The sequence below is a fragment of the Lepus europaeus genome, chromosome 2, assembly GCF_033115175.1.
Source record: "Lepus europaeus isolate LE1 chromosome 2, mLepTim1.pri, whole genome shotgun sequence".
NCBI classification, from domain to species: domain Eukaryota; kingdom Metazoa; phylum Chordata; class Mammalia; order Lagomorpha; family Leporidae; genus Lepus; species Lepus europaeus.
Genome location: NC_084828.1, coordinates 141,976,247 through 142,262,212, shown reverse-complemented (window position 1 = coordinate 142,262,212; position 285,966 = coordinate 141,976,247). Strand labels below are relative to the sequence as shown.

Here is a 285,966-nt window from a genome sequence, read left to right as displayed (position 1 = left end):
AGTGGGTAAAGTTGCCGCTTGCAACAACCGCAACACTGGCGCCCCATACCAGATGGCTGGTTTGAATCCCTGGGAGACCTGGATGGAGTCCTTGGCTCCTGACTTCAGCCTGGCCAAACTCTGGCTGTTGAGGCCATTTGGGGATTGAACCAGTAGATAGAAGATCTTTCTTTTTCTGCCTCTCCCTTTCTCTCTGTGGCTCTGCCTTTCAAATAAATAAGTAAATATTTAAAAAAAAATAATAATGCAAGCAGGGGCCGACACTGTGGTGTATCGGGTAGAGGTGCCGCCTGCAGTGCCAGCATTCCATATGGGCGCCGGTTTGAGTCCCAGCAGCTCCACTTCCCATCCAGCTCTCTGCTGAGCCTGGGAAAGCAGTAGAAGGTGGCCCAAGTGCTTGGGTTCTTGTACTCATGTGGGAGACCAGGAAGAAGCTCCTGGCTCCTGGCTTCGGATCAGCCCAACTCCGGCTGTTGTGGCCATCTGGGGAGTGAACCATTGGCTGGAAGACCTCTCATTCTCTCTCTGCCTCTGCCTCTCTCTAACTCTGCCTTTCAAATAAATAAGTAAATCTTTAAAAAAATTGCTTTTAAAAAATAAAAAATAATATAAGCAGTTTCTCTCTGGGAATGTTTTTCCTAAACATTTTTCCCACTAATGAAATAAGCTGACATCACTGCTACACAATATTTAAGACTATGAAAATGTGAATTTATGTTCCACTAAATCAAATCATTATTCTGGCAAACTGTTATCTCAACAGTAATTGTATGTTGTCATATGTCAGCCTGAAGATAATTTCCAGGTTTCTGAGTAACCAAAACCCTTGATCTATACCACATTAAGTACTGACTATGTCATCGACACATAGCTGGGCGCTTTCTAAGCATTGCCACAGTGAATACGAAGCACACTTCTCGTATTTATACGCCGAAAGAGAAGCTACAGCAACGGGTCACGCTAACGGGCGCGTCCACTTGTGCCACACAGGGCCACGTGTGGCTCTGAACACGCGCAGTGTGAGCTTCGTTCATCGGCTCCAGTGTCTCACGATGACAGCAAGTCCTTAATTACCCACTCCTGTTTTCTCTGTGCAAGAGAAGTTAATTGCCTCAATTAAAAGTTATCATTGAGATGAGTGGCTTCAGCTGGGGAAGAGCTGCGACGGCCGAGCACCGGCTCCGGCTCTGCTGTAAGCAGCGCTCCTGGGGTTTCCGTTCCGAGCACGGAGGGCCCCGCGGGGGCGTCAGCCTGTGTGGCTGCCGTGATTTATGTTTGCCATATTAAAAACCCAAGCTGAGAAATGTCTGGAATGTTTATTTGGAGATGGCAGTGATGAATGGGCAGCGGGCTCTCCCAAGTAATATCTTTCTATTATCATGAAATTAGTTTTGAACTCGTGGCGCCCCCTGAGATCTGTATCAGAATTGCAGTGTCACCAGAGACTTGACTTGGAAAGAACAGAATAAAAGGCAAAACGTGGAAAAGTGGATTTGGCTTGCTCTGGTTTATCATGGGAAGTTTGCAAAGCTGCATATTACAAGCTGCTAACAGCGTCAAAATGTTTGCAAATTGACTCAGTCTTGCTGGGTTTCCTTGGCTGATGGAATAACATTTTCACCTACAATGCAAATGGTTTTCGTTTCAGGGTGGATTTGTCTGAGTTCCCGGAAAGTCACAAAGATTTGCTCCTTTCCTGTATAAAATGAGATGCTGGCAATAATTAGGCTTGGTGGGCTGCTCCGGAAGAGTTGTCAAATCAGAAGAGATATTCAGTCTTTCCTAGGCTAAATTTTTAGAAAATGTTATTAACTATTTCAGAAATGTTCAATGTCTTGCTTTTTATGTTTTAATTTTAAGGAAAATACTGGTTAAAAGTCTGATAAATAGTTCTGTTAGACTTCCCCATTGTTAGCTAAGTCTTCGTAGTGTTTTGTGTGATGATATTAAACTAAAATATATTTCATGCTAATTGGCCATTTTCCACAAAACTTTTAGAGCAAATAATGTTTAGATCAGTGGATCTCAAATGGATATAAACTAAGGATTCATAAAACAACTAAGAGGGTTTTTTATTTTTAAAAAATATGTACCTATTTATTTGGAAGGCAGAGTTACAAAGATAGGTTGGGGGAGAGAAAACAATTGTTTTTTTAAGATTTACTTGTTTGAAAGGCAGAGTTACAGAGGAGGAAGTGGGGAGAGATGGAGAGGGAGGTCTTCCATCTGCTTGTTCACTCTCCAAATGGCTGCAACATCCTGGACTGTGCCCAGCTCAAGTCAGGATCCCAGAGCTTCTTCTGGGCCTCCCATGTGGATGTAGGAGCCTGAGGACCTGGGCCATCCTCCACTGTTTTACCAGGCACATTAGCAGGGAGCTGGATTGGAAGTGGAGCAATTGACTTTACCTGCTATACCAAAATGTTGATCCCAGCTAAGAGATGTTTTCTTTTAAGATTTATTTTTATTTATTTGAAAGAGCTACAGGGAGAGGTAGAGACAGAGAGAGAGAGAGTTCTTCCATCCACTGGTTCACTCCCCAAATGGCTGCAACAGCAGAGGTGAGCCAATCTGAAGCCAGGAGCTAGGAGCTTCTTCTGGGTCTCCTACGTAGGTGCAGGGGCCCAAATACTTGGGCCATCCTCTACTGCTTTTCCAGGCCACAGCAGAGAGTTGGATTGGAAGAGGAGCAGCCAGGACTAGAATTGGTACCCATATGGGATGCCGACATTTCAGGTCGGGGGGCTTTAACCCTCTGAGCCACAGCACTGGTCCCAAGAGGTTTTATAGAAATAGAAATGTCTAAGTCCTACTCTATACAAACTGAATCTCTTCGCTTGGTAGTCTTGGTGTATTATGTATGTATGATATCCAAGGATTATTATCCATCCATCTATCTATATCAAGAATTTTTCTTCTATAAAGATGTATTCATCCATGGAACCAGAGCTGTGGTATAGCAGGTAAAGCCACTGCCTGAGATGCCAGCATCCCATATGGGTGCCAGTTTGAGTCCCAGCTGCTCCACTCCTGATTCAGCTCCCTGCTAATGGCCTGGGAAAGCAGTAGAAGATGACCTAGGTGCCTGGGACCCTGTACCCATGTGCTAGACCTGGAAGAAGCTCCTGGCTCCTGGCCCAGCTCTGGCTGTTGCAGCCATCTGGGGAGTGAACCAGCAGATGGAAGATCTCTCTCTCTCTATCTATCTATCTCTCCCCACTCCCTCCTCCATAACTCTGCCTTTCAAACAAATAAATGAATCTTAAAAAAAACAATTATTTTCTGGCAAATGGGTTAGTTACTTTTGCATTGCATGCCATCATTCAACCAATCAACCCACCAACCAACCCCCCAGCTTTCCTTCTCAGTTGCATTATCCTTGTTATGAACTCTCATCAGTCTTTTTATATTGGAAAATCATCAGTCATAAAGTAATCAAAGCTCTGTCACTTATAGTTTCTATCTTACTCTAAGGCTTGCTAAAACATCTCCTATAAGCTAAAGCCCAGAGTCTGTGTCTTCAACAAAGGACAGTCTCAGAGACTTGCTGAAAAAAGTGCTTCAAATGTCGACCTTTCAAAGAACTGCCTTTTGGGTGGAGGAACCGGAGCTGGAATCACTTAGACAACTTTCAGATCCTATCGGTGGACTGAGTCAGGATTTCCAGAACTTTCTTTAATTGAGTAGCAGATGGTTTCATTTTGAGACAACTAACCATGTTTATAACCATATCATCTACAAATAAGGATAGTTTTGCCTCCTTATTTCTAATTTCATACTTTTAATAGCTATTGATTGTCCAACTGCCATGGGTGATCTTGTAGAAAAGTATTAAGTAATAGCAATCAAAGTGGATAACTGTTTTTTTTGTTCTTGATTTGAGTAGGACTGCTTTTAATGTTTTGCCAATTAGACTGATGTTCGTTTTTAGTCTAACATATCTTGCTAAGAAGCAAGCTATCTGTATGTGTTTTATTTAGCTTTTATTAAGTTAGTATCATTAATAAGTGTTCAGCATCATAAGATTTTCTCCTTTAACAAATTAACATGATGAATCACATTAAAACTCCTTTATGTTCTAGCAACGAACACCATCGCACATGGTGAGTTGCTTTTTCAATATGTTTTCTGGTCATGTTTGATTATATTAGTTTGCAATACTTACATGGTTATAAATGAGGTTAGTGTATATTTTTCTTTTTTAGACTATCTTGCATAGTTTGGATATAAATACTGCACTGGTTTGATGAATTAATTTGGAAGTTTTCTTCTTTTTCTCTCTGGTCTAGATTGTTTGATCTAAGAGATGTCAGGCTTGGGAGTGGAGACTTATAACTGTCATTATTTGGGGTTATATAATCATTTACCCAGGAAAAATCAGAATCAGCACTCAATCTGTTAGAACTGATAAGAGAGTGGGGAAAGTTTGCCAAATGTAAGAACAACCTCCAAAAATCAATAGCCTTGCCCTACGCTAGCCATAACTTACTGGGAAATGTAAAGTGAAAAAGAAGGAATTGTTCACAAGGGAAGAAATCTACAAAGAGTCCAGGAATGAATGGAATTGAGGCATACAAGGTCTCCAGGAGCAGCCCCAAGCCCTCTGCTTAAGGACACAGAAGAAACCGAGTCAAGGGGAGACGTTCCAGACTCTTGGATCTGGTGTGCTGTGCAGTTTCTGTTCCTCACCAGTTCATCTATGAGTTCAATGTGCTTCTCAATGAAATGTTAGGTAGACTATTTTTTGGAAGATGATAAAATCACTCTAAAGGTCACATGGGTGTAAAGGCTCATGAATAGCTAAGTCTGCATAAAGAACAGTGGAGATGAGGATTTGTCTTACCAGATAGAAGACTCACGACAAAGCCAAAGTAATAAATACACTGTGCTCTTAACACAAGTTCAGACAAATAGATCAACGAGGCAGAATAGAGAGCTCAGACACAGACCCCTGTGATGCTGGGAAGTTCATGTGCATTCCAAGTGGTACCACAAATCAGTGGGAAACAGGGTGAGCTACTGGTTCACTTCCCAGAGAAAACAGAAACCAGTTAGCTCCCCACATAAAGGTGAATTGTCACTGAATTAAAGATTTGAATGTGCATGATAAAACTAAGACATTTTTGGAAGAAAATGTCAGGGACTGTTTTTGGACTAAAAGAAAAGACTCCTTAATCCAAAACAAAACTTCAGAAGCCCCAACCATAAGGCAAAGAAATTAAGTTATATATAAATTAAAGATTCCTGCTCGGGGTCGGCGCTGTGGCGCAGCAGGTTAATGCCCTGGCCTGAAGTGCTGGCGTCCCACATGGGCGTCAGTTCTAGTCCCGGCTGCTCCTCTTCCAATGCAGCTCTCTGCTCTGGCTAGGGAAAGCAGTAGAAGATGGCCCAACTCCTTGGGCCCCTGCACCCACGTGGGAGACCCGGAAGAAGCTCCTGGCTCCTGGCTCCTGGCTTCTGATCGGCACAGCTCCGACCATTGTGGCCATCTTGGGGAGTGAATCAGTGGATGGAAGACCTCTCCCCTCCCCCCCACCCCCCTGCCTCTCCTTCTCTCTGTGTAACTCTGACTTTCAAGTAAAATAAATAAATAAATATTTTTTAAAAAAAGATTCCTGCTCAATAAAGTAGACCACTGACAAGATTAATTTATAACAGAATGGGAGAAGACAATATCTAAAACCAACAATTGGATAATACCTAGAATATACAAAGGATGCCAGAAAATTCATGAGAAAAAAAAAACAATCCTAATTTTATTGAAAGCATAGGCTACATACTAATATTAGTATTAGCACAGGGAACTTGAAATTCCAACAAGTATATGCAAGCTCATTAGGAACCAGAGAAATGCGAATTAGACAATAATGAGATATCCCTTTACAGCCATTAAAGCAGCCAGGGTTAGACAGCTGGATAATTTCAGCTGTAATAGTGATATATGAAGGGTCTTCAAAAAGTTAATGGAAAATGTGTGTGAGGAAAAAACTATGCATGGATTTCAATAATTTTTTTTTTGCACTAAAATAAACTTTTCTTTTAATTCCACTGCCTGTGAGGTTTGAAAAGTTGCCTCATAGGGGCTCCAGGGCTATTGTAGTTTGAGGAAGTGTAGATGGGGGGCAGGTGGCCTTGGGCAGGCTGGCCCTGTTCCTTCTAGCACAGGCCACCTGCAGGGAGCCTTTTTGTTTCTGACTATCCTGAGGCAATTCTCTTGCAGATCCACCAGGAGATCCTAGGCCTCCTGTGTGTCCACCACTGGGAAGAAGGAGATGCACAGTGGGACACTGGATGAAGCAGTAGGAAGCAATTCATTACTGCTCCGAATGGAGCAGGAAAAAAAGTATCAATGAGATTATAACATTTACTTAATTAAAAATAGAGACTAAATATAGAATAGCACAAAGCAACATATAACTGTAAAATATATATTAATACAGAACCTGTTAAAATGATTCCTTATAGAATGTGGAGGAGGAAGTGAGAGGACAAAGAGAAAAAAAAGTATTCCAGATTCTCCACCAAAAATAGAAGAAACTATTTAAAAAAAAAGATGCAGTGGCATTATTTTTTCCTGGGAGGATTAACATAAGGTTTAATACATGTTTGTCTGGAATACCATCTGGGTCTGCTGCTTTGGTTCATTCTTGGACAACTTTCTCATTTGATCTCTTGATTTTCTGTCTGCTCTGGGGTCAGTTTAATTTTCTATATTTAAAAATTTTCCCTTTATTGAAGAAATAACTGTAAGTATCTTTATTGTCTCTCTCAGTGGCCATTTCTGCATCTAATTTTGAGTATTTATGACTTTTCACCTTTGCTTGATTTGGTTAGGGAGTAGTCTAGTTTGCTTTTAAAGATCCAACTTGTGGATGTGTTCTATTTTTCTAACTTTAAATGTTAATTTCTGCTTTCTGTTTTATCAATTTCTTCCTTCTATTATCCTTATGCTTATTTTGCTATCTTTTCTAATTTCATTATATTTTAAAGATTTATTTGACAGAGTGACAGAGAAGGGTGGGAGGAGAGGGAGAGAGAGATTAATTTTCTAGTTTTCCATCCTCTGGTTCACTCTCCAAATGGCCACAATGGCTGGAGCCAAACTTGCAACCTGGAACTCCATCTGGGTCTCCCACATGGATGGCAGGGGTCCAAATACTTGACTATCATCTGCTACTTTCTCAGGTGCATTAGCAGGGAGCTGGATCAGAAGCAGAGCAGCTGGGTCTTGAAATGTGCCCTGAAATGGGATGCTGGCAGTGACTTAACCCACTACACCACAAGGCCAGCCCCTCCTTTTCTAACTTTTAAATTATTTATTCAGCTATGTCCATGCTTCCTTTGCTCAGTACTATTAAGTATCTAAGGGTATGAACAGTTCCTCTGCGCTCTGTTTTAATCTCATCCTTTGGGATTTTATATCTAGTGTTATCTTTTAAACTTTTTATTTTGAAATAATTGCAGACTCACCATAAGCTGTAAACACAGTGCAGAGAAGTCCCTTGTACCTGTGGCCTGGTGTCCTCCAATGGTGACGTGTTACATGATTACAGAGCGTTGTCAAAACCAGGAAATGACCAGCACAATTAGCCCAAGTAACTTGGCTGCAGTTCTTACATTGATTTCTCCAGGATTTTGCGATTCTCATTCTTTGTTTGTCTTTGTGTAGTTTTATGATATTTCACCCCATGTGTAGGTTCATATCACCACCACCATAACCATGATGCTGACCTCGCTGTCCCCACAAAGGAGCGCTCACCTGCTGCCCCTTGCACCCCTGCATAGGCATCAGCTCCCTGGAGTCCCTGACCCCTGCAGGCACTGTGTGTCACCCTCTCTAACATTCTGTCATTCAGATGAAGTCGTATCCCTAGGATCACATAGTCTGTAACATTTGAGACTGGCTTTTCTCATGTTGCACACTACCCTAAGATCTGTCCAAATTGTTTTAGGTATCAATAGTCTAGTTCTTCTTTAGTGCTGGGTAACAAATACCCCATTGTCTGGATATACCATAGCTTATTTAACCTTTCGCATGTTAAAAGACATTCTGATTGTGTGTAGTTTTTGGCTGTTACCAAGAAAGTTTTTGTGGATAATGCAAATTACCCAGGGGCATGAGTGCTCAGTTGTGTGGTACATGCATTTTTCATTAAAAAAAAAATGCTGGGGCCAGCACCATGGCATAGCGGGTAGAGCCGCTGCCTGCAGTGTCAGCATCCCCTATGGCCGCTGGTTTGAGTCCTGGCTGCTCCACTTCTGATCCAGCTCTCTACTACGGCCCACGTCCTTGGGCTCCTGCACCTTCGTGAGAGACCCAGAAGAAGCTCCTGGCTCCTGGCTTCAAATAGGTACAGCTCCAGCCATTGTGGCTATGTAGGGAGTGAACCAGCAGATGGGAGACACCTCCCTCCCTCTCGCTCTCTCTCTCCTTTCCCTCCCATCCTCCGTGTAAATCTGCCTTTCAAATAAGGAAATAAATCTTTAAAAAGTGCCAGTTTCTATTTGCTAAGTATTCATGTAATATTGCTATTGTCAGCAAGCGATCTAGGACTTGCTCCCTCATTTCTCTATTCTAAGCCCAACTTGTTCTTTCATTTCTCTATTCTCCTCAAGGTAGGAAACTAATTCTATTATAAAGGAATCTGTAGGATGCACAATTTAATCTTTAGACCTTATAAAAGAGATGGCTAACATTTTTCTGTAATAGCATAGCCAAAATAAGAGCTTAAATAATAATCTCATAGCTAGATTTACTTCGCCATCAGCGAAGTAAACAGTAAGTAGAAAAATCCTCCCTTTCAGACCAAAGGGAAAGAAAGTTTTAAAGTGAGAATATAATTTTCCTCATGGGCATTGTCTACCTTAGAAAAACTACTACAGAACATGCCTGTGACTATAGACTTGTAGTTCAGGCCACCGAAGATTAGAGATGGGACTTGGGCACTCTCTTGACTTGCATCCTCTGGTCTGCTTGAACACAAACCAGGAGGAAAAGAAAGCTAGGCATCAGAAGCAATGGGTGGCAGGCCTATTAATGGCTGATCTGTACAGTGATCTGCCCTCAAGGAGACCCAACAGGCCAGTCTACTGCAGTGGCTTTCAATGTGGTAAGCCTGGGCTTCAGCAGAAGTCAACTTGTGAAGAGCCCTGGCAGCTCTGCCAAGAGTTGGATCACTGGAAATGGACCTGCCCTGGAGTCGAAGGATGCCCAGGTCAGAGCCACAGATCTTATTGGCTCTAAGCTGAAAAGCCCTTCACTCAGCCCAACTTCCAAAGTGACCACTGCAGCTGAGGGGACGGCCAAATAGGGTCAGCAACATTGCAGGCAGAACTGTAAATTTCTTATTAGAGATGCCACCTGCCTTTACCTGGCCAGCTCTCCTCCCAGGCCAGCCAAGTAATGAAAGTCAACAGAGGCCGGCGCTGCGGCTCACTAGGCTAATCCTCCGCCTTGCGGCGCCGGCACACCGGGTTCTAGTCCCGGTCGGGGCACCGATCCTGTCCCGGTTGCCCCTCTTCCAGGCCAGCTCTCTGCTGTGGCTAGGGAGTGCAGTGGAGGATGGCCCAAGTCCTTGGGTCCTGCACCCCATGGGAGACCAGGAGAAGCACCTGGCTCCTGCCATCGGAACAGCGCGGTGCGCCGGCCGCAGCGCGCTACCGCGGCGGCCATTGGAGGGTGAACCAACGGCAAGAGGAAGACCTTTCTCTCTGTCTCTCTCTCTCTCACTGTCCACTCTGCCTGTCAAAAAAAAAAAAAAAAAAAAAAAAAGAAAGTCAACAGAGTGCCTTCCCCTCGGAGGTTCACACCTCCCTTAGGATGTACCCCATGTGAAGAGATAGATAGGAGAATCAGAAAACTTAATTGTAGCTTAGATAGCACCTTTCTTAGCTCCTCTAATAATGACTCTGTCCTTTGTTCTAGACCCTGTCTAGCGCACTTGGGCTTCATTCCTTCGTAATCATAACCTCTACTCTACCACCAATGGCTCTATTCCCAACCTGTGTGTACTGATGGTCCTCTTCTTAATGGTCTTCTTAATGCTGTATAATTGTTCAGACCTGGTTAATGCCACTCTTAGGATCATTGGTTACTATCCTCACCCTGTCTTTTATGACCTTGTCTAAATATGATCAGAGTCGGCGAACTTGGAAGGCTTCCATAGCCTTGGCAACTCATGACGACAGCCTAGGGTGGTTACTGGTGCCATAAACTAGAGTGTCAATTTGTTGGGTCAACAACAGGAGTCACTGTGCACTTGCTCCTCATGTGGGATCTCTGTCCTTAATGTGCTGTACATTGTGATTTAATGCTATAACTAGTATTCCAACAGTATGTTTCACTTTGTGTTTCTATGTGGGTGCAAACTGTTGAAATCTTTACTTAATATATACTAAATTGATCTTCTGTATATAAAGAGAATTGAAAATGAATCTTGATGTGAATGGAAAGAGAGAGGGAGTGGGAGAGGGGAAGGTTGTGGGTGGGAGGGAAGTTATGGGAGGGGGAAGCCATTGTAATCCATAAGCTGTACATTGGAAATTTATATTCATTAAATAAAAGTTAAAAAAATAAAAAATAAAAAAATAAAAAGTGCCAGTTTCAATTCCAAAGTGGCCCTACCATTTTATAATCCCACCAGCAACGTACTAGCGATCCAATATCTTTGCATCCTTGCCAACAATTAGTAGTATTATCTATTAAATTGTAGCCATTGTAACAAGTATTTGGTGGTACATTATTGTGGTTTTAATGTGCATTTTCCTAATGTCTAATGATGCTGAAATGTGCTTATGTGCTAACCTCATATTCTTTGCTTAAGTGTCTGTTCAAGCCTTTTGCCCATTTGCTAATTGGATTGTTTGCTTACTGTTGGATTTAGAATGTTCTTTGTTTATTGTGGATATGAGTCCTGTGCGAGGTATGTGATTTGCGTGTATTGTCCGTCCTGTTGGTTTTTACCATTATCGCTTTCTAACCATTTGCCATGTATTGATTTATCCAAACGTTTTTAAGAGTTAGTGGACCCCAAAGAACAGGAGTTAGCAAGCGACAGTTGGAAGCGGCAGAAGGACCTTGCTCCAGTAGAGCTTTGAGCTGGGTGTTGAGGGTCAGAGAGGGGATTACAGGAAGCTCGAGGGTTATCCACGGAGGGCTGTAAAATGCTGAGCCACCAGAGTGCATGAGAGCAGAGAATTTCTCAAGACACCCGGCGCATTATCTCAAAAGCCCTAATTAGGCGAGGCGAGGCCCACCTCCCCTGAGGAACAGTGCCCTGGCACAGGTGGCCTCGTCTGTGGGCCAAAGGTCCCCCGCCTCTGGCTGCGTGGCAGGGAGCTTCCTGGCCTCTGGCTGCCAGGCTGCACAGGAGGGCCATAAATGAAAGGCACCAAGGCTGGGCTGAGAACCGCGGGCTGTTCATTAACCTACCACACGGTCCAGAACCCAGCAGCCCAGAGACCACATGGTGAAGCTGCAGGGGCCGGAGGATGGCGTGCGACCAGGCGCCCCTTGGCTAGAGGAAGGCTCACGGAGCCACGAGCCACGTGGGATCCAGTGGGTCAGCCCAACTTGGCCATTCTCTTGCAAGGTCACAGAAGTGCCAAACCAACCAAGCTGAACGGATTTAGTTAGGGAAGAGCCAGTCAGGGAAGGCTTCAGGGAGGAGACACTTTTTAAGCAAGTGCATGACAAGTTGCTGTAAAGGGAAGGGTGGGACATTTTTCATGGGAAGGGGGCTTTAAGGGGGCCCTACCTACCGCCAACATGAGGAGGGCGGATGATGCAGGGCTGGAATTGCGGTGCCCCTGTGCGCCCATGGAGGACCTCTGCCCTCCCATTCATTGCCGTATCTGAGGTCAGGGAGAGTCTAGGATCACAGCTTTGGATTAAGGCATTGCCCCCTCCAGGTTCTTCTTCTTCTTCTTCTTTTTAATTTTTTTTTTTATTTTTTGACAGGCAGAGTGGACAGTGAGAGAGAGAGACAGAGAGAAAGGTCTTCCTTTACCATTGGTTCACCCTCCAATGGCCGCTGTGGCTGGCGTACCGTGCTGATCCGAAGCCAGGAGCCAGGTACTTCTCCTGGTCTCCCATGCAGGTGCAGGGCCCAAGCACTTGGGCCATCCTCCACTGCCTTCCCGGGCCACAGCAGAGAGCTGGCCTGGAAGAGGGGCAACCGGGACAGAATCCAGCGCCCCGACTGGGACTAGAACCCAGTGTGCCGGCGCCACAGGCAGAGGATTAGCCTGTTGAGCCACGGCGCCGGCCTTTCCAGGTTCTTCTGTAAGATGGATTTCTTCCCTCTGGTATCCGCAGCCCCCCCCCCCCCAACATACACACATGCCGGCGTGTGTGCCCATGCACACACACACACACGCACACCACATGGTGGACCAGCCCTAACTGCTTCCCTGGGGCTGTTTATCTGTGCTTGCTCCAAGTTGCCCCTTGCCTTTCCAAGTATCTTCTAGCTCCCTGCAGCTGCTGTCTCTGCCAGTGAGCTCGTTGCCCTGGGTGCCTGGGGCCCAGTGGGTGCCCTGATAGAACCTGCCCTGTGTGAACAGCCCAGCCCCGGCTGGGTGGACATCGCGCGGGTGAAAGACACACATTTATAGGGAAATGAGAGACACCAGGGAACGTTACCACCCTAGGCCATTTTGAAGTTGTATAGGATATTGCTCCCATCTGCTCATTTCATTTCATTGGGGATTTTTTTTTTTTTTTAAATTTTGCATGGAAACAACGGAACTTACTCTTTCAGTTTGGGAGACCCGAGGGCTGGGGGAGAATCTGTCCGGTGCCCCTCTCCTCCCTTCTAGAGGCTGCCAGCGATCCTTGGCATGAGTTGCCTTGTAAACACAGGTCCTCACATTTCTCCATATCAAATGCTTGTCCCTTTCTCCCTCCCGCAAGCACAGTGCCGTTGGATTTAGGAGTCACCCTTGTCCGGCCGGACCTCATCTCAGTCCCCACCTAACTCACACCTCCACTGACAGGGCAACCGCATTCTTATTCTATCCTCTCAATCTTGGCCTCCCTAAGGTTCAGAAGGAGGCCGCAATGTGTGCCAGCTCTCTCTTCTGCCCTGGCTACGGGGTCCTCCTTCTAGCCCCTTGGCACCAGGCTGAATGGCAGCCGTGCGGGAAGGGCATGATCTCTGGTGTTATAAAGACCCCATTTCAATGCCAGCGCTGCCCCGCGGTGCTGCCTGCAAAGCTGCAGAGGAAGTCTTGCTGCTGGCTGCTATGCCGTACAGCCCTGCATGGTTTCCATGGAGACACTGTGTGTCCACAAGGAAGCCCTGCCAGCCGAGTATCTGAGAGTTGCTATATTACTACTGCTGTGTAACAAATCACCCCAGAACTTAGTAGCATCAGACGGCACAAGCATGTATTATCTCACGGTCGTGTGGATCAGGGAATTTGAGAGTAGCTTAGCTGGCTGGAGCATCTCCCGCAATGGTGGCTCAGGTGCTCCCCATGTAGGCCTCTGACAGGGCTGCCCGAGAGTCCTCCTGCGTGCTGGCTGGCTTTTTGCAGGTTACAGGGTCTGTGGGAGGAGCAAGGAGAAAGCCGTATCCATTCAGGACCTAGCTTCAGAAGCCACATACATGACTTCTGCCACCAGGCCATGTTCAAGGGCAGGGGAGTTCAAGGGCAGGGGAGCTGGGCTTCCCATGCTAAAGTAAGTTATGTCAAAGAGTTTGCCAAAATATCTGAAAATTGCCACAGCTCTCTTCTCCACCAGGTCTCTCTCTTCTCCACTATCTTCGTCTACTGGGTCCATTACTACCTTGCTCCCCAGTCCATTACCCCCCAGGATCTGTGGCAGCATGGTGGACATGTGTGTGCCAATGGGCATGAGGGACCCCATATTAGATTCAAGAAGCCTCAGACAGCAGTAAAAATTCAGTATCTGCAAGCAAACTCTGTCTCTGGTCAATGTTGAGAATGCACCTTGCATAACCTCAGTGCTCACAGAATGGTCTCTCCTTACTCTATGTCCAAGGAGCCCCTTCCAATAAGAGGTGAGTGAGGAAAGAAGGAATGAATTAGGGGGAAGAACATTCTATTCTGACCCACCTAAGTGCACAGTTCTCAGCAATTTAACTAGTTTCTCCAAGATCAAATTTCTTTGTCAAGTGATTGGAGATCATATTTAATCTCAGAAGTTGGTTTTCATTGCACCATTTTCATTGCGATGAACAGAACCTGTACACCTATGAGTTAAAGCAAAGCAAAGGGTCCAACTGGCTGGGCAGTAAAAAGAGTAGGGCTGGCTTCAGGCAGGGCTGGATCCTGATGCTCGAACAATGAAGCACTTCTTCACCTCTAGAGCCTGCTCTCCTCCACGTAGGCTTCCCGTCAGTAAGGCACTCTCCATGTGAGGGCGCACGGTAGCTCTACGCTGTCCTCTCTCTACCTCTTCAGGATCCCCAAGTGGCAGAGAGCATCTTTCCCCCAGCAATTTAAGTTAAAAACTCAAGGTTCTGTACTTTCCCTCAGTGCAGAGACGTTGGCTTTGGCCGGGCCTGGATTGCACGCCGAGCCCCGAGAGTGGCTGGGAATAAGCGACACTGGTGCTGCCTGAACCACAGAGGCTGAGTGTCACCAGCAGAAGGGCAAGAGAGGTGCAGCAAGCAGACTGGCAGCGCTCCACTCCGCTGATGGGGCCACACGGAGGAGATCAGCCGTCTGGCACTCAGTGGGGGTTTTGTTTTCCTGGATTCCTCTCTTTGCCCCTCTCTCCATGCTTGATCATTTTATAAGTCCTTTGGCTTTTCCCTAGGTGGTATTGCTTACAATGGCCCCCCCCTCCACATCCCACAGCCTCGCCAGGACCTCTCCCAGCTGTTGCTCAGTTGCAGCACCATCTCGCTGCCCCGCTCCATCTCCCACAGCACCTGAACTTGAATCAGGCTCTGGACAACCCATCACCTTCATATACTTTGCAATGACCCCTTGGCTATAGAGGTCCCCGTGCAGGGTTTATGGGAGAGCTGGTGGCTGAGGGGAGGTGGAGGTGCATGGTAGCCAGGGTACTTGGGTGCTATGGTTCCCAGAGCAGCCCAGATGGAGCCCAGAGCCTCTGAGAGCTGAGGGAGACAAGACAGCTGGGTGCACTGCCGCTTCTCAGCACCCCATCTCCCGGGCAGGAGGAGCAGCAGTTTTCTGTGCCTTGATCTACAGTGGAAAACACCTGGCTGATCCTGGCCAACCGTGAAGCCAGGTTTTCTGAGTTCAATATTGTGCAGGCTTCCTTCTTTATTTTTTAACAACATTTTCTTTAACTAGTTTGTTTTTTAAAAGAGTTTTATCCTGGAATATCACAAGCATCTGCACAGTAGGAAGAACAGTCCAGTGATTTCCATATAGCCAGGACCCAGCCTCACAAATCCCAGACACGGCCCTTTCGTCCATAAACAGAGATGCACTCTAGATTCCTCAAATACCTCACCGTCACATCCTCATCCTACCTAAAAACACAGCAGCGTTTCCAGCAACAGCAAACATCCACCTCACATAGCACCTCATAAACATGGATACTTTTCATATGGCTGCTCACATTTTTTAAAAAACTGAACCAAATATCCATCAGTTTACAAACTTCCCTATTTATCTATTTTTTTTGTTTGCTGTAGTTGGTTTTGCTTTTACTTGTCATTGGTTTGAATGGCGATTCAGTCAGTGCTGTGCAGTTAGTGGGTGTGTCTCCTGAGTCCCCTTGAGACTCTGATTTCCTGCTCCCTATCTTTTGAAAGATCCTTGAAACATTCTTCTATTATTTGAAACTTTTTGTGATTAACCGGCCATACTTGTACACCACGTGGGGCGCAAAGCAACATTTCAACACACACACAGACCCAGTGCAGACTGAGCAGACCACACCCCGAATCTTTCCAATTCCTTATCTTTTTGTGGGTTTGGTGCCCACCAGCTCCTCCCCTCCAGTTTTTTTTTTATAAAGAATACAATACAGTACTGGGGAGGCCTTGAAGCTTCCTGGAGAATCCAAGTTGGTTTTCCCCTAGGGTTTCTCCCCTGTGTCAGTGATTGCATGCCTGTTGCAATCTTTAGCAAGTCCCTGCATGTTCTATAAATGTGTTGCCTAATCCAAATTGATCAGGTTCTGAGTTCACTTCTTGCCAGAACCATTTCGTAGGTGTTGTGTAGAGGCGCAAACGCCATCTGGTGGCCTCTCTACTTTGTGATGTTAACAACCACTGATGGGGCCAGTTTTGTGCCATGTGGGTTAAGCAGCCACATGCAATGCCAGCACCCCATAGGAGCACCTGTTCAAGTCCCCGCTGCTCTACTTCCAGTCCAGCTCCCTGCTAATGTGCCTGAGAAAGCAGCAGAGGTTGGACCCTTGTCACCCACAGGGAGTTCTGGATGGAGTTCTAGGTTCCTGGCTTCAACCTGGCCCAGCCCTGGTTGTTGCAGCGGTTTGGGAAGTGAACCAGCAGATGGAAGATATCTTCTTCTTCTTCTTCTTTTTTTTTTTAAAGATTTTATTTATTTGTTTAAGAGGTAGAGTTATAGACAGAGAGAGGGAGAGACAGAAATTTCTTCCATCCACTAGTTCACTCCCCAAATGGCCTCAATGGCTGGGCTGATCTGAAGCCAGGAACCAGGAGCTTCTTCCAGGTGTTCCACATGGTGCAGGGGCCCAAGGACTTGGGCCATCTTCCACTGCTTTCCCAGGCCATAGCAGAGAGCTGGATTGGAAGTGGAGCAGCCGGGACTTGAACTGACATCCATATGGGATGCTGGCACAGCAGGCAGAGGCTTAGCCCACTACACCACAGCACCAGCCCCCTGAAGATCTTTCTGTCTCTCCCTCTCTCTCTACTGCTCTACCTTTCAAATAAATACAAAATCTTTAAAAAAAAAAAAAAAAGATGATCATTGCCTTCATCCATTGATTTCCTAGGAGTTAATGAAGTCATCCTAATGATAAAAATAATATACATTATCATTTTGGAGTAGCTTAAATCATATCATGTGCTGTAAGGTGAAAAGAAAAAGTGTCCTGGTTCTCTGAGTCTTCTTTAGAGGTATTCACAATCAGAAGCTATCTTGTGTTTGCACTAATTAAAACACATTGGTGGGGCTGGTGCTGTGGCATAGCAGGTAAAGCCACCACCTGGAGTGTCGTCATCCCCTATGGGTGCTGGTTCAAGTCCCGGCTGCTCCACTTCTGATCCAGCTCTCTGCTATGGCCTGGGAAAGCAGTAGAAGATGGCCCAAGTGCTTGGGCCCCTGCACCCATGTGGGAGACCCAGAAGAAACTCCGGGCTTCTGATAGGCACAGCTCCAGCCGTTGTAGCTAATTGGGGAGTGAACCAGCGGATGGAAGATCTCTCTCTCTCTCTCTCTCTGCCTCTTCTTCTCTAACTCTTTCAAAGAAATAAAGAAATCTTAAAAAAAAAAAAGACTTGTTTAAAGTAACAAAACCTCATATTTTAAGCCTGAAAGAGAAACGTAAGATGAGGCTACAGGAGCAACCCTTGGAGTCTTCAGGTGGGAGTGACCAGGGGCCGTCATTTCCGGACCCGGAGAGCCACGGGCACAGGGCGCTGCCTTCCCAGGCTCCTGCCTGCACCCGTACTCCATGTTCCTCTCCGCAGCCGCCTCCTCTCACCTCTCCCTGCCCTGCCCAGGCTCTGGGCTCTCAGCTCCAGCAACCCACAGGCCGAGCAGCATGGCTGGATTCCAGGTCCAGGTTCCCAGGGGAAGGCGTCTGATTGGTCCTCGTGAATCACGTGCCCTTCTACCCCTGGGCCAATCAGCTCCGTCTCCTTCCTTGCCACGTGTGCAAGCGGCTGTTTCTGGCGAGGTTTCTGAGCTGGGCAGTCCCTTCCCAGAATGTGTGGTGTCGGTGTTTACAATTGCAAATAGAGCCCACTGGAGCTTCGGTGGAAAAGGAATGCATTATAGAGTTTTAGGAGCCCCACAGATCTCTAGAGTCCAGCTTGAAGGCTACGCAGAGGGGAGTAATACAGGGTTGACATCGCAGGGCTGCTCGTGTCCACTGCCAGTGTGGACAGTGTCCATGACGCTGGATGCCAGGAACCAGAAACTGCCACTGGTGCCAACCCAAAGCCAATTTGGCAGCTGCCGCCACCGTTTCCAAAGCCTCAAAACCGCAATCCACCTCATCACCGGGGTTCTCTTTCCAAAGCCTCCCCTGGGGCGCGTGTAACTGAGGGGCCCTCGGCCTCATGCTGCAGCGTGGCCACTACGTGTGCTGGAAGTTAAGTTCTTCCTCTATCGCTGCCTTGGGATCCCAGTGAAGGAAACCTCCCAAACAGGAGAGAGCCGGAGAGCCGTTCACAAGGAAGTGGGCCCGCTAGGGGTTCCCACAACAGCAGAAAGGCTGAGGGGTCAATGTCAGAAATTCCACCAGGATCCCCAGCGGGGGCGCCCAGTGTTGGGGGGTGGGGAGCCGTTTGGTCCAGACATGCCATTCGAGTGGGGCTTTTCTACATTTGCGAGATAGCAATAACAGATGAAATTCTTTCTCCATCTTTTTTTTTTTTTTTTTTTACTTGAGAGGTAGAGTTACATAGAGAGAGAGAGAGAGGTCTTCCATCTTCCATCTTCCATCTGCGAGTTCACTCCCCAGATGGCTGCAAACAGGCCTGAGCTGGGCCAACCCAAAGCCAGGAGCCAGGAGCTTCTTCTGGGTCTCCCGCTCAGGTGCAGGGGCCCAAGCACTTGGGCCATCTTCTGCTATCCCAGGCCATAGCAGAGAGCTGGATCAGAAGTGGAGCACTGGGACTTGAACTGGCACCCATATGGGATGCCAGCGCTGCAGGCAGAGGCTTAGCCTACCATGCACGGTGCCGACCCCTCTCTCCATCTTCCAACACGAGCACCATGACTGAGCAAGACAGCCTCAGCTGCATTATGGGCCACACATGTTCACAAGGCCTTGGACCTGGCACCACCTGTTTATGTTACACTGTATTTTTTGTGAACTAAACTCTTTGTTATGTGTAATCACAACTCTGGTAATTCTGATCTAGTCTCTTTTAATTGGGGTCATTGCAAAGAAGGGAAATAGCCAGGATCACCCTGGAGAGGTTTGGGGCTCAAAGAAGGGGGCTGCTCTCTGGGCCAGCAGTGGGCTAAGCCTCCACCTCCAGCGCCAGATCCCATATGGGCTCCAGTTCAAGTCTCGGCTGCTCCACTTCTGATCCAGCTCCCTGCTAATGCACCTGGGAAAGCAGTAGAAGATGGCCCAAGTCCTTTGGGCCCCTGCACACATCTGGGAGATCCTGAAGAAGCTCCTGGCTCCTGGCTTCAGATCAGCCCAGCTCTAGCCATTGCTCACTCTTTCTCTCTTTCTGTAACTCCGCCTCTCAAATAAAAGGGGGGCCTCTCATGGATAGTGGTGGGTAGGGGGAGAGAGAAGATCTCTACACTTGACTTTGAAGGATAGATGGAATCCATTTGATTATTGGAGGGGGAATAGGAATGCCATCCTTGATAGGTGTCCCTCTCATGGTGAATCAAGTCCCCTTACCAGAGCGACAGCCGTCCCTATCCTTGTCCTTGGGAAGGAAGCCCACCGCCCCTGCCTCCGTGCACTCAGCCCTGCAGGTCCCCAGCTCAGGGGGCACAGAGGAGATGGAGGGGTGTGGGGAATTGTCCCCCATGGGGTTGGCAGTGATGAGACGTTCAGGAGGGCTACACAGAGTTTAACTGCCCTGTGGTCTTTGCACCTGCAAGGAGCCCTTAGCGGTATCCTCGTTAATGGGGACAGAGGTTACAAATTAAGGCTTGAAGAGGGTTCTGTGGAGTTCCCCTTGTCAGGCTTACTGGCACGAAGGTTTTAGAGGCTGCTGGCAGGAAGACATTTTATGAGAGTTGGGGCTGACGGTGGGGTCTCAAACAGCTGTGTGTGGTGGTGGGGGGGAGTGAAAAATCTGCACTCATGTGTATACTCTGGCCCTGTCCTTGTCCTCCTCTCTGCCTCAGAGGCCAAGGAGGGTGAGGGAGGAGGGGTCCCTGCCCCAGATGGGTCACCCCGCCTGACGTCTCTTAGCTGCCTCCCTGGCTCCCCCCGGCATCGGCCAATCCTGCCTTTTCAGCCATGTGGAGCTTGTGGGCAAGAAGTCGAGTTGACTCCACCTGAGTCCTCCTTGTAAAAACCCACCTGTCGTGGGCTTGTTCCGTGCCAGGCACTGATCAACTCTCTCTGCAAATAAACTCGATTTCTGCTCCAAGTTGCTGACATGTGCTTGACTCATTTAATTATAAAAAATTTAAAAAAGCCTAGGAGAAGCTGCTGAGTCCCGACTTCCTGATGGCACAGAGAGGAGGCCTGACTGGCCTTGACCTTACGGAACTAGGCAGGAGCAGAGCTGGGGTTTGAACCCAGGCTGTGGGGTTCCAGAGCTCGGACCCTCGGCCACTTCATCCTGGGCCTGTCCTGTCCTGCCCGAGTGGTCACACACTGCTGTCTCGCTGTTTGCAAGCTTTAAGTCAGGTGCTCAGAGAACACTGCCAACAACTGAACCCCCTCCCCTTTCAGCTGAGAAAGCATTCAAAATTTCATCTTCCCAAGCCAGTAGGCCCAGGGAGTTGTGAGATGGGATTCCATTTTCCCAGCCCAGGGGCCCCGTCTCTGCCACTCCTTATGGACATCACCACATTGACGTATGCTTTGGAAATTTGGTGCAGGGCTCCATTACTGGTGCCCAGCTACATCACTGGGAGCTGCTCAGGTGGAAAATCCTTCTCACATTGTAGCCATGGCATCCAAGTGCTGGTTAAGCAGTGCAACTTAGCAGTGGCTCTGCAACGGAGCTAACCTCCATAGCCTTGGCCGGGAGGCGAGAGGCCGGCAGCCACCATGAGGCCCACTGCTGTGAGTTTAGGAGCAAGCCCTAAAGAGACAAGGCCAACAGGAAACCTGCCTCCTACTCTGCCTGCATTTCTTTGGGAAGACTGAATGAATGGAAGGTGAGTGTTTGTGCTGCCTTCTGCCTGCGCGTCATCACTCTCTTCCTACTACCAAGAGACCAGTGGCTGGATTAATCACGCTGAGGGTGCTCATGGGCTCTCCTGCTCAAAAGCTTCCTGTGGCACCCCACTCCGCTAAAATTGGTCCTGGTGTTCATGCTGGTCAACCAGCAAGGGGCCGAGAGGGGGCACCGTGGTGGCATAGCCACTGCCTGCGATGCGGGTGGCCCATATGGGCGCCCGTTCAAATCCTGGCTGCTCCACTTCCAATTCAGCTTCCTGCTAATGCACCTGGGAAGGCAGCAGAAGGTGGCCCAAGTCCTTGGGCCCTTGCACCCATGTGGGAGACCCAGATAGAACGCCTGACTTTAGCCTGGCTCAGCTGATACAGCCATTTGGGAAGTGAACCAGTGGATGGAAGATCTCTTTTTCCCCCCAACCCCATTACTCTGCCTTTCAAATAAATAAATAAACATTAAAAAAAAAAATGGAACTGAGTTTCACCACAGCCCAGAGGCTCCCGCGGATGGAGCCACAACTCCTATATGACCCAGGCGTTTGTGATAACAGCCACGGAGTGGAGGTCCGGTAGGGGGTCTGAATCCCCGGGATGGGGTGGGGGGGGACTCACGTTGATCCGAGTGTTCCTGGCTGGCCGACAGGATGGCCACTCAGAGAGGGCCTTTATGAAATGTGTGCGTGCTCCACGCACCGCCTTTGCTGTCAACGTCTCCAGCGACAGGGACCGAGACCAAGGCTGCGGAGGGGAAGAGTTCTCCAGGGCCTCAGGCAATGCTGGGCTCTCACTGGCGGGGTGCAGGCTGGGGAAACAATCTTCAACATTTGTCGGTGCCCCGGTTTCTCATCTTCCTCATCACTGGCGTGTTGCCTGGGTGACGTCTGGTTGTAGGGGCTGCCCGTGCACCCCTGACCTCTCACTGATGCCAGTAGCATCCTCCTCCCCCGCCAGCACACCCAAGTCAAGGAACCAGGTATCTCTAGACATGGCCGAAAGCCCCTGGAGAGGAGTGGGGCAGAGTTAGCCTCAGCTGGGAACCGCAGGACTGGGGCAGCGGCTCTCATCCACCGCTGCGCTGCAGAATCAGCTGGAAGCCTTTCAAGGCGCACGGTGGCTGGCAGCTTGAGACTTCCAGCTGTAACCGATTCTGGGGCTCAGCCTGGGTGGAGGGAACATTGAGACGCTCCAGCTGCACTGAGCCTGGTATGAACACTGGTTCAGGGCAATCTTTTCCACGTTTCACTGAGCTACAAACTCAGCAGCCCAGCTGTGCAGGTGAGGCCGGTTCTTGTCCTGGTTTCCTGACCAGGGAAGTGAGATGTGGTGTCGCCTTGTGAGGGCAGGCTTGGGATTAGAACTCAGCTCAGGTGAATCCTAACCCAGTGCTCTTCCCAAGGGGTCCAGGCACAGCCGGGGCAGATGGTCAGGTTGACCACAGGGTCTGTGATGCAGGGCTGACCTTTTCCAGTTAGCGTCCCCACCCTTGATCTCTTACCTCCTTACCCTTCCTTCCGTTTCCCTGTGTCTTTAGACAAAGGCACAGCCAGCCTTTGTCTACACTTCCGTATGAACATGAGGCTCCTCTAGGGGGACCTGCACGTTATGCCGCAACTAGTCCAGAGCAAACAAAGTCTTCCTATCAGCCAGCGGGTGGGGCGGGGACGGTCTTGGGGTGGTGAAGTGTGTGTCCAGGACACCTCTGAAATCTAATCAGACAGCTAACTGCCTCTGATTAAGGTTCACCTCATTGCAGCCTTGGGCTTCAAATTCTGACCAGTCGCATTTCACTCACAGATAATCCTGGGGTGCCTCCTTTGTACATAATGCAGTTACAAAACCATTCTCTGCTGGGCGGGCCCCCTTGGCTGGGCTCCAGGTCCCCAGGGTGGAGGGCAGCTTCTCCTTTGGTGGCACTCATGACACCGTCCCTGGCTGGACATGCAGTATGGTAGGAACTCCTATACACAACTCCCCAGTGCCAAGCCTGTGCCCCAGGGAAAGACACGCCCAGGTGCATCCTCACCTGCAGCCACCTGGCTCAAGGTCTCCCTTGGGCACACACAGGGGCCCCAGAGGGGAGACATGAACGCAGTGGGGTGTGAAGCTTCTCTCAAAACAGACATCTTGGACCGGGATCACTTTTATTGAGACAGCTTCATTTTAAGGAACGAGACAAAGACAAGAGCCAGACTCTGCTGACGGATGCTGGAGGGGAGGCTGGACAATCTGCCCCGAGCTGTGCAGAGGGGCGGGGGAGGGCGTGTGTGCTCCTGGCTCCCACATCCGAGCCACTCGATGCTTGACACCAGGGTCTTCCGCCGGAGCTTCACTGCACCTTCTTGAACACTTGCTTGCACACCACGCCCTGCACCCTCATCTCCTGAAACAAAGGCAAATGCTGGTCACACTTGGGGCTCCGCGCATTGTGGGGCACAGACCTGGAAACTGGAGACTGGCTGCTATTTCCCCCGGAGAGCTGGTTTGCACTAACGAACTGTCTGGTCAGAAGAGACCAGGCTGTGCTCCACCCTGCAGACAGAGCTGGCTGGGGGAAGAGACAGGGCTCAGACCTGGCCAGCCTGGCCCCTTGGTGCCTCCTCTCCCCCTCCAGTGTCCTCCAAAAAGCCTTAAGCATCTCAGGGCAGAGGCTGGTCCTGGGCTCAGACACATGGCTTCCAGAGGTTGCCCTGGCCCAGGGTTGCACACTAACATTAGGGTTCCAGGCTTCAGCTGCACCCTGGGAAGTGTGCAAATGCCCGGCTCCCACACCAGACCGGTTCTATCAGTGGCTCAGTGGGTGGAGCAATAATTAGAAGTTCTAAAAGGCAGCCAGCATAACGCCTCGCCCTGCCCACAGGGCCGGGGCCTGCTCAGCTCCTGCCAGCTGTGGCCAGGAGGTGATGGCAGCAGAATCCAAGGGACTTTTTTGAAGGGGGCTGGAAATTGGATGCTTTAAGCGACATTTCTTAATTTTTAAGTTGGTGGTGGAACATGCTAGAAGCCCCTAGAGGACAAGATGAAACAGGTCTGCGGCCCTCAGATGGCTGCCTCTGGCACAGAGCCACAGAGCTCCAGAGCTATGAGCTGGTGGGGATCACGTCTTCCACCCTCTTGGCTCTGCATTGAGGAAACAGACTCCTAGGGAGGAGGTGGTCCCCAGGCCAGGGCTCGTGGCCCAGGCTCTCTGTGTTAGGTTCTCCATGACCATGCACTGGGTGCCCAGTGGCAGCATCTCCCAAAAGCAATGCCCTCCTGCCTCTTCCTGGCACTCACACTTCTCAAGGCTCCTGCAGACCACAGGAGATCTTTGTGGATTCCTCTGTGGTACAGTGGCAGTTTGCAAATGAGGCCGACAGAGGGAAGGGACCTACCCATGGGCCTCCAGAAAGTTGCCAGGGATTAGAAGCTGGGTTGCCTGCACCAAGCTCCTTCTGCAAAAAGATCGTACCTGGGGAGTTCCAAGGGGGGCAAAAGGAGCAAGAAGCAGGAGTCCCCGTCATGGGACATGAGCTACATCAGCCTTTTCGGAGTTAGGGCTTTGCTGTGGATCTATGCACACTTTTCCCAGATGGTGGACTCAGCGGAAGTGCCTTTGACCCGAGGCCCCAGGATGGAGGACAGGTGAGTGGGGGTCCACCCAGAGCTGAGCAAGCATCCCCTCCCCTTGACCTAGACCACGTCCCAGTCTTTGAGCCTGTGACTGCTCCTTGGCTCTGGCCTGGCCACAGTTCAGCACGGTGCACATTTATATAAAAGCGGAATGCAGCAGACACAGCTCCTGCTGATGCTTTGTAGATGTGGCCCCTCCCCTCCGCCCTCAGAATGGACAGTTGGGTCTGCCCAGAGCCCACGTCACTCAAGCATCCTCTCCAGGTTCCTGAAGACAAGTTCCAGAGCAGAACCAAGACCCAGCCGTGGTGCCCTCTTCCAAGCTCCACTGGGACCTCCCTCCGAGTGACAAGGACCTCTGGGGCCACAGCCCAGGCGGACCCGGGGAACCTACCAGGTGCAGCTCGTCTCCCTCGATCCACTGGGTCCAGCCGCGGCCCTCCTTCTCGCCCTTCTGCACACACTCGAGCTTGTCCCCATCCCAGCTCACCGTGGTCTGCCAAGCAAGAAGCACCACTGTCAGGCCTGAGCAAGCAGCCCCTGGGGACGGGGACGGGGACGGGGGAGGGGGCAGCCCCAACCTGGATGATCCAGGATGTGCTCCGGTGCTCCTGCCAATTACATCATGGAAAATGTGCAGCCTCACATTCCCTGCCCCACCCCCCAGAAACTTTGATTAAATGCTACCGATCTGTTGTAAAATTCATGAAAATCTGCATCTATATACAAGGGTTCTTAGGGGGCAAAGTCATTGGGGATGGGGCTGCCATTGAGGGGCTGAGAATGGGGGCAGGGCTTCCTAGGGTTGAGCACAGGCCAGCTGCAGGCTGGTGAGGGCTCCTTCTCCACATCATGATGGTGCCGGGCAGGCTTCTGAGTCTCCTGCCCACCCTTGGACCCTACATCTCTGTTCATTCATTGTTCCCACTTTTCTGGGTCCTGGGACACCCCCCAAAGACCCTATCCCTGCCTTCAAAGAGTTCTCCATTCATCAGGGCAAATGAGCTTGGTAGAATTATTCCCTGGTACGCACACCTGGCTCCTAGCAGGTGCCTGCTTGCACTTCCAGGCCCGTGCTGTGCCACCTCTTTTCACAGATCAGGTGAGGGCACTTGCCACACTCACCATGGTGGGCAGTGCAGGAGCCAGATAGGAACACAGCTCCATGGGCACTGAAGCCCCCCACCCCACTACAGCTTCTTGAAGTGCTCTCACATCACCAGACCTACTGGCACAGGCTGCGGGAGCCCAGGTGAGAGTCCAGGGAAGGGGCTTCCTGGGGGACCACCACGGGATGAGGGAAGGTGCAGAGATGGGCCTGCACAAGGTTGCTCTGGAGTGGATCCAGTCACCCAGGGGACTGTGGGTGCTAAAGGCACCATGCTGCCCGTGCTCAGCAGAGCACAGATGAGCTCCAGCTGTCTCCCTCTGAATGACCTTCCCATATGGGCAGTTCCAGGTGACGAGCCCCACCTCCTCACTGTAGTGGGCAGAACTCTGCCCCTTGCTCACTGGGCTGCTCCGAGTCCATCCCGTCTCTGGGTCCCTGTGCTCCCATCAGTCATCTAAGGCCATTCTCTCTCAGAGGTACGGCTTTAAAGTTAATGTTCCAGGATACCTGTTGGCAGCAGGCTGATAAGGATCTGGGAGAGGAGAAATCTGGGAAATGGATGTGGAGAGAGCACCACTTCCTGGTGGAGGATAACGCTCCTGTCTCCTCGATCAATGATCACTATCGCCCTCTGCTGTCGGGGGGAAGCCTGCAGTGAGACGCAGGTAGGCACAGGGAGGTAGAGGGAGCCAGGCGCCTTCCCCCAGCTCTGCACAGGAGTGGGTCTGACTTCTCTGCTCCTACAGTCTGTTCACAGAGCAAGATGGGGCACGGGATGTCTTGGGGCGGCTCCTCTTCCTAGTCCAGAGACTCACTCGGGGTACAGGTGTAGCCCCAGGCCAGAGAGAAGGGGCCCCTCCAAGTCGGGACACAGTGTAGTTCCTGTCTGATGGGGCTGTCCTGGGTAAAACCACCATTGATGTGGCCACCAATCAGACGAGGCGCCCATTCACCGGTGCCTCTTCCGTGCCAGGCCTGGGTGGGGAACCAGGAGGCCAGAGATCAGTCCTTGACTTCCAGGACACCTGCTTCCTCATCAACCCCATAAGTCTTTCTCTGCTCATGCGGAAGTCCACCTGACCTACAGAGGGCGGAAGTCCACCTGACCTACAGAGGGCGGAAGTCCACCTGACCTACGGAGGGCGGAAGTCCACCTGACCTACGGAGGGCGGCAGTCCACCTGACGTATGGAGGGCTCCTGTCTCACTCGGGAAAGTGGCAATTAGACAAGTTCATGTGGTCTTGCTTCCTCAGAGACAGGGGCTCTCACATTTTGCTGTATTCTGACCAGGCTTTTTTTTTTTTTTTTCTATCAGCACACACACACACACACTCTTCTGTTAGAACAAAATTAAGATTGCATCACTTATGATTTTGCATCCTCATTTCTTTACTTATTAGAAGCAATTTCCCACTTCAGCGAATAGTCTCCATAAGCATCATTTTAATTGTTATGTAATATCCAAGAAATTGCTACATAATTTGCAGGGCCCTGCACAAAATGAAAATGAGAGGCCTCGTTCAAAAATGATTAAGTTTTTTTTCCTCTCTAATTTTCATTTATTTGAGAGGCAGAGATACAGGTCCATAGACAGACAGACAGAGACAGACATAAGACAGAGATCTCCCATCCACTGGTTCACTTCCAAAATGCCTGCAATAGCCAGGGTTGGGCCAGGCTGAAGCTAAGAGCCTGGAACTCAATCCTGGTCTCCCACATGGATGGTTGGGACCCAAGTACTTGATGCCTCCCAGGGTGAACATTAGCAGGAAGCTGGAATCGGAGCTGAACCCAGGCACTGACATATAGGGTGCAAGCGCCCCAACTGGCAGTTAAACTATTAGGCCAAATGCCCCAAAATGATTACGATGTTAAAGATGATAACAGTAGAGCATTGACTCGAGGGAGGGGTCCTTCTGACAGCATGCCTTTGAGGGACTGTGGTGGTCACAGGCCCATGAAGCCAGCCCTGGGAGTAGCTCATCACATAGGCATGCCATGATTCTGCCGATTTCCTATTCTTGGGCAGTTCGGTTATTTGCAATTCTGTGCTACTACAAACAAGACCTTCTCATAAACACAGAGTTGAACACCTATTTCTTTAGAATGTATTTCCAGAGAGATGATTGCATCAAAGAGTGTGCATATTTCTCAAGCTTTTGATAAGCATTGCTGGCATGATCTCCAGCAAGCCCGCACCTGTTAACCTTCCAACACCTGTGTCACAGCGACCGTGAGAAGAGATGCTCACTGGTGGCTCCTGCTCCACGGCTACCAAGTCACCCTTTCCGGATCACTTGGCATCTTTTAACAGAGGCCAGCTGGACAGAAACAATAATGATACCTTAGGAATAATGGCAGAATTTCTGGCACCATGATAGGCCAAGGGTGCAGGGACCAGAAGCCATTTTGGGCACAGAGAAGTCTTTGGGCCCTACCAATCCAACGTCTTAAAGGGAGGAAGCCCTATCACCTGACTACCGTGGTGCTTTCCAAGGCATGGCTTTCTCAGCCCCAATCTGCTATTCACTCGGATCCTGGCTCAGCTGGACACAGGAGAGAACACTCGGAATATTCTTGTCTGTGATGGATGTAAAGTGGTTACATGGGTTTCCCAGGGTCACTCAGCTAATGAGAGGCAGAATGTGGGCCGGAACATAGCCGCTGCAGGGCTCCAGGCCCCCTTGTTTCTCAGCCCACAGCAGGGCACCTGGCAAATACCTGCAAGATGCCTGCTGAAGTCTTTGGGAGCTGCAGAAAAAACCATGGGTGCTGCGTGATGCCTGAGCAGCCCCCTGGGGGGACACCACACAGCTCAGTCCAACCACTGCTGGGCGGGGGGCGGGGAGTCAAAGGACCACCACAGGTCGTCACAGCCCAGGGCAGGGGGTGCTGTGCCCCGAGGAGGGTTCCTGATGCACACAGCGGGTTAGCAGTGGGAGGGACGCAGACCGGATGAAGACCCAGTGGGGACTTGAGGGGTGAGCTGGTGCCGTGGAAGTCCATCCTGCATTCAAGGCTACTGGGTGTGCGGCAGCAGGTGGGGCGTAATGTCCAACCGCACAACTCAGACTCTGGCCTGAACTCTGTTTTCATGCTCTCGCACAGCCCCACGGGTCTCATCTGCTGTGTGGAGCCATCGGCGGGGTGGGGGGGGCACCTGCTGGGAAGTCCGGGGAGTCTGCCAGGCCAGAGCCTGGGTGGGCGAGGCCTGGACCTCAGATCCTCTCCCTGGCTCCTCCTGTGGAGCTCCCTCCAGCTGGATCAGGTTGGTCCAGAGATGGAAGTGAAGAGCAGGGCCACGGCCTCATGTGTAGGAGGGTCCTCTGTTCCTGGTGTTGTGACATGAACCTGGTGCCCTCAATTGCAAAAGGGGGCTAAATGCCACCTGCTGCTGGAGACTGCTCTGGCGCTGACCCCCAGCGAGTCCCATGGTATTCAGGCCCTTGTGAATGGTCCCCTGTACCAACCGGGCTTGGCCACACCACCTGCTCTGGCCCGCAGGATATGATGTAAGCAATGAAGGCACGTGCAGGCTGAGGGCGCCCCCTCTTGGAACCCAGCTGCCACATGTTAGGGCAGTCAGGGATATCCCACTAGGGCGAAAGGCCAGCTGGCGAAGCCCTGGAGGGTGAGAGCGGCCGGTTAGAGGAGAGCAAAGGCATCTAACTGAGCTCTCCGCTCAGCACAGCCTCCTGGAGCTGGAGACGTGCCCAGTTAACCACAGACCCGTGGGATTTACGGGTCTTGTCATACGCTATGACACTTTGGGATGGCTTGCTCCATGGCATTACCTAAACAGACACCTCCTCTACCAGGCTGTCCTGAGGCTTGGGCAACCAAGGTAACGCGTTTCCTGTGACACACACGGCAGCTCCCCTAGCGACCCTCCTGGGACCCAAGAACTCTCTGCCCCGCCTCTCTCCGAAGGCAGCATCACCAGAAAGGGGGCACTCAGCAGCTGCGACAAGCACCCAGCCTCACCCAGAAGCCAGGCTGAATGGCTCTTTAAGAGACCCACAACTCAGTTTCCTGGATTAATCCAGTGAACCAGGGTCTAGTGGGGACATTTCTGGCCGAGGATGACCCTGATGCTTTTCAAGCCACAGACTTGAAAGGCAGATGCCTGTGGGGGTGGGGTGGACATGGGTGCAAACCAGGGGAGAGGCACTGCTGCTGCCTGCACCCCCACCGTGGGCTCTGGGACCCCACCTTCAGAACGGAGCTCTCAGACAAGCCCAAGGACTGGGGGATGGATGGCCACCTCCATCGCAGCCCCTCACCAGGAATCGTCACCCCCTGGGCTCCCCATGTACACCTGGGCTGGAGCCCATGGCAGCTGGCTGGAAAGCCGAGCTGCTCAAAGTCTTCTGCTAAAAACTAGTAATAGCCCCCATCCCCTTGGCTCTGTCAGTTTTCCCTAGAGAGACATGTGCCAACATAGAGGAAACAGCATCCTACTACTGTGACAAGGCACTGTCACTTCAAAAGCCATCATCCAGCTCCCCTGACCACTCAGAAGCCCCAGGTGGCCCTGCTGCATGGGACTGGTGACACAGAAAGCACAGCTCCTACTGGCAGCCCAAGAGAGTGAGCGCCACGGAGATGGTGAGGCCACTTGCCCCAGCCAGGTGACGGCACTAGGAGCGCCAGACAAGTCCTCCTAATGGAACCACATCTTCGCAGTGACCCGGCACAGCCTACAAATGCTGGCTCTCAAGAAACCTGTGACATCTGTGAAGGTGCCCCACACACCTACTCCAGGGAACAGGGGGCTGCCCTCACATGTCCCCACCCTTGCCCAGTCAGCAGGCCCTTCGTGCATGGGCATACCCTGATAGGGAGGGACTAAGCCTCACCTCTGGGATGAAAGGTGGGGGGGACCTGCCTAAGGCGACTCTACCTGCAAAGGCAGAGCCATGGTCGACCTGGGGCTGCTTCCCAAGTCCCTGCTTTTAGCTCTGGGGGTGAAATGTAAAAACCAGGCAGCAAGTAGACGCTTCCTGCATGCAACTGGCTTCAGGTGCAAACTGGCCTTTCTCTCCAAGTCTCCTTTGGAAGGTATGCACGTTCCTGGGGCGATGGGGAGGTTTTCAGCCTTCGCCGCTGTGTTCAATAAGCGACCTGGTGGGAAAGCCCAGGGAACCTGCCAAGTGCCTGTGTGCCGGGAGCCTTGTGCAATGCTTCATTTAATCTTTGAGCTTTAGGGAGGATGAAAATTAGGCTTCTGTAATTTACCAGCTTGCTTCCTAGGTGCTAAGGCTTGGGCCCTAATTGAACCCCAGGAATCTGTGGCTGAGGAGTCCCAGTGCTTCCCCGGAAGCCAGCCTTGGTGGAGGGGGCAGGTAGTGAGCCCTCTTCTCCTGGGCCGTTCCTAGGGGGCTGGCAATGATATAAAACCAGCAATCAGGGGGAAATGCACATTCGGTCCATAAGCAGATTACAATAAATTAATAAGGCCTTGAAAAAATGTGAACGAGTAATGAGAGACACAAGAGCTGTTAAAGGCAACCTCTGTGAACCACCCATAGAGCCACAACGAGCGAGGCCTTTGTGGGCAGGCAAGGTCTCAAAGCTGACGGCAGGTGAGGGACAAGGCGAGAACGTGTTACAACTGAGAACCCTGGCACGCTACACACTGTTTCCCTTAAACACTCCCCGCAGTGCCCACACGGATTTAAACTGTCAGAGCCCTCCAGGTGCCAGGAAAGGCAAAGAGCAGGGTGAGGAGGCGGGAGGCGGGAGTGGGGCTGGGGAAAGTCCCAGGGCCCCATGGGACCGTGCTCAGCCAATCTGGGGACCCAGATTCAGGCAACTCGCCCTGGAGGGGGGCGGGGAGACACGGAACCTGGCAATGACGCCTCTGTGCTCCATGCTGGGGTGGGTGATGCGAGGTCAGAGAAGGCTTCCTGGAGGAGGCAACAGCATCACTGTCATTGTCACTGTCACCACCATCACCATAACGTCCAGTACTGAGTACTCATTATATGCTGGGCAGGGCATTAGGCGAGGTATGTGTCCTATAGCCATTGCCTCCTTAAGACCCCAGCTTAGCCGGCGCCGCGGCTCAATAGGCTAATCCTCTGCCTGCGGCGCAGGCACCCCGGGTTCTAGTCCCGGTTGGGGCGCTGGATTCTATCCCGGTTGCCCCTCTTGCAGTCCAGCTCTCTGCTGTGGTCCGGGAGTGCAGTGGAGGATGGCCCAGGTCCTTGGGCCCTGCACCTGCATGGGAGACCAGGAGAAGCACCTGGCTCCTGGCTTCAGATCAACGTGGTGCGCCAGCCGCAGCACGCCAGCCGCGGGGGCCATTTAGGGGTGAACCAACAGAAAAAGACCTTTCTCTGTCTCTCTCTCTCACTGTCCACTCTGCCTGTCAAAATAAATAAATAAATAAATAAATAAGAAAAAAAAAAAAAGGCCCCAGCTTACAAATGTGGATGCTGAGGCCAGACCCTCAGCCATGAAGCAGGAACACAGTTGACTCGGGAGCCTGGGTTCTCGGCTACTGTGCCCTGCAGTGACTTGGTCTAATCTGATCCTTTAAAAAAATGTTTATTTTAATCTACTTGAAATACAGGAGAGAGAGAGAGAGAGAGAGAGAGAGAGAGAGAGAGAGAGAGAGAGAATCTTCTCATTTGGTGGTTCACTTGCCAAGTGCTTGTAACAGCCAGGGCTGGGCCAGGCTGAAGCCAGGAGTCCAGAGCCCCATCTGGGTCCCCGTGTGGATTGCAGGGCCCTGCACTTGGGCCGTCCCCCACAGCCTCTCTTCCATGAGCATGAGGATCTTACAGCGTGAGCTCTGCAAGGAAATAGCTTTCAGCACTCATGGGTCCCACACCTCCTGCACACCAGACATGGTTAGAAAGGGAGGCAGGGCAGGGGCCCTGGGCTAGGGGCTCACGGGCGGCCAGGCAGGAGGACAAGCAGACAATTTCAGCAGCCGTCCAGGTCTGGGTGCCTGAGCCTCTGAAGTGGAGGCAGAGGCCCATCCGGGAAGGCTTCCTGGGGGAAGAAGGCTAGAAGTGATGCTAGAACTGACAGCAGAAAACACCTTGGGAGTTAGATTAGAAGTAGAAAGAGGAAAAAGAGGGGCCAGCATTGTGGTGTAGTAGGTAAAGCCACTGCTTGCAACGCGGCATCCCATCCGGGTGCTGGCTCCTGTTGGACTGCTCCACTTCCGATCCAGCTCTGTGCTAATGGCATGGGAGAAGCAGCAGATGGCCCAAGTGTGTGGGCCCCTGCTCCCATGTGGGAGACCTGGATGAAGCTGCTGGCTCTGACTTGGCCCAGCCCTGGCTGCTGTGGCTATCTGGACTTTTCCCAGACCTCCCTATGAAGCCTGACCCTGCACCTCCAATCCCGGAATTTGCTGGGGAGATGGCTCACAGCTTCTCTGTGAGCGCTAGCTGTGTCTGTGGCTCCAGCAGGCCGAACCTGGCACCATGGGAAATCCAGATGCTTGCTTCTCTGGCCTCGGCCACCTCCAGCCAGTCCAGGAGTCAGCTATTACCATTTCTATCAGCTATTATCACCTCTATCCTACCAGCCCCCCCTTTTCTTTTTGAAGCACTGAAATATCCCAAGCATTGCGGCTGCTTGTTCTGCCACAGACTGGCCTCCTAGAAATGGCTCAGCCATTGCCACGATTTCGTCCTAAGTCTCTGAGGCTTGGCATGCCAGGCACCACACCCAGGGCCCTCCAGCCAGGAAGAGTGGAAGTCCCGGTTTAAGCCCCTTCTGCCTGACGGCGAGCCCAAGGCCTGCACACTGTCCCCACATGAGTGTCCTGTGGCTACAGACAGGTACCATGACTGTTGAAAAGTGTGGTGGGCTGCAGGCCCGGGGCTGGCCTAGCCATGGGACAGTGGCTCACCTGCCCAGGTGGGCATTCAGGAAGGACTCGGTGACAGCCTTGGAACTCCAATCCAACCCCACCTCTTTCTAGCTGGATGACCCTAAGCAATGCATCCGACCTCTCTGGGCCTCCACTTCTCCATCTGCACAATGGGGCCAGTGAACTCTGCCACAGAGCAGAGCCATCAGGATGAAATGAAACTAGGGGCGTGCAGGACCTTCTTTGGGGCAGGATACACAAAATTCCAGGCAAGCAGTAGCTCCCCTCTGCTCTTGGCCTCCCCCAGCCTATTCCCTGGGGGTCTGCAGACCAGCCTCTGCTCTCCCTAACCCCACTAGCTCGTCTCAAGATGACAAGGGGTCGCTTTACATGAGTGCCCCCACACTCCAAACTAGTCTTTTGGAGGACACCCTTCACAGGGTGAAAGGATTATGAATAACAGTTCAGGGCTGGGCAGGCAGGGCAGCGGTTAAGCCACAGCTTAGGACACCCACATCCCTTACTGGAGTTCTGGTTCTGCTTCCGGTTCTACCATTCCCACTCCTGCACACCCTGGGAGGCAGCAGGTGATGGCTCAAGTACTTGGGTCCCTATTGCCCATGCGGGAGACCCAGATGGGTTTCTGGCTCCTGGCTTCAAACTGGCCCAGCTCTGGCTGTTGTGGGCAATTGATAGAGATGAGCCCTCTCCCCACCCCCACCACCCACCCCTTCTCTCTCTCTCTTTCTCCATCACTCCGCCTTTCAAATAAATAAAACCTTACAAAACAAACATGGCAATGCCGGAGCAGCTGCATCGCAGGTTTGCCTGCACACCGGCATCTGAACCTCCGCATGAAGTTGGCCTCCTCTACTTTATCCCTACCCCCATTTCACAGACAAGGCACAGAGAGGCGAAGTACCCTGCTAAGTTTATCCAGGGAAGCGATGAGGTCATAAAAGCAACCGTCTGGCCCCACACCTCGAAGGGATCTGGGCTACAGCTGAGCCAGAGCTTGAAGCTGGGGTTCCCAGCCTGCAGGGCTGGGATCCCACAATACCTCTCCTTCACTGGGGGATACTGCAGTTTAGGTTTCAAAAGCCTCACCAAGCGATTAATTCAGAGCGCTCACCCCTGGAGATACCCACTGGTACATCTCTCCCTGGTCACAGTCTCGAGTGAGGTGTCCAAGTTCAAATCCCAGGGCCCCCCAGCTGCCTGATGGAACAAAAGGTATCTCTGTTTTGCACGTCACCTTTTTCATATATAATATAAAAAGAATTCTGGCACCTTCATCATAGAATTATGAGGATCAAAAGAATTAATGCATGGGGAATGTTTAAAAGAATTCCTGGCACAGGGGAACTGCCCAGTGAACATGAGCTCCTGCTAAACGGTACGGGGCTCTTGCAGTAATAGGATCAAGAACAGCCATTTGTATTGTTTGAGGTTCTGCTATGTTCACTTAACCTGAATGGAACGCACACGCTGCAGCCCACCGCGCGAGGCATGGAGATGTGCCGGTGTGGGCCCCGCTGTCCAGAGTCTCAGATGCAGTCACAAGCAACACCAGTGCCCTAAGCGCAGCACCTGCAGCGAGGTACGGGGGGAGGGGGGATGGCAGTGGGATGGGAGCAACCGAGCAGTCAAGACTGAGCGGAGTCTCCCAGGAGAAAGCACAGGAGGGGTCGTCCCAGGGACGCGAGCAGAGGGTGGCAAGTGAGGACACCCATACGTTGGCGTGTGTGTGTGTGTGTGGGGGGGGTTTCTCCCGCACCAGGGGGGAGGGAGGGAATGGGGCTGGAAGATCCTGGCCAGCACTGGGTGTTGAGCTGTGAGCGACTCGCCCACCTGCCCTTCCTCGCTGGGGCAGGTCGGGCGGCAGTGTTGAGGATGGCAGAGGGAGATCAGTGCGATTGGACTGCAGTAATTGACAACAGAATCCAGGCACAGCGTGGAGCCTGGCGCATGGCACACACGGGGGCAATGCCGGTGACTGCCACCATTACTGCTCCCAGGTAAGACGTTCAGAGCAGTGGGGCTGGGAACGGGGAAGGGACGCAAGAGCAGAATCTGTGAACACGTTGACTCGTTGCCGGTAAACGCGTCCCTCTGACCTTCCCAGCGACCCTCACGTGGCTAGCGGGCGCTCTGTGGGATTCAGAAGCCGCCATCTTTCTAACCACGCATGGTCATTCACATTTAGGAACACCAGCTGCTGACGGCCTATTCAAAAACCACACCAAGCCAGGAGTCAGAGATATCTGAAGCCAAAGCCAGCAGCGTGGCCTTGGCCAGGACCTCCGATTCCCTCCAGGGCCGCTGGGGGGATTAAACAGAGATGCAGGAGAGCAGGGTGCTGCCCGCGGTGGGGTCGGCCCAGGGGCAGGGGCAGGTGGCTACGCGCATGCGGGTTAATGCCCCCGACTGTTACACAGAGGCCTTTGTACAAATAGACAGAGTAGGTCTTTTGTTTGTGTACTTTGAATGGTTTTTCCTGGAATATAATCCTGCAAGTGGGATTTCTGAGTCAGGGTAAGACAATTTCCTGACTCACTGCCATTGGCAGACAGGATTTCTTCCCCACTTTCCGAGGGCAGGGCCACTTCCCCTGCAGGGCTGGTGAAGATGGGCTTTGGAGCCTGGGTTCTCACCAGCCCCACCTTCCTGCTGGTCTCGTCCATTGTAGCTCAGCCCCGAGTGCGCCTGGCCGGTCCTCGGACCCTCGGGCCAGGAAAGAGAGAAGGTGATGAGAGGCAAGGGAGGAAGAGGGGATGGAAAGAGCGAAGGAACAAAGGAAGAAATCAAGAAAGGAAGGAGGCAGAGACACAAGGAAGGAAAGGCTCAGATCCAAGACGCCAGCGCTCTAAGGTCTTTGCACGTTATGGCTGACACGTGAGAAGTCTTTGATGTTTAACAAAAATGATTGTCATCATGGAGGCACTCCAGGGTTCCTCTTTCATGGACAAGGGATTGCATGGGTGTGTGTGTGTGTGTGCACCTGTACATGCACTCCAGCACAGCTCCATTTATACAACAGAGACACCTGTGAAAACCATTCGCAGAAAACGGGCTATAGTGAATCAGGCACCATCCTTGCTCCCAGGGGACTTCTTAATCAACTCCAAGTCAAAAGTGCCAGCAAGTCGCCCAGTGCAAGCAAAATGCCAGCAGCAGGCCCTGGGCTGCAGGCGCTGGCTCCCGGAGGGCCATGCGCCATGGGGGTGGGCCGCCCAGTTTATGTCTAGGCATAAACTCCCTCTACCCCCTTAACTCTTCCCACCAACAGGACCCTGGGGATCATCACGGACACACAGCCTCTGGATGCCAGGAGGGCTCCCTGCCCCCCCCCGCCCCCCCCCCCCCCCCCGGTGAGGAGCAGTGCAAAGGGGAGTGGGGGGGGGCGGGGGGCGAGGAGTGACTCCAGTACTGCTCGGCCCCGTGTGTCTGGGAGGAGGGAGGAGGGTGCAAGGATGACGGTGAAGTCCACGCCCCCCAGCAGGCTTTCCCACACGCCTCTCCCTTCCCTCCAGGGCACACGCCCTCGGCTTCTGTTGGGCCCAGGCTGTGAGTGCCCACAGTGTTAGTCAGAAGCCAAACAGCCCAATCCTGAGAGAGCTTCAAAGAGCAGCCAGTGAGTAAAGTTTCACTGGCACCCGCGGAGCGAGCAGCACGGGCCTGGCACCCACCCCTCTGTGACCCCTTGGAATGCAGACTGGCAGGCCTGTTGCTACGTATGTACTTCCGAGGTGAGGTAGCTCCCACCAGGCTGCCTGCTTCCCTCCCTCTTGGGACCCGCCGCCATGCTGGGAGGGGGCCCAAGCGGCCAGCAGGGGGCGTAGGAGGGGATTTCCCCCAGCTCCTGGCTGACAGGGCCCAGGCTGGGACCAGCCATCGCCTCTGGCCCTGCCCAAACTGCAGATCTGGGAACCAAATAAAGGCCCCCTGGTACCTGGAGGCACTAAGGGCTGGGTGGTTTGTCACACAGAGATAGGAGACCAGAGGACAGAGTTCACTGCCCCATTCATTTCTGTGACGGTCCCTGCAGCAGGGTGCTACCGCTGGCTCCTTTTTAAGAGTGAGGACACTGAACTCAGAGGGATATTGTACGTGTGCCAAGGAACACGGCTGGGAGGTGGAATCCAGGCCCGGGCCAGAGCCAACGCCCCTAGCTGCCCTGTGGTGCCCCAACCTGGCTGCTGCGAGTGAGACTGGCGTCCCCAGGGACAGGGCTGTGGCTCTCCCCTGCCCTTCATCCCCAAGTTATCCACTCAATTGTGATGGGGACATCTCAGTAGCCTGGGCCTGGGCCTGGGCCAGCTGCTTCCTCACTTTTCTCAGTAATTTGGTCTGGAAGCTTCTTAGAGACACAAGCTCTCAGGCCCCACCCCAAACCTCGGCAGTTAGGAACTCTGGGTGGGGGTAGGGCCTGCTCAAGTTTGAGAATGGCTGCTCCAAGGCTCCTGGGAGTGAGGCTGGAAGTCTTGGGATGTTTTCAGACGCAAAGAATGGAAACCAGCTCACACAGCTTAAGGGGGGAGAACAGGAATGGGTTGGCTTCCATACCAGGGACACTTAGGAGCGACTTGGTGTTAGGAACTTCAGGCACCCTCCAATGCTGCACCTGCTCTGTCTCCCTCCCTCCCTCCCTCTCTTCCGGGCCCCTCTTATGCTTTCCTGCTACTGAGTTTCTCCCTGCAGCCAGGGCAGGTGGGGTGAGCGGACTGGCGTCAGAGAGCGCCAAGTTTCCATCATACCAGCTCATCAGAAGAGGGAACAGAACTCCCCTCTCTCGCAGGGTCCCCGAACTAAATTCCAGGAAGGGGTGTGATTGGGCCAGCTGGAGGCAGGTGCACAGTCATGGGACAGGCCAAGGGACAGCTGGGGGCACCCTGCCTGGCAGAAGGTGCTTAGTTCCAGCCACCAGGAATCTACACAGCGAGCAGGGGTCAAAAAAAAAAAAAAAAAAAAAAGGCGGTGGGGGTAGGGGAGCCATGGTGGTCAGAAAAACAAATGGCTGTAGCCCACCCAATAAATCACCAACCAGCAACAATAGCTATGCCCTGACCCTCACTCTCTGGGACTGGAAGGGCCCCGGGGCCTGTTCTGCACATAGCATTGTCTCTTCAGAACAGTGCCTTCCTGCATTCCCATAGCCCTCAGATTCTGCCTTGTGAGACAGGCAGAGCAGGCATCATGGTACCCATTTTGCAGATGTGCAAATAGAGGCAGGGTGTCCGTTCAGTAACAGAGACAGATTCAAAAGCAGACGCTCCGACTGTAACACCAGCGCTCACACCAGGCCTTGTCCACACTGCGTGTGCTCACCTCCGGCTTGTAGTGTGGCTCACTCACCAGAAGGGCCTGGCTCTGGCCCTCGGTGGAACTCTGTGGGAGGCGGCTGTCCAGGCGGACAGGTTAGAACCGTCCCTCTGCCATGGGCCAGCCAGGAGGCCCTGGGCTTCACCTCTCTGAGCCTGGGATTCCCATCTGTCAGATGCGTACAATGATATCTACAGAGGAGCATTTGTTGTGGGCTTCAAAGGAGAAAAGGCACCCGAAGCACTTGGTACTTAGCAAAGATTTAGCAGGAGCCCTTGTCTTCGGTTCCTGCCCCATAAAGCCCCAAGCCTAACAAACCACTGTGGCTTGCGAAAGCTACTTTGTGAAATTTATTTGGGTTGCTTTAATTCTTCTTTTTGTAATCCTCCAAGGCTGCTGACACTGATTTCAAAGGTCGGAGAACTTTCTCTAAGACATGAAAGAGACCCTGTGTTTCCGTCCTGGCGTGGACCCAGCTGAAAACCAGGGGCCTGATCCGGGCCAGGGCACTACTCAGCCGGCTCCCCGGTCCAATGGCACACTCACCCCTGCAGCCCAGGGAGCTCCTTTCCCCACCGGCCCTGGGTTCTTCAAAACAAAACAAAACAAAACAAAAAAAAGAAGTCTCTCGAATGGGTGGAGGACAGGATGAGCGGCCGGCTGGTGTTTAAAGCGTGCTCAGCAGTTGGGTGGGTTTGTGTCTTATTACACAGACTTAGATGGACAGACAGATGTAAGGAAGTCCGATAACGAAGGGAAGAAGACAGAGAGGGTTAAACAGGAACACAGAGGGAAGCTGCTGACCGCCACACACGTCGGTCCCAGTCCCGGCCGCTCGGCTCCCCCTACCGCACCTGGGAAGGCAGCTGGGATAGCCCGAGGACTCGGGTCCCCTGCCATCCACATGGAAGACCTGGATGGAGCTCCGGGCTCCTGGCTGTGGCCTGGCCTATCTGAGGAGTGAACCAGCAGATGGAAGATCTCTTTGTCTCTCTGTGTCTCCCTTTCTGTCGCTCTGCCTTTCAAACAAAATCTTAAAAAATAGGATGCAGAAAATATATAAGCATTGATGTGCAAAGGTGCCTAAGAAATATCATTGAGTGATCAAATCCTGTGCAGAAAAGGGTCCCTCGCTCCCTGCCCCTTCCCCGCCCTCTGGCTGTAGATGGAGATACGGACCAATCAACAGCTAGGTGCATACTTGGGGGGGCGTTTCCTGACAGAGCCAGCCAAACAGGGGAGGGATGACCTGGGGCGTGGGGGAGGGGCCACACTCTCTCTTGCTATCTGAGTTTTTTCCTTTCATAATAAAAACAAAGAGGGCGGTGGGAAGCGGAAGGCAGGCCTGTGGCGGGGTCAAACCAAGTTCACAGCTGGATCTGAAGTGGAGGCCTCAGCGGGAGTGAGCGGGAGGCGCCAGGACCTTGGGCGAACAAAGCAGCCTCCTCCAAGGAAACCTGGCCCAGTGTCCACTGTGCGGTTCGATGACAAATGGCTGCCCACTCCCGCAGCGCAGCACCGGCTCGGGGCTGTGATTCCTGGTCTTCTGCCACAGCTGCTCCTGCTCTGCTGGGAACAGAGGCCCTCCCAGGGGCTCCCTCGCCCAGGAGTGGGGTGCCCCGCCCAGCCCTCCTGTGCTAGGTTCTGGTGGCTCCCTGGGGCCTCATCTTCCATCCTAACAGCCCAAAGGGCACGCAGCAGGCAGTGGAGCCGCCCAGCCCCCATGCAGGTCCCCCCAGATGGCAATCCCTGCGGCCCATGGGGCGTCTAAAACCAGGACAGAGCGGACTGGGACTGCGGGCAGGGTGACGCTGGACCACGCAGATCTGCAGCCACCCCAGCCTGGGAGACCACAGCGCCTTTCCAAGGTGGTCGGGGCAGGGGTCACAGCGCCCACAGGGGTCGCACCGTGGAGTGAACCAGTGAACCGTCAAGGGGCACGAGGCCTTGACGCCTGATGTTACGGTTTAGCCATTTTTCACTGCGATGCAGTGAGAGATGGTTCTTCATGGCAGAGCTGAGCTCTCTTTGCTTGCAAAACACCCACGGGGCTGCTGAAACAGACTGTGGGCCCACGCCTCCATTCCAGCTCTGCAGGTGTGGGGTGTAGGCGCAGAAGGTGGCTTCCCAAGAGGTTCCCTGCGATGCTGCTGTCACGGTCACCGCGTTGGGACCCACTGCTCTACAGAGACAATGACTAACGACCATCTGATCCCGGATCTGAGGTACAGGGCGGGGTGAGGACTGGAGTAGCCTGGAGAACGCCCCCTGTCACTGGAGCCGCTGTGACAGCATCTCCGGGATCCACACGGTGTACGGATCCACGGTGCCCAGTGTTTATTTTGGTCAGAGCCATAAGAAAAATGAATGCCTCTATGGAATCTTACGCTCTTTGGCAATCATTGGCAACCGACTCTGAAATATTTCTAGCAGCATGCAGGCCAAATGAAACACAGATGCAGGCCAGACCCACAGGCTGGTGGACAAGGCTCCCGTGGAAAGGGGCAGATCCCCAGCCTCTGGCCTTTTGGGGTGTGACTCGGCCTGGCCACGCCTCTTTCAGCAAGGGCTCCTCTCTGCTGCCACACTTTGCACACCCTCCTGCCACACCAGAGCATTTGCAGCCTGCCCCCGCTCACCTCCACGCCCCTCCCCAGCGAGGCTGTTTGTGGTCTCAGCACCTTTGCCCCCACTTAGCTGAGGGGACTTTCCTGACCACTGGGTCCCCTCCCCAGCTCTGTACCCCTCAACCTGCTGTGCTCCCAGCATGCACCGGGAGAATCCCGACACCAGCCAGGGCACCCAGGAGCACTGGCACCTCCATATCCCCAGGGCTGAGCTTAGGGCCTGGCACGGGACAGGTCTGAAATAACAGTGGCCAAATAAGAGAACACACCTTCCTGGGCTTCTGAGAACACACCTTTCTGGGCTGCTGCTCCTGGCTGGTGGGTGCCGAGTGGAGGGGGCAGAAGGGGTAGCCTAGGACCCCCAGGGGCCCTCGGAGACCTCAGCCAGGCCATGGCACCCAGCTCCCTTCCTTCATAAGCTGCAGGAACAACAGCTGCTCTGGTGTGGTTCCTCTGCTCCTGTCCCCAGCCGTGCTCTTCACAGTGGTCTGAGCTGCACACCGCAGCCCCAGAGAAGGGCATGTCTGCACTGCAGGGGGCCAAGGAACAGCCGGGAGCAGGGCAGGGGGCTATCCTGCCTCCCGGCAGCCAAGGACAGGGTGAGTGGGTGGCAGATGACTTGGCAGTGGGCTTTCCTGAGGCCTGGAGCCAAGAAGCCAATTCCATCCAGTTTGTCCGGCACTAGGCTCCCCTGCCTGCCTACCGTGGACTTGAGGCCAGCGTGAGAAGAGGTGGCCACTGCCCTTTCTTTGTCTCCAAACCCCTCCCTTCTACAGCAAAATGCAGTGATCACCTCCTCCAGAAGCCCTCTTGGGATGCCCTCTGCTGGGTGGCTGCCATCCTCGGACCCTGGGACTTCCCTTTGTCACCACGGAGCACACAGGGACGCACCACAAGGACTGTGTATTGGATGTCAGGGACTGTAACTTGCTTTGCTGTCCTGTGCCTGGGTCAGTGACCAGCCCGTGAGGCAAGTGGACGCACGCTACAGGGGTCCACTCCAGCCTTCCCACTGCCACCCGCTGAACCTCTCGACAGTCACACAGCAAAACGTGCTGCCTCGGTTTTCTGAACATTAAAATGAGACTGAAGAGGGTATCAGGAAGATCCAGTGGGTTCATATAGAGAAGTCTGACAGTCCTGTGAGCACCCCATGGGTGAACTGGGGACCAGGACGGTGCCTTGGGGGCAGAGCTCGGTGCAGTGGGCCAGGGCGGTCTGCAGGTCTCTCCTCAGGCCTTGAGACTTTCAAAGGCTCAGCCTGCCTTCTCCCAAGGCCAAGGCCGCTCCTGCTGCCGACTCCCCCCCCCCCCCCCCATCACTGCAACACAACCTCAGCGGCCGGCCCCTCTCCAAGCACAGGCCTAAGGGGCTCAGCTGGCTGTCCTCAAAGGCTGCCAGCAGAGGGGCCAGGCCCAGAGGGGGGGAGGGGGCTTCAGCATTGGAAGCCCCAGGGCTCCAGTTCCTCCTTTTCGCCAAGCGCCCCTCAGCCTGTTCCCCAGCATGACGTGGGGTTACTGATGGCTCCCTCCCAGGCCGTGGGGAAGATGACCAGCACCGTGCGGGGCACATGGGGCAGTGGGAAAGACGCTCGGTGAATGGTAGAAGGGCTGGGCAGGGCTGGCTCAATAAGCAAGATGGCTCCCCAGGCTGAGCATCAGCCAGTTCCGGACTCGACACTGTGGAAGGGACGACGGGAGGGCCTTGACCTCCCTGTGGCCCGGGAATGTGATGCGGCCTGGGGCTGACCAGAAGGTCAGCGCTAATTGGGGTCTCCTGGTCACCAGCTTCCCATCCTTGGGGGAGGGGGAGGGGAGGCTGGAGGACCTCTCCTCCCCCACTGCTGCTTCCTCTGGCTTGCGCTGCAGGGACAATGACCTCCTGGTAGGTGTTGGCTGGCAAGGATCAAAGCCCTCTCAGTGGGCAGCGGGTGGGGGCAGGGGAACTCCACAGCCAAATCCCAGCTTTGGGGCCAGGAGGGCTTCCTGTGGGGATCACGGTGCCCCTGCCTCCTGCAGTCACTTCAGGCTGGGTCACCCCCCAGGGCTTGCCTGTGTTTCTTCTCCCCTGCTCCCCCCCCTCCCCCACCTCCCCAGCCCTTCCCAGGGCCAGAAGAACAGAGGCCGCCCACTTGCATGGTATTCAGCCCCTCCCTCGCTGTGCAGCTCCGGACCTGTTCCCTCATCTCTCTGAGCCTTTCTTCCTCTCTAAAATGGGCAAGTTCATGTCTCCCTCTGCCTGAGGCTTGGGTGATGTCATGTGTGCCGAGCGCCTGCGCACAGCAGAGACTCCAGACGGTTTTCACAACTCTTAGCAATCGCTTTGCACGGAAGCGGTCCGGAGGCCTGATGTTTGTGTGCTGCCTCCCCTGGGGCTGGGAGTGGGAAGATCCGGGGTCCCTCCAAACGCAATAGCCCTGGCTCCCCTCCCTCGTGAACCAGCCCAGCCCATCGGGCAGCCCACGCGCGGGAATCCTCACCATGCACTTGCGGTCGTCTATGCCGGTCAGATCCTCTTCAAACTCCTTCCCGACGTGGAAGTCCATGATGTAGTTCCTGAAGGTGCTCAGCGTGCGGATGATCATGTGGTCCCCGTCCTGCACGATCTCTTTGTCTGGCTTCAGCAAGTTGGCGATTTTGCGCAGGGCCACATTGACATCTGTAGGGAGTGCGAGGGCAGAGAGGGGCAGGGAGACTCAGAACCAGTCCCGGGGAGGGGGACCACCCCCAGCGGAATACCAAGGGGGCGTTCCGGGTCGCTGGCGCGGTCTTTGCACGCAGCCGGTCTGCGTCTCTTTATTCTCGCAACAAAGTTTTCTGCCCTCAGGTTCATCCTTTACAAACAGAAACTAGCACACCAAGCCCGCTGCACTAATTAAATTACCCACGCGCGGAGCCAACCAGCAGATAGTTGCCACCAATTAGCCCTAACAAGCCGGGTTGCGGTTCGCAGCCCGCTGGCCGCCCCGGCTGGCTCCCGGAGCGGCCGGCGGGGCGCCCCGGCTTACCCAGGGCGCGCAGGTACTCCTCGAAATTCTCGTTGGCCAGCATCTTCCAGTACCCGGTGAAGTCGACCGGCATCTCGGGCAGGGACCGGGGCGGCTGGGCCACGGAGCAGGCGGGCGAGGCTGCCGACGCGATCCGGGTGGTGGGCGGCCCGGAAATGCGCGCCCTCGGGGGACAGGGGGCTCGGCGGGGCGGCGACAGCTGGGTTCCGAGCGCGCACAAAGCCCCGTGGGAGGATCCAACGTAGCCGTGGCTCCTCCCCTCGGCGGGGCCGGGGGCGGGGACGTCGAGGGCCCGGGGCTGCTCTGGCCCGCAGCCGCCTGGGCACACGCCCTCAGCTCGCTTGGCTGTAAAGAGACGGGCGGTGGCGGGAGGCGGGGACTGCTTCCGTGGCCCCAACTCCGCGGCTCCCGAGGGGCCCCTTCCCACTCCGCATTCAGCGGTCCCCCGAGGTCCCAGCCCCTCGGGGTTAGGAAGAGGTCGGCGCAGGGCTGAGTGTGAGCGGCCGGGGAGGCTAGCGCCGGGCGCCGTCCACGGTCTCCCGAGCACAGGCGAGGTTCCCGGGCCACGCGCTCTGCGGTCGGACACCAGGGCCGTACGCAGATGTCAGTGGTCACCCATCGACGGCCGGTGATCTTTCCTCCTCCTCCTCCCAGAGGCAGCTCTGTGCCCCACGCCGCTCTGCACCGGGCCTTGCTCTCACTGGGAGCGTTCTGGTTCCCGATCCCTGCGTCCTTTGGCGGCGCGTTCCGCTGTTTGTCCAGCGGGTCCCCTCTCGCCGCCACCTCTGTGCTTTGCGGTGCTGCGCTGTCGGAGGCATCGCCGCGGGGGCGATCTTTGCTGGCAGCCCATCTGCCACCTGCGTGTGTCACAGCGCTTTTAAACGGCAGTCTTTGCCACCAAAGCAGGTGACATAGTCGCACGAAGTGACTTTTTGACCCTCTATTAAAGACTAAATATCGCTTTTAAATTGCTTTTAGCGCAAATCACAGCCTAGAAGACAGCCGGTGCATTTTCCTCCCAACAGGACTTCGCCGCCCCTCTCCCAGCAGGGCTCCGTGCACTCTGCACAGTGCCTTTGGTTAGGAAGAAAGGCAGTTCCCTCCTCCCTCCCCGGGAGGGGCCTGGGAGTTAGCTCCTCCCAGCTCCTCTGCGCTGCTCCTGGGGTGGGGTGTTTCCTCAGCCTCAGCACTACTGATGTGTGGGGTCTCACTACTGATGTGTGGGTGTTGTGGGGACAGCATCCCTGGCCTCCGCCCCCTCCATCGCAGCAGCACCCCACAACACCACCTCTGAATATTGCCAAATGGTCCCCCAGAGGGAGGTGCAAGATCCCCCTGGCCGAGGGTCACTGCCCTAGGCAGCTGTGCCTCCCCGGCCACACACCCCCTACTCCATCCCCCAGGACCGGTTGCCAATCTCTCCTGTGTCCGGCTCTGGGGTGCTCAGGCCGTCAGCTGTTCACACGGGCCCTGGCTCTGTGTCCGTCCCTAGCTCTGGGCAGGCAGCCAGGGCAGCCTGTCCCAGCCCTACCCAACCTGAAGGTGCAGGCTGACTGTGTGGCTCAGTCAGGGGGCTGGGTGCTTCCTGGCCTGAATTCTCCAAGGCATTAACTGGGACCAGCCACAGGCCTGGGCTTCCTGCCCTCTTGAGTCACTGGAAGGGAGGCTCAGCCAAAGGCCTGACCAGTGCCCTGAGCATTCCTTGGTTGTCCCCAACTAGTTGGAGCCCTCTCCCTGCCCTCTGGGGCCATCCACCCCAGCCTCTGTTCAGGGAGGTGAGGAGGAGGGCAAGACGGTCCAGGAAGAGATAGGTGGGCAAAGGGATGCAGAGTGAAGTGGCTGACTCATTGATGATGGAGAGAGCGAGATGGGAACGCAGCAGGACGTCCTGATTGGGTCTGCTTCATTCCCCAGCCCTACAGAAGAGCACTGGGGGTCCACGACCAATTCCTGGAGACCCAAAGAACCACCAAGGCCACGAAGGACAGCCAGCCAGGCCAAGGGAGTGATCCTGGGCTGGAGGCATGGAGGGAAGTGAGGAGAGGGCCAAGGGTCCTGGGTGGAGGGAGTTCAGGGACGTCCAGGCCCTCCCGTGAAGACAGGGAGGGAATTGTGCCTTTCCACTCCTTAGTTGGCTGGCTGACTCCATGGGACTGTGGTGGAGCTCAGGAAACAGCCTGCAAGGGGCCACCCATGGGTTAAGCCCCTTGCCCAGGGTCTCAATTGTCAGGGGTTGGGGTGCACAGAGCTTACCGGGGGCTGTGGTGTTGGAGCAGAGAGCCCTGGGACAGACCTGGGTGTCCCAGCCTCAGCCTCTGTGCTAAGTCTCCCATACCGGCAAAGTCACTTGGCTCAGGGGACAGGTGGCACTTCTGCCTGTAGCTGACATGGACACCTGCCCTCGTCGGATTGCCTGGGCGCTGACACTGCGTCCCTGCGCTCCTCTCCAGGGCGCCTCTTAGCTTGGAGCCTTAGGGAATCGTCCCTTTTCCTGTGTTCAAATCTGTCTCTGTACAGCGACCAGTGCAAGCTCCAGGCTGTCGCTGTGCCAGCTGTGAGGGCAGCGTCTGGAAGGAGGCGTGTGTCCTGGCCATGCTGCTGCCCTGTGCCCGTGTGTCGGGCAGTGAGAGGGCCGACCCAGAGGCCACTGGGGCAGAGGGACACGAGGTTCCCAGGGGACCCTCTGCTAGGATGGGAGCCCGAGTACTGAAACATGCAAATGACACACCAAGCCCGAGCCCGAGCATCTTCAGCCCACCTGGGGTCCGGGCAGAGGGGACCTGGGCCTTTCTTTCTTTGTAGAAAATGGTTGTGCAGTGAGGGTCAGCTACCTTCCATCCCACAGCCACTGAACTGGCCCTGTGGATTAGGACGTGGACTTCAAAGGAAGGTTTCTTTTTCTCCCTTTTCTTCGCCTCTTTCTTCCTTCCTCCCTCCCTCCCTTCCCTCTCCCCTTCCTTCCTTCCTTCTTCCCTCTCCACCCCAATAGCTCTCTTAACTGTGTTATTGTGGACGATTTTACCCCTATAGACACAGAGAAAATCTTCATTGTACCACCACAGCTTCATTCCCCAAACCCAACCATTATGAACTCACGGCCAATCTGGCCTCACCCACATTCAGCCCCTCAATTTTCAGAATTAGCGTGAGGCAAGTACAGACGTGACATCATTTCATCTGGAAGCTGCTGAAAGATAAGGATTCATGATTTCTAAAGGCTAAAGCTATGGGAAGTCTTGCCTTCCACTGGTGGGGGTCAGAGATGGTGTCACGGGCTGAGGGCGGGGTGCTGGCCAGACTGCGCTCCCCCTGCCAGGCTGCCCCCACCCCCGGGCTCAGGGCCACACCACTCTGCCCGTGACTTCTTCCATGATTGCTGTCTACTGTGTAAGGACCCCTGTGTGATCGGCTTGGGCCCACCCGGATGAGCCAGGGGAATCTTCCCATCTAAATGGATCTCCCCTGAACCGCCCCTTTTAATAGATCTTTTAAAAGACTGATTTATTTGAAAGAAAGTGACAGAGAGGGACACACATACACACACACACACAGGGGGAAAGAGAGAGAGAGAGAGAAAGAGAGAGAGAGAGAGAGAGAATCTTCCAATTGCTGCTTCACTCCACAAGTGCCCCCCTACAGCCAGGAGTCAGAAACTCCATCTGTGTCTCCCACAGGGGAGGCAGGGACCCTAGTACTTGGGCCATCACTGCTGCCTCCCAGGGGGCACATCAGCAGGAAGCTGGAATCAGAAGTGGAGTCAGGACTTGAACCAACATGGGATGTGGGCATCCCAAGTAGTGGCTTAACCTGCCATAGCACAACAGCCACCCCTCGATCTCTAACCTAATCACATCTGCAGTCGCATGGGCGTTTGGGGAGGGCCGTTATTCTGCCTACCCCATTAAGGAACAAGAAAAATCTCATTCCACTAATAAAATTATGCCAATCAATACAAGCAATATGTTCTCAAGATCGATTAATAACTAATGTGTGGTGTAAATTCTTTCTCCCTCAACTACAACTTGGCTGGTAAAGAGCAGATCACCATTCTTCTTCGCTTTGCTTCTCTTGTGTTACCCAGAAAGCTGGGCTATTACTATTATTATTATTATTGTTACTATTATTCCTTTTGTACCAAACGGGACGGGGTAGTGATGTCGGCCTGGGAAGCTCTGACCTGACGTGGACTTTTCGCTCTCTGGCCTGCTGCCTGTTCAAGGGCTCTGCCATCTCATGGAGCCCTCGTGGGGGTCCCCAAGACAACCTTGCAGAGAACACGCACCTGTGTAACGGCACCGGTCCAGGCCTCTTCTCTGCATGACTGCCTTGAGAAGGACTCGCCTTGTGGAGACATCATTCTCTCAACTCAGAAACTGTCCTCTTCGTCCCTCATTGTCCTCCAAGTGCTCCGTTCTCTTATGTTCTCAGTCTGTTTGAGCTGGGATCAAAGAGGCGTAATGTATTACCATGGGCTGATGCTCTCATGACAAAGTATAAACAGAAAGCTAAACGAGCCTTCTTCGGTGAATGGCAGCGTAGCACGTGCTCTTTCAGACTTACTGGTGGGTCCCCGCGGCTGCACCACAGTAGCCCGCGGGAGGCTTCCTGCTTCCCTTCGCAGCGGCTCCCCTGTGTGGATGCAGCATCATCTACTGCACCTGAGCCCTCCTAACAGCCACCCGAGCCCTCCTGACGGCCACCCGCCTTGCTTCCAGTCCCTTGCATGGTGCTGCAGCAAAAGGGTTGCGTCTTTCCATGTTTTGGCCAGAGGTGTCCTTGGGATGGATTCTGTGAGCGGGATTGCTGTGTCACAGAGCAGATGCTTGGTGTGCTTTTTGTAGTGACTGCTGAACTCCCTTCCACACCACTGGCTCGCTTCGCTGTCCTAGCAGGCTGTGTGCAAGGGCCTGTTTCTTCACAGCCTTGCCAATGGATCAGCGTCAAACTCTTGGGTTTTCTTATGTGAAAAAGGGCATCCCCGGGTGGTTTGGGTTTGCACTTGGGGGAGGTTTTGATACCAAGAAGTGAACCCGTCTGGTCTTGGTTAGCCGGGATTGTATGTGTGGGACACAGCGGTTGAGCAAGCTTACGACATCTGGGTTTGTTTTCCTACATTGTGTTTATAAATTCTACTGGGAGTCCTTATTCCTGTGCATGTCTGCTCAGGGTGGCATGCCCCCAGGAGGGCCGTGCCCCCCGCTCCAGGTTCTGGGGCAAGCAGAGTCTTCCAGAATCTGGGAAGATGCACCCAAGGGCAGCCCCACCTGTTCGCCATCTTGGTAAGCTCCCCACCGAGTCGTGTCAGGGCCCCAATTTTAGGGAGAGGGTCATTTTTTTGTGTGCTTTGCTGTTACTCATTCACAAGATGGTGTGGCAGGCACCCCTGGTCGCCACCTGATGGCTGGGGCACTTTGGGAAGGGCACTACAGCAGGTGGGAGTTGGTAAGGACCCCATCCACAGTGAGTACACCGTGACCGAGTGGGCAGATCCGGGTCACACAAGGCAACTGCTTGTGGTGGTGGTGGCCACTTTGTGAGGGGCAGAGCACCTTCTACTGCCTCTACACCAGTCCACCTCCCCCGTCTACCATCCTCTGGCAATGTTCTCTGATCCCAGCTTCCTGATCCTGCAGCACCGCAGACAGCCATTTGCAAGGAAAATGCCTCCTGGAAAATGAAGTCTGGGTCCCTGCGGGCAGGCAGAGAAGTGAGGTAGGGTGAGGGGTTCCCACTGGCTGGAGGAAGCTCCCACATGTGTGTGCCAAGGCTGTGTTGGGGAGCACCTGGCTCATAACCACTGGGCACACCCTGGAGTGGAGACCTTACTGGGGAGAGGCCCACAGCCCAGACAACGGAACGAGGAGGATTTTGGTGGAGTTATGGATGCCTAGCGGGAGGGTTCCCCAGGGCCATCTGCTGCTGCTTTCCCCAGGCTATTAGCACAGAGCTGGGTTGGAAAGGGAGCAGCTGGGACACAAACTGGGCCCCGGGCCCCTGTGGATGCCAGTGTTGCACACCAGGACACAATGCTGGTCCCCTTGTTCTGAGTTTTTAAGAACCTCAGTATTTGCTTAACAGTAAGATACCAGAATTCTCTTATATGTGTCTGTATTCAACCTGTTACATGCTCTTGTATGTGTCTGTATTCAACCTGTTACATGCTCTTATATGTGTCTGTATTCAACCTGTTACATGCAAAGGCACTTCAAAAATTTGTGGGTAGGTGGACTTGAGAGATGCTTGTATTGGTGCAAACACTTTGACTCGTGTATTTGTTATAATATGTATTTTACATAAATTATTGAGGATCTCCTCCTTGTATGTGTGAATTTCAAATAACTTTGCACCATGATAAACATATTTTAATTCCATTTTCTAAAAAACTTTTTGAAGTACCCTTGTATGTGTGTGTTGGTTTGATTGAAGTATATGGACTAAATCCAACGTAATACAGACAATGCACAAAAAAGAACAAGCCATGATTGAAAGAATTTTAAAGTGAGATGTCAATGACAATTAGGCTAACCAAGAGTGACAGAAAGGTGAGAAAATCATCGCTATATCTATCTATTGCTATATATTTTAATATAATGCATAACACAATTATATATTATTTATTATATACAATATACATGATTTATAAATATATACTAATACATTATATTATAATATATATTACATACATAAAACAATTTATAATATTATAACATATAATATATAATACATAATATGTATGCTATATATTATATTGTATATATCAATATGTTTTATATAAATACAATATATATCATATGATATTACATATAGCATATAATATGCAGTGTACTATATAATATATGGTACATAATATAATGTAGCATACTATATAATATATAAGTATATAATATACTATACTATATATAATATATAAAACATATATTATAGACTATGTATAGTACATATTATATATGCATAATTACATTATATAATTATATATTATATAATCATATAATTATATATAATATATTCTATATGATATGTAAATATAATTATATAGTATATGATATATATTTATATAATGATATAAAATATAAAATATATACATATAAATTATACCATATTATAAGTTTATAAAAATATATAGTCATACACTATACATACCATACAATATATTATATAATATACCATATCATATTATATATTATATTATACTTAATATATATTATGTAATGTATAATAGCTATTTCATATAATATATTATAGTGTTATTATAACACAATATATAATAAATACATATAATATACATTACATATAGTATAATACACTATATAATAATGTATTTTATTATATAATACAATGTATATAATATATAAAATATATAATATGCGATGTATATGCAATATATAATATATAATGTATTATATATACTGTGTATAAAATGTATTATACAATATATAATATAATGTATTATACACTATATAATGATATACTATATAATAATAGATATAATATACAGTATATCATATAGCACATATATTATATGGTATATATGTCTTATATATGTACAATACTGTATATGTTATATATTATATATTGCATATATATCTATAACATAATAGATATATTAGATATATTTTGCAATATTATATATTTAATATATATTACAAAATATAATAGATCATAATATATTATGTAATGTGTTAGTATATAACATATTTTTTTTTTTGACAGGCAGAGTGGACAGTGAGAGAGAGACAGAGAGAAGGGTTTTCCTTTTGCCGTTGGTTCACCCTCCAATGGCCGCTGTGGTAGGCGCGCTGCGGCCGGCGCACCGCGCCGATCCGATGGCAGGAGCCAGGTACTTCTCCTGGTCTCCCATGGGGTGCAGGGACCAAGGACTTGGGCCATCCTCTACTGCACTCCCTGGCCACAGCAGAGAGCTGGCCTGGAAGAGGGGCAACCGGGACAGGATCGGTGCCCCAACCGGGACTAGAACCCAGTGTGCCAGCGCCGCAAGGCGGAGGATTAGCCTAGTGAGCCGCGGCGCCGGCCAGTATATAACATATTAATATATAATATAATATTAGATAATATGTGTTATATAATGCATATTATGTAATATGTATAATACATATATGTATAATACATATTATATAAAACATATAATATATGTATATACATGCATATATGTATGTAAACATATATGTGTATATGTATATGTACATACATATATACATACACATAATAAACATTACATTTTATATTATACATATATGTGTGTTGTATATCATTTATATCATAGTCTATTAATATATCATATAATTATATATCATATACATTATAGTGTATGTTGTATATAATATATAATGTACAATTTATATAATATATCATATATAATTACATATATTACATATAACATTCACTACACTAGTTCATATATTCTATCATATAATATACAATATGCTATATTACATATATATTGCATCTATCCTACTGTATATAAAATATAATAGATACTAACATTATATATAACATATAATGCATATATAATACTATTATCATATATTAAATAGGATGCTATATACTGAATAGTATATAACATGTATAATATACAATACATGCTGTATGTAGTATATAACATATAATATATAATATCTAACTTATATATAAATATATTATATATTATACATATATTCACATATATATGCATAAAATATATGCATCTACATATATAATATATGCATATTTATAGCTTATATTGTAATATAATTATATAGTATGTTATAGCATATATCATATATTATAAATAGCATTACATATAACAGTATCATATATTATAGCACATATTATATATTATTAATAGTATCATATATAAGCACATTAAAATATAGGATATGTAATATATGATACAGCATACATTATGTTATATACTATATATTACATATCATATATAACATCATGTTATACATAATATAATACATGTATATCATATAACATTATTATGATATATGATGTATAATATATAATTATATGCTTATATAATATATATTATATGAGTATATAATATACATCGTGATGTGATATAATATGATTATATATTACTGTATTATAATATGTAATACATTTATTATAATGGATTAATATAATATCATGCACTACATTACATATATATTTTGCCTGCTGGTGGCCAGCAGCTTCTCTTCCCTTGGCCAAGGCGGGAGGTGGGGCAGGCTAGTGGAGAAGCCGGCTTCTCTGGGCAGCCCGGGGCAGCCCCTGCTGAGTGGAGATAAAAGATGTGAACAGACAGACTCCTGCCCCACAAGGCTGCTTGCTTTGTTTTCCATAGGCCCATTCACTGGGCCGGTGGCTGGGCAGTGGGGCTGATGTTTTCTGGTCACTTAACTTGAGCAGTGTTTCTCAAGTACATGGTGTGCTGGGGCCTTGAGAGTCTGAGATTTATAAACCTCAGAAGGTTTACAAGTTATGTATTTTCACTTTGATGCTATTCCCAAATACACTTTGGCCAATAACACATTTGAAAGCCATTATACCTATTCACAGCTTTCCCCATCTCCTGCCTTTTGTAGGAGATCCCAGTTTTGTCAATTTTAACCGACATCCTTTTATTTTTTAGATTTTATTTATTTGAGATTTGTATATAGAGAGGAAGAGACTGAGAGAGCTCTTCCATCTGTTGGTTCATTGCAATGGCTGTGAACCAATGGTTGGTGACAGCAATGGCTGGGGCTGGGCCAGCCCAAAGCCAGGAGCATCACATGGGGCTCCCATGTGGGTACACGGGCCCAAGCACTTGGGCCATCTTCCACTGCTTTTTCCAGGTCATTAGCAGGGAGCTGGATGGGAAGTGGAACAGCTGGGACTCGAACCGGCAGCCATAGGGGATGCCATGTCACAGGCAAGCAGCTTTACCTGCTGCGCCACAACGCTGGCCCCACCCTGCATCTTCCCATGCAGCTAATCAGGGTAAGGATTGTGAGGCTGACCAGGGCGACAGAGAGCAGGCGGCTTCCCAGGGAAGAAGAGGGAGGCAGAAATGGGTGAAACACAGGAGGGCTGGGTGAGGCCACGAGTCCTTGCACAGAGTTAGGGCTTTGCAGAATTGTTGTGACCCTACAGGGGGAGTTTGTGCGGATGGCAGGATTCTAGGTAAGACAGAACTCCGTGGGGCCTTCTTTTTCGGGAAAGAATGGGATTTTGAGTGGTTTTATCACTTGCTTGAGATCCATGGGTGGAAGGCAGGACTGAATCCGCATCTGGTTCTCTCTGACCGCACAGCCCAAGGCCTTCACCACCTGTGGTCTCCTGGGAGATGAGGCAAAACTCTGTGGGCGTCTTGGCCTGGCGCATCTGATCAATCAGCCCACCAAAGGGGATCCCAGAGAGGAAAGAGATTCCCCAGGTCGTCATCAATATGCAAGTGGAGCTTGAATCCCCGTGTGCAAGGAAAGCACGAGGCATCCATTCTGAGCAGAAAAGTCCATGCGCTGTTAAAGATTAATGCACCTTAGTGAGGCTCCTACCAGACTTAAGAGCAAATCTTGCTGCAGCCATGTTTTCGCGTTTGGAGGGCAGGATCATACAATGAAGAGATGAAAGGGAAGCGGCTGGTCAAACACATTGATTTCCAGGAAGCACATGACCTGGTCCAAACCTCTCCTGTGTGTGAATACAGGTCAGAGCCATGCTGACCTTGGCCTTGGAGAGGCAGGCCAAGACCACCTGTCTGGGGCTAGGCTCAAGGCCTCCATCTATGTCCTGTCTCCTGAGAAGCAGAAGAGGCTGAACAGGCTTTTTAGACAGCTTGCGTAGGGTCTGCACATCCAACAAGATAGGCAATAGGCCAGGAGCTCCCTGAGCCGACAACAGAAGGCACAACCCAAATGGCAACACACTCTTTGTGAAGGTCTTTTGCACCTGTCACTGTCCTTGCCGCTCCACCCGGCCACAGCCTCGTAGGGCTGTGGGGCGCAGTGGGAAGTGCATAGCTGGAGTGTAGTCAGGCTGGTTCTGAACGCCAGGTCCGCCGTTCCCTGGCCAGGCGAGCTCGGCTAAGTCACTGAACGCCTCTGAGCAAGGTGGCTTCTGAGGAGTGGGGCACCCACACAACCGCCATGGACCCCAGCGTCCTGCTCGCCCTGGTCATCGGGCCCCAAGGTCCCGTCCCAGCACTCCGTCTGCACCCCTTCGCCCACCAACCTGCACTGGCTGATCTGCCTTCTGTGTCCTCACAGCCAAGTCTTCCTCCTACAGATCCCTCTGCCCGAGTACTCTCCCTCTTCTTCTCCTCCACCCATCAAAGTCCTCGTGTTCCATTTCTCCACAATCTCTGAACTCCCCAGCCAGGCTGGGCTGCCGCCTCGGGTGCACCTGTGCACGCTCCGCCACACCTCCACCGGCTTCCTCAGTAAGACTGTCGATGCTGTGTAGCCAGTGAGGGCAACCTAGACTCCTTTAGGGGCTGAGCTCAGGGGCCACTCACGGCAAGACGGTCAGGGAGGGGAGTGTGTCGAAGCTTGGAGCTTACGGATGCAATCGACAAACCCTGAGTGCCTCCAGGTGCCTGGAGCAGGGCTGGGCGTTGAGGACGCTGCTGAGAGTGAGACCCGACCCGAAGGATATCAAAGCTCAGGAAGAGGCAGCAGCCTAACAAGCAGAGAGAGGATTGTACAAGGTGCCTCAGGGTCAAGACAGTGGCTGGGCCTAGGAACAAAGTTTGGAAGGATGGGTGGCATTTGTCTGAGGATGGAGGCGTGCTCCCAGGAGGGAAGTGCACATGCAAGAGCTCAGAAGCTGGCATAGGGTCCAGCGTTGTGGTGCAGTGGGCTGAGCCTCTGCCTGGGCACCGGTTCGAGTCCCGGCTGCTCCACTTCCGACCCAGCTCCCTGCTAACGCATCTGGGAAAGCAGTGGAAGATAGATGGGTCAAGCACTTGGACCCCTGCACCCATATGGGGGACTCGGAGGAAGCTCCTGGCTCTGGGCTTTGGATCAGCCCAGCTCTGGCCACTGTGGCCATTTGGGGAGTGAGTCAGTGGATGGAAGATCTCTCTCTGTCTGTAACTCTGCCTCTCAGATAAATAAATAAATATTTTCAAAAAGATGGCTTTCCAGGCTCATGTGTCTACAACACCATTGTTCAAAAAATTAAAAAATAAATAAAGAAGAGGCTGGCATATTCAGGGCAAGTGGAATAATCACCTGATGTGACTCAGCCTGATCCATGGCATGGGACCGTGTGACACACTGGGAGACACTGTCGGAGAGACAGTGGGGCCAGCATGGAGAAGCCCTGGAGAGGGACACGAGCCACTTGGGCGTCAGCCTGCAGGACATGGGAAGCCACTAAAAAGTGATCCGTGCAGGAGTGCGGCTGCCACCGGGGAAGGAGAAAAGGAGAGAAACGCGTCCCGGGCCACGTGTGTGAGCTTCTGTGGCAAGTCAGCTGGCCTGGGAGGGAAAAGCCGGATGTGGCGTGCAGCACGGGGGACGCTGCAGGGCCTGCACGACGGCAGGTTCAGGGGTTTTGCTGCTGTGCCACCATGCTCCTGGCTATAGCGATGAGAGCAGGATGTGAAAGTCAAGTTCGCAGCCATCTATCACCCATGCAGACAACCTCCTTCGTCTCCCCATCTGACACACCCTCACTGGCTGGATCCACCCACCTGGGCATTCACCCCCTACCCACTCACTTATGGTTGGGGAGGGGAACCTGTTTCCTGCCGAGGGCCTTTTGGATATTTGTAATGTCATACATGGGCCACACAAGATAATCCACTTAAAAATTAGTCTGCTGTAGATTTATTGAAGTTCAAGTTCCCACCTGCAGATGCCTTGGTAGGGCCAGACCCAGTGATGTCATGGGCCTTACACGGCCTGCAGTCCAGACGTCCCCACCCTGCCACATTACCCATCAATCCAGCATCTCCTGACCAGCCTTCCAACTACTCATCCACATGCATCTTTAAAAAGGCGGAACCAGGAGTTATAAGGGATACAGAGAAGTGCTTGAGACCTGTGCTAGATCAACAAAAGCGGCTGTACAAAGCCTCCCAACACCTCTTGCACCCACCTCTTGCATGCAGGCTGGCCTCATGGCTTGTTCCAACCAACAGCAGAAGCACGGGATGGGTGTGCGGCTCAGGGATTAAGTTTCCATTTGGGATGCCTGCAATCCACATTGGAGCACCTGGATTGAGTCCTGGCTACTCTGCTTCCTAACCCACGTCCCGCTACTGTGCACCCTGGGATAGAGCAGGTGATGGTGCAAGTCCTTGGGTCCCTGCCATCCACTTGGGAGACCTGGATTGAGTTCCTGGCTCCTGGCTTCTTTCTGGCCCAGCACTGGCTATTGCTGGCATTTGGGGAGTGAACCAGTATATGAAAGACCTCTCTCTATCTCTTTCTCTCATCCTTTCAGAGAAAATGAAAATTAAAAAAAGAGCCGGTGCCGCGGCTCAATAGGTTCTAGTCCCGGTCGGGGTGCCAGATTCTGTCCCAGTTGCCCCTCTTCCAGGCCAGCTCTCTGCTGTGGCCCGGGAGTGCAGTGGAGGATGGCCCAAGTCCTTGGGCCCTGCACCCCATGGGAGACCAGGATAAGCACCTGGCTCCTGCCATCGGATCAGCGCGGTGCGCCGGCTGCAGCGCGCCAACCGCGGCGGCCATTGGAGGGTGAACCAATGGCAAAAGGAAGACCTTTCTCTCTGTCTCTCTCTCTCACTGTCCACTCTGCCTGTTAAAAAAAAAAAAGAAAAGAATTAAAAAAAGAATCTACAGCAGAAATGACGTACTAGTTCTAGGCGTGGAGCTCCAACAGCTTGGTGGTTTCTGCTCTCATGCTTTGGCAGTCCCACCATCTACTTCCAGGTGGCTGAGCCTGGCTGGCCTGATGTCTGATAAGGGGTACCTGGCCACCCTACTGTGCCTGCCAATGACCAGTCATGTGTGTGTGTCAGCAGACTGCGAGACTCATGAAAAATACACACCGTTCCTGTCTAAGCCATTAAGCTTTGGAGTGGTTTGTTACACAGAAAAGCTAAGCCACACAGGGACTCAGAGTAGCACCACCAAGATCCTGCTCGTCTCCACTTGAGAGAGTTCTCTCTGCACTTGTGCTCCTGCGACTGTCATTAAAGCGTCTGCCTTCATTTTCCTTGGCAGCCCGGTGAGTGGAGGTGGCCAGGCCCCAGGCAAGACGTGATGACACTGAATGAGATGTGATAAGCATGGAGGAACAGCTCTGCGACGTTCCTTCCACAAAGCCGGGTGAAGATGGCGATGAGGCCGATGCCAGCCATCGCTGGTGTGGTCACTGTGTACCACCACGCTGCACAACTGTCTAACTCGGGCGTGTGGCCTGTAGCCGGCTCTCCAGAGGATCCCATGCTCCCTGCTTTTGGGGGATCTGAGGCCGAGCGTCTCACCGCTCAGTCGTCCTCGCCTTCCCTGCACCCCGATCCTGGCAGTGGAGATTGGCAGGTGAACCTTGGATACGGGGCTCTCCCGAGAGCCTGGGGGCACGTTCAGGGTCTCGACCTTGGCCTTCCCTTTAGCAGGAGCTCAGCAAGGTCTCTGCTTCATCATTCTCACTACAGCGGACACCATGAACCTGACTTTGTGAGTGCTAACGGCGTTTCTGAAATCATTGCCATGGCTGTCCCAGTGGTGACACAGATGTGATGTCGGCGTTTGGTGATTCTGGGAAGAACTGCTCATCACAGCCACTCTGCCCGGCCGAAGGCAGGCTTTCCAGAGAGCCTTTCACTCCCCAGTCACTCCCTCACTCGTGGAGGCTTGAGTTCCGTTTCTTCCCTCTCTCCCTGCTCCGCCCCTCTCCCTTCCTGCCTCTCCCATTCCTTCTTGTTTGAATTATAAGCATCAGTAGACTTTGGGAAATATAAGAAATGAGAAAACTGGGGCTGGTCTTGTGGTATAGTAGGTTAAGCCACCACCTGCAGTGCTGGTCTCCCATATCGGTGCCAGTTCATGTCCTGGTTGTTCCTCTTCCGATCCAGCTCCCTGCTAACGCACTTGGGAAAGCAGTAGAAGATGGCCCAAGTGCTTGGACCCCTGCCACCCTCATGGGAGACCCGGATGGAGTTCTTGGCTCCTGGCTCTGGCCTGGCCCAACTCCTGCTGTTGTGGCCATTTGGGGAGTGAACCAGCAGATGGAAGTATTCTGTATCTGTCTCTCCCTCTCTATCTCTCCTTGAGACTGCTTGACAAATAAATAATAAATCTTAAAAAAAAAAGAGAGGGAGAGAGATGAAAAAATCTCCTAGAAAAATTAGCAAAGTCTCATAGAATTGGGGGGAGAGAAATGGGAGGAACAAATGTGCCTTGAACTGGGAACTGGCTAGGACGTGGCCACCAGGACAAAGCCACTGTCACCTCTGTTGTGTCCCTGACTGCAATTCTGGAAGGAGAACACGCCAAGTCCTTCAAGGACATTTGGGATGCTAGTGGGAGGGGTGTGGACGCTGGACCCTCTCCGGGACATCTGGAAGCCCACCCATGGGGCACCTGACCCAGGGAACCAGGGGAGATGAAGCAGATTCCGACTGGGCCTGCCCTCACGGGGTGCATACTCAGGCTGGGAGGCAGCCTTGGAAGTAGGCAGTGGGGGACAGGCTGTGAGGCAGGGTCTCTTCCAGCCCTGCAGGAGCCGGCAGGGCGGGGGTCAGGAGAGACAGGTCTCCCGACGCGGGCACCTCGCAAGCATCCACTTGTTCTGCTTGCCACCCTTCTGCCGAGAAGCCGGCTGAGCCTGGGGCACAGGAGGGCTCCAGCGAGGTTGTGTGGGACGAGACGAGGCTCCAGGGCTGCGGGGGAGGCGTGGGACCCCACTCCTGGCTCCGTGCTCCGCCCTGGCTGCTCTGCAGAATGTGCCCGCAGTCCCGCCGTCCCCTGCGGAAGCTGGGCTCCCCCGGCCCCACCTACACTTCTGGAGTCCTCGCACTGAGCAGAGGTGAGGGTGGAGGGTGAGGAAGGCGCAGGTGTGAAGGCTGCTGAGGGTGCAGGAACTCAGTCTGGGGAGGGGGAGGGGGAAGTAGGGAAGAGGGGAGAGGGAAGGAGGAGAGGCAAGTGGGGAGAGAGGGAGAGGGAGCTGGAGAGGGGGGAGGGGACTTGAGTTTCCTCTTTCTTTCTAGTTTCTCCAGAAACCTGCATATTTGCCCTCCCATTCCTGACATTCTTGATCCCTGACCCTCCACCTCCCTATTTTAAGCTAGTTTGAGGAGTTACCAAAGACCAAAACTCTTTGAGTTTTGTACCCCGCAAACACTGGGAACAATGCCTGCCTGGGAGCTGCTGCCTGTGCCCCAGGCCAAGGAGGCCCTGAAGTTCGTCTTCTGGGCTGTCACACTGAAATGAAGAAATGGATCTGCTTTGCCTTCTGTCAAAGACAACAGTGGCTTTGGAGAATCTGGCAGCTGCACAGGATTCTGCTGTTTTATTTCTCAAAATTCCACTTAGAAAAAAAAAGGTAGTGACTGCAGCCTGGTTGCTTGCCTTGGCACCGAAAGTACGCTTAGCAGTGGCCCCAGCACTGCCCCTCCCAGGACTCGATCCTGGGAAGCAGTGGCTGGCAGGGTTTCTGCGCCAGCGCGTTTACTGCAGCGTTGTTCTCGCAGCAAAACGCTAGGCAGAAAGAACCCGTTCGACCCTGCGTGTCGCGTCCCGCCTACCGTCAAGTGTCTGTGCGTACAAGGGGACTCTGGGTGCACGCACTGTTCACAGGCACTGCTTTACACAGAGCCTGACTCACGTGCTGGGATGGCTGTTGGCCTCCCGTATCCCAGGCTGAAGTGCCTGGTCCAAGTGCCACCTCTGCTTCCCACCCAGCTTCCTGCTAATTTAGCACCACCTGGGAGGCAGCAACTGATGGTACAAGTAGTTGGGTCCGTGCTGCGCATGCGTGCGCGCACACACACACACACACACACACACGGCCCAGCCCTGGCTGTTGCAGGCATTTGGGGAGTGAACCAGCAGAGGCGAGGGCTCTGTCTCCCTGCCTTTCAGGTGTGTGTGTCTTGGGCTTCTCTGAGCTATGCAGATGCTTATTTAGATATTAGCTGCTGAGGTGTTTGTAGGGCACCCGCAGTGGGCCAGGAGCTGTGCTGGAGGAAGAAGCAGTAGCTTCCCAACCTACTGGTTCCACACCTCTACTGTTCTGCCTTTTCTAGAAATTTCTTTTTTTTAAGTTTTTTTTTTTTTGACAGGCAGAGTGGACAGTGAGAGAGAGAGACAGAGAGAAAGGTCTTCCTTTGCTGTTGGTTCACCCTCCAATGGCCGCCGCGGCAGGTGCACTGTGGCCGGTGCACCGCGCTGATCCGAAGGCAGGAGCCAGGTGCTTCTCCTGGTCTCCCATGGGGTGCAGGGCCCAAGCAATCGGGCCATCCTCCACTGTACTCCTGGGCCACAGCAGAGAGCTGGCCTGGAAGAGGGGCAACCGGGACAGAATCTGGTGCCCCGACCGGGACTAGAACCTGGTGTGCCGGCGCTGCAAGGCGGAGGATTAGCCTATTGAGCCACGGTGCCGGCCATTGAAATTTCATACACACGGGGTCATAGAGAACATGGTCCTTGGCTCCTGGCTGCTCCCACTTGGTGCGCTTTTGAGGGTCAAACGCATTGCTGCATGTGTCAGTCCTTTTAAAAATGTCTGACTCCCAGAGCCAGTGCTGTGGTATAGCTGGTAAAGCCTCCGTCTGCAGTACCAGCATGCTATATGGGCGCTGGTTCGAGTCCCGGCTGCTCCACTTCCAGTCCAGCTCTCTGCCATACCCTGGGAAAGCAGTGGAAGATGGCCCAAGTGCTTGGGTCCCTGCACCCATGTGGAAGACCTGGAAGAAGCTCCCGGCTTTGGATCAGCTTGGCTCCGGCTGTTGCGGCCATCTGGGGAGTGAACCAGCAGATAGAAGACCTCTCTCTCTGCCTCTCTATCTGTAGCTCTACCTCTCAAACAAAAAAAAATACATCTTTTTTAAAAAATGGCTGACTCGTGTTCCACTGCACGATCCACACACCCCTGTGCCCGGCAGCCGAGGACAAGTGTTTCGTTTCCCGGGCTTGGCTGTAAGGAGCGGTGGCCACGTGCGTATCTGTATTCCAGTCTTCTCTTGTGGGGCAGATACCCCGGAGTGGCCGGCTGGATTGGTCTCGGCCGGTCCAGGTGGGTCTCCCCGGCAGTGCCCCCATGACGACTGGGGTGGAGCACCTTGCTGTCATTCATGCGTCTTCTCTGGGGAAGTGTCTCGTTTGGCGCCTCCACGTTTGGGGACATGGCGGAGGGCCTCACAGGCAGAAACGTCCCTGGCTCTGGTTATTACACAGCAGGAGGAAAGACTCGTTGGGTGGAACAGGGAGTCGCCACGCGGCTGTCCCCTCCTGGGGCGGGCGGTTGCCCACACGAGCTGCTTTCTCCAGCGAGCGTGTATCTGCCCTGGGAAGCCTGCCTGAGAGGCGAAGTTTAGGGTACCCCGTGGGCTGCTGATGCAGGTGCTCCCTGCCAGGTGACGGGCCACGATGACTGAAATCCCAGCTCCTACAAGGTAGGCTTGTGTCCACCATAACCTGCAGCGGCTGTGCAGTCTGGGCCATAGGTACAGCAGGAGTGAATGCCCCAGGAAGACAAACAGAAGCCTTGGTTGGAAACACTGGCAGCATCCTCAAAGTCAAGTTCTCAGATGCATGGGCCAGTGCCAAATCAGACCCCTCTGAAGAACTGAGAGGGGAGAAGAGACAGAGAGAGGAGAGAGAGATGGAGACACAGAGATAGAAAGCATTTACATCTGCTAATTTATTCCCCAAATGCCTGCAACAGCCAGGGGTGGGCCAGGCCAACATCAGGAACCGAGTTCAAATCCATGTCTCCCATGTGAGTGGCAGCAACCCAAATACTTGAGCCATCACCTGCTGCTTCCCAGGGAGCAACTTAGCAGGAAGTTGGATCAGAAGCAGAGCAGGGACTTGAATGAAGCCCTCTGATGTGGAATGTGGCACGCCAAGTGGCATGCTAACCACTGTGCCAACGGCATGCCCATGTTTTCATTATCTTAGTGGCAGCCCTGGAAGGAGTTTGGGCCAGGAAGCGACATGACCAGGTTTGCCTGGCTGCTAGGTGGAGATGCAGTGCAGCAGCCGGGGGTGGAGGGGGCTGGCATCTGTTGGGAGGCCAGGCAGGGGTGAGGGGAGAGTCGATGGCTGTTTGGGTTAGGAGGGGCCAGAAGGGTTGAAGAGAAGTGGCGTACGTGGGATGTGTAGAAGGCAGGCGTGACGGGGCAAGCAGACACAGGCTGGATTTCTAACAGCATAAGGCAAGGCCACGCGTCTCCCATTGTCCACAGCACGCGCCAGCGTTTTCGCAGTGAAACTTCCATTCATGGGTGGACCTCCGCGTCAGAGAATTTGGAAGCGCAGTGAATGAATGAACTTCGGGGTCCCTTCCAAGTCCTCGCAGCCTGCAGTGCCAGGGCCCACCCCGAGGTTATTTTAACAACACTAAACACTTCTGGGCCACAGGCTGGCTGCATTGTTATGGGCTGTTTATCAGTCACACACGTGGTCCAAGAAAATCACTTCCTAACTGAAACGCAACACAATCTGTGCACCGGAACTCCCGCGAGACGAAGGGCAGAGACAGGGTTGGTGCAGGAGGAGCCACGCAATCACCCAATTACCCAACGCACCTGGCACGGCTGAGCGCTAGCTGTTGAAAATGGGATTTCGCCTCACTCCGTCCCGAGCGGCAGAGACAGTATTAGAAATGAAAATTTCTTTCCTCGGGCCAGGATACAGAGCTCCCGCCGTTTGGAAAGCGTGTGCTATCACAGAAGAACTTTTATTTAAGGCTGGAAATTCTATTTACCCAGGAGCCCAAACCGCTGTTTCTCTGTTCTTGCAAAAATCAACAAAACGCTCTGGCAAACTAGAGGCAAAGGAGACCTGGGGGAAGGGAGTGGAATGCGAAACAGGTGTGGTGTGCAGGTCGAGGTTGACACAGCATGTGCGCACCACAGCCTCAGCGCCAAGACCTGTTTTCTCTTCTGATTCCGCATGCATCAATGAGACGGGGTGAGCACGGAAACGAAGACATACATATGTGTGGCCCTGGGTGTGGACAGACACGTGTGCACATCTCCTACAGAAGGTCTGATTGTGGTGCTGTTTTATCTCAGACAGAGATGACGTAAAGGCTCGGATATTGAGGTTTTGCCTGCTGTGAGATGCTTGTGACAGACATGGATCAGGGAAGAAATAGCACCTGCTCCAAGCCTGGGTACGTCTGGTGCCCTGAGCCCGTGGGGAAGCTGGACAGGGAGTGGGGTGAATGCAAGGATACCCCTGTGCACGATGTCATCAACCCCTTCTTAGGGAGGTGAGGACTACTCCAGCCCATCATGTTGCTCATTCTGCCCCCTTCCTGCCTCAGGGCCTTTGTACATGCTGTCCCTGCTTTCTGAAAACCAGCTGCCTCCATCCATCCCCAAGTCTTGTGACTCCATCTATCAGGTCTCAAATCTATCATCACTTCCCTGCCGTCTACATTGCCAACAGAACAAATCCAATTTATGGAGTCTAAACCTTCAAACATGAAGGACTTTTTTTTTTTGAGAAAAAATGAATAACACCGATAAACTGGAAGCTGCGCACCACATCACGAGGGCCCCTCCCGGTTATCAGGAAGGGCCTGGGTAAGACGGAGGCTGCAGCTTCCCGGCCTTGTGGTGAGCCCGCTGCCTCCAGCTGTCAGACCCCGCCGTGCACCTGCCCGGCAGCCCTCGCTGAAGCTGTGCCGGCAGGTGCAGCTGTGTGACTGCCGTCTGTCCACTCTCCAAGGGCTGTCAGCTTCTTGAGGGTGGGGGCCGTGCCTGCTCTGCTCTCCGATGCGCCTGGGGTGCTTGGAATGGGGAGTGCTAGGTAAATACCATGTGAATAAATGAATCCCAGCTTTGCGGCACTGTCTTGAGAGCAGCAGCTCGCTCTCACTTCCCCGTCTCCCTTTGTCAGCTCCGAGCGGCCAGGGTGTGTGGGGACCCGGAGCCTTTGGTCAGCAAGCTTAACGAATAAACGCAATGGAGTCACACCCTTCCTTAACAAGGAGGCGGAATGCCGAGTCCTGATCGTATGTGAGACCCCTGTTCTCATCCTGGAGCCTTCGCGGGGGCACAGCCTTGGATCCGGTGCGCATCAAATGGGAAAAGCACACACACGGGGCCCAAAAGCAGTTGCTCCCTCCGCTCCAAGTATGTGACGCACGGACTTTTAAATTCAGGCCGGTCTGATTAAAACAGTGGAAAATTTCATGGAGTAGCATAAAAAAAAAATAGAGCAACAGCTGGTACATCAGGGCATTAATAATATAACAAAGGAAGAAAAGAGAGAAACTTTTCATTAATACTTTTTGATGTCAATTTATTATTTATTGCTTTGCCAATATTCAAACAGCCAGGCGGTCATAAAACATTCAGACAGATCCTGTCCAACAGGCAGGCAGCTGTTTTGCTTCAATTCCTCTCCAGAAACCTGGAAATCACGAGCCTGGGCGTGCGCGGCCGAGCGGTGTTAAAAACCAGGTCGCCAGATCAAAAACAGGGCCCGAGGTTCACTGCTTACTAAGAGGTTAGTTTCAATTTTTTTTTTTTTTTTTTTTTTTTTTTTTTGGCAAGGCCAGTGCGCAAGGCAGGCTGGGTTGTAGGGGTAGACGGGTCAGGTCGCTGACGCTTCCGTTAGCCTCAGGTGCTCCAACCAGGGCGTCTCCGGCACCCAGCACACCCCCTCCCGCCAGATGACGGCCCCGGTCCACGATAGCGTCTTTCACACCCGTGGGCAAAGTCTGTTCCGGAATCGGAGGCTGGTTCTGCTCCTCCAAAGAATGCGTCTCTCGCGGGATCCGACATTTCCCGGAAAGCAGAGGCCCCGCGGGAAGACAACCAGGGGGAAACTGGAAAAGAGCCCCACGGAGCAGACCGCGCGCCCTAGCTCGTGCCGCCCGCGCCGTACAGCCCGTGCGCCTGGATGTAGGCGAGCACGGCGTCGGGCAGCAGGTACTTGACGCTGCGTCCCCGCGCCAGGGCCCGGCGCACGTAGGTGGCGCTGAGCGCGGTCAGCACCGACTCGCGGGCCAGGTGGATGTTGTGGCGGTGCCTGCGCAGGATGGGCGAGTCCGCCACGCAGGCCTCGGCGTCGTGCCCGGCGCGGCCCACGCACACCACGCCGAACGTGCCCACGATCTCCTGCACGTGCGCGTCCTCCCAGAGGCTGGGCACCCTGAAGCTCTTCAGGACGTCGGCGCCGCACAGGAGCTTCAGCTCGGGCGTGGCTGCGGAGACAGGGGCGGCGCCCGGCGGCGTTACGCAGGGGTCCCCGCGGGACGCGCGCACCGGGTGCTTTTCTTGGCTCCGGTTGCCTGGGAGAACGGCAGAGGCTTCCCACGGCTGTGTGCGCCGGGAGTCCCAGTTTCTGATCGGAGGGGAAGTTCTCCAAGCCCTATGAGCTCGGCCAGCTCACTGCGCGCCTGAAATGCGCTTAGAGCCCGGAACCTGGTACTTTTATATAAAATGTCATCCTAAAGACTTACTACAGGGGCCGGCGTCGAGGTGCAGCGGGTTAAGCCGCCTCCTGCCACCACCACAATCCCCTGTGAGCACCCATTCCGGCCCGGCTGCTCCACCTCCCACCCAGCTCCCTGCTCACAGCCTGGGAAGGCGGCAGATGGCCCGAGTGCTTGGGCCCCTGCACCCACATGGGAGACCTGGATGGAGTTCCTGGCTCAGCCTAGCCCAGTCCCAGCCATTGCAGCCACTGGGGGAGTGAGCCAGCAGTTGGAAGCTCGCCTGCTCTCTGTGACTCTGCCTTTCAAATACAGAGCTACATCTTCAAGAAAATTACTGTCAAGGCTCTTTGGGTAACCTTATCAGCTGTGACCTGTCCGTGGCAGTTTAAGACAAAGCTCTAGAACCAGTGATTAAGGTGGAAATTCCTTTGGAACTTGCTCTAAGAAAATGCTCGGGGTGCTTACTATCTGCACCGTCGACAAGTGCTTCCTACCACCTGTTGACTGTCAGGACAACTTTATCAGGTGGTGTCCGTGTGTCCGTTTTGTGGATGGGGAGATCCAGGGACAGGAGGCAGATGTGCCTGGACAGGGAAGCACCCAGGCGGCCCGGCAGCCTGAGGGCGGGGCACTTGTAACTGCTGGGCTCTGCCGCCGCCTGCTGGCAGGAATCCGTACTGCACCGGGACTCAGCCAACCCTGGCTGGAGGGCTGAGTTCCCCTGGGCACCCGCATGGGAGACCAGGAGAGGCACCTGGCTCCTGGCTTCGGATCAGCGCGGTGCGCCGGCCGCGGCGGCCATTGGGGGGGGGGGGTGAACCAACGGCAAAGAAAGACCTTTCTCTCTGTCTCTCTCTCTCACTATCCACTCTGCCTGTCAAAAATAAAATAAAATAAAATAAAAAATAAAAAAAAGAGAAAAATCCTAGTGCCTGCTATCAGCAAGCTTCAGGATCTCTGGCCCTTCTGGAAAGGGACTCCTGGAAGACGGCCAAGGCTGGGCTCCCAAGGGTGCTGGCTCAGGAAGCCTCGGGTGGGAGGAGTTTCAGGGCCACCCCAGGCTGGGGGACAACATGGTGTGCAGGCTTGGTTTGGGCCAGTGGAGGACGGAAGGCCAGAGAGTCGGACTGTGGCGGAGGAGCCTGGTGCCAGGTAAGGCCTGCTCTTCTCTGCGGCCCAGTCTCCCCAGCCGTGGACGACCGGCACCAGCAGCCTGTATACTTGCCAAACTCACTTTGCAAACGCTCGGGCGGCTCGGCACAGGTGCCCTGCGTGGCGCGGGTCATCCCTTCACTCACGCACGTGTGGGTTCTGAGTGGCAGCAACCCAGGACTCCCGAGCTGGACACCGCAGGCTCAAAGCGGGTCCTGCCATCCCGCAGCGTGTCCGCTGGTGGCTTGGAGACGAGACTACTGCTGGTGCTTACCGGACGGGGCTGCTTTGGAACTGAATGTGTGTACAAACATAAAGTACGGTGCTCGGCACGGAGTACTTCCTCGCCACCAACCATTCACCCACCAGTCTGCTCACCGAAGCATCCATTCAACATTTGGGAGTTCTCTTTTAGAATCAATACAACTGCATCTAAACATCATCCAGGGAGCTGGCGCTGTGGCACAGCAAGTAAAGCCCCAGCCTGCAGTGCCAGCATCCCATATGGGCGCCGGTTCGAGTCCCGGCTGCTCCACTTCCAATCCATCTCCCTGTTAATGCACCTGGGAAGGCAGTGGAGGATGGCCCAAGTGCTTGGGCACCACTACCCACATGGGACACCCGGATGAAGTGCCTGGCATCAGCCTGGCCCAGCCCTGGCCATTGCAGCCATTTGGGGAGTGAACCAGCAGGTGGAAGACCTCTTTTTTTTTTTTTTTTTGACAGGCAGAGTGGATAGTGAGAGAGAGAGACAGAGAGAAAGATGCTCCTTTTTGCCATTGGTTCACCCTCCAATGGCCGCTGCGGCCGGCGCATCATGCCGATCCGAAGCCAGGAGCCAGGTGCTTCTCCTGGTCTCCCATGCGGGTGCAGGGCCCAAGGACTTGGGCCATCCTCCACTGCCTTCCCGGGCCATAGCAGAGAGCCTGCCTGGAAGAGGGGCAACCGGGATAGAATCCGGCGCCCCAACCAGGACTAGAACCCGGTGTGCCGGCGCCGCAAGGCGGAGGATTAGCCTAGTGAGCCGTGGCGCCAGCTGGAAGACCTCTTATTCCATCTCTGTAACTCTGCCTCTCAAGTAAATAAATAAATAAAATTATTCAATAGCTTGCCCTTCCGGTCCCACTGCTCGCAGTATACGTGTGGATCTGAGCCACGCTCATCTGTGAGGTTTTACTCTAATTTCTGATTTACCCGGCCACTGCAGTCAAGTGAGAGGCCAGCGTTTGGCCTTGCAAACACGTGGCTTCCACGTGGCCTTCTTTGGGGCAGGCTAAATGATGTACATTTAATTCCAGGGTCTGCTAGGGGCTTGGGGCACACCCCTTTTTGTTCCCACAGGCCAGAGAATGGAGAAATCCCCTTCTTGTGGGGACGGTTTCCATACAGGAGGTTCTGGTGTGGGAATGCTGCTCACACCAGGCCTTGCCTAGTGGGGACAAGTGCCTGTGTGTGCTCTGCCCCTGACCCCCACTTTGGGGGCGGGGCCTGTGACTCCCCCACCCATAGTGGGTCCCTCCGGCCCCGCCTCTGGGCAGGCGTGACATCAGCCCACAGGAACACATTCCTAACCCTGCTGCAAGGTTTTCTGTGACACTGACTGCGCAGGTGCAGAGCGCCGTGTCAAGGCGCGGGCCGTGCGCGGTCTCTGACGGGACAGAACCTCACAGGGACTGTGAGCGAAGTGTCATCAGCGCCTTTTCACTACGGAGGGCTGGCAGCCTGAGCCGATGACATCAGAGAGAGCCAACCTCGAGGTGAACCAGCCCCGAGTCCCGAACTAGACGCTGGGGCCTCGGGACTTCCTGGCCTGTGTCCTCCGCTGCAGACAGCCGTGATCAAATCGACTGTGAAGGTTACTGCAATGGGGGGCTACAGGCAGAGCCACGTCCATTCCCAGCCCGCCCAGCTCATGAGCATGGCCGCCAATGCCGGGGCCAGCGGGCGCCCTGCAGACGCGCTCAGAGGTGGGTGGCTTCCCGGTGCAGCAGTCAGGGCTGGTCACCGCATGGGCAGCTCCCAAGTTCACCGTGCAAGGCCTCTGAGCACTAGTCAGGGGTAAGTGGAAGCGGGTCAGGTGCCTGCCCTGTGTGTGTGCAAAGGGAGTCCTCTGAATGCCCCTGAGCTGTCTCCCCCACCACCAGCCCAGAGCAGAAGCCGCCCTCCCGAGAGACAGAGTGGGGCTGGTGAGGGCCCGCCCAGGGCTGCAGACTCTGGGTGTGGCCAAGGTAGACTGCCGATCACAGAAGTGATGCAGGGCTCTGGCAGCCAGGGACGGTGCTCAGCGGGTGGTTCCCCAGCCCAGTGCACAACAGTCCACAGGAACACACATGCATGTGCATACACACACACATGTGCACACACACACCACACAAGAACACATGGAAAGATGTGAGTGCTGAAAGTGGAAAAGCCACACGGCAGCTAGGAGTCTGCTTGCTACAATACCCTGCAGTATTCCCGGACAGCTCCTGGGCTCTCCTGGTGACTTAGACACGGAAACAGATGTGAGAACAGGTTCCCACTTCCCGTGTACAGCTGGAGACCAGAGCGGCAGGGTCGTTGCCCAGTTTCTCCCACTGCCTCTCAAGTGCTTCTCCAGGCCCTCCGAACCTTTCCTGCGGCTCCTCATCCCTACGTGGATGCAGAAGTTACACACACGGCGCTTTGTGCTTCAACTGGAAGCTGCGTGATAAACAGTGTCTTGCGCCAGTCTTTGTCCCAGTAGCTGCTGATTTCCTTAGCCAGATGCCCAGGCAGGAACTTTACTGCAAGCACCCGCGGGAGGTGACATGTGAGGGCTGGGGCCCCCGCCGCTGTCTCCAGGCCACTCTGCTGCTGCCTGCCTCTCCTGGGAGGCCCTGCAATTCCCCGGTGGCCCAGTGGCCCACATGTGCCTCGAGACGCCTCCAGCCTCAGCAACCACGCTCATCCAACAGGTCCTGGTGGGGTCCCCTCCTCCAAGCAGGCTTCCTCATGTATGCCTGCCCGCCTCACCTCCACCCACAGCCTGGCTCCAGCTCAGGGCAGGGCTGGGCCCCGGGCTCACTCGGGGAAGTGCTCAGGGACGGTTGGCAGAGCTCTCTCGGAAGTGCCAGCTAAGCCAGAGATGATGTAGAGAGAAGAGAGAGGCTGACAGTGGACACTGGGCATGGTGCTCATGCCTGGACATAGAAGGGGTGGAGCCTGCCCCAGACATGGGGGGAGGGGCAGGGAGAGACCAGAGGAATGCGATATGTCAGCTGATTCGATATCACTTCTTCCTTTTCAGCCCCTCACTCCGGGGCCTAAAAAAACCCCCCCCAGCAGGCTTATTAAACATCCGGGTCTCTGGGCCCCACTCCCTGCCACTCAGGTCTGGGGCGGGGCCTGGGGAACCCGTATTTGTAACAAGCACTGCAGCTGCTTCTGCTGTGCCTGGTCCTCTGGCCAGCACTTGGGAACTGCTGCCTGGCTCCGCGAGGGCCCGGAGGCATTTTCAAGTCCTTTAGAAATGTATTTTCAAGGTCGGTGCCATGGCATAGTGGGTATAGCTGCTACCTGAAATGCTGGCATCCCATGTGGACACAGGTTCGAGTCCTGGAAGTTCCACTTCTGATCCAGCTCCCTGCTAATGTGCCCAGGACAGCAGCAGAAGATGGCCCAAATGCTTGGACCTCTGCCACCCATGTGGGAGTCCTGGATGGAGTTCTAAGCCGCTTGCTTTGGCCTGGCCCAGCCCTGGCTATTGTAGCCATTTTGGGGAGTGAACCTAAGATCTCTCTTTTCCCTTTTCTCTTTCAAATACATAAATAATTAAGAAGAGTCTTTCCCAGTCACATTCTACGAATAGTCCAGAGAAATACCAATAGGCATTAAAGAGTTCCACGACTAACAAGTGACAAGAGTGGCTGCGACTGTCCCCACTCTCATTATGTCACAGTGTGCACAGGGACAAGAAAGGCTCTGAGAAGTCCTGCAGTGCACAGAGCACTCTGGGTGTGCCCAGCCTGGCCGTGCGGAGCCTCCTTACCTGGGAGCAGTGTCCCCTGGGCCGCAGCTGGGGCCCCAGGCTGACTGTCCCCACTCATTATGTCACAGTGTGCAGGGACAAGAAAGGCTCTGAGAAGTCCTGCAGTGCACAGAGCACTCTGGGTGTGCCCAGCCTGGCCGTGCGGAGCCTCCTGACCTGGGAGCAGTGTCCCCTGGGCCGCAGCTGGGGCCCCAGGCTGACTGTCCCCACTCATTATGTCACAGTGTGCAGGGACAAGAAAGGCTCTGAGAAGTCCTGCAGTGCACAGAGCACTCTGGGTGTGCCCAGCCTGGCCGTGCGGAGCCTCCTGACCTGGGAGCAGTGTCCCCTGGGCCGCAGCTGGGGCCCCAGGCTGACTGTCCCCACTCATTATGTCACAGTGTGCAGGGACAAGAAAGGCTCTGAGAAGTCCTGCAGTGCACAGAGCACTCTGGGTGTGCCCAGCCTTGGCCGTGTGGAGCCTCCTGACCTGGGAGCAGTGTCCCCTGGGCTGCAGCTGGGGCCCCGGGCCGACTGTCCCCACTCATTATGTCACAGTGTGCAGGGACAAGAAAGGCTCTGAGAAGTCCTGCAGTGCACAGAGCACTCTGGGTGTGCCCAGCCTTGGCCGTGTGGAGCCTCCTGACCTGGGAGCAGTGTCCCCTGGGCTGCAGCTGGGGCCCCGGGCCGACTGTCCCCACTCATTATGTCACAGTGTGCAGGGACAAGAAAGGCTCTGAGAAGTCCTGCAGTGCACAGAGCACTCTGGGTGTGCCCAGCCTTGGCCGTGTGGAGCCTCCTGACCTGGGAGCAGTGTCCCCTGGGCTGCAGCTGGGGCCCCGGGCCGACTGTCCCCACTCTCATTATGTCACGGTGTGCACAGGGACAAGAAAGGCTCTGAGAAGTCCTGCAGTGCACAGAGCACTCTGGGTGTGCCCAGCCTGGCCGTGCGGAGCCTCCTGACCTGGGAGCAGTGTCCCCTGGGCCGACGGCCCTTCTGGAGCCCTGTCACCCCACACCCTGCCCAGTCCTGCCTTCTGCCCTGTGCTGCGCTGGCTGATTTGCATGAGACGACTGTGAACTTGGCCATGACTCCAGGGCTGCTCCTGCTCTGAAACTCCAACCAACACTGGCGAGGACAACAGGGTGGACATTGAGGGTTACAGATGAAGGGATAATCCCAGTCAACTCTGCATTCCCCTAAAAGTGCCTCTCCCTTTCTTAGTGGACCACCAGGTAACGCTGCTACAACGTGTACTTGCTTTGTTCAGTTTGTTTTTTCTTTTTAAGATTTGTTTAATTTATTGAAAGGCAGAGTCGAGAGAGAGAGAGAGAGAAAGAGACAGATCTTTTATCTGCTGGTTCACCCCTCAAATGGCCGCAAACAGCCAGGGCTGAGCTGATCCGAAGCCAGGAGCCAGGAGCTTCTTCCGGGTCTCCCACGTAGGAGCAGGGGCCCAAGGACTTGGCCCATCTTCTACTGCTTTCCCAGGCCATAGCAGAGAGCTGAATTGGAGCACTGGGACTTGAAGTGGTGCCCACATCGGATGGGGGTGTTGCTGGCAGTGGTTTAACCTGCTACACCACAGCACCAGCCCCTCTGTTCAGTTTTGTAGTATAAAAGGCTAATGGTACCAGTTTATCCCAGGGAGGCCCTGACTATAATCCATGTCACGAGCCCAAGTCATGGGCCAGCTCAACGCCTGTGGGACGGCAACTCCCAGATGGGCACCAGCGTACAGTGGACGGCCCACTGCTGAGTAATCCGACCGCCTGACCCTGGTGGTCACCCAGGCCGCTGGGCCTCCAGGAGGTCCCTGTCTGTGTCCAGAAGGCCGCACCCCACACCTCCCACGTGGATCCCTGACATGTCAGCCCCCCAACAGATGAGCTCAGCACCTACCTGCTGGGGCCGGGGCCAGGGCCTCGATGGAGTCCAGGCCTTCCGCCGGGGCCGGAGACGGGAGCAGCTGCCTGTGGTGGTGCCTGCGGTGTGAACAGATGGCTTCAGGGTGCGTCTGTCCTGCAGCTCCCAAAGCCACCCAGGGGGGCTCCGACTGGAAGCCTCGACCTGCTTCTGTACATTTTAAGCTTGCACATTCCACATTTGGTGGGGGTCCCTGTGTGCCAGGCATTGTGGCAGGTGCTGAGACCGCCAGCAGCCACTGCTGGGAGCCCTGCCTGTGCCGCCCGGTGGTGGTGGTGGGGAAGACAGCATGTGTCTACCCACTCAAACCTTTCTTCACTGTTTCTCACCCAAGAGACACAGGAGTCAGGCTTGAGCAGGGATTAAGGATCACACAGTCCTGAGTTCGAAATGCAAGCATTCATCTGGAAAGCCCGGGGAATGACACCTGGTTTTTATTATTATTATTATTATTTTAAATTTTGACAGGTAGAGTTATAGACAATGAGAAAGAGACAGGGAGAAAGGTCTTTCTTCTGTTGGTTCACTCCCCAAATGGTTGCCACAGCCAGTGCTGTGCCGAGCCGAAGCCAGAAGCCAGGTGCTCCTTCCGGGTCTCCCATGCGGGTGCAGGGCCCAAGCACTTGGGCCATCCTCCACTGCCCTCCCAGGCCACAGCAGAGAGCTGGACTGGAAGAGGAGCAACTGGGACTAGAACCTGGAGCCCATATGGGATGCCAGCTCCGCAGGCAGAGGATTAACCAAGTGAGCCACGGCGCCGGCCCCAACACCTGGTTTTTAAAGACCATGGTGAAGGGAAATGAGCTAGATACACTAAGCACGGGCACAAGTCAGCGCTCGGAAAAGATGCCTGCTCCCATCACAAGCCAGTGCTTTGGGATGGACCAGGTAGCTGAGAGCCAGGGCTAGGAGCCTGAGGGCCTGGCCGGCTGTGTGACCCCAGGTGCATGATTTCTGGTCCCTGTGTGCATGGCTCTCTGCACCTGCAGTGAGGAGCAAGGGTGGTGCCCCCTCTACCGGGCAGCGCTCAAGATGACAGGAATTCGCACCGAGTGTCTCAGGCGTCTCCAGACTGACCCCAGTTTGGCACGCCCAGCTTTCAAAGCCATCGCTTTCTGCAAATCGAGATCCCTGTGTCATCATCATCACCATGGGCATCGTTTAAAAACCCAACACAGGTGTGCCCTGAACGCCCTTTCCTGTTTAATCTGCTCCTGCACCTGCTCTCGCTGCGCGGTGGTGCAGTTACTACAGCTCTATCTGGGAGGGAACAGTGTGGCTGGGTTCAAGTTCAGCCTCCCCTGCTCGTGTCACCTTGGACGAGTCACTGGCGAGACCACAAATGAGACTAGGCTTCTACCTGGCCGCGTGCTGGGGAAGTGGCTGCTGCTGGGTGTTGCTGGGAGAGGTGGGGGTACAGACCAAGTCCAGGATTAGGCTGCCTGGGTTGGAATTCTGGTTCCCAGCAGTGGCTGCGCCACCTTGGAGCAATCACCTCCAGTTTCCTCATCTGCAGAATGGGTGGCTGAGGGCAGGGCCACCCTAGAGGGCTACTGTGAGGTTCACTTGGGACAGCCTTGGCCTGCACAGATAGGACGGTGCCTGGCACAGGTAACAGGTGATCATTGGAAGGTGGGGACCATCACCTTATTTGCCTTGAGGCTCCTTGATCCAGTTTGCCTTACTCTGAGTAGTAGCTGCCATCTCTGAACCTTGGGGTGCAAATGGTCACTTTCAGTACCAAGTGCGTTTCCCTCCCCGTGGACTTCCACTCTGTCTCTGCGGGGTGGTGGGCACTGCTTCCTCTCGCTGCCTGCCTGAGTGTGGCCAGCCCTTGGCCTGGGAGTCGCCCCTGGGAGCATGTTCTCTGTGTCCTCCGCAGTCCCCTGGACTCTGGGGAAGCCCCACCTCCTGCTCCCTTGCAGCGTGGCTGTCGGCGGCTTCGCCTCTCTGAGCCTGAGTCTTTGTATCTGTGGAATGAGGACAATGTTGAGCTCATGTTTGCCCTGGGGTCCAGCAGGGTGGTGACGGGCAGGAGGGGATGACTGACCATGCCGCATGGCCTTGTGACCACATAGGCCCTGCCCCTATCAACAGGGGGAAGAGTGAGTAGAATAAGTTACCAACTACCTACAGGTGTGAGAGTTGGCCTGGCTTTTTAAAACTTAGCTACCTGAGAAGGAGAAAAAGCATCCTCAGGAGGTCCCACAGCCACTTGTCACACTACGGATATAAACCGACTGTTGACCCAGTCAGGGTGCTGCTAAGTGGAGCCAATGATGGGGCGGATTTCTACCGTGCTTCTAGAATCACTCGACATTACAATTGCAGCCAGGTTCCCGATCCCTGGAAAGTCATCAGCTCTCTGTTAAAACTGTGTCGACTCCATGATTCGCACACAAAATATATCATTCAGGATTTAAAAACAACCAAGCTTAGAGCTCATGCAAGACAAATAAAAACCGCCGGGGCAGGGGGAGCATGTTCAAAAACCTTCCCCGGCAATCCCCGCAGCGGGGGCTTGAGAGCCTCTCTGGGTGGGTCTCAGCGTCGGTCACCTGCTTCCAGGGCCCTCACGAAGGCCATGCGGAAGAACCCGCAGGGAGCTCTTAATCCAGCTCCCTACCAGTGTGCTGGGGAAGGCAGCAGAGATGGCCCAAATACCTCGGTCCTTGCCATCCACGTGGGGGACCCAGATGGGGTTCTGGGCTCTTGGCTTTGGCCTGGCCCAGCCCTGGCTGTTGTGGCCATTTGGGGAGTGAACCAGCAAACGGAAGACTCCTCTCTCTCTCTCTTGCTATGTGTGTCTCTCTTTCTGCATCCTCTGCCTTTCAAATAAATAAATCTTAAAAAAAAAAAAAAGTCCCGAGGTCCCACCCAGGCCAATGACACCCAGTCTCTGAGTAACACTTAGGGAATTGGACTTTTTGTAAACGTTTCCTTGCTGATACCAATGCACAGCCAGCACTGAGATGCCTGGACTAAGGGAAGAGTAAGCAAAGAAAGTGCAAGCTCAGGCGGCCCTGGGCTCACAGCTGCACATCACAGCAGAAGCCTCACTCCTCTGAACGGCACTACGACCCACTCTGCTTGTCGGGGAGGCTGGGCTGGAGTTACGGATGCAGGGAAGGTGGGTACCGTTATCAAGATGCTATCGTAAACGAGGTCTTCAGCCCGCATCTATCACAGCGGCCCACTGTGTGACACCCAAGGAGTTGGGCTCCTGCCACCCACGGGAAAGACCTAAATTGGGATCCCCCAGATTTGGCCTCGTGGGCATTTGGGGAGTGAGCCAGCACACTCACTTCCCATTTGTTCTTTTGGTTTGGCAATGGCTCTGAAGCCACACTGTAACCACGAGTGCTTTTAGATGGTTCTTTCCCGTACAAAAGATAAGCAGTGAGAACCAGGACATGGCAACAAAGCGCTCACCTTCGCTGAACCAACAAAGGAAGCGTTTGCCTCCCAGGTGACTCTGAAGTAAGGAAACAGTGAAAACCAAAGCACACGATGAACCTGCCTGCCAATCATTCCACTCTGACGCTCGTGCCTCCATTCCCAGCCAATCCCGCCGCATCCACATGGAGAAAAGACACAGCCCACAGCCCGCAATCCTTCCCGGCCGAGCTGGCTGTCACAGGTGGTGAGGCAGGCCCACCCACAATCCCCTCCTGGAACCTCCTGCTTCTCTGGCAAACTCTCAGACACCAGTCGGGGACCCGTGGTCCTACCTGCGGGGCTGGCCCAGGGCTTCTCAACACCTGCACCGCTCATACTGAACACGAATAGCGATGACTCAGGAGAAAACCCCAGGCAGCCATTTCTAGACGTAGTCTTAATCTAGAGAATCCAGGATCTGTAGACAATCCCGAGAGTGGAGAAGAGGGCGTGGTGGCCTAGGCCCAGCGGCTTGGCCTCTGGATCGAGACTGGGTGGGTGCTGGCACCAAGCGTGCCCCCAGGGACAATGGTTTGTAGCAGTGCTGCTCGGGGACTGTCTCAAGAGGCGACTCTGCTGGTCCCTCGCATCCCAGGTGCTGGCTGCAAAGGTCCAGCCGCGCCCCGGGGAACACCACGGCCCTGTCACCCGGTGCGCTGTGCAAACGTCACACCGTCACACCCGCAGCAGTATGCCGTTACCTGAGCACCTTCACCGTCTCCATCCACTGCGCCTGCTCGCTCTCCCAGGGGTCCACTCGGATCCAGTCGGACGTCTGAAGGGCCAGCCGTGCCATGGCCACTCGGTGCCGGGCGGCCGCGAGGTCTTTCTTCCTGTAGCTGTCATTGACGGGAGAGATGATCCCCGCGACCACCTGGTATTTTCCTGAGCAAGGGAGAGCAGAGGTGTTGCAGGTGCCACCCAGCAGCTGGGATGCAGGCGGGTACTCAAAGCCTCCGGGCCTCGGCCCGAGTGGGAGCAGGCCTGGGCATCTCCCCAGGGGAGGGTCAGCTCCAGGGTGACCTCGGCCACCACGGGCCTGCCCTCCAGGCTCCTGCAACCCAGAGCAGCACCTCCGGCGAGAGCACACCCAGGCCGGGGTCCCACACAGCAGCATGGGCAGGAAGGGGAGGGGATGGGATTTAGCACAGCCAGGTCCAGTGGGTGATGGGCCAGCAGTGTTCTAAAGAGCGCGTGGCTAAGGGAACTGCCAGGCCTGCGCTGCTCTGAATCCTGGAGCTTCTGAGAGAGACGCGCTGCATGGCGCTAAGCCCCCGAAGCTGAGGGATCAGCTGCTGAGCCCAGCTGAGCCCATCCTGACAAACACGTCACTTCGGGAGACACTCCTGCTCTTCCTGATTTAAGGGATTCTCTCGCAGACGAATGTTGGCTTTTATCAAATGCTTCCGCTGCAACTCGAAATGATGATGTGGTTTTTCCCCTTGAGCCAGTTAATCGAGTGGATTGTATTGATTAATTTTCTGATCTTAAACCAGCATTGCATTCCTGAGGTAACACTAACTTGGTCTGGACAAATGATCTGGTTTTTTTGTTTTGTTTTTTTTTTTTAATGTATTGATGGGTTCATTTTTTTTTTTTTTTAAAGACAGATCTGTATTCTTCCTTTCTCTCTCTGTCCTAATCAGGTACTGGTATCAAGGTTATTCCAGCCTCATAAAAAACTCTTGGGGAGTCCCCTCTTTTCCTAAGCGCTAAGCGGGCTTGTGTATAAGGGCAGAACTAACACTTGTTGAATGTTTGCTAGAACTCGCCATTGTAATCTTAGGAGACAGCGTTTAATCAGTGCAGAATTGAATACTGATTTAATTCATTTAGTGGTTAGAAGATGATTCAGATGACCATTTCCTAATTACAATTTTTGGCAGCTCACATTTTTCTCGTTTTTTTGGTCCAAGACATCTACAGCTGACATTTGCTGGCGGCAGGAGCCCCGTGACAGACTCTGATCTGTTCACGCCTTCCTCACGGCTGCTGTGGGAGGCGTCTCCTCACCTTCCCCTCGCACAGTGTTGCTCAGGGTCTGGAACTTTGCTAGTCTTTTCAAGAAACCAACTTTTGGCATACTGCTTTTTTTTCCAACTAAATGTTTGTTTTCTATCTCACCAGCTCCTGCTCTCATTTTTATTAGCTCTGTCCTGCTCTCTTGATGGCATTCTGCTGTGCTTGTTAATGTCTGCTCAGCTAATTAACTTGCAGTTTGTCTTGTTCTTCTTTCCTGCTATACACAGTGCAGCCTGCAAAGTGTTCCCCTGGCGGGTGGGTGTTTGCTCAGCAGTTAGACGCCACAGGGCCACCTGCATCCCATAGTGCCGACTAGGTTTCATTTCCAGCTACAGCTTCCTGGGACACCTGGATATGGTGTCTGGCTTGTAGAAAGCCATTTGGGGAGGGAACCAGGGAATGGAAGATCTCTCCATGTCTCTCTCTCTCTCTCTGCCTTTCAAATGTATAAAAATTAATTCCTTATGGGGCCAGAGTGCATGGCGTAGTGGGTGAAGCCATTGACTGTGGTGCCAGCATCCCATACGGGTGCTGGTTGGAACCCTGGTTACTCCACTTCCAATCTTGATCCCTGCTAATGCACCTGGGACAGCAGCTGAAGACGGCCCAAGTCCTTGGCCCCCTGCACCCATGTGGGAGACCTGGAAGGAGCTCCTGGCTCCTGGCTTCAGATCAGCCCAGCTCCAGCTGTTGGAGCATTTGGAGAGTGAACCAGTGGATGGAAGACCTCTCTCTCCCTTTCAAATAAATAATATGTTGTGAATCACAATACACATAATAATGGAAATCAGAAAATCCTGTAAACAGAATAGACAGTACATACAGATGTGCTTAGAGGGAAATTTTTTAAAAGACTGATTTATTTGAAAGGCAGAGTTAGGTAAGGTGGAAGGGAGGGAGGGAGAGAGAGAGAGAGAGAATCTTTCAACTGCTGTTTTACTTCCCAACTGTCTGCAACAGCCCCCGGACAGGGCCAGGCTGAAACCAGCGGCCAGGGGCTGCATCTGGTCTCCCATGTAGGCGGCGGGGACTCGAGTACCACACCCAGCATTTACTGTGTCCCAGATGCATCAGCAGGAGGCTGGATGGGAAGCAGAGGTAGGGCTCGAGGGATCCCAGGCCCCCAGGCCCCCAGTATGGGAGGCAGGCACCCGGAGGCAGCCTAACCCACTGCAGCCACACGCCTGCCCTGATCTGTACGTTATTTGAAAGTGTTTTTCCTAATTACCAAATACACATGCAGTGATGTGGGGTGTCTTTCTGTTGTGGATCTCCAGCTTAGCTGAACTGTAGTTGGAGCTGCTCTTACACTGGAAGCAATCACTTGATGTGTGTTGATGCTTGCTTTGCATCCCAGTGTGTGTTCTGCTTGCTGGGTGCAACGCTCTCTCCATTTAGCTGGGATCATGAATTGCTTTGCTCAAAACTATAATCTCACTGAGTTTTTTGTCTGCTTTATTAGCAATAGCGATAGAGATGTTAAAATCCTCCACTATGGCTTTTCTTCCTTCCCTTTGGTTCTTTCAAGGATGTGCAATCAAGGGTATACACATTTATAACTTTTACCAGGCCTCTTTATCTCTAGTAATTTTTTTCCTTTTGCTTGCAGTCTGATAATAGAGCTTCAAAAGGTTCATTTTGGTTAGAATACACAAGACACATTGTTTCTCTCCTTTTATTTTTAACCTTTCTACACTTCTGAATTGGGCAAGACTTTTATACATAACCTAGAGCTGGGTTAAGAAACTTTTTTGCTCAAGTTTGACCTACTGATTTTATTTAATGTGAATGCTGGTATTTTGCTTTCTTTTTGTCAGATACATTCTGTTTCTTTGATTCTCTTTTCCTCTCTGGATAATTACTATTTAATTTTTTTCTCTCTCAGACTATAAATTATATATGCAGTCTTTTATCCAAAGTAAATCAAGGTGCTAGTGCTGTAGCGCAGTGGGTTAATGCCCTTGCCTGAAGCGCCAGTATCCCTTATGGATGACTTGGCTGCTCCACTTCCGATCCAGCTCTCTGCTGTGGTCTGGGAAAGCAGTAGAGGATGGCTCAAGTCCTTGGGCCCCTGCACCCGCATGGGAGGCCTGGAGGAAGCTCCTGGCTCCTGGCTTCAGATGGGCACAGCTCTGGCTGTTGTGGCCATCTTGGGGAGTGAACCAGTGGATGGACGACCTCTCTCTCTCTCTCTCTCTGCCTCTCCTTTCTCAGTGCAACTCTGACTTTCAAATAAATAAATAAATCTTAAAAAAAAAAAAACAGAGTCAATCAAGACTATTAATCTCCCCCCAGTAACATCCACTCACTCCCCCCCCACCCCGCCCCCGCTGGGTATTTGTTGTTGTGGACTTCAATGTTTACTTCCCCCCAGTCCTACTGGATCTTACTGCCCCGCTTCATTTGAGCTTGCCCGTGCATTTGCCTTTTCCCGTGGGCTTCCTGCTTCCTGCACATCGGGCCTCCCACCTGGCAGTCAGTCCCCAGCAGAACTCACCTCGTAGACTCCCCCTCACCTACTGACTTCACCCTGGGCTTGACCCGCATTCTTGAAAGCGATTCTCACCGGGAAGAAAACGATTGGTTGCAAGCAGCTTTCTTCAAGACCCTGAAGCTGCTTCCTCATCTTCCCTTGTTGGTGCTGCAGTGTCATTGTTTTAGTCCATTCTGGGTTGCTATGACAAAATACCTGAGGCCACGTGTATATATGTGTGTGTGTGTGTGTGTGTATACACACACATACATATATATATATATATATATATATATATATATATATATAGTCCAAACTTGGGTCTGCCCATTTATTCAGCCTCCAGGAAGGGCCTGCCTCCTATCCCACAACAGGGTGAGTGTGGGGACAGGTGTGAGTGTGGCTGGTGGACTAAACAGAAGAGGCCAAATGCCTGGGGCAGTCCTTACTGACAACTGGCTCTCCCAGTAACCAGTCTAGTCCTAGAGACCTCACCCACTCCAGTAAGATGGGAGTAACCCCTTCTGAGGGTGGTGTCAACAAAACCCACTGGGCCCCAGCTCTCAGCTATATCACAACCACTGTGTTAAACTGGGGACCAAGCTTCTAGCACCTTTGGGGACAAAACACATCCAAATCACGGCAGTCCTTCTGTAAGTCTAACTGCCACTCCTGTGGAGGTAATCTGTAATTTTCTTGTTGCTCCACAGCTTTGTCTACATAATGCGTTTCCTATCTACCCTGCTTTGGGATCACAAGGTCTCCTAAGTCTGTGGATTAGGGTCTTTTGTTGGAAATGGAAAATTCTTAGTTATTATCCCCAGAAACTGCCCTCTTTGCTTCCTTTTCTAACTCTCTAACTGGATATATGTTAATTCCATGTCTCTTACCCTTTCTCTTGGACTTTCTCTACGCTCCATGCTAGATAATAATTTCATTTAATCTATATTCCAAATAACTAAACCTATATCTTGCTCCAGCTGATCTGATTCAAAATCACTTGTTGAAATTTTGAGTCTTCCAAGCTATGATCATGGTCTGTATCTTCATTTGTTTTTGGTCTTCTGTAATTTTTATTTTCGGCATGACAAATTTGTTTCTGGCCCACTGAACAGTCCAAAGCAGGTGGTAGTCAGGCATGCAGGTTCCTCTCTTCCTCCTTTAATTTCTTTTATCAGCATCTTATAGTTTTTAGGATTTAAATTCTATACATGCTTCAGGACACAAATTCCACATGTTTTGTTAGATTTTTAAGTGTTTCATTTTCTTTAGAGCAATTGTAAATGGCATGGTGATTTTAATTTTGTGTTCTCACATTTGTTGTTAGTATATAAAAATGTGATGATAGGATTAAGAAGGTGGAGTAGGGAGCGAGCTTGCCGCTTGAGTCTAGGAGAAGACAGATTAAAAAAAGTGGAAAGATTACAGTCTCAGGGAAGAGTGAGGGAGAAAACAGCAGAGGAAACTACGTAAACTGGAGGCACAGCAGACCTACGTGGAGGGCGAGGACCCACACAACTTAGGGCCCCAGAGCTGAGAGCCTCTGCACCAGTGTTGAGAGGAAGGTGAGGCCAGACTGCAGCAGCCCAAGCCACTGGTGAAAAAAAGCTGCAGGAAGAGCCTAGAGGGAATCCGGCTTTGAGCCCCACGGGGGAAAACGTACCTGCCAAACTAGAAAAGGAAAAACAAAGGGGGCATGTTTTCTCTCCCACAATACCAGATTGCAGGACATACTACAAGGTAGTTATAATCAAAACACCCTGGTACTGGTACAGAAACAGATGGATAGACCAATGGGACAGAATAGAAACACCAGAAACCAATCCAAACATCTACAGCCAATTTATATTTGACCAAGGAGCTAAAACCAACCCCTGGAGCAAGCACAGTCTCTGCAACAAATGGTGCTGGGAAAACTGGATCTCCACATGCAGAAGTGTGAAGCAAGACCCCTACCTTACACAAAAATCCACTCAACATGGATTAAAGACCTAAATCCATGACCTGATACCATCAAATTACTAGAGAACATTGGGGAAACCCTGTAAGACATTGGCATAGGCAAAGAGTTCTTGGAAAAGACCCCAGAGGTACAGGCAATCAAAGCCAAAATTGACAAATAGGATTACATTAAATTGAGAAGCTTCTGTATAGCAAAAGAAACATTTAGAAAAGTGAAGAGGCAGCCAACAGAATGGGAGAAATTATTTGCAAACTATGTAACTGATAAAGGATTAATAACCAGAATAAATAAAGAGATTAAGAAACTCCACAACAAAACAAACAACTCATTTAAGAAATGGGCCAAGGACTTAAACAGATATTTTTCAAAAGAAGAAATCCAAATGGCCAACAGATACATGAAAAAAGGCTCAGGATCACTAGTCTCAGGGAAATGCAAATCAAAATCAAAAGGTGGTTTCACCTAACTCCAGTTAGAATGGCTTTCATAGGAAAACTAACAAAACAACTGCTGGTGAGGATGTGGGGAAAAAGGTACCCTAATCCACTGTTGGTGGGAATGTAAACTGGTAAAGCTACTATGGAAGGCAGCTTGGAGATCCCTCAGAAATCTGAATATAGACCTATCATATGACGCAGCCATCCCACTCCTGGGAATTTACTCAAGGGAAATGAAACCAGCAAATAAAAGAGTTATGTACACCCCCATGTTTATTGCAGCTCAATTTGCAATAGCTAAGACATGGAATCAACCTAAATGCCTGTTGACTGAAGACTGGGTAAAGAAATCATGGACTATGTACTCTATGGACTACTACACAGTAGTAAGAAAATGAAATCCAGACATTTGCAACAAAATGGATGAATCTGGAAAACATCATACTTAAGTGAAAAAAGCCAGTCCCAAATGGATAAATACCGTATGTTCTCCCTGATCTGTGATAACTAACAGAGCACCTAAAAGGCAAACTGTAGAAGTGAAACTGACACTTTGAGAAGCAATGACTTGACCAGCCCTTGTCTTGACTGTTGAGGAACAGTGGTGTTTTGTTTTGTTTTGTTTTTTTTTTTCTTAATGGAGATGGGAATGGGAGAGGGAGGAGGTGGTGGGGTGGGAGTCGGGGTGGGAGGGCAGGAATGATGGGAAGAATCACTGTATTCCTAAAGTTGCACTTAAGACATTTGTACTCATTAAATAAAAGGTTTCTTTGGGGAAAAAAAAAGGTGATTGGTCTTTGTGTGCAACTGAACTCTTTCTAGTTTTGTTTTGTTGTAGATTCTTTGGGATTTTCTATCAGACAACCGTGTTATATGCAAATAGGGAAAGTCTTATTGTTTCCTTCCCAATATTTATGCTGGATTTGAGACTTTTCCCTTTTCCTAAGGTAAGTACTTAGTGTTACAAATTTCCCTTTTTGCACTGCTTAAGCTGCATCCAAGATATTCTGACGTGCTGTATTTCTACTTTCGTTCAATTCTTTGTCCTTGGAACGTTCTTTTTGACCCATGAGTTATGTAAAAGTGTCTTGCTTAATTTTCAAGCACTTAAATATCTTCCGTTGTTCTTTTATTGATTTTCGTTTGATTCTGTCATGGTCGGAGACCCACATTCCATATGATTTCAGTTCTTTCAAACTTGTGGAGGTTTGCTTTATGGCTTAGAGTATGGCCTATCTTAATGAGTACTCCAAGGGTGCATAAAATCCCGCGTGTTCTCTGTTGCTGGGCAGAGTTCTACACACGTGGAGCAGCTCCTGCTGTTGACTATGTTGCTCAGCTCTCCTATACCCTTGCTGATACTCTTCATGGAGCAGTGGCTGCTAACAGTGCGGTGCTGAAATGCCCTTCTGTGAGTGTAACTGTGAATTTGTCTATGTTGCCTTTTAGCTCTATCAGTACTGGTTCCACATATTTTAAAACCCCGTGTTTTGATGTGCACATATTCAGGACTGTTACGGGTTCTTGATGACTCTTCTTTGAATTTTGATTTTGTTAATTTTGTCATCACTTCTGGAAAGTCTGGTTCTTCACCAAGTCTGGTAATGCACTTTTTTTTTTTTTGTTTTTTTTGACAGGCAGAGTTAGAGAGTTAGACAGTGAGAGAGAGAGAGAGAAAGGTATTAATTTTTCCGTTGGTTCACCTCCCACTTCACTGCACTCCTGGGCCACAGCAGACAGCTGGGCTGGAAGAACAACCGAGACAGAATCCGGTGCCCCAAACCGGACTAGAACCCAGGGTGCCGGCACTGCAGGCGGAGGATTAGCCTAGTGAGCCACGGTGCCGGCCTGGTAATGCACTTTCAACATCTTTTTTTATTTAAATATAAGCACACCTCTTAAATCTGTATCTGACAACGCCAACTGCAGAGTCTGTTCAGGTCATGTCCGCTGCCTTCGTTCTACTAGCTCTCAGTCACACTGTTTCCTGTCTGTGTTTCATTATTTTTGAATGCTTGCTGCTCAGTGCTCCTGCCTGGTTATCAGTGGGGCTTCTCCAGGCTTCATGGTTGCTTTTTGTGGCATCTGGATTATTAAACGCCATAGGTGACCTTACATCAAGTTCCTGATGGAGCTTCTTTGGCTAAAACAAGGGCTCATGTGTGGCCACTTCTCCCCTGGGATCACCGATTCTTTCTTTCTCCTTCTGCTTGCCTCAGCACCAAGGCACAAGGCCTCTCTGAAGTTGTCCAGGATTAGGGGAAGGAGATGGATTAAGATGCAGTTTAGCTTGGCCTGGAGGATGTGGTTCCTCAACTTTGTTAAATTCATTGAGTCCAGCTTAATGGGGGGGAAGTCACCTACAAGGCTTCCCAGGTTGGGAGGGCTCCACCCCTTGAATTATGGCCCTCATGGCTTCTGTGGCCACTGATTCAAAGCTTAGGTGAGGGGCTGGCACTGTGGCACAGCAGGTTAATCCTCTGCCTGCAGTGCCGGCATCCCATCGAGTCCCGGCTGCTCCTCTTCCAATCCAGCTTTATGCTGTGGCCTGGGAAGGCAGTAGAAGATGGCCCAAGTCCTTGGGCCCCTGTACCTGCGTGGGAGACATGGAAGAAGCTCCTGGCTCCTGGCTTCAGCCTGGTCTAGCTCTGTCTGTTGTGGCCAGTTGGGGAGTGAACTAGCAGATGGAAGACCTCTCTCTCTCTCTCTCTCTGTGCCTCTGCCTTTCAAATAAATAAATAAATAAATATTTTTAAAAAAGAGAGTGAAACTTGAAAAATATTCTACCTCCCATTTCTTATTTTAGTGGGAGAGTTGATTCAAAAAGTGGAGCCTGCCCCACTGGGAGCTGAACATTCTCTGGTGCCCTTGGCATCCCTGGGAACCCTGGCCACCCTGGGCTGTCCTGTCTGCCTCGGGCCCTCCTTCCTGGGGGCTGAGGCATCTGCCGCTTCAAGGGCATGGCAGGCCCAGCTGAGGACAAGGATGTGACGTGCAGCTTTGCACATCCAGAACTGGCTCCCCAAACTCACTTTAGGGGTGACACCCATGAAAGGTATAGCTTTCAACAACCAGGCTTTGAAGAGAGAGCAAAGATTTATTTAAGTTCCAAAGTAACCCTAAAAAAACATTAAGACCCAGAGCCCAGGAAATCAGCGCACACAAATTTCCTCAATTGCATGGAGTAGTAGGAAGAGATCTGAAGGAGAAAATGAAGGTACTTTGTGGGCTTAGGTAGGGTTGGGGCTGCGGTGGGGTGAGGCAGGGGTGAGGCAGCAGGCGAGAGCAGAGGCTGGCGTGGGGGCAGAGCTCTGTGAGTGTGGCCAAGACTCCTGGAGAGGAGCAGTGGAGGAGGGCCAGAGTGGACAGTCAGCATGGCTACAAAGGGAAGTAGAAGGTGCATGGAGGGCAGCCCAAAGCCAGCCTCCATGGCCTTGGCACGACCAGGGAGAGCCCAGGCACACGGCCAGGCAGCAGAGACATAGTGTGCAAGTTGATAGCAGCTGAGGAGGTTTCCAGAGTGGAGGCAGAGAAGACAGAGGTTACCTAAGGTCAAGGGCACACCCCTCAGCTAGGCAGCACTAGGTGGCCCAGGATGCCTACCTAACTCTCTCGTGGGGACGTGGGCAGGAGAAGACGAACTTGATTAATAACTGACCTGCAGGAGACTAAGCTGAAAACTAGAAGACTGCCACCTTGAAGTGACAAATGGACGTGGTGGCTCAAGAGCACAGTGTCATAGAAAGCAAAGTAAGTTACAGTCTGCACGTCCGAGCCCCTGTAACATGCAGAAGGCATGTGTCGCCTCTTTCTCTTTCCCCTTTAAAGGAGATGGGAGCTGGGAGGATGAATCTCTCCAGGGAGTTCATGCATTTAAGCTTCACGTTACCCCATTTTGCAGGGGGGACCAGGGTGGGAGAACAGGGGCCAGGCAGGCAGCTCTGCGGGGCATCCTGGAGACCCAGGTGTCACCTGTGCTGGTTTAGCACACCCTGACAGCACAGGTCGTGCACTGAGAAATCAATGCTTTCTTATAGAACGCAGGGGAGGAGAGTCAATAAGAACAACAATTTGAGCTAAAACTCCTTCCTGCCTTCCCAGTGGTCATGAGTGCAGCCTTTTCCCTCCTCCGCAGCTCTTGGTCACAATCCCAACGTTGCCCTTAGGTGATTCCCTCACCCCCCACCCTGCCCCAGCCTTCACCAGGCACTTCTCCCGTGGCCCTTGGCTGTCCAGACACACCTCCCTCACAGCACCTGTATGTTAATGATCTCTCTGCCCTTGTCTTTCCTATGGGTCTCAGAGCTCCTTATGGGCATGAACCTGTCTTTCAATTTGGGATGAGACACCTAGCATCTCAGCACCAAGCTGTACCATCCTCCCCATGGGGTTATGAAAGTAACTCAAGGCTGTGAGTTTCACATGGCACACAGAGTTCCTCGTTCTTACTCACCTTATAAAATGGCAAGAAAAGCAGTGTAAATCACAAGGACCCAGTGGAAGAGGAGCCAAGCATTGGGAAAAGTCCACACAATGGTGGAAGCTGGAGAGCTGGTGAGCATTGGGGAGTGACCAAGCAGAGCCCGCAGGCAGGAGAGGTGACTAAGAGGCAAGCTGTGTGCACAGCAGAAGCCCAGAGTGGCTCAAACTGGAGGACCAGAGGCCTCTCCATGTAGGGGTGCCAGAGGGCCTGAAAACAGGAGGACCAGTTGAGAGTTTGTCTAAGGAGCCTCAGGTCCACCCAGACCACCGGTCGCCTGCCTTCTTCTCCCAGGTATCCGCTTTCTGCCTAGGCTGGGCCAGGAGAGGACCCTGACCCCCAGAGGAAGGGACAGGGAAAGAACATCCTTAATCAGTAGGGTTAGGTTTGTCTCCCAGAATAGAGCACCAGATTAGTCAGAGACGCTTCTCCAACACAGGCTGACGTCTGGGGTTTTGGACCTAGGAGCTGAGCCTATGGCCACGAGGCCCATCAGCCTCACCCACACACCCGGAGCTTCCGGCCTGCATGCAGGACCCGGGCCTGGTCTGCAAACCCGAGTGGACAGCCTAGGAAGGGACACAGTTTAGAAGGCTGCCTACCGCGAGAGTGACCACTGCAGCTGTCAGAGCGAAGGAGCCAAAGGCAACACAGAGAGACGATTTCAAAACCCTTCACGGAGCAGTGTCAGAAATACTGCAGGGATATGCTGCTCACAAAACAGGAATGGCGTGCTTTAAAGAGACAGCCAGAAAACAGGAAGGGCTCGTAGAAGTCGAAAAATACTCACTCAACATTTGCCAGCTGCGTGTTGCTCGCCAGGGGTGGCGCTGGGTCTAGGGCAATGGTGATGATGCTGTGGACCAGCCCTTGCCCTCACGGATTTACACTGTGCTGGATGACAGCAGTGAGGGAGTCAGGCGGAGGAAGGACCAGAAGATAAATGTGAGGGAGCCACAGGCTGCAAGGAAGGTAAAACTGGAGGCTCGAGCCAGGAGTTCCAACATTTGTCTAATGTGAATTTCTGAAAGGACAGAAAAACAGGGAGGAAATAGCTAAACAGGATGAGTATCTCCCCAGACTAGGGGCGCACAGATTCAGAATCCACTGCTCTCTGAGAACTCAGCACGCTGAATACAAAAGACGGCGCGTGCCGTGGCAATCCATTATAACATTTCAGGTCCCCACGTTCCAGAGAGGACAGCAAAGGTCAAGCACACAGGCCCGGGAAGCAGGATGGCACTGGACTTCTCAGCAGCAGCTCTGCAATCCAGAGGTCAGAGGGAAAGGATTCCAACCTAAAACTCTGCCTTCGGCCAAACATCCAATCACTCAACAGAGGCGGGCCGATGTTTTCAATTCAGACACAGATAGTAAATAGTTTAGGCTTTTGGGGGCACATGCAATCTTTGCCACAGTCTATTTAAAAAATTCTTCTTCTTTTTTTTTTTTTTAGCCAAACAACTTTTAAAATGTAAAATGAATGAAAATAGGCTGTGCACTGGATTTGGCCTATGGGCTATACTTTACTGCCCCTTCCACGGGAATGTGGACTAAGGCTGCACTCATGTATGCAAGGTCTCAGAACCTTCACCTGTCCGCACACGCGTGCTCTCTCTACACACACACACACACACACACACACCCTTTCTCAGAAGGATGCTGCAGGATGTACTCCACCAAAACAAGAGAATCAACTGAAAAAGCAGAAAGCATGGGATCCAGGAAAGAAAGGCTTTGGATCAGACACTGGCGCAGGGAATCCCAGAGCAGCTGTGAACGGACATTCCAGGATGACGGTGTCACAGCGGAAATACGGAGCTGGCTGTCCAGAGAGGAGCCGGAGAGTCCAGGGACAACAGGAAACGGAAAGGGAAGCTCACCTGGTGAGCATGTATTAAGAATTTCAGAGCTCTTTCGAAAACTTTGGGACAGACTTAGTGAAAGCTATAAGGAGCCAAATCCATGAATCAATTAACTCTTAGAAAAACCAAAGTCTGTATGAGAAAATGGAATTACAGTGGACTGTGGTGCTAACGCTGTTTACACAGCCATAAATATAAACAAAACTATTAATTCAACCTGGAGTCATGCACTCATCAGCATGTGGTCAAGCATGAAGGTGAGGGTGCAAAGGAGCTAACTTTTCATTTTTTATAATTGGAAACCAACAGATAACACCTACATCTGAAAACAGAGGCACCACGGTCTGAACTTGCTATTTGGAAGCAGGGAGCTGAAAACCAGAGAACACAGATGAAATAGTCAAAATGACTGCTGGGATCCAGGAATCCAGGATAGAAAAGTCACACTCTAAACCTTAAGGTGACTTTCTGAGTGTCTGTGTATGCACAAGTACATGTGTGCAGAGATATGTATACACACAAATGTACATACACATGAGGGCACTTCAGGAGGCTGCTGGGAAAATAAAATTTTACATATATTTATTAATATAAAATGTAAGTTTAGAAATGAATTCACATTGTAGAAACACTGCAATAAACTAAAAGGTGTAAGTTAATAAAAAGGAAGACAAGTCTAAGCAGCCAATACTCTATATTTTGGTTCATTTTCGTGGTCTTTTTCTTATATATTTTTCTTTTTACAAGGTAAACCTACTTTTGTATCCTCTTTATTTAGGTTACATTATAAGCATTTTTCTTTGTCATTGGCACCCTTGAAAACATCATTTTTAAGGCTACATAAATAACAAAGATTATAAAAATTAAAATACAAATGTTTATGCTAGAGTCAATATATGGTGACCATCTCTGCAGATTCTGATTGCAAGGTTTACAAGATTTTTCCAGATAAATTACTAGAAAGGAAAATTACTGGTTTGAACATTTTGGGGGCTTTTGCTCCATGCTGCTAAACCGCGTTCCAGGAGAGAGCGCCACCAGCAGGTGTGAAAGATGCTATTACTTTATCTACCAACCATTGCTGGTAGTAGTCATTCAAACACCTTTTTGTCAGTCTGTAGGGAGCTTTTGTGGTTTACAATTTGCATTTAAAATTAATTATGTAACTTTATTACTTGGTTATGTTTCTCCTTTTGCGAATTGCTTGCTCACATCCATCACTCATTTATCTCCTTACTACGCACGGACTCTTTAACAAGCGTCGCCAGTGTTTGCCTGTTGCGTCTGTTGGCAGACCCAGGGAGAATCAGGGACGATCCCTGCCACCTCCTGCCTGGCTGCCCGGAGCTCAGTCTCCCCTGCTCCATGCAGAGTCAGGCCTCAGGTCCTCGCCTAGGGACGTGTCTTGGATTCTCACTGCACCTCCGCTCCTCTGTGCTGCACCAGAGCTCTGTGTCTCCTAATTGTCACCTCCTCTTCTTCGTCCTTGGTTCTGGAAGACACCCTTGGACGGGTGTGCTGATCCTCGGACTCAGCTGCAAGCAGCAGCCTCCTGCTCCGCTGGCTCCCCGAGCATTCGCCGGGCCGCGCTGTTCTTAATCCAAACACACGTCTCCGTCCTCGGGCGGCCCCTGTGCAGCACAGGCTGTCCGTCTGCTGTTGCATGCTCTCCAATTTGAAAAATCTCATCATCTTCTTACGTGGAGGGCCGCGTGCCCTCGCTCTGAGCCTGCCACCTTCCTTGGAATTACAGTCCCTTCTCATCTCACCTGTGCCTTCTGATGGGCCAGCTCCCCCAGAGAGCTCCCTCTCTCCACCAGGGGCTGCTGGGCGGCCCTGTCGGTGCTGGAGTAAGCTCTTATTTAATTATTTTGTTCACAGCAAAAAGATAAAGGCAGCATTTAGGTTTTCAATATTTTTTTCATTGCCCCTGAGAAATACACTTACTTCCTTGTGTAGTTTAGAGAGGGAGAGAGCAGGTCAAAAACAAGCCACTGACAGGGAATTCGCTATGCCAGGTTTTACCTTTCGTATTTTACCAGGTGAAATAAATGAGGTAGGAAATCAAACAGCTTTTTCCCCCCTCTAAATATGTTAAATGTGCCATTTCTTTTAATTAAATAATCTGTTGCCCAACTCCCATTGATTTTCTTTGTTTTTCCCTTATTGCATATTTTATCAACTTCATGTTCCGTGGTGCCATCTGGAGTCAGTATCACACTCCTGTAATCACTTTTTTTTAAAAAAAAAATTACATTTTAATGCCTTGGGAGAGCATTCGGAGCATCTGTTTAGTCTTCCAGGACAACTGTGGGCTGCTTCTCTCAGGTCTGAAAGATACAGCAAAGTTCCCATGCTCTGGCATTGTCACTGGAGAGCCGGTTCCTAGAGGACGCTTCCTGTGAGCAGCTGGAGGGACGGGAGCCTCTCAGCACAGGGCAGAGCTACCCCCGGAGGCCCTGGCGCGCCTGCTGCAGGTCGGCCCTGGGTGTCCTTGGCTGCTGCTCCTGTGGGTGGGATCTTCTCCTTTTCTCACTGTATTTTAGCGTGTGTGTGTGTGTGCACGCGCACGCGTGTGTGCAGCTTTTCCATTCCATTGCATTGCAATTGTTTTATCGGGAATCCTGTGCTTCGGTTGGTTTATTCTGAATTGGGGCTGCTTTACTGCTGTTATTAGTTCTAATCGGTTTTCCAATGCTTCTCCTGGATTTCCTAGGGACACAGTAACGCCCCTACAAGTAATGAGATCCTCGTTTCCTTCCTGTAGCTGCGTTTCTTATTTGTGGCTGATGCTGCTGGAAGCCAGTGGTGAGCAGGTACTGCCTTCCACTCCCTGCTCCTGGAGACACCCCTGCAGTGTTTAGGCCATTATGCCGCATGCGCGGGAAAGTATCCTTAGAGGTCTAATTTACTAAGAGTGTAAAAAAAAATCCCTGAGTAGGTGTTGGATTTTATTGAATGACTTTTAAGTGTGTATTGAGATGATGATTTAGGTTTCATAAAAGTCTATTGTCTTAGTAATGCGATATATTAATAGGTATCTTTATGGTATATTGTCCTTGAATACCTGGCATAAATGCTACCTGGTCTTGTTGAATTATTCTTTTATTAGCAATTTGATAACCTACCACTTTATATGGGTATTTTGCATCCAAGATTATATGTTGAACACTAGCTGTAATGCCACAATATCCTTATCCAATTTTCTTTGTGCTAGAAAATGGCTATGGTAGATTGAATTATTGGTCCTGATTCCTCTCTCTGCTGTAATGCTATTACACAAAGGCAGGCTGTACGTCCCTGTTCCTCGACTTTGAGCTTGGCCCTGAGACTTGCTTTGACCAATGGGATGTTAGCATTTGGGACAAGGCTAGAAACTGACACACTGCTTGCTTGCTTGCTTGCTGCTATGCTGTCCCATGAGAAGGATACACAAGGTAGCCGCTGCCCCCCTGTTCTCCCAGACCCCAGAACAGGAGAAGAGGAGCGAACCTGTCCCAGCCGACCCACGGACTTTTGATCAAGACAGAAACTGCTCGTTCTTGCATGCCACTGGTTTTTATGCAGTCGAAGCCAAAGTCTGATCTAAGAGAAACAAAAAGTGTGTACTGGCAAGACCCTAATACTTTCATTAGAACTGGGGAATGTGGACCGCTCCGGGGGCCTAACTGGTACTCCGCAGTTACTCCCTCCACTCCCCGGCCTTGGCGGGCTCTACAGAGGAGAGAACTGTGGCACGCTGTCCTTTCCAAACGTGTACCCTGCACGCTCCTGGAGAACCTGGCCACTCCTTCGTTGACAGGTGAAGTCTGCGTCTCTCCTCGTGGACCGAGACGGGCTCCAGACTAGACTCAGCGGCATCAATGATGCTGGCTGACTTCTGTTTTCAGGTCTTCAAAATGCATGCACTTCTGTCTTCCGGTCTTGGGACGCTCGGTCCTAGAGCACAGGTGCCTCTCTGGCAAAGCCCAAATCAGATTCCACACAGAGACCCCAAGAGCGGCTGTGTGTACATGTACTGGCCACCCCCCCCCCAACATCCAGCACCGACTGCCAGGTGCGTGAGTGAAGACGCTTCCGACGCTTCCGACGCTTCCTGCCTCCTGCCATCCGGTACCCCCAGACTGCAGAGACAAGCCACTCCCTGTGCTCTGGGTTCCTGACCCACTGAATCTATGATCCTAACCATGCCATTGGTCTATACCACCAGGTTTGGGGTGGTTTGTTATGCAACAACAACTGAGACAGGAACAGAGATTCAAAAACGTGATGTGATTTCCCCACAGTGACATTCCCGGGAAATGGCAGGGCTGGGATCTGAACCCGGGTCTGCCGAGCTGGACCGACGATGGAGGTCTATTGCAGCCAGGCCTAAGATGCCAACCACTAGCCAGCCCCACCTCTGTGAGTGTCTATGTGTGTCCCAAACCAGGCCAGGCTGGGCGGGTGACAGAGAAACCGACCTTCTACCACTGACCTGAGAAAATGAGGCCATCTCCCCCCAGCAAGATCGGGCTTCAATAAAATGTTATTGCTGTTTAAAATGCTAGCAGCCTCACAAAGCGTGAAGCAAAGACTTAATAGCATTCCAAACTGTAAAAAACTTCATTATTTCCACAGAGGCTGCCTTGGCACATTTATCAGCGTTTTATTAAGAATTACCATAGGTATTTAAAATAAAACTACACGTGTCAAAACAATTGTGGGAAGCAGTAGGTATTGCCCAGGTGTGGCAGCCCCATGGCACGGGCTCATTACTAATTCTCTTTCTGCCGCTGTGGCCTTCAATTCTGGGACGAGCTTGGTGGCCCTGGGTGGTGGTGGTGGGGGTGCCCCGTCCGGCCCCTGCCCAGTTTATGGATCTTTTTGTCCATTTCCTTTTTTCTTGCCCTGTGTTGGCCGAAAGGCTCCCTGGGAAATAAGGTCTTAGAAGGCAAAAACCTGAGAAATCTGATGAGCAACAGCTGCAGGTGCTGCTGGGGATCAAGCCAACAAGAAAAGGAAGCTGGGGTAATAGATTCGTTTAAGAAAAAAAGTGACCAGGATCTCGACTAAAGCCTAGGAGTACTCAGCCTGGCCTCCACACGAAGCCGGTGAACCTGCTCTGGCAGAGGTGGTGACGGGACGCTGAGACCCTGAGGCCACTCGGGCACCCTTTGCCTTTTTCCTCATCCGGTTTCAAGCTCACGGAACGAGTCTTACATTTTTCAGGATCTTTAGCCAGAGTGCTCTTGGCCTTGCCGGTGCAAATGAAGTTGAGACAGCTCATTTACTGCTGGTGTCCGCACCGGCTGGCCAGAAGTGCCCATGCGTTTCAAAGGCCAGTGAATGCCGGGATCGAGGAAGCCTGGAGGAGGGAGAACACAGCCAGGCTGGCCCTCTGGGACCCACAGGCGGCTGCTGGGACCATGGTGGCCGTTACTGACGCAGGGTCATTCGCCCTCCCTCCTCGGGTTGAGGCCCTTGATTTCCCTTCCTTTTTTCTGTGCAAAGAGTTTTTCTTTCTTATTTATTTATTTATTCGTTTGTTCGTTTGCAAGGCAGAGTTACAGGGGGGCAGAGGCAAAGGCAGGTCTTCCATCTGCCAGTTCACTCCCCAGACAGCCGCAATGGCCAGGGCTGAGCCGATCAGGAGCCAGGAGCCAGGAGCTTCTTCTGGGTCTCCCACATGGGTGCAGGAGTGCAAGCACTTGGGCCATCTTCTACTGCTTTCCCAGGCCATAGCAGCGAGCTGGATCAGAAGTGGAGCAGCGGGGACTTGAACTGGTGCCCATATGGGATGCCGGCACTGCAGGTGGTGGCTTTACCTGCTACGTCACATCACAGCGCTGGCTCCGCAGTCTGTCAATCAGCAGACTCCCCTGTGCACTCTCCAGCTCCCTCCGGTCTGCAGACCCTGTCCGCGCCTGACTCACAGTGGGAGGCCTCTCTTTGATGTCCGGTGCTCTGCCTTTTTTTGTGTGTGTGTGACTTCCTAAAAACCCGGCACAACACAGCAGCAGTAATTCACGGGGTTTACACTTCCCTGTCCGGTCCCAGATGGAAAGGTTTTCGTGGTTGCTCTCTCTCCTGCATGTTCTGCGATCACCTCCCTGAGCCCCAGGCATGCAGGGCTGGTTGGTGGCTGAGTCCCAGGGGGCCGGCTGCCTCCTCTGGGTGCTGCATGGTACAGAAGCTCTGTCTCGTGATTCCGTCTTCTCCACACTGAGCTCCCGCACGCGTCCTTGCCTGCTGGTGAAGGAGGGTCCTTTCAGAGCAGGTGGATTTTTAGAAAGAACTCACTGGAACTCCCCAATGCTGGGGTCTTGGGATTCCTCAGAAACTCATTCCTTTCTCTGTGGGATCTTCGGTCTGGCAGGAGTTTCAGCCAGGAAGAAGGGTAGGTGGGAAGGGGTGGTGGGGACAGGCTGCTGTCAGGGGGTTCTGGTGGGTGTATAACGCAGGTGACAATGACACGAGCTTCCGTGGGACAGCACACGGCTGGGGAGCACACCAGAACATGGGATCTGTATTCCCCCCAGCTCCCACCCTTGTTTCATCAACACCATTGTCTCCTCTTTCTTACGAAGGCAGGAGGAGGCCCCTTCGTTTCTGTGGGAGGCACTCCTGCGTGCATGTCAAGCCAGGGGGCGTGGCAGTTCAGTGGGCTCGGAAGCGGGGTTCGGCCCTGGGGGAGCTGGATGGTCACCACACGGTTGTCAGTGCTGGGCATGCAAGGGAAGCCTCAGGGACCCAAGGCCCTGCACGTGCTGCCGCAGCTTTTCTGGAAGGATCCTCTATACCAAGTCACCTGCAGCAGGCAGATGGTGATCTAAGGCGAAGCCCTGTTCATCCCATCAGTTCTTTCCACTTGAACTTTACCAGAAAGAGATTAAACAAAAAAACCTTCAGAACCACTGAGGCCAGAGGACTCCCTGACTCTGCGCTAATACCTTTGCCTATTTCTTGATACGTTTTCAATTTACCTTCATGGTCATTTACACTCAAGGGAGCTGTCCAGGATTGGCTAGGGGATGCAATAAAATAGGTCATGGAGTTAAATGCTGGGGTGAAACACAGGGCTTCATTTTATGCAGGAAATTTAAACGGCTTAGCTGCCCTTTTTTTTTTTGCATGATTCGTGTTAAGACTCAGATCGCTCAGTGATGGGGACAGGGTCACTGTAGGAGCCAGGAGCCATTTTCTGGACTCTAAGTACGCAGCTGGCTGGGTTAGGGACCCTGCCCTGGAGGGTAACAGACACCGCACACCACATTAGGGAGGCGGCCGTGGCAGCTCTCTGGTCAACCTTCCCGACCTGGCTGCAGGAAGAGGAAGCCCGAGACGGGGACTTGTCCTCAGACTGACGCTGGGGAGAATGAGCAGGGGGAGGACGATGCTTTAGCGCCTGCTCTTGTTTCTCCAAGTCGGGTCTGCTCTGCTGTCCGTGTTGAACACGCGCGCTCCAGGCTGCGGCCAGAGCTGCTCGCTGAGAGGCAAGCATCCCAGGCGGTGCTCGAGCGCCAGGGGTGGTCCACACCAGCACTGCCGGCGACAGACCTCTGCCTTTCAGGCATGCAAGGTTATTTTATTGACCCAGCAGAAACCAGGCTCCAGAGTAAACAGGGACTGCTGTTCTGCCAGTCCAAATCAGTAATTCCATGAGTGTGGAACAAAAAGGTGGGTTTCTTTGGGTTGTAAATGTTTTATGGAGCTAATTCAATTTTATTTTTGAGGTTTGTTTTTAATAGCGTCCTTAATTTCCATGTCTAATGTGTTCCTTGGTCAATTCTGATTATGGAAATTTAAGATGATCTTTTCTACTTGTAATATAAGATGTAATTTAAACTAACCTAAAGCTAACTATTCTTACCAAGCACTTAAAACCTAGTCCCTGTGGGAGAATATGTTTTGCAAGTTTTTCTTTTCTATTTCCAGTGCTGTTTAGATTTGTGTTTGTCTAATTGTTCTGCTTAACAGTTAATAGGTGCCTCCCTCCCCCAGTCAAGGAAACACGGCGGTAGACACAGAGAAACAGGCTTTTCCTGCGGATCACCCGAGAGCTCCCGAAGAGCAGGTGAGCGCAGGCCTCCAAGGTGGGCACAGAGGTCCCAGGATGCGCCGGGCTCATTTAGCTGCCAGCCATCATTCCTCTGCTGAGTGAGCGTTCAGACAATTACAGTAGCGAAACACTCAGTTACCTGCATCAGCAAACTACACTGAGGGATGGGGCTGCTCTGAGTTGGATGCACTGCCCATGGGAAAGCACTTTACTCCTGCAGGTGTGTGGACCCCGGGGCAGCTTCCTCAGACACAAACCTGATGCTCACGTGGAAGCACTGACCTCAGCTATGAGAATCTCAATCTGCTTGATCATCACCAGCACTGCCGCCGGTGTCAAACCAAGATCGGCATCACTGACACCTGGATGGCGTCACGCCACTATCTCCTGATCCACATACCCACTGTGGCCTATACCATCGCCACCACTACCACCACCAGTACTCCCCACACTGCTATGCCAACTAACACCAGCCACACCGTCACCACCTCTACCGATACGGCCATCCCCATCAGTACCACACCACGTCAAACCAGCACTGGCCGCCATCACCACTGGGATCTGTCCTACCACCACCATCACTATTCGAGCATCGCCAACACCACAGCCGCCACCACTGACCCCACCCACACCCAGGCGAGAAGACTGAAGACACAGAACACGGGGTCAGTGCTGTAGCTCGGACTCTGGTTGCCATGGCTTCCCAGCAACCATCAAGTGGAAGCAGACCGGGTGTCACAGAGAATCCCAGGAGCCACAGCCTAAAGGGGCCTCTGCTCTGGGGCAAGGGTCCATAGAGCCATAGAGGTTGCGCAGGACTGCAGGTCAGGTTTAGCCTCCGACTGCTTTCAGAAGTGAGGACACTGGACAACTAGTTGTTAGGGAGCAGTCCACTTTACAACCAGCACAGAATGGAGCCTGGTGCGGCTGTGAAGAGCGAGGTCTGGAGACCACAGCAGAGCACTGCTTAGCTCACTCAACTACCTGCTCTGCTGCACGTCATTAAACTATTCAGAGTTACATGTTATGTACGCACTACTGATTACATGGAAACGGCTGTCATTCCCATTCTCATGATGAGCAAAATGTGGCACAGAAAGATTAAATAATCAGCCCAAGGCTACAAGGCAAATTAATTGTAGGATGGAAATCTGAACCCAGGGGCTCTGGTTCCAGGGCCACGATCTTCACCAGAGCAGGGTGGTCAGCACACGTCTGCACGCTGTCTACAAGTGTATGCAGGATACAGACGTCAGCTGTGTGCATGTTATCCCGCACAGGGCGACATAAGGAACGTTTGTGGTTATTGCTGGTGATGTGCCATCTGCCTCACGGGTGATGCCTAAGCTTAGCGCTGGAGGAGATGCAAGTCCCTGGGAATCGAAGGGGAAAAAAAAAGACAGGCGAGACACCAGACGCAAAGCAACATGGTGTCAGACATGATGGCGGCGGGATGACTGGACTGTTGGCCAGGTTCTTGTGAGCTCTCACTGTGCACGTCGAGAAGCACGCAAGAAGGGGCTGTGGTGTGCTGGGCGCTGGGCGGGGCAATGCCAGCCCTCCTGCTCTGTAGCCTGTCAGGGGTGTGGAGTCCTCAGTGGTTCTCAAGAATGGGTATTTTGGGTTCCAACAGCTGTAAGTTTGCTAAGCACTTTCACGGTGGCAGGAGTCTGCAGAGAGATCAGGGCTGACTCTGAGGGCCATGCAGAGGGGGCAGCCAGAGATGGCCACGCTGCCTCTCACCTCCTATATGCCGTGGACATCTTGCTATTAGAAACACAACCTACTATTGTTCCCCACCAGCGGTGGCACCCTCATAACCCTCTCCTCTGTGGTGACCACCAGCAGTCTCCTGAGGTCTCTTATTTGACCTGGCTGGAGCTGTGGCACTGGGATCAGGACGTAGGTCCGACTATGTGACTCTGACCTTGTTACTGGTTTGTGTGTTCGGTGCGTGTTTTTACTGCCTCAGGCATCTCAGGTTAGCCCTTCTCTAAAATGAGAGAAATAATACCAACTTCATGGAACTGTTCTGGAGTTTGACAGCATTAAAAATATTTTGTGAAAATGTAAGGAGCCTTCACGTACGATATTACCATTGTTTTGGTTTCATGCGATAAAACCATGGCTTTTTAAAACCCATAACAAATTAACATGCTGATACTGATTTCCAAATAATTGTCTCCCTTTGTAATTCCACCAGTTTTGACTTTTTATTTGGGAAGAACTTTCAAGTTCTGGAAGCTGCAGAGTCCCCCAACAGCCGTGGCTTTTGCCAAAGCTAACATCATGTACGATGTTACAGTACACGGTACACACGACGTACAGACCACGGTACAGTGATCTGCCAGGAAGTCACCATGAACACAGTGCCACTCACTGATCCGGATACTCGGTTCATGTTTCCCCTGTGGTCCCACAGGGCCCCTTCCAGGTCTCAGGTCCAACCCAGGACCTTCACGCAGGGACGGCACCGCAGTGTTTCAGGATCTGAACCCTCCAGAATGGTCCTGGGGGCCGCTTTTTAGGAATCCCCCCAGTGTGGTTTGTTGGCGTCTCCTCATGGTTAGATGGAGCTAGTCCATCCTAGGCGAGAACCCCCTGGAAGTGAGGCTGTTCCTTCTTAGTGCCTGTGTTGGGGGTCTGGGATGCTGGTCTGCCTTGATTCTGGTGATAGACCTTTGACACTTGGTTAAGGCGGTGTCTGCTCGATTTCTCCACGGGGAAGTGCACACAAAACGGGCACCCGTGGGAAACGCTTTGGGACTATGCAAATATTCTTTCCCTGCTACACTTCTGCCTACTAACTTTAGCATTCTCTGATGATTTTGGTCTGCAACAATCATCACTGTACTGTTTGCAAAACTGTGATTTGCTATTTCCAACATTCCTTCCATGGTACTAATTAGAAGACTACTGTAAGAACGAACTCTGTACATCTGTATATATGAAATACATGAAACCCGTATACCTTAAATAAAAAGAAAAAAGTGAAAAAAAACTTTCTTTTCCCCCTTATTAATTATTCATTCAATTATTTATTTTATCAGGATGGACTCATAAGTATTTCTTGTATGAGAGTAATCCAGTATCATTATTTATTTAATTCCTGAAATTATCCCAGATTTGCCAATGGATGCTCCAGTGTCTTTCTGACATGCTCCGTCATCTATGAAGCACTTCTTTGCTTTCTGGAACCACAAAGTGTATAGACTTGTCTTATATTCTCCCTGCCTCAGCCCTGGGATTAACCGTTTCTCCGTGGAGCCCTGGTTGTTTTTTTCTTTTTCAGAAAGTCCTTTAGAATCAAAGGGGGCTGTTGTACTCATTGCTACTGGGGTTTTTGGGTTTCTCGGCCGCCTTGGCAGACAGACATAGGTGACTTCACATGCATAATTAGATTACCCACCTATCCTCTACTTATCCAGTGTAGTCTACGCTCACACAGATGTACCTCTGATTTCCTTCTTGATCTATCTACCATCTATCTATTCATACTGAAACCTTCAATTCTAATCCACCACCAGAGTTCATTCCAGCTGCTTGATCTGTAAACCTTTCTTCCACAGTGAAAAACCTGGCTGCAATTATCCACAGTGGCAACTCATTTGCTCTGTCCTAGTATTTACATAAAGCAGTTGCAGAATCGCTCACCTACAGAAGAGTATTTACGGATACTTTTGCTTTTTGTCCTTAGTCTTGCATATTGGCTCCCACAATCTGCTCTCCTCCCCTCCTGCCTTCAGGGTGGGTTATGCATTCATTTGTAATGGAGCTAAGCTCATCTGTTGCTGTTTGCATTTCATCTCAGGTTCCCCTTGCCTTCTGGCTGACTTTGATAATATATTCAGCTTTTCCCTGTGTGTGTGTATGTGCGCGCGCGTGCGCGTCTCCATGGCTCCTAGAGTCACAGCCATCAAAAGAGAAACACTCAGCGAAGAACCTTTTTGCTCTCATCCAAGCTTCTCCTATTTCCCCCACTCTCCCATTCTTTCCGCTCCGTTTCCATCCACCCCTTGTAAGTAACCAATCTCATTAGTTTATTAAATCTATCCTTAAAGGATTTTGTCTTCTTAAGATTTATTTTCCCCATAATTATCAGTAACTCCTAAATTTCCCCATGGTCTAACTCCGCCTTGACAGCCTCATCTTTAGGAATATTTACACAGGCACATCTATTCGATTCCTATTAATTAACGCCCTCTGTGCTGTTGGGAATTGTCCTGCACCGGCTGCTTTGTCTGATGTCAGCCTGAGCTTTCCAAGTGCACTGTGCACGGCTTCTCTTTACGGTCCGCTTAACAAAGGAGCCAACCGCTGCTCCTGGACTCCGAATGACCGTCGGGAAGATGGAGACGGTTACTGCACCCGACTCGTTAACCCCGGAGCTGTCTCCTCAGGGAGCTCAGACCTGACTGGTGGGGGAGACGGTGGCAGCGGTCATGGCCGTGTGCTCAGGGGAAGAGGCGCCCCACACTAGACAAGGGCACAAGCCCCAGATTCTGAGACTGGGGCTTCCCTAACGAAGCACAGCACCTCTCCAGCCCTCCCGCTTCCTCCCTGCTGTAAGATGAGATCACTCACGCTTCCCTCGCAGGGCCGTCTGGACGACGCAGTGGCTGCCTGAAAACCCCCGGCATGGAAGAGGGCCAGCGGAGGACGGTGCAGCCTCCATGCTTCATCCCTGCCTCTTTACACTAAGAGTATGTTGCCGCTGGTCGGCGTTGTGGCGTCGCGGGTTAAGCCACCACCTCTGATGCCGGCATCTTGTAACAGCACTGGTTCAAGTCCCGGCTGCTCCACTTCCGATCCAGCTCTCTGCTAAAGCACCTGGGAAAGCAGTGGAAGATGGCCCAAGTGCTTGGGTCCCTGCCACCCACATGGGAGCACCGGCTGGAGTCCCAGGTTCCTGCTCCTGGCTTCAGCCCAGCCGTTGCAGCCATTTGTGGGGGTGTGAACCAGTGGACGGAAGACCTGTCTCTCCCTCTCTTTGTAACTCTGCCTCTGAAATAAATCTTAAAAACAAGGCTGTTCTACACATGGAGTCACCCGTGTCAACTCTTAGGACGATGCCTTTCCCTGGAGATGCATCCACGTGTTGCAGTTTCTTCTCGCTGCTGAGGAGACTCCATGTGCGACTGTAACCCTTGAGGGACAGCTGGGTGGCTTCTAGTTTTTACCCACAAGGCACAAAGCTGTAATGAACATCTGTGTGCAGGTTTTATGTGAACACACGTTTTCTCTGGGCTAAATGCCCAAGTGGGATTACTGGTCATGTAGGAGTCGCATGTTTAGTTTTATTATTTTTAGTTATTGTGAAAGGGAGAGGGAGGGAGGGAGGGAGGGAGGGAGGATGGATCTTCTATCTGCTGATTCACTCCCCAAATGGCTTCGATGGCCAGGGCTGGGCCAGGCTGAAGCCAGGAGCCTCCTCTGGGTCTCCCGTGTGGATGCAGGGACCCAGGTACTTGGTCATCCTCTGCTGCTTTCCCAGGTGCATTAGCAGAGAGCCGGATCGGGAGAGGAGCAGTCGGGACTCCAACAGGCGCCCATATGGGATGCCAGTGCTGCAATGTCACAGTGCCGGCCCTGCATGTTTAGTTTTATAAGGCAACTGTCCAGCTGCCTTCCCGGGGCGGGGAGGGGTTGATCCATCTAACGTCCCCACCGTCATAGGAGCGGTCAGTTTCCCTGCGCTTTTCCAACATCTGGTGTTGTCACTTTCATTTCAGCCACTCTGGATGGTGTGCAGCTCTCTCACTGTGGTGTCTGAGTTATGTTTCCCTAGTGGTTGATGTGGAAAAGCTCTCCCTGGGCTCTCTGCGTGTCCCCTTCAGTGAAACGTCTCCGTATTTTTATTGTTGGGCTTTGAGAGTTCTTTACATATTCCGGAGACTAGTGCCTTGTTGCCTATGTGGTTGGTGACAACTCCTTTTGAGGAATAAGAGCAAAACGAAATGAACAAAATAGGAATACACGGATGTGCTATGGTTTTGTCTTTGGTTGCGGGGCAGGGAAGGTTGGAAGAGGATGGGTGGGGTGGGAGTCCCTTACAGTTGACGAGGACAGGAGTGCTGGGCTCCGTGGAGCAGCAGCACAGGGCCCTTTGGGCAGTGGCTGAAGGCCTCAGTACAAAGCACAGCCACCTGTGACCCACCAGTCACCCCTATGTGGTGTTGGAACAATGCCACAGAAACTGTGTTCTCAGAGGCCCTCCCAAGATGGTTCACGTAAGCCACGTCTCCAGATAGCCATCAGAGGAGACTGCGGATGATTAAAACAACTATAAAGAGTTTTCAACATTTTTTTTTTGCAGCAAAATAAATTTATCTTTCAATTCCAACCTCCCTCCCCCTCCGCCAACTTTCTGAAGTACCCTTGCATAAGGACAAAGAAAATCTGCGTTTGTTATTTAATCACTCAAGTCTCTCTCCTGGAAAGAACTTGGGGCTGTGGCACGTGTAACCTCCAATCCTTGGAGCCCCACATGAGAGGGAGAAAATTATCTTGGTTCAAAACAATTGCTGGAGTAATTCAACATTCTTAAATCTGTCTGCTCCAGAAAAATCTTTTAAATTACAAATGTGAAAATGAACAGTTTTTCAGCCCAGGCTGGAGAAGTGCCCATGAATATATATTAAAATTAGTCTATTTGATTAATAAATGTCCATGTGAGGCCGAGATTAAAGTAGCCTGCTGAGCTTAGAGAATATTTACTTGTGCTCTCTCAGTCTCCCCAGCCCAGAGGCCCCAGGCCTGGGGCTGTCACTGCCTTCAATGGAATTCTTACAGCTTAATTTCCCCCTTATCTCAGATGGTACTGCACCTCCTCCTTCCTGATGCATTTAATTCTCCCCATTCTCACCGTGCAAGGCAGAATTAAAATTAAGATCACAGGGGGAGCCAAAGTGCTGTGCCACACGCTGGACATGGATCAGACATTCGTTACTTCACACAGAAAATTGCTGGTGTACATGATATCACAATAAATACACTTCGATTTAACATGCAAGTCACCGAGAGGAAAAACTGGGAGCCATAAAACACCTCTCCCCTCCTCAAGGTTGTACAAAGTGGGGAGAAAAAAAAGGAGGCGGCTTTGGAGTGTGCTGTTATCTTTACGATGCAATTTAATCTGGGATGCCGCAAGCATGGGGGGTGGGCAGCGTCATAAAGTACCGAGAAAGGGCTCGGGAAAACAGGAGGAACTGTCTGCTTTTCTCATTCCTGTGCACAGAAAGGGGAACACCACGTTAACCTGTCCAGTTCCGGCCACAGGAGCGGGGGAGGCTGAATTCAAGGCCCCGAAGAGACCAAACCTCCGCTTGGAGGTCCTACAAGCCCAGGACACCTCACGAATCTCCTCCAAGCCGTGAGATAAAGAACCCTGCAAGGTTAGGAGCTCCCATTCCTGCATTCCGACCAAGGGAACGCAAGCTGTAGGCACTGAGTGAGTGGCTCAAGGGCACACAGCTGGTGAGGGTCTGGCACCAAGGTGGAGTCCAAAGCCAGTTTGTGTGTGTGATCACAGAGAGGGGAGTGGTGTCCCCTCTGAAGTCCACCACCACTCTGCGGTCCTTTCTAAGGCAAAGCTGAAATACAGAGGAGAATACCAGGCCCAGGAGCAGCGAGCAAGGTGGCCAGGGCTGGGTGGGGTTTGCGGGGGCTCAAGCAGGGTCTCCTGCAGGCTGCCCAGGCCAGGATGGAGATGTGCGCCCACTTCTTCTCCATGAACCTGCGGGAGCAGTGCTCTTCTTTCAGGAGGCTTCTGTTGAGTCCATCGTAGGAAATTCATAAAGGATAAATTCTGGAGACCATAGTTTGGGACTCTGAATTGCAACCAGAGCAAAATCAGAACAGAGTCTGAAACTGAACGTTCCTGGGCACCGAGGAAGAAGGCTGACTGCGCAGAGCCTGCAAGAGTTCATGAAGTCACCTCCCCAGTCGGCAGGGTTCTCAGATGAGCAGGTGCAAGGCCGTATCCAGGCACTGGACAAGGCCTCAGAAGTTCACCCTGGCAATGAGGTGGGAGATTCCCACGGGACTGCGGTGCAGGCAGATAGAGCTATCCAGGGTGAGGGCTGCTCCCTCAGGTGGAGGGGGCCTGGCCGCTTACAATCAGTGAGTCCTGGCCTGCCAGGGGTCTGGGCTACCCATACTCAGGGACTTGGCGGCTGCCCAACTGGAAGCTCTCTGAGGCCTGTTGTGTGGAGGCTTCTCCAGGGCCTACGTTCCACCTGCTGGGCACACAGTAGGCCACTGGGCAGAAGACTTCACGGATCCCCTCTACCCGAAGTCCACCTGCCCCCCGACCACTTCCCTAGTTCCTGCTCTGTTCTCCCCACGGCACCGCCTGGGACTTGCACAAACTTCTGGTGGCCTCTGTGCAGAATATGGGTAGGTTCAGGCACCAGCAGGTGGCAGCCTCTGCTGGCCTCAGTTTCCCTGCGGCTCCGAGGAGAGGATGAGTGCTGAGCCGCTCCCGCACGGACACACCCTGTGCGTTCACCATCCCGGCGCCCATGAAGCTCCTCCCCCCACCCTGCCCCCATCCCCTTTGACACAAAGGCCCTGGAGAGTAGGCGCAGACGTTTGCAAAGCCCTCCTGGACCTGGGACTTGACACGCATGAAGGCTCTCACTGCTGGCTCTGCACTGCCTTGTCCTGACCCCAAACCCTTCCACTCAGCCTCCCCTAAGGGCACCCCTTGTATCTTCTTTGCCAAGGGTTCCTGGGCACTCACTTAGCCTCTATCAACCTGTAATGGGTTACACCTTGGTCTTAGAGCCCGGCACATTTCTCTGCACGCCCAAGCTGTTTCAAGCGCACACAGATAACAATCTAACCCCTTGGGTCCCTGGCCTCTCATCTCTGAAGGTTTCTCTTCTGTGCCCCGGAGCCCCGTGAGTTCTTCCATGCACTGGACCTCGTGACCCCACGACGGCCCCAAGGCACTGCTGTCTCCCTGCTCTGCCCCCACGGTCAGCTCTCGCTCATTCATTTCGATAACACTCTGTGTCTACCTCCACAGGGCCTCCAGCCCACTGTGGCCCTTCCCAGCTGCCTACCTGCTCCCTCTGCACTTTGCTTCAGATCTTCCTAGGCTCCAAGGTCAGTCTCTCTAAGGGTCCTCACAGCAGGCCCCCGCACACTGCCACCATGCCAACTCCTCCTCTGGTGGAACCCAGGGGCCTTCTCTCCCGAGGAGGCCCCAGAGCAGCCAGGAGCAGCTGGGGAGAGCCACCCACTGACCCTAGATGGGCCAGCTGCACTGTCTGACAGTGCATCAGAGGCTACGGTGCTCGTGGCCCCACACAGCATATCCCATGAGCCTCTGTGCTTCCTGGTGACCCTCACTCGGCTAAGGACTGTGCCACCTACCAGGGAGGATGAGAGAAACAGCACAAGGAAGTGCCCTCCTCAGTGCTACCGAGCCCCACTTCCCAACACCCACCGCTGCCCTGGCTGTCTGGTCTCCAGTGGCAACAGGACAGCAGGCTGGGCCAGGACGGCTGCCAGGGGCCTCAGCTCCCACCAGGGGGTCCGAGCCCCATCAACTCCAGCCTGACCCTGGCCACCATGGCTTGTCTCGCTGGGTCCACACACCATAATGCTTTTGAAAAGTTCTAACGTTCGTTATTCCATTAGCTATTTTTATAACAATATTTATTATTCTATAATTTATAATTTATATTTCTTATTTTAAAACCTTTTAAACTTTTAATTTGATAAAACTTCAGACTTAAGGAAAAGTTGTGAGAATAGGATCAAGAATGCTCATACAGATTACACGTCACCAGATTCCCTGCATGAAAATATCTTACATTTGATTTGTCCTTCTCTCTCTCTCTCTCTCTCTCTCACACACACACACACACAAAAAAAAAAACACACACTTTCTGAGGCAGCTGGGTGCACTGCAGATGTTATGCCCCTTCATTGCTAGCTACTTTGTTTCTTTTGAATAAAACATTCTCTTACTTAACTACAATAAAGTGATCCACATCAGGAAATCCACACAGATACGGTACTACTATCTAACTCGCAGGGCTGAGTCCTGTTTTTCCGCTTGTCCTGATACCATAAGTAAATACACCTGCCTGAGATCACGGCCCGCGGTGGGCTGGCGCATCTCCTTGGGTGTTCTTCGGTCGGGAGCAGTGTTGCCTGACGCCGACACTCTGTACGGGCCCATTATTCTGCAAGACGCACCTGATGCTGGGGCCCTCAGATTGGGGTTGCCCTTCCTCAGGGAGCGGCGCAGGAGCGATGGTGTGTCCTCGGCGCGTCCCCTCCGAACGTGCCTGCCGCCAGGACGGCCCATCTGCCGCTGGCAACTTTGATGGCTTGGCAATGGTCTGTGTGGCAGGTTTCTCAGCGACAGAGTTATTATCTTTTTCCTTCAGAACGGATAAGCCCGTTGTTGGAATTTACTTTGTGACCATGTGTATTTCCTGTGATTTCAATACACGTGTTTTGGGATCCGTGAGGGATTTTTACATAAATCAATAATTAGGATGGCTGCCAAATGGCGATTTGCCGTCTCCACCACGCCTTCTGCACTGGCATTCTACAGTAACAAAGGACTCTTCATCCTCTCCCATTTGTCTGTTCATTTAATTAACCAACACATTGATTTTTTTTTTTCCAAATCAGTTTAGACTCACGGATTATAAATTTACTCAACGAGTTATAATCCTTTACTTCATTATTGATTTTTATGTTCAGATAGGCTGTCGCAGGCCTGCAGGCTGGCTCCTGTGTCCCTGAGCCATGTGTCTAATCTCTGAGCACTTGTACACCTGCTGGCTCCACAAGGTGCTCCAAGGTTACCGTGTGCTTTCTCTCCTGAGCTCCAGAGCGGTTTTTCCAAGGCGCCCTGCTAGTACAGCATGGCGTTTAGAAACCAAAATTAGGATGCAAGTTGATATCATTGCTACTGGGATGTAACCATTCCCGTGCACACGCAGCAGACGGGGCTAAGGTACAGATGAATTTGTATATCCTCTACCTACCTACCTACCTTCCTACCTGCATCCACCCATTCTTCCTGCCTTATCCATCCGTGAGTTCACTCTGAAGCCTCCGATTCCATTCCCGCCTCACAGAGCGCTTCCACCTCTCCTCTGTCCATATTTGTAACTCCCTTCTCCAGCGGCGAGGCGCCTGACCGCCACGATCCACCAGATACCGACTGCTCACTTCTAGGCTACACAGAAAGCAGTTGCAGAACTGCTAGACCCTGCGGCTGGGAAAAAGAAGGCTTCAAACTACGATCAGTTGAAGGTTCTGTTTTCCATAGTCTGCAACTGCAAGCAATGCGGCCACCCGAAATCTTTCAAACATGAAAACCTTGATTTGCAACTTCTTTGGAGAAGTCAGGAGGTGTGGCTGTTCCTCCCCCCTCCACCTCCCCAGGCTTGGCCAGGGCACACCTGCTCCCCTGGGCTGTTCCCTCCGTCCTTCACGGCAACTCACCGCTCCTCGCTCATGTACATTCAATCTCACCACACTGGGGTCCCTGCCATTCCCACAAGGACTGTCTCTCCTAGCGGCCTCTGTTCTCTCCTGGACGTGTGGCTGGTCTGGTTGTCAGTACCTCTGCTTCAATGAAGCCTACTGCCCAGACATCACCACCCGCTCCAGGCAGCCCAACCCCACGGATGGGATAGTCCAGTCTTCAGCTAACCTGAACATTAAACTCTCACACTCGGTGGTGGAGACCCCTTCACTCTCCCGTCTTCTGGTGGGGCTTCTCTGCAAGCTCCTCCCTCCCTGGGACCCCACCCCCTCCTGGGAATCTTGGCATATCACCATCAGGTGATTTGCCAAGGTCTGTCTCCAGGCTCTCCCACGGCTCCCCACTCAGCACACCTGTGGATGAACGGGTCTGCTGTCCAATGCCAGGACTCTTCCTTGTGGGGGCGCTATCTCGGCCTCAGAATCAACTCTTTTGGGGGCAGTTCTGCCTTCTAACTCCCACCCACTGTCAACTTCTCTTCATTGCCCTCATCACCCCTTTGTGCAAAATATTGTCTAGGGGCCAATGCTGTGGTGTGTCAGGTTAAACTGCTGCCTGCAGTGCCTCCATCCCATATGGGTGCCCATTCAAGTCCCAGCTGCTCCACTTTTGATCCACCTGCCTGGTGCTGGCCTGGGAAAGCAGCAGGAGATGGCCCAAGTGTTCAGGCCCTTGCCCTGTTGTGGGAGACGGGGAAGAAACTCCTGGTTTCAGCCTGGCCCAGCCCTAGCCATTGCAGCCATCTGGGGAGTGAACCAGTGGATGGAAGCTCTCTCTCTCTCTATGTCTCTTCCTTTCTCTCTGTAACTCTTTCAAAATAAACAAATATTTTTAAAAAATTATATTACCTCAACTGCCTCCTAACAGGCTTCCCCTCCCTGTTCAGTGTGTGTGAATATGCATGACAGAGAAGGAGATGGGCAAAAATTCTTGTCAGCTCTAAGGATAAAAACAGAGTCCTTACGAAAGGCCTGCAGGGTTCTCGTGGTTTGCTGCCCCCACCTCACCCCAACTTACTGCCCCTTTCACTCTGCTTCCCATATCCTCGCTCTCCTGACTTACTCATTCCTTGGTGGCCACATTCTCTTCCACCACACGTGTACTTTCCCATGCCAAGACTTTCCCTGCACCCCCCGGCCCCAACCAACCTCGCTTTTAACCTGAGAAGTGCCTCTTCATTCTTCAGCGGCTCAGTCCCTAACATCCTCAGAAACACCTCTTCTGGACCCTTTACCTGCATCAAATCACCACGCTGCTCACGCGGACAGAATTGGGAATGTTCCCTGCCTGGCACAGGCCACCTTGGTAATTTCTGCCCCTGTGGGGTCCGACTGGTGTCTGTCATACCCCAGCCCCACCCCGGGAGCACAGGGGCAACTTCTGCTGTCCCATGTTCTTACGCCCAGCATAGACAGATGCTCAACAAGAGATCTGCTGGACGAATGCAGTGGCATGGCAGGGTGGTAACAGGCACGCACACTGACGCAGGAGGGCTGCACTGCCTGTGGGAACTCAGCCTCAGAGCCTCAGCCTGCTCACCTGTGAAACAAGAGGCAAGGAATTCAGCTTCCAAGGCTGTAATGAAGATTTAGTGTGCAGTACCTGGCAAAGAGTGAAGAACATCGATGTTTGATAAACATGGAACATGAGCAGGTGCTAAATAGATGTTCAGTGAGTAAGTATTAATTAAATTGGAAAAATTTGATTTAAAAAAATACAAGTGGGCTGTTGTTGAAATGCAGGCTGATGGCCAAATTACATTGATTAGCAACAGCCGCCCGTCTAAATCACAGAAAAGTGGGGTTGAGATTTAATTCAGCCTCCAAGAGTAAGTTTGTGACTGCATGTTGGGAAAACAAGCACTTACAAGCGGGAATACATCCAACATCTTAAGAGAAAGGCAGGCTGCCATTCTCAACACAATTCTCAACACGCTGGGGGTCTGTCTGAAGCTGCTGGCTGGTCATATGTTCGGCTGGATCATTTCTGTCGGAAATCAGCAAACCAAGGACAAAAGTCCCAAGTGAGAGCCCACGCAGCACAAGTCATCAGGCAGGGACATGCCTACGATCAAAGGGACTCACTGCAGAGAGCAGGAGACCCACAGACAGCACAGAGGGTCCCAGGCCCCTTTTAGGGGGGCCTAAAGCATCCTTTTAGGGAAATGGCTCACCACGGTGTCTACTGAGCACAGGTGGCTCTGACAGTGTAGCCGGCACAAGGAAACTGACAGGTGCAAGTTTCTTGTTACCTAACACGTGGATTTCCTTCATCACAGAGCGGTGTGGCGTCACAGGACTAAAGAGGGTTGGAAGTCTGGCTACACCACAAGGCCTCTGTCAGTTTGCAGGGCTGGGTTGTTTCAGGAGAAAAGGGAAGAAATACGCTGAGGGAGGAAGCGCAGGTGCACCTGGGCAAGGGGAGCCTGCAGAGGGGAAAAGTTCAGAGAGGAAGCAGAGCTGCAGCGAACCAGGGATGCTGTTCACTTCCACTAAGAGCACTAAGCAAGTGGCCTCTGCTTGTTTAACTCAAACTATATGCATGCAACAGCCAATTCAAACTGCGAGCCGTCTCAGTGAACACTCCCACATAAGGGAGATTCGGTTTTCTTTGTGAGAACCAAAGTCAGCAGAGGGGCCAGATTTTCCTGCAGTTTAGTTGTGGGCTGATTCAGACCAAGAGTGAAAGGCACTGCTGTAGAGACAGCGGGGTGGGTAGAGGTTAGGCAGGTCTCCAGAATTTATCCTTTATGAATTTCCTACGATGGACTCAACAGAAGCCTCCAGAAAGAAGAGCACTGCTCCCACAGGTTCATGGAGAAGAAGTGGGCGCACATCTCCGTCCTGGCCTGGGCAGCCTGCAGGAGACCCTGCTTGAGCCCCCGCAAACCCCACCCAGCCCTGGCCACCTTGCTCGCTCCTGGGCCTGGTATTCTCCTCTGTATTTCAGCTTTGCCTTAGAAAGGACCGCAGAGTGGTGGTGGACTTCAGAGGGGACACCACTCCCCTCTCTGTGATCACACACACAAACTGGCTTTGGACTCCACCTTGGTGCCAGACCCTCACCAGCTGTGTGCCCTTGAGCCACTCACTCAGTGCCTACAGCTTGCGTTCCCTTGGTCGGAATGCAGGAATGGGAGCTCCTAACCTTGGAGGGTCTTTATCTCACGGCTTGGAGGAGATGAGATGTCCTGGGCTTGTAGGACCTCCAAGGGGAGGTTTGGTCTCTTCGGGGCCTTGCTGAGGAGCCACCAGCTTGAAGTCTGATTCTCTTTTGGGGAAGCGTTAGCTTTGTTTCACTGTGGCTGCTGTTCAGATTTTCTCTTTACTACTGGCTTTGAGAAATCCCGTTGTCATATACCTTGCAGTTATCTTGTGCGTGTTTCTAGTGGTGGGGGGTTGTTGAGTGATGTGGATCTAGGGGTTCACTGCTTCATCAAATTTGAAAAAATTCAGTCTTTATTTCTTCAAATATTTTTCTGTTCTTCCTTGTCTTCTCCTTTTGGGATTCCGATTGTACGTATGTTAATGTTACCCCACATCTCACCGACCCTCTTTCTAGAACTCCCCTTCCGCTCGGTATCTGACTGGATATTTCCCGCTGTTGCGTTTTCAAGCTCACTGACCTTTTCTTCTGCAGCGTCTAATCTGCTGTGAATCCCACCCAGGGTGTTCCTCAGGTCGGATGCTGTAGTCTCCACTTCTGGAAGTTGGATCTGGGGCCCTGTGATGCTCCCCAGGCCTCCACATAACTTCTGAGCACATGTGCCTGGCAACAGTAACTGTTTTCATCTCTCTGTCTGCAGATTCTAACACCATGTGGTCCTTGCTCCATCCTGGCTTGGTTTCCACTGACTGATTTCCCCCTCCTTCCGATGTGAACACAGACTTGAACACCAAGCTGTCCTGCAGGCATGTTTCATTATTCACCCAGTCACTACCGGGACGTGATGCTGTCTGCCTCCCTCCCTAGCCCACCAGCACCGAATTTTGTCGGCATTTAATCTGTGCCAACCTCACAGGCTTACCCATGTCCTTCCACGCCAGATACTCAAGCCCAGGGACACACGGTGGCAAGTCTGCCATGTTCAAGCAGCCACAGTGGCTGCCCTCAGGGTGCTTACAACTTGGTAATTTACCGGGTTTCCGTTTGAACTGTCAGTGACGGTTAGTGTCTCTGAGCATGATTCCCGAGGTTACTGGCCATCTCTCTCTCTTCTTTGGCATACTGCCCACTAATGTCCACTGTCCTGTTTTAGCTGGATTGGATGACTTTTATTCCTTTTATTTATTCCCTCGTAAGAGCAATTTATATACTAAGGGTACACATCAACTTTCACTTTTCCAATAATAATAAAAAAAACAGTTTCGTAAACAAAGTCATTTCCTTCCAAACTAAGTTAACTCTCGTGTGTGACTTCTTTGAAGAAGTTACTTACAAGGTACTCAAATGCCTTTTTCCATATCAAAAATAATAGGAATTGATTCTGGTGTGAAAATAATGTTAAAGGCAAAAAGATCTGGAATAATATTAAAACAGGTATATGAATACATAAAACATACACAAACCCTAATAGTAAGTAAAAGCAATATACCTGATAGCGACATGTAAATGACTCTACCCTGTAGCAATAACCGTGCAGACTGCAAATGTCACCGTGCTCCCTCAGTGATGAAACGGAACATCGAGGAGGAGAAACGCTCCCAGACTGTGTATTTCCAGCTGATAAAATATTTCTCGCAAAGTCATGCCATCTGTATTGGAGATGCCCTCTGTGCAAGAGTGCTCATTTGTAATCACCTAAGACCTATTCTTTAAAAGGAGAAAATGTCAAAATCCTCATTATTGGAGGTTTTCGCACCCACTGAGGAGTAGCAGATTTCAAAGGCACAGGCCACCTCTCCACTGGGCTGAGGGGCTGAGACTTGGGGGCTCCAGGAAGGAGGCCCTGACTGAGGCACAGGTTCTGTGAAGCACCTGCTGTCTGTTCTAGCAGTCACGGCCATGTGCAGCGGCTGGGGAGGGGAGACGGCTGGGGATAGGACTTCAGCACAAGCCACACGGCCCTCCGAACAGAATGGAGGAAAGGCACTCCAGTTACACTGTGGATGACAACAGCAGCCAGCAAAGCGCCATGAGGCCCACCCCGCCAGCTCCTCCCTTGGATGTGGGGACCCCTGACTGACCTGTTTGGTGTAGGTGGTCCCTGGCCACTTCAAACAAGCGCAGGTGCATGTTGGTGATGGGGTTGAAGGAGCCACAGGCCAGCAGCACCACGGGGATCCGGCTCTTCATCTTGTCAGGTGCAGCCACACCCGCTGCTGCTGCCACCCTGTCTGGATGGGGACAAAAGCTCATGTCAAGGGGCTGGCACTGAGACAGCCGACCAAACAGTATGTCTAAACCACACACAGGCTGTTCCTCCTCACCAGTAAGATGGCCCAGGAGGAGGTGACAATAGCAAGGCATTCGGGTCTGGCTGGAGAGCCCATGAGAGTATTGTAGGCATGGGAAGCCAAGACACCCTGGCAAAACAACAACAACAACAACAAACCCTAAATGAAAGATCTCTGCGAGTGAGATCCCACTAGGAAGAATGGGCCATCAAAGAAGGAGGTACCTTTCTCTGAAGGGAGGAAAGAACTTCCACTTTGACTATGACCTTGTCTAAATAAGATCAAAGTTGGCGAGCTCAGGGGGCTTCCATGGCCTTGGCAACTCATGACTAGAGCCTGGGGAGATTGCTGACACCTTAAACAAGAGTGTCAATTTGTTAAGTCAACAACAGGAGTCACTGTGCACTTACTCCCTGTGTAGGATCTCTGTCCTTAATGTGTAGTTCAATGTGAATTAATGCTATGACTAGTGCTCAAACAGTATTTTGCACCTTGTGTTCTGTGTGGGGGCAAACTGATGAAATCTTTGCTTAATATATACTAAATTGATCTTCTGTATATAAGGATAAGTGAAAATGAATCTTGATGTGAATGGAATGGGAGAGGGAGCGGGAGATAGGAGGGTTGCGGGTGGGAGGGAAGTTATGTGGGGGGGTGGGAAATCCACTGTAATCCATAAACTGTACTTTGGAAATTTATATCTATTAAATAAAAGTTAAAAAAAAAAAAGAACTTTTGTGGCAGGCTCACCATGGGCCAGGCGCTACGCTAAGGTGTGCACTTTCTCGTGACGCATCCCTGCAACAACCCAAGTGGCTCCTCACACGGCTCAGGACCCTAGCAGCTGCTGGGCCAAGACCGGAGCCCGGGCAGCCTGACCCCAGGACCATGCTCTGCCCTTCCTCCCTGTACTGACCCTGTGCTCTGGGTCACCTTGGGCTCAAAAGGAGCTAAGACCCCCACAATGTCACCTCTGAGGGTCTGAAAAGAACTTGTGAGGTCCAAGTGTGCACTGGCATTTAAAAAATCAAAAAACCTTTAATTTGAAATGTTAGACTTACAAGTTGCAACACTTGTTAAAAAGGATTCTTAAACCCACATGTTAACATTCCACCACACTTCTCTCTCTCTCTCTCTCTCTCTCTCACACACACACACACACACACACACGCCCGTGCATCTATCTCTGTTCATACATTTTTTCTGAAACGCTTGAGAGTGAGTTGCAGACACCAGGCCTCTCCCCGTCCCCAACTGCCAGCTGCGTGCCTGCACCAGTTAGGAGCGAGTCTGGCTGCAGGTCCTGGACGTCCAACCCTGGGGGCTTATGTGACAGTCACTGCCCCATCAGGTAGGGCATCTAGACGTGGGCAGCGGACGGCATCAGATCCGGGGCTCAGCAGCGACCCAGAGTCCTCCTCCTGGCACACCCCCCCCCCCCCCCCCAGTCTCAGTATTGCTGCTGCAGCCACAGCCGTCACAACACCTGGCTTGGGTCACTTGATCTCTGGTTGACCCTGGGTGAACGTCATGCCACACTGTATGAAAAACAACCTGCTCCGTGTGTCTTCCCTACCCCTCTGGACAGTACCCTCCTTGGGAGCTGGCCTGCCGGCTGTTTTGTTCGGCTCTGCATGGCAGCTCGGAGCACGAGGCTCAGCCAACACTGAGGGTAGTGGGCGGCCGGATGGTGGAGCTGCTGGCTGTGGCGAGGCCCAGTGCACCCCTGGGCACGCAGAGCACAGTGGCTCTGACGTCTCCTGAGCTTAGCTTCGGCACCGCAGGATCACCCCCTCCCACGGCTGCTCCTGGCTCCCCCCTAGGGAGGGGGGTGGCTTTTTGAGGTGTTATCTGCTGGGCCATTCACCAGAGCAGCCCTGAGCAGCATGTGTTTGGAGAGGGTGGCTGTTTTTCACAATTATTATGAAGCCTTTAAACATTCTATTTCTTTTTGATGAAGCATACATTTCGAGAGTCATTAAAACACCCAACCGCAGCATCTCTCAGGTAACCTGGGGCTCTGATTCATTTTTCAGAAAATTCCCAGCAACTGTAAATCAGAACATTTGTTTGGAGGCAAAGTAGGATGTTGGGAAGAACAAATGACTATTCTTATTTAAAATTTATTTGAAAGGCGGGGGGGGGGAGGGGGAGGGGGAGGGGGAGGGGGAGGGGGAGGGGGATGGGAGGGGGAGAGGGAGAGGGGGGGAGAGGGAGGGGGAGGGGGAGGGGGATGGGAGAGGGAGAGGGAGAGGGAGAGGGAGAGGGGGAGGGAGCAGGCACTGCTGCCTTCTAGTTCACTCCCCAAATGCCCACAATAGCCAGGGCTGAGGCCGATCAAAGCCAGAAGCCAGTCTCCCACGTGGGCGGCAGGCACTCAGTCAGTTGCTCCATTGCCTGCCGACACCCAGCATGAATATTAGCAGGAAGCTGTAGTCAGGGGCAGAGCCATAACTTGAACCCAGGCCCTCCCATACGGGGATTTGGGCATGCCAGAGGGCATCTTAACCACTCTGCCGGTGCTTCTTCCTCTCTTTTCCTTCCCACGGGTGTGCTGAGCCACGCCACTTCGTCCTGTCCAAGGCGTGTCTCAGGCTGGAGGACACAGTGACTACACACTGCCAGGCTCAGTGAGGAGGGCCATGCACCTGCACCATGTCTATTCCAACTTGCTTCTGCTACACATCCTCGCTAGCCACACCCAGAGAAACACAGTAATGGAACTGACCAGGCTCACCCTGTGGGGCCGCCATCACACGCACCGCAGGACACGTGCCATGGAAGTGAGCCCTCTGCCCTTATCATCCGATACCCTGTGAGGGAGACTGGCTACTGAGAAAGGCTGCTCACCAGGAAGCATAGGATGGAGGGCCACAGAGCGAGCAGCTCTGCTCAAGAGTTTAACATGTTGAGAAGGAGGTGCACACAGGGCTTTCTTAATTTATCATTAAACTGGAGGTAGAGCAAACAGAATCCACCTGCTCCAGCCTCCCACCTCCCGCTCCCTCCTACAACATGCTGCTCCTGCAAATGCTGCCACAGCATGGTAAATGCCCTGGGCATGCCTGCCCTGCCCCTAGCACACACCCCCTGGAGCGTTCACCAGGCTCCCTCCCCAACCGCACCAGCACTGCTCCTTAACAGGTCTTTATTGCCACTGCTTTTTCTGCAGCTCTTCCCCAAGTTCAAGGCCAGCTCCTAAAGGGTGGTTCGTCCTCATCTGGGTCCCTCAGCTCCTAATTCTGTGCGCAGCACATCCCGGGCGCTCAGGACACGTGTGCAGAGTGAACGAGAGAACAGGCGACTCTCCCTGCCCGAGGATCTTGTCGAAGGCCTACCTCTTCTCTTTGGGTCTAGCTCAGAGTCTGGACAGGGCCTTCCAGAGACAGAAACGGACCTTTCCGGCTTCCTGGGAGTACTGAAGCCCTCTCCCCAAAACCCACTCCACAGACTCGGACTAGAATGAAGCAAGACAGCCGTGCTGTGCCCCTTGCTCTCACCGACAGGGGTGTGCTGGCCTCCTGGAGAATGTGGGGTGACAGCTGCTGCTGGCTGGGGCAGAGCCCAGATGCTTCCTCCCAGATCCCCTTCCTGGGTGCTGCCTGCCCCCTGCCCATTTTCAGAGACCATCCCGTCTCTCCACAGCTGCCCTCCATCTGCCCGCGGGGCAGCTTTTTGCGAAGCATCTACTCATGGCCAGGTCCTCTGCTGGGCGCTGGACTACACCAGAAGGAAAAGCACGTGTGGCCCCTGACCTTGGGAAGCAAGCCCTCTGTAGCAGAGATACTCAACACAAGGACTCCTAACGGCCAGGGTCCCATGTACCATGCCTCTCCGCAAGGGGCTGAATTACGACTCCTGAAGATGCCCATGTCCCTGTCCTCAGAGCCTGGGGATGGCACCTATCGCACAGGAGAAGGGACTGCACGTGTGAGTGAACAAAGGCCCCTGAGATGGGAGGGCATCCTGGGTTATTCGGTTTAAGCCTGGAGGAGCCACCAACCAGAGTCTCAGGGGCTGCAGACGCTGCACGAGGCAAAAACGGACCGGCCCAGAGCCTCTTAAGGGCTGCAGCCCCCGCACCTCCCGCTGCCGCCGTGGCTGCAGGCCTCTGCCTGAGCAGGAACCCTGTGCTGTCTTCAGTGGGAGGCCACACTTCATTCACAGCAGCCACACACGGGAAATGCACGCAGGCCTGGCTGGGACTCGGACTCGGGGCAGGCTCCCAGTGCGAACCTCAGGCTGGGGCAGCAGTGCAGCCACGGCCTGGAAACCGGACGAGGCAGCTGAAGGTGGGCAATGAGTGGACAGACAGCATGTTGGGGCGAGCAGAGCCGAGGAGATGAGGCTACTGGAGGGGGAGGCTCGTCCAGGCCCCGGGGATTGGCAGAGTTTAGATTTTACCTTGTGGGCGAGGAGGAGCCTCTGGAGGATTTTAAACAGGTGCAACCCCTGCCAGGATTTGGATTCAGAGAGAGAGAGAGTGGTGCAAATGCTCCCTCAGTGGGGCATCAGGAAGCCTCGGGCAGGCTCCAGCTGCCCCTGGGCCTTCTGCCCAGGCAGCTCGGGCAGTCCCCGGCTCCCCGAAGGACAGCCTTCGCTGCTGCTCTATCTCACCCGGCTCACCAATGGCCCACAGGTACTCAGCTCTGGGTCAGGGGCGCCCCTGGGCCCTTTCGTCACGGGCCAGCCCGACAGGCGAGATGTTGTGGCTGTAGCAGCAACACACGGATGCTCACCGCATGGGAAGCAGTCAATTTACCCTGCGTGCGCGGTGAGCCCAGTCTGGGACTGGGGGCAGGGCTGCCAACACGCCCGTTTATATATTACAGACATAAAGCAGACGGCTCCCGGCAGCACGGAAATGGATTCCACAAACATCTTTCATTACCCAGCCCTCTGGACCGGACTCCCCATCTCAGACAACAAGAGCCACGGTTTGTATTTGTGGGGTTGACGACCATATTTTTCAACACCCGGGGACATCGTCTCCATCTGCGAGGAGCGGTCGGCTTCTCCAGGGCAATCAAGCTTGATGGCGACTCCGCTACTTCTTTCTTTCCAACTTGGCTGGGCCACACCCGTGTTGCTATGGGTGTGTGGCACCTGCTGGGAACAAAGGCAGGGCAGGCCTGCCTTGTGGCCTTGGAGGAAATAAGCACGCCAATTAGGCCCTGATGAGACTCCCTGGAAGGCAGCGGCCTGAGCTTCAGCTCCGAGAAGCCTCAGGAGGTCTGAGCGAGCGCAGGGATGGAAGGGAGGCTCCCGCAGTCCCACGCTCCTGAGCTGGGGACTGATGGCAGTGGCTGGGTTGTGGAGGAGATGAGGTTACGGGGGGCCAGGCTGGGAGCCATGCTCTAGACATTGCACACCTGGAAGGCAATGGCTGGGGCTTGTGTTCTGGGGAGGAACCCCATCAACTTCTCCAAGCTCCCAAGAGCCCCGCGGAAGACGGCGATGACAACCTATACTGCTTAGAGCACCCACCAGGGTTACAGGCGGACCCATCCCCCTCAGCACCTGGCCCCTAGTGGGTTTGCAGCAATGTCAGCTCCTGTCCTTTGCCTTTCCTTCTGCTTAACACATAATTCACCACCCCTTTGCCTGCTTCCAGATGTTTCTCTACCTTGTTCGAAAAACACCCCTGGGGCCAGCGTTGTGGCCTAGCCAGCTGAGCCGCTGCAGGCTCCTGGCATTGTCGCAGCCACTTGGGGAGTGAACCACCAGATGGAAGATCTCTCTAACTCTGCCTTTCAAATAAATAAAAATAAATCTTTAAAAAAAAAAAAAAAAACCCTGCCATTTTTCTAGTCGCCCACGAGCAAACCCTGGCAGCTCTCTGCAGTGCCCTTGGGCCAGCGTGGCCTGGAAGACGTCACCAGGGGAGAGTGCTCTGGGAAGGCCAGCCCCTCCCGCTGCCGCAGCCTGCAGTCCAGCACCAGCCTTCACACTTGGCTCTGAGCATCAGCCGCCCTGGGAACTAAGCGAGGGCAGACTCAGGCCAGGCCGGCAGCAGTAGCCTTCTGATGATGAATACACATATCCCCAGTGGCTGCCAGCTGGCCGCAGGGAAGGCAGAAGAAGAGGTCGAGGGTGAGAAGTGCCTGGGCCCTGCCATGAAGACAAAGCAGCAGGGAATTAACCAGGCGACCTACCAGCTTGCCGTGTGCCTACCTTACAGAGGAGGGGGAAATGCACCCTGCCCTCCAGGGGGCTTGGATCGCATATTACCAACCAAGCCCGGGGACTGCAGGTGGGCCAGAGTCTGCTGTGACCCCTCAGGACCCAGAACCCTTGTCCACACTTCCCAGCCTCCGTGGCAGCAGGGCAAGGCCAGGTGGCGAAGAGCTGGCCAGCGATCTTTGGAGATAGGTGTTAGGTGACACTTCAGGAACTCTCCCTAAAAGAGAAAGACATGTCTTTCTCCTCTTCTACATCCCTGCTGCCTGGAACGTGGTGACTGGAGTTTGGCAGCTTTGCTGGACACAGAGGATAAGGACCAATTCCAGCCTGACGGAGAACAAGCCAAGAGAAAACCAGGCCCCTGGAGCAGCCATACTATCCGTGGACTGCCCACCCCCAAGTTTCTGTAATGGAAGGGGTGACCATCTAAGCCACCATTGCTTCCTATTTTTATATCATAAACAGCTTACCCTAATTCTAGTGGCTTATTGATACCGAATGAATGCTTCTTGAGTTAGTACATAAAGAAATGAAAAAGTAGGTAAACTTCTGGGAGCTTCTGTTGCCCCAGTAAAACCTATGTTTGCATGCAGAAACTCAAAAAGATGTTGTTCGAAAAGGGAAAATACACCTAAGGAAAAAAAACCTACCAAAACATCATTTTTCATGAATTTTTCACAGGAGGAAAAATCCTTACTCAGGACTCCAGAAGGCAGAGATGCGCAGCGTGAATCTGCTTTTCTGCCGATCACAAAAGCCAGACGCTGTCCTATCTCCTTCCTCCCCAAACAGACTCACTACGGTACGCCGCCGCTCTCTGCTTCAAGTGGGCACTGGCCATATGGCTTGGCAGTTTAATGGTTCTCTGACACTTGACAAAAATGAAGCACCATCATTTTGCAAGGAGACTGCGTTCCTAGATGGGTCTTTTCCAAATAACAGCTGTGCCTCAACATCGATGTGCAATTTGAGGACACAATACTCAAACAGTTACAAGTGAGCAGAACCTCCAGCCACTCGGGCTATTACCAGGTTTCAGAGCTTAGGAAGTTTTGAGCAATGTTACGAGCGTGCAGCTGTCAACAAGCTCAAGCCAATGTCTCTGAACCCAGCCCCGCAGGCAGCAGCAGTGATAGGCCACGGGGAGCGGACCACAAACTAGTGGGAGAGAGGACGTGAGAGGTGCCTCGCCCCCAAGCCCAAGGCTAAATCCCTAGGCCTTTCTTCCCACCCCTACCGCAGCTGTGTAGGTGACACCCAGATCTGAGGCTTGACTCTTTTCTTTTCCTTGCAGTCTTTTTAAGATTTATTTTATTTGAAAATTACAGAGAGGCAGAAGCAGAGAGAGAGAGACAGAGAGCGAGAGGTCTTCCATCTGCTGGCTCACTCCCCAAATGGCCACAACAACCGGAGCTGCGCCGATCTGAAACCAGGAACTTCTGGGTCTCCCACACAGGTGCAGGGCCCAAGGACTTGGGCCATCTTTAACTGCTTTCCCAGGCCATAGCAGAGAGCTAAATTGGAAATGGGGCAGCCAGGACTCGAACCAGTGCCTTTATGGATGCTGGCACTGCAGGCGGTGGCTTTACCCACTACATCACAGTGCTGGCCCCTCTGCCTTGTTATTAAGCCAATGCCAGGTAGGGCTGCATTTGCAAGGTCAAGGGCAGAACTTCAGGGCTGGAGCTATGGTGAGTCCTGGCCGCTTCACCTATGGCCTGGGAAAGTGGTGGAAGATGGCCCAGGTCCTTGGGCCCCTGCACCCATGTGGGAGACCCCGAAGCAGCTCCTGGCTCCTGATCATTCCAGTTCGGGCTGTTGCGGCCATTTGTCTCTCTATAACTCTGCCTTTCAAATAAATAAATCTTAAAAAAAAATAACGAGGCAGAAAGACATGGAATCACAGCCAATCAGCACTTCCTGAGTGATTGTGACTGCGTGTATTAGCTGCATGAACAGATAACCCCCAAATCTTAGTGGCTCGAAACAATGAAAGTGTATTGCATGCTCATATGACATGCCCATTCCAGCTGACCAGGGGCTCTGCTCTGTGTCTTGTCCCTCAAGCCAGAACTCAAGAGGATAGGTCAACCTCTACCCAGGGTGCAGCCAGTTCCTCAGTCCCTGTTGCAGACAGAAAGCTCCGGAAGATCCCTCATCAGCAACTTCACACTTGGCCTCCAGGGGGCGAGTGTCACTTCTACAGACTGCACCCAGCTACATTGAGCTGGAAAGGAGAACCCGGCTGCGCTGCAGGTGGAGGGTCAGCAGCCTTGGCTTAAGCAGCCACCCTGAGTCTCAGGGACCCATATGGGAAGTGGAGATAATCACACACACCTCCTGGAATTGTCATGAATGTCACGGAAGTGCACCCACGAGCGGCACCCATGAACACCCATGAACAACATCTGGCTCCTTCCCTTTCCCCGTGTGTAAAATACGATCCACTCCCCTCCAAACCTGCTCTGTGAGCGACTGCGCCCAGTCATGCCCGGGACAAAGCTGCCACTCAGCTGTGACATCTCCTCACCCGTCACCATTGCCTCCAAGTCTGGCCAACAGTCCCTACTTAAGGTCCTCACTTCCCACCACCGCAGAGACCCTGCCCTGCCACAGGGTTCGCTAGCTGGGCATTATCAGTTAAGGGCGGCTGTCCTACCAACAAGAGAGACCAACTCTGGTGACCTCGGTCCCCGCCCCCTCACCAGCAGGGCAGTGCAGCAGCATGGAGGGCTATCGAAGGCCAGAGCCATCGCGTAGGACAGAGAAGGAGCTCAACACGGGAGCTTGGGCTGGACAAGGGACAGGGTGGTGGTCCCAGCGTGCAATTGGGCCCACACCAGTGTGTAGTGCTGCTCCCCGAGAGGAGCAATCGTCGTGGGCTGCACAGCCCCCACTGACTCCGGTAAAGCTTCCCGTATTTGCTATGGGAGAGAAGCTCTGGAATCACATTCCCACCATCAACTTGGCCCTAATCCATTCCATTTGTAGGAAGCTAAGCAGATCAGCCAGCCCTAGAGTTGGTTCCATCACTCAAACTAATGTGCTAAACGACTGAGTGTTTACCATGCCCCAGGCTCTGGATAAAATCTGGGAGCTTATGCCAGCCCAGTGATGCGCTGTGGAGTCGTCTGGTCTCCACTGACGTTTATCCGCTAGGCCGTGTCCTTCATCTGGTATCAGGACTCTGGCTTCCCTCTGCCTCTCCTGTTAGTCTCCAGCCACCCCTCTCGCTCTGCGTGTGCTCCACACACTCATCAGGCTGGGGCCACCTGCCACTCTCTGCTGTGGCTTTGAAGAGTTCCTGCTTCCTCCACCTCTGTACTGCTTCCTAGGCTGCCAGGGTCTCTTCCAAACCAACACTTCTGCAGAGCGCCCCCTGGTGGCCCAGGGCTCCCTCCCCTGACCTCTTACAGGTGCCAAGTGCCCATTCTACTTTGTGAGCCCTCTCTCTCTTCTTGCCTCGATCACTGTAAATCCCCAAGGGCAGGGATTCCACAGGTCCAGTGCAGAGTGGAAGGTGAATACAAGGAATATTCGCCTTCTTCACTGAGGGACAAAATAAAAGCAAGAAGCAGATCAACAGGAGCCAGTGGGCGACGCCCTCGTCAAAGCAGGGTCTAGGCTGAAGCAGGACAAAGCAGCTAGGGAAGAAATGACCCCCAGACCAAAACAGCAGAGCCCCGGGTTCATCCACCCTCCCATCCCCACGCTGGCTTCCAACACCTGGCACTGCCTGGTCCATCCGGTTTGCTGTCTTGCCCCTTGTGGAGTTCTGGCCTCCCGATCTGGGGTGCCAGCTCCCTTCTGAACTGAAATGTTGCTCTCACCCCACAAACTGCACCTGCTGCCTTGGGGAGGCCTCATTCCAGGATCCCAATTCTTCACTCCCATCTTAGCAGCATCATTTGATTGCACTGCCCTGTCCCTGCCTCTGCCCGTGCCTAGTCTGGGTTCCCTGCTCTAGTCCAGCAGGGGCCCGGGGTGGGGGGCACCAGACCCACACTCAGTGTTGGGAAAGCAGTTCCCTGCCCTCTGCAGCCCTGGGGGCTTCCCTGTGTGGCAGCGAAATGCAGAAGCAACTGTTCATGACAGCAGGGAGGCACCACGGCCTGAATCACAAAACTGGCAGCCCTCGGGGCTCTTCCCTCTCCCCGGCCTCGACAGGCTGTCCGTTCCACCTCGGCAATATCTTTATCATCCATCGCCCTCAAACTGTGCAGCCACTGCCTGAGTTCTGTCTCCAGTTGCGTCTCCTCTAATCCACCTGCCACACAGTTTCCTGAGGGATCTTTCCATGTGCTTGGTCCCCCTGCCTCCCAATCTCATTCTGGGTAATGCTGAGACTCCTTGCATGGCATCCAACCAGTCACCACCTGTTTCCCTGGTCTCGTCCCTTCCCCTCCGGCACCCTCCCTTTGTCTGCTCCATCAAAGTGCTTTCCATCCTGTCAACACCATGCTCACTCTTATCCCTGTATGTCAGGCTAATGGGGACATCACTGGACACAACAGAACCAAGTCCACTGCCATTTTCTCCAGTCTCACGTAATCTAATTCCCTCTAAAATTGTAAGCTATGAGCAGACTGCTACGGCGATGCAGAGATAACTGCAGATCTGCGCAATGATCTACGGAGCCAGAGCAGACTGGAGCCTGGTTTGGAGCTGTGATTAATTAGAATCTTTAACTGAGTGGGTCCAACTATACTGTTGTGCACGATCAGTATTGTGTTGGCTGGAAGTTAGACCAGAGTGGCAGGCAGCTCATAGCGACACCTGGAGTCTGTGATCCCTAAACAGACAAACTAGAGCATGCCCTGTCCATCTCTCCATACAAGGACATGTGTACTCAAACAGCAACAAGAATGGGGGCGCCGTGTCTGGCCTTGAACTAGGCTTGCACTTGGAGATCCATGCAGTGGAAAAAGCACAGCATTCACAAGCTTTGCGACCTTGAGGATAACCTTCAGAACTCTGTGAGCTGAGGACCTGGGAAGCATCAGGAACCACGTGGCCACTTGAGGACTATGCCTCCTTCCACCTCCTTAACAGGAAGAGGAAGCTTCCCATCACGAAGTCAGGGAGGACGGCTCACGTAGCCTGTGTCGAGACATCACTGTCCACCTATCCTGGCAAGAGCAGGAGAAATCAAGACACTGCGTAGCTGAAGGCATGCAGCCGTGCCCAGCACAGAGTCAAGGATGGAGCCAGCATTCTGGCTCACTGGTGCATGGGCTGAGCAGTGGAAGAAGCCTTGCACAAGTGCCCAGCAAGTTATACACAGCACTCCAGCTGACCTGCACCAGGCTCCCTCCAGCACAGTAAGACATCATCCTTCCTTACTATCTATGAATCTAAAAACCAGCAGAGATTAGTTCAACTTCTCTGGTTTCTCAAGAACCAGTGCGGCAAGTGCTACACCTTGGCTGACGGCTTTTTCTGCCAGCCCATCGTGAGAGATCTGAGAGTGCCACGCCTCGGGCCCCTCTGCCCTGCAGCTGGAGGAGAGCAGCTGCCCAGGCATTCAGGCGAAGGAGGGGCCTGGGCCCAGGAGAACAGGCAGGGGTGGGGCTGGTGTCAAGGTCGATGGGTGAGCTAGAATCCAGGCCAGCCACAGGAACTGAAGAGGCCCCACGCCCGCCCACATCAGGGAGAAGCCGGGCAGATGCTGCAGGTGTCGGCTCCACAATTAGGACAGTGAGGCTGCAACCCTTAGGCTTTTCTGACTCACATGAGTTCACCAATAGGGATGACCTTACTAGATCAACGAAGTAATAATTCAAGTATAAAATACAATGTGGGCTGAAATAAAATGATTTAGATTCGTCCACGAGCAGAGGTTGCAGAGGAAGTGCGATGTGGCCCAGGAGAAGCTGCTGGCCCTTCCTGTGGCACGGTGACCCACCTTTCTCCTGGCTGGAAAACCCCAATTTTGGGTTGCGTCAGGGACAAGAGTTGCAGATCCAAACCATGGCAACTCACCCACCACACTGGTCCTATCCTCTTGGCCAGTGAACGGTCAGACATGAGCATGTGACCCAGTTCTGGCCAACGAGATGCAACAGGAAGTGCCTGGAGGCCTCTGTGGTAGCTTTCTCCAGCTGATGAAAAGCAGACAGCAATGACCAGACCTTGTCTGTATCCGCCCTCCCCCCCCCCCCCCCCCCGTCCTGGACACTGTGACGTGGGGATGTGATGTGAGGCAACCATGAAGATGCCTCAGGACCCTAGGCTGCTAGCATCCATTTCCCTGCCCACGCCCACGTGCCTGGGGACCTCTCTACGGGGACAATTGTTCTCCACCTGCCTGGTCTGCAGGCTCACTGCTGTCCTAATGTCGGAGTTCCGCTGAAGCAGACTGTGACGTGGGCTGTTCTGGACTAAATCCGAGAACGCACACGATAAGGCTGAGCAGCGCAGGTCTGCTGTGGACCTGGGGAATGGGTGTATAAGACATTCACAATCCACACTCCCGTGGCAAGGGCACGGCCAGGGCCCCGCTGCATGGGCCTTTCGTGGCGAGCGCTGGAGAGTCTGAAGGGGCAGAGGGATTCTGGCGGTTAAATGTGTGCTCCTGAACCTCACCTTGGCTACTCCTGTTGCTAAGCATCTGAGGAGCACGCACTTCTCTTGGCCTTAGGTCTTCAACGCTGCCCGACACCCACCATTGCTCTTAACCATAGCAGATTACCTGTGGGGCCTTCTGGGCAGGTTTAAGAAAAGCATCCCATGGTTTGCTCTGCAGGAAGGAAGGTGGGACAGCAGATGGCTTCCCAGCTTGTGTCTGTCCAGGGCGTGCACACTATCACACAGCACAAACATTTCTAAATTCAAATGGGAAGAAAGGCACTTCGTGCCATATAACCTCTGGGTTAAGGAGCTTGGTCAGCCAGAGATGTTCTGTCTGACCCTGACTCTGCCACCTCACCTTTCTAGCCAATTTTTCAATGCACAGAGCAAAATAATATTTTTTTCTGTCTTCTAGATAAACGAAAAAACACATTCTTCCAAAGAGTTCAAAGGAAATATCCAAAATTACCCCTACAGGAAGTTAAAATACTTTCATGGTGCCCAGCAACCTCCATTGCCTTTTTTGTTTTTTAAGATTTATTTATTTGAGGCTGGCGCCGCGGCTCAATAGGCTAATCCTCCAGCTGCGGCTCCGGCACACTGGGTTCTAGTCCCGGTCGGGGTGCCGGATTCTGTCCCAGTTGCCCCTCTTCCAGGCCAGCTGTCTGCTATGGCCCGGGAAGGCAGTGGAGGATGGCCCAAGTGCTTGGGCCCTGCACCCGCATGGGAGACCAGGAGAAGCACCTGGCTCCTGGCTTCGGATCAGTGCAATGCGCCGGCCACAGTGCGCCGGCCACAGCGGCCATTGGAGGGTGAACTAAGGCAAAGGAAGACCTTTCTCTCTGTCGCTCTCTCTCTCACTATCCACTCTGCCTGTCCAAAAAAAAAAAAAAAAAAAGATTTATTTATTTGAAAGAGCTACAGAGAGGCAGCAGCAGAGACAGAGGTCTTTCATCCACTGGTTCACTCCCTAGACGGCCACAATGGCCAGAACTGCACTGATCTGAACCAGGAGCCAGAAGCTTCTTCTGTGTTTCCCACATGGGCGCAGGGGCCCAAGCATTTGGGCCATCTTCTACTGCTTTCCCAGGCCATAGTGGAGAGCTGGATCGGAATTAGAGCAGCTGGGACTAGAACCAGCGCCCATATAGGATGCTGGCACGGCAGGCGGCGGCTTTACTTGCTATGCCACAGCATTGCCCAACCCCACCAGTTCCTTTTAATTGTATATTGTAAAAGAGATTGAAAAATCCCATTGTGGCAGGCTGAATAATGTTCCCCAAAGATACCAGGTCCTAACACTTACCTGGTACATATACTGTACGTGTACAGGATACATGTACGTGTTAATCTATTTAAAACCAAACCAAAGGTCTCTGCAGATGTGACTAATGATGGGGCGGGGCTAAGTGCAATCACATGCATCCACATAAGAGGGAGGCATAGGGTGGGGGTCACAGAGAGAGAGAGGACCATGTGGAGACACCAGCCTTGAAGACCGGAAAGATGCGGCCATGAGCCAAGGGGTGCCAGCAGCCCCAGAACCTGGAAGAGACAAGGACCAGGTTCCCTGCTAGAGCCTCTGGGTTTGTGGCCCTGCTGACACCTTGATTTTGGCCTGGGGGTGCTAATTTCAGACTGCTGATCTCCAGACCTGTGAGAAAACAATTTCGGTTGTCGTAAACCACCAAGTTTGGGATGGGCATTTGGCCTCCTGGCTGGCCCCTGGTTAGGATGCCTGCATTCCAAAAGGTTTGAGTTCCAGATCCATTTCCTCTCCAGCCTGCTGCTAATAACGCAGACCCTGGGAGGCAGTGGTGACGGCATACGTAATCAGGTCCAAGACACCCACATGGGAGACTTGGTCTGAATTCCCAGCTCCCGGCCCAGGCCTGGCTGCAGCAGGCCTTTTAGGAGCAGATGAGAGCTCTCCTTCTCTGTTAAAGAAAAAAATACTTAAAAAAAAAAAAAACCTGTAGGCTCGTGGTGTTAACCACATCCCTCGGAGAATGATGCACAAGGGCGTTGGAGGGAAGAGCTGTGGTAAGCGCAGAAGCAGCCCTGCGGTTCTGTGATGGCGTTTGGCAGACGTCAACCTCCTGACTCTAGCTGAGTGGGCTGTGAGGCAGCTGAATGCAAGCATGGGTTACAAACAAACAAAAAAAGGCAGCCAACTGAGACAACTGCCGGATCGGGGCAATGTGCCCTCCTGAAGCAGGAGGCTGGTGACGTGTGGACAAATCTATAGTTCTTACAGGTAACATCTGGACAGGGAGGTGTGAAGGGAGTGGGCAGAGCAGGAGCAGGTCAGCTTCCCCCAGTGGACCTCACAGTGTGAGTGTGTGTGTGCGTGTACGCCAGGGAGCGCACCTTCAGACAAACGCGGGGTAATTATTAACAAACACTGCCAGATGTCGGCCAGCAGATGTTAGCAGGCTGCTCTCGAAAGCCTTATTGGCAATCACAAAAAATCAAAATGTCTACCTAAAGAACGGTTAAATGCCACGCAGAGTTGTGTGACTGTGAAAAAGAGTGACGTATCTCCATGTGTACCGATGTGGGAGATTATTAATTTATTTTTTATTTGACAGATAAGAGTTAGACAGTGAGAGAGAGAGACAGAGAGAAAGGTCCTCCTTCCGTTGGTTCACCCCCCAAATGGCCGCTACAGCTGGAGCTATGCCGATCTGAAGCCAGGAGCCAGGTGCTTCTTCCTGGTTTCCCATGCGGGTGCAGGGCCCAAACACTTGGACCATCCTCCACTGCCTTCCCAGGCCACAGCAGAGAGCTGGACAGGAAGAGGAGCAACCGGGACTAGAACCGGCACCCCTATGGGATGCCGGCGCCGCAGGCAGAGGATTAACCAAGTGAGCCGGCCCCGATGTGGGAAATTATTAATGAGTAAATATTGGGTAACAAAAACGCAAGTTGCAGACAGTATTACAGCATACAGTTTCAACAAAGCAGGCCACGCTGCTGCAGTTGACAAAAGCAACAAACAGGGATACTTCAGAACGCTTGTGGAGGCCAGCATTGTGGCGCAGTGGGTTAAGTTGTCACTTGTGCCAGCATCCCGTTCCTGAGTGCTGGTTTAAGTCTGAGCTACTCCGTGTCCAAGCCAGCTTCCTCCTAATGGGCCTGGGAAGGCAGTGGAAGATGGCTCAGTAACTGGGGCCCTACAACCCATGTGGGAGACCATGACAGAGTTCCAGGCTCCTGCTGTCTGGCTTTGGCCTGGCCCAGCCCTGGCTGTTGTGAGCATTTGAGGAGTGAAGCTGCAGAAGGAAGACCTCTGCCCCCCCACCCCCCCTCTGTCACTCTGCCTTTCAAATACATCAATCTTGAGAGGTTTGTGGAAAATGGAATTAAAGGACAAATTCATTTTGGTGCCAAAGAATTTTGAAAACCTTGTGTATAAAGAGTCTTCACAAGCTTTATGGAGGGCCTGGTGCTGTGGCATAGTAGTCTAAGCCTTGGACTGAGGCGCAGGCATCCCTATGGGCACTGGTTGAGTCCCGGCTGCTCCATTTCCAATCCAGCTCCCTGACAATGGCCTGGGAAAGCAGTGGAACATGGCCGAAGTCCTTGGGCCCCTACACCCATGTGGGAGACCTGGAAGAAGCTCCTGGCTCCTGGCTTCAGATGAGCCCAGCTCCCATCACTGCAGCCACTAGGGGAGTGAACCAGCAGATGGAAGGTATGTACCAAATGCATAAATACACTTGAACTCATTAGACAGGTGCACATCAAATAGTAAGTCATTACTCCCAGGGAAGGCTGGGTTTGCTGAGATAGCAGGAGGTGTGCACAGATGTGGGTTTTCTTTTCTTTTCTTTTTTAAAGAGTTATTTATTTATTTGAGAGGTAGAGTTACAGAGAGAGAGAGGTAGAGATAGAGAGAAAGGTCTTCCATCCACTGGTTCACTCCCCAAATGGCAATGGCTGGAGCTGAGCCAGGTGGAAAACAAGAGCCAGTAGCTCCTTCCAGGTCTCCCACGTGGGTGCAGGGGCCCAAGCATTTGGGCTATCTTCTACTGCCTTCCCAGGTGCACTACAGAGAGCTGGATTGGAAGTGGAGCAGCCAGAACACGAACCAGTGCCCATATGGGATGCCAGCACCACAGGCAGAGGCTTTGCCCACTACACCACAGCGCTGGTCCCAGACTTGTGTTTTCTGAAATTACTTTACAGATGTGCATTTCCCCTAAGCATGGGCTCTTTCTGTAGTTTTAAGAAACAAAAACTAAGAAAATGCAATAAAAATGTGCTGTGAGAACTGTGCCTGGTGAACAGGAGGCCCACAGTAATGGAGCCCTGGGGAAGGCTGTGCAGTGTGCGGAGATGACCAGCGGCTCCTGCCACAGAGCTAGGGCCAGGGAAACCCTGGCATTCACACCAAGCTCACTGAGGGTGTTCCATGCTTGTATCTAGAAATAGAGAAATGCCACACAGTCTGCAGCCAATGCCACCAGCCTGTCTTCTGTGTGTTCCACAGGAGTGGGGCAAAGTCGCGAGCCCCTGCTCAACAATTTACACCAAGGCCATGTGCAACCTGTCTCTTGGGCTGAGTCCCATCTGAAACACTGCTTTGGATTAATGCAGTCGGGCATTAATTTTCATAGAGGGTGCTTCAAAAAGTTCACGGAAAAGGACCAGCACTGTGGCAGAACAGGTTGGGTTGCCGCCTACGATGCCAGCGTGCCTTATGAGCACTGGTGTGGGTCCCGGCTGCTCTACTTCTGATGCAGCTCCCTGCTAACGCACCTAGGAAAGCAGGGGAACATGGGCCAAGTCCTTGGGCCCCTGCACCACGTATCTGATGCTGGTGCCAGGGCCGTTGCGGCCGTTTGGGGATTGAACCAGTGGATGGGATATCTCTCATTCTCTCTTCTCCTCTACCTTCCCTCTAATTCTGCCTTACAAAGAAACAAATCTTTAAAAAAAAATAAAGAACTCAGTTTATTTTTTAAAAAAGGCCAGGTAGAAATGGAACTAAAAGACAAATTTATTGTGTACAAAATTGATGAAATTAAGTAAACCTTTTTCATGGTCTACATTTCCATGAACATTCCGAATCCCTGTCTCATAGCTAGGGGAAATGTGCTCTGATCTCCCAGTATCCAATGCAGGGGCACCAAAGAGAGGAATGGGAGTGTGTCCCAAGGCCCCAAAACAGAGACCCAATTTTTGGACAACCGGAAACCACATGCCCAGTTCCCTTCAGGATGACTTAAAGCAGGGGCGTGGGTCACGCCTATGTGAAATGCACGCGCTCGGAGCAGAGTGCCTTGCAGCTGGCAGATCTCTGCAAACACGCCTCAGTGAGGGCTCTTAGTGAAATTACCACTTCTGCTGAATGTGAGGAACCAGTCCTCTCTCTCTCCACATGATGAAGAGTGCTTAGGCTTCAAGGTATGTTTTCCCACAATTTGCTGAAAATCTTAAAAAGTTATGACATCTTATGATTCAGAAAAGCAGCATATTTCAATCTCATATTTCACAAAACTGTCATGAAAATACACACAATCAGGAGCTGGATTTCTCCCTAAGCAGGAAATGGTGTATCTTGAAAGCTTATGCTTACTAAAATACATATGCCTGTGGGTGTGTGCTTCCACTTGCAGAAGGCTAACATGGGCTCCAACCACCCAATCCCCAACGCCACTTTGTAAATGAAGACTGAAGACCAGAGAGGTGATGTTGCTTGTCCAGGGTCACACAGTAAGTTAATTACTAGGCTGGAGTCAGGGCTCTAGCTCAAACTCCCCGCTCAGGGATGAGATTTTGTTTTTAAGTTTGTTTATTGTTATTTGAAAGGCAGAGTCGCTGTCTGAGAGAGAAAGAAAGAGAGAATCTTCTATCTGCCGGTGTAGTCCCCAGATGCCTCCGTCCAGGTCTGCTATGTGGGCAGCAGGGAGCCCAGTCCTTGGCCATCACCTGCTGCCTCCCAGGGTGTGCATCTGCAAGGAGGGGCCGGGGAGCGGAGGCCGGGCACTCTGCCGTGCAACCCCAGGGTCCTGCCCCAGGGCTGAGCGTTCCAGCCCAACTCACAACCCGAGCTCTCAGGTACAGCAGATTTTCAGGGTTTGTGACGAATGCGTCATGGCACAGAATCCTAGTACTCTGGGGCAAACGGGAAGAGACAAAGACGCCTCCCGCAGAGGTCGTACCTTCAGAGGCGGCTAAGGCCACAAAGGCCCTGGCGCAGCCTCCACCCCATTCTCCTTGAGGCAGAAGCTCAGACATCACTCCACGGCAGAAGTCTGTCTCTGATTTCTGAAACCCTCAGGGAAAAGACACCACCCCGCCTCTCACCACAGAGGACGTCTGATTTCCCGAGCGCAGTACGCTCCAAGAAGCAACCCAGGAAAGCTGCTGCCTAGCTTCCTAAGTAAAAACAAACAAAAAAATCCTAAAATCCTCCTCCTTTGGGTACCACCCAAATGATCTAAAATAATTTTCTAGTCAAATCCAGCGTGAACATTTCTACTGGAAAAGGAAAAGGCTTTGGAAAATCAGAAGAGCGCAGAGCTGTCCAGGGCCCCGAGGTGGGACTACTTTCCTGAGACGGGCAGGGCCGCTCAGGCTGGGCTGCGTGAAGCGCTGGGACAGAGGGCTGGCTGGCACAGTAAGCTGGCACCTCTCAAGCTGCTGTCCCATATGAGTGCCAGCTCAAGTCTCAGCTGCTCTGGTTCCTATCCAACTCCCTGCCGATGCGCCTGGGAAGGCAGCGGATGATGGACAAGTGCTCGGGTCCTTGCCACCTACGTGGGAGACCCAGATGGAGTTCTGATGTGGGATAAATAGCTGGAAGTTAGTTCAGGTCTGCTGGGCTGGAAGTCACAGCCCCTCCCTCCCACCCCTGCCATGTGTAATTCTAGTCTCCTACTTGTCAATCAAAATGCCCCCTTTCCTGGAATGCACTTGCTTTATCTGGAACCTGGGAGAAGATGCCATGGAAATATGGACATTGGACTCCTCGCAGAATTAGTGGAGGTATCATAAAATTCCCAGGTAACTTCACACCTGTAGAACCGACCCCCACTCCCCCATCCCTCATAAAAGACATCAACAACAGGGAGGGGCTCACTCTCTCTTCTGCCACAGACCACAGCTGGAGGGGCTACCACATGTTTCCTTCTGTCTCCCCTCTCCCACCCCTTCTGCTGTTGGGCAAATCCTCTGGTCCACTGCTCATTCATGATGGGTATTTCTCTGGGTGGAGCTACCCACGCTTCCATGTGTGTGTGTTTGTGTGTTTGCTTTCTCACCTTTTGAGTAACATTCACCTTATATATGTCAGCACTTAGAATGCATGTTTTTGTGCATGTCAAGAACCTGGAATAAAAAGTAATTCCCCTCTTACTCTCATCAGTTCCAGGTTTCTGGCTTCAGCATGGTCCAGCTCCAGCCATTAAGACCATTTGGGGAGTGAACCAGTGGATGGAAGATTGATAGCTCTCTCTTTCTCTCTGGAAGTCTACCTTTCAATAAGTCTTAAAAAAAAAAAAAGTGGGCAGAGGATGCTATACTCTGCAGATACCGGCACGGCAGATGTCTGCAATGCAAAGACTCTTGAGTTATAAAGCGACTCCCTCCCTGTGCATTGAAGTCCGAGTTCACAAGAAGTCCCTGCTTTTTGCAAAGTAGTTTCACGATGAGGACTTAGTTCACTGTACATTTCCACACGCCGGAGTAAGGCTGCCTGATGCCCAGGATGTGAAGAGAGTGGAGCTAATAACGTGGGGCACTTCATCCGCGGACGACTCTGCACCGCCTTCCCGTCAGAAATGGTGAGATTCCACTCCTGAGAACCCGGCCTGCGTCTCAAGGATGGAATGAAATCTCAAGCTCTCGGGGAGCAAGGCTAAGCTCTAACCTAAAGAGGGAGGGCTCTTAAGCTCCTGATGGCTGCGGACCTTAGCATTTTGTATCTTAATTCAACTGCTTAGATAATTAATATTAACCAGACCTAAATTATTTTATGGAGCTAATCTGTAAATTACTGTTTGAATTGTAATTAATTAACAGGGATTCTAATGCCTTCATAAGAACAGCATCACCTTTATTTTTTCAGTTTCACTGGAAAGTTTTTCTTTAACAGTTGAACGTCTTTATGGGCTCCTGTGTGACCTTCCAGTGCAAGTACACACAGGCACTGGTCAAGTCAGGGGAATCAGCATTTCCCTTCTCTGACTTCATGACCGGAGGCTGCAGCTCCTCCCTTCTCTTGGTGCATACGACACCCACTGTGTTATGGGGAGCACACCATGCTGGGTGCACTAGCTTACTCCTTCCATTTCGCTCTGATGTGCAACCCGCTACCCTCCGCGATCTGCATGCAGCCTCACCATTCTCCTCTCTGTAGGGTCTCACCTAGGGGCCCCAAAGCCCAGGCTGGACGTGATGCTGGGAAGAAGCCTCACCTGGAAAAGACCCTGGAACCAGGCCAGGTGGGGGGGGGGGCAGTCACAGGACCACCATAATCCTGTGAGGTGTGATCAGGTACCCACAAAATGCAGGGGAACCCCATGTGAGGCTCAGTGGCTCTGGGTAGATGAGCACAGGGATGCTGTGGGGCTAACACGGGGGCTGGACAGTGTCCCTGCCCACCATTTAACGGGCACTGCTGCTGGCTGCTTGATACATGCCATTCCAATTAGAGAGCACTGCTCCCCTGTGCAGACAAGCAAACAGGGGCCCAGAGAAGTGAAGCTGTTTGCTGGGATAGGATCCCCGTGCCTGGGAGCTCCCTGCGCCTGCTCCTGCCTCCCAGCCCGAGCTGGGGACCGGGATAGCCTGTGCATAGCAGCAATACTTCTCAGGGAGGCACAGGCCCCTAAGAGGTCCTCCTGGGGACTTTAAAGCTCCCACTCCCAGGTTCCCCACATCACGGTGTTAAGGTCCTATTGCAAAACTCAGAACCAAATTAAATCTGCTTTGATCTTCGAAGCGAACAGATGCCCTGCAGCTTTTCCCCGAGAAGGGGGGATCAAGATCCAATAAAGCACTGTGCCCTCCTCCCTGAGGGTCACCATGGAACCCAGTGCAGCCCTGCTTCCTGGAAAGCAAGCTCCGACCGGAACTCCCATGTCCAAAGACAAAGGAGACCCAAGAAACCCGGAGCCTGGGGCTCCTGGCCAGCGAGAGGCATGCTCAGGGTTCTGAACATCCAAAGACAAAATGAGTTTCAAAATAAGCACCTTAGCCCATCTTACTGAAACAGTGGAGCTCAAACGTTAAAGGAGAGGATACACAGGGGAGGGGAAATGCCAGAAGTTCCAGTTTAAAGAATGGCTGCTTCAGAGAGGTGGCCTTATCAGTGTTATTCTGTTTTTGTCAATGTCTATTCCATTTCACAAAAATACTTACATATGGATTAGCAGGCTCCTAAGAAGTCACCCTGCAAATAAAACCCAGAGGTGTTTTCTCTTAAAAATTCAAATGCAAGAAATCTCATACTTCTCAGTGTCATGGAAGAATGTGAAAGGTTAAACACTTCACGATTAAAAAAATAATCCAGCCAGCGCCGCAGCTCACTAGGCTAATCCTCCGCCTTGCGGCGCCGGCACACCGGGTTCTAGTTCCGGTCGGGGCACCGATCCTGTCCCGGTTGCCCCTCTTCCAGGCCAGCTCTCTGCTGTGGCCAGGGAGTGCAGTGGAGGATGGCCCAAGTGCTTGGGCCCTGCACCCCATGGGAGACCAGGAGAAGCACCTGGCTCCTGCCATTGGATCAGCGCGGTGCGCCGGCCACAGCGCGCCTACCGCGGCGGCCATTGGAGGGTGAACCAACGGCAAAAGGAAGACCTTTTTCTCTCTGTCTCTCTCTCACTGTCCACTCTGCCTGTCAAAAAAAAAAAAATCCAAATAACAATAATATAAGTTACAAGATGCTTATGTGAGTTAAAGCCATTATCTCCTGAGTGTCATCTCTTAGCAGGTCCTTGGTGACCACTTTTCTAAAGCAGAGGTCCTGTGTGCAAAAACCCCAGCACTGGCACCTCCTGTGTCCACGTGCCTGGGAGAGCCTGACCCCTCCACCCGCTGCTCCCTTCCTTGTCTCTCCTGCCTAAGAAGTTTCTGGCCATTGGCCACTTCCAGAGCCCCAGCCTGGCAGGTGCACTGCTTCTCCATGAGAGTGGCTCCCGTCAGACACTGTCAACCCTGCTGTCCTTGCTGCACCCGAGCATCTCTGGGCAGGGGGCCCTCCTCTGTGTCTGAGACCAGCCCACTGGCTCTTAATAGCCCCGGGCCCCTTTCCGTGACCCACTGGGCTTGGAACTGTGGGCTCCTTCCTTGTCTGGAGCTCTTCTCTTACGTGGGACGGCCCTCCCCGACTTGAGCCACGCAAGCTGCTCTGATTCCCCACAGATGAACAGCACCAGCACCCAGTGAGCGCCTGGGAGTCAGTCTGGCCCCTCTCCTTCCCACCATCACCCCTCTCCATCTGTTCATCCCTGAACCCTGTGCCTTCCAGGCCCTTGCTGTCTCTGTGCCCGCTGGTCCTCTCCACCCACTCTGTAACATCTGGGGCCAGGGGCTCCCTTGAGTCCCACCCTGGGGCTCCCGAAGGGCCTCTCCTGCTTCCCATTCCCTGAATACAAACCTGAGCTCCTCCTCACTATACCCCCGCCCCCCAGTCCACCAGCTAAAGCCCTGCTTGTTAACAAGGCACCAAGAAGAGCCCAACTCTGGCTGTGTGGAGTCTCAGTGTGCACAGCCGGCAGCCCAGCCCCGTCCCGGGGTGACTGCACCTGCCTGAGCTGAGGCCCTCCTCCCTCGGAGGCTGGGACCCTGGCTGGCAGAGCAGTCAGACTCTGAGATCAGGGATTCATCAGAAGGCCTAAGGGACTCTGGTCTTCAATGAAAGCCTATTTGGGCAGCTGATTTGATACCGGGCCACGGCTCTGTATGAGAGCCGGGATTGGTGTTCTCACAAACCCCATCCATCAGCAACGACGTCCCATTTAAACATGAGGGGAGAACACGTCCACTCCCCTGCCTCTGCCTCACCCATCTTCTATGGTCATCCAGTTCCTGACCGACACCTGCTGGGGCAGCAGCAATTCCCATCATGAGTCTGTCCAAAGCATCCCATTCCGTTAGAAAAACCTAGTCTTTTATGCACATCGTCCATCACTTTATGTGCTATTTCATAAAGTTACGTGCGTCTATTAATGAATAAACTGGCATGGCCATGGTGGGGGACCAGCGGCAGACTGGTAAGTGGGACTCACAGGGCAGGAGGCCGCAGCACAGGGCTCAGTTTGCTGCCTTCGTGGTCTCTGTGCCTAGCACAGGCTGGCACAGAGTCTGGGCTGAGGCGATGCCCGCTGCGTGGACACACGAGCCTCCTCGGAAGCCCTCCCACTCTACTCCAACTCACTCACCGAGCCACACCATGGGCAGTTCAGATGCACGGGTGACCTTGCCCCAAGGGCCAGGTGCGAGGGACTGGGGGCATTTTGTACTCTGGCCTCACCTCCTCCCAGGAGGAGCTGGAGTCGAGCTAAATCATCCACCAGGGGCACGTAGTGCCTCGACCAGCACTTCTCCTGTGCCTCTCTGCCTGCCTCCTTTCCTCTCCTGTCCCTTGGTCTCCAGGGGCTGGGAAAGCACACAACACAGTCCTCACTTGTGCTCTTCTGGGTGAGCTCCTCTGGGCAGGAACCACACTTGACTCTGCCTTCTTCCCCGTGGCGAGGGGCTGATCAGCTGAGAGGCCAGGCACAGGGCACACCTGCTAATAAAAATAAAATCAGCTTCACACCAGGAGGCAGATTTAGATGTCAACACTGGGCCGCTGCTGACACAGGAGCCTGCAGCTCACTCAGAAGACAGGGTGATGTGACTTCCAGCCAGTGGCAGGTGTGCCCATGCACAGGCAAGGCCATTAGCCCCATGGGCCACCAGGGAGACAGCTGGGCACGGAGGGCCAAGACCTATGTGGGATAAGCTTGCTTGCTGGGCTCACCAGCGACTCATCAACAGAACAGACCTCCTTTTGATGCTGGGAGCATGTGTGTGCCCCTGAGTATTTCTTTTCTTTTCTTTTTTTTTTAAAGATTTTATTTATTTATTTGAGAGGTAGAGTTATAGACAGTGAGAGAGAGAGACAGAGAGAAAGGTCTTCCTTCCATTGGTTCACTCCCCAAATGGCCACATGGGCCGGCGCTGTGCCGATCTGAAGCCAGGAACCAGGAGCCTCTTCCTGGTCTCCCATGCAGGTGCAGAGGCCCGAGGACTTGGGCCATCCCCCCACTGCCCTCCCGGGCCACAGCAGAGAGCTGGACTGTAAGAGGGATGCCGGCAACGCAGGCGGAGGATTAACCTACTGCGCCATGGTGCCGGCCCCCTTGAGTATTTCTAATAATACCACAAAACAAGACACAGAGCAGCAAACAAACTGCAGCCCCGATTACGGCACAGAGGCACGAAGGACTTAACACAGGAGCAAAAACTAAGGTCGCTCAAGCCAAATGTGCTTTTGGCTTCAACACCGGGCCGGCCTTCCTCCTGGCCCACCCTGAGCCCACAAAGATAAACAGGGGCTCTGAGGAGCCAAACACCCCAGGGGCTGTGGGATGCATGGAACTTTCTTGTTACCTTGATACCATACCAATGCTTTTCCAAAGACAGTCTTCAAACCCATTCCCAAGTCCTCGGCTGCCATGAGCAATCCCTTTCTCCAGCAAACACCACACAGCATCCACTGTGTGCCAGGCAGTGTGCCGGAACCGGGGAGACAGAAGGGTGAGCCCTATCTGTGCCAGGGCAGGGCAGAAAGACTAACTGCTCACAACCCACGGTGGTATTAGCTGGCACAAACAGACCGAGAGAGCCGGGGTACACACGGGAGGTCTCCCAACCCGGCAGTGGTGCTGGGAGGAAGTAACTTGTGTTTGGAGTTTAGAAGGATGACTTCAGGTGGGTAAACGAGGTGGCATGAGGACACTGTTTACGAGAGCCTGGAAAGGTGAGAGGCCGGCAGAGGGCCGGCAGGGTGGCCAAGGAGGGGTGGGGGCAATGGGCAAGGGCGCCCAGGGCGCCCAGGGCCTGGTGCTCTCTGCGGACGAGGTCATACTACTCCCTGACGACGGGGGATGCTGAGCTCCTGCGTGGTTTGCCGCAGGGAGCAGTCGATCCACAAGTGAGCACCTGAGGGGCCCTGAACAGCTGCGTGGCCCCCGGGATGCCTGCCTGTCCTTGCCGCTCCCAAGGCAGCAACAACTGAAGAGCCTCATTAGCAGGCAGCTCTCCGACTCCCCACTCAGCCTTCCTTCCCTTCAGTGATGCCCTCTCTTCGAGGCCACAGCGCCTTTCAATTGCATTCTAATTTCAAGAAGTGATAAACATACGCTCATGTTGCCATTTACAAGTTTGATTATCAGCCTGGCATTGTACCTGCAAATTACCCATTTTCTCTTATAATTATTTTTACTTCTCTAGATGAAGAAGGAGAAGAAGCACTTTTAAATTGCTGAAATGCCTATGCCATGGAGGGCGGGAAAAAGTGGGCACGGCCACGTCTTGCGCCCACAGCGATACCATGGCAAGAGGGCGGAGAATGACATGTGAGCTGCAGGCTGTGTCAGACCAGGCCTCCTGGATGGCACGCTTCTCACTACCATCAGTCTACCTGAAACCTGGCCCAGATGCAGCAGCCAGGGAAGAGGCCAGCTGGCAGCAGAACTGCTTGCCGCTGGGCAGGGCTCTCCAGGAGCAGCTCCTGGGAGTCTGGGCTGCCCTAGACACTCTGGGCACTAACTCCTATTTTTTTTTGTTAGGGGGACTTTTTATTTTTGAAAGAACTATTTTTAAAAACATTTATTTATTTGAAAGGCAGAATTACAGGGAGGGAGAGGGAGAGAGAGAGAGAATCTTCCATCTGCTGGTTCACACCCCAGATGGCAATAATGGCCAGGGCTATGCCAAGCCGAAGTCAGGAGCCTGGAACTCCATGTGGGTCTCCCATGTGGATTCAGGGGCCCAAGCACTCAGGCCATCTCCACTGCCTTTGCAGGCACCTTAGCAGGTAGCTGGATCGGGAGTGGAGCAGCCAGGACACGAACTAGCACTCATTTGGGATATAGGTGTTGCGAGCAGCAGCTTAACCCACTGTATCACAACAGTGGCCCCTAAGAGGAATGCTTTTAAAAATGGACTGTTGCAAACTCAGATGCATCCAAGCAACTGTTGCGTTGGGTCATGCTACCTTGCATCATGAGCTCTGCCAGGCAGGACCCATGGCAGGGCCGTGGCCGGCCGTCTTTCTGTCCTGGTGGGTGCTGGCTGAGGGTGGGGTGGAGGACAACCGATGGGCAGCCATGAATTCAGGTCACTGACAGAAGTGAAAGAATTCTACCGTGCAGAGTTGCAGACCTCTTGGCAGCTTAATGTCCCATTTAATTGGCATCACACTAATTGACGGAGCAGCATGTAAATGAGAACACAACCATGGCTTTGGAAATGCTCTTGGTGGCTTTGCCTCTGAAGTGCAGCTGGGACCGGCTTTGTTATTGGGATGACCTGCTCACCGGGCAACTGTGCCACTGCAGCGACATCCACGTTCCTATCATCTCCCGTGTGGACTGTGCCAGTCCTGGAGAGAGAGGCCTGGAGCACATGGTCCCCAGTCTCGAGGAACTTGGGGAGTTCGGAACTAGGAGAGTCGGACATGGGAAAAGCAACAGGCAACTACTTAAATGTTCAAAATGCCATTGTGGTAAAAAAACAACAAACAAGAATCCTGCCACTGTAACTAAAGACATTTCCAAAGTCACCCTTGCATGTCATTCATTCATTCATTTAGGAGAATGAGAGGTCCTATCTCCAGCTTACTCCTCAAATGCACACAATGACCTTGAGCCAGGGGAGGAGGCTGGGAGACAGGAACTCAAGCTGGGTCTCCCACATGGGTGGCAGGGACCCATGTCCTTGAGCCACCATCTGCTGCCTCCCAGGGGGCACACTGGCAGGAAGCTGGAATTGGAAGCAGAGGCAAGACTTGACCCCAGGGACTCTGATAGGGGGCATGGGCATCCCAACCAGTAGCTTAATCTCAAACCCAAACACCTGGCCTCTTGTCGCATTTTAAATCCTCATGGATGACACTAATAAATCATAATCAGACCACAGCAATGGTAACAATAACCCTGGCTAAAAGTGTACTATTTACTAGGTACCCTTTAGGTCTATTAGCCATACCTTGGCAGCTGCTGTACTGTGCCTATAACCACGCTGTCTTTTGTGCTGTCTGAAGCTTTGAGAACCTGCAGAAAAGTACCAACGTCTTATTTCCCACAAGAATGCTGACGCCTGGCCTGATCCACTCCCTACTGCCTTTGGTTCCCCCAGAAATCACCAACAGCCCTGGTGGAGGCCCAAGCTCCAAGCTCTTTGGTATTCAAGATGGTCTCATTCATTTTTGCGGAGAACAATGGATGCAATCAGCAATATTAACCATCCTTTAGACATCAATCATAAACTCCTCTCTCCACAGTAATTGTTGCTCTTCCCATGTATCTCAAGATCCTTGAGCAAGTAAAGGCTGGTCAAAGCAGCTGAACAGGGCACAACAGAAGCTACCCCTCCTTCACAGCTCAGGCAAGGGGGCCTCACTCGGGGGTCGCTGGGTGTGTGTGTGCAACGGCTGTGTTGGGGCATGTGTGGCAGGAGGTGTCACAGAGCAGCACAGGCGGTAGGGGGTGTCACGGAGGCTTCTGTGGTAGGGAGTCTGCCATGGAGGGACTGATGGAGGATGGCGCTATGGGGTGCCTCCAGGGAGGCGTGCTGGGAACGTGGAATGGCGTGGGCATGGGTGGAAGAGAAGGCTACGTGGCCGTGGGTCATGGAAACCTCACTGTGGGTAGTTCCCCACTTTGAGGGGATGCTGAGGAGGGTTATCAATGGGGTGTGACATGAGGGTGTACCGGGGGTTGCTGCAGGGGGTGGGTTGTGGAGTTCACATGGGTCGGCCATGGGGTTCAACGGGTATGTTCTGAGGCTGTGCCATGGAGGGTATGCTGAGATCTTGGAGGACCCTGCCGTCCAGAGGGGTGGCTCAGGCCCCTGGTCACTGTGGAGGGGACCCCTGGGGAACCACCTACCAGACCTGAGAAGCCTGCATCTGCCTGCTCCCCATGGTGGCAAGCTCACACCCTGGAACCCCAGCCTCAGTGGTCCCTGGGCTCAAGATAGCCCGTGAGACATCAGGGGTGGTGTGTTTGGGGGTCTGCTGGTTGGAGCAGCTTGTGCAGTGTCCCCGTCTGTGGCAAGGCCCAGGAGGCACGGCAGGTCACATCCACACGGCTTCTGCAGGACTCTGCTGGGGCGTGCTGCCCAGCTGATCCGCCCCCAGGACCCAGCCCAGGTGAAAGAAGGAAATAGCTCGGCAACCCCCTGCAGAGGGGCCAGGACCAGGGAGCCCAGGCTCAGCCCTCTCTGCCAGCACAGCAGCCTCTGAAGGACCCTGGCCTCCACTTCTGGCCCACCCCTCCCAGCTTCCCATCCTTCTCACTTGTGGGAGGAGCCAGGCCCAGGGGGTGGCCAGCGCAGAAGTGCTCGGGCATGTGGGTGAAGTGCTTGTTAGCGGTGTGTGTGCACCCGTGTCCCCCCGATGTGGATTACACAAGATTTTCAAACACACAGCAAAGCTGAAAACATTTCAAGTGGTCGCCTGGATATCCACATCTAGCTTCTACTATTAACATTATGTTAATTTTATCACATATCTACTCCCCTACCAATCTATCAATCCAGCTTACTTTTTGATTGCCTTTCAAAGTAAGGTGCAGACAGCAGTGTGTTAATCCCTGTGCACTTCCCGTGTGCATCAGCAACCAGAGCTCAGTGTCGCCCCAGCATTCCGCTTTCCCTCCACTGAGCGTGCAATGAAACGCACAGTTCCAGGGGCACCGTCCAGTGAATTTCCACAGACGTGTGCACTTGCGCAACTGCAACCCTTACCAACACGAACAGCGTGCCCTTCATCCCTCGTGTGCCCCCTCCCCGAGGCAGCCACTCTCCTAGCTTTTTCCACCAGCAACTAGATCTGTTGTAGAACTTTAAATACAAGTGGACCCACACATGGTGCAGCCTTCCCGGCTCTGCCCAGCCGTGTTTTTGAGATTCAGTCGTGTGGCTGTGTACAGCAGCAGTCTGCTCCTTTCCAGGCTGAGCAGTTCATTTAAAAGTCAAGATTAGGACTTACTGGAGGCTACTCTGTAACACAGTCACTCTCACTTGCACTCACACCTGTTTGCCCTGGCAGCAGAAGAGCAGGTGCGTCAGAGAGAACACAGCCCCACCCGGCCCATGAGCGTCCCTGAAGAATGGAAATAATGTATCTCATCACCTTCCTCATAGGAAAATGATGGAAAGGGCACAGGTCTGGAGTAGAGAGTCCCCAAACGTGACAGGATGCAAGATAACCCCAGGGGAGAACTTAATAATGTCAACAGGTAATGTATTTGTTTATCGCCATGTTCCATTTACAGCCTGCTAAACTAGTTTTCCTACATGAAAGAGATATATAGTTTGCTTCGAAAGTAAGTCTATTTACATGGGGGAAAAAACTTGATTTAAGGAAACATATTCAGGGCTAAAGATACGGGAGGAACCATGAGACCTGCATGCAGGTGTCTGAGGTGTGGGCATCCAGTGGAGAACCATGGGGGCTGGTCTTGGACACACATCACCATCACCTGGCAGCTTTACAAGCCAGGCCTGCCTGGGCTCCCCCGTCAGAGCCCTTCTTGTAATTGGTCAAGGCGCCCCAGATGTAAGTTTTCAGAGCTCCCCAGGTGATTCTAATGCGCAGCCTGGACGAGCAGGCTTCAGCAATAGCCCTTTAACAAGCCCAGCCTACCCGCATCACCTGGGCAGCAGTTACATTGGTCAGAACCGCAAACTCTTAGGTGCCCCTCCTGAGCCACTGAGGCAGACACAGGGCCGAGGGTCAGCACTCTGGGGCTTGACAGGTTCTCCAGGAGTTTCTGATGCTTAAGGTCGGAAACCTACCGCCTCAGGGGCTGAGGAGACAAGCCCTAAAGCACACCTCTCCCTAGCTCCCAAGACTGAGGTCTCCACCACCAAGGTGCCGATCCAGCCACAGTCACCAACTCTGCCTGGGCAGCCAGTCCCTGGGCAACCCCTCTCCTCCCTGGGAGAGGGTGGGTGGGTGGGTGCAGGTTGGGAGCAGTAGCTGGTCAAGTGCCGGAGGCATGGCATCCTAAGGTCCACTGTGTCGTAACCTCAATTAATCCTCTGCGGAGTTAATCAGCCCCCAGAAAATCGAGTGTTGACCATAATCTCATTTTCACCATGGTTTTTGATTATCAGCGACCTCCTTCCACTCCATTACCCTTGTTAATTGAGAATTGACTGCACAGTGAAAATGAATGTTTCCTCCACGAACAGCGAGTGCTGTACCAGATGCACCGGGAAGGCCCTCCCAGCTCAAAAAACGCAGCAGCTCTGCAGATATATTGATCTGATACAATTCATTTCACCAAGAATTTATGAAATCACCACCAAGAGGTCAACTGTTAGGCGTTCATCTGTCCAGAGGCCTACAGAAAGGAACAGAGTTTGCCCCCCCCCCCAACCCCACCAAAGGGCAACACCGTATGTAGACAGCTAAACTAGCGCTCTGCTTGGTAGCAGTGATGTCTCTATTAACAGATGTTCAACACGGCTCTTCAGAGCTGGTCAAGTCCTTGGAAAGACTGTCACCTTACAGTCAGAGGGAAGATAAGGCACGAGCGGGCGCTCCTCCCCACCAGCTGGCTGGGTTGATAAGGAAAAATACAAAGTAGGCGGAAGCCACCAGGAGATCAGGGAATCTGATTCTCTGTTCCAATGCTAAGTTTGAAAAAAAATGAATTTTCATGTAAGACCAAAAAGATTGCGGAATTAGCCAAAGATGACGTGCTGGGAACTCTGAGGTGACAAAGGTAATGCCTGTTAGGCGGCAGGTATACCACAGGAAGACGTGTGACCAAAACACCGTGCTCCCTTTCTCGACTCATAATACGGCAAAGGAAAGATGCCATTAGGGAAAGTCTCTCCATGGTCAGGCATCAGAACACACGTGGCCAACTGCTTCTCTCTCCTTTGATCCAGGACCGACTAGCGCCAGCGCTACCAAGGCCCCTGCGCAGCTGCTACCCAGGAGCCAGCCCCTCCAAGGCCACCCACCTGCCTCCATCCCCATGCCCTGCCCTTCCTCGGGCCAGGGCCGTCTCTTCGGTCAAGTGACTTCTTGGTGAGTCTTCTCCCAGGGAATGGGTCTAGTTCTAGCTCAGCCTAAGACGGAGTCCATCCTAGGTGCTCAGTGACTGATTAAAAACCTTTTTTGTTATGCAAAATTATACACACAGTAAAGAAAACAATCCAATGCACTGCCTCGAGGAGGACCCCAATGAGCATCAGGATAGCTCCATTTTCACTTCACCTTTCTTCCCTCCTGGAATATGTGAAGGCCTCTCATAAACATCAGGTCATTTTACATCCAAATGCTTTTTTTTTTAAAAAAAGGCACTTTCTAAAATACAGTTCTCCACTCATCCACGATAGCGTGCTCACACTTGGCAGGACTAACAACCATTAGCAAAAATTCCTCAATGTCATTGGATGCCAGTCCAAATGCCAACGTACATCTTTTGAAAAAATGAATGAAATACAGTTAAGAGTTGTAGTGACTCAGAGAGAGTGGCAGGTGCAAATGCATCCAAGAAGTTCCCAAGAAGCCCATGTGCCCCACCCCTGCCGCGGCTGGGGGCCCCATTGTTCCCAGAGGCACAGGAGGGTGCGTTCCCTCCCTTGAGGGTCTCCACTTGTGGGCCCACTGCACCCACACTCAGCCCTTTCAGGCAGCAGTCTTCTTCCATGTGGTGACCGGATCTGTCCCAGAGGCTGGATCTGGAGCCAGAAGAACCTGGCTGGGACCCCACGCTCTGCCCCAATGAGCTGTTCGGCCTTAACAAGTGTCCTAACCTGCTGGGGCCTTTGTTTGCTCATCTGTAATATGGGAGGACAAAGACTGGCCTCAGAGGGCTCTCACGATGAGTAAATGACCTAGCACGCTGCCTGGCTGCTCACAAGCTCACTACTGTTCACCTGCTGACACCAGGGGTGGCAGGAACAATTTGAAGGTCCTGGAGGGTAGCGGTCAGAGGCCCCTGTCCTCCCTGCCAGAGGCATCCAATGGGCAAGTTCTGCCTCCTCTGACGTAGGATGGAGATGCAGCTGATGAAGGAGTAGAGGAGGAGGAAGGCCTCCCCAACCCTAGGAACTGAGAGGTTCCTGCAGGGTGTCTTTGGCCACTCAACTGGGCCAACCAGTGTCTCCTGCTAGCCTGAACCTCACCACTAAGGCACCAATTTGGCTCTTTTTTAAAGACACTGCTGGTCTCCCTTCACACTATGACCACCTCTGCTCACAACCACGCCTGCTGGCCATCGGCAACACTACTGTTAGGTGTCTACTGTGTTCCAGGATCTCTGCTGGGTCCTGACAGTCTACTCTGTTCAGGTACAAGTGATTACCTCGCTCCCGGTGCCTTAGTTTCCCATGGCTGTTGTGACGAAATACCTCACACCTAGTGCCTTAAACAACACGCATTTATGGAAGCCACAAGTTCTATGGGATTAAAACCCAGGCGTTGGCAGGGCTGGGAGGCTCCGGGGGAGGATCCCTTTCCTGCCTCATCCAGCTTCCAGAGGCTGCCACACTCCTTGGCTCACATCTGCCTTCCACCTTCCAAGCCAGCACCTGCTGGCCCAGTGTCCGACCCTGCGTCTCTCTGCCCGGCTCCTGCCTCCCCCTTCACCAGTGAGGACGCTCGTAGTCAGACTGGCTCTCTGCCAGGATGGTTCAGACTCCTGTCCTCATCTTAAGGTCAGCTGATTAGCAGCCTTGGTTCCCCTGCAATCTTCACGTTCCCCACACCGTGTAACCGAACACATGCACAGGTGCCAGGAATTAGGACGACCCCGTGGACGGCCATTATTCTGCTCCCACCACTGGTGCGGGGTGGGGGGGTGGGGAGGGATGGGGGTGAGTACTCAATGCTACACAGTTACTAAGTGTGACTGGATTCCAGAGTCAGAATACTGGACTCAGACCCAGCTCTGCTGCTGCTTCACGGCACGACCTTGGGCCAGGCACTGACTCCTCTGGCCGTTTCAACTTCCTTGCGATGGCCAGGCTGTCTAAACGGTCCCTAAGGTTCCCTCCAGCAGCGAGCTGGTGGCTGTCCGAGCATCTAGGCCTCCTGCTAACCACAGGCATCATGAAGTCCACGACCCCATGGGGCCCTCGCCTGACCTGGTCACACTGACACACGCTCAAGAACTGCCCACGAAAGGGGAAGATCCAGCACAGGTGTCCTTCTCGCCCCAGCTGGACTCTCCTGAGACTTTTGACCTGGGAACCATGGAGACGGGCCTTTAAGAGCCCCGATTCCCTTCCCTTCACCCTCCCTCCAAGCCTCCTGCATAAATCTAAAGTCAAGTGCTACGCATTTTCCTCCCAATCCCCAGCTTAGAGGCAAGAAGGGATTAAGGTTTCTTGGCACAATGAAAATTAAAACAGTGGGAAAATCGGACAGTAAACATATGGGGATGTGAATGTTTATCTGTTGAGTTTCCAAAGAAGCACAGAAAAAAAGCTCATTTTAGGTTTTCTTTTTTTTATTATTACATACTTATTTATTTATTTTGAAAGGCAGAGAAACAAACGGAGAGAGATCTCCCATCTGCTGATTCACTCCCCAAATGCCTGCAACAGTCAGGCCAGGCTCAAGTCAGAAGCTGGGAATTCTAATCCAGGTCTCCCGTGTGGGTGGCGAGCACCCACCCACTTAAGCGTCCTGCACACTAGCAGGAAGCTAGAATTGGGAGTAGAGCCAGAACTTGAACTCAGGTCCTTGAATATGGCATGCAGATTCCCCAACTGGCACCTGAACTACTGTGTTAAATGCCTACTCCATTTTATTAAAAAAAATTAGTTTTAGGGCTGGTGTTGTGGCACAGTGGGTCATGTTGCCACCTGTGACACTGGCAACTCATAAGTACACTGGTTCAAGTCCCGGCTGCTCCACTTCCCATCCAGCTCCCTGCTGATGCACCTGGGAAAGCAGATCATGGCCCCCGTAGTTGTGCCCCTGCCACCAACGGGGGAGACCTGGATGGGGTTCCAGGCTCCTGGCTTGGCCTGGCCATTTCAACCATCTCGGGGGTGAACTAGTGGACAGAAGACCTCTTTCTGTCTCTCCCTCTCTATCACTCTTTCAAATAAATCAATCTGTTAAAAACTAGTTTTCATTACAGAAATTTTCAAACCTACACAAAAGCAGAGACTGGCATGCTGAACCTTTCCTGAACTCCCAGGCCCAGTGTCCCCAGTTCAGGAGCCCTTCCAGTGTAAAACCCAAACTCAGACTCGCCACCCATGGTGGGCAGTTCCTTTGGATCAATCCTGTGTCCCTCTGTTTGGAGAACTGCTTGGTTACCACTCCTCACGACACTGGGAGATCTGGTCAACTTCCACACCCTGGGAAAAAGACTGATCCAGAGTGGACGCAGGATCCCTGCAGGATGACACTGGACAGAAGCGTGCCCTCCTCTGGGATCAGGCACTGGGGATTTCATCTCCTCTACCTCAGAGCATGAGGCTCAGAGACAGAGGCGGCGAGACGCCAAGTGTCATCACCTGCGCGCCTGGATCCAGCTGCGTCCCACAGCCCGAAACCTTCCCATCATCACAGCCATATTCCCTGCTCTGCTTAGCCCAGCCTGAGCCAAATTTCCATTCCTTATGACGGAAAGAACCCTGCACACGCTCCGTCCCAGAAAGCCGTCTTTAAAGCAGCCAGCCCCGCTGTCAATCTTGCTTGCGGGGATCAGAATGTGGGCTTCTTAATTTAACAGAAACATCCTCTACTCCCTGAGGAGCGCACTTCCTAACAGAAACAATAAAAGGATGTGATTGAAGAAGAGAGGTAAGGGCTGTTTTGCTGGATTTTATTCACTGAGGGTATGTTAGCACTGCCCACCTCCCGCCCCCGACTCCCACCTGCTGGGCTGTGGCTTTAAGCCTTCTAAGGTACCACGCAAGTGAAGCACGTCTAAACGGGGTGGGACCGGATTCTGGTGTCGGTCACAGACCACAGGCCCCGGGTGGTGACAGTCCCTCCGAGAGGCGATGACAGGCAACTAGAGGAGGTGGAACACAGGCCCTCCAAGAAACCTGTACTCTGTCGCCTGCCTGCTCCTCCTCCTTCCGCCGTGTTGTGGCCTCCTGTGCACAATGTAGGCACAGGGCTCCCCGCAGAGCAATGGGGACACGAGCCTCGGTGGCCAGTCTCTGGGCACCCAGGGTCTGATGAGCAAGGACCGTGCTGCAGTGAGACGTAAGGTGCTGTGCAAAGAGGGGGGCAGGCCAGGGCTCCCTAATCTACTGTCTCGCACGGAAGACGGCACCATGTGTCACTCACCACAGTGCTGTCTGCAACAGCAGACTGGAAACAGCCCCGCGCCTACTCACAGGGAACTGATGGTGTCTGCCAAGGCAACGCCATACAGCAGAATTCTGTGTGCCTGTCACCGAGAGTGAGAGTGAGAGTGAGAGCGAGACTCGCTCTGTATTGATAAGGAAAGCCTTCCCAGACACACCGTTAAGTGAAGGGGAAAGAAGCCAAGCAGAACAGTGAGTGCAGAACAGCGAGTGTAGGATAACATGTTTTGCATTAAAAGCATGAAAGGAAACATGTTAACGGTGACTGCCTATGAGAAGATAGAGCTATGAGCTGAGAGGGGCCATTTTCATTGTAAATATTCATATTTATTTTGTCTTAACTTTCAAAATCATGTGACCTATTCAAAGTAAACGGAGAACAAAGCAGAAGCCTTCCATTTAAGGCAGTTGGCCAAGGCACGGGCAGCCTTCCAACACAGCTGATGTGCTGGGGACACGTCTACTGCAGAGGGGCGGGCCTGGCTCTCCTTCCCCTCGTGGCTGGGCAGCTGCTATGAGCCTCCTGAGGACAGATCTCAAGAAGTGATCTGGGGCCGGCATTGTGGCATAGGGGGTAAAGCTGCTGCCCACAGCGCCAGCATCCCATATGGGCACCTGTTCAAGTCCCGGCTGCTCCACTTCCCATCCAGCTCCCTGCTAATGCGCCTGGAAAAGCAGCAGAAGACGGCCCAAGTCCTTGGACACCTGCACCCACGTGGGAGACCCAAACGAAGCTCTTGGCTCTGGATTGGCACAGCTCCAGCCATTGTGGCCATTTGGGGAGTGAACCAGAGGATGGACGATAGATTGATCTGTGTGTGTGTGTGTGTGTGTGTCCCTATCTCTGCCTCTCTGTAACTCTGCCTTTCAAACAACCACATAAACCTTTTTTTTTTAAAAAAAAAAAAAAAAAAAGTGATCCAGCTTCTAGCTGATCCCACTGGGGCCCTTGTTCTCAGGATCCAGCTGCTAGGCTGTGAGGACATCCAGGCCACATGACGAGGCACTGCAGCCAGCCAGCATCCCAGCTGCCAGACATGGAGCAGAGCCTCTGAGGTGGCTCCAGCCTGTGTACCCTCTCCATGCTGAGTTGAGGCATCCAGTGAGAACCGCCTTGCAGAGCCCAGCAACCCTGAGACCTGTGAGAGATAATGAAATGGTCACCTGTTCTAAGCTCCTACATTCTGGGCAGCAGCTCTCGGTTTGTGCCCTTGTCTTACAAGTGATTTTCCAAGATAGAAGCTTTCTGACACGCTTGGAACAGTTCACCTGGGATTGTGAGAAGTTAGTAGTAACAACCCGGCAGGGCAAGTGCTGAGCTGGCCCTGGCAGAGAAGGAACGTCTAGAACCAATACAGCACGTGACCCCAGATGTCTCTGGGGACGCGCTCAGCAGGCTGCTGGATGTGGTGGTCTGGGCTCCAGAGAGGGGCTGCGATAGTAAAAAGGGTGTGGGTGGGGTCCATGTAGAGGGGACAATCTCAGAAACGAGGTGTGGTGTATATGTGCTACCATCCAGATGGGTTGCACAGAACAAACTCTAACTCTAGGGCTGCTCCCACTGAAACTGCCCACGGAAGAAAGGAAGCAGGTGGAGAAGTCATGAGAGGGAGGGGGAAAGACGGAAGCCCCAGACCAGCTCAAACTGTCAAGGTCAGAGATGTCAACGGTTGCCCAGAAAATATGGACAGAGGACGCCTACGAGGTTTGGATGTGTGGACGGCGCCAGGGATTGCAGTACTGAAGTCTGCTAAGGGGGCAGGAGAAAAGCGAGATCTCAGAGCCTTCCCACAGCCACAAGTGACTCCAACCCAACCCGGAACGAGAGCGCGCCAGCGGGAAACAGTTCTAGGCTTCCTGCTTTGCCTTCTGAGCAGTAGGGGAGACAAAAACGGGAAGAATAAAAACCCCAGAAAGGGAGACAAACATTGACAAACTGAACACCTACCATCCACGTGTCAGAGGTACATAAGGAGTTAGGGTACCTGCCCCTTGAATTCATTTTTTTTTTCGGGTGGCCAGGGGATAAAGGCTTCCATCATTGAGCATTCCGGGCAATGGCAGGGACAAGTGGAAAGGCACGCGGAGTTCAGAGGCTTAGCTGAGGAGCCAGTGTGGATGCTGTGTGGGACACTCTGACAGGAGGACGCAGGCTCTGGCATCAGTCAGCGATGACTGCCGAGTGAACAGGGCATGAAATAGGGTATCTGTCATCTCAGTCTTTTTTGGAACAGGTCTTGGACCACAATTTAAAGGAAAATGGCTTCATTTCTCTAAAACATTGAGATCTTGATTTTTTTTTTCCTATACAAATTCTAAAATGCCCATAAATCAAAGCGTATGAACTCAGCCACTAAAACCTATTGTGCTTGCTACATGAGCAATTTTAAATCATCTCCTGGAGTAGGCCTTCATCTGCGGCGTTCCAACACACTTGATGAGAACAAACACACAAAGAGCGCTTCCAGGAGCTGCGTGATGCCCCACACCGCCGCTGCAATCCCTCCCTGCACAGGGGAAAATACATAAAAGGGACTGGGACTCACAACAGCGTACAGTGAATTAAGTGGGAATGTCAGCACGACCATAGCCTACGACTCAGCTGTGAATAGATATTTTGATGAAGAGCTCACTAAATCTTTAATTGGAGATGGAGTGTCTCCATATAAAGGCAATGACGACAAAACATTCATCACAGCGCCCGAAGCCACAGCGCCGCCAATGCTCTCCCTCCTGGGGTAGGAGCGGCAGCGCAGTAAATCCAGTATTCATAGTACGACGTGGCACAGGAGGTGTGATCGTGGGCTGATACAAATAAGGGTAAATGTTTTCTCCCAATGAATTTTTCTCTTAAAATCACCTCAACGCACTGGAGAAATAACGGGAGCAATCAAACGGTGACAGAGGGAGCCATTGCCGCCATAAAAATCAATCTTGGTTGACACTCAGGCCTGTTTTTACAAGGGCTGGGCCTGTACCCTCCAGCCGCGGTGCAATAGCTTGCTGCCGTTTAAGTCAAACATTGGTATTCTACCCCAATTCGCCGGGGGAAAAGGGCGATATTTCCATTATTTAAAGTTTTCTTCCCGTGATTTTTTTTTTTCCTTAAACTTTTGGGGTCGGTTACAACTTAAAAGTGGCCTTCTGTTTTGTGCAACCATACCTGAGCAGGGAATCGTGGGTTTGGTTAGAATGCTGTAACGTGTGTGGTATTTAGGGAAGAACATTCCAGCAGAAACTGGCGTCGCAGTGTCCTTGACCTCAGGTCTCACCATCTCAGAGCAAGCCAGCTTGGCTTCCAACTGCCAGCACCCGCTTCTCTCCGGATGGAGACTACTTCCCCCAGAGAAACCTGAGCATTAACTTCCCCTAAGGAATGGTGTTCAGCCAATGACGGACAGGAACAGCATCCGCTAGCCCCCCGGGGGACAACCCTAGGGTGGGTGTTCCATTGGCTCTGGAGGTTCCTGGCAGGATTAAGGTCCAGCTGCCCACGTTGGTCACCTGCTCCCCGGTGAGCTCATTTCCCTACATATTGCTAGTGCTTCCTGGGATTTCTTTCCAAGTCAACTCATACTCAATCCTTGTCTCAAATAAAGACACAGGTCATGATTTCCTGGTATTTGGCCACTGAATGAGTTTGAGTTGGGCCATGCATTAAGCCAGCATGGGACACCTGGGTATAGGGTGGTCACAGGGGTGCTGGCATGCAGAACTAACATCCAAAGCCTGCAGGGTAAGAAGCCAGAATGATGCATGGCTGACCCAGGCCATGTGGGGTGTGTATGCACGTGTGCACGTGTGTATGCAGGCACAGGGTGAAGCTTCCCCAGTGAGGCTCCCAAAGGTTTTACACCCCAAGGTCAATGGCGGATGAGGTGGGTCAGAAACTTTCTTCAGCTTAAAAACTCTGAGAATGTGAGTCTATGGGGCCAAGGTGAACCTGTGTGTGGGCTACTCTGCCCAGGGACTCAGAGTATGTTCCTGGACTGGAGACACAGTGGTAAGGAGCCAAGCCTGGCCTCAGAACTTGCCAATGGATTTCGTTCAGGATGAGGCCACAAATAGGGGCACACGTACACTACCCTTAAAAGTGCAAACAGCACATGGCCAGCGCTGTGGTGCAGTGCATTAAACCCGCAGCCCCAGTAGGCACCAGTTCCAGTCCTGGCTGCTCCACAAGGATCCAGCTCCTTGCTAATGTGCCTGGGAAAGCAGTGGAAGATGCCCCAAGTGCTCGGGCCCCGGCACCCACGAGGAAGACCTAGATGAAGCTCCTGGCCCCTGGCTTTGGCCTGGCCCAGCTCTGGCTGGTCTGACCATTTTGGGGGATAACCAGTAGATGGAAGATCTTTCTTTCTGTCTCCCTCTCTCCTTCTCTCTCTCCCCCTCTTTCTGAAGTCTATCTTTCAAATAAGTAAATAAATCTATTTTTAAAAAAAGAAAAAAAACCCTGCAAACAGCAGAAAGATGATTACGGAACTTGGCTCATGTGAAGATTTTTTAAATGTTATAGGAGGAAGAAAGCAACACAGAAAGCTGCAAACAGGAGAAAATAATTTGTCGTTGCACTGTTCGTTTGCCACCCTCGTCCCCACGAAGGCTGCTCTGAACATACCTTTTAAGTTTGCCATTCCATCCCCAGAGCCACGTGAAGGCTTCCCCTGCTAATGCTCATATTTTAAGTACTGCACAACATTCCAGCAACTTGGCCTTCTGTGATTTGACTATGCTCCTATACTGCACATTCAGGTCACTTTTAAGCTCTCACCATTATAAATAATGATGCAGCATCTTGCTACAGTGGCTCGCTCCTCTTTTTCGATGATTTCCTCGAAGCAGACTCCCAGAAGCAGCCAAAAGCTAGAGGCATCGCAGCGACACCTGAAACAGGCAGCCCCTCTGCTTTCATCACCTGTGGTCCTTTGATTATGTACGAAATACAACGTGGGTAACACACCCTGGCACCCTTCTCCTCGCAAAAGAACATAAGGCAGGCATGCCCAACCGCTTCCTAAAAGTTACATACAAGAAGCCCAGAAGCCGGGAATTAAAAGCAAAGCAGTCGTTGATACTAAGTATGGGTTCGTGCAATCAACACCTATCTCTGATCTTTGAAATGAACATTTGAAAGTCAGTAGTAATTTGCAGGCGGGTAGCAGGCACTCGGTCCTAATGATCGCCTGCTCCCAGAGACACTTCCAGCCTGCGCAGGCCGTCTCTCCACCTGATCTGCTGTGATTCTCCAACTGACACTGACACTCGTTCTCTCCCGGATGCCAGGGACTGAGCCCACGTGCAGCTCAGGGAGCGTCACTCACGGCTTTCATCACCCACCCCTGCCCCACTCAGGTAGCATGCTCCCTGGCTGACAGCAGAGCCGTGGCAGCCGGCTGTGGTTAGCATGCAATTAGGCTGATCCCTGCTTGTCAGCCCTGCTCCACACCTCCCCCCACCCCTGTCCGCAGCAGAATCCTGGGACCGAACCCCTCCGCACCCCTACGCCTGCCCTTCACGTGTTACCTCTGCCAGGCAGTTCCAACCTCCTGCCGCGACAAACACTTCATTTCTACAAAGAGGAAGGTTCGGGGTGGGGGTGGGGGGACAGAGAGGGGCGCTGATGGAGGGGAAGACAGCAAGAAGATTGACTTTAATTTCAAACCATCTTAGGAGCTCTAAAAAGTTGCAGGTTGACAGATGGGCACATTTACTCCTCAGAAGCCTTTTCATAAATCCTCACCATTTAACATGCACTCGCCAGCCGTACAAGTAGTGCCGGCAGACTCCCAGAACCGCTTCTTTCCTCCATGCCCACGAGCCACACGATCGCAAGCCTATTACAGCTGTCCCCTGGAGTACGGCCCTTCCCACAGGCCTCCGTACCAGGATGGTCACACCCACCCACCGGGCGCCAGCTGCGGCTGCCTCTGACCCCGTGGCCAGGCTGGGCTCCTCCCTTCGCTCCAAGGAAGCCTCCAGCTAACTCCCTAGGACTAAGGCCTGCAGCTGACCCTGCAGGTGCCTCCAGGTGTATTTCGTCAGCAGCTCTGGACCCACAGATAAAGTAAGTCTTTACTAATCTTCAGGCGTGGGGACCGGACATTGCCTGGGGCTGTTAGGATCACATCTTACTGAATACCAGCTTTCTCCCTGCTCTCAGTAGGCCTGAACGGGCCAGGAGGAGGCCCAGTGTGGCTCTGGAGGGTGTTCACGAGGGACTTGCTGGGATGGCAGGTGGGCCCCAGGCACACAGGTGCGCCCGCGCCCAGCTGTCCCCCTTTCCCATTAGAGGGCAGGCCATCAGCCACGTGGTAAGACCTGTGTGGCAGCTCAGCCGGGGTGCCCAGGAGTAGCCACAGAGCAAGCCAACAGGTCTCAGGTGGGCTCTGTCATCGGGAAGGGAGAGGGCTCCAGCACCCAGCTCCTGAGACTCACCCAGGAGAGCTGGCTGCCGCCACCCAGGAGCGGGGAGAGATGTGCTGAGAACCAGGCTGCCCCAAGAGGCTCTGTAAACTCTAATGCGGTCGGTGAGTGGGAGCGTTAGAATTACTCCCCCATTCGGGAGCTGAAGCACAAGTGTTTCTCAAAGTACCTCCTAAGATTACCCTGGCAGCATAAAACAGTTTTTTAAATTAGAATTTATAGAAAACCACCACACCATTCCTGTCCTCAAAGGCACAGGAAGAAGTGAGCATTAGCTTTCAACCTGCATTTATGGGTCCACTCCATATGGATCCTGACTGCATTTCCAGGTCAGTCCCACTGAAAAGGCAGAGAGACAGGGATATACAGGCAGACGGACGAGAGGTCTTGTAATCCACTGGTTCACTCCTCAAAGGCCAGTCACAGCCAGGGCTGGGCCAGGCTGAAGACAGGAGCCTGGAACTCCATCAGTGTCTCCTAGGTGGGTGGCTGGGACCCAAGGACTTGCTGCCTACCAGGGTACATATTAATGGGAAGCTGGAATCGGAGGCAGGGCAGGACACGAACTTGGGCACCCTGCTACAGGATGCAAGCTAGGTCAAACCTCTGCCCCAGCTGGTCCCATCTTTATATTGTCACAGCACACAGGGCTCTCCTGTATGGCAGTTAACCAGTCTGGAATTTGTTGACGTGTGTGTGTGTGTGTGTGTATGCAAAGCAATCTGCTTTCACTAAATGTGTCTCATGTTACCAGTCTATCTATATTAATACATAGGCTCCATGAGGGTCAGGACTGTCAGTCTGACTCCCCAGGACACCACGGGAAGTGGAAGTGTCTGTCAGAGGGGGAAGGGAGGCAGGCCACAAGCCAGGACACTAGTCTCAGGAAAGCCCAGCGGGGGAGGCAACTCAGGGCAACCGCGGAAGGCCGTGTTGACACAGGCTCCCTCTGGTGCCATGAGACAGCAGAGGAGCAAGTCCAGGGAAACCTGCCAGCAACAAGCTGTGCCTCTGCAGCTGCCCCAGGGGGCCGTGGCTTTAGGGGCAGGGACAGAAATGCAGACGGGGTGGGGGAGTCCCGGTGTCATGGCACAGTGGGTTGAGCCACCACCTGCAGTACCAGCATTCCATATGGGCGCCGGTTTGTGTCCCAGCTGCTCCACTTCCAATCTGGCTCCCTGCTAATGTGCCTGGGAGGGCGGCAAGGGATGGCCCAAGAGCCCTGGCCCCTGCACCCAAATTGGAGACCCAGATGAAGCTCCCAGCTCCTGGCTTCAGCCTGACCCAGCTCCAGCAGCTGCTGCTGTTTGGAGAGTCAACAAGCAAATGCAGGATCTCGCCCTCTCTCTAACTTTGCCTTTCAAATAAATAAAATAAATCTAAAAAAAAAAAAAACAGAAATGCAGATGAGATCCTCATGGGGCAGGAAGTCAGACCCAAGAAGACACTCTCGGGTGGAAAGAGCAGACAGCCCTGACATGCAGAAGATGCTGTCACCCTCATCCAAAGCACCTTCACCCCCAGATCTATCGTCTTGGAGAACTTGAAACTGCCCGAATTACACTAGCACCAGAATTCTTTTCTATCCCTAAGTGCCCGCCTGGCGCCTGGGTCTGTGTGCACGTGAGAGGCTCGGGAGTCCAGGCTTGTCAGATACCGTCATGCAAAACTGCAAGGCCGACACAGTGGGCGGAGCTGCTGTCCTGAGGCCTGCCCTGCAGAGTGGGATCCGTCCTTCGCCTGGGGAACTATGATAAATGAGCAAGGACAGACACTGGTCAGGACAAGCCACTTTATTTAAAAGCTTCGACAGCCCAAAGTGGTTTAACATAGATGCATTGGGAGATTTATCTAGATGATAAAATACCTGAACTTGAAAGCCACATAAATTATCATTTTGCAGTTTTTTCCCTTTTAAGATTTCACACAGTCAAGTGCTTTAAGTAATGAATGAAATGCACATAAAGTTGACTTCATTTCCTACAAGCTGTCTGGTTCACTGTCTGCACAGTGCCGCTGCTTCCAGACAGGACTGGGCTCAGAGTCAGCGCCACACATCTTTGCCTGCGGCCTTTCGTTTTCTCATCATAGTGGTGAGCACTGGGGGGATGCCTAAATGCAGTGCGAACAGCAGCTGTCACTGACTAAGCACCCAGCACCCCACGTGCACTACATCATACGCCCAAGAGCCCAGTCAGGTGCAAGCAGTCCCATTTTAGAGATGCAAAAACTTGGGAGGTGACAACTTCTGTCAACGCAGACAATTCTCCCTCCTACAAAGCTGCGTGTTCACCCAGCTGCAGCACACATGAAAATGCTTGGCCTTCAGCAAATGCAATTGGCTACTTTTCCCTGTGTTCGCTCTCCTTTCTTAAAAAACACACACCAACACTCAGGGAAAAGTTTGTCTCTTGGGTTTATGTTCATTTATCCATTTGTGCTTGCTCTTGGGGCCTGGTTTTCGGCTGGGTACACAGGGGTTACAAAGCGCTCTGGCCCTTTTGCACATGGGAGTGCCTGGGTTCAAATCCTGGCTCTGCCACCAGCTTCCTGCTGGTGCCCACCCTGGGAGACCCAGATTGAGTTTCTGGCTCCCAGGAATTTGGGGAGTGAATTTGGGAAGTCTGTCTCTAGTACAAAATAAATAAATTAATAAAAATAATAATAAAGCTCCTTGCCATTTGGAGAACCAGACCATTCTCGGGCAGTCAGCAGCCCCACATGGAAGGCAGCGGGCAGCAGGGGGCAGCGGCAGCTCTGTGGAGGGGACCCACATCTAGCACGGGTTGGAGACGCCCTGAAAAAAGACCATTTCTGACCCTTTACAACCCCAGCTCTCCCCACTTCCGCTGCTGCATTTTCTTTGGTCTGAGACTTCAAAGACTCAATTCCCAGGCCTGACAGTGCGGCTGCCCAGGAGGCCTTTTATCCTGCAAAACACCCCTCTCTCCCGCCAGGCTGATAATTGCTGGCCAAACCACTGCGACAGATAATCCAGCTCCCCCTGCTGCAGTAATCACCCTGCACAGTCCCTCAAACCCCACACCCCACCCCTGCCTGCCACCACTTCCTCTCCTTAATGTTTGCCTAGAACAGGGACCAGTAACAGCAGTGGTCGCAACTGCCACGGGTCAGGCGCTGCTCGCTGGGGCTCATCTAAGGCAGGCACGATCATTACTCCTATGTCAGTTTATTCAGGGAGAAGAGGTAGGGGCTCATGTGTCTCCAGTGCCAACCTCATGCCAAGCCCCCGTTAACCGTGCACAGACCTACCAACTCAGCGGCCCTGTGACCTGCCCAGCCAGGTCAGTCACAGCGCCAGGCGTGCCTGCTCTGCCACCCCGCACCTGGAGCCTCCCTCCTCCCCAGGGCTGGGACACTGTGCACTGCAAGGGGACACGGGGGATGCACAAGGCCGCCCTCTCTCCCTCTCCACTCCGCAGTCAACACATCTTCTGCTTTTGACCACTCTCCACAAACGGTGCCAGACTCCAGCCCCAGCTGGGTCCTCCACGCTCTGGGAGCAGCCGGTGTTCACGGAGCAAATCCCCCATCCACATCAACAGTGTGAACAGAGCCAAAGAAGAAATCGGGGATCATTCAAGCCAAGAAAACGAACCAAGCAGCAGATAGGATAGGTGTTCTCAGGAGCCCCAGAACAATATCAAGGCCTGAGGGGTCCCCAGCAAGGGAGCAGCAGAACTGTGGCCTCGGGGTGCCTTCTGGCTGGTTCTAGGGGGGTGACCCCAGGAGCTGAGAGCCACCAACTGCAGCCTTCTGAGAAATGTGTACTTGGCTGGCGGCAGAGCGGTCACAGCACTTCCTCTGAGCCCCACAGGCTGCAACGGGGAGCCTCGACTCTGCCTGGCCCACTCTACACGGGCTGGCCTGGCCGAGGGCAGGGTCCAGGGCTGAGTTCTCCCTGCATCCTCAGCGCCAGGGAAAAGTGGACTGCTTCAAGAATGAATGACTTGGCCAGTTGTCCTGTGAGAGAGGCGGTCTCCCACTCACAGAGGCAGGCACACCTGCTGAGCCAGTGCATCCTCCCTGGTGCCACACACCGGGAGGTTCACACGAAACGCTCCGACCCCCACAGTCCCACTGCAGCGAGGAGGAAGTGAGGTTAGGGGCCCTGACTCTCTCTAGCTGTCTGCGGCCAGGCGGACTGGCCCTCCCGGCCGCACACAAGCCACAGCTGCAACAGGTGCTTGCTCTGTGGCCCTCCTAGCTGGAATCCGCTGATGCTTACTAAGGTTTCAGCTCTGGCCAGCACCCAGTGACTTCTCTGTCACAGCTCTGCGCGGTTTTAACTTTTCCCACTCGGGAGCGTGGGCCGTGAGCTCCACGGCGTGGACACCCCCCCCACCCCCCGCTGGCCCACCGCCCTAACGCCAGCACCTGGCCCCGGGCCGGGCCCTGCGGGGCACACCTGAGGACTTGTGGAATGCTTAGTTTTAGAACCGCTGAGTGTGGAGTGCTGAAGGTGGAACCCGAACCTGCGTCTGCCCTGCTGGGGGTCGGAACCCAACGGGTTCTGGAGGGTTAGGTTGGCTCCTGCGGCGAGAACCCGGGACGCACCGCGAGGCCCCGTGCTCCGCCGCCACCTGCTGCCGCCGTCCGGGGCGTAGGCCTCCGCCGCGGGCCAGGAGTCCTAGGGGCCGGGACACCCCGCCAGGGTCTCGCAGCGCCCCGTGGCCCCCAGGGCCGGAGCGGCGCTTACCTGCGGCGTCCCGGGCTCCGGGCCTCGGGGGACAGGAGCTCGACGTGCGAGGACTCCGCGGGAAAGGCACCTGGGCTCCGCACGCAAGGCCGCCCCTGCGCCGGCCGCCCCTGCGCCGGCCGCCCCGCCCCTCCGGTGACCTGAGCGCCTTGCTCCGCGGGTGGGCGGAGCCGGAGGGGCGGCCCCCGCGCCCCGCCCCTCGCCGGGAGGGCCCCGCCCCCGCTCCGGCCCCGCCCCCACGCGCTCCCGCCTGCGGGCGCCCAGAGCCCCACCCTTCACCCTTGCAGGCGGTGAGCGCCTTTGCTTTTCTGTTCCTGGGTTTTGTTTCCCATTTCTTTCTTATTTTTACTGAATTGTGCTTACTTTTTAAAAAGTCGGAGTTTAAAAGTGTGGTCAAGTAATGCATGAACTTTTTTTTGTTTTAGCAAAATTGTATTATGTAGAGGAGCTTATAATGAAAGCAACAGTCCCCTCTCCCCTGGCTTCACGCGGGGACCCTTTTTAATCCATTCCTGCATTTAGTCCTCGTGGTCACCCCTTGTTGCTAGAGAAAGCAGCTGACACAGCAATTCCTGCCTCCTATTGACTTTCTGCCAGGGTGGACCAGGATTTACTCTCTCGCTGCGCCCCTGCTGCCTTCTCCTGACACATTTACACCTCCCTTCTCACACCCTGCCCTGCTAGGGCCCAGGCCGCGGACCAGGAGTGGATGCAGCTTTTCTGAGGTCTGAAGCTGCCGCAGCTGTGGGGCTGAGAACAAAGCACTGTTGGAATCGGAGAGTGCAGCATTGGCGCTTGCAAGCCAACATTTATTGCTGGTTAGAAAAGAGATCTTAGCAGTCCTGGAGCGCTGGAGTTGGGCTGCCCCCTCCTGTGGGATCTTAGGTGGTTTAAGTCCTGGGTTTCTGACACCCTCTGCCCACCTAGAACCTTCCAGAACTCCCAGCACTCCAGGGCAAGACACTCCAGCTTGGGCCGCTGGGGCTTCCTCATGCAAGGACTGCAGTGTGCCGGGAAGTAGAACAGCCAGGACTCGAACCGGCACCCATACAGTGATGCTGGCATTGCAGGCAGAAGCTTAACCTTCTATGCCACAGTGCGGGGCCCAAGCTTGGAGATTTCTAAGCATCTGTGTGTGGCATGTGGTACCACGACTTGTGTAGAGTCTTTGGGTTATAATCAAAGGCCAAGTCATTCTGAGTCAGGACCCTGGGGCAGACAGAAAGAGACTAGACAATGGGAGCCAGAGGAGAGCTGGGCAGTGGCTTCCCCAGGCAAGGGCCTCTTCCTTCCCCTGGGGCAGGGAGGGGGAAGGCTTGGCTGAGAGGGAGTCTGGCTTCCTGGGCAAGAAGTGGGGGGCCCCCAGCATGGCATGTAATCCCCTCCCGTAATAACCTTGCTTTGCCAGACTAAGAGAGGGAGGGGCAGCAACTGAGAGAGCCACTCCCTAGAGAAACCAGGTGCTGATTTTTCAGAGGAAGTAGATGGAGCTGTGAGTGACATCCCTTTGCCTAAGGTCACAAGAGGCTCCTGGGTCACAGGTATAGCGTGCATGTGTTTCCATCTCCCCTGTGTGGACATGTCTTGTGCTTTCTCCTGGATGGCACCTGCCGTTACCGCTCAGGGGAGGTGGCCGGGCAAGGCCGTATCAGGAAGGGGAAGGACTTCACATAGCAGGTGCCTCCCCGTGAGGCTGATCCCGAGCCCAGGAGAGAGGCACATGGAGCGCCAGCAGAGGAATGCAGATGTCACAGAGGGCAGGAAGCAAGGCAGCCCAAGGAAGGATGCCGTGCTGAGCCGGCTGCTGTGCGTGGTCGGTGATTGGAGCTCAATCCCATGGGAACTCTGCAGAAAGAAGTACAAACAACGGTTTCAAGGAGAGGCTGCAGGAGGCAGGTCTCTAGGGGAGAAACGGAAATTGACAGCTTAGCTGTGTTCTTGAACATTCCAAAAATGATCTCTAGGGGTCAAAATGGGGTGGCCCAAATGAGGTCAAGCGGCAGCACTCTGTTCCACAGTTTCCTGCTGTCACCCAGCTGTCCCCAGGAAGTTTGCGCTGGAGCACACTGGACCGTCGTCGGTGTGCGGGTGGCCCGGAGTCAGGGGCTTAGGCCCAGAGCCATGTCCCGGGGATGTCTTGGAAAGTCTACTCGGGGATGGGTGGCAGAGGGACCACGAGCGGGGCCAGCCTCTGCGTTTGGATGAGCTTTCGTTGACAAAGAACCCACTTTGGGTAAAAGGGAGACGGTTGGCTTTTATATGACCAAGGAGGGCAGATTTTCAGTCCCAGCAAGTACTTCAGAAGGCGATGTTTTCTTATAGGCAGTGGACGGAAAGTGCCAGTGCCTCGTCTTTCTTACAGGGTCCTCCCTGCAGGCCTCCTCACCCGCCCAAAGCCGTTATCGCCAGCCTGGCTCCCTTGTGGACACTTACCACCCAGCCCAGGGGATCCTGGGAAAGCAAGCAGCAGCTTATGGCCCTCCAACGCTCAGAAGCCCCCACAAACTGCACCACAGTGAGGATGAAATCCCGAGGCCCTGCCATGGTTCTCCCGAGGTCTGTGCTGGGAGCTCAGGGACCTCGGGCTTTTCCTCACCTCTGCTTTCCTGGGCTTTGCTGCCATGCCTTGACCACACTGGGCCTGTTTGCACGCGGGAGCCGCTGTACTGCTGTCTCACTCACGGCAGTGACGCCCTCCCTCCTCTCTCCAGGCAACTTGCCCAGCCATTAGCTTTCCAACAGACCACCGGCCTCACAGACAACACTCCCACACCATCTCCTTCCTAGTACTTATTCGCTGTCATCTGGGTGCAGCCTCCCTTGTTATGTGTGTCCCCCACGGAAGGTGGAGTCAAAAGGGGTGGAGCCTTTGTATATCTCGCTTTCTGATCTAGCCTCCTACCTAGAACAGTGCCTGGCACCGAGTTAAGTATTTGATAGATCTTTGTTGAATGAATGAATGAATGAATGAATGGAGAGCATGAGAAATATACTCAGGAAATAGACACAAAAATATTCTAGAATACAGACTTTTCATCAATCTACATTAGATTCCTCTCAAATTGAAAAGAATTGTTGGAACCTAGATAGGAAAAAAAAAAAAGGAGGCTGAAATGCATTATATAATCTGATTCATAACCATAGTCTGATTATTAGACTGAGAAATTTTGTGTTATATTTGGCCCAATGTCAGTGATAAATATTTAAGTAAAGGTTAGCTCAGAAGGCTACATCCTTGTTTAAAAGTAGTAAAAAAAAAAAAAAAAAGCTTCCACTCATCATGTTAATAATTCAGAATGGTGTTCTATGGAGACTGTTGGCTTTGGAGAGCCCAAGATGGTCACTGGTTACCTGAAAATACAGTTCCTGATCAAATATTTAAGATCTCACTTATTTTCATTTTCTGCATATTTTGTATTCCTGCTCTTCATTTTTTTTTTTTACTCTTTCTGCAGCCACCCAATTCACACACTAAAGTTAATAGGAATGTTTCATGGATTATTAAATGCAGCTAAGCCATGAGCTTTTGCTCGAACATAAGGCCAAACTGGGGCCACTTTGCTGTTCTAAGATGGTAATTTTCCCTTGAAGCACAGACTGTGAATTCACCAAGGCCCCTCCCCTTCGCGCTGAAGGTTGGTCAGGCAGCAGCGGGGCTGCTGGCTGCTGCAGGGAAGCCTTCCAAGCGGAATGCACGCGCTCCCTAGCACAGGTTTCTCGATGCTGCAATTAGGAGGCCTTCTCATCAGCAACGGTTGAAATCATAGACGTGTAAGTGAGCCCTGGACATCACTGAGGAGTGCCTGCTGCTAACGAGGTCATTGCACTCTGCTGCAGTGGAGCAGTGCAGTGGGCTTGTATTGAGGTCATTGCACTCTGGGGCTACTACCAGCAGCAGTGGAGTGGGCTTGGGTAGCATCTACGCAGGCTTACCTGGCTAAGGAATGCTGCAGGAGCAGCACCTGCTGCTGTAACTCATCCTTTCTAACGCAGCTTTTGGATCCCACCCTGTTGCCAAAATCCTTTTCCGGGCTTTTGTGTCCATTTGGGCTTATTTGATACAAGCAGGGGCTTCTGGGGGTGGTCAGAGTCACTGTTCACGACAGACAGCACTGAGAATGACGCACCTGTTCGTGGTGACAGCAGAGGACCCAGAGGTTCACCGATCACACACTGCTGGCTGGAGGCGGGGTTGGAGCATCGGTCAGGAGTTTTTGGTTACAAGCGACAGAAGCAGACTTTGCTAGCAGAGTAGAAGGAACTGGTAGGACAGGGCTTCTGAACTTTCAGGAAGGCTAGAGATCTGGGCTTAGCAAGGATGGAGAGGAAAGCAACGCTGAGAAGTGAGAAAGGAAATCTCTCGGAAGGAACTCTCAGTAGAAACGGTCCATTAGGGCGCTACTGCAGAGACAGATGACGCTGGCCCCACTTGTTAGAGCCCTGGGCAGAGCCTTCCAATGGGCCACAGTTAGCACCTGCTCTGTTGGCTGTTCTAGGGAAGGTGTTGGGTAACTCCTTTGATTTCAGATGCTGAGGGGAAGGAAACCCCGGAGGATGCAGTCAGGAGGAAGGTGTGAGTGCAGAGAAGCCAGGGTGCAATGAAGCCCCCATTTGGTTTAGGGGGCCAGGCTCCTGCACAGCTGCAGGTGGCTGTGAGCGGCACACAGTAGCCTTCTTGGGCTAACTCAGAAGGTTTCAGCTTCCAAACACGGGGGCTCTCTGTCCCTCTCCCCTCTTTTGGCCTGGAATGTGGGTATGTGTCTGGAGGCCAAGCCATCTTAAATCTATAAGGAGACAAAAAGGGCCTCCAAAGCTACTTGCAAAAAGGTAGGACTTTGATCTGTTAAATACATCGTGGAGCTGTTATACCAGCCCTGAACTGCCTATCTCCAAATGTCTATTTCATAAGAAAATTAAAATCCTGCCTAGCCAGGACACAGTAGTTGAATGTTGATAACATGCAGCCTAGCACAATCCAGTGATATATATATGTGTGTGTGTGTGTGTGTGTGTGATTTATTTATTTATTTGAAAGGCAGAGTTACAGAGAGGCAGAGACAGAGAGAGAGGTCTTCCATCCAATGGTTCGCTCCCCAGATGGTCGCAATGGCCGGAGCTGCGCCGATCCGAAGCCAGGAGCCAGGAGCTTCCTCCAGGTCTCCCACATGGGTGCAGGGGCCCAAGGACTTGGGCCATCTTCTACTGCTTTTCCAGGCCACAGCAGAGAGCTGGATTCAAAGTGGAGCAGCTGGGACTCGAACCAGTGCCCATATGGGATGCTGGCACTGCAGGCGGCGGCTTTGCCACTACACCACAGCACCGGCTCCAATCCAGTGATATACATTGGCCCTGGAAATCTGGCCTCTTAATGCCTATTATACTTACTAAGCACTTATCCTACCTTCAAGGGGCTTATGATCAAATTGACCTTGTTAGGGTTCTCCATAGAAATAGAACCATGTGTACATAGAAGAGTAGACCTGTGTGGGAACTGACTCACGTGGTTGTGAAGGCTGAGAAGCGCCAGGACGTGCAGTCTGGCAGGAAGTGTGGCGCTGTAATTAACCTGAGTCACAAGGGCACAGAAGCAGGGGCTCCAGTGTCCAAGCACAGGAGAAGGTGGATAACCCACCGACGCAGCGAGAGCACGCCCCTCCCTCTGCCTTTCTCCTATTCGGACCCTGCTGGTAGCAGATGACGCCCGCCTCCGCTGGTGAGGCTCAGCTTCTATACTCAGACTACAGCCGCTCCTCGCTTCTGGGAACATCTTCACAAGACACCCAGAATTAGTGCTTTCCCAGCCATCTGAGAATCCCTCAGCCCAGTCGAGTTGATGCACAAAATTAACAGAACAGAGGTTGAAATGATACTCTTCAGCAACTTGAGAGCCAGGAACCATGGTGAATGATACATCCAGAGCAGCAGGAGCACCCCCCGAAGGCAGAGTCCCGGGGTCCACCACCACCCCCCCCCCGCCCACTTCCTCACCCCTGCCTCCTGGCCCTCCGCTCACCTCCTCACCCCTGCCTCCTGGCCCTCCGCTCACCTCCTCACCCCTGCCTCCTGGCCCTCCACTCACCTCCTCACCCCTGCCTCCTGGCCCTCCACGCACCTCCTCACCCCTGCCTTCTGGCCCTGCCCTTCAGTATGTTGTCATACTTCTCTTCTGCCTTGGCACCTTCTGCTCTCCTCTCTGCTCCTTCCTCCCTGCTTAGAAGGAGGATCAAACCTGTCCCAGCCTAAAAGGAGCCCTCCCTCTGCCCAAGGACAAGTCTAATAACCCATCTCTCACCTCTCTCCTTACCCCGACTTCTCAAAGGCACGCTTTATCCATGCTGTGTCTCCTTCCACGTAATCCTCGCCCCAGAGCATCTAGCATCTGTCCCTGCTTTTGTGGTTTCCTATGGGTAAATCTCTGTCCTCCTTTTACTGCACCTGTGAGCTGTGCTGGGTGAGTTGGCCACTGCCTTCAGAAAACTCTCTGCTCTTTGGGCTCTGTGACCTCCTGTTCTCTTCTTACCTCTTGCCCTGCACATGCCTTCCTTCCAGGACCATTCATCAAGATATCAGACCATGCCCCACTGGTGGGAGGGAGCCACGCCCCTCCTTAGAAGCTGAATCCTGAGCACGGGAACTAAGGCACTCCAATCAGGGCTTCCATCCCTGCCATGGCAGTGCCCTGGGGCAATGGTGAAGAGCTCCTGCCGCACAGGATCTCAGAGTCTCCAGAGTTCTGTCTGGTGCCCTGCCTGGTACTTCAGCTTCCCTGAAAAGTCTCCTTGCCTTTTCCATTAGCTGGAGTCAGCTCCTGTTGCTGGGGTCCGAGGAGCCTCAGGGATATCTCTGTCCATGCTGCAGAAATCAGCTCAAACCTGAGTGTGGAAAGCAGGCTGTGAGCCCCGGTTGGTTCCTGTGCCCTCGGGGAACTCAGCCGGCAGGGATCACCTCCCTGCACAAGTGATCCTCTCTGGTCCATGTCCTGAGCTCAAACATATTGTTCTTTCCTGGGTCAGCAAGACCTTGACCTCTAAGGGACTCTTAGGACCTGGGGTGCTCTCATATTTGACTGTAATGCTCACAGTGAAAGTGGTTTGTCCCTGCTCCGTCTGCCCAGCTGGTCCAGAAGGGCCCCACGGCCCTGTCTAGATCTTCCCCACTCATGTGGTGTCTCCTGTGGCCCTGTCCTGCTCAGGTGAGGGCTAAGAAAGAACTGACAAGACTCCTTGGGCAACAGAGATCCCTGAACCTTGATTTGTCTCCTTAGAAGGAGCTGGCAAGAAACACCACCCACCACCAAACTTCAGAGCTGCTGGTGCAGGCGGGGCCTGTTCATTCTTGCCCCTCTCCCACTACTGCCCTGACTTCTGTTTGGTTCTCCAGGAGCCAGGTGCTGAGATGGAGCCAGAGATGTACAGAAAGCCATTTCTGCGAAAGGAAAAGGATGGAAGCAGGACTGAGCAGTGGGCGGCATCAGCCTGAACCGCAGACCCACAAGAGGAGACCTGTTTGGGCCTCCACGGCCAGGTCCTCGACCTTCACTTTGCTTAGTTGTTGGCTGGTCCAAGGACAAGAACTTTAGACTCTCAGGAGGCCACACCCCTCCCAGCCGGGAAAGGAGTCCTCCCTGGAGGCATATCGGCACAGTGCATGCCTGTGTCCAGCCCACCTTCTCCCAGCCAGAATTTGCAGGCAAGAGCTCACTGAGCAGCCGAGGTCCCGGCACATACCTCACAGCTCTGTGTCAAAGTTCCTAGTTGGGGATGCTGTGGCTATTTCTGTAGAGAGAGATAGGGTTCGTCCATATCCCAGACCCTAAAATGGTGGCTAGAACTCACGACCCGACCGTGGAGTTCTTGAACCTCTTAGCACAGGCTCAGCTGTGTGTCTTGGCTCTGTCTCCAACCCCTGGCTTCTGGGTCCTGCCCTGCACCCTTGCCTGCCCCTCCTCCGTATGCTGCCAACCCAGATGGTGCTCAGAGCACTCACTGGCTGAACGGGAATGAATGAGTTGCAGTGGAGGGAAGACTGATGACTCTTCTAGAAGAATGATGAGAGGGGAACAAATTGAATAAAGATATTTCAGCAACAGAGCTACCAATGGAAGCACTTAGGGATGAGATGATCGTGTCCAGCCCCAGGGATTCTTGGAAAAATCACTCGCGAGCATCCTTTGGTGGCAGTGCAGCAGTGTCTGCTTCGTCTCCTGCCTATTCCCCTGTGACGACAGCTGTTCTTTCAGCCTGTGCCTGCAACTCTTTGGTTAAGGCACCATTGTTCCCTCGAAGGTGGCTTAGCTAAGGGCATGGGGAGCACAGATTGTGGGGGAGGCCGTGGGGCTCTCGGAGCTCAGACAGTAAGGTGGTAATTGACTGTGCCACCCCCGGGCCTCCCTTCCCTCCACCGTCTTTATTGCTGCATGCCGGGCCCAGATGGCACCTGAGCCTCTGCCTCCAGCTGTGGCCGCAGCTGGCTGGAGCCGAGTGACTCTCCAGGGCGGAGAGCGGTCCCCGCACTCACTTCCACACTCACTTCCACGTGGTCCTATAATGACTTACAGCAAAGCACTAATTGGCCTGCCTTTCCTTGGGGGAGTTGGGACTGACTGTGACAGCTTGCCCCATCAGGAGGGCACACTGCAGAAATACACCCTCGAGGAGGAGATAATTGTCCCAAGATCATTTTCAGAAAGGACAAGTGGAATCTCACACGAGTGCTTTGGTGACTTTTCCTTTGTCCTTCCAAGACTAGGAAGTATGAATGCCTAGAAACCGCTTCTCCATGCGTAGTCTTCAGCTTGGGTTAAGTTACGCTGGGGTGATAAACAGCCACACATCCCAGGGACTGAGAAAAACTAAAGGGCTCCTTCTTGCCCAGGCCACATGGCCACCATGGCCGCCATGGCCGCCTACAGTTCTGCCCACTGTGTATTCACACAATGGCCTTTTTGGGGATGCTGCCCTGTGGCAGAGGGAAGAGAAGGAACCCTATAAGCTCACTGTCCGTGCCATGGTCCTCCACGTTTTATTGACCAAAGCAAGTCACTTCTAGTTCCGACAGGCTAAGGAGGTACAGACACCCCCGCGCCCCCTGCAGGTCACAGGGCCTAGTCCCATAATGTCAGTGCTGTGGGTTGGCAGACCCCTTCCCCAAGCACGGCTGCTGTGGTGGGTCACAACGAACCACCTACCCTGAGAAACAGGAGGCTGGCAAAGAAGTCAGCTTTAAGGTGCGTGCAAGGCTGTGCACCTGCAAATCAGGCAGAGGACAGGCCTTCCTGCAAAGCAGCATTAAGTTAGTGACCGAAGGCCAAGGGTCAGCTTGGTCTCCGCCTCTGCTCGTGTGACCTTGAGCAAACTGCCTAACCTTTCTGCACCTCTAAGTGAGTATATTCTTACTCCTTCTTAAGGTTGTTAGTGAAGATTAAATCAGATAGCTGGCAGCTGCATAATACATTAGAGGTTGTGTTAAGGTAAAGAAATTCATGCTTACCATGGACAATTCAGAAAATTCAAGAACATGGGAAGAATTAAATAGTGCTAAACCATTTCCTGCCACCCAGAGACAGCCCGTGTGAGAACGTTGGCATATTTCCTTCCAAAGATGAGAGCTGCTATTTTGAAGGCTGCAGCTGCTTCTGCATTTGGGGGAAAGACAAGGAAGACATTTGTTTGGGAAGACATCTTAATGGGTTTTTAGGTTCCCTCCCTTGCTCTCCTCGGCAAGTCTGGACGAGAAACGTAAAGAGAGAAGTTCCCTGAGTTCTCTGCTCGCTCGTGGAGCTCGAGTTTTGGAGACATCTGCAGAAAGCAGAGAGGGAGGGAGCCTCCGTTGTTGGGGCTCAGGCACCCGGAAGAGACAGGGTGCAAAGGCAGGGGGAGTGTAAGCGATGACCTGAGACAGGTACGCGTGGAGAGAAGGGGGGAGCTGCAGGGGGGGGGGGCTGCCACAGATACAGACGGAGAGGGATGCAGAAGAGGGGATGTGCACATGGCAGAGAGATCAGCCATGTGCACGTGGGTGGACATACAGGTGCACACATGCACACACACACGCTGGGGCAGAGCAGGAGATCCACCACAGCGGAGTCCACCCGCCGCCTCAATCAAGCGACACCGCCAGGCAGGTGCTGCTTGGGGCCCAGCACGACCAAAGTGCTCCAGAGCCCGGAGCCTGATGCTTACTTAGTTCTCGGCCCGGCCCTGCTGGTGCTGCAGCCCCGATCCTTGGGTTCTCACACCTTTAGGAGAAAGCCCATTGCACAAAACAGCCTGGTGCTACTGCGGCCCGCAGGGGGACCTGGGACAGGGTTGGGGAGGGAGCAGGCTGCGGTGGAGCTCGCGGGCACTGCCTGATAGATAACCCCAGTGAGAGCAGGTTTGGAACAGGGTGAGTGAAAACCCAGGAGAATGAAAGCCCCTTTTCCTGGGGTGCCCTGGGTAGCTCCAGGGGGAGGCTTTGGAGTCCTGGGTTTCTGTGAGATTGGCGTTTGCGTTATTATGTGTGGCTAGGCAGGAATCTAACGATTGGTAAGTAGTAACTATAAAAATACAGGGACAGCGACATACTGATAATACGTGTGTGTATATACATAGATAGATAGTTCAAATGATCCTCGGGTATATGAGATCCCCTGCCTTTTCTCCTAGGTATTCTATTTCAAACACCCTCCCACATCATTAAAATCTCTCCATAAACATCGTTTCAGAGCTCTTACCTTTTCACAGCTGTCACGCTGCCTCCTTCTGCCTCCCCTTCCCCAGGCCCCCTCCCACCTGTCGCCCACCTGCTTTTTTGTATGAATGTCTCTTGACAGAGCTGGAGGAGGGGCCCCTGACCAGGTCCTTGGTGGGTGCAATTATGGAAAACATGGACTGAGTCAGGAGCTGAGTGATGGCCGTGTCCCTCCTGCCTGTTACGGGAGCCATCACAGAGATGCTTCCAGAGAGCCGGCACAGTTTTGTTATTTGCTGTTGTGGTTAATGAAAAGATGAAACTGGAGACTATGAGCACAACATGTAGGCAGCACCATAATTAGCCCTCTGGAAGGTGAAGGATCCACTTTAAAATAAAAGAAAATAGCTTTACTCCCACAATGAAATGGCTGCAATTTTCCAGCTAATGCAGAACCTGCAGTATTTCTGTAATTATGTCCCCTAGGTCTTTTATTCACTGTAATTTCTTCCTTTCTTTTACTCTCTTTTTTCTTCTTTCTTCCTCTTTTACTCCTAAGTAAATTCTCTTCAGTACAAAGAAGGCTAAATGATATTATTTGCAAACAGAAAGAATAAGCTCTTAGACACATGATGAATATATTCTATTTTGAAAAACAAAAAAACCAAAAATCCAATGATGGAGTTCTTAACCTGGTGGAGCTGTGCTGTCTAAAAATAAGCCAAATGTGTGCAGGTGAGACGTGGCCTGGATTGTCAGTGAAAGAACAGGTGCCATGGACAAGGGAAAGTGACTTCCTGGGGGCTGACTGGCTGCCCTGGCAGCAAGTCACAGGCAGGTTGGAGGAGGGGCAGACTCTGGGCTCCGCCCCAGACCGACCCAAGTTCATTACCTTTCTTCTATGGGCCTCACTTTCCTCACCTGTAATGTGAGTGACAACCTGCACCTCGCAGGCTGGTCTTGAGCATGTGGAAGTGCCTAGCACAACACCTGGGAGTGGTTGAAATATGGTGGGAGTTCAACCGTACTAAGTATGTAAAAATGTATTTATCTGAAAGGCGAAGATCTTCCTTTTTTTTTTTTTTTTTTTTTTGGACAGGGAGAGTTAGATAGTGAGAAAGAGAGACACAGAAAGAAAGGTCTTCCTTTTCCGTTGATTCACCCCCAAAATGGCCGCTACGGCCGGTGCGCTGCACTGATCCGAAGCCAGGAGCCAGGCTCTTCCTCCTGGTCTCCCATGGGGGTGCAGGGCCCAAGCACTTGGACCATCCTCCACTACCTTCCCGGGCCACAGCAGAGAGCCGGACTGGAAGAGGAGCAACTAGGACAGAATCCGGCGCCCCGACTGGGACTAGAACCCGGGGTGCCGGTGCCGCAGGCGGAGAATTAGCCTAGTGAACTGCGGCACCGGCCAATAGCAAGATCTTCCATCAGCTGGGCCACTCCCTAAATGGCAGCAACAAGTGGGGCTAGGCCAGGCTGAAGCCAAGAGCCAGGAACTCCGTTTGGGTCTCCACATGAGGGTGGTGGCCCCAAGCATTTGGGTCATCTTCTGTTGGCCTCCCTGGTGCATTAGCAGGGAGCTGGATTGGAGGCAGAACCATTAGGACTTGAACAAGCACTCCGATATGGGATGCTGAGGTCGCCAGCGAACAGTGTAACCCACTGTGGCACAAGGCCAGCACCATCATTATGCCTTTGACCTGGTGAAGTCACTGGCTCTAGAAATCACGATGATGGCCAAGCTGAGAATCTTCAGATTTTTCTTGAAGCAGCACTTTGAAGGGGATGGCAGCGAGCGATCTTGCAAGACAGGTGCTGCTATCCCTGTTTCTCTCTTGGGGAAGCAGAGACTCGGCAGGTTGCCCAAGGCTACATGACTGAGCCAACGCTTGAACTCCATCCTATCTGCTTCCAGACTCCACACTCAATCTCTGCCCCTTTGCTGGAACCCTGTCCTGGCTCCACCATGTTCTACTACGTCATCTGTGGAATGGGCGTGTTGCTTGTGCATGGCCTTGGTTATCAAACAGGCCTGAATCTGAGCTCCAGATCTCCCATCTCCAGCTGGATGGCTTCAGGTCTGGACCTTCACATCTCCTAGAGGGTCACCAGTTAAACGTAAACACTTGTCCCCTAATGCACCTGAGAAATCAGGTGTGGGTGGGGCCTAGCATCATGTTAGCAGCCGAGTGGCAGCCTTTAGGATGTCACCACTATGTTCTTTTTTTAAAAATTTATTTATTTATTTATTTATTTATTTATTTTTTTGACAGGCAGAGTGGACAGTGAGAGAGAGAGACAGAGAGAAAGGTCTTACTTTTTCCGTTGGTTCACCCTCCAATGGCCGCTATGGCCGGCGCACTGTGGCCAGCGCACCACGCTAAACCGAAGCCAGGAGCCAGGTGCTTCTTCCTGGTCTCCCATGTGGGTGCAGGGCCCAAGCACTTGGGCCATCCTCTGCTGCACTCCCGGGCCACAGCAGAGAGCTGGACAGGAAGAAGAGCGACCTGGACAGAATCTGGCGCCCCGACTGGGACTAGAACCAGGTGTGCCGGCGCCGCAGGTGGAGGATTAGCCTATTGAGCTGTGGCGCCGGCCGACCACTATGTTCTTGATGTGAGGATGCATTCAGGTCACAGCCACAAAAGCCTTCAGAGCTCAGGAGGCCCTTGATCCCCACCATCCCCTATCACAGATTCTGTAGCAGCAGCTTCCATGCCCCTGCTGGTGCTAATGGCCAGGGGGGGTTCTCATACCCAGAATGAGCAAACCGTCCCTACGCCTCCCCATGCTCTCAACGCTGAACTGTCCCCAGAACCGAGGGAGTCTTTCCTGTGAGAAGATGTTTGCGTGAGGCCCTGCAGCAATCCCTCTCCTGAGTAGCTTTACTGCAGGTGCTAGGCAGGGTCCCCGCTCCCTCGGCACATAGCAGCACTGACACCTGTCAGAGTGGGGGGGGTGCAGGGCACAGCTGATCTGTGATTAAAAATTCACTGCGGATCCCCAGCCATCCCCAGCCAACACGTCGTGCTAAAACTTGACTGCAGTGTCAAGTTACTGCCCCGGCCTGGGGATCCATGCCCCTCATCTGGGATGAAACAGCCTCTGTCTCCATAGGTCTGACTGTCAGGCAACAGCGATGGCTGATGGTCAGACTGCTGGGAGAACTGGAAGGGAGGAAGATGATGGTCACTGGGAGGCCAGGTTCTCCGTCCCATCCTTTCCCTTCCTCTCTCTTTCTCCCTGTCTTCCTTCTTTCCTTCCTACACACAATTATTGAGTTCCAGCTGAGCCAGGGGCTAATCTAGGTTTGAGACAGACGATGAACTTGACCTGGCTGTGGTCTCAAGGAGTTCAGAGAAGTAAGGGACAATGACTCTCAGTGATCAACCATCATAGGGGGAAGGCCAGATGCCATGAGAGTTACAGGGAGCTCAGCCTTGGTTATGGCTGTGTGGGGTGTCCAGAACATTCTAGAAGAAATGGAATCTGAGCTGAACTTTTATTAGTGTTGGTTAGATGGGGTGGGACTTAGAAGAGCCTTAGCAACATCCCACTAACACTTAGGGATACAAGTCACTGAGCAGGAGCGGCAGGGGGAGTGGCTGTCCTGGGGCAGCCTCCGCCCAGCCAAGCTGTGGGAGGTGGATGAGTCAGGCTGGCCTGCCACCTGTCCCGAGCCTGCCCTCCAGCAGCAAGGTCGCAGTGAGCAAGGTCCTCACGGAGGGACTCAGCCTCCCCCTGGATGCAGTGGCCGTTCTAGTGCCCAATCCCAGAGGCAAGTCTCTACACCAGCGTCAGGCTCATCTGGGCACTCAGCAGACCACAGCTCATTCCTCTCCCCAGGGGCAGGGGCTGGGGAGACGTGGGCTAGGAAATGGGCAACGGTTCCTCTCCGGTACTGTGCATTGTCAAACCTTTTGAAAGGTGGTCTCCGGGTTCTAAGCTCTCTGTGGGTGTTGAGGGTGAAGGGGAGCCCTGTGGGCTCAGCAGCCTGGAGGTGGTCACAGCCATCAGCCACAGTGTATGTGTGTGTGTGCGTGTGTGTGTGTGTGTGTGTGTGGTGCACCATGCAGTGGAGGCCCTTGCCTTGGGCCCGTGGAACTGTCCACAGCCTAGTGGAATGTAGATGAACTGTGGGTTTTACTTATCAACTCTTGCTGGGTCACAAACCCTCCCAAGGGGAAAACCAGGTGCACTGGAGCTCTAGCAGGGCCCGGCACAGAGCTCAGCAGGTGTTGGTTGAACAAGTGCCTGAGCCATCTGCTCCTCCCCCTTTTCTAACTCTCTCCGGGAAAGCCTGCCCCACTCGGGGCTGGAGGAGGAGCTGACTCTAGGTTTTATGTCCTTTAAATGTCCAATTCCCCTCTGCTCCCAGAGAAGATGGTTGGTGGGCTGGACCAGATGTGTCGGAAGACCCCTCCCACACTGTAGGTGACCTGGCGCCCTCTTGCTGTGTCTCTGAGGACTGGGATATGCACACTGCAGGGTAAAGTTTTTCTTGAGCTCCTAGCGGTCACATCACAGGACAGCTATGGCGTCTAATATGCTGAAAGCCACTTTTATGTGCATATTCTAGCCAATTCATCTTCTTCGTCCAGGCCCCCTGCCCTGGACTCTCCCACCGCCCTTCTGACTTCCTGCGGCTTGGGCTTCCATACAAAACATTGCCATTTTGAGGGGTCTGGAGGTAAGCTCCATGGTAAACACCACCTGGGAGTCTGAACTTCTCTGTTCTTGCCAAAAAGTCAAGTTTATCCTGTTGTCGCTCCCCTCCCCAAGTCCAGCTCTGAAAACCACTGACAAATGTTGTGGCTTTTACCGAAGGTCTCACAGGGAGACGGAGGGGAAGGGTACAGCACTTGTCTGAGATCCAACTTTTCTGACTTTTTTAAAAATACCAATGGCATTCTTTTTTTAGTTTTTTTTTTTTATTTGAAAGGCAGAGTTACGGAGAGGCAGAGGGAGAGAGAGAGAGAGAGAGAGAGAGAGATCTTCAACACGCTGGTTCACTTCCCGAAGGCGACAAAGGCCAGAGCTGCACCAATCTGAAGCCAGGAGCTTCTTTGAGGTCTCCCACGTGGGTGCAGGGGCCCAAGGACTTGGGCCATCTTCTACTGCTTTCCCAGGCCATAACAGAGAGCCGGGTCAGAAGTGGAGCAGCCAGGAGTAGAACTGGCGTCCATATGGGATGCCAGCACTTTACCCATATGGGATGCAGGCAGCAGCTTTACCCACTATGCCACAGCGCCAGCTATCTCCTTTAAACAACTCCTCCATCAGCTGCCCCCTCTTCCCTCCTACTCTCCCTAAATCTCCCTTCCTCAGTCTCTCCAGGCATGCCCTTCTGTTCTACCCCAGGGCGTACTGTCGACATCATTGTCCACGTGTCTAGTGTCCCTATTCCCTGTGAGGCTACACTCAGCGGCCCTACCCTGCTGTACCTTCTTCAAAAACCCAGTGCTAGAATTCGTACCTGGAAGGTAGTGGGAGGTGTGGGGCCGGTGTTGATGCCTTCATACCACACGTGGGCACTCAGAGGTAAGTTAATCAGGCAGCAGCCAAAAGGCATGCTGGCCCATGCTCTCCACCATTGCACAGCTCTTGGCTTTCTGTGTTGATTGTGAAGGAAAAGACTATGCTCTCTTAGCATTTTAGGATTCCCTTAAGGTTTAACACAGGGCTGTACGCTGGAGGCTGGTGAAGGAATTCCTGCAGAAAGAATCAGATCCTTTTAGGTATAAAGGATACATTAAGATGTTGTATTCCTACTCCACACAAGCTGTGGCATGGCGATTTCTTTTAATTTAAAAAAATATTTATTTATTTGAAAGGCAGAGTTACATAGAAGGAGACACAGAGAGGGGGACTTTCTATCCCCTGGTTCACTTCCCAAATGGCTGCAACGGCTGGGTGTGGGCCAGGTCAAAGCCAGGAGCCTGGAACTCCATCAGGGTCTCCCACGTGGGAGGCAGGGCCCCCAAATTCTTAGGCCATCTTCAGCTGCTTTCCCAGATGCATTAGCTGGGAGCTGGACTGAAAGTTCAACTGGGACCCAAATCATTGCCCTTGTGAGATGCTGGCATCGCTGGTGGTGGCTTAACCTGCTGCACTGCCACGCTGGCCCCAGCATGGTGATTCAGTGCATAGACGATGGCACCACCTTGGCCTAGGTTCCAAACCCAGCTCTGTCACTGGCGGTGTGACCGTGATCAAGTTGCTCAGCCTCTTGGTGCTTCTGTCTCCATTTTTGCAATTTTATATAATCATGACCAAGTAGTTATTACGATTAAATGAAATGAATGGGTACAAGTAGAACAGAGCCTGCACTTCAGTAAGTGCCATGTAAGTTTAAGTTATCAGTACAGCTGAAAGAATTGAGTGCTCATTCTCCAGCTTGACTAGTTTGAAAAAGGATAATAAAGTGAAAACGGCAACTGAATCCTGTTCATTCAAGAGGCCTTGGAAGCCGGGCAGCAGTTGTGAGCGTATTTCAGCAATTTTGCTGATTACTGACAAAAAGAATTGATCAGTAGGCCAAACCTTTCCAATCTTGGCCCAGGTACAGATTCGACTGTAGCTGTGCCTTAAGTCACTGGCGCTGGCTGCCCACCCGAAGCACAGGTGACCTTTCACCCTCGCCCTGGGCACTTGCTCATGGGCATGCCTGAGCTCAAGTCAACAAAGCAGAACTAGTCAAGACAGCGATGATGGCAGAGAAGGTCAGGAGTCTGTCCCTCTCCAGCATCTCCCCGAGCAGAGTCCCTTCATGGAATAAACCAGATGAGTCAGCCATTACTTTAGAACCCCCAGTGAATAAGGCACTAGATCCCATATTCCCAAGTAATGCACTGCCACTGAGGAGCTAAAGCTGCAAGAAGAGGAGTTGCACATCTAACTCTGGCTGGACTTTTGGAGTGAATGGATACTGTTATGACCTACTCTGCTAATTCTCAAAGTGTATGTCCCACGTCTTTAAAGAACCAGAAGAGAGGCTGGCGCCGTGGCTCGCTTGGCTAATCTTTCGCCTGCAGCACCAGCACACTGGGTTCTAGTCCCAGTTGGGGGCACCGGGTACTAGTCCCGGTTGCTCCTCTTCCAGTCCAGCTCTCTGCTGTGGCCCGGGAGGGCAGTGGAGGATGGCCCAAGTGCTTGGGCCCTGCACCTGCATGGGAGACCAGGAGGAAGCACCCGGCTCCTGGTTTCAGATAGGCGCAGCGCCGGCCGTAGCGGCCATTAGGGGAGTGAACCAACGGAAGGAAGACCTTTCTCTCTCTCTCTTTCACTGTCTATAACTTTCTCTCTGTCTCTCTCTCACTGTCTAACTCTGCCTGGCCAAAAAAAAAAAAAAAAAAAAAAAAAAAAAGAACCAGAAGAGAGAGTTCTCCCACACCCTGTCTCCACTTTCCCTACATTCTAGAAAGCTATTACATAGCCGGGCATAGGCCCAAGGAAGTGGTCCTCCAGTTGGAGGGCCTGTCCTCACCAGCCAGGGCCAAGGCCCTTGCCAGGACCTCTGTCCCTGGTATGAAACTAACCAAAGTTATCGCAATGGGTCAGAACAACTTTGGAGCCAATGTCTGCCCTCCCCTTTTAGATCTGCGACATTCACACCACGCCGCCTCTGTTCAGCTTCCCAGCCCAGCCGCAGGGCTGGCTCTTCCCAGGAGAGTGCCCTGTAGAAAGCTATGCCCCAATCATTGCAAAAATCTGCCCTATGTGTGCTGTTTGCTGTGCTGCTCCCATCCATAAATCTCAACCAAGACAGGCCAGGCGGGCATGCTGCAGGAGGGTAGGGATTTCCTCAGTGCAGAGAATTTCAGACGTGTGGATCTGGTAACGCTGCTTCCCCAGTCAACACTTCTCCGTCCAGTTTCCAACGGGGCAGCTCCACGGCCTTCATGGGCGTCCGTTTTTGTTAATTTTGCAACCGACAATTTCCGCGCTACTTGAAGCGGCCTGCAGACTGTGATTTGTTGGTTCTCATTAGAAGGGAAAAGGTGTAGTCCCACACTCCGCGGCTTTCATAAATCACATTTTCAGGTGGCTTTAGCATGCTAGAACATTTCTGAGCGCAGGGCCTGACGTGAATAATCCCCAGGATGCGGCTCTGTGCCGGCAGCGGGCCCTCGAAGCTCTTCCGCGATCCCATCTGTGATTCACTGAACATTCGTGCCGAGGCACAGACAAAGGTGAATTAGTTCCAGACAAAAATGCATCAATGCTCCATTGCATAGTCAATTATTAAACACATAATGGAACCCGCGGTTAGCCAGGCAGGCTGAAGATGTGCCATGTGTGCACAATTTCCAACGCAAAAAGCAAGGCTGGCTGGACATCTCTGCAAAATGAGACAAGTCACTGACATTTCACGTAAGCTGGAGACACACATCTTTCCTTAGAGACGAGAGACAGAGACCGCTGTTCATCATCCGCATGCTCTTCCACTTCTCCCCTTAACTAAGCCTTTGGGCCATCAGCTCTTACAACTCGGCGGTCAGCAGGGGTGGAGGGAACGGGGAGGGAGGGATCGGAGTGTTGGACTGCCCAGCTGTCTTTCTGTCTGTGGTCGGCTGGGGGCTGTGTCCCACGGAGGTGCGCCTATGGATGCGTGTGTCCTGAAGTCCGCAGGGCTCCAAGCACAAGCGCCTGCCACCTCCAATGGAGACAAAACTCCACCTAACACACAGCCTCAGCCTGCCTGGGGCCAGAAGCAGCTGTTGGGGGCTGGTGTTTCCTCTAGGGAATGGGTATTGGATTGCAGCAGTGAAGGTGCCCACAGCCCACAACAGAGTGTCTGGGTTCGAGTCCTGGCTCTTCCCTCTGTTCCAGCTTCCTGCTAATGTGCACCGTGGGATCCACTGAGCAAGGGTCTCTGAAGCCCATGTGGGAGATCTGCATTGAGTTCAGGTGCTTGGCTTCAGCCTGGCCCAGCCCTGTCTGCTTTGGGCTTTTGGAGAGTGAACCAGTGGATGAACTATCTCTCTCTCTTGTATCTCTCTCCCTTTAAATTATTTTAAAACAGACAAGGCGCCATGCTGACATCCTTAGCGGGTTTTATTAAGGACAAAGGCAAGCACAGCCCGGGGGCCCTCGGGAGCAACTGCGTATGTTTTGCTCAGGGTTCTGCTTTGAACTGAGTGTCTTTGGACAGCTTACTACCCCTCTCTGGTTTCACTCATCAACAAAGTGAGTGGGTTGAATTGGGAAAAGATTGAGGAAAAATCTTTGGTTTCTTCGCAGACACTGAAGTCAGATAATGCCAAATTTTGGAGACATGTGTGGTTTACTCAGTAGCGTTAATTCACTGTAAGCAAGTTTAACAAAATAATCTCATAACTGCCTTCAACTGTGTGTGCTGACTCTTTTGGGACCTTAACAACATCTTGGGCAGATTCCATCATTTTGCCGTTGCTTTCCATTATTAGAAGGTGAGACTAGCTTAGTGCATCCATCAGAAACTCAATGTACACCACAGCTCCTCTCTTCCCCTGTGAAGATTTTACCTCTGAATCCAGGGAGGGGAGAGGTCAAGTGTGCTCCCCTGGCTGGCAGCTTAGAGCTGGGGGTGTGGGGCTGGATTCCCCGGCTCCCTCCAGTCCAGGTCTCCAGGGTTGAGAGAAAGGAGGAGGAAGGGGGAGCGGAGGTGTTCCTGCACACCTGAGAAAGGGCGGCTGGAGGCGAGGCAGGTGCTGCTGGCCTCCTGGACGTGGGTGCAGTCCTGCCTGGCTGGAGGCCACATGGTAGTACCCCTGCCAATGTTCTACGTGGGCTTTGAGGGCAGTGTCCGACTTCTCCCTGGTCAAGACCTTATCCATAAGGACAGGCAGTGTATCCTTCCTTCTATCCCATCGTGCATTTCTGGGAGCCATGGGAAGGCAGGGGTTCTCTCCTGCTCCAAGCCATGCATCACATGTGGTGGTGAAGGTGATGGTGGGCTTGCTATGCCATGAGCCTTCCTTACTTCTGCCATCAGGAGGGCGGATGTAGCCGACCTACAACCTGCAGAAATTTCTAGGGGAGAAGCAGGCCCTAGATTGTCTAGATAGCCCCAAACTGCAGGGAATACATTTCCCCAAAAATGCCATGCCCAATCTTTCCTGCAGCCAGTGTCAAAGCCAGGGACACCCATGCATGCTGCATTTACATACATGGCACTCCGGAACGCAACACCAGCCTTCCCTCTGATAGGCTCCCTCAGCTCCATGAGTTGGTCTTTGCAGCCTTGAGCTGGTCTTTGCAGCCTCGCTTTGCAAGTGTGTGTGAGCTTTGCTGCACTGACCTCTCCTCTATTAGACAGGGCAGGGGTGACCTGTGGATGAAGGCCACGGGCCTGGTTCTGCCATTTCCCCTAAGCCCAGCAGTGGAATGGGGGTGTCTGGCTCTGGCTGCTTTGGGTGCCAAAGCCTATAGGATCCATGGTGACTCCAGTCCTCCAATGTTGAGTTTAGCTGATGATCTAAGAACCACTGGAAAAATCCACACTCAACAGTGTGTTCAAGTGATTTCATTAGGTTCTCACAGGGCCACACGCCTCCAACAAGAGATGAAGAGCTGCTGAACTAGCTGTTGTCTGGCTCCCACAGCTTCTGATCATAGTTGGAATTGAGATTGGCTTGTGCTCATTGGGAGAGTTGGTAAGATGTGACCCCAATTCTCTGCCTGTTCCTGTGACAGCATCTGGGAGGCCAGTGACCACATGGTTCTCTGAGGAGTTTCTCCTGGGATGGGGAGACCTGGACCCCTGGGCAGAAGAAGGGTCTCTGTGGTCACACAGGTCTTGGATAATGCTGCCCCTTACCCTAAGAGACCAGCAAGGCAGGACAGGGCCTCTGAGGGGGTAGGTTCTTTAGGAGCCTGAGAGTTGGTGCTGTGGGTCTGCCCCATGGGGGAGACCAGGCGACGGGATGAGGCACCTGCGGCAGCCTCCACGTGACATTGAGATGAATGGCCCCCGGTCCTGTTGTTTGTTTGCCTCAGAACATTTACTGAAACCTAGGCGGGGGGCCCCTTCTGGTCCCAGCTGCAGCCCCAGGTAGTCCAATGTCCTCTCATCACCATGCACCTCCCTGATGCGTGTGTGGGTTTGCTATGGAAGCTGTCTAGACAGAGGCTGGCTGAGGCAGCCCTCGGGAGTCCAAGCTTCTAAGTTACCGAAGGTTAGGCTGCACCAGGGGCCTTCAAAAAGTGCCTGGGAAATTTGCCTTATCTTTTAAATTCTGTTTTCTCACCAACCTTTGAAGCCACCTTGCATTAGGGTAGCAACTCAACCCCCAAATCCCAATGGCCTCACAAGAGTCTATTTCTCATGGAGATAAAGTGTGCTGCGTGCGGGGTCAGCACAGGGCAGCCACTGCCTGGCTGGGCAGGGACCCGGGCCCTGTCCCCTTTTTTGGATGCCACCATCCTCACACACGTCCTGTGGGAGCTCCACAGCAGAGGCGGGAAGAGACGCAACGGAGCGCTTGCAAGGATGTCTCACCTCGGATGTCCTGGGCTTTGATGTCCTTGTTGAGTGCCACTTTTCTTCCCAGACACCCTGAGACGTTCGTCAGGCCCACGGGCTGTTTCTCTTGCCACGATTGCAATGCACGTGCCCTGTGTTACCCTGACTTAGGTGCAGACTTCTCCGAGCTATCCTAGGCGTGCTCATGACATTGGGCGTTTATACGGCTCTTTTATTTCCCGGGAGCTTTCATATTTATCTCATTTCATCCTCGCAACATCTTTCTGAGCACAGATGGTGCTGCAGTGTCCAGTTGGGGAAGTGGACACGTAAGACTCAGTGTCTCTCCCTCCACTCTTCCCCGACCGTGTGGCTGGCCAGACTGATGGCTCAGTGAAGTGAGGGTGGCAGCAGAAGGCTAGAACCCTCATGTCCCTGTTGGCTCCTCCCCCTCATTCAAGCTGCCCCCAAATTGTCCCCATCACCTCCGTTTTGGACACCTGTCCCTGCTTGCTCACTGCTCCCACAGTAGGTCTTGCAGACACCTAACTATCTGACTGCTAATAATGCAGTTGGCTCCTATTGGCTCTGTGCTGATTGGATCCTAAGTGGACCTGGCGGGTTCCACTGGTGGTGAGGAGGGGACTGGCTCCCTGTGTCTGTTCTGAAAGCTCCCAGAAGAGATTATTTTTGAAGGCTTCTGAAAAAGTGATGGAGCTGTCAACAGTAAGAGGTTTTGGCAGTTTAAATGGCTGCATTTTAAATCGTATCTCTCTGTTTGGTAGAAAGCAACATAAAATTGCAGTTTTTTAAACAAAGGAAGAACTATGTAGAATCTTTGAGTTAAACAAGGTAGTTTGGACAGAGACAGTCAACCCTACTCTCTTGAGATACCAATAAGATGACAGAAAAAAGACATAGCAATGGTGTAAATCTGCAAAGAGAACGGGGGTGAAGATGAGCGTGGAAGAGAGAGGCTCCACATTCGAAAGGGTGGGACACTGGTGGCCGAGACGTGGGAGAGGCACTGTCTGCAGCCTGGGAGCCCCTGGGGGCCCGGCTGCTCCACGCCCACGCTGGAAGTTTCAGGGCTTGGAAGGCCCAGGTCCCTCTGCAGGCGGAGAGGTGAGACTTGAGACACACAGGCAGAGCCCAAGTCTGTGCGGGGAGTGCGTGGAGCTCAGCTCTCGTCCTCCTTGGCTGCTCGTGGGAAAAGACTGAACCCAGTCCATCAGGGAGACTGTGAACTCACACAGCCAACATGGAGCAGAAAGGGCCCCGGGGGAGGACGTGGGCCACGAGGAACAAAGTCAGAGCCCACAATTCACTGGCGAGTTCTGGTCCCTTCCCGTTGCTCAGCTCAGCTTCCACAGGGGTGCTGACCGCCAAGTGTCAGCCCAGATAGAAGCACTCCAGAGTGGAGAGCGAAAAGGACCAGAGGGGGAAGAAAAAAAAAGAGAAGACAGAAAATTATGGACTCAATCTCTGTGGTCCAAACCTGACTAATGGGAGCTCCAGAGAGAGGGAGCAGGGAAGATTGGTGGGAGGAAATTATCAGAGAGATAATAAAAGTATATTTCCCAGAACTGAAGGATTCCGGTTTCAGATAGAAAAGGCCTGCCACAAGCCCAGCACAGTGGATGAAAAATGACCCTCGCCAAGGCCAGAAGCAAAGACCCCAAGAACTTCCAGAGAGAGAGAGAGAGGGCGGGAGAGACAGAATCATAAAAACAAGTGTGATTCAAAACGGCATCAGACTTCTTAGTAGCAACCCAGGATGCTGGCAGATAAGAGGTAATTCTTCAAAATCCTTAAAGGACATTTTTATCTGGTCTAGGAGTCCCTGCATGGCCGAATGGTCAAGGACAAAAACCATGATCTCTCATGCACCTGCTTGTTGAACGCAAAATGAGGTAGCTGGGACTGGGGTTGTGGTGCAGTGGGTTAGGTCGCCCCCTTGTGTTTCTGCCATGCCACACTGCAGTACCAGTTTCAGTCCTGATGAGCTGCTCTGCTTCCAATCCAGCTCCCTGCAAGTGTGCCTGGGCAAGCAGAGGAGGATGGTCCAAGTCCTGGAGTTCCTGCTACCCACGTGGGAGTTGGTTCCATGTATTTTTCCCAGTGACATCTCTCCTGGGTCCTGGATGGAGCTCCTGCCTCCTGGCTTCAGCCTGGCCCGGCTCTGGCCATTGTGGCCATCTGGGGAGTGAACCAGCAGATGGAAGATCTAGCCCCCCTCCCAATTACTTGACCTTCAAATAAATAAATCTTTTTAAAAAATGAAGTAGTTGAAAAAAAAAAGACATAGGATCCAGGAGACAGAGGAGCCACCTCACAGAGGGGAGGGGATGAGTGAGGTGGACCAGGTGTCCTGGGACCTCCGCTGTGCAGTGACTCTGGAAACAAGCGTCAGTCTGGAGCCAGGGGATGGGGGATCCCGGAGGGATGCCACTGGAGAAAACACCATGGAACCTAGAAATTTCCGCACATATCTGGCTCAAATGAGGATTGTTTATACCTGGGTGCGTGATGAGCTTGTGCTAGTGATGGATGTGCAGAGAAAATGACCAAATGGGAAAAGCAAGGAACCGGCAACACTAGAGAGCACACGTAAGGAAGCAAATGTGACTCCAACAGGCTCTGTGTCTCAGGTGTGAAGAGTTTTTGCATAGCCTTAGAAATGTAAGCACTGTGGCGATCCATCCAGAAATGGGGTTGGGACTTTGCTGGGAGGACGAGGGGAAAAGATCTGACATGTGTGCCTGCGGGAGTGCACGTGTGTGAGTGGGAGAGGGCTCAGTCCTCATGGCCCACAGTAGAAGCTGATGGGTGCTACTGAAAGCGGTGCCAGCACTAGCCTCCCAAACAATTTACTTAGGAAATGAAGATGCGGGGCTGGCGATGGGACACAGCAGGTTAAGCTGCTGGCATCTCTTATGAACGCCGTTTGAGTCACAGATGCTCTGCTTCCAAAACAGCTCCCTGCTAATGCAACTGGGAAGCCAGTAGAAGCTGGCACATGTGCTTGGGCACCTGCCATCCACTTGGGAGACCTGGATGGAGTTCCCGGCTTGGGCCTGGTCCAGTCCTGGCTGTTGGAGAGTGAGCCAGCTTATGGGAGATTCTCTCTCTCTCTAACTCTGTCTTTCAAATAAATAAGTAAATACATAAATAAACATTTTTTAAAATGGATTTGTGGCCGGCGCCGTGGCTCAATAGGCTAATCCTCCGCCTTGCGGCGCCGGCACACTGGGTTCTAGTCCCGGTCGGGACGCCGGATTCTGTCCCAGTTGCCCCTCTTCCAGGCCAGCTCTCTGCCATGGCCCAGGAGTGCAGTGGAGGATGGCCCAAGTGCTTGGGCTCTGCACCCGCATGGGAGACCAGGAGAAACACCTGGCTCCTGCCTTCGGATCAGCGCGGTGTGCCGGCCATGGCAGCCATTGGAGGGTGAACCAACGGCAAAGGAAGACCTTTCTCTCTGTCTCTCTCTCTCACTGTCTACTCTGCCTGTCAAAAAAAAAAATGCATTTGTCCCAGTGAGGGGCTCTGGAACATAACATCTATGTCTTGGTCAGGAGACACCACCCATCCATGTAAACTTTACAGCATCATTCATTGTTTAGCCTCGTATTCTAATACACCATTACTATATTTATTACATTTTAAAAAAATTTAGTGCTATTTATTTGAAAGGCAGAGTTACAGAGAGAAAAAGAGGGAGAGTGAGCAAGAGAGATCTTCCATCTGCTAGTTCACTCCCCAAAAGGCAGTAATGGCCAGGGCTAGGCCAGGCCAAAGCCAGGAGTCCAGAATTCTATCCAGATCTCCCATGTGGGTGCAAGGGCCCAAACTCTTGGGCCATCCTCTGCTGCTTTCCCAGGTGCATTAGCAGGGAGCTAGATCAGAGTTGGAACAGCCAGGACTTGAACTGGTGCCTGTATGGATGTCGGCCTCACAGGCAGGGGCTTAACCCGCTTTGCCACAACAAGCCCCTAGTTATATATTTTTTACAAAAGAAAAACAAAGCGCATACTGCTAGAACCCAACTGGTGGAGCCACTTCGGTTACACTGTTTCTCCTTGGCTTTGAGTAGTGCTGTGGGAGCCAAGCCACTCTGTGTGTTCCTGTTTTCTCACCTCTTTGCATCTCGCATGTAGTGCTACCTTTCCCATTTGGAAGGAGCTGCAGTGAATTTTCTTATAAAGCTCTGTGCTTGCTTTGCCATGAGCCCTGCCCTAGGAAGTTAAACAAGTCTGTCTTCCCTCCCTCCCCTGCCTGTCCACAGCGCTCAGTCCCAGGAGGCTCCTTGACTTGGTGGGAGCAGCGTCACAGGTGTTGGGCCAGGGGAGCACAGGAGGAGGGACCCTTGTTTCAGGAGAGAGCCCCATCGGTGCTTTCCGTGTGCAGAGCTCAGAGCAGAACTCAGGGTAGGGAGCAGACTGCTGCCGATTTTGCTGGGACAGAACCTCTCCCTCAAAGTCACGTCAACAGAAGGCTGTCTTTCTGTCCTGTTGGTTCTGCTGTGTTTGGGCACTTGGCACGTCTCAGCCACAATCAACAGACAAGCCTTGGACATCACTTGTGCTATGTGCCAGGTGACACTGGGGGACCCCAGGGGAAACACCTGGCTCTGCCCTTAAAGGGTTCTCGATGGAGGGCCTGGGCTCACCCAGCTCAGCTCCACCTGAAGCTGCCCCGCCTTCAGTGTGAGCCAGATCCTCCCTGTGTGGCCGACTCTGCTCTCGGAGACGGGGCTCAGACACAGGACCGCCACAGCTCCCGCCTTGTGGGAGGCCACTGTGTGCCAAGGCAAGGGAAAGCAGAGGATAAACATGAGTTGTCCCTGCTTCCGAGAGTGGTACAACTCCTCTGTGGTCAGAAAGCAGAGCACCCGGAACTGGGTGGATTGGATGGAATTCAGGCAGGCGAAGAAAGTGACTCCAACTGGGGCATTTCCTGTACATAGGATTTTGTTTTGCCCAAAATGCATTAAATTTATAGGCAAATGAAGAAAAATATCAAGAGCACAGATTTCTCTTAGAAACATTATTGTCAGGGCCTGGTTGCTGGATGCTGCAGTGCCCGGTGTAGAACCTGGCTCCTAGGAGCTGCCCAGGGGACACCTCTCACCCTGAACGAGGGACCTGCTCTTGTTTACATGATTGACCTGCCCCAGGCTGGCTGTGTCAGTGTGTGTGTGGGTATGTGTGGGTGTGCGGGTGGTGTGGAGGGGGAAGAGTTAGGTGGGGTCTAGGGGTACCCAGAAGACATTTCCAAATTTATTGCTTCTGGTCCAGATTGGGTTTCAGGTCCCAGAGGTGGGGACTCGGTTTCCTTTCTCTCCGTCTGGTTCCCACCCTGCTCATGCAGGAAGATGGGCAGCCTTTGTACCCCTCCTCCTACGTCCAGTGGAGGCCTGTACAGCAAGACGTGAGTATTCAACAACCCTGGCTTGGAGGGCAGTGTGCTTAACTTGGTCTTCCCAGCAGTTTGTTCCATCGCTCTGGCTGGCTGAGCGTCTGTTTTCTCTACCTTAACTTTGTAGTAGAATGAAAGAATGCTACCACTTGGAGCACTGGAGACAGCAAGCATTTTACAATGAGGCTTCTTAGAGGATTACAATGTGTATGAATCCTAACATAACTAGAAGTCAATCTATTCCATAGAGCAAGGATTAAAATCCAAGCAGGCAAAAATGCAATTTAAAAAGGGGCCCAAAATAGCAACAGTCTCCCAAAGAAGATGGACGAGTGATTGATAGGCACCTGAGAAGAGGCCTGGCTTCATCAGCCACCGGGAAAATGGAAAACAAAGCCACAAGACACGGTGTCACACCTTCAGATGTGGAGAACCAGAATTGCCGCATTGCTGCTGGGAATGTAGGATAACAGCCTGTTCACTCTGAAGACGCCCTGACAGTTACTCAAAAGTTAGGCAGAATTACACCTGAGCCGAAAATTTCCCTTCTAGCTATATACCTGGGAGAAGTGAAAACATCTGTCCACATGGAAACCTGGAACTCCCATGTTCACAGCAGCGCTATTCATAATAGACAAAGTGTGGAAAACCCAAATGTTCATCAACCGGTGAATGGATGGACAAAACATGGTACGTCCATTCAACAGAATATTCTTTGGCCATGGAAAGGAATGAGCCACAAATTACTTACCTGAAAACATACCAAGTGAAAGAAGCCAGTCACAGAAGACCACACCTCCTCTGTCTGGTTTTGAAATGCTCTGTGGGTATTTATGGAGGCACAAAGCAGGTGAGTGGCTGGCGGGCTGGGGGAGGGAGGGTGAGGAATGACTGCTGATGGGCAGTTTCTTTCTGAGATGATGAAAATGTTAGAAAACTGCCCGTGGCAGGGATCGCACGATGCTGGGAGTGTACATAACACCGTCAATTTGTGCTGCGGTGAGTGGAATGTGAGTTATGTCCGAATAAAGCTGTAGTAAAAAATACCAACAGAGATTGTGTGACTCTCTCCCAGCTGGACTGTGACTTATCTGAAGGTAAATTTGGCACCTTCTGTCTCTTTGAGTCTCCCATGGAAGTAAACACAGCAGGGAGTACCAGGAAGTTGGCTTGCTGATTGATTGGGTAATTGATAAATACATCTTAACAAGCAAACCCACAATGGAGAAACAATTCCCTCAGCTGCTATTATCAGTAGGGGTGTGTGTGTGTGTGTGTGAGAGAGAGAGAGAGAGAGAGAGAGAGAGAGAGAGACTGAGATTTGGAAGAAGGTGTTCATGTCATTTCACCCTCCCATGACGGGCAGGCAGGTGCGCCAGGGGACAGGTAAAGGTAGCAGTGAGGAGCGGAGGAGCCTCAGCTGACACTGGCCTGCAGCTTGAGTTTCTGCACTCAGTCAGAAAGGGCTGGAGGCTAAGTCTCAATGACATCTTGTCACCTGGGCGCCATCCACTGAGTCTAGAGGAAGATCCTGAGGGGGACCTGGGATGCTGGCTCAGGGTTAGGACTCCCTTGGCTCCTGGGCTGTCCCGTGTGTGTGTGTGTGTGTGTACGTGGCTGTGTTGAGCTCCAGGCCTCCCCGCCTCCTCCTTGGCAGTGTTCTTTCAGGGAGAAACACACCCACATCAGGGCCTTGGCCATCCTTACTGGAGTCAAGGATGCTCACGGGCACCCGCTTCCCTTCCACTTCCCAGTCCCAACTTGACCTTTTACCTCCCCTCTGGCCAGGGAGAGACAAGCAGAGCAGTGTGCTCGGAGTGGACGGTGGAGGTGAAGGTGGAGGGGGTGCGGGGGGGAGAGGGGAAGAGAGAGAGGAGGGGAGGAACAGAGGGAGGCGCAGGGTCAGGCTGCAGAGTGGGAAGGCAGTGGTTGGGGCACTGGCAGTGAGCTGGGGTCGGAGGAGGGCAGGGCATGTCAGCCATGGAGGGGTGGCATCCGGTAGTCGCTCAGGGAGCTCCCTTTGGGAGGTGCTATGACAGCAGCAACTCTGGGCTCCTGGCTGGCAGCAGGACCCTAGCCCTCTCCCCAGAATGAAGCCCCTGCACCCTGCCCCTGCCTCTGCCTCTGCAGGGTCTCAGCTCTTGGGAATGGCTCAATAGTGGTGACCTCTCCTGTATTTGCATTAGAAGTCTTGTAATTTCTTCTCCTACACTCCCCTCCCCCCAGTTGGCTGGCTGGGAACCCAGAGTTCACCAAGACTAAGATGCTTCCTACAGCTCCAGAGCTTGGGTGCATCTATGTGTGCGGGCCCAGATCCTTCCAACCCATGGGGCTGCTCTCCAGGGACAGAGTCTGGGTTTTCCTCGATATGCACAAACCCCAACCCCCATCCAGCCCGCCACTTACCTGGGTATGAACTCAGCCAACATGCACAGGCCTCTGAGGTCTGAGCTGGCCTTGGTCCGGCAGAAGGGGTCCCGATGAGAATCGCCAAGGGGTGTCTCCCTGCAGCCTCGTTTGCAGCTGCCGACACAGCAGCAGGCACTGTGGCACAAACGACATCTCAGTTGAATGAGTGGCGGCGTGGGAGGGAGGCAGCCAGAGCTTTAGCATCCAAACGCTACCATGTTTCTCAATGTCCTCTTGAGCCAGCGTCTGCACTGCCACGGACATAGCCGTGGGAGCCGGCTGTGGCCACTGACCGTGGGCTGGAGCCAGCTCTGATTTCACACATGCTGGCTTCCCACGGCTCCGTGTTTCTGGTATCCATAATGGAGTCTCTGTCCAAATGCTTGTTAGGGCTATTTTTAAAAAGTCCCATTTAGCATCGCACTGATGCCAGCAATGCAGCCTATAAAGGAAGACGACAAATGATCACTTCCTCTTCCAACTCTGTCCGAGGCCTGGAGCTGCAAGACGAACGGAGTCTATTCTTGGACAGTCAAGACAGAAGTTTCTTTTTTTATTGTTTTTTTTTTTTTTAAATGCCAGTCAAAATTTAATACCATCAGCACTCTGTGGGACTCTGCGGATGGTGTGTGCCAACAAGGCGGAGTCCTGCCAGCAGAGAGCGTGTCCTTACGGAGACACGGCAGGGTACTAGGGGCCGTGTAAGGATCTTGGACATGAAAGTCAGTTTCCTCTTGGATACAAGCTTCCTGTGGTATTTGTGGAGCAGCTGTGAAGGCCCTGCTTAACCACAGCAAACACTTCTGCAGTACCAACCCCAGGCCAGATGCTATCATCGGTAGTGCTTTCCATATCCGTGTCAGTTAATCTTTATAAGCACTCTAGTAGGATGGCCCTGGTGTTAGCTCTGTGTTACAGATGAGGAAACTGAGGCTCAGAGACGTTGAGTGACATGTCCAAGGCCACACAGCTAGCATGTAATTCAAATGCCGAGCAGCCAGGCCCCAAATAGCGGGCTCTCGGCCCCTGCTGTTGGGATTGGCACGGGGGCCTGGGGTCGTGGAGGAACCTGTCTGGCCCTTGAAAGGGAGCTTCCTGTTCCTCCCACTCGTGCCGTGGGCTTTCTCCTGCCATTTGGCTGAACACGCTGTGATGACAGTCTCATGCTGTGCCTGAATGTATCCTCATAGTTCATATGTTGGAAACTCCTCCCCCCTCCAATGCAACAGTGTTGGGATCTGGCTCCTAAGAGATTAGGTTGTGTGGGCTCCGCCCTCAGGCATGGATGGATGTCCTTATGGTGGGAGTGGGCTTATTGTAAAGTGAGCTTGACTCCCTCCTGCTCTCCTGCTATGGGATGAAGCAGCATTGAGACCCTTCCAGACCCCACTGCTCTTAGGGTCCCAGTTCCAGACACCATAAACTTACATTGTTTGTAAGTTCTATGGTCTCAGCAACACAAAGTGGGCTAAGACACCTTGTCCCTAACCCTGACTCACTCCTTGAGAATAGAAGCTTTGCGTTTGCCATCTCTTTGCCCCTGGTCCCCAGGGTCTGGCCCAGACTAGGATCTTAGTATTCTTGAGCTGAGTGGTGGTGCTGATGGGAGGTGAGAGGGAGCTGCAAGGGCATCTCAGGCTGGACAGCCGTGCAAGCAAAGGGTTGGGACTGGGAGGGAATGGGGGCTCTACGGAGGGCCTGCAGGCTCCAGCAGGGAGTCCATGAGGCAAGACTGTAGAGGGCCTTGAATGCAAGGCAGGAATAAAGTCCAAAAAATTTGCTATCTGGAAAATAGGGTTTAAGCATGAGCAGTTTCAGAAATGTCAATGGACTTTCAGACCGGGGTGGGGGAGCCTTGGGGGACCATGGAGTGATGAATGCAGACAAGGGCCTTAGGAAGCTATCTGGTGTCTGGGATGTGGAAGCTTAAAGGGGCACAGGCAGGAGGCTCAGAGGAAAACCCAGGTCTCAGCAAGGTCAGAACAAGCTGTGAATCCATCAAAACCACAAGTGATGGAAGCATGCCCTGCTGTGAGACAGGGAGAGGCACACCTGGCCCTGCCTCTCTTCCCCAGGTGCTTCCTGGGAGACATGGCCAGGGGCTCTGACCCAGGTCACCGCGTGCCTGAATCCTGCTGGACATTATGGACCCCACGCAGTGCTTCTCATCCTAGTTATCGCTTTCATCACCTGGGTTCAACCTGTAAACCTTCATCTTTTCCCCAAGGCTGCAGTTTCAAACATAGTTTTCTCTTGTGCAAGGAACCAAACTCTTTTATCCTGTTGGAGTGGGGAAAAAAGAATTGCTCACCCTCAGCAAAACCGATGCAAATGCCAACTCTGATTTGAAAACAGCCCTGTCACTGGGAAGCTGAGTTTCTCTCTTATCAGCTCTTCTTGGGTTCCCAAGGGAAGTAGAACAATCATTTATAAGAATAATAAAGTCATTTTCTTGGTTTGACGGCGGCTGCTTTTCCAGCACAGTTGGCCAGGAAGCAAGTGCTGGTTCCTGGGACTGTTTGCCAACACACGTTCTGTCTTTCAGCCCTGGAAGCCCACTGCATGCCCCTCCCTCGTGACTTAGAGGCCATGGTGAGGCTGGGGAGGTGAGGGCTCCTGGTTGACTTTGCAGGAAGTGTTCCCTTGCTTTTCCATCTCTGCTACCATGCTCACACCCAGTCCGAGTGCTCCCTCCACCTCCCCCTCACATTCACTCTTTATTTCGGGCTGTGATGATTAATAACTTTGTGCCAACTTGACTGGGCTAAGGGATGCTCAGAGTGCATTTGAGAGAGCATTTCTGGAAGAGGTTTGCATCTGCGATTGTGGCTGGCTGAGTGAAGACAACTTGGCCTCCCCAGTGTGGGTGGGCACTGCCCACGGACACGGCAGCGCCTGGCTGTTGGGTCTTTAGACTCCAGGACTAACATCAGCAGCTCCCTTGGTTTCCGGTCTTCAGCTTGGCCTGATTGACACCACGGGGGTCCTGGGTCTCCAGCTTGCCAAGGGCAGACTCTGGGAGATCTGAGGTCCATAAAGATGTGCACCAATTCCCATAATCAATCTCTCTCACTCTCACCATCTCTTCCTTTAGAGAACCTTGATAATGGAACAAGTGGCGAAGACATCAGGTTCCTTCCATCTGCTGAAGTCCTAGGTGAGACGAAGCATTTGAATTAGCCCTGGTAGTGTCTTTGATGCTTTCCTATGATTCTGAAGTGTTAGCTTGTACTTCTCCCCCAGGCTGTGGTCTACCCCATGGCAGCAGAAGGCAATTTGTTCATGCAGTAGAGTGTTGGTAACTAGCTGGACTGGACTCTACCATTCATTGCCTGTGTGAGTCAATTAACCTTTCTGAACCTCAGTTTCTGTTTCTGTAAAATGGGTATAACAGCATAGTGTTGGTGTAGGTATTTTAAAAAAATCTTTTGTATTTGTATGAAGCCCTTGTTATGGTGCCTGTCCTAGAAAACTTCCTGAAAAAATAGAATGAAAAGGTAAGTTTAGTTTGGTGCAAAAATGCTTTGCAGTCCATGCATAGCTTTTTCATAATATGCTGTTTCCACAAACTTTTTTTTTTTCTGACAGGCAGAGTTAGACAGTGAGAGAGAGAGACAGAAAGGTCTTCCTTCCATTGGTTCACCCCTCAAATGGCCGCTACGGCCGGCACACTGTGCCAAACTGAAGCCAGGAGCCGTGTGCTTCCTCCTGTTCTCCCATGTGGGTACAGAGCCCAAGCACTTGGGCCATCCTCCACTGCCCTCCTGGGCCACAGCAGAGAGCTGGACTGGAAGAGGAGCATCCAGGACTAGCACTCGGCACCCATATGGGATGCCGGCGCCGCAGGCATATGTATTCATTTATATATATATATATATATAATCAGAAGGAAAACATGGATATAACAACAGTAAGTATATAATGATGAGTCCATCCTGGTTTATATTCACCTACATATCAATGCAGTCATAAGATATAATCTTTCATTTTTATGGAGGAAGGCAAGCGCCTAGGGCCAAGCCACAAAAGTCACAGTGAGGTTTTGGTTCCACAGACGGAAGTTAGGAGCCCACGTCGGGGCTGCTGGCCGTGGGACAGTGGTACCTCCTAGGCAGGATCTGCTGGACGGTGAAGACCTGGAGCAAGGCTGGGCTCCCAGCGGGGGGCAGGAAGCGAGGCCACTCTTCAGAGCTCAAGAATCGCTCCTGTCTTCATTGCTAATCTGAGCTACACCACATGACTGACAGTTTCCCCAAGTCTTCCAGACTCCGGAAATGTAGTGATGCGGGAGCTGGAGGACTAAAATCCTGCAACAGGGAAGAGTCACTGGCAAATGGCCAGTAGGTTTGGAAACCTGAGCATGGTTTGTCTGAGCAAGGGTGAACAGTGCACTAAGGTCAGAGCCAGGATTATCCGGAGGCTTTGGCAAAGGGTGGCCTTAGAAACTGTTGGGGAGACAGACTAGCTCCTGGGGACCCTCTGGCTACTTAATTGCACAAGCAGGGGCCGCTTCACAACCCTGTGCCTGAGTGAGCCTTCCCCTCCCACAAGGAAGTGAGGGAGAAGCCGTGGGGTGCGGGCGAGCTTGGGTCCTCCACTGCACCCTCACACCTGGGAGTCCCTGCTGCACTCACACTCCCCAGAAGTGACGTCATAGGCTTGGTCAGAGACTTGTGCAAGGCTGGTGGTGGGTGTCTTGGGAGGTGTTTCCTGACACAAAAGAGTATTTGGGAACAACTGAATTGTACTGAATCCCAATCCCTATTCTATTTGGAGATGCCTGCCTATTATTTCCTCATCTCCTGGCTGTAATATTAAAACTTTTTAAAAATATTTATTTATTTGAAAGAGTTACAGAGATAGAGGGAGAGAGAGAAAGAAAGAGAGAGAGAGAGAGATATTTCATCCACTGGTTCCCTCCCCAGATGGCTGCAACAGCCAGTGCTGGGTTAGGCCAAAACCAGGAGCCAGGAGCTTCATTCAGGTCTCCCACGTGGGTGGCAGGGCTCCAAGAACATAAGTCATCTGCTGCTGCTTTCCCCGGGCCATTAGCAGGGAGCTGGATCAGAAGTGGAGCAGCCAGACATGAGTCGGCGCCGGTAGGGGATGCCGGCGTCACAGGCAGCGGCGTCACCAGCTACCCCACAATAGCTGTGCCGCTAGTAATATTCACAAAGCACTTGCTGTGTGCTAAGAGCTTTCTGCAGTTAGCCCTCACAGAAGCCCTGTGGGGGATGCTGTCTCGTCGGCTGCTGGAGCTAAATGACCCTTGATGTGGCAAATTACAAGAACCTGTGGTTTCTATCAGTGTACACCACACTGCTGCTGAACACAGAACTCATACAGCAACAATCCTGCTGATGGTCACCGAGCCCTACTACCCCTCAGGTGCTTGGCACGGTCAACGTTTGGAAAGATGCTTTGACAGGGGTACTCTTAGCATTTCTGTTTTACAGCCAAGGAAACCGAGGCTGAAGCCAGTGCAGTCACTTGTTCAAGGTCAAATCTACGCAGTGGTGGAGCCAGGGTTAGAGGTGGGGCAATTTGCTCCAGAGCTGTCACTGGCTCTCCAGTTCTATTGCTATGGCTGCACCTGCTGCTCTTTCTCCCCCTCTTCCTTTATTAGGACCTCGCAGCCTTAGGGCTCCTCATACCCACGGTAGATACCTTGCCATTGACAACTGTCTACCAAGGACTGCTCTCCCCAGGTATTTTCTGCCTGTTTCTTGCTTATCCACGTACCCCACCCCACCCCTCCTCTGATCCCCATCTCCATTCTCCCACCCTTCATAAACTCCTATTCTAACGGGTTTTGTGTCTAAACTTACACAGTGTGACATTCAAGGCGTCAGAATCAAGGTGGGGTCATTTCGCATCACACCTTAGCGGCTACATACTGAACACCGCTAGGATGTTGGGAGAGACCTCGTACATGCCTGTCTGATGACAAAGCTGTCAGGAGGAGGCTGCCAGAAATACAACCAGCACAGAGGTCACTGGACCCTCACGCGACAAGTTCATTGGCAAGGACATGTGCTCAGCAACTTCGACCTGCTCCTTGTTATTGATCCTGTGGCCAAGGATAATTGGTTCAAAAAACATGTGCAATCTTCTGCATTTTATCTTTAAAAGCGCCTTATCCTTCGGCCTCGCCGAACGCGCCTTTAATTTACTGCGGCACACGCATGCCTGCTGCAGTGTTTACTCGTGATTACATTCGTTATCTTAGGAGAATCTCTGTCACTGAGGTCGACAATAGGCACGTCTCATTAGAAAATCTCTGGAGTTGTTTTATGCATGCTTGGGTTCTGATTTGTATGAAAAGTATTGTTTCTCAAAAAAATCCATCCTGGTTCTGGCTTTCCCCATTCAAACCCATGCTTTCACATCTCCCCAGGTGGATTTATGTGCATCTAGTTCACAGCTTCTCACTGCTGCCTGGCATTTATCATCTATCCAGCACATTGCACTTAATTGTCCCTCCAATGCTGGACACCCCCCCCCCTCCGCCCCCCGAGCTTAACTTCCTGCTATTAGAACTAATAGCGCCGCTGATAAACACCCTCATACTGGTTCCCTTGTTAGGTCTGTGCAAATCTCTGGGGTGTGTACACAGGAGTGCAATTGCCAGCTTACAGACATCAATACCCATCATTTACTAAATGCTGCTAAATTGCTTCCCAAGACAGCCGTGGGTGGTGCTCCTGACTCCTCACATGCTCCCTTCAGCTAGGATCACCCGCTTTGCCCCGTCTGCAGCTCTGCTGGGTGTGAAGCCCCGTGTCTGTCGTGATTTAATTTGCTCACGTGGGTTATTAGGGAGCAGTAATTCATTTAGCTTCCGGGTCTTTGAATGGCCCATTCAAACTCTTGCTCCTTCACAATATTAGTTTCTCCACTTTGGCTTTGATGGCCTGGAATTTGTGGTCATCTCCAGTGGGTGTGACTGCATCATTGGCAGGCATTATTGAAGGACCTTCTTCCAGCCGTCACCATTCTGTTATCTTTGTTTGTGGTAGTCCTTGTTAAATCCCGTCACCACCAAGTTGGGACGTGCATCCATTTTTGAGATTTTGTCTTGTTCCGTTTGCCTTATGGTTGTGCTTTTGGGTATTTGATCATAGACATTCAAAGTAAAAGTTCTTCTGTGTGGTTTATGGTTTTATTTCCTGCTTACGTATTTACTCTATTTGTAATCTTTCAGCATAAAGTAATCGCCCAGGAATCTCTTTTCATAGAGCAAGACTATTTCCCAGCTTCACCGAGTAATCAGTCTTATTTTCTCATCTTTCTGTGGGATGACCTTGACCGTTATATATGTTCACATATACACATGCTTGGTGCCACTGATCTATTTTGTTCCTATGTCAGTACCATAATATTGCTATTACTATGGCTTTGTAGTAGGTTTTACTGTAACTGGATGAGTCTCTTCTCTTGGCTCTTCAATTCTTATTGACTTTCATATTTATGGTCCTGCATTATTCCTTAAAAATTTTCGAATAGGTTAAGCTCTTTAAAAAAATCCAGCGGCAGGGGGCTGGCACTGTGGCATAGCAGGCAAAACCATGGTCTGCAATGCTGACCATATGGGCACCAGTTCGAATCCCAGCTGCTCTGATTCTGAGCCAGCTCCCTGCTAATGCCCCTGGGAAAGCAGCAGATTATGGCTCAAGTTCTTGGACCCCTGAATTGGTATGGGAGACCTGGAAGAAGCTCCCAGCTCCTGGCTTTGGATCTGCTTAGCTCCGGCCTATGCAGCCATTGGGGGACGAACCAGTGGATAGAAGATCTCTCTTTATTTCTCACCCACCTCCCCAAAACTGTGCCTTTCAAATAAATAAATAAACATTAGGAAATCCAGCTGTGGGGCTGGTGCTGAGGCATAGTGGGTAAAGCGGCTGCCTGTAGTGCTGGCATCTCATATGATCACTGATTCGAGTCCCAGCTGCTCTACTTCCTATCCAGCTCTCTACTATGACCTGGGAAAGCAGTAGAAGATGGCCCAACTCCTTGGACCCCTGTACCCACGTGGGAGACCCAGAAGAAGCTCCTGTCTCCTGGCATTGGATCGGCACAGCTCTGGCCATTGCAGCCAACTGGGGAGTAAACCAGCAGATGGAAGACCCCTCTCTCTCTCTGTCCCTGCCTCTGCCTCTCTGTAACTCTGCCTTTCAAATAAATAAATAAATAAATCTTTTTTTTTTTTAAAAAAAAGAAAATTCAGCTGCAATTTTGATTGGAATTGCACTGACTTTTTTTTTTTTTTTTTTTTTTGGGACAGGCAGAGTGGATAGTGAGAGAGAGAGACAGAGAGAAAGGTCTTCCTTTGCCGTTGGTTCACCCTCCACCACGCTGATCCAAAGGCAGGAGCCAGGTGCTTCTCCTGGTCTCCCATGGGGTGCAGGGCCCAAGCACTTGGGCCATCCTCCACTGCACTCCCAGGCCATAGCAGAGAGCTGGCCTGGAAGAGGGGCAACTGGGACAGAATCCGGTGCCCCAACCGGGACTAGAACCTGGAGTGCCGGCACCGCTAGGCGGAGGATTAGCCTGTTGAGCCACGGCGCCGGCTGCACTGACTTTTTAATATTCATTTTGGAGACTTAATGCATTTACCCTGTTGAATTGTCATTGAACTTGATGTATCTCTCCAATGACTTCATTTTTATGTATATCCTCCTAGAGAGTAGAAAATAATTTTCCATACAGGTTTTGTTAGATTCATAGATACTTGATTTTTTTGTTCTTGTTATATATAATGTCTTATTTTTGATCGTGTTCCATAATTGATTATCATCAGTGTGGTAGAATCCTATTGATTTTTGCCTCATTAAATTCTCTTAAAGTTGACTCCAGTTTTTTTGTTACTTCTGTAAGGGGTACATTATATTTTTGGAAAGGTAGTTGTATATTTTATTTTGAGTTCATTCTGTCACCTCTTCCTTTCTTGGTCTCACAGGATAGGCAAGCATCTTCAGTGTGGTAGACAGCAGAGCCTGCCTTCTTTGCCCTGTGCAGTGAGTTCTAATGGCACTGATACCTCACGGTTCTTTGGGAATCCACAGCTAAAAGTTTATAGGATCACAAGTCGCCACTCTCTCCCTTTAAGATTTTACTTCTCTTCTGAAGATTTACCACTTTTACTGGGTCGATGTGTGCTGTTTTAAGGCATTGGTCTCAGCACAGCATGTTCATCAAGAAGTCAAAAGCAGAAGAAGATGAAGGAGAGATAAGAAAGAGATAAGAACAAGAGGCAACTTTCCGACTTCTAAAGAGCTGTGTGTCAATCCTGCTTGACAATAATCTTTGCTCCAATCTCTGGTTCTTGGAGCAAAGTGGGATTCTAGGATCAAAAATATCATTGGGAGCATTTGAGTCACTGGGCATCATTCATTCATTGAATATTTACATAACGATGACCTGGGTAGTCCACACCGTGCTAAGCACAGAATCTGATTTATTGCAAAAAGTTTTCATGAAGCCGCTTGCTCTCGTAAGAAATCTGTGCATCTGTAATCTTTAAAGTTGGGCTCACGCAAGCATGCCTTTGTTCAAGTGAGCTAAAGGAAGGAGAAGAGGTGATTTACAAGGAAGACAGGGCCGTCCAGCCAGTGGGTCTCAGTGTCAGTAATCTGGTGTGGAGTGGAGTGGACGAAAGCTTTTTAACACTTCGGCCCCTTTTCTCCCAAGCTCCCACTGAAGTTAGTGGTGGGGAGACAATGTAATGGCACAGTTTGAGCACAGGGTGTTGACTCGTAGCTGTAGACAGGGAGTGGGCCGCAGTCGACACACAGAGAGGATGGTGGCTCTCACTAGAGAGCACAGGGAGGGTCTTTCTGGGAGCTGGCTGGGCATAGAGGGGTAGGCAGGAGGCCTAGGGAATCTGTGTATATATGAAGTATAAGGGATTTCACAAAGAGCTCAGGGTCTTAAGTCTGGAAGAATTAGCAGTGAGTTACTTCGTCACTTATAAGCTGTGTGATTTCAAGCAAGGTATTTAGCTTTGCTGAGCTTCTGCAAAGCTGGATGAGTGATACTAACCATTAGGGATCTTAGTGAGGGTTAGAGGTAATGTATGTATATAGCATTCATAATAGACCCCTCCCCTAAAAAACCCACACATGAACTGTGTACAAGCAATGAGGAGAACTATGTGTCCAAATGACTGAACTTGTGATCATATGGGAAACAAAGGCAGGAAACGTGGCCATGTCCATTGCCACGGTGCAGAAAGAACAGACTAGATGCTTGCCTGTTAATCCCCGACGTGTGGGTGCAGGAGCAGGTGGCATGACGGTGAGATCTGTGCTTAGGTCTTGACCTTCCTGTTAGCTTTCCTACTGCAGAAGGAACCTCTGCCTGCTGGAGGGGTCAGGAGTCTCTGGAAGGCACCTGGGGCCTGGGAGAACTTGTGATACGCAGGAGCTGCCCCTTGGCGGATAGCACCCCTCTGAGATGCAGGTGGTGTTTCCGGTTCCTGCCCAGACAGTTCCAGAGACGTCCCTACACTGGTGGGTGCTGTGCTTCGACAGGTGTTTCTCAGAAGGGCACAGATAAAATACGTAAAGATGCTGGTAAGGACCTCAGAGTGATTTCAGTCTCTGGCTCAAACCCGGCTTCAGAAGACCAGCCTCCACTGCCCACCTGAGCAAGTGCAGAGCCAGGCTTTGGTCATAACCATCTGAGCTCGAAGCCCTGTTGTATCACTGATAGTTGGATGACCTTGAGAAAATCAATTTCTTTGAAACTTACCTGGAAATTGGGCCAAAAGCAACAACAGCATAGAGTTTTCAGTAGGATCGAAGGAAGTGTCCTGCACATTTCCTTGTACATACAAGCGCTTAATAAATGGTAGGTACCTGGATGTCAGGAGAGAAGCCTGCACAAAACAGGTGCTGATTGGAAGGTGACTAGAGAAGCTCGCTAGGCTGCTGGTGGCATTCTCAGCTGTGAGAGAGCGATTGAACAAAGGCCTCAAGCTGTGAAATTGCCTGACATTTCGGGAAGTTGTAGGTGGTTTAGTTTGACTGGAGTGCGATGTAGGAAAGGGGAGGGCGTGCACTCTCCAAGGTGCACACAGAGGCAGTGAACTACAGATAGTCTCAGGCAGTTTTCTAATTGTCTCATGCGTGTCTCTGGTCATGTGGAGAAGACGGCTATTCCCCGGATGTTGGAGGCGCCTATTGGATACCCTGCTTGCTGGCTGGACCAGGCTGGGAATCCTTGAGAAAGTGCTGTCTCTTCAGTTTCTGGTTGTAGCCAGCAGCACAGTGAGCTATGGCTGGCAGGAGGCCTCAGAAGTCTTGGTCTGGGACAAGCTACCTGAATTCTTGCTTCTAAGACCACTCACCCGCCACCAGCCAGAACCCCCTGAGACTTATCTACAATCTTGAGCCAGGTTGCAGGTGGGGGCATCTCCTGACCTTGCTACTTCTTCAGCCACTACGTGCCATGTGGTTCCAAAGCCAATGCAACCTGTTTCCATTGCACCCTACTCCTGGTACCAAGTCCGTATTAAGGTTCAGTGAGGTAAGTGGAGCCACTGTGTATGGCATGCGTTAAGGGATTTGCACAGTTGTGGGAGGAGTTGGGGTGTGAAGTTCTGTGTTAGGAGCTGAATTCTGTTCTCTCCTTCTCCCCAGCCCTGGGTTCATATATTGAAATCCTAATCTCCAGTAGCTCTGAATAGGATTGCATTCAGAGACACAGGCTCTAAAGAGGAAATTAAGGTTAAATGAAGGCACCAGGATGGACGCTAATTCATTATGTACTAAAGTCTTTATAAGAGGAGAATATCAGGACACAGGCACAGCCAGAGGCCAGACCACACAGAGGAGAGAAGACAGTCGCCTACAAGTGCAGGCAAGAGGTCTTATAAGAAACTCACTATGCTGACAGCTTCCAAAACCAAGGGAAAATACAATATAAGCAAATCAATCTGTGATACTTTGGTGTGGCAGCCCTAGCAAACAACGCAGCCTGGAAAGAGACACTGGAGCTGCGTGAGGAGTCATTATCCATCCTTCTGAGACCGTGACAGGGATGGGAGAGCTGGAGCTTGCTGGGAAAATCTGAGGAGTCAGCAGGTCCAGCTGCTGAAGTGCAAGTGTGAAAGTGGCATCCACAGACGGGGGAGGGGCGCTGTAGCATCTCTGTAGCTGCTGCCTCTGTGGTAGCCATGCATCCAGCAGTGGGCCTGGGGCCGCTGTTGGTGATTAGGGTAGGAAGTTGGGAAGGAAAGGCAGGCACACAGCCATGGAAAGCCAGCTGGAGGGGCCGTGCTGTGGCTAAGACTTCGCCTGCCATGCCTGCTTCCCACATGGGCACTGGTTTGTGCCCTGGCTGCTCCACTTCTGATCCAGCTCTCTGCTTATGACCTGGGAAAGCAGTGGAGGATGACCCAAGTGCACGGGTCCTTGTACTCACGTGGGAGACCCAGAAGAAGCTCCTGGTTCCTGGTTTCAGATCGGCCCAGCTCCAGCCGATGTGACCATTTAGGGAGTAAACCAGCAGATGGAAGATCTCTCTGTTTCTCTCCCTCTCTCTCTCTCTCTCTAACTCTGCTTCTCAAATAAATAAACAAATCTTTAAAAAAAGAAAGAAAGGAAGAAAACCACCTGGAATCCACCTTTGTGGATTAGGCACCTTTGTGTTTCTTTGCCACCCTCTCTGACATCAAATACCTTCAAAGAGAAATGATTGCTGCTCCATTTGCTCGTCCCAATTCTTATGGAACTTCCACTTTTAGTTTACCTGGACCTGGGACAGTTGAAACAAGGAGGTTCTGGAGAAGAAAACTTCCAACTCAACTCAGTTGATGGCAGACCAATGCAGCTAACAAAGCCTTTGAAATGTTCTGGGGAAAAAATAGTAGAGTGTGAATCTCCAGACTAATAGATTATACAAATACCCACAAGTATAATCATCATCGTTTACCCATTAGAGGGTCTTTCTGGAAAGAAACTCCCTTAATTTTGGTCTTTCTCTTGGGCATCGCAGTATGACGGTACTTTAAAAGGTCCATGGGAAGTAAGTTTATTTTGGTGCAAAGGTTTTTGAAATTCATGCATAGTCTTTTTCATAATACATATTTCCCCAGAACTTGGTGAAGACTTGCATGCATCAGAATGGGCATTGGGAACTGTTGCCTGCCAATCAGTTGTCTGCCTTCCCGCTCAGCCCCCTTGCGACCATGCTCCACCTCCCACACGGCAGTTATGACCTCAGAGGCTCTTCTGCCCAAGTGCCCCCTTGCTACCTCCATCCCGCTCCTGGAGCTGCACGGCACCGACCCTGAGCATCAACCCCACCACATGCTTCTCCCGGCTGCTGTTAGCATGTTGAATGGAGTGGTGTGGAGCAGTGGCAGAACAGGTGCTGTGATGTGAGGAGACCATCGGGGAACTCGGTCAGTGTGTCCCTGGCTCTGGGCTCGTCAACCCAAGTGTCACTCATTCACTTCTGAACAAATGACAGCAGGCTCCTTGCTATCCTTACAATAGCTTCATGTTCAGCTCCTTGCATGGCAAGATGCTCCTTTGCGCTTGAGAGGGTGACACGGAGTGGAGTCAGGAAGGGACTGTGTCATAACCGTGGCTCTCACCCATCCTGTGGGCCGGAAGTGCACATCGCACGGAGCCCTGCTGTTTTAGACACATGATGGGATTACTATTTGGATAAAGCTCCAAACAATGAGCCAGATGTTTCCTAGTCTAGTACCCTGGGGTCCGGGCTATTGCGGTGTTTATACTTTGTCCTACCAGGTCCCGGAGATCTGAACAAACACATTCTGGAGATGGATTTGAACGAATCCTGGAGATGCCAGAAATCCTGGCTGTCAGCCCAGGCGGGAGCCACAGCAGAGGTGGGCTTTGCGCTGTGTACTGATGCTCTTCTTTCTCTGTCATTTCAAACATACATTGAGGACATGAAAGCGAAGTTGGAACCTAAATCCAACCAAGTCTTGCAATTGGAAAAAAGAAAAGGAGACATATTTCTGACAAGGTTGTAGCCGTTGGTTAGCTTGGCAGGGCTTTAAATAGCTGTTATTGGGGAAGTGCTGAGGAGTCTAAAAAGAGTGCATTCCGTTTCTCTCCCCTCCTGAGCCCCCCACTCCCAGGGGTCAGTGGGCGGAGGAGCTATAATTACACCTCCAGTGGTTGCAGTGACACAAAGGGGAGTGCTGAGGCCTTAGGTGGCGACAGGCACAGGCACAAATCTTCACTTGGGCATAGCTCACACATCTCCCAGATTTCTGCAGTTAAAAACAGTGCTGAGAATTCCGGAGAGACCAGCTTCCTGGAAGGGGTGCGCGATGGAAATAGATGCATCTATTCTCAGCAGCTCGTAACCCTGGTCTTAGAGGCCGTCTCTTTTCCACCCTTCGGCTCTGCAAGTTAGGGCTCCAAAGACGGGCAACTTGGGGTGACTTTCTCCAAGTTTCCCTTGGGAAAACTGTATGATGAACATTCCTAGTCTCTCCTTGGAGAATCAGAGGCCTCGGAAATGCCCCATGTATGTGTGTGTGCATGTGTGTGTATGTCTCTCTGTGTGTCTGTGTGTTATGTATGCGTGTGTGTGTTATGTGGTGTGTCTGTGTGTATGTCTGTGTGTTTGTGTGTGTGTTATGTGTGTGTCATGTGTGTGTGTCTGTGTTATGTGGTGTGTCTGTGTGTGTTTGTGTGTGTGTGTGTGCCAGTGCGCTTGTGGGAGCTATGGTCCAAGTGGTCACTATGACTCAAAACCACACCCCCAGCATCCCTCAGCTTCCTGACCCTCCTGCCCCATGAGACTAATCAGGAAAGCCGGTCACCCTTGGGGGGCCCCAGGGAAGAGATAGCAGAGAGGAAGACCACTGTGGGAGCTAGCTTTCTAGCCTGTCCCATGCTCCTGGAAGCCAGTTCCCTCTGGAACGCAGACAGGAGCCAAGTGCGTGCATTCTCCCAAGCACCAGCAGAGGGAGCTTGGAGTGGCAGCCAAGAGCCTGCCGGGGCCTCAGATGGCAGCATGAGCAATTCTGATTTCCATCTGTTTCTCTGTTTATGGTAGCAAACCAGTAACAAAGTGTCCCCTCTTGAAGCCGTAGGAAGACTGATGCTCCCTGGGCTGGTGAGAGACACCGGTTCCTACTCTGGGCAGCAGCGGGCTGCCCACAGATTGTGAATCCCCCCATACCCTTAAGCATGGGAAGCCCTGGGGGAGTGGAAACAGCTGCCCCCTGACCGCCACACCCGGCATGTGTCACCGGCAGACACCTGGGCAGCCAGGTGGTCTCTGGAGAGAGAGGCTGTCCTGGGAGGAACACTCTCCAGGGCGAATCCGAGCAGAGCCAGGGAGAGGGGCTCAGGCCCACGAGGGAACAACGACCTCTGAGATGAAGGACTTCGTGGCCTGTGAGGGTGGATCGGCCCCTGGAGAAGCCGGACGACTTTCAAGAGAGAGCCTGATGCTGTTGCTACCTATTTCCTTTTTAGTTGAGGCATAGCACACACCCCACAATGTAGAGAATGCACAAATCTAGACTCTGTAGCTTCATGACCTTCTACTCGGGTAGGCCCCGCGTCACTGCATCCAGCTTCAGATCCCAGCATTTCTAGCACCCTGGAGGCTGCCTTTGTGCCCCTTCCCGGTTCCCACCTCCTCTCCCAAGATCGCCGCTGCTCTGACTTCTGTTGCCGACTGTAAACTTCGCTGGTTACTGAGCTCACGCAGCACATTGACATTTGTGACTGGCTTCTCTTATAATGTAAGAGACCTATGGACCTGTCTTCGTGGTGCTGGGCACCAGTAGTCCAATCATTCCTTCTTTACAAAAGGCAGAATGAAGCAGAGAGAGAGAGAGAGAGAGAGAGAGAATTGTTCATCCACTGGTTCGCTCTCCAAATGGCCACAAGAACCAGGGCTGGGCCAGGCTGAAGTCAGGGCCAGGAGCTCCATCCTGGTCTCCCATGTGGGTGCAGAGGCCCAAATACTTGGCTCACCTTCTGCTGCTTTCCCAGGAGCATTAGCAGGGTGCTGGATCAGAAGCTGAGCAGCGGGGACTTGAACCGGTGCTCTGATGTGGGATGCCAGTGTTGTAGACAGTGGCCTAACCCCACAACCCCAGCCCCAGTTCATTCTTAATGCTGGATAGTATTCCATTAGGTGAATGGACCACAGTTTGTTTACCCATTTCTCCAGTGAGGGACAATTTAATTGTTATCAGATTTTGACTATTACAAATAAAGCCCATAACCCTGTCCAAGTCTTTGTGAGGACATATGCCTTCATTTCCGCTGGGTCTATATCGAGAAGTGGAATCACTGGCTATAGGGTAGGTTTATGTTTAGCTTTAGTCAACACTGCCTAACAGTTTTGTAAAGTGTTGAACCAGTTTACACTCCTGCCAGCAGGGAGGGGACTTACACTGAAGAGCGTTTAAATGTGATTGCCACGACCACATCTCTGCTGGGCACCACACACTGCCTTGCTGATCCTCCTGCAGGCTCCACTTAGGCCAGTACCCTGAGCCGACCATGACTAGAGGGTCATCTGAGCTGAACTCCCGGTCCGAGTCCAAGACTGGGTTCTGTCCTTGATCAGTGCTGGAATCAGTCCAGGGCCAGGGAAAGAGCAGGACCACCTCGTGTTGCTCGATGTTCTTCGCACCTTGTGAAACCAGCGATTGTGTGGGGGGCAGCATATACCCCTTACGGGGAGTACCGACCATGGTCTCCCCCAAGCTGCACAAAAATCGGATGTAGTCAGTGATATTATCCCTGCTTAGAAACCGAGGAAGGCAACGCTTAGCAAGGTTAGACAGCCCACTTGTGCGCTCCGCTGCTGGGAGCGTTGGCTGTGAGCTGTGCCATCGTCTAAGTATAAAACCCTTGCTTTGCTTTCCCTTTATAATGTGACTCATTCTTCGAAAACATTTGGCACAAAATCAAAAGTATCCAAAGAGGAAACCCAAAGAAGAGCAAGCCATCATGGCAGCCCCAACCCTCCCCGCCCGCCCTGCCAGTGCCTCCTCTCCAAGCCCACCGCCGTCACCAGCGCCCTGCGTGTTTGCAGAGCGCCTAAGCATTCATGCACATGTGCAGATGTCGGCAATGGTTTCCCCCAGAGCTTGCTGTCGTCATTCAACAACACAGCTCCGAGGTTTTCAATGCAGTGTTCCTAGGAGCGGCTTCTTCACAGATGTACCCCTTTAGTTATCCACTCCTCTCTTGAGGTACCCTTACGGTATTTCCCATTCTTTGTTGTTGACAACAATGTTGCCACAAGTATCTCTGTGCATAGCAACAGGTGCCTCTGTATGATAGAAATTTAGAAGTGGGGTTGTGGGGTCAAAGTGTGTGTACATATCCAATTCCACGAACTGTTCCCAACCTGCCTTTTGTGTACCAAAACCAGTGGAGTGGAGTCAGCACTGTGGCATAGCCAGTAAAGCCATTGCTTGCAATGCCCGCCTCCCATGTGGGCACTGGCTCAAGTCCCTGCTGCTCCACTTCCCATCCAGCTCCCTGATGAAGCACCTGGAAAAGGCAGCAGAAGATGGCCCAAGTACTTGGGCTCCTGCCACTGACATGGGAGACCTGGATGAAGCTCTTGGCCCCTGGCTTCAGCCTGGCCCTAGCCCAGGGCTGTTGCAGCCATTTGTGGAATGAATAAGTGGATGGAAGATCTCTCTCTGTAACTCTAACTTTCAAATAAAATAAATAATAATAATAAAAAAAACAGTGAAGCAAACTCCTGGAGTCCAGGTGATGTAAGATCTCAGAGTGTTGGGAGTCTCGCCATCACCCCTGTGGGCAGGTCCAGCACAGTCTGTTTGCCGAACGCATGAGTAAGAGAACCCCTGCTTCCAGCAACCTCGCAGGCCGTGTCTGTGGCTGCTGCTGGCCTCCCTGTGGGCTTCTTGGCACCATGGCTGTCCCTTAACTCCTCTCTGATGGCCTTGCCCTTGTGTGGCTGCTTCCCGGGCTAGAGAGGAGGATCTGAGTGCAGGAACTTCTTTGTACCGTTACATTTCAGCTGTGATGCTTTGAGGCCGGGGTTTCTGTGTGTGTGACTGTTCATTATTAAATTATTGCCATGTGAGTGTGAATCATGCTCAGATCCTTGAGTTTGGGAGGCTTCGGTCTGCCCCCTCCCCGCTCCTCTTAATTGTTAAGAAGTGAAACAAAACAGGCTGGCGCCGCGGCTCACTAGGTTACTCCTCTGCCTGCGGTTCTGGTGCCCTGGGGTTCTAGTCCCGGTTGGGGCGCCAGGCTCTGTCCCATTTGCTCCTCTTCCAGTGCAGCTCTCTGCTGTGGCTTGGGAAGGCAGTGGAGGATGGCCCAAGTCCTTGGGCCCTGCACCCGCATGGGAGACCAGGAGGAAGCACCTGGCTCCTAGCTTCGGATCAGCGCAGTGCTATCCTTAGTGGCCATTTAGGGGGTGAACCAATCGAAGGAAAGCCTTTCTCTCTGTCTCTCTCTCACTAACTCTGCTTGTCAAAAAAAAAAAAAAATATCACCAGGCGAAAAAGACAACTTTACCAGGTCCTCAGAAAAATGCGGAAGTTCCCGGTGGTTTTTTTGCTCATCACTCAAACTTTTGAATTCACTCAAACTAGGGATAAGACTAGTCTGGAAGGCCAGGATGGGAGGGAGCCCTGAGGGAGGAGCCAGCTGTAGAGGACAATGAGCGGAGCCGTAGAGAGTGGGCTTTCAGGGGCTGGCCTTGTGGCATAGCCGGTAAAGACGCCATCTGTCATGCCAGTGTCCCATGAGCCTGTAGTGAATGCCAGAGATGCGGGAGCTATGGGGGGCTTCGCTGTGCTTCTAGAACCTTACCTGGACTGGTGCTGTAGCGCAGCAGGTTAAGTCGCCACCTGCAAACCCCACACCAGCTCCCTGCTGAAGTGCCTGGGAAAGCAGCAGCAGGAGGCAAAGTCCTTGAGCCCCTGCACCCACATGGGAGACCTGGATGGAGTTCCAGGCTCCTGGCTTCAACCTGGTCCAGCCTCGGTGTTTGTGGCCATTGGGAGAGCGAACCAGTGGGTGGAAGAGCCCTCCACCCCACACCCCCGTCACTCTGCCTTTCAAACAAGTCAATGAATCTTCATTTGTGTTTCCTGTACAGGCCTGCATACCCCTCCCCACCTCTACCCAGGCTCCTACTAGAGCGGCTGCAGGTGGCAGGGATGCCTCCTTTTTGAGGACAAAAGGTTCCTGCCAACAGCGGTGTTCATTTACGTTTTGTTGACTTCTGAAAGTGAGGTCCAAATGTTTCATTGCTCTCAATTACATTTATTAATGAGAGCTGAAGGCTTCTGAGGGTGAAGCTTATTGGAACATATGGTCAGCTTCCATCTCTGAGAGCCTGGAGCCAAGGAACACAGGGAGGTGAGAGGCTGGGATTTTGATAAGCGTTTGGTTTTTCCAGAATCCCCTCTCCCCCAAAATAAGTAAATCAAAAAACCTCTTCTCGTTACTTTATGAGGCAGATTGGCCAGTTTAAAATCATAAAAAAAAAATCAAGAAAAAATTAGAAGGCATACTCAAATAATAATGCCTTTAAGAGGTTCAAGCTTTGCTTTATGCTCAAACTTTTTTTGAAAAAACATTTTGTTTGGGCTCTGTGCTATGGCATAGCAGTTTAAGCCTCCATCTGCAGTGCTGGCATTCCATATGGACACCTGTTCTAGTCCCGGCTGCTCCTCTTCCAATCCCACTCTCTGCTATGGCCTAGGAAAGCAGAAGAAGATGGGCCAAGTGCTTGGGCCCCTGCACCCATGTGGGAGACCCATATGAAGCTCCTGGCTCCTGGCTTCAGATTGGCCAAGCTTGGGTGTTGTGACCATTTGTGGAGTAAACCAGAGGATGGAAGTTCTCTCTCTCTGCTTTTCAAATAAATAAAAATGACTTTAAAATTTTGTTTATTTTTTGAAAGACTTACAGAGAGAGAGGGAGAGAGAGATCTTCCATCTGCTGGTTCACTGCCCAAATGGCCAGAGCTGGGCCAGATCGAAGCCAGAAGCCAGGAGCTTCTTCCGGGTCTCCCACATGGGTGCAGGGGCCCAAGCACTTGGACCGTCTTCCACTGCTTTCCCAGGCCAAAGCAGAGAGCTGGATCAGAAGTGGAGCAGCTGGGACATGAACTAGTGCCCATATGGAATGCCAGCATGCAGGCTGTGGCTTTACTGGCTATACCACAGCACCAGCCCCTATTCTCAACATTATTTCCCCGACTTTGTCTGGTTTGCTAATGGTTTTGGTACGTGATCAGAAAAGGGTTGTGGATATGGGAATCCATAAAACCTCCTTAATGCCTAGCTCCCAAATGAAAAAACTGAGTCTCGGAAAGATAAGCAAAGTGTCCAGGTGACCATGTCCAGAAGAGGCCGAAGTGTCAGAGCTGAAGGGAGAGGAAGGCTGATGGACCGGGGTCACCAGGAAGCCTTTGTGGGAGGAGGTGGCTTGGGTTGTGTTTAGAACAACGGATAGAACCTGGTTACATGAAGAAGTGAGGGAAGGCACCTGGGCAGAGGGCTCTGACCAGGCAGATGTGCAGGAAGCAGCAGGACTAGGTGAGATGTGTTTTGCAGATAGGAGAGACGGTGGTTTGAGTTTACAGAAAGGTTCAGGTAGGGTGGTGGGAAATGAAGTTAGAAGCGAAGGTTGAGGCTTTGGGAGGGGATGGCTAAGATGCTCACCCTTGACCTTTGAGTGATCCTTTGGGGGTTAGTGCCTGCGGGAGGACTGGGACAGAAGTGGTGCATCAGAAAGGTGAGCTGCTGGATCAGCAAGGAAGGCGGGATCTCAACGTGGTCCAGGAGACATTCACCGGACACCCACTGGGTGCCAGGCACTGAGACCAGTGCTGAAGATACACACCAGGAACCCCAAATACTGCTCATGAGGGAGCACTGGTCCAGCGGGGGAGCCAAGGGAGATCCGTGAGGGGATGGGAAGGAGTTCCCAGCTGTGAAAAGCTGTGGGCTTGAGTCAGGAATGTTGTGGTGGGGGGAAGGAATTTGGACAAGAAAGCTAGAGGCCACGAGGCATGGTGGGATTTGAGGATGGAGGAGAGAAGGTGGGAACTTCATCGCCTGCTTCAGGAGAGCCCTGCCCCCAGGGCTTCTCCACCTGTTGCACTGCTGGCAACACTGATGTTGTGGGCAGCTCCATCCTCTGCAGGAGAGCTGTCCGTGCACACCTGGGGGCTTAGCATTACCCTGGCTTCTGTCTACTGGGCGCATGGCCCTTCCCCAACTGTGACAACCAAAGGAAATGTCCTTTGGGGAACAAAATAGCTCCCAATTGAGCATCACAGCACCACCAGCAGGTGAGGAAAGTTAAATCAGTTCCCCAGGGGTCCTTGCTAGAACATATTGCAAGCAGGGTTTGAACCCAAATAATCTAGTTGTGGAGTTTGCATTCCTCCCCGGGGTGAGGCTGGAGGAGCGGGGTTCAGAGAATCCATTCCACCTGGGAGGTGAGGTGAAGTGGTTCAGGGTCCGCTGCCTGCAGAATGTCCACCCTTGTCAGGGCTCCTAGAATGGGCCGGGTCACAGCCCAGCCCAGGACGTAAGAAGTGGCGACTATTTAACTGTAACTACAATTCTCATAGGCCAACAGCTCTCTGCATATTAAAGACTCCAGGAGGGGAACATTTATCTTTCCATAAAGCCAGGCTTCCAGGCTCCAGGGGATCCACTGCTGATATGTTGCAATATTTCAGAAGTGATTACCCAGCCTGCTTTGGATTAAAATGCGTTTTGTGGTTAAAAAGTGATAGGCTAAAAAAAAATTTTTTTTTCTAAATCTAGTAATGATGTTTGCTTCTCCCCAAATCTAATTCAGGCCTCACATTGCCACTATAAAATCTATTGATCTGTCAGCTTGTCTCACTCTGGAATAATGTAAAGTAAATTTACAAACTCAAACACCTGGTGAATCAGGTGAAAAAAACATGCTGCTTCTCAGAGTCTCCTCCCTGTGTCTTCCCCCTGGTTAGTGCCTCTCCTTAGCATTCCTTAGTGTGAGATGGGGCGTTTCATAGTCTCCCACTTGGAGCTGGAGTTATGCAGAGACTTACAGCGGCTACCTTCAAGGGGCTCATAGTCTGTTGCTCAGTCTGGGGCAGGTGTAGAAGGGCAGCTCTGAGTTATGGCAGGATTGGGGTGTGTGAAGTGGCCCAAGGGACTACGAGCAGTGGACGCAGCCTGTTTGGGGAGGCCTGGAGGCACAGCAGCCTGGTGTGTCAGAGGAATTGCCCATTATTTAGTTGGACACAGCGCAGGCTCCGGGCAAATTGCACCTCCCAGGACCCTTGTTCCATTCCTTGGTGGTCTTGGCTTCTGCTTTGTGTACCCCCAGTCCGTCGCTCAGGACCCCCTCCACAAAGACTCCCTGAGTGGTTGCTTCTGTCCTCTCTCTGACTGCTGCTGGCTGGGAGGGTCTGCACCTTCGTCGTGGCAATACTCAGGTACTTTATCAACAGAGGGCAGGGGCCCTGTTGTGTTGTTTTGTATTTCTCTGGTTCCCCAACAACCATCAGCCACCCCAGTGTCCATTTCTTATGGAATTTCGAATGTCAACACGAAGATCTGGTGTTGGTCACTCGGAGTGGATTCGATGGAACTTCCACCTTTGGCTCCGTATGGCATCACTTGCCACTCTCTCCTGGGTTTCTTCTCTTTTTTCCTCGACTCTTCCTGGTACCTTGTGAGACTGATGTGGACTGAACTGGATTTTGCTCCCCAAACCCATGCAGATATTCGAACCCCAAAGTCCTCTGTTAACCAGGCTAATGGACTAATGCTGCTGGGTGAGGGTGAAGACTTGATCCAACTTTGGTGGCCAGGACGTGGGAAGCCTTTAGGTCACTGGGGACTTGTCCTTCAAGGTCGTTCTGGCTGGTATTGAGTTTGGCTCAGCTTCTCCCTCTCTTCTTCCCATCTGCCTCACCCCGTGAGTGCTCCTGTACACCTGCTCTGTCCTTGCGGGACTAACAGGGCTGCCTGATCTTGAACTGTGGACCTGTAAACCACAGGACAAAATGACCCTTTCCTTCCCTTCCTTTCCCTAAAGCTCCTCCCGGGTATTTAGAGTGATGTGATGAAAGCATGACCAGTACAGAGACTGTCTCTGCCTCTGTGCGTTCTGCTGTCCCCAAGGCCCGGTTTTGGGTCCGTGAGTTCCTCCATCTGCATTACCCCCTGGCTGGGCTGCTGCCCTATGATTTAATCACCACCCACTTGCTGAAGGCCTTCAGGTAAGCAGGGAGCTTTTTTTTTTTTTGGACAGGCAGCGTGGATAGTGAGAGAGAGAGAGAGACAGAGAGAAAGGTCTTCCTTTTTGCCGTTGGTTCACCCTCCAATGGCCACTGCGGCTGGCGCATCGTGCTGATCCGAAGCCAAGAGCCAGGTGCTTCTCCTGGTCTCCCATGCAGGTGCAGGGCCCAAGGACTTGAGCCATCCTCCACTGTCTTCCCGGGCCATAGCAGAGAGCTGGCCTGGAAGAGGGGCAACCGGGACAGAATCTGGCGCCCCAACCAGGACTAGAACCCGGTGTGCCGGCGCTGCAAGGCGGAGGATTAGCCTGTTGAGCCACGGCGCCGGCCTAGGGAGCTTTGCCTGCCTCGAAGATCTGTCTTCTCCAGGCCTGCCCCTACCCCAGGGCCTTCCAAACATACTGATCATCCTTACTTCCCCACCCCCCTTCTATGTCCTGCACCACAACATAACTTCAGATGCTGATCCAGAAATGCAGGGGACATTCTAGAATTCTCTCACCCCCAGTCCCATCAGAGAAGCTCAGTTGTGTCTCCCATCAAATGACTTCTAGAAGCTGCACCTTCCTCTCCATCTGTCTTCACTATTAGAGCAGAATGCATTCGCTGCTGCTGAGGTAACTGCCCTTAACTGCTCTTCTTTCTCCAGGAGAGTCTCTCCATCTTTCTAAAAATCTTGCCATTCTCTTATTTATATTCTTCAGGAAAATGTTGGGGGTGGTATTTAAAATCTTCAGGTGGAATCTCAGATGTTTCCTTTTTTTTTTTTTTTTGACAGGCAGAGTGGACAGTGAGAGAGAGAGACAGAGAGAAAGGTCTTCCTTTGCCGTTGGTTCACCCTCCAAATGGTTGCTACAGCTGGCGCGCTGCACCGATCCAAAGCCAGGAGCCTGGTGCTTCCTCCTGGTCTCCCATGCGGGTGCAGGGTCCCAAGCACTTGGGCCATCCTCCACTGCACTCCCGGGCCACAGCAGAGAGCTGGCCTGGAAGAGGGGCAACCGGGATAGAATCCAGCGCCCCAACCGGGACTAGAACCCGGTGTGCCGGCGCTGCAAGGCGGAGGATTAGCCTGTTGAGCCACGGTGCCGGCCCTCAGATGTTTCCTATTCTCACCCCCATCATCCCTTCCAGAAAATGACTCGATGGCAGAGGCCGTGCAGTGCAGGGACTTTGTAGGGTCTGGCGAGTGACTGAGAGTGTTTTGATGCTCTTAGACGTGGGATGAATATGTTTTTAGCTTGTAGTTGTAGAGCACAGCCCCCTGCCCCCCAACACCCAACATCATCTTGGGACCTGCCGGCCAGATGAACAAGGTCTGACCTCTCTGCAGGCTCTCACACTCATTTGCCAGCCCAGAGAAGGTGACTTCCTGGTCCTGTTCTTAGGTCATTGTCAATGTCCTGCCTTATCATTTGAGATATGTCAGAGCTGAGTGCTCTTCGAAGGGGAACTTGCCTTCTTTTGATTAACTGGCTTTGCTGATTCCATAAAAGAGGACTTACAGCTTTCTTCTAGGGTATATGCGAGGGAATAAGAACCCTAAGAAATTTTTATTTGGTAGGAATAAATCTGTCTAACCAGCCAATGCTGGCTGCACTATTTATTACTTAACTAGCAATAGCAATATCTTACGTGTTAATGCTTTTGTGTTTTCAAAGGCTTCTCATGCAGCCTCTCCTTTTTATTTGTGATTGCTGTGAGGTTGGCATGACTCTGAGCTGTCACTGAGCAGCAGGAATGGCATTTGGGCTAGAGCTTAGTGGACTCCTAGTCCAGTGCTCATTAGACAATGGCCATAGTGTCTGTTTCGGGAAACCACTCATCTTTGTGACATGGTGGTTTCCAAAGTGGTCTTGTATTTTATTTTTTAGTTTATTTGAGGAAATGCTTCCCATTTCTGCCTTTATCCCTCCCCCCCTTTTTTTTCTACCTTGCACTCGACACTGGTAAGATAATTGCATAAAATAGTAGCTAAGATTTTCTTTCTGTTCTAGAAGTTTTGCTGAGAAACTGCTGCTCTGGACACTAACCCTTTAGCACCTTGAACAGGGCCCTCAGCCACCACCTGCCACTTGCTGCTCACGTCTCTGTTTCCAGGTTCTCAGCTGAGTTTCAGTAACACAAGGTGAAAGCGATTCAGAAATCTGATGTACAACAATGAACATATAGTTGGCTATCAGGCGTTGAATAAACTTTTGCTGATGTAGGTGTTTTTTACATAGCTAGGGCTCTCATATCACCTTTTACCCTTTTTGGTTATGTTTCTTAGAAAGAGGTGGTGGAACCTAGGGGCAAAACCCAGACTTTGCAAGTGTATTGTGGGTTTGAATCCCAGCTCCACAGTCACTAGCTGAGTGAGTGTAGGTAAGTCGGCTCATCTCCCTACTTCTTTCTGTCTAAGGTTGATGGTGATGATGGTGATGACAGAATCTGCTATGTAGAGTTGTTCCAATCAACCACATGTAGCGAAATCCCTGTGACTGCCGTTACTATGGTTAGCACAGCTTAGCCATGGCTAGAGTTACTTATTTTAATCCCGCTGCACTGAGCACATAATCAGTTTGAGGAGGTATTTGTGAGTTTCAGACTTTACATAATAGGTGTTCAATAGTCATTTGTTTATTGGACTCTTTATTGAATTGAAATTAATCAAGACATACAGGGAAAACTAGTGTTGGATCAGTCAACCAATCAATGAAAATGTTGTTAAATGCAGACCAAGAGAATAGCCTGTGTGAAGATTTATAGGCCTTAGTAGAGTACAAAACATAGCACTCTCCCTAATATAACCGTGTTATTAATAAATTAATAAATTCCTTTAGGTACTGAACTCAACAGCCTAGCACAGAGACACTTAGTAGACATTTTAACAAACGTGTAGTAAATCAAGCTTCCTTCCTGGGTTTAAATGACAAGGATCAGTTAACAAAAAAACCTAAATCATCCGAACTCTTTCAAGAATTGGTTCCCTGTGGCAGGTGGTGACAGCCCATCACATCATGTGCCATTCACTTAGCGGCCCAGAACACACGCTCCAAAACCTGATGTCTTCTTTTGAATTTATTTTAGCTTTTTATTTTGAATAATTATAGATTGCTAGGCAGTTGCAAAGGCAGTAGAGAGAGGGCCTGAGTGGTATCTCATGTAATTGTAGCACAAATCCAGTAATTGACATCAGTGCATTGTGTGTGTGCGTGTATGTGTGTGTGTGCACAGTTCTCCCTCTGAATTTTGGCTTTCCGTCTCTGTGCGAAAGCAGAAGAAATAGCTTCAGGGGAGATAGTCCAAAGGATCCTCTGAGCAAACATTGGTCCAAGAGTCACTTGAGTGTGAGGGTCTCAGCCCCTCGCACCCACAAGAGGCCCCCGCGGGAGACGTGTGAGGGAGCTTGCAGGTTGTCCAGGCTGCTCACCGCTGGACACACAAGGATGCTGGTGTGGAGGGGAAGGACTTTTCAGATCTAGAGCTTTACTTGCGAGTTTTCCCAAACCCTAACTCCCTTGATTCCTCCTCTTTCTGGGAGGTACCCTTGCCCCAGGCCACAGTTCTTCAATGGATCCCCAATGGGTTTGGTGTCTTCTGCTGGGCTCATAGAAACAGCATTCCAAGGATCTGATCCACTGTATGAGAAAGAACAGAGGTAGAGTCGAGTATGTTTGAGACACCCACCACGCAGCCCTGTTTATGAAGCTGCAAATAACCCGCTTACCGAGGTGCTGACGATGATATTTTATAGGGGTTTAGAACACCTCATAAAGACCTTTTATTCAGCATGCTTAATTTTAAATAGGTCCTTAAATTGTAGGGCATCTAAATGCCAGTGTTCTTTGAATATTTATATGCTTGCTTCAAGGAGAAAAACAGCAGAAATGGCCAAGACAGAGGGAAAGACAAGGCTACCATTGCCCAGCCGCTTCACGGGAAAGGCTCTGTCTTATTAGCAGACAGTTGGGAGAGATCATGGCAATCAAGAGCCCTGTGGCAGCTGTGTGCTGAGAGTGTGGTGGACACACTCCATCCTACCACGACGTGGCGGCTGGTGGGGGCAGGCCACCTCCTGGCCCACAGAATGTCTACAAGAGACAGGTGGCTTCAGAGGAGCCATTACATTTTGAGGGCCTGCTATATGCAGACTCCTTTCAGGATTTAATTTAATCTTCACTGAAACTAGATTAGATAGATTAAAAAAAAGATTCATTTCTTAATTTCAAAGGCTGAGATACAGAGAGAGGAAAGACAGAGAAAGAGAGAGAGAGAGATCTTCCATCCACTGGTTCACTCCCCAAATGATCACAATGAAGGGGGCTAGGCCAGGCCAAAGCCAGGAGCCAGGAGCCAGGAGCTTCTTCTGGGTCTCCTTCATGGGTGCAGGGGCCCAAGGACTTGACCCATCCTCTGCTGCTTTCCCAGATGCATTAGCAGGGAGCTGGATGGGAAGTGGAACAGCTGGGACTTGAACCAGTGCCCAATGGGATGGTGGCGCACATGTGCTGAGCCCTCGGCAGATGTTTTAATGTTCTCTCCAGAGAGGACATAAGTGAGGCTTGAGCAGTTAAGTGACAGACACAGAGACCCGGGGCTGGTGAAAAGGGGACCCCGAGTTGAATCTGTTTGCCCCTCCAGCTTCTTCACGGCACATGGAGATGAGAAGAGAAGCAGCGTGAGTATCCGATCAGAGGGAAGCCTCCCCACAAGTGCCTGGTGCCTGCTCCAGTGTGTGACCAACGTTCCTGGCCTTCCTCTTCCTACTGCTGCCATACACTACTAAAGGTGGTGACCAGGTGGCCCTGCCTGGAGGAAGCCCCTGTTCTGAAGTCCCCATCTTCCCCACTGGGTCTCGGTGCAGGCACAGAGAGGGCCAGGATCTGGTGGGTGCCTGTGAAACCTCAGCATGGGGCAAGGTGGTAGCTGCTCTAACCCTGAGCCGGCAATGCCGCAGCACATGTGGTGACTTGCAAGGGTGGCTCATTCACCTGCAGGCCGAGTGGCAGGTGTGGAGAGTGTCCTGGTGTGGAGAGGCAGTCCTTGGGAGTGGCCTGGCCACTGTGAGTGCAAGTGGCAGAACCATGGAAAGGAGACTGCCTCCCCACCGGTGGCCAGGGTCCTACGTTTTTATTTCCCTCTGGACCCTGCAAGTTATGTCCCTTCCCCAGTGTAGCCCTCACCTGGGCTGTGTGCTTCCCTGTAGCCAGGGGCCCTGCACCTTTCTGAGGTGTTCTGCGGTGAGTGAGGATACTTCCTCGGTCCCCAGAGGGGCTGGCACACAGCAGGTGCTCTGCTGGATGTGAGATCCTGCAGGGGTGGATGTAAAGATGGGAGATGACGCGTGTGCATACTCCAGTTTCTTCCTTTCCCTCATTATCACTGTAGCACAGGAGGATAAGCAGAGCGCAGTCACCAGCTGGGGACCTCCTGGAACAGGATGTGACGAGGGCTCCTCATGCTGATCCCTCTTCTCATTCACACATTGATTCCTTCAGCAAACTCTTCTGAAACTTAGTGAGGTGTAAGACAGGAGACATGCAGATGATAAGGCCAACCCGGCTTCCAGAAGCTTCTATGCCAACGGGGAGCAGGAGAAGAACAGAGACTAGAAAGCAGTCCGGGAACCACTCCGGGGCGGAATGTGCAAGGAACAGGAGCGCTGGGAGTAGGAATTGATTTCCTCAGCCCCCTGGCTGCCATCTTCCCCTCCTGTCCTCCGTGAACATGACATATTCACCAGGGGAGGCTCTGCACGCAAATGATCTTAGGGGAAGCTGGGGAACCTTTCCTGAGAGCAGGTGCACGCAGTCGCTCTGTGGTCTCCTCCCACCGTGAGCTTTTCCCCTTGTTTCTCTCTGCTTCTCCCATGAGTCGAGGATAACTGAGGGTGACAGTGAGTGAAGGGGGACCAGGGAGTCCTGCTTCCAGGCAGAGGAGCCATGCGCGGGGCTGGGCGGGCAAGGGGTACAAGCCCCACTGTTGTGTAAAGGCCGAGCTTCAGCCAGACAGGCACTCGTGAGAAATCCAGTAACTGTGCTCCAGCCTCTTAACAAAACCCACCCCCATCAGGGAGAGCATTGAAATTTGTGTTTGTTCAAGGGGGTGTGGCCTGGCGGGGTGCACACCATGGCCACATGTCACTCTGTCCTGTGGCCACACCTCCCCCACTCCAGACGGTGGGATGCAGGGGCTGGTTGTGTCCCAGAAGCAAACGTGAGCAGTGTCTGCCGCAGGTGCTGTATGTCATGTGAGGGCAGCGCGTTGGACAGCAGCAAAACCATCCAAGAGGAAATTGGTAGCTTTCGGAGCATAAATCCTGCGCACTCAGGAAGCCCGTCAGGTACCGTGATGACGGAAGGCTGTGCCACTCTGAGAAGAATGTGTCTTGGTTCCCACTGCCCTTTACTTCACCACGACTCGGGCTACGTGCCCCATTAATTAGCCCACTTAAAACTGTGTACCGGACACCGCAGATGTGTTTGGGCTCCTTGTAAGTGTCAGGGACACGGACAGGCTATGAATCCTTCCCAGCCTGGTGGCGTCTCCAGTCCCCTGGGCAGATGGGGAGCAGGTGCGGGGCACTATTTCAGCTTTTGTGCTTGGAGGCCTAGGAAGGTGAGGCTTTGGCAGGGCCTGCAGGTGTCGACGGGGCCCCTGAGGGGAGGGGAGGGGCCAGCAGAATCCTGGGAGATAAGGGCCCAGCCGTGAATCGTGAATCACCCCGTTACAGGCGCAAGTGGCTCAAAAGGTATGAGTCAGCTTTTCACTACTACAGCAAAATCCATGGTGCATGGTTCCAGAGGTTCACTGTCTACAAGTGGGTGCTTGGGCATCGGTGGAGGTGTTCCAGTGGGTGGAGTCCCAAAGGGGTACAGGACAGTCCATGGGTGTCTGTCTATGTCACTGTAGTCTCTTGTGAAGCCAGCAGGATTTAATCATGGGAGCTTGGAGCTGGTGCTGTGGCGTAGGGGGTAAAGCTGCTGCCTGCAGTGCCAGCATCCCATATGGGTGCCAGTTCAAGACCCAGCTGCTCCACTTCCGATCCAGCTCTCTGCTAGGGCCTGGAATAGCAGTAGGAGATGGCCCAAGTGCTTGGGCCCCTGTACCCTTGTGGGGGACCCAGAAGAAGCTCCTGGCTCCTGGCTTCTGCTATTCAGGCCATTTGGGGATTGAACCAGCAGATGAAAGATCTTTCTCTCTCCTTCTCTCTTCCCGCCCTCCCCCACCCCCACCTCTGCCTCTCTGTTAACTCCGCCTTTCAACTCAATAAATAAATCTTAAAAAAATCATGGGGTTCCACCCCAATAACCCATTCTAATCACCTCTCAAAGATCCCATCTTCAAGTCCAGTAATTATTACATTATGACGCAGATTACAATTGGTATGTTCTCTTAGTACCATTAATGCGAGACTTTGGGTAGCAAAACTATAAGACATGGGCCTTTTGGGATACACTTTACATCAGAACTAACTTCCAAACCACAGCACTCTGTTTTCTCATCTGTAGAATGGGTACAACAAACCAGGCTTTGCAGTACTATGGCAACAGTGCACAATACATGGTGTATAATGTAGGTCTCAAGTGTGGGCCACAGCCAGACAGGCGTTCCAGGTGTGGGGGGTGGCAGGAGCATAGGGGAACCACAGCGACATGGCTGGCACAAGGTGAAGTGATGAGAGTCAGTGTAGATGGGCAGGGGTGGGAGGCGGTGAGGCTGGAAGGGAGGGTGCTTTGGGGGCCAAGGGGCACTGGGAGGGGTTTTAAGCTTCATAACCTGAAGCGCAGCCCCCGAGTGTGACTGAAGACCCTGGCAACACAGCTGTCTGGGGCCCCGTCTGCTGGCGGCTGCAGTTGTGGGAAGAGCCCGAGATAAGTGGAGGCATCACACTGTTTCCTCTCCGCTGCTGTTGACATTCACGCCCCTTCCGTGGGTACAAGCGGCACATCCAGGAAGGGCCAACGGCACCCTGGCACTGACGGGTCTGCCAGGAAAAGCCTCGCATGGACACAATCAGGCAGATGTGAGCCAAGGCCTGGCACACAGAGAGAAGGCAGGCCCAGTGCAGTAATTATGCTAACTTTAAACCAAACAGAGCGGGTGGGCTCAGCACACGGCGGGAGGAGCTCAGACAGGAAGGCACAGGAGCCATCTGTTGGCCGCTGTCCACCCACAGCGTCTCCAGCCGCGTCTGCTCAGCCCATGCCACCCAAGGGTGGCTGGCCAGCACCCAGTGCACAGCTCAGAAAGCAGCAGAGTGATGGCTGCACAGGGTCGCCTGTCCCCAGGTCTCCTCTGCTGTCTGTGCTGCCATGGGGCACATGGCATTCCCTTGGGCACGTTGGGAAAGCCAACCCATGTGGACTCTTCTCTTAGGAGTCTTAGGGTCCTGGGAGTATTGGCCAGGGACCAGAGATGCCAGGGCAAAGGGTTAGGTCTGGCCTTGCTGTCATGGTCCCCTTGGACGGTTCAATCAATCCCTTGGACTATGAAATGGAGACAATGATAACCATTCCAGCATTCACTCATTCCTTTGCGAATGTTTCCTAAGTGCTCACTCTGGTCTAAGCTATGTGCTGGGCCCGGACCCGGCGGGTGAATACGGAGGGGCAGCCCCACGCACAGGTGTCCATGGCTGGGGCATGACGGCAAGCAGCAGTGGGCATCCGACCCAGCTTGAGACGGAAGCTTCCTGGAAGGCCCATTTCTGTGTGAAGCAGGAAGCAAAATTGTGTGTTGAGGGCAAGAAATGTGGGGGGTGGGGGGAGAAGCTTAAAGAAAGGGGTGTGAGCGTGACCTGGCTGATGAAAAGACTACGAGAAGCGACCAACCAGGACTTGCCAGATGGCTGCTGGGAGGATCATTGTGACAGGTGGAGGAGGCTGCATCACAAAAGCGAGTGACAAGCAGCCGAAGGCAGTGGCATCATTGGCTTTGCTAGCAGGTGCACGGTTCCTTACTCGTACTTTTCACTTACTCAGCAAGCTTGCTGGCTGAAGCCCCCTCTGTTTCCTGATAAGGATTCTCCCCAACTGACAATGGTTTGACTTAGAATATCTTGACTTTAACACGACGGTGCAAAAGTGAGATGCAGTCAGTAGAAACTGAATTTCACATTCTGACTTTGGGAGGAGATGTGCTGAGCTGCCTCAAGGCAAAGGGATTCAGGTGGAGGAGGCCCGGGGGCCCAAACAGTGCAGCAGCCGGTGCCCACGGGGCTGGGAGGGCCCCTAGCACGGAGGCTGCCCTCCTTTCAGGGATGCACTCATATTGTGGGAAGAGGAGTCAGAAGGTAAGCTTCTTTAAACATTCCTTATTAATCAGTTTCATTTTCTTTGAAAAGCAGACAGGCACACAAATCTTCAATCTATTGGCTCACTCCGCAAGTATCCACAACAGCCAGGGGCTGGGCCAGTCTGAAGCCAGGAGCCAAGAACCCGATCCAGGACCCCCACATGAGTGGCAGGGACCAGAGCACTCAAGTCCTGCTGCCTCGCACGGTGTGCATTCACAGGAAGCCGGAACCAGAAGCAGAGGAGCCAGGACTCCCATCAGCCCCTCTGATATGGGAGCATAGCAGCAGCATTTTAACTGCTGCACCGAATGCCTGCCATGGGAAGGTTATTTTGGTGTAAAAAATTTTGATCGAAGTCAGCGAACTCAAAAGGCTTCCATAGCCTTGGCAACTCATGACCAGAGCCTAGGGAGATTACTGACGCCATAAACAAGAGTGTCAAATTGTTAAGTCAACAACAGGAGTCACTGTGTACTTACTCCTCATGTGGGATCTCTGTCCTTAATGTTTTGTCCAATGTGAAGTAATGCTATAACTAGTACTGAAACAGCATTTTACACTTTATGTTCTGTGTGGATGCAAACTGATGAAATCTTTACTTAATATATACTAAATCGATCTTCTGTATATAAAGATAATTGAAAATGAATCTTGATGTGAATGGAATGGGAGAGGGAGCGGGAGATGGGAGGGGTGCGAGTGGGAGGGAATTTATGGGTGGGGGGAAGCCATTGTAATCCATAAACTGTACTTTGGAAATTAATATTTACTAAATAAAAGTTTAAAAAAAAGAAAAAAAAATAGATTGCTGAATGGAATTTTTTAAAAGAACATGGATAAATGAGTGAAAAAAATGAATGAATGAATGAAATGTTTCATTCACTAAAATTTTTGGAGAGGATTCAAATTGAAATAAAGAATCCTTGCCAGAGGGGGAAAAAATTTTGAAATCTATGTATACAAGATTTGTATTCCAAATGTTCATGGAAAAAGTGGGTTATGAAAAGACTGCATGAATTTCAAAAAATATTTCACCAACATAGACTTAACTTTTAGTTGTATTTGTCCAACACGCATTGGGAAGCGCCCTGGGCCTGCAGGAAAGGAAGCCAAGGTGTGGAGAGGTGAGAGCCCTGGGGAGCAGCAGAGCTGGGCTGCAGGTTTGGGTCTGCCCCATGCAGAAGGAGAGAGGTAGAGAGAGAGAAAGGTCTTCCAACCACTGGTTCACTCCCCGAATGGCTGCAATGTGTGGAGCTGAGCCGATCTGAAGCCAGGAACCAGGAGCTTCTTCCGGGTCTCCCGTGTGGGTACAGGGGCCCAAGGATTTGGGCCATCTTCTACTGCTTTCCCAGGTGCATTAGCAGGGAAGTGGATTGGAAGTAGAGCAGCTGGGACTCAAACCGGTGACCATATGGGATGCCAGACCTGTAGGCCAGGGATTTAACCCACTGCACCATAGTACTGGCCCCTCCCGTGTTCTTAACAATGAATCTGTCCAAGAACCAGCCTCTGGTGATCATGTATCCAGCACCAAGCATGGATGAGGGACAGGTAGGACAGGGACCAGGTCGAGAGAAGAAGGCACAGTCTCCACTGGGTTCAAACCAATGACCCTCGTGGGCAGCAGCTGCTGCCCGAGGCTATGCTAGGGAGTGCAGACTGTGTAGGGGGGTGGACGGCTCACATAGCCAATTCTAGGGGGCCACGGAGGCAGCAGGGTGGAGAACAGATCACATCAGAAGTTGCTTTGCTGGGTGCATGGGGAAGTCTGGATGTCCTGGTCCTGTCCTCCCGGGACCAGACCACACAAACCCCTGGAGGACGCTCTCATGTCGTGTGTGAGACAGGCCAGGCAGAGGGAGTCAGGGGCAGGGCGGAGAGTGGGCCTCCTGCGGGCTTCTCTCAGAGGAGAAGGCTTTGCTGGGTCCACGTGGGTCGGCTGAAGCTGCCCGGAGAAAGGCACATGGGCGGGTGAGGCCTAGGGGCTAGGAGGGCCGGCTGGGGCTGTCCAGGCTGTCTCTTTGGCTAAAGGGGAGAGAATCCTGGGAGGGCCTTGAACTCCGATGCGCACTGTGGGAGATGCCCCGGCAGAGGTGGCCGGGGTGTAGAGGGCACCAGGTCAGGTACCCACTGAGGGAAAGAGAGCCTGTGCCCCCTAGTGTGGTGGGGCAGATGGGATACGGTGATGGCGTCAGCAGCAGCAGGAGGCCCCAGTACTGCTGGGTGGGGGATGGAGGGACAAAGGGGAGCAGTGGCTGCCCCTGTGATGGGAGCCATGGCTGAGAGCAGGGAATGAGGGTGCCGGCTTCCCTCACCCTCCTGTCCTCCTTGATGACTGAGCCTGCTGGCCTGGAGCCTGGCATGGGCAGCCCTCAGGGGCCCAGGCCCTGTGTCCTGCAGAGCTCAGGAGGGCATAAGCAAGACACAAGTGCAAGGGGAGCGGTCCCGGGCCTGGCAGGTCCACACAAGGCCATCTGTGTGATAACACAGCCCCCTCAGGCCGTGGGCTCTCTGGGCAGTCTCTGGGGGCCGTGGGGTCCAGCTGCACCGTGGCAGAGGACAAGGGGGATGACCCTGGGGGTCAGGGCAGTCAGTGAGGGCCTGCCTGTTTGCTCCAGGCCTCACCTCCCCGCCACCTCTGGCTCCTCGCTGCCCGTGCCTCACACTCCCCTTCTCGCCCAGTCAGCATCTCCCTGTGTCTTCCCAGTAATCACCATTGACAGGTATTGACTGGTGGTGACCGGGTGGAAGCTGAAGGCGAGGGAGGGGAGGGATTCTTCCTCTGCTGCCCGTGTTGCCCCAGATGCAGCCAGAGGCGTGGCTCATCTCTGGCCCAAATCCTAACACCTTCACTCCCCTGTACCTCCTCCTATAAAGAGCTGGAGGTAAGCATTACCACTTCCAGAAGGGCCTCCCTGATTGCTCCAGCCTCCAGTCTGACAGCAGGATGATTGACACCAACCCTTAATGCCGGGACCAGGACCAGCACATCTGCAAGCAGAGGTCCCAGTCTCACCTGTGCACCTGTGTCACCTGGACGGCTTGGCGGTCCACAGAGTGCTGGACCCACCCAGGGTTTCTGCCTCAGTGGTTCTGAGTGGGGCCAGGGAATCTGCATTCTGACAAGTGCCCGGATGCTGGGGCTGATCTTGAGTGCTGACTCCTGTGTGGAGGGCCAGGTCCTGTCGCCTGAGTGACCCATCGAGACCTTTTGGTCAAGAGTCCTACCTAGGGCTTTGGTAGAAGCAGGTGCTTAATATGTCATTGGCTCATTGTTAACTAAAAAAAAAAAAATGTTTTTTCCTTGTGAGTGGCAAGGGAAGGGATGAGAAGAGTTCAGAGTTATGGGCGTGGCTCTTAAGATGTTGCAAAACATTGAAATTTGGCTTTTGCCCTGCTGGGAAATGAGATATATGTAAAGCAGAGCCATGTTTGAAACCTGTTAAATTCTACAGATGTGTTTATCATTGCCATTTTGTGGGCGGGGTCTCTGGAATTCTGCACAACCTCTGTGTCTGAGGAGACAGCCAGTACTGCCTGGGGTCTTGGGCTGCTTCCGATTTTCTCTTTCCTGGAATGAAATGCAGCAAAATACGAGGATGAAATACACCAAGCATCAGAATGTAAACACTTACCTTTCGAAGGGTGGGTTATAGATATCTTATTATCGTCTCTCTACTTCTCTGTGCTTCCCTAATTTTCTAGCACAAACAAGTGTCATTACCAAGACAAGCAGCAAAATGTTACTTGCAAAACTCTGAGTGTGCCCATCACAACAGCACACAAGACGTCAGCTCAGCCTGGAACTTCTTCCCTCTGGGGCCATTTTCTCCCTTAGAACCCCGACTGGGTATTGAGCGTGCTCTCCCCCTGTGCTAGGATTCAAAGGTACCAAGGCAGTGCAGCATGCAGTTAAGGGCGTGGCTTCGGCATCGGCGGCCGGGCGAGGGGTCTAACCCTCCCCCTGCCACCTGCTGGCTCGGTGACTGGGCAGGTCACTTCCCCTGGGTGTCAGTGCGCTCGTCTGGGGAGGTCATAATGCTGCTTTCGTTGTAGGATCTCCGGACGGAACCTGGGAAAGCTGAATGCAGACTGTTCCTGCTGAGGTCCATGTTTGAGAGCTGCTTCCCAAACACCCTCTTAGTAACCCCAGGCATCCTAAGACACCCCATGGGCCGCTGTCCCCTCTCCACGGGGTTGGGATTGATAGGGCTTGCTACTCTCAGCTTTCACATGCAGACTGTGGCCTGACTCGGAGCACCATGGAAGCCCCACCTTGTCCTGCAGGGACCTCCGTGTCACGTCGCTGGGCGTGCAGGGTGACAGAGTGTGGCCAGCCTCCTCCGCTAATGGCTTCGTATCGAGCTGCTGAGTTGATTTGGCTGCCTGTGGTACGAGTTCTCCGGCCCCAACATCTTATTTCTTTTTGTGCTGCTATAACAGAATATCACAGACGGGGTAATTTGAGAAGAAATTTATTTCTCACAGTTCTGGAGGCGAGGAAGGCCGATATTGAGGGGCTGGCTTCCATCCAGGGCTTTCTGGCTGCATCAGAGTGTGGCAGAAGTCATCACACAGTGGAATGGCAGAGAGGGAGACAGGGGGCCGGTGCTGTGGTGTAGTGGGCTAAGCCTCTGCCTGCAGCGTCGGCATCCTATATGGGCACCAGTTCATGTTCCGGATGTTCCTCTTCTGATCTAGCTCTCTGCTATGGCCTGGGAAAGAACTGGAAGATGACCCAAGTGCTTGGGTCCCTGCACCTGCATAGGAAACCTGGAGGAAGCTCCTGGCTCCTGGCTTTGGATCAGCCCAGCAGCTCCAGCCGTTGAGGCCATTTAGGGAGTGAACCAGAGGATGGAAGACCTCTCTCTCTGTCTCCTCCTCTCTCTGTAACTCTACCTTTCAAATAAAAATATAGGGCAGAGGGAGGGGGAGAGGGAGAGGGTAGGGTGGAGAGAGAGAGGGAGGGATGGAGGGAGAGAAGAGACTCATTCTTTCATACGGAACCTGCTCCTTTGATAATGGTGTTCATGCATTCATGAGTCAGAGCCCTCGTGACCTAATCACCTCTCAGGGGTCCCCACTGTGGCACTGGGGAATCAGGTTTCCAGTCAGGTTTTGGTGAGCACTGACACCATAGCACCCAGTGTCCGCTAAGCTCAGAGAAGTCTTCTTTCCTTAGGCGTGAAGTCAAGAGGCGTTATCCTAACTTAGGCTAAACTGTCACAGCTGTCCCGGCTGGAATGAGGTTCCATGGCACACACAGAATGTGTTGAGCTGCAACAAGACCCCTCAGGAGCAGAGAGCTGCCACCTGCCACTGAGCTCCCCCATCTAGACAGTGCAGGGGAGCCCCAGCCCAGGATGAAAACATTCTTCGGCATTCATGAAGTGATAGGAGGCACGCCGAAGGACAACGCAGGTGCTCTGGGAATGGGGAGGCCGAGGACTGAGGGAGGATGCTTGCTTGGGCATCACGTGCCACGTTGGAGAAGCTTCTGCCATTGTTCCAAGGGGGAGACCTGACGTGTTCACTGTAGGCCGGTGGGGTCCTTCCCTGGAGGAGCCAACGTGGGGGCAGAAAGCCCTCCTTTGTGTGGGCCGGGTGGGGGCTCCAGCACTGATCCATGGCGAGGCCTCGGAGAAATCATACAACATGTCAGGCATTCAGAATTCTCCTTGGGGAAATGAGTGATAATGGCATTTTGCTGGGAACCTCAAATGGGGATGGTGGGTAAAGCAGTGGCTCAGGGTTAAAGAAGACCCTGGCTGGTGCTCCCCTGGGGGTGGCATTTTTGCAATGAAGATAAAAATTTAGTGGAGCTTCATTTTTGGTGGTGTTGGGAGGAAGTCTTCCACATACAGCTTTTCAGGTAGGTGGAGCTTGCACAGGTTCAGGCTTTTTTTCACGATCCATTACAGCAGTCGGTCTCCTTTGTGCTGGTCGGTGCTTGTTTTTTTGTTTATTTATTCACTTATTTGGCCTCGGTGAGGCTGCCAATTGCTATTTTTCCTTTCTTTTTTATTATCGGAAAATTTTAAACATACACAAAAGTAGAGAATCTGGCTTAATGAACTCCGCTTTTCCTTCATCCAGCCTTAATAATGATCAATTCATAGCCAGTCTTTCTCCTTCTCTACCCTCTACTTGCTCCCCACTCCAGGTTATTTGAGTGAATTCCACTGATTGCATCATTCCACCCCCAAGGGCTGGATTGTAGTTCTAGAAGAGACTCTTTAAAAATCACAGCTACAATACCATTATCACGCCAACAATTAGCAATCATTCCCTAGTTTTGTAGAATAACCAATCTGTACTCAAATTTCCCTGACTGCTTTATACCTTTTTTTTTTTTTTTTTTTTTTACAGTTTGTTTGACTTGGAATATAAACAAAGTCCATACATGGCGATGAACTATCACCAAGTCTCATGTAATCTGTAGCTTTCTCCTTTATTTTTCTGTTGAACAGCCTGATTGAGGGGTTTGTCCTAGGAAGGTTTACCACACTTGGGGCTCTGCTGATTGTGCCCACGTCGTGTGCTTTAACAAGTTCCTCTGTTGCCTGTATTTCTTGCACATTGGTAATTAGGTCTGAAGTCTTGATTACAGTCGGGGTAGATTTTTTGGGTTTTTCTGGAAGACTGTGTCACGGCGGTGCTGTGTGCTTCCATCAGGAGCATGCAGCGGCTGGTTGTCTGGCGATGGTCTTTGTCTACCTCTGTTAATTCACTGGGGTTGGTACGATGTTGACACACTAATCCTACCACGCCGCCTATGTCTATTAGCAGAGATACGTCTATAAATAGATGCCTCTCTTCATCAATTCTGCGGTTGCCCTGAGGGAGATTCATTTAGGGAAATCAGCATAAATGCTTGATGATGCCCCCTCTCTTTGCCAGTTTTAAGATAATTAGCTACTTCATTTGTGCCTTCCAATGATGACTAAATAGTTTGTTTTTGATTTTTATGAAGTCCTGCATTTAAACATATCTGATGCCTTTTAATCTATTAGTTATCATTATTGAAACTCAAATTGACTCCCTTCAGCAAGTGGAAGCATCTTCAGGTTTGTTCCTGAGTCTATTTGACATGACCCTAGAAGTGTTTTTCCTCCACAAAATATCTTTACTTTTTTTTTTTTTTTTTTTGATAGATGCTGTGGCACAGTGAGTTAAGCTGCTGCCTACAACCCTGGCATCCCATATAAGTATAGGTTCAAGCCCCAGCTGCTTCACTTCTGATCTAGCTCCTTGTTAATATACCTGGGAAATCAGCAGAAGGCCCCAATACTTGGGCCCCTGCCACCCACGTGGAGATCCAAATGGAGCTCTGGGCTCCTGGCTTCTGCCTGGCCGGGTCCCAGGGGTTGCTATCATTTGGGGAAGGGGTGATGACGCAGCAGGTGCAAGCTCTCTCTCTCTTAGTCTCTCTCTCTCTGTAACTGCCTTTCAAATAAATGAATCTTTTTAAAATTTCTTACTTTAGAGTCAAGAGCAGAGAGGGAGAGAGAGAGAGAGAGAGAGAGAGAGAGAGAGAGAGAGATCTCATCTGTTGGTTTAGTTCCCAAATGCCCGGGTGGCTGGGACTGGGACAGGGCTTAGGTCAGCATCTGGGAACTCAGTCCAGGTCCTGAGAGGCAGGAACCCAACCACTTGAACCCTCACCACCGTCTCCCAGGTCCTGCATTAGCAGGCAGCTGGGAAGGGAGCCCCTGCAGGGGGCTGGGGGCGCGTGGAATGCAGGAACTACAATAATGTAGGCTGTAGGCATCTTAACCAGCATCCTGTTTAAAAAAAAAAGTCAGGGAGAGAGAGATCTTCCATCTGCTGGTTCAATTCTCGAAGAACTGCAATGGCCTGTCTCAGACAGGCAGAAGCCAGGAGCCAGGAGCTTCATCCAGGTCTCCCACTTGGCTAAATGCTTGTATTTGACAGCTTCCTTGTAAAAGTATGACAAGATGTCTCAGACTCACCCTGCATGATTCCTGCCCCAGACTGGCCAGCAACCATTTCTCCAAGAATTCCTGAGTTCTTTCAGTGCTCACAGTCTCTGGTTTAGTCTTCGTTTCTAGGCCTTTCTAGTGGGCAAAGATGGGGGACATGTATATGTGAATGTATATTTAAAAAGAGACATGGAAAATGAAATAAAAGATGAATTTATTTTGATACAAAAATTTTGGAAACCCATGCATATGAGGATCTTCAAAAAAGTTCATGAGAAATGCATATTATTAAAAAGCTGATTTTAAAGTAATTTACCTTCCAGTTGAAGTTTCCATGAATGAATACATTTAAGATGAGTTCTATCTATTATGAATTAATATTGCTGCTACCGAGCCTGATTTAGGATTATGGAATTTTACTTAACCTCAGTCTATGTGCTTTCTCTCCTTTACCAAAAATATAACCTCTCAATGTCACCATATAATTACTTAGGGCTTTATTGCATAATACACACACAATAGCCTGAGAATGACAATACAAATACCACCATGAACACTATGATTTAAACATGACTCATAAACATGAGTTCGGAGAATTTTGTTTTTACAGTTCTTTTTGTCCTTAGGATATATTCCACTGGGGATGGATGTTGAGTCAAATTACTGTATTTTAGAACTGCTTGGAATAATTCTGCTCTGGTTATGCTACCCAGTGAATACAAAGTTATGTTCACTTATTTCATTTTGCTTTTGATTTTAAGGGATTACTTTTCTGAAATTTAATTTTGCTTTATATTTAATGTAAAATATTTACATGGTTCCAAAATTAAATCTATAAAGCACGTTATATTTAAAGAAGTTCTAGCAGTGATTACTTTTAAATAGGCACGTATGTTTTATATATTCATAAATCCTCCTTTTGTAGATCATTGGTACTTTTTTTCCCTACCTTGCCTCTTGCACTTGCTTGATGTAACTGAGGTATTCCTCCCTGGCAGTATGTAGACTTATTCTCATTGCTTGTCAGAACCCCTGTGCCTGCCTCTTGCAATCTGCCTTCTTTGTGGACATGTTGAGTCTTTGTGTCTTAGAGAGCACATCTCCCAACTCACAAGGGCTGTAGTTGCTACGATTTTGTGGGTCCTGGGTAAGCACTCAGGGCGGTCTGCAGGGAGAAATGGGCTTTCCAATAGATGTCCTCAGTGCTGAGCCTTGCTACTCAATAAAAATAGTTGAACAATTCTGCTTCCAGAGGCTCTGGACAACTTCACAGCCATCACGACCATCCCTGCAACACCAGAAGCCGTGGCTGGCACACCGGAAACTTCCTCTGTGTTTGCCACTTTGGCTGGCAAAGATGCTGGTATCTGACAGTCATTCCTCAGCTTTGGAACTCCGGCTGGGAAACCTGTCATTTCTGGAGTCATGCAGCCTTAGGGATAAAACATCCTCGGGCAGGATTCCCATCAACGCAAAGTTGATTTGCTAACCAGGAGGGGCTCATCAATTTTCTTCAACAGCATAATTGTATTGATTAGTTGATTGATTCAGCCATTCATGTATGCACTGAATTTTAAAAATAAACAGTTTTTCTGAGCGCCTGCTTTGTCCAGGAATGATGTTGGAAATGGGAAGGAAATTCTTCCTTCCCTGAGCCTATTGACATCTTCTCCCACCCTTCTGGAACTCTCCTGTATAAGCTGATGATTCTTGGTCCCCAAATGCCAAATTCCCCTGGCTGAAGGGCATGTGTAAAGCCAGGCAGGTGGTAAGGACTGGGCGACTGCTTGCAATCACGTGTACAGGTGTGAGGAGAGTGTCGAATACTTCCAGCCGTGTGTCCTCAGGTCATTTTGCAGGACGGATGTGTTTATTTCTGAGAGTTAAACTTCTAATGGGCTCAGGTCAAATACCTTCAGGTCCTAATAAAATACTTTAGCATTGGTCAAAATGAAGGTTTTCAGGGCCAGTGTTGTGGTGTAGTGGGTTAAGCTGCTGTTTGGTGACAGTGGTATCCCATATCAGAGTGCTGGTTCAAGTCCTGGCTGCTCCACTTTCAGTCCAGCTCTCTGCTAATGCACACAGGAAAGCAGCAAAGATAGCCCAAATACTTGGGCCCCTGCACCCATGTGGGAGACCCAGATGGAGTGCCTCCTGGCTCCTGGCTTTGGCCTGGCTATTGGGATCATTCGAGTGTGAACCACTGGAAGGAAGACTCTCTCTCTCTCTCTCTCTCTCTCTCTCTCTCTCTCTCCCTTGCTCTCTCTGTCACTCTGCCTTTCAAATCAATCAATCAATCTTTTTAAAAAATGAAGACTTTTACTGATTAAGCATTAACAGTGTAGTTTCTCATGGCATGGAAATAGCTGCCCCTTTTCTAAATAGAAACTCTCTCTGTTTTCCCACAGCTGACAAGCCCCTCCGTTCTGGGACACCATTTCCTTCTCCTCTGCCAGAACCCACTCTTTTTTTTTCCCTACAAAATATGAATGGGTGAAGTGCAGTAATGCTGTACTCTTACTTAAAACAATTTGCTTTTAAAGGCTGTTACAAATTGCTCTACACACACCTTCAGGCTGAGTCATTAAACTACCTCTCGGGGTTACTGTGCACAAAAGAGATAATAATAATGACAGAACTTCTGAAGGGGGAAACAGCAGGAGGCCAGCACTCTGATGAGGGCGTCAAAGGGAGGGCACCTCCCAAATGGTTCTCATATGCGTGCACCTTCACACACATTCACTCACACACACATAGCACGGATGTGCCTTCACACACACACACAAGCCTTCCCATGCACACTTATGTGCACACACTTGCACAAGCTTGTACATGCACACACATGCATGCTTATCTACACACTCCTCCACACGTATGATGGTGCTTCAACAGGGTCATAGAAAACAGAATTGGGTTTATTTTCAAGCAAAAATTTTGAAATCCATGCATAGTTTATTCATTAAAATTCATTTTTCATGAACTTATTTTTTTTAAAAGATTTATTTATTTATTTAAAAGTCAGAGTCACACAGAGAGAGGAGAGGCAGAGAGAGAGAGGTCTTCCATCCTATGGTTCACTCTGAAATGGCCGGAGCTGCGCCGATCCGAAGCCAGGAGCCAGGAGCTTCTTTTGGGTCTCCCACGTGGGTGCAGGAGCCCAAGGACTGGGCCATCTTCTACTGCTTTCCCAGGCCATAGTAGAGAGCTGGATCAGAATTGGAGTAGCCAGGACTAGAACCAGCGCTCATATGGGATGCCGGCACTTCAGGCCAGGGCGTTAACCCGCTGCACCACAGAACCGACCCTGAACTTCTTTAATTCATTAATTGAAGAGGGAGAGAGACAGAGTTCCCTTCTGCTGGTTCAGTGCCTGCAGTAGTTGGGGCTGGGCTGAGGCTGAGCAGGGAGCCAGGAACTCAATGCCACCACGTAAGCCATCACTGCTGCCTCCCAAGAGCCGCACCAGCAGGAAACTGGAGTCGGGAACCAGAGGCAAGTATGGAACCCAGACACGCTGGCGTGGGATGCAGGCATCTTAACTTCCAGGCCAAAACCATGCCCCTGCATGAGCTTTTTGAAGACCCTTCATATGCATGGATTAATCTTTTAATTGGGTTGGGACCACCATTGGGTTGAACCTTTTAATTGTACTTCCCATAAAGTTTTTGAAGACTTTAAAGATACACACTGTAACACACCCACCTATTCACATGCACACTCACACACTCAGGCACACTTATACATTAACACCCATAGGACACTCAGGAACACAAGCACACACTCACACAGACGAACACAGGCACTGCGTCTTTCTTAGCATTGACGGATGCTGGGAGTGGCCACCCGAATGGTGGCTGTTCTGTTCTCCCACTGCTCCCCTCTGCACTGCGCTCAGAACCAGACATTTGGCTGGAAGGTCACCTGTTGCCAAGGACTCCCAGCAGGCAGCAGGCTCTCCATGGTTCCAGCCCAGGGAGCCTTTGCCCTGACCGTGAGCCCCTGAACCAAAAACGAAGAATCGAGGAGGTAAGTTTCATCCCCTCCGCTCACCAGCTGGGGAAGGTCAAGCACGAGCCGAGTGTGGGACTTGCCCCAGCCTTGCAGGAGGCCACGGGCAGCTGCGCACAGCCCAGGAGCCAGCTCCCCTGCGCCCTTGGCCGTTTAGGCTTTGAGCTGAGGTGCCTCACTCGGCGCTGCCAGGCCAAGCTGCTTGTTTTCAGTCTCCAAACATTCTCGACCATTAATGAACCCTTTAATCAAACTCATTAATCATGTTTTTCATTATCCAAAGTGACCCTTGGAGTAAGGCCTCCCCCTACACCCCCGCATTGTTCAGAGGAAGTAGCTGTGTATCGTGCATCCCGTTCACCCAGTGCTCACGGGGGAGTGAGCCAGGCGTCGTCTGAAATTGCTGGGAATGTAATTTTTCTGAGCACTATTTCACTGTGGCCTGTCTGAGTGACAGACAACGAGGCCTTCAGGGGCGGCATGGCTGAACTCCTTGCCTCATGCAGGCTCTTTCTCTGGGAGATGAGATTTGCACCAAGGTTTGTTTCTGAACGATTTGGACCCTCACCTGGTACACCCGGTGTTAAGTCACCCCATGCAGAGTCAGGAGCCAAGGCCCCAGTCAGACCTGCCCCGACCCCCTGACCCCGAGCCCCTCTTTGCAGCCTCTCCTTCCATGGGCTGGGAAGCAGCTGGAAGTAGGAGGGGGTCTCTGGATCAAGCATCCTTGTGTGATCTCCAGGTCGCAGACCAGCAGGTAACAAGCTTGGACGTCAGCAGCCTGTCCCGGTAACGAGTAAAACGCTGAAAAACCTGCAAACACTGACCACTCCTCTTCCATCTCTAAGACAGGTAGGGTCACAGGATGAACCACTGGCCTCCACGCTGGGAAGACCAACAAGTGTACCCGGAGAGCCACAGTGTACCAGAGCAGAAAACCCAGGCCTGGAACCCCCCAGGGAACTGGGGCCGGGGAGGAAGGGAGGATGCAGGGGTGGAACTGTACCTGACCAGGTGCTGCAGGCTCAGGGCAGACAGATCCAAGAGAGAAAACTCCCAGGGCACCCAGTCCTAGGGACACCTGATGGTTTCATGAAGTTTAGTGCTGGATCCCTACCAGCTTCTCACAGCTGATGTCAGAGGAAACTCCCTCGTGGTTCCAGCAGGGAGACAGGAAGCGAATGGGTTCGAAATGTGCCAGAACCTTCTGTCCTTCCCCACAGGGTGTGTCCTCGGGAGAAACCATCTCACCAGCGCCTCCCCTGCCTGGGGCTTCAAGCAGAAGCTGACTCGCGCAGCGGGGGAAGCTCCAGCGGCAGCCCACTCTGGCTTTGCTGGCAGGTGGAAGGCACCGGTTCGCCAAAAGCCTGAGCGTGGGATCACAGGACACCTCCCCTCCCCCTGCTGTTCTAACCCTTGTCACTTCCTTCCGTTTGAAGATCCTGGGGCTTTGTTCTCCTCCCTGGCTCCTTAAGGTCTAAAGTTAGGTGACTCATTTGGGATTTTCCTTCTTTTTTACTGTAGGCATGTATTACCATACCCTTCTCTCTGTCGTCTCCTGTAAGTTGTGGTACGTTTTGCTTTCGTTTTTATTTGTCTCACTGATTTCCCTTTTGATGTCCTCTTTGGCTTATTTGCTGTCTAGCAGTGTGTTGCCTAATTTCCATGTAATTGTAAATTTTCTGATTTTTCTTCTGTTGACTTCTAGTTTTACTCCACTGTGGTCTGAGAAAGGGGACTTCAGTTCATGTCTGTGCTGTGACCCTGTGTGGTCTGTCTCGGAGGCTGTAGCAGGTGTACCTGTGCAGAACAAGACTCTTGCTGCTGTGGGCGGGGGCGGGGGCGGGGAGGGGATGCAATGCTCATGTCTCTGGGGGCCATTTGGTCTTTAGTGTTGTGAAATCTGTTGTATTGATCTTCTCTGCGAGTATTCTGTCCATTACTGACATTGGGACACTCACGTCCCCCACCCTGATGGCACTGTACTCTGCTTTTTCCTTTTCTTCTGTCGATACGTGCCTTATATGTTGAGGAGTTTGATGCTGGCTGCATACATGTTTCTGTCTTCCTGATGAACCGATCTGTTTCTCATTATATTGTATTTTTCTTTGTCTCTCACAGCAGGTTTGTACTTGAAGTCCACTGTAGCTAATAAAACCATAGCCGCTGTCCTCCCTTTGGTTCACCATTTTGTGTGGAGTATGTTTCTCCATCTCACCTCTTCCAGTTTTACATGTGTCCTTAAGTTAGTTTTTATATAGACAGAACAGAATTGGGTTTTATTTTTTAATTCATTCAGCCACTCTGTGTCTTTTGATTGAGCAGTTTAATCAGTTTATGTTAAAGTAATTACTGATAGTGAGAGACTTCCTAGTTCCATTTTGTTCATTGATTTCTGTTTGTCTTGTAGTTTTCTGTTATTATTTTCTCCTTTTGTTGTCTTCTTTTGTGTGTCATTGATTTTTTTCATAGTAATTTGTTTTTATTCCTTTCTTCTTTCCTTTTGTGAATCTTCTTTAAGTATTTCATTGTGGTTACAGTGAGGCTTACCTAAAACATCTTATACTTCTAACAGTCTATTTTAAGCGGATAACAATGTAACTACAATCAGATTCAAAAACCCTACACTTTAATTTCCTTACACACTTTCGGTTATGCTGCAATTTATATTTTTATGTTTCTTGGAACTTTTGTATATTCGTTTTTATACTAAAATTAAAAATGATTTACATATCACTATTACAGTTTAGTAGCATTCTGAATTTGTCTATATATTTACCATTACAAGTGAGTTTTATGTTTTCATGATTTCATGTTCTATGTAGTGTCCTTTCATTTCAACTTGAGAAGCTCCCTTCAATATTTCCCTTTTTAAAAAAGATTCATTAATTTAAAAGAGCAACAGAGAGCAACACACACACACACACACACACAGGGATCTTCCATCTGCTGGTTCACTCTCCAAATGGCCACAACAGCCAGGGCTGGGCCAACAGGAAGCCAGGAGAGCTAGGAACTCTATTCTGGTCTCCCACATAAGTGGCAGGGACCCAGACATTGGGCCATCCTCCATGTCTCCTAGGCACCTGGGTAGGGAGCTGCTTCAGACCAGCACTGAGACGTGAGATGCTGGCATCGCAAGCAGTGGCTTAATGTGGTCCACACTGTGCTGGGCCCTCCCTCTGGTGTTTCTTCCAGGGCAGGATGAACTCCAGCTTTTGTTTGTCTGGGAAGTCTTTCCCGCTCTTTCCTTTTGAAGGGCAGTTTAGTGGAGGAGAGTAACACTGCTGGGTGTCAGGGTTTTCGCGTGTGTGTTTGTGGTTTTCAGGGCTTTGAGCGGATTATCCCATCCCTTCTAGTCTGCAAGCTCTCTGCTCAGAAATCTGCTGGTGGTCTCCTGGGGGCGCCCTTTATATCATGAATTACCTCTCTCTTGTGGCTTTCAAAACTCGATCTTTGCGAACTCTGCCAAATTTCCAAAGAAGACTTACCACCAAACCTCAACCTAGTCCAAGAAACTGAATATGAGGAAGTACTTCCAAATCTATTTTATGAGACCAGTGTTACATCAATACCAAAGCCAGACAAAACCACTACAAGAAAACCATAGGCTAATATCTCTGATGAACACTGATGCAAGAACTCTCAATAAAAGGCTAGCAAACCATTTCAACACCATGTAAAAAGGATCATGCACCATGATAAAGTGGGAATCTTTTTATCTTTTTTCCTTGCAGTGTCAGGATGGTTCAACATACAAAAATCAGTTAATGCAATATACCTCATTTACAGAATGAAAGATAAAAATCATATGATCATCTCAATAGATGCTGAAAAAGCATTGGGAAAAATTCAATACTCATTCATGATCAAAAAACCAAAAATCCAGCAAACAGACACAGAAGGAATTTACCTCAACATGATGAAAGCCAATTATGACAAGCCCACAGACAACATCATACTGGATTGTGAAGACCTGAAATCTTTCCCTCTTGTTTTCTCAAAAAAACTAAAAATAGAATTACCATCTGATCCAGCAATCCTACTCCTGACTATATATCCAAAGAAATTGAAATCAATATCTCAAAGGAAGGTTTGTACTTCCATGTTGATTTCAGCGTTACTCACAATGGTCAATACATGGAAATAACCCAGTGCCCATCACAGATGAGTGGATAAAGACAATATGATTATGGACATGTAGTGGAATATTGTTTAGCTATTAGAAAAGGAAATTCTGCCATGTGGCTATGTGGATGACACGGGAGGACACTCTGCTAAGTGAAACAAGCAGTCACAGAATGGAAGATACTGCATCACGCACACGAGTGTAAGAAGTATTTAAAATAACCAAGTCCTTAGAAGCAGAGTAGCATGGCATGTATCAGGGCCCAAGAGAAGGAAATGAGGGATTGTTATATGACGAGTATACATTTTCAGTTACGCAAGATGTGTAAGTTTGTTGTACAACATAGTGCCAGTGGTTAAAAATATTGTACGTGGAGAAATTTGTTAAGAGAGTACATCTCAAGTGTTGTTACCACACACTTGGACACACACACCCACACACAAAGTGGGCAGGAAGAAATTTTTTGGAGGTGATGAATATTTCTGTTACTTTGATTGTGATAGCCCTAGGAGTGTGTGCATGTGCTCAAACTCTTCAGTGTGTACACATTAAATATGGGTGACTTTTTGTATATCAATATCTTCTCAATAAAACTATCACAGAAGAAAAAAATGAAAAACAAACTGTTGTACTAAAAGAAATGTTTGTAGTAATTTGTTGCAAGTTACTTGCATTATTCATGAAACAGTGTATTACTATCTTAAAATGAACTTGAATTTTCCAATGTATATAGTAAACTTTGGGGCAACTACTAAAAATGTGAAAAAGGGTAAAACTGATATGCTAAGAAAGGGGAGAAGATGGATTCATACAAAATACTCAATTAAAACCACAAAAGACAGATAAATATGGACAACAAATAGAAAATAGCAACAAATACGATAGCTATTAATCCAACTGTATCAGGGATCACTTTGAACATAAATGGCCTAAATGCTCCAATGAAAAGAGATGGCTAGATTGGCTAAATATACAACAAACTACATTTTATCTATAAGACACATGCTAAAGACACACACAGATTAAAAGTAAATGAATGTAGAATAGGTTGCCAGAGATAAAGGGGACATTACACAATGACAAAGGGGGTGTGTGTCAATTCTCCAAGAAGATGCAACAATTGTCAGCATCTATGGACCTAACACCAAGGTGCCAAAACGCATGCGGCACAAACGGACAGACAGCAAAGAGAAACAGATGCACCTCCTATTGTAGCTGGAAACTTCCATACCCACCCCATCAGAAATGGTCCGAATCAGTAGGCAGAAAGTCAGCAAGAACACAGCTGGACTCATCAGCATTGTCAATCAACTGGATATAACGCATGACCCACAATAGCTGAATACACATTCTTTTCAAGCTTAAATGGAACATTCACCAAAATAGACCACATTCTGAGCCATGAAGCAGAGCTTAAAAGAAGAGAAATCATATGATGTCCTTTCTCAGACCACAATGGAATTGAACTAGAAACCAACAATAGAGAGATGATGAAAAAATACCAAAATGCAGGGCTGGTGCTGTGGTGTAGCGAGTAAAGCCGCTGCCTGCAGGGCCAGCATCCCATATGTGTGCTGGTTCAAGTCCTGGCTGCCTACTTCCAACCCAGCTCTCTGCTATGGCTTGATAAAGCAGAGAAGATGACCCAAGTCCTTGGGCTCCTGTACCCATGTAGGAGACCCAAAAGAAGCTCCTGGCTCCTGGCTTTGGATCAGCACAGCTCTGGCCATTGCAGCCAACTGGAGAATGAACCAGTGGATGGAAGACCCCTCTCTCTCTGTGTCTCCCCTTCTCTCTCTGTGTAACTCTGCCTTTCAAATAAATAAATAAATCTTTAAAAAAATGCCAAAATACTTGAATACTAAGCAATATACCTTTAAATAGCACATAGCTCAAGGAAGAAATATCTAGAGAAATTTAAAAATAATACTAAATGCAAATGAATAATTTATCAAATTTGTAGGATGCTATGAAAGCAATGCTTAGAGGGAAATTTATAGCATTGAATGTATACATTAAAAAAGGAAAAGGGACAGTGCTGTGGCTCACTTGGTTAATCCTAAGCCTGCGGTGCCAGCATCCCATATGGGTGCTGGTTCTAGTCCTGGCTGCTCCTCTTCCAGTCCAACTCTCTGCTGTGGCCTGGGAGGGCAGTGGAGGATGGCCCAAGTGCTTGGGCCCCTACACCCACATGGGAGACCAGGAAGAGGCACCTGGCTCCTGGCTTCGGACTGACACAGTTCAGACTGTAGTGGCCATTTGGTGGGGTGAACCAACAGAGGGAAGACCTTTCTCTTTGTCTCTTTCACTATCTATAACTCTACCTGTCAAATAAATAAAAATTTAAAAAGGAAAAAAAGATTTAAAATAAATTATCTATGTTTCAAGCTTAGGAAACTAGAAAAAGAAAAGAAAAGAAACTTGAAGTAAGTAGAAGAAAAGGAATAATAAAAATAAGAGTAGAAACCAATGAAATTAAATGAAGGATGTCAATAGAGAAAATGAAATTAAAAAAGCTACTTCTTTGTTGTTTTTTTTTTAAACTTTTATTTAATAAATATAAATTTCAAAAGTACAACTTTTGGATTATAGTAGTTCCTCCTCCCCCCCATAAACACCCTCCCACCTACAAACCATCCCATCTCCTACTCCCTCTCCCATCCCATTCTTCGTTAAGATTCATATTTAATTATCTTTATATACTGAAGATCAACTTAGTATATACTAAGTAAAGATTTCAACAGATTGCACCCACACAGACATACAAAGTATAGAGTACTGTTTGAATACCAGTATTACCATTAATTTGCATAGTACAACACTTTAAGGACAGAGATCCTACATGGGGAACAAGTGCACGGTGACTCCTGTTATTCATTTAACAATTGACACTATTTATGACGTCAGTAATCACCCGAGGCTCTTGTCATGGGCTGCCAAGGCTATGGAAGCCTCTTGAGTTCACATACTCTGACCTTATTTAGAAAAGGCCATAATCAAAGTGGAAGTTCTCTCCTCCCTTCAGAGAAAGGTACCTCCTTCCTTGATGGCCTGTTCTTTCTGCTAGGATCTCACTCACAGAGATCTTTCATTTAGGTCATTTTTTTGCCACAGTGTCTTGGCTTTCCATGCCTGAGAAACTCTCATGGGCTTTTTAGCCAGATCCGAATGCCTTAAGGGCTGATTCTGAAGCCAGAGTGCTGTTTAGGGCATTTGCCATTCTATGAGTCTGTTGTGCATCCACTCTCTCCTTTTTAATTCTATCAATTATTATTAGTGGGAACTGGTCTTATTTATGTGATCTCTTTCATACTTAATCCTATTTTTATGATCAATTATGAACTTTTTAATTTTTTTGTTTTTTTTTGTTTTTAATTTTTGACAGGCAGAGTGGACAGTGAGAGAGAGAGACAGAGAGAAAGGTCTTCCTTTACCGTTGGTTCACCCTCCAATGGCCACTGTTGTTGGCGTGCTGGGGCCGGTGCACCGCACTGATCCGAAGCCAGGAGCCAGGTGCTTCTCCTGGTCTCCCATGTGGGTGCAGGGCCCAAGGACTTGGGCCATCCTCCACTGTGCTCCCGGGCCACAGCAGAGAGCTAGACTGGAAGAGGGGCAACTGGGACAGAATCCGGCACCCTGACCGTGACTAGAACCTGGTGTGCCGGCGCCGCAGGCAGAGAATTAGCCTATTGAGCCATGGTGCTGGCCCAATTATGAACTTAAACTGATCACTTTAACCAGTAAGATGGCATTGGTACCTGCCAACTTAATGGGATTTGGAGTCCCATGGCATGTTTCTAAAGCTACTTCTTTGAAAAGACCAAAAAACAATAAGGTTCTAGTCAGATAACTAAGGAAAAAAGAGAGAAGATACGAATTACTAATATCAGAAATTAAAGAAGGAATGTGATTACAGATCCCATGGACATTAAAAGGATAATAAAGAAATGTTATAAACAACTATGTCTTCCGATTTAGTAATTTAGGCAAAATGGAGCAATTCGTTAAAAAACACAATCTGCCAAAACTCGCTCAGAAAGAAATGAACAATCTGAATAGGCTTTCACCTGGTAAACAAACGGAATCGATAATTGATAACCTTGCAAACCAGAAAGGACCAGGTCCAGACAGGCTTACTGGTGAATCCCACCAGATATTTGAGAAAGAATGAGAATAATTTCTACAAGCTCAACAATACCCCAATACAATAAAAGGAAAATAGAGACCAATATATCATGAATATAGATGCAAAACACTTCAAACACTCCAACAAATAGCAAATCAAATCAAACAGTGTGTAAGAGTTATACACTATGACCAAGTGGGTTTTATCCTAGGTGTTCAAGATTAGTTCAAAATTTGAAAATTAATTGTTATAATGAATTCAATCACATCAGTAGGCTAATAGAGAGAAATCACATAATCATATCAAAAGAAGCAGAAAAAGCATTCAACAAAATCCAACATCCACTCATGGCTGAAAACAACTCTCAGAATATTAGGAAAGGCAGGAACTTTCTCAGCTTGATGAAGAGTATCTACCCAAATCCTCCAGCTAACATCCCACGCAAGTACTTCATGAAGTGCATGAAAAAATGGAATGAAAAGGTAAGTTTCTCTTCCAAAATCTTTGAAATACATGTACAGCTTCTTAAAAGATTTGTTTATTTGAAAGGCAGAGCAAGAGAGAGAGAGAGAGAGAATCTTCCACGCTTTGCTTCATTCCCCAAATGGCCGCAACCACCAGAGCTGGGCTGATCCAAAGCCAGGAGCCAGGAACACCATCCAGGCCTCCCACATGGATGCAGGGACCCAAGAACCCAGGCCATCTTCTGCTACTTTCCCAGGAGCATTAGCAGAGAGGTGGTTCAGAAGTGGAGCAGTGGGGACTTGAATCACTGTTTCAGATGCCAGTGTCACAAGTGGAGGCTTATCTTGTTGGGCCACAATGCCAGTTGCCATGCACTGATGTTTCATCATGAGCATTTTCTATAACATCTTTGAAGTGTCCTCATGCTTAATGGTGAGAAAGTAGATGCCTCCTCTCTAAGCCTGGCCGCTGGCAGAGGTATCCTGTGTGCACCCTCATAACTGCCCCCCCAGTTCCAAGTTCCTGTTGTTTCTAGTCAGACAGCCTGGGTGATAGTGCAGTATCCTGAGAAGGCCAGGTGCTCTGGGGTCCCAATTTGCCTCTTCCCTCCTCTGCTCCCAGGGCTTCTCTGCGCAGACTTGAGGGTCCATTATGAGGATGAGGGTGAGGTCCCACTACATCCATGTGGCCCCTGGAATCTGTTTCCTCCTCACCTGTGCCATGCTCCTACTCTCGGGCTGGGCTTCCCTGAGAAGGTCTTCACCGAGGGCTGCGTGTAGGAGTTCTTGTCCAACTTGCAGCAGATAGTTGGTTGGCATGGGTCTGGTGTGGCTCGACCCCTGGGTTTTAAACATCGCCCTAATGTCTTCACTGTACAGGCAATGGAAGCATCCCTGGACTACCACATTATAACGACTTCCCCTGGTGTGCTCCAGGGAGCATTCAAATAAGGATCAAGGAGCCCTAGCATAGCGGGGTTCGGAAGAGCAGTTGGGGCTCTGATAGGCAGGTGTTTAGAAGGAGGGGGGCCATCCCTTTGCACCCCCACCCCCACCCCAGAGGCAACTGCCTCCCCTGCCTTCCTGGAAGGGCGACCTTGGCTGTTGGGGGCTGGTCTCAGCCTCTTCTCGCACACATTCCTCAGCTGCTCTGGGTTTATCTTCCCAGCAGCCCCAGCAACCAGTTTTTCATGGGTGCTGTTCCTGGGGGTGGGAGGGGCTCACACTCCTACGTCCCCAGAGTTGCTGCACCCTTGCCAGGTCTCCTCCTCCCAACTGCCCCACCTGACATGATTCTCCACTTCAGATGGTGGCTTTAGGACAAGTGACCACGACCTAGATACCAGTCAAAGGCCTTGGATTGGGCCAGCATTCTGTGGCCCTACAAATACTTGATGTGTGTGGTTGGTCTAGGGTGGCTTAAAATTAAAACAAGCCATTGCCAAGCAGGAAAGTTTTGGAAAGTTTTTGGCACTTGACATTGAATTTGCCCCAGATGTTCAAGTAAGTCATGGTGTGAGCCTGACGTGGGGACAGTGCACTTGAATGTGCTAGGAGCCAAACACACTGTTCTACTTCCCAGCAAAACCACAGATCTGCCCAGACCACCCCGAAGTTCTGACAGGGGGCTGGAAGAGTAGACCTGCAATGCCCTGGGGGCTGGATACCTCACCTGCCTTGGAATACAAGTTCCTCAACCTTTGACATGCCAAAGAGGTCACCACAAAAGGTTCTGGTGTCCACAAACCAGGCATCCAGTCCTACGTGTGCTGGAAGGCGATGCAATTGTCTGATTCATTCTGAAGTGCCAGGACCTAGCCCCAGCCTGCCATGCAGTGAACATTGCGAGGAATGATGGACAGGTTCTCCAGACATCCAAGAACAATGGCACAGTAGCAAGACTGCTTGACCATGAAATTGTTATTGTTTAGCCTAAGTGCGGGGCTAAAACAGTGAGCATGAACAGACCAAGCCTAACCTCTAGGCAGCCTGCAGTTGGAAGGGAAGGCAGGCAGTAGGCAAGTCATCACACATGTCATCACTCAAGTGCAGTTTCCAAGGTGCAGTCCTGTCTGGTACAGGAAGCGGGTGATAAGGAAGGGCCCTGGAGTGAGATACAAAGTCAGAGTTCACTGCATTGGGAGAGAATCAGAGTTTTCCCTGCAGAGGGCAAGAGCTTCAGTGCAGGCCCCCAGGTGGGAGCGAGTACGGCTCCTTGAAGTTCCTCATGGCTGGGGCACAGGCGGACGGTGGAGGGCAGAGAGTGGAGTCGATGCAGGGACAGCCTTGAGGGCTCCAGGTCGGGAGCCTGGTCTTTGTAAGAACCACCGTCAGTCAGTTCTGTTGCTGAGGATTCCTGTGTGGAGTGGGCTGTTCCTCTCATCACGCTCCCTCGTTCTCCTTGTGCTTCAGAGTCTGTTTCTAAAAAGGCCCCTCTGGGGGCTGGCACTGCGGTGTAGCAGGTAAAGCAACTGTCAGCAGTGCCAGCATCCCATATGGACACTGGTTCCAGTCTCGGCTGCTCCACTTCTAATCCAGCTCTCTGCTATAGCCTGGGAAAGCAGTGGAAGATGGCCCAGGTCCTTGGGCCCCTGCAACCTGTGGGAGACCTGGAAGAAGCTCCTGGCTCCTGGCTTTGGATCGGCCTAGCTCTGGCTGTTGTGGCCAACTGAGGAGTGAACCAGTAGATGGAAGACCTCTCTCTGTCTCTGCCTCTCTAACTCTGCCTTTCAAATAAATAATTTTTTTAAAGGCCTCTCTCATCCCAGGCGATTATTACAGATGCTCAAGTTTGACAGCCCTTGATGTAATACACGTGAGGTTGCACAATTAGCCAGTTAAGCCTACTTTATCCATTCTGGGCTGCACCCGTGAGATCACACTCATGTCCCCGTGGGTGGCTGAGGGTAAGCTCCTGGACAGGGCCGAGGGCGGTCCTCACAAGAAAGGGGCAGTGTCAGCCATTAGCAGATGGCAGGGTCTCTGTGTGTCCTCCTGGCTCCTGGGGTGGCTCCAGCCCCCTTTCCACAGCCACAAAAGGTTGGTTCCCAGCTGTGCCTTTCATGCCCAGGTCCCTGTCTCCACGGAAGGGAGGGGCCTATTTTGATCCTGCAGATGTCTGTCTTGGGGACACCAAGGCCTTTTGTGATCACCTCTTTGGAATTTAATTTTTTTTTATTTATATAAGGGGAACAAATTTCATGTATTCCATATATGCAGTTTTAAGAGCATAAAGATACTTCCCATTCCACCCTCCCTTCTTTGAGCCCTCCCTCCCTCCTCCTTCCTTTCTTATTTTCCTTTGTGTTTTTTTTAAGGTTTATTTATTTATTTGAAAGGCAGAGATACAGAGAGAGAAGGAGAGAGAAAGAGAGAGCGAGCTTCCATTTGCTGGTTCAATCGCTAAATGGCTGCAATAGCCAGGGCTGGGCTGACTGAAGCCAGGAACCAGGAGCTTCACCTGGGTCCCCCACGTTGGTGCAGGGGCCCAAACACTTGGCCATCTTCTGCTGCTTTCCCGGACACATTAGCAGGAAGCCGTATTGGAAGTGGAGCAGCTGGGACTGGAACCAGCATTCATACGGGATGCCGGATGTCCGACACTGCGGGCGGAGGCTTAACCTTGTATGCCTCGGCACCAATCCCCATTTTTCTCTTAAATTTTACAATGGCATACTTCCAGTTTACTTTATAATCATAAGCTTAACCCTCTATGACATAAAGAACTCAACAAGTAGTAAGTAGGAAAACCACTGTTGCTCAGGAGTCTGGACAAGGGCTGTAAACAATAATCAACTCTCAAAATGTCAAAGGTTGATACAAAATGCCAAAAACCTGTGAACCCCACTTAGGGATGAGGAAGGACTTTTGTTGTAAGTTACCTAAGGTACCGCCCCATGGCCTTCCACCTGCACCCTTCGGCATCTTTCTCTCTGGGACCCGCCCCTCCCTCGGGGTAGTACCAGATGCAACTGTCCCCTCGCAGGAAAGCTCCTTCCTCAGCACCCAGGACTGCCCTCAGACCTCACAGGAGCTAGGTTCTCTTAAGAAGGGGATCCAGCGGCCACCAGAAGATTCTCCCAGGGGGATCTGGAGTTGGCCACACGTGGTACACACTGGGTGGGCGGGCGGAGGCCAGGGCTTCTGCCCAGTATCGATTGCTTTGCATCTTGTTTGTGGCCACTTTCAACCTGCTCAGTTAGCGTGTCCTTTTGGGTTGGCTGGCTGTGCTGTCTTAGAGCAGTGCACTTCTGGGCTCTGCTGGAAAGGGCCCCACGGTTGATCAGCGGTGCCTACCATGGCCAGGGGAAGAGGTTTATGACTCGTGACCGTGTCCTTTGCTAAATGGTCTCGAAGGTCTCTTCCAGCGGCAGCCTATGGAGACTTCACGGAGCTTTCCCTGACGTTGCAAAAACGCTGTCCCCTCCCTTTCAGCTCAGGAAGATCCCTCCCCTTGCCCAACCCCATTCAGGCCTGTAGGCAGTACCAAATGCTGCCGACTAGTTCTTTGTAAATGTTTATGTATTTTTAGACTTTTCCATTTTATTGCATAATGTCCTTATTTAGCAACTTGAGTTCTCTGGCAGATCGTAAGCTCTTTGGGGAAAGGTCTCTGATTCCCCTCTTTCCCCAGAGGGCCTCTGACTGCAACAGAAACGAATGCATGCCTGCCGACCCAGATACAGAGAGGCCTTCTCGTCTCATTGAGTTTTATCGGTCGGCGGTTAATTGTGAAGTCCTTGGCACCCAGTAGGCTCTGGTCTACAGACTTGATTTATGACTAAGACAATGGGAATGGGTGCTGTGGGAGTCCTGCCGAGATGCCCCCTGTCTCCCCTGTCTCCCTACACCGGCACTTGCTAGCCGCGTCTCATCTTAGATGTTTTACACTGCGGTCTCTCTCGGTTCCCGACATGACCAAGGACGTTCAATACTGCTGCATCTTCCAACCTGAAGCTCCCAAGCAGCTGGCTCCCCAGTTGTTTGTCAGACCTCAAGTTATTTACCCAGATATGGCTGCTGGTGTGTATTTTCTGAGTCAAATATTAAGGCACACAGTAAACATGGAGCAGAGTATTTTATCTTTTTTTTTTTTTTTTGAGAAGCAGAGAGACAGACAGACAGACAGACACAGAGCTCCCACCTGCTGGTTAACTCCCCAAATGCCTGCAATGGCCAGAAGTGTGTCAGGCTGAACCTGGGAGCTGGGTGGGTGGCAGGGACCCAACTCCTGGAGCCATCACCCACTGCCTCCCAGGGTCTGCAATGGCAGGAAGCTGGAATTGGAATCCAGAACCAGACATTGAACCCAGGTAGTCCTATTAGGTCACAGGTGTCTTCACCAGTGGGTTTGCTGATAAACCAAATACCCACACCCGGTAGAGTGTGTTAGGTCGGGATTATTCAGGGGACTCCAGGGTGTACAGTCACGAGGAGCTTTGTTCCAGGCTGGGGACAAGCCATTAACCAGACAGGTTCCACTGGGATCTCCTAGGGAAGTGACGGGTGTCCAGTTGTATGGCAGACACCTGAGTCTACGTCACTTAAGAAGCTGTCTGAGCTGGTCCTGTGTAGCCCCGCCCCCTTGTCACCAGGCCCTTCCCACTTGGTTCTGAGCAATGGACTGCACAGTCCCCTCTAGCATAGATGGCACAATGAGGCCCCAGCTTGGAGGAAGGCTGTGTGTTTTGTTCTCGGAAGCCTGTTGGGTACATATAGCCTGGTGCTCTGAGTTTTGCATTGCTGAGGCTCCTCACATTCCCTGTGTGGTTCCATACAGTAGAAAAGAACAACACGTGGAGTCTGTCAGGCATCTGGGCCCACTCCCTGGCTCCGAGGCCAGCAACAGCTGCTCTCCCCTTAAGCGTCCTGGTTCAGATGAAGCCACTGACCCTCGGTTCCCCTAAGTACACCCACAGCTCCAGAAATGCTGGGGCTTTCCCATAGGGCCTCACTGGGGTTGCCACAGGGCTTTTGTGTCTTTGAGCCTTTCTGTGATTGCATGCCGGCAGCATGGGGCTCTGGGGGCAGCTGTGCCTTCTGAACCCCGAAGCTGGGAGGTCCTGTGATGGTTCCCTGTGAGTTGCACTGGGGCAAGCTAAGGGGAGGCATTCTCATCGAAGAGTGGGTCGCCTCTGGACAGGTGTCATGACTGTCTCTCATGACTTGCTGTCTTGCACTCAGTACCCTGAGGTCCTTCCTCACCAACCTAGGATGACCTACAACAAGGGTAGGCAAAGGGTGGCCCGTGGACCAAATATGGCTCTCCATCTGCTTTTGTCCACAAAGCTTTATTGGAGCACAACAATGCCCATTTGCTTTGCTTTGTCTATGGCCACTGTCAAGCTGTAATGGCAGAATTGAGTCCCTGCCCTAGACACTGTATGAGCAGCAAGACCTAACACACTTCCATCTGGCCCTTTACAAGAGCATGGCCGACTCCTGCCCAGGGCTAACTTGGCGCTGGGCCTGGGATGGAGAGAGGAGTGCTTCAGGAAGAGACTGGGGAGAGCTCTCCTGCCCACCAGGAGCCTGTTCTGGGCAATGCGACCCACGGCAGAGGGAGGTCGGTGCTGCCTGATGTGTGGTTCCTGAGACGTGTTCCTGTGAACCTCAGCTCTGGAAGGTGCTGCCAGCAAAGAGTTCAAAAGTCAAAAACGTTTGAGAACCACATTGCTTAGCCTCTTCTCATGGATTCACAGCATTATCTTACTATATGAGAGTACTTTTAAATTTTTAAAACAAGTTTAAAATTTTGTTTAAGGAATACAACTTCATGCATTTAATATGTACAGATTTGGGAACATGATGGATGCTTCCCCTCCCCCACCTCCCTCCCACCCATACTCACACCTTTCTTCTTCCTCTCTCTTTCCCATTCTTATTTTTTACAGAGATCAATTTTCGGTTAATTCTTATAAGATTAACCCTACACTAAGTAGAAAGTTCACCAATTATTATGAAGAAAAAAAGAAGAAAAGAACAAAAACAAACAAAACAAACAAGAAAAACATTCTTCTCCAACAGTCAAGGCAAGAGCTATTCAAGATCATCAGGTTCAAAGTGTCAGTTTCACTCCTATAGATTACATTTTAAGTACTCTATTAGTTACCACAGATCAGAGAGACCATATGGTATTTGTCTCTTTGGGATTGGCTTATTTCACTAGTATAATTGTTTCTAGTTGCATCCCTTTTGCTGTGAATGACAGGATCTCCTTTTTACTGCTGTGTAGTTTTCCATTTTCTTTATCCAGTCTTCAGGTGATGGACATTTGGGTTGATTCCATATCTTAGCCATTATAAATTGAGCTGAAATGAACATGGGGGTACAGATCACTCTTTCATATGCTAATTTCATTTCCTTTGGATAAATTCCCAGGAGTGGGAGGCTGGGTCATATGGTAGGTCTATATTCAGATTTCTGACACATCTCCATTATGTCTTCCACAGTGGCTATACCAGTTTACACTACCACCAACAGTAGATTAAGGTACCCTTTTCCCCACATCCTCTCTAGCATTTGTTGTTTGTTGATTTCTGTATGAGAGCCATTCTATCTGGGGTGAGATGAAACCTCACTGGGGTTTTGATTTGCATTGCCCTGATGGCTAGTGATCCTGAGTATTTTTTCATGTGTCTATTGGCCATTTGAATTTCCTCTCCTGAAAAATGTCTGTCAGGTCTTTTGCTCATTTCTTGATTAGGTTGTTTTGTTGTTGTTGAGTTTCTTGAGCTCTTTATAGATTCTGGAAGTTAATCTTTTGTCAGTTGCATAGTTTGCAAATATTTTCTCCTGTTCTGTTCTTTGCCTCTCCACTTTGCCGAGTATTTCCTTTGCAGTGCATAAGCTTCTCAGTACTTTTTAAAGTTTGTAGAAAAATGGAATTAAAAGATAAACTTGCCTTGAGGCAAAATAATTTTTAAAACTTTTTTATTTATTTCTTTGAAAGTCAGAGTTATAGAGGGAGAGGGAGAGACAGAGAGCATGAGAGAGGGAGGGAGAGAGGGAGAGGGAGAGGGAGAGGGAGAGGGAGAGGGAGAAAATCTTCCATCTGCTGGCTTACTTCCCAGATGGCCACAACAGCCAAGCTGAAGCCAGAAGCCGTGAGCTTCATCTGGGTCTCCCTTGTGGGTGGCAGGAGCCCAAACACTTGGACCGTCTTCTGCTGCTTTTCTCAGACCATTAGCAAGGAGATAGATCAGAAGTGGAGCAGTCAGGGCACAAACTATCACCCATATGGGATGCTGGCATCATAGGCGGTGGCTTTATCAGCTATGCCACAATACTGGCCTCACTGGTGCAAACATTTTTAAATTTGTTGATCGTTTTTCACATTTTCCATGAATTTTTTTTGAAGCAATCTTATACCAAGGATCTGAGAAGCCATGTGGGTAACAAGCCCTTTAAAAATTTTTTCTAATGGAAGTTGATCCAAAAATTATTTTTTATGTATGTACCCCAGAGTCCACAAAACCTAGAAAGAAATTTGGAAAATAGTCATCTAAGAGAAAAAGTTAATTCCATAAATTTTATTTTAAAAGTGATTTATTTATCTGAAAGGCAGAAGGAGCCAGAGAGAGACAGATTTGTTCTTTGATTCATTCCCCAAATCCCTGCAGCAGCCAAGGCTGGGCCGGGCAGAAGCCAGGATCCAGGAACTTCATCTGGGTCTCCTAAGTGAGCGGCAGGGACCCCGGTGCTTGAGCCATCACCTGCTGCCTCCCAGGTGTGCATTAGCAGGAAACTGGAATTGGGAGCAGAGCTGGGGTGCTCCAACAGGAGAGGAGGATATTTCAAGCTGTGGCATGACTGGAGCCCCAAACACCCATGTAGTCATGGATTTTGGAGGTTACTTATTTGCTAATTCCAGAACACTCTTCTCTTGCTTGGTTCTAGAAGGAGACGGCATGAACACCAGGGCAGCCTTTCCCTGCACGCTGTCACCTTGGTGGGTGCTCAGAATGTGGGGTGCCAAGGGCTCCCTTTCCTTTCTCTCAATAACTCTGGGGGCTGTGAGCTGCATTACAGATGGTGAGGCTGTATGGCAGAGAGAGGCCTGCATCTGCAGCCTTTTGGGGTCTTCCGCTCCTTGTCCCCCCTGAGCCTGCAGTCTCTGTGAGGTTCCCTGGTAGTCCTAGCATGAAGAAGGATGAGGGGAACCTAGGAGTAGGCATTCCCAGTGGAGAGAGACCCAGAGACTGGCCTGAGCTGTGTACGTGCCCGGGTGCTTCTTGTCCATGTCTCTTATGGTGCAAATTGGCACGAGTGGCTGGGAAATGGGGAAAGGGTGTCTACTTGCACGTGGTGCTCGTGTTGCAAGCTGTGGGCATGTGCATTGCACGCCAAGGCTGGCGAACACAGGGAGGGAGGGAATGGGGTTCCCCACGGGGGCAGCTCCTGGATGCTGAGTCCCTCAAGGAGCTTAGTGTCTCGTGGCAGAGGGGGACTTATCAGCCCCCCACAGTGCCCTGTTCTGGCTGCCGTCCTGCTGTGTGAATGCCATCCCGGGGACCTTTCAAGTTGGCAAGGGCAGAGGCAGACGCAGGTGCAAGAGGAGGAGAGTGACAGGAGCAGGTTGCAACATTCGAGCCAGAAGGAGTTTCGGTGCCATCCACAGCTGTGAGTTCAGGCCTTGTCTCCTGGGAGATTGGATACAAGACACAGGCTTCAGCAATGGAAAACAAGCAAACAAACCCGTGAGGCAGAATGAAGCCCACTGCGAAAATGAGCAGAATATGGAACAGATAATTAAAGAGGTCGGAATGGAGCGGCAGTGAGAATCTATTTCCTCTGGATCAGAATAGCAAGACTTTGAATGAGGAAAATAATGGAATGACAGCAAGGCTGGGGGAGCTTGGCTGATGGGAACGAATGTCCTCTGGCATTTCCATTGCTATCCTCTGGCCAGACAGTTTCATTTCTAGAAACCTGCTGTAAGGGAATGAGCAGAGGTGTGGAAGAGAAAGCTTGATGAGCAAAGATGTCCATGCAATACAATCTACAATATCAAAGAATTAGGAGCCTTTCCCACGCCCTCAGTAGGGGAATGATTAAGTAGACTGACATTTGCATACAATGGAATATTTTACAGACTGTAAAAATAATGCTTCCAAAGATGTTTTTAACAATATGAAATTCTTTTGACACAGTATTTGATGAAAAAGAAACACACAGTACTGCAGAGTTCTCAACCATGGATATGTATACCATGATCAACAATAAAATGTTAAAAATACATATTTATGAACCGTGAGATCATGAATAATTTTTAACTTTTTTCTTTATGTGTTTTCCAAATTTTCTATAATGATCATCCGTTACGTTTGTCACCAGAATATGTGAGCAAACCCTTGAGAAGATCAAAGATGGGAGGGAATATGATCCTGGAGTAATCAGAAGATGCTGGAAAAACTGAGAGTTGAGAAAGGCCCTGGTTAGAATGACCAGTGCTGCTGTGGCAGGCAGATGGGGGTGGGCCTGAACCTTTCACACCTGACAGCCAGGAAGCCACAGCCTGCGGGCACAGCCCTGCTCAGGGCCCACAGCCAGCCTCAGCAGACAGAGGACAACCTGCCTCCCAGTCCCTCACGTCTGGGCTTTCTTTTTCCTCTTTTTTAAGGTAAATTTTTTGAAAGACTGATTGAGAGAGAGATTTTTCCATCTGCTGATTCACTCACCAAATAGCCAGGAGCTCCATCCAGGTCTCCCATGTGGGTGACAGGGAGGGACCCAAGTAGCAAGGCCACCTTGCACTGCCTCCCCAGGTGCAGTAGCAGGCAACAGGGTCACTCCGGTTCATATGCTGGTGTTGCAAGCTGCAGCTCAACTGTCTGCACCATGATGCCAGCCCCACGCAGCTTCTTCATTAGGCCCAGCTGCCCAGTGACCAGTGGAGCCCTGGGTATCTGCTTGTTATGTCCCCGCCCTGGTACAGTGGCAGCTTGTCCAGTGTGACTGCAGAAGCAAGCCTGGGCTGCCTCACTCCAAATGCCCACTCCACGGCCCAGCAGCCTTTGATGCAAATTCTTGGGGCTGCTGCTTGGACCTGACCTCACCTGGGGGCCCCGTTATCCCTAGGTTCACACAGGGGTGCCGCACCTGCAGCAACTCTGCAGGCCCTGCGGTGCCGACTCCAACAGAGCAGTTTGCAGGAGCCACACTTGGTCAGAAGGGGCATTTTGAGATTTTTTTTTTTCTTTGCAATTTTATGGAGGTAAATCAGCAGCTGGGGTTATTGCCACAAAACAAAATGTGTCATAATGCAGCCCACAGGACAAGAGCGTGTACCTTGATGGGAAGAATAAGAACTTTGGTGTGAGATGGGCTTGGATGTGAGTCTTGCCACGGCCATCTCCAGCCAAGGCCCCAGCATCTTTCTGAGCCTTAATTTTGCTCCTCTGTCAAATGGCCATGAAGATGCCCTCCTCTCAGGGAGAATGGAAGAACACTACGTTCCATACATGCGCCACCACAAGTAAGCAAGGCGATGGCCGTGTTTGCAACAGATTTTACTATCTACCATGAAATATAATTGAGGACCGTTTCATTGATTTCAAAGCATGCTCTTGCCAGAGGGTGTGATGGGGTGGGGAGGAGCAGCTGGTGTGAACCCGAACCAGGAGGGAGCGAGCTGCAGCTGCGTTGAGGACAGCTTTGCTAAGGGGACGGCCGGCGGGAACCTGGAGGCACATTGCTGCGGTCGGTCGTGCGTTCTGGTAACGTGACTGGCTCTTTAAGAAAAAGCAAGGCTTCACCTTTGGTTTGCCACTTTCTGCAGTATAAATGTTTTCACCTGGGTTCCTTTCAACCTGCCAACTTGATGTCACAATCAACTCCCACAAACCATGCAAGCTGGTACCCAGCACAGCCCTGGGTAGATGGATGGAGGTACTGTTAGCCCTCTTCCACAGGGGAGGTCGCTGAGCCTCACTCCCCCTGGTGTGAAGACAGAGCCGCACCACACCTCATGCTCTTGCTTTCAAAGCCCAGGTCCTCTCTGCCTCACTCAGCTTCAGCCGTCATAAGGATCACAGACCACGAGAGAACCTTCGATGTACCGTGGTGCTAGCTTGAGTGTCACAACCAGTGGCCGTCACTGAGACAGTTGTCAGTGGTGACATCACCAGCTGGTTGTCCAGGTCCTGTCCGGGGGGAAGCCAATGCTGGGAGAACTGTGGCGAGGTGCTTGGAGGTGGCTCCTCCCAACTCTCCTTCTCATGGGTAACTCAGATCTTTACTTATTCCCTTGGTGAGCCCATTTGAAAAATGCCTTCTCTGTTTCATAGTGGCCACAGCAGCTGCCGGAGGGCACTTTGCTGTGTCCCAGTAGTTAGCACAGAATTTCAGAAATAGATAGATGTAAGATGGCCCGTGTCCACAGGAAAAGGAATGGTAAGGATTTCTGAGCAGACCCTGGGGCAGGTGGGGAGGGAAGAGGTGGTCTTCAGCTAGCGACAGTGGCTTCCAGGGAGTCTGTGTAGTCATCGCTTGGTCACTTGAAGGAAATGTCTCCAAAGGACGCGTCCATCAATGCAGACCTGTGCACCCCACGTCCCCAACACTTCAGGGCTAAGGGTGCTGGCTGGAATACGAAGGAGGGGCTCACGAGTATGGACACAGGGTTCCTTAGAGTAGCACCGAGGGAACTACCTTAGGCTTCCTCGTTTGGTGGTGTAGATGGAGAGACGGGGCTTCCTTCAGGGCCCTGGGCAGCCGGTGGGATTCTCCCTGTGGACAGGACTGGCGCTTCCTCTGACACAGCCCCAGTCACAGCATGCTGCACGGAAGAACACTCTGGGACGAGGGGAGGTGTTCGGGAAACTGCGGGAAGGATCGACGGCTCAGAATCGGGGAGTCCAAGCGATGGTGAGAGTAATAAAGATGAACGCACCTGATACCTGGCCTGCGAATCGTCTGCTTTCACGCCCCCAGCCAGTGCATTGTGTCTCTGCTGCGTGGCCAAAGGGACTGAGGCTGAGGGAAGGTGAGCCACTGCCCAAGCCGGCTCCTCTGCTAAGGATTCCACAAGCACTGTCTCTCCTTGGAGTCACCCGACGCAACCATGCAGGTGGCACTGTGGTTATCCACGGGGCGGGGGATGCTCTGAGGAGCAGCCGGGACTAGAACCGGCGCCCATATGGGATGCTGGCACTGCAGGCAGAGGATTAACCTACTGGGTCACGGTGCTGGCCCTGAGACCTGGAGAGTTCAGTAGGTCAGTCCTCTGCATCTGTACGCTCCAAATCTGCAGCTTCAACCAAACGCAGGGCGAAATACTTCTCAACCTTACATGTGTGCTGAGCAGGTACCGACTTGTGTTCTTGTCGTTATCTCAGCAGCGGGGGTTACGCTATTCACCAAGCGTTTACACTGTGGTAGGTGTTGTAAGGACTGTGGAGCAGATTCAGTGTGCAGGAGGCTGTGCGCAGGCTGTAGGCGGACACTATGCCATGGCACATGAGGGGCCTGAGCATCTCTGAATTTTGCTGTCCCTGGGAGGTCTAATCCCCGTGAACACCGAGGGATGACTCCTTGCAGGTGCTCTGCACACGCCTTCTCTCCCTCCCCCGAAGCATGCCGGCAGGGCGAGAACGGCACCTCCTGGGGCGGGAGCCCCCTTCCAGCCTTGCATTCGCTCAGCCTCTGGACCACTCCACCCCGTCCATCACGGATTATACCAGGCCTACATCAACAACCAGACCCTGGTTTTAGCCAGTCAGTGCCCAGGACTTGCAAGAGCTGGAAAAGCAGGTGGTGCTTTGTCAGTGATAACGGTGGTCCCTCTGTTCTCATTGCTGCCACTCTCTCATCTAGGGATGACTGCATAATTTGTGGGACCCAGTGCAAAATGAAAACTCAAGGCCCCTTGTTTAGTAATTATAGAGACTACCAAGGCTATGACTGGAGAACATGGGGCTAAGTATGGGGCCCTGTGTGACTGCACAGGGTCCTAGCTGCACTATGGTAATTGCCTGCTTTTTTTTTTTAAAGGCCCTCCATCCTTTGGTTCACTCCCCAATTGGCCGCAACTGCTCGAGCTGCGTCGATCCAAATCCAGGAGCCAGGAGCTTCTTCCACATCTTCCACACGGGTGCAGGGACCCAAGGACTTGGGCCATCCTCTACTGCTTTCCCAGGCCACAGCAGAGAGCTGGAAGAGGAGCAGCTGGGACTTGAACTGGTGCCCATAGGGGATGGTGGCGCTGCAGGCGGTGTGGCTTTACCCACTACACCACAATGCTGGCTCCAGCAATTGCCTTGTAACGACCCCTGGCCCTCCTCTCTTGCCCATCTCCAAGCCATTTTGACACAGCAGCCACAGAAACTGCACTGTGACTCAGTGCCCTGATTCATAGCTCTGCACAGCGAAGGCTTGGATGATGCAGCAGCAGATTCCCCAGGACTGCTCCTTCTAGACCTGGTTTCTTTCTTTTTTTTTATTTATTTGACAGATAGAGTTAGACAGTGAGAGACAGAGAGAGAGAGACAGAGAGAAAGGTCTTTCTTCCATTGGTTCACCCCCTAAATGGCCGCCCCGGCTGGAGCTACGCCAATCCGAAGCCAGGAGCCAGGTGCTTCCTCCTGGTCTCCCATGCGGGTGCAGGGGCCCAAGCACTTGGGCCATCCTCCACTGCACTCCCGGGCCACAGCAGAGAGCTGGACTGGAAGAGGAGCAACCGGGACTAGAACCTGGCGCTCATATGGGATGTTGGCGCAGCAGGCGGAGGATTAACCAAGTGAGCCACAGTGCCGGCCCCTCTTTCTTTCTTTTTTTTTTTTAAAGATTTATTTTATTTATTTGAAAGACAGATTTACAGAGAGAGGTAGAGATGGAGAGAGATCTCTTCCATTTGCTGGTTCACTCCCCAGATGACCACAGCAGCCGGAGCTGTGCCGGCGTGCATACAGGATGCTGGCACTGCAGGCAGAGGATTAACCTACTGGGTCACGGCGCTGGCCCTGAGACCTGGTTTCGTTTCTTTTCTTTTCTTTCTTTTTTTTTTTCTTTGACAAGCAGAGTGCACAGTGAGAGAGAGAGACAGAGAGAAAGGTCTTCCTTTTACCGTTGGTTCACCCTCCAATGGCCACTGTGGCTGGCGCACCACACTGATCCGAAGCCAGGAGCCAGGTGCTTCCTCCCTGTCTCCCATGCGGGTGCAGGGACCCAAGCACTTGGGCCATCCTCCACTGCCTTCCCGGGCCACAGCAGAGAGCTGGACTGAAAGAGGGGCAACCGGGACAGAATCCGGCACCCCGACCGGGACTAGAACCCGGTGTGCCGGCGCTGCAGGCGGAGGATTAGCCTATTGAGCCATGGCGCCGGCCTGAGACCTGGTTTCTTAACCCCAGCACAGCTGATAACTGTGGGCCGGACTGTTCTTTGCCATGGAGGTTGCCCTGTGCCCTTCACTGGCATCCCTGCTCTCCACCTGCTAGATGCCAATAGCAGCCCTGGCCCTCACTTACTCCTGCATAATAATTATCAAAAAAGGTCACTCGATGCTGCTGAATGCCCTTAGCTCTCACAGGGGGAAAATTGTCCCCAGCTCGACTACTTTTCTCAACGGTGCTGAGCCTGGGGCAGAGCCCACGGGATGGCGGGGCAGCAGTGAGGAGAGACCCTGCCCCATGAGGCCTTTGGAGTTAAAGCACCCAGGCTGGGTGTGTCCCTGTGGGGGCTGTGGGGCGGGGGCACAGGTGTTCTCCCTGACATCTCTCTCTACCCCTTCCCTGAAGCCAGAACATCCCCAGGTTAAACCTCAGGTCTCACTAAAGCTTTAAAAAAAAATCTGTTTCAACTTCTAGCTTTTATCACTCTCTGGGTATGTCAAAGGAGTTTAGAGATTGCCTAGCTGGGCCAATCATGTGAATTGCAGATGAGAGAATTGCATTTCCGAGGGGTGTGGTGATTTGTCCCAAGAGTTAGGTATCTCTTCCTCATGCCTCAGTGGCTCCCACTCTTGTTCCATAAGGCAGCACTGCTGTGGCTTTCTTTAAGGAGTCACTCTGAATTCTCACACCCTGCGGTGGGCGTGGGCCAACCTGGATCCTGCTTTGGACATTATCCCCTTGGCCCTGAACTGGCCAATCAGAGTCGGTCCTGAGATTTGTGCTGAAATGCATGGAAACGAGGCCCCTCTTTCCTCCAGGGGTTTGCTGAGCTGGTTGGATGGAAGTCTGCACCCAGTCGTGGGTTCACTTGGGCAGGGAGCCCAGGTAGTGGTGAGGACAGCCAGGAAGCAGACAGAGCAGAGGCATGGAGCGCCAGGATGGTGCAGGCTCGGCGTGGGCTCCCGAGTCTGCTCAGGCCTGCAGGCCAGCGTGCTGCTGGACTTGACAGTTTCATGAACCTGTAAAATCCCTTTTTTTTTTTTAATCAGCTTGTCTGAGTTGGGTTCCTGACACTTGTATCCAAATGAATCCTGACACATCTGGGGTTGTGAGTGCACAGAAGACCCTGGGGCCTGATCTCCCCCACCTCCGAGCTCGGGGTTGATTTATAGCCGGCTGGGGATGGTCAAGGCCCGTGCACGCACTGACATGGCCAGTTGTGTGGGTGCTGGCCCCAGGCCCCTGGAGCGGGGTACGAGGCCACTGTGCTTTGCTCCCTGGTGGCACACACTCACCACGCTGCTGGGAGGCGTCTTTGGTCCTCATTAATGCACTCGCAGGGAGCATCCACCCAGAGACGCAGTGAGGAGCGGGCCTCATAAATCTTTTAAACTGACATGAAAGAAAGGCTTTGATTTTTTCCAATTCCTGGCTAGAAAGGGTAGTTTCTCTGTTTCAAAAATATTTATCTTTCAGCATCTTCAGGCCCAGAGTTCATCAAGTGACTCTCCCTTGTAGCCGTGAGAGTGAGCTGTTAAACGCAGCCAGGATGGAGATCTGCTTCTCTTTCATTTTGCTACCCCATGGCTCTGGTGCTTATAATGGGGGCCCCTCCTTGGTGAGCCCAGACACCTCTGGCTGCAGCTCTGAGCTTTGCATCTCCTTTTCTGTTCATGGGGCAGCTCCTACTCAGAAGGGGAGGAGGATGGATAAATAGGGCACTCTGCTACAGGCAGCCCATTGTGGGGTAGGGGGACACAGAGGGCTGTGTGAGCCCAGGGGAGAGGTGTCCTGTCCAGCTTGGGGATCAAGAAAGACTTCCTGGCAGAGGCGGCATCTTGGAGGTGAGTAGGGCTTAGGCAGCAGGACAGGGGGTGGGGTATATATTCAGGGAATATAAGTAGAGGGCGAGCCCCAAGCGGCAGGGAAGCAGCGGCGCTCTGAGAGGTCTGATATGGTGAGAGCTCCCTGAGTCACCTCCTCAGAGAGGCCTCTCTGATTGCCTGCGTGAGGAGCGCCTCCCACCAGCCCCCAGCCCTTTCTCCTCGGTCACTGCTGCTGGCGGTCTCCTCACAGCCCATTTCACGTCGGAGCCGCCCTGTTTGCTCCTCTGCCTGGGTCGTGCTGGGACTGTGCCCCTTGCTCTCGCAGAGGGCGGCTGGTCTGTCTTGTTCACTGCTCTATCCCCAGCACCAGCACGCTCCTGGCGTAAAGCAGGCCCTCAAGAAATACAGCTGCACAGGCGGGTGTGTGTGTGAGAGAGAGGAGTGTGTGAGTGTGAAAGCATCTGAGTTTATGTGTGTGTATGTGTGAGAGGGTATGCAAATGTGTGGATGTGTGAGGGTGTGTGTGTGAATGTGTGTGTATGTGTGTATGTATATGAGTATATATGTGAGTGTGTGTGAGTGTGAAAGCATGTGAGTTTATATGTGTGTGTGTGTGAGAGTGTATGCAAACGTGTGTGGATGTGTGAGGGTATGTGTGTGAGTGTATGTGTGTATGTATGAGTATATATGTGAGTGTGTATGAGTGTGAAAGCATGTGAGTTTACGTGTGTGGATGTGTGAGAGTGCATGTAAACGTGTGTCAATGTGTGAGGGTGTGTGAGTGAGTGTATGTGTGTATGTATGTGAGTATATTTGTGAATGTGTGTGTGTGAAATCATGTGAGTTTATGTGTGCATATGTGTGAGAGTGTATGCAAATGTGAATGTGTGTGTGAGTGTATGTGAGTATATATGTGAGTGTGTGTGAGTGTGAAAGCATGTGAGTTTACATGTGTGTGTATGTGTGAGAGTGCATGTAAATGTGTGTGGATGTGTGAGGGTGTGTGTGTGAATGTGTGTGTGAGTGTGTGTGTATGTATGTGACTCTATGTGAGTGCATATGTATGTGTCAGAGTGTATGCAAACGTGTGTGGATGTGTGATGGTGTGTGTGTGTGAATGCATGTGTGTATGTGAGTATATATGTAAGGGTATGTGTATAAATGTGTGTGTGAGTGCATTTGTTTATGTATGTGAGTGTATATGTGAGTGTGTGTGTATATGTGAGAGTGTATGCAAACTGTGTGGTTGTGCAAGGGTATGTATGTGAGTATATACGTGTGTTTATGTGAGTATATAAGTGAATGCATGTGTGTAGATGTGTGTGTGAGTGTGTGTGTGAGTGTATGTGAGTGTGTATGTGTGTGAGTATATGTGAGTGTGTGTATGTGTGAGAGTGTATGCAAATGTGTGTGGATGTGCGAGGGTGTGTGTGTGCGAGTGAATGTGTGTATGTGAGTATATATGTGAGGGTATGTGTGTAGATGTGTGCATGAGTGCATGTGTTTTTGTGAGTGTATACGTGAGTGTGTGTATATGTGAGAGTGTATGCAAATGTGTGTGGGTGTGTGAGTACATATGTGAATGCATGTGTGTAGATGTGTGCATGAGTGCATGTGTGTGTATGTGAGTGTATATGTGTGTGTGAGTGTATGTGTGAGAGTGTGCATGAATGCGCCAGTGATCCCAGTGAGGTGAGTGAAGGGATGGAAGGAAGTTCGATGACCAAGTCCCCTGAGAGACCCGACTGTGTTCCCACTCTAGTCTGAGGCATGGGAGGGGCACTGAAATAATTTGTACAGGGGGCGGGGTTGTTATGTTCCCTTTGAATCGGAGGCAAATCTCTCCGGCAGCCATGTGGAGGGCAGCTTGGAGAGGGAGGCCTTGGGGGCAGCAGGGACTGTTCAGGGGCTGTTCCATGGCCCAGGGCAGGAAGCAGCAGGCAGGGGCTGGGGCGGTAGCCTGGGAGCAGCCGGAGCATTTATCTGAGAGTGTGCGGGAGAAGCCCAAGACTTGGGGCTGGACGGGACGTGGATGATTAAGCTGCTCCATCACTGTCAATCCAGCAGGTGAAAATGGCCTGCTAGTTTTCACTTTGCCTTTTTCAAAAATACACAGTTGAGCATCATGTGAACTATTCCAGAGCCATTTTCTCCAAACCGGAAGCACCACCGACGTCCCTTTTGGGAATCCTTTGTTCTGTTTTTGTTTTGCTGATTTCCGAGGACTCAGAAATCCGCGCCTGGTCTGTGACACGAGTGGCAGCTGTTTGAGCCGGGCTCCCTGAGCCGTGCCCTGCAGGTGCGGGCCTGGGGCAGAGACTCCGTGGGGACAGGTGTGTGTGTGTGTGTGTGTGTGTCTAGAACAGTGGGAGCTGAAAGACGACTGGGCGGTCGACGCCGGAGCAGGTGGAGGGCAGCCCTGAAGCGGCTGTGTGGAGCGCGAGGAGTAGTAGTGCAGGCTGGAACCCTGTGGGGCATCAGCATTGAAGGCGACAGCAGAGCTGGGGGCCGCCGAGCCCATCGTCTATGCCAAGGCAAACAACTCTGGCCCCATGCCGTGCGCCTCAAGTCCTCTCTGTGACCAGAGAATGCCACAGCCTCCGCCCCCAGAGGAGAACCCCTCAGCCAGGAGCATGGGACGGTGTGCGGCGTGAGCAGAGTGAGACAAACCCATCAGCAGGAGACAAGGCCGGGAGTGAAAGAAAATCCTGCTCACACCCTGCCTGCCAGAGCTGTTGTGTGTGTGAGCGTGCGTGTGTACCTGCACGTACAAGCACACGTGTGTACCCACATATAGAGCCCATGTCCTGGAGAGCTGCTGGTGTCGGGACAGGAGGGGTCTCTTCGCTGCATGTGCCATTGTAGCCAAGGGCACCTCTGCCATCATTGTTTTTAGCCCCATCTGCTGCTGACCAGTGCTTCAGTTTTCTGGTCTCCTGTTCTAAGACCGATGCTGTGACAAAGGCTTTGGCGTGCATTGTTTAGCATGTGCGCAGGCGTAAAGGTAGGATAGATTTCTGGGAGGGGAGACACAGTCAGCATTTCCAGGTCTCATGCATTTGGCCATCTGCTTTCCATTCCAGGTGTGCCAACTCCCACTCCTACCTCCTACAGGTGAGCTATTCCTCACCCCGCCCCCCGTCAGCACCACGTGTGATTACGCGGCTCCAGCACTGTCAATCCAGCAGGTGGAAGCGGCCTGCTAATCTTCACTTTGCTTTGTTGGAGCACACGCAGCTGAGCATCATTTGAAATATTCCAGAGCCATTTTCTCCCAAATAGTGCTTGACTTACCCAGCACCAGCACCACCTGTTTTTGAAAGCTTTCTCTCTGTCTTGTTTCTTTCTGATTTCTGAGGACTCATTGTATCCTCAGAAATTAGCTCCTTGTTTGTGATAAGAATTGCAATGTTTTTAAAAAGACTTATTTATTATTTGAAAGGCAGAGTTACAGAAAGTGGGAGAGAGAGAGAGAGAGAGAGAGAGAGAGAGAGAGAGAGAGAGAGATCTTCCATCTGCTGGCTTACTCTACAAGTGGCTGCAATGGCTAGGGATGAACAAAGCCAAAGCCAAGAGCCTGGAGCTCCATCCAAGTCTCCCAAACCCCTAGACCATCTTTGCTGCTTTCCCAGGTGCATTAGCAGGAAGCTGGATTGAAAGTACAACAGGTGGGACTCGAACTGGCACCCGTATGGGATGCCGGAGCTGCAGGCGCCAGCTTAACACACTGGCCCCAAGAATTGCAAATATTTTTACAGTTTGCACTTTGTCTTTCTCTGTTGAGCTTCTCATGTCCTGGTCCCTCAGTAGCCAGCAATGACCTGGGCCATCGGCTGTGCTCAGCTGCAGGGAAGCCATGAGTGTCCAGAAATCGAGTGGGTAAGTCCCGTGAATGCTGTGTGTGTGTGTGTGTGTGTGTCAGTGGGGCTGGGAAATGAACTGTTTATTCAGCCAGTGAGGCAAGCAGGGGGCATGGCCTCAGGCCCTGGGCCCGAAATAGCAGGGCACAATTTTTAGACCCATCAGAGGGGAGTGGGGTGTAGGCAAAATGGACAGGTGACAGCTGGTGGTGCAGGTGCGCGGCAGGTGATTCATGTGTTACCACCACCCGTGCACATTTGTCACTGCTCGCAATGACCCGGGCCCTGGGGACGCAGAGACCCTGCCTTCGAGGAATTCACAGATGGGTGAACAGATGGTGCCAGAGCTGCCTGACGAGGATCCCGGCAGAGACAGCACAAGGACTTGGGCGACCCAAAGAGGGTGGCCCGATCTGCCGGCAGAAGTCTGAGCAGGCTTCCTGGATGAGGCAGCCAGCCCAGGAAGGGTGTGCGGAGGGGGAGGTGCCAGGTGCAGAGAGCTTTGGGAGTGGGAGGGACCGAGAAAGGCTCAGGGTAGCTGGAGCCGCTGCCGCACCTGCATGGGGTGTCAGCTGTGCCGGGCAGCAGGTGGGCCAGGGCAGTCTGCCAGGGCAGTGAAGAGCAGAGACCGGGAGAAGGCCAGGGAGATGTGACTGCAGGTGGAACCCCTGAGCCGCAGGTAGAGGGGCATCTGGAAGGGAGAAGGCGAGCACACGTTAGCCCTGCTCGCAAATAAGGTTGGAGATGGAGAGGGGTGCATTTGTGGAAAAGCTGGTGCGTTCAGTTTGGCCATGGCGAACTGAGAAAACTGTGGATTTCCCATGGTGCAGCTGGACCGTGGGCCTGCGGCTCTGTGGGAGGTGAGGGGAGGTTGCGTGGAGTCAGCTGTGTACATGGGGTAGAGGGTGTCGGCCTGCGGGAGGAACCACTGGATGGGACGCCGGCAAGAGGCAAGGCAGGAGGGGAGCAAGAGCAGGGGCTCCAAGCCGGGGAGGAAGGGGCTGCGGGGGTCAGCACTAGACGAGGACCTGCGGCCTGGCATGGCGGCACACACCCGCCTGGAGCTGAGTGGGACTGTGTCAGTGGGTCCTAGCGCAGGCCATGATCACGGGGTGCAAGCAGTTTCTAGAGTAGGTGCCAACATAGGCAGCTCAGGGATTTGGAGCATAGCTGTGCACCTTGGCTGGCAGGTGAGGGTGTTTGGGGGAGGGTGGTCATCGCTTGCTCACTCTTCCCATTGTTCTTCTCTGGCACATGCAGGCAACCCAACTGGGTACCCAGGTTTTCTCTCTACCTCATTTGCTCCCTGGATAATGCTTGGGGAGGACCTAGAACGGTGCCTGGCATTTAGCAATAGCTCGATAAACATCCACCTGTTTTATCCTTGGCCATTTGGAGTTGCTGACTTGTGGCAGGCCCCACCAGGGTGGCCCCTGTGGGTCTGGCCCTGTATGTTTCTCTCATCTTGTTTCTAACCCACAGAATGCGAGACGGGCCGGGCGATGTACTCCCGTAGCTAAGACAATGGCTGTGCCCCAGAGTCATGATGCATGGTGTCAGCCTCCTCCTTAGCTGAGTGGAGAGGGGCAGCTCCTGCTGGTGGGGAGGTGCAGGCCCCCACACACGGCAGGAAAGCGTGGGCGGCCTCTGGGTGCTGCAGCCACTGTGCACATCTCTGTGATCTTGCTAGGGCACGCCAGCTCCGGAAAGCCAGGCGCCCAGGCTGGCTGATGGCTCCACGCGGCTGTACGGTCCCTGAGCTCTATGGCCCCAGACAGGGTGAGGTAATCAAGGCAGGCTGGCTTCTGTGGCTCCACCTGTAGTAATTTGCTAACGGGGTTACAGAGAATGCGGGCGCTAGTACTTGTCTGTGCCACCAGGAGGGAGAACAGCTCCCTTCCGCACCCTCCTGCCCTACACCCATCCCAGTCCCTGCTGACACAGTGCTAGGCTCTGTGTGGGGAGTGGATGCGTGAGACTCAGGCTCATCTTCAAGGGCTCCCAGGGAACCTCTGAGGGGTGGGCTCCCCAGGCAGGAGCTGGCCTGGCAGGAGCAGGACAGATGGTGAGGAGGGACCTCCAGGCAGAGGAAGAAGCCCAGGGTGAGGCACACGGGCCTGGAGGGGCTGCAGTATTGTGGGTGCTGAGAACTTCAGTACAGGGAAGCACGGTGCATGGAGGGGAAGGGAGCAGCCCCTGTCTCCTAGCGTCAGGACAGCCGCAGGGGAGAAGCTGTAGAGGGATGGCTGGGGAGAACGGGTATTGGGTTGAGGGCAGGTGCACTGGTCTTTGCTGCTGGTGAGAGGCCAGCCCAGCACTGGGGCACTTTTCCTGGGCTGTGAGCTGCCGAGCCCGCTCAGCCACATCCTTGGAGCTCCCCAGGCAGGAGGTGGCTCTGGTCAGCTTGAGGGGAAAGTGGTACTCATGGAGGGGGGTGTTCCTCAGGCACCCTGTGGATGGTCCATCCCTCCAAAGCTGGGGCTGGGGGTCTCTGCCCATCCTCAGTTGCTGGAGAAAACAGTTCAGGCCACAGAGGGCAGGGAGAGGCAGTTCAGAGCAGCCTCGTGGAGGACGTGGGACTGTGACACCAGACACAGCAGACCTGCCCGGAGGTCCCATCTCCCATCAGCTGCTGGAGGTCCCTGGGCGGGCGCCTGTCGAACATGTGAACACAGCCTTTCTTCTCCACCCAAGGCTCCCGCTAAGCAGAAATGCTGACCTGCACGTTTCAAAGGCTCCACATGCCGGCTTCTCCTGCAAGGCCAGGCCAGGGCCAGGGCAGGGCACGGCCTCCCGAGGGTCTCTGCAGGGGGAATCAGATGTCAGGTGGCTCCAGAATGCCAGCAGGAGAGCCTGGGCCACACGCTCGCCCCCCGCCCCGGGAGCCACAGGCAGTTGTTATTTTCACTGGGAGGTCTCAGCCCTGCTCCTGGCTCCCGGCTCCTGGCGTCAGCTCCGTCTCAGCAGGAGCCTTGGGAATCGCATGCTCCCTGGCAGCTGTGTTGCTGTAGCTGTGACAGTAAATATCCAGAAAATTGAGTGCTTTCTGATCTTCAATTTAAGAAGTCATTTGCTGGATGTTGCTAACTAAGAACAGTCATTAAACTTGAGAAAGCACTCATCTGCCTCACTCCTTAATTAAATGGAAGAGAGGAACAACAACAAAAAAAAATATCCTGGCTTCGCAGAGCCGGAGGCAAGTGTGGAGACACCCTTGAGGGGGAGGAATGGGAAGGTTGGGTTGGGCTGCAGTTCTGCACGCGCGGCCAGGTGCAGCGGGGGCTGGGCACGCATGTCTGCACGCTCAATCCTGCATGCGCTGGCTGCTGGCAGGGGGCAGTCAGCACAGGCCTGAACAGGTGGCTGCTAGGGACTGAGTTAGAACCCCTCCTCTTCAAGTCACGGGCTGAAGCCTGAACCCCCAGCCTGGCTGGATTTGGAGAAAGTACCTTCAAAGTGCCCGTGCAGGTGAAATGAGGCCATGAGGGCTCTGGGTGTCCTTTTAAGGAGAAGGGACATGGGGATGTGTGGGTGTACAGACAGCAGGCAAGAGGCCCCTGGGGAAACCCGTCCTGCCCACACCTCAGCCTTCCAGAACTGTGAGGAATGAACTTCTGCTGTTCCGGCTGTCCACTCTGTGGACCATTGTTATGTTGTCCCGAGCACCAAGACACCCCGAGATCGGGCCGGGGGAAGCTGGAAGGGCAGTGTTTGAAGGGCCAGCCATGTCCCCAAGGCCATGTGCCCAGAGAATGTTAGGACTTGGTAGCAGCGTGAACGTGGCAGTGTTGGCCTGGTTTGCATCAGGCACTGCTCTCCTTGGCTTCCCTCACCTGTGGTTGGTCGTCTTTGGAATGGCCTTCGTTGAGCACCTGCTGGGGTTCCACTAGTGCGGTAGGAAGAGCCCAAGTTCCTTTGGTTGGGAAGACACCTCTCTCCTTGCTTCCCTCGGGTGGGGGGAGCCAGGGAGGACCAGATCGTGCAGGGAGGTCCGGGGTCCCTGGCTCAGACTGGGAGCTCTGGGTTACTTGGGAGTAAGAAGGCCCTGAGAGTCATCACTGGGCCAAGAGTTAAGGGAGGAGGGCTGAGGAGCTGCTGCAGCTGGCTCACGCAGTTGGCATAGGCCTGGCCCTGTGAACGGGGCCCTCCTGCTCCATGGGGCAGCCTGGGCCCAAACCCCAGTGCGGTCAGCAGGGTGAGCTTGTTGGAGTAGGCCCACCTTCCTCAGCAGCTCGTGGACATGGTGGGCCCCTGGGGGAACACACAGGTCTTTTGGGATCTGCTAGGGTTTGAATGTCCCCTGAGGGTGCGTGTGGGCTCTGAAGACTGACTAGGTGTGTGTGGGGGGGTGGTGGGGTAGTCAGGATTAGATTCAGGCAGCAGGGGGAGCCCTCATGATCCAATCTTGGTGGCTTTCACAGACCAGGGAGCTAGAGCAGGACACACACCCCGGGCCCGTCCTCTCTCACCGTGCAGGGCCCTGCACCACCTTGGGACTCTGTCAGCAAGAAGGCTGCCAGCAGGTGTGGCTTCTTGACCTCGGCCCTGGGGAGTCTGCCCCTTGCATTCTTGCCATCAGCATATGACACAGGCCGCGGGGACCCATTGTGTTGCTGGGGTTTCTGAGCCTCTGCCCTGGCCCTGCGCCCTCCTGCACCTGGGAGGGAGACGCACTTTTCTTCCTTATCCCTGGAGTCTCCGTGGTTCTGGTATTTGGATATATTTTCCCAGCAGAGAATGCGTTGCAATGTGTCTCAAAAGATTCAGTGTCTGGTTTTGAATTGTGTGGAAAATTGTTAGGCAATACTCTGTGGACTGAGGGAACGCAGCACGCTGAGTGTGCTTCCTGAAAACGTGCCTCTGGTGATAAAATGTAAGTTTGTGAGAACTTCAAACAATAGGTATGTGTTGATGAAATGTCTATACCTGACTTGCAAATGGTCTGATCAAACAATTTCAGAGAGAGAGAGAGAGAGAGAGAGAGAGAGAGGAAAAGAGAGCACAAAGTGATAGAACTATGGGACACAAATGTCCCCCAAATGTAGATGCACCTTTGCATACTGTTTGCTTTGTTTTCTTTGGGATTAAATTTTTCTTTTTTTTTTTAATGGAAGTACTCTCTTTTTAAAATTTATTTTATTTCATTTATTTCAGAGGTAGAGTTACAGTGAGAGAGGGAGAGACAGAGAGGTCTTCCATCTGCTGGTTCACTCCCCAGGTGGCTGCAACAACCATAGCTGCGCCGATCTGAAGCCAGGAGCCAGGAGCTTCTTCCGGGTCTCCCTCACAGGTGCAGGGGCCCAAGGACTTGGGCCATCTTCTACTGCTTTCCCAGGCCATAGCAGAGAGCTGGGTCAGAAGAGGAGCAGTTGGGACACGAACTGGCTCCCATATGGGATGCCGGCACTACAGGCGCAGGCTTAACCTACTGTGCCACAGCACTAGTCCTGGGATTAAATTTTTCTAAACAGAATGTGAGAAGGAGAAAAAAGGCACCTGATGCAACACGAAGTCAAAGCAGGAACACACAGCTATATAAGCATGGATATGTATATTTGGATACTCACACGTTTTTTATTAGGCATTCAGGTATTTTTGTTGCGCCATCTGGCACCTTTAGTCATGCTCTTGGTGTTCACAGCTTTAGTTCTGAGCGGTCTGCCCTGACCCATTTCCCACACCCGCACTCCTGGCCCTGCCCTGGAAGCACCCTCTCCTCTCTCCACCCTTCCTTCCCGTGGCCCTGAAGGTGGATCTTGGGAGAGAACAGGGTCTGACCACGCTGGCTCGGGTTGGTGGGCTTGGAGAAACCCCCTCTCCTGGGAGTGAAACTCCCCGAGCCCCTGGGGACCTCAGATGCTTGGACAGAAATGGGGCTTGAATTTATATAATGAAACCAGGCTGGCCTCCTCTTATCTGTGATTGCAGAACAGAAAAGTGCTGGGTTTGATTCTCACAAAGCGTAGGGAGGCTGTTTGGCACGGGCTGACTTGAAGCATGGCCATGTGGCCTCCATGAAACCCCAGGGAGCCCCAGGAGGACCTCAAAGCAGTGTGCAGAGAGCTCCATGGTGGCTGAAAGGAGGTACAAGCAGAGGTGCCGGGTCAGGACCTGCAGGACGCCCACCATGCATACCAACACCTCACAGGCCCCGAGCAGACAGAGCTCCCCAGCATGGATCCCCAAACCAAACACCCCGGCGCAAATTCTCCCGGGCACGCAGACTGTGGGCAGTGAAGCCTCCAATGGCGCAGGCAGCTCCGCCCAGCATGCTCCTGGACGAGCAGCAGTAAGGAAGTGTGAGCCCCGCGCCTGGAGCACTGGGTGGAAATGCCAGAGAAATCAAAGGGCTGGTTACCCCCGACAGCCTGCAGCTCCTCTGCAACAAAGGTTTCCTGGGAAAAGGGAATTAAAAGATAGATGCATTTGGTGCAAAACCTTTTGAAACCCATGCATTGTTTCCCTGTTACACCCCTTTCCACACACTTTGTGAAGATCTTTGCAGTTTTCCTCTGTTCCAAGGCTCCATCCTTCTCCCCAGCCCCGGCCTGGGTTGTGGCCAGCTAGGCCTGCGGACCTGAGGCTGTCACTGTTCCCAGGGGCAGGTGGCCTTGGAGTGGGACGGCCTTGTGGGAGACTCACAGAGCCACTCTGAAGACCATGATCCACACGGGCAGGTGCTGGCTTCTCCCCCGAGGGTCCATGACTTAGGAAGGCACAGACTGGGGATGCGGGGAGATGTGGATAGCATCCATGTGGGAGACCATTCTCTCAGTAGCCACACTGTGGACAGAGCCAGGAGCCCCTGCCTACTGTGGATTGGGCTGGGCTGACCCCCCAGCATGGATCCTACATATGGGGATGTCTGTCCTTAGGAAGGACCTGGCTTCTCCCCCAGGAGGGGACCCCCAAACCTTGTCACAGATGCCCCCAGAAAGATGAACTGGGGCACTTCCTCGATGCAGCTGATGGTTGGTTATTTTTATTTATTTCAAAGGCAGAAAAAGAGCAAGAAAGAGAGAGTCTTCCATCTGCTGGTTCATTCCCCAAATAACCTCCACATCTGGGGGTGATGTTTCTGCTTTTCTTCTCAGCAGGGAGATCATTACACTTTGATTCAAGCCAATTACCTGTCAGCAGGGCTCAGGAACTCCATCTGGGTCGCCCGGAGGGTGGCAGGGACCCAAGTACTTGAGCCATTCCCTACTGCCTCCCAGAGTGTGCCTTAGCAAGAAGCTGGACCAGGAGCAAAGCCGGGACTGGAACCAAGGCACCCTGATCGGGGACGCGGGTGTCCCGTGTGGCATCTTAACTGCTGTGTCAATTGCCCCCAAGTCTGTTTCCTTCATCAAGTGTTGCACCACCATAGCACACTGGGCTTGAAACAATACAAATGCATCCTCTGTCAGTTCTGGAGGCCAGGGTCTGAAACTAGGCGTCAGCAGAGCCACACTTCCTCTGAAGCTTGGAGGGATGATCTTCCCCTGCCCCTCCGAGCTTTGGGTGGCTTCCCAGTGTCCCTGCCTTGAGACCACGTAACACCCATCGGCCTCTGTGTTCACTGTGCCTCTCCTCTCCTGTCTCTCCTCCTTGGGTGTCTCTCCTACAAGGGTGTGTGTGATTTTGTAGGGGGCCTGCCCAGGTAAGCCAGGAAATGCTTTGTTTCTCTTTCCATCCTGAATTTCATCATAGCTTTGGCCGTACCAGCTGGTCTTCAGGCTGCGGGGTTAGCACATGCACACATCTCTTTGGGGCCCACTGCAAACCCCTCTCCAGGCTGTCAGCTGCTGGAGGGCTCTGCACCTTACCATGGCCGCTAAGAGTGAGCGCGAGGCCAGGCACATAGCGGTGCCCTCTGGCCGCTGTGCAATGCAGGGTCGGGTGCAAGGAGGCAATGCACAGCACGGTGGTGAAGAGGTGTCAGGGGCTGCAAGGAAGGGAGCGTAAATCTCGCTCCTGTCCCCATTCCTGACAGAACAGCTTTCTCTCCTGGTAACAGGTTTTGAGACAAACACGACTTGAGTCCCTCAGAACCATGCTTGAACAGGGCAATTGTAGTACATCTCACAAGTCATAAATATTTGGGGAGCAAGATCGATTCCTGCAGCGGTGGAGGAAGGGAAGAGAAGTGGGATGTTTTATTTGCGCTCCATTGGGTCAGCCGAGAGGATATGTGTGTGCTGCAATGCGGTGTCTGCTGCTCTCCCCAGCGGGCTGATGGCTGTACTTCCATGCAAGCCAACCAACTGTGGAGGACTGGCTTGGGAGGTGGCACTTGGTCTCCAGCTGCAGAGCTCCTGGGATGGGACAGGAGGGGTTTGGTGTGAGCTGCTGGCCCTCAGCAAGGTTGCCCCCAGGCCCGAGCTGGATAGTCCAGGAAAGTCTGGGGAAAAGGGGTGTAAGGTGTGGTTTTCCTCTTGGTCCTCTAGGAATGGATTCAGTCTGGAGAAAATTAAGGGGACCCACAGGCGAGATGGGCATGGCCTGGGTGGCCACAGCCTCTTGGAAGTGGCTGACGGGCACAGGAGCTGTTCCACCGAAGAACAGTGGCCAGAAAATAAGGTTTGAGGTCGGTTACTTGGCTCAGTGGGTAAGGCACCACCTGGGATGCCTGCATCCTGCATGGGAGTGTCTGGGATTGAGTCCCGACTTTGCTTTGGATTCCAGCTTCCTGCGGATGCACGCCCTGGGAGGCAGCAAGTGATGGTTCAAGTGCTGCTACCCATGTGGGAAACTCACATTGAGTTCTGGGCTCCTGGCTCCAGTCCCAGCCCTGGCTGTTGTAGGCATTGAGGCAGTGAACTAGAGAATGGAAGATCTCTCTCGGCTTGTCTGGCTGGCGGTGGCTCTCTATCTTTGGTATACATAAAACTAAATAAAACAGATTTAAAAAAAAGACCTCTTTAGACCACACTGGGTCTCTTCCAGGCATGCGCAGATGGGCGTGGTTTGGAGTACTCACTCAATCTCTCCTGTCCATCACATGGCGATGCCTCTTGAACTCTATTGTGGGTCTGCCCATGGTGGACGTGTGGCCTTTGGAACAGGAAGCAGGACAAAGCCCTTCTGCCTTTACCTCCCCTTAGCCTGCCTACAACTCCTCCCTGCCTGAGGGGGTGTTCAGGACAGGCTCTTACCATCTGCTTCTTCTACCTGTTGTATTGCCTTCTCTCGCCCACCGAGAGTTGGATTTCTATTTCTAGCTCCTGTTTGAAAGGGCTTTCCCGTGTGCCATTTCTACTCCTTCCTCTCCTCCCACTCGAATGCTGGTGGCTGGAAATCAAGCTGTATGCAGGAGAGGGTGACACACACATAATGTGTCCTGAATCCGAACCCTGCTTTTCTCCCTGGATCCGCAGGCAAGTGTGTCTGGGGTGTGCACACAGTTGTGTTACCAGTGGTTTTTTTTTTTTTTTTCCCTTGAAGAATTCTCAATGAAAAAAAGGAAAATCAACTGCAAGAGGCAGTCATTGCAACGCGAAGACCCTTCTCGTCTCTCTGGGCTCAGAAGCTCCCGCGTTGTTAAGAATTGAGAAAGGGGGGTGGCACTGTGGCACAGTGGGTTATCACTCTGGCCTGAAGCACCAGCATCCCATATGGGCGCTGGTTCAAGTCCCGGCTGCTCCACTTCTGATCCAGCTCTCTGCTATGGCCTGGGAAAGCAGTAGAAGATGGCCCAAGTCCTGGGGCCCCTGCACCCACATGGGAGACCCGGAGGAAACTCCTGGCTCCTGGCTTCAGATCAGCACAGCTCTGGCCATTGAGGCCAATTGGGGAGTGAACCATCCGTTGGATAGAAGATTTCTCTGTCACATACACACACTCTCTCTTTTTTTTCTCTCTCTCTTTCTCTCTCTCTGCCTCTCCTCTCTCTGTGTAACTCTTTCAAATAAATAAATCTAAAAAGAAGAGTTGAGAAAGATGGTGGCTTCTGTGTTCTGACTAAAGACGCAGCAATTGCCAGCCGCATGGAAACAGCACAACCAGGACCATGCACCGAGGCTTCCTTCACATTCCATGGTCCAGAGGAATCGTGTATTTGCTTTCTTTGCTTTAAAAAGCAACATTGCCAGGGCAGGGGGTTGCTATCATGGTTAAGACGCCGCTTAGGATGCCTGCACCTGTATTGCAGTGCCTGGCTCTGCTCCTGATCCCAACTCCCTGCTACTCTGCACCCTGTGCAGCAGCAGGTGATGGCTCAAGTGACTGCATCCCTGCCACCCATGTGAAACACCCAGGCAGAGTTCCCAGCTCCCAGCTTTGGCCTGGACCAGCCTAGGTCCTTGTGGGTATCTGCAGAGTAAAATAGTGGGTGAGCAAGCTGTCTGTCTCTTCTTTTTCTTTCTCACTCTCCATTTCCCATAAATAAGACAAAAAAGCAGTGTTGTCGATGCATATTTATTAATGGACTTATCTACTCATGCCTTTTTCCATGGCTCAAAATTTGAAGTCTCATTTTATGTAAGAAATATTTGACTGTGGCCGGCGCCATGGCTCACTAGGCTAATCCTCCACCTGCAGCACCGGCACACCAGGTTCTAGTCCCGGTCGGGGCACTGGATTCTGTCCCGGTTGCCCCTCTTTCAGTCCAGCTCTCTGCTGTGGCCCGGGAAGGCAGTGGAGGATGGCCCAAGTCCTTGGGCCCTGCACCCGCATGGGAGACCAGGAGAAGCACCTGGCTCCTGGCTTTCGGATCAGCGCGGTGCGCTGGCCGCAGCGGCCATTGTGGGGTAAACCAATGGAAAAAGGAAGATCTTCCCCCCCACCCCCCGTCCACTCTGCCTGTCAAAAAATTTAAAAATTTTAAAAAGCTTAAAAAAAAAAGAAATATTTGTCCATGGGAAGTACAGAGAATGCTGACCTCCAAGTCTTGGGATCATTCCTGCTGGAAACACACCTTGGATCATGCTACCAGCCTTGAAACTTAGATGCTACGGGCACATCAAATTGGCTGCTCTGCAGTCCATTCAGCTGGCTACAAATTGTTCATAGGGAAGGGCTTAGCTTTTTTTAAAAAAAAAATTTTTTTTTATTTATTTGAAAGAGTTACACAGAGAGAGAAGGAGAGGCAGAGAGGGAGATGTCTTGTATCCACTGGTTAACTCCCCTATTGGCCACAACAGCTGGAGCTGTGCTGATCTGAAAGTCAGGAGCCAGGAGCTTCTTCCAGGTCTCCCACGTGAGTGCCCAAGGACTTGGGCCATGTGCTTTCCCAGGCCATAGTAGAGAGCTGGATTGAAAATGGAGCAGCTGGGTCTCGAACTGGTGCCCACATGGAATGCTGGCACTGCCGGTGGCAGCTTTACCCACTATGCCACAGTGCCGGCCCCAGGCTTAGCTTTTAATCTGATGCCACATCCATCTCATGCAGCTGTAAGACAGTCTAGTGATTTCACTGCCTTCAAGATACCACAAAACTTGATTGATAATTCAGAGCTTAAATGTTTTCAAAAGGGGAAAAGATAGTTCAAAAATCAATTTCTCCAACTGTTCAATTTTTTGTCATGAGTTTTCAATTTAACCATTGGAACTGGATCATTTTGTTGAAATATCTTTTCTCAGATCATAACATCTAAGAGGCCAAGCATACTCCTTAAAAATAGATGTCAAAATAGTCTTTCATGTTTCTAATTATTTGCATTTATTTTAATAGGTTTCTCTGATCAAAAGAGTAGTAATGCATGCATATTGTGTAAAAAATTTAACTGTAAAAAAATCATGTATTTTAAGGTGAAAATCCCTTTGAAATCACCACGAATAAACACAGAATCACAGTTACTGTTTTGATGTATACTCCTTTGGGGTTTTACTTTTTTCCTGCTAGTTTGAACCACATGAAATTGTACATACCCATGCATACAAGGGAACTTCCGAAAGTTTGTGGAAAATGGAATTAAAAGGTACAGTAGGGGCAGCACTGTAGCATAGTGGGTAAAGCCACCACCCTCCCATATGGGTGCTGGTTTGAGACCCGGCTGCTCTACTTCTGATCCAGCTCTTTGCTATGGCCTGGGATAGCAGTAGAAGATGACCCAAGTCTTTGGACCTCTGCACCTGCGTGGGAGACCTGGAAGAAGTTCCTGGCTCCTGGCTTTGGATTGGCACAGCTCCAGCCATTGCAGCCAATTGTGGAATAAACCAGCAGATGAAAGACTCTCTCTCTCTCTGCCTCTCCTTCTCTCTCTGTGTAACTCTGACTTTCAAATAAATAAATACATATTTTTTTAAAAAATACAATATAAGATTACATTCTACTTCTCAGCACCTGCTCCATCAAGTTCAAGGCACTTTTGGGAGTGGCATCACCAGTCACTTAGCTCATACATAAAGACCTGACATTCATGGGAACCTAAGCATGCCAATGCATTCTTTTTTCCATTATTAATCAAAGAAAATGGGCTTCCTTAAAGACTTTTTAAGATTAGGGAACCAAAAGGAGTCAGAAGAAGCCAAGTCAGAGCTGTAAGGTGTCTCCTACCATGTCACATCAAAACTTACAAAGTTGCCCTTGCTTGACGAGAGGGAGGAGCAGGAACATCGCCATGGTGGAGAAGGACTCCTCCGTGCCAAGTCTCCTGAGGATTTTCTGCTAAAGCTTTGACTGTCTCAGAACACTTTCCTAACAAGCAGATGCTGTCATTCATGTCTCCAGGAAGTCAACTCACAAAATGTCCTCAGCACCCCAAAAACCTGTGCCTGTGACCTTTGTCTTGACCAGTCCGCTTGGGCCTTCAACCACTTCTGTCTCTTGGTAGCCACTGCTTTGGTTGTGCTTTGTCTTCAGGATCACACCCATGAAGCCGTGGCCCACCTGCTGTTCTAATTCTCCAGGGAATGTTTCAGGACCCCCATCCCACTTGCTTAAAGTTCTCTTTGAAAGCTCTGCTCTTGTCCACAATGTCCTGGGCACAACCATGCTGGCACCCATCTGCCAGAAAGTTCGCTGAACTTTAATTTTCCAGCCAGAGTTGAGTATGTCAAGCCAGTCGAGCTGTGGATGGTGTTGGTTATCATTTCTGCTGGTTGTTGGTCCTCTTCAATGAAGGCACAAACAAGATGAGTCTTTCCTCATCAACTGATGTGCCTGGCCTCCACTGGGCATTTCATCTTCAAGATCATCTTGTCCCTTCCGAAAGTGAATTATTTATTTGTAAACTGCTGATTTCTTTAGGGGCAATTCCCTCATACACATTTTGTAAAGCATCAATGATTTCATCATTCTTCCACCCAAGCTTTGCCATTAAAATTGCTGTTCTTCAGTTTAAGCAGAATTCATGTTGCTATCATAGAGGCTCTATTTTTTAAAAAGATGTATTCTTATTTAGTTGAAAGGCTGAGTTAATGAATGAGAGAGAGAGACATGGAGAGAGAGAGCTTCTATTTATTGGTTTATTCCCCATGTGGAAGCCATCACCTTGCCCAGTCTGGGCCCTGCCAAAACCAGAAGTCAGGAATTCCAGTCTGGTCTCCCTCACAGGTGCAGGGGCCCAAGCACTTGGACCATCCTCTGCTGCTTTCCCAGGTGCATTAGCAGGGAGCTGGATCAGAAGCACAACAGTGGAGACTTGAACTGGCACTCCAATTTGGGATGCTGACCTGATAGTGACTCTTTTAAAACAGACATATTATTTAATCTATTTTAAAGATGTATTTTCTTTATTTGAAAGACAGAGTTATAGAGGGATGTAGAGCCAGAGACAAAGAGAGGTCTTCTACTCACTGGTTCACTCCCCAAATGGCTGAAACAGCTGGAGCTGTGCCAATCTGAAGCCAGGAGCCAGGAGCTTCTTCCAGGTCTCCCACACAGGTGCAGGGGCCCAAAACTCAGGCCATCTTCTACTGCTTCCCCAGGCCATAGCAGAGAGCTGGATCAGAAGTAGAGCAGCTGGGACTAGAACTGGTGACCATATGGGATGCTGGCTCTGTAGGTGGTAGATTTACCCACTACACCACAGCGCTAGCCCCTTATTTAAATTTAATTCCTCAAACTAGATCCTGTTTGGACATGCTATAATAAGTTACAGTAGGTTTATTTAGTGCAAAAAAAAGTTGAAATCCATGGATTTTTTTTTTTTCATACTGGACGTTTCCACAACCTTTTTAGACGTCTGCGTGTGTGTGTGTGTGTGTGTATACACCCACAAGGCTTTATATTTATTTCAAAACTTGGTTTATTTTCACCTAACACATCTGGAGCAATCCTCAAAGGTTAAATATACCTTTTACAAAAGTATTATGTGAATTTTATTAATGAGTCTCACTGGTTTTCTTTATTAGACATTTGGTTCATTTTCTCTTCCCACTGGTAACAGATGCTATTGTAGATAAGACTACAATAAACATTCCTGTTCCTATGGGATTCTCTTCTAAGAACTTTTAGAAGGAGACTTCCTGGCTCCGTATACTTGGACATTTAACATAGCACTGATGGTGCAGAGCAGAAGGGAGGGATGTGGTTGTACACACACCTGGCGTGAGTCTGTCCTCGCGCCATAGCTAGCATAGCCTAGCCTAGCCTAGCCTAGCCTACCCACTCCTTTGGCTTTGAAGAGTTGATTCAAAGATTATGTAAGGTCTTGTACATAAAGTGTCTACTCTGTTTCTGGGCCCTAGAAGAAACTAAAAGAGGCTAGCTTTGTTCAGAAAAGGCTGCTTGGCATAGCCCACGGTGGTGTTTGTCTAAAGATCACATTCAATGATGGCGACTTTGGGCACTGCGGAGGCCTGGAGGGGGCCCTGGGCCTCTTTCCTTCTCATTTTCTACCTCTCTCTCTTTCTTCTCAGTCCCAGAGGCTGAAGAGTTTGTCTCTCTCAGCCCTACCTCTTGCAGACTAAAGCAGTTTCCTAAATACCCCCACTTAAACGGGAGAAGAAAGGACAGGAAGCAGTTCCATGCAGGGTTTGTAGCACGGGCAGCTGCCCTGTGGTCCTGCCACCCCGGGCAGGTGGCAGGTGAGTTGCCTGCTCCACTGTGCCCAGTCTCCCGTGTAGGAAGCAGTCTCCAGAACTCAGGGAGAAGTGAACCTGGGGAAAGCCCTTGACAGATGTCAGCAATCACCACTCTGGGACCCCAACACCCCCCCCCCAAGGCTGGCTGTAAGTCTGTGAGCAAACATGCTGTCTCACCACGGCCAAGTCCACAGTGCCCAGGACAGGAGCCCCTGCCAGGCTGCAGTCACGCACTCCGTGTTTGTAGGACAAACGGCTGCTTCTCTGAATACTCTCACTTCCAAAGAAGGACTGGGGGTGCTGTCTGTGCCACCGACTCACTACTCTTGTTTTTGGCTGTGACAGAGCCATTCTAGGGTTAGTTAGCCGTTCTAAGTTCTCTGTGGGCGAAAACGCTACAGTTTCTGGGGCACACGTATTGGATGCGACTCTCGCTGCAGAAGCATATTCCATTAGTGCCTTTGGAGTCCCTCCTGCATCTGCATGGTCTGTAGGCACTTGATCTCTGCAACATTATGGATCTGAATTATCCGATGTGTCTGGCCACGCAACAGCATGTGGGAGAGCAATCTCCAACCCTCAGACTCCTGGCTTCATGAAGCACACACACACACACGCACACAGCTCTGCGCCTGCCCTTGGTGGGGGCCCAGCCCAGTGGGAGGCATTTCTTGCCCTGAACCATGAGCAGTGCAGAGGATGGATGATGAGAGTTGGGAGACAGCAGCCGAGAAAATTGGTGGGAGGATGGTGATTCTGAGCAGCATCTCGGCTCGCCTGAGCTCAACAAACTCTTTCCTGAGCCATTCACCAGGCGGGGCTGGATATCAGGGGAGAGAGGTGAACGAGACCCAGGGAAAATGGGTAGACCAGAAGCCTCTCAAGGAACGGCCTCTACGTCTTCTCCCAGGGCCGTCAGAGGATCCAGCACGAAGCAGCCGGTAAATGTTGGACAAATGTGATGCCCAGCACAGGTGCACTGTGTGAGCCCCACGGTATCTGAGAGAGAGGAGCAGCTGTTGCTGGACAAATAGGCATGGGTACACCCGCAGAGAGATCTAAGACACCAGGCTCCAAAAGAAGACAGGCCTTGGATTCCAAAGTCAGTTCTCTGTACCAACAACAACCAGGATGGATGGATCCCCTTAGGGACAGAAACTTCAGGGACTAAGTGGCTGCCTGAGATGCCAGCATCCCACATGAGCACTGGTTCAAGTCCCAGATGCTCCACTTCTGAATATCTCCCTGCTTGTGTACCTGGGAAAGCAATGGAACATGGTGTACGAGCTTGGGTTTCTGCCAGCCATATGAAGCTCCCATCTCCTGGCTTCAGCCTGGCCCAGCCCCAGCTGTTGTGGCCACTGGGGAAGTAAACAAGTGGATGGAAGATCTCTCTCTCTTGCTGTAACTCTGCTTTTCAAATAAATAAATCTTAAAAAAGAATAGAGAATTTGCTATGGGGCTGTGTGGTGGTCACCATACCACCATGTCCGTGTCTTGGTTCCCAGAATCTGTAAATGTTTTTTGCTTACATCTGCAAAGGAAACTGCAGCTGGGGCCTAGTGAAGGGTCTTGGTACACGGAGATGACCCAGGGTTAGCCAGGGTAGGGTCTATGTCACCACAAGGGTCCTTCCAGGAGACAAGCACAAAGATTGGAATCAGGAAACACAATGTGATGATAGGAGCAGAGAGCGAGCTTGGAAGATGCTGTGCTGCACCATTGCAGACAGAGGAAGGGGCCAAGAGCCAAGGGATGCAGGCAGAGAGAGGCCAGGAAATGGATGCCCCTCCAGAGCTCCAGGAGGAAAGCAGCTCTGCCAGCGCCTGGATTTCAGAACTTGGGGCCTCCAACACTGTACAGGAATGTGTGTGCGTTATTAATCAGTTTGCATTATTTAATCCACTGTGTCATGTTGATTGTTTCCTATGTTTCCCAAATTGTCTCACTACTCTCAAGTATGTGTTTCTAGCCAAGACTCCAACCCCTAGGTCTGGTTCCTGTGCCCAGTCGCTCCCTGGATGTCTCTGCCAGGATATTTAAGGGGCTCTCCCTCTTTAACCTACGTCCAAACAAACTCTTCTGTGCACCCTAAAATTGCCCCCAGGCTCCCCATCCTGGAAAGCCCTCTTTTCCTTACACCCCACATCCAGTCCAGCAGCAAGTGTTTTCCCCTCTTCCTTGAAAACACAGCCCCTCTGTGAGCCTCACCCCGGCAGTGGTAGCCCAGGCCCCTGGGAGGTTTCCGAGCTGTCACAGTGGGCCCCTGGTGCTTCCTCTGCATGCCAGGATCTTCACAGAGCAGCCAGAGTTTTCATTCAGATGCCTGAGCCTTTCGCCCCATGTTCTCCAACATCTGTCACCCTCATTCAAACGAACGTCAAGGTTACCTTCGTGAACGGATCCCAACCACTTGCTCTCATCATATGATGCTCCCTGTTGCCTCCTCTGCTCCAGCCACGCAGCCACACACGCTTCCTGGGCACAAGGAGGCTGCGTCTTGACTGTGCTCTTCCCTCCGCCTGCCAGGCTCCTGCTCCAGGCATCACCTCCTCTCCCCTCCTTGATTTAGGTGTCTGCTCAATGTCACCTTCCCCAGCCACCGCACGGACAGCGTGGTTCCTCTGTGCCTGCGTCCTCGCAGTGTTTAATTGTTCCTCTGGGCACTGTTATACTCTGATGTTTACTCTTGGTCCTACAGTTTTCTCTTCCTACTTATGTGTGATTCCCAGGAGATCAAGGGCTTTTTTAAAGTATTGTTTTATTTATTTATTTGAAAGAGAGAGAGAGAGAGAGAGAGGTCTTCCATCCACTGGCTTACTCCCCGAATGCCCACAACAGCTGGGGCTGCCAGTCTTCCACACCGGTGGCAGGGGCCCATGCACTTGAGCCTCCAGGAGACACATTTGACAAGATGTGGACACAGAACTCTGACCCAGGCACTTGCCTATGGGAGGCCGGTATCCTGGCAGTCTTAACTGCTGTGCCAAATGTGCCCACCCCGAGAGCGTGGACTTTTCATTATGGCTTGTTTCCAGGGTTTAGATACTGAATAGATACTTGAATTCATGGCTGGCTGACTGATGATAGTAGAAAGAGGTGTGCCAGGCTCTGTGCTGATGCTTTGGCATGCTTTCATGTCCCTCTTTCATGTCATGTCAAACCTGAAAGTATATGTACTAGCAACCCTATTGAATGGCATGCATTTCAAAAGTTATGGGGAGCCACCAAAGGCTTTTTGCCCAGTGAGTAATAAACTCACTCCAGGAGAAGGCAGCCCAGGGTCCAGGACAGAGGGGCAGGGCTGAGGACAAGGCATGCTGAGGACAAGTCCCATTGTCACCATGTTGACCGCAGCCATGTGAGTGGGAGAGGGAGGATGGGCACAGCTCTCATTGCAGAGTGAGAGGGACAGGACCTGGAGAGCCGGGCTTCAGAGACTTGTTCCTATGAGGCAGAAACAGGGAGCGCAGGAGGAGAGCCTGATTTGAGCTCGGCTTGGGGAAGGTTGGGTTGGTGAGTGCTGAGGGCCATCCCAGTGGACACGGGGCTGGGGGCTGGGACACAGAGGAACATGACCTCTGAAGCTCAGGGAATGCGGCAGGTGCAGCTGCAGACCCAGGTTTGGGGCAGAGGTTTGCATTAAGAGACAGAAGTGGGA

At 51.7% G+C, this 285,966-nt stretch overlaps 2 protein-coding genes across 2 annotated transcripts; both read right to left on the bottom strand.

The window, feature by feature from the left end:
- Window positions 1-23,116: 23,116 nt before the first annotated feature.
- RBP1 (retinol binding protein 1) lies at window positions 23,117-44,677 on the bottom strand. Its single transcript, XM_062178814.1, has 4 exons — window positions 44,504-44,677; window positions 43,976-44,154; window positions 24,996-25,097; window positions 23,117-23,372 (listed from the first exon to the last, which is right to left on the bottom strand). Exons 1-4 carry the CDS (start codon window positions 44,574-44,576, stop codon window positions 23,319-23,321), a joined length of 408 nt encoding a protein of 135 aa, XP_062034798.1. The 5' UTR covers window positions 44,577-44,677; the 3' UTR covers window positions 23,117-23,318.
- A 21,609-nt stretch (window positions 44,678-66,286) lies between these two features.
- Window positions 66,287-163,266, bottom strand: NMNAT3 (nicotinamide nucleotide adenylyltransferase 3). Its single transcript, XM_062178801.1, has 5 exons — window positions 163,180-163,266; window positions 115,554-115,703; window positions 78,267-78,450; window positions 74,104-74,186; window positions 66,287-66,823 (listed from the first exon to the last, which is right to left on the bottom strand). Exons 2-5 carry the CDS (start codon window positions 115,660-115,662, stop codon window positions 66,480-66,482), a joined length of 720 nt encoding a protein of 239 aa, XP_062034785.1. The 5' UTR covers window positions 115,663-115,703; window positions 163,180-163,266; the 3' UTR covers window positions 66,287-66,479.
- Window positions 163,267-285,966: the final 122,700 nt, after the last annotated feature.

Coding starts and splice junctions, on each gene's coding strand:
- RBP1 (XM_062178814.1), bottom strand. CDS start 44,576: ATGCCGGTCGACTTCACCGGGTACTGGAAGATGCTGGCCAACGAGAAT. Junction 25,098..43,975: donor TAGACGACCGCAAGTGCATG/GTGAGGATTCCC, acceptor CTTGCTTGGCAG/ACCACGGTGAGCTGGGATGG. Junction 23,373..24,995: donor AGGGAGACGAGCTGCACCTG/GTAGGTTCCCCG, acceptor CCTTTGTTTCAG/GAGATGAGGGTGCAGGGCGT.
- NMNAT3 (XM_062178801.1), bottom strand. CDS start 115,662: ATGAAGAGCCGGATCCCCGTGGTGCTGCTGGCCTGTGGCTCCTTCAAC. Junction 74,187..78,266: donor GAGACGGTGAAGGTGCTCAG/GTAACGGCATAC, acceptor TTCACACCGCAG/GCACCACCACAGGCAGCTGC. Junction 66,824..74,103: donor CCTGGCCCCGGCCCCAGCAG/GTAGGTGCTGAG, acceptor CTGTCTCCGCAG/CCACGCCCGAGCTGAAGCTC.